At 40.8% G+C, this 224980-nt stretch overlaps 8 protein-coding genes and 1 pseudogene across 12 annotated transcripts; 4 read left to right on the top strand and 5 right to left on the bottom strand.

The window, feature by feature from the left end:
* Positions 1 to 6875: 6875 nt before the first annotated feature.
* Positions 6876 to 42457, bottom strand: myl13 (myosin, light chain 13). The gene is made up of 7 exons (XM_049597650.1): positions 42288 to 42457; positions 21325 to 21394; positions 9614 to 9779; positions 8308 to 8335; positions 7756 to 7905; positions 7391 to 7564; positions 6876 to 7288 (listed from the first exon to the last, which is right to left on the bottom strand). Exons 3-7 carry the CDS (start codon positions 9719 to 9721, stop codon positions 7182 to 7184), a joined length of 567 nt encoding a protein of 188 aa, XP_049453607.1. The 5' UTR covers positions 9722 to 9779; positions 21325 to 21394; positions 42288 to 42457; the 3' UTR covers positions 6876 to 7181.
* On the top strand, positions 37386 to 112599 carry pth1r (parathyroid hormone 1 receptor). The gene is made up of 13 exons (XM_049597633.1): positions 37386 to 38532; positions 67669 to 67771; positions 82065 to 82175; positions 82405 to 82526; positions 92205 to 92299; positions 94143 to 94329; positions 98266 to 98419; positions 98840 to 98900; positions 101601 to 101667; positions 101819 to 101913; positions 104155 to 104296; positions 106992 to 107033; positions 107120 to 112599. Exons 1-13 carry the CDS (start codon positions 38464 to 38466, stop codon positions 107480 to 107482), a joined length of 1611 nt encoding a protein of 536 aa, XP_049453590.1. The 5' UTR covers positions 37386 to 38463; the 3' UTR covers positions 107483 to 112599.
* Positions 112600 to 123754: 11155 nt separating this feature from the next.
* Positions 123755 to 135007, bottom strand: tmie (transmembrane inner ear). The gene is made up of 4 exons (XM_049597653.1): positions 134684 to 135007; positions 128068 to 128185; positions 124817 to 124966; positions 123755 to 124122 (listed from the first exon to the last, which is right to left on the bottom strand). Exons 1-4 carry the CDS (start codon positions 134792 to 134794, stop codon positions 123989 to 123991), a joined length of 513 nt encoding a protein of 170 aa, XP_049453610.1. The 5' UTR covers positions 134795 to 135007; the 3' UTR covers positions 123755 to 123988.
* A 14951-nt stretch (positions 135008 to 149958) lies between these two features.
* On the bottom strand, positions 149959 to 157896 carry ccdc13 (coiled-coil domain containing 13). 2 transcript variants are annotated; one of them, XM_049597625.1, is made up of 15 exons: positions 157768 to 157896; positions 156939 to 157111; positions 156594 to 156748; positions 156370 to 156512; positions 156087 to 156170; positions 155866 to 155982; positions 153762 to 153866; positions 153426 to 153596; positions 153171 to 153347; positions 152753 to 152962; positions 152578 to 152678; positions 152285 to 152347; positions 152054 to 152185; positions 150844 to 150997; positions 149959 to 150717 (listed from the first exon to the last, which is right to left on the bottom strand). In XM_049597625.1, the coding sequence occupies exons 2-14, from the start codon at positions 157106 to 157108 to the stop codon at positions 150883 to 150885; spliced, it is 1743 nt and encodes a 580-aa protein (XP_049453582.1). In that variant the 5' UTR covers positions 157109 to 157111; positions 157768 to 157896; the 3' UTR covers positions 149959 to 150717; positions 150844 to 150882. The 2 variants fall into 2 exon arrangements, with proteins under 2 accessions (XP_049453582.1, XP_049453583.1); XM_049597626.1 differs by having other exon boundaries at positions 155866 to 155979.
* Positions 157897 to 157950: 54 nt separating this feature from the next.
* gjc2 (gap junction protein gamma 2) lies at positions 157951 to 220148 on the top strand. 3 transcript variants are annotated; one of them, XM_049597637.1, is made up of 5 exons: positions 157951 to 157997; positions 159481 to 159614; positions 159814 to 159863; positions 205174 to 205262; positions 217734 to 220148. In XM_049597637.1, exon 5 carries the CDS (start codon positions 217763 to 217765, stop codon positions 219017 to 219019), a length of 1257 nt encoding a protein of 418 aa, XP_049453594.1. In that variant the 5' UTR covers positions 157951 to 157997; positions 159481 to 159614; positions 159814 to 159863; positions 205174 to 205262; positions 217734 to 217762; the 3' UTR covers positions 219020 to 220148. The 3 variants fall into 3 exon arrangements, with proteins under 3 accessions (XP_049453594.1, XP_049453595.1, XP_049453596.1); XM_049597638.1 differs by lacking the exon at positions 205174 to 205262; XM_049597639.1 differs by lacking the exons at positions 157951 to 157997; positions 159481 to 159614; positions 159814 to 159863; positions 205174 to 205262 and adding an exon at positions 214938 to 215363.
* On the bottom strand, positions 160723 to 163290 carry higd1a (HIG1 hypoxia inducible domain family, member 1A). 2 transcript variants are annotated; one of them, XM_049597657.1, is made up of 4 exons: positions 163140 to 163290; positions 162572 to 162646; positions 162221 to 162355; positions 160723 to 161850 (listed from the first exon to the last, which is right to left on the bottom strand). In XM_049597657.1, the coding sequence occupies exons 2-4, from the start codon at positions 162639 to 162641 to the stop codon at positions 161777 to 161779; spliced, it is 279 nt and encodes a 92-aa protein (XP_049453614.1). In that variant the 5' UTR covers positions 162642 to 162646; positions 163140 to 163290; the 3' UTR covers positions 160723 to 161776. The 2 variants fall into 2 exon arrangements, with proteins under 2 accessions (XP_049453614.1, XP_049453615.1); XM_049597658.1 differs by lacking the exon at positions 163140 to 163290 and adding an exon at positions 162836 to 163021.
* On the top strand, positions 169916 to 185326 carry LOC125901747 (7-alpha-hydroxycholest-4-en-3-one 12-alpha-hydroxylase-like; annotated as a pseudogene).
* On the top strand, positions 191523 to 194360 carry LOC125901748 (7-alpha-hydroxycholest-4-en-3-one 12-alpha-hydroxylase-like). The gene has a single exon (XM_049597634.1). It carries the CDS (start codon positions 191584 to 191586, stop codon positions 193102 to 193104), a length of 1521 nt encoding a protein of 506 aa, XP_049453591.1. The 5' UTR covers positions 191523 to 191583; the 3' UTR covers positions 193105 to 194360.
* On the bottom strand, positions 197775 to 198563 carry LOC125902684 (splicing factor, proline- and glutamine-rich-like). The gene has a single exon (XM_049599224.1). It carries the CDS (start codon positions 198561 to 198563, stop codon positions 197775 to 197777), a length of 789 nt encoding a protein of 262 aa, XP_049455181.1.
* Positions 220149 to 224980: the final 4832 nt, after the last annotated feature.

The following is a 224980-nucleotide window of genomic DNA, read 5'->3' as shown; positions in this document are numbered from 1 at the left end:
AAATCTGATAAAGGCCTATACCGAGCATTCAGGAAGTACACAAGACCCCATCACTTTTTTCACATTTTGTTATATTGCAGTCAAGAAAAAATGTATTTATTGTATTGTATGTAGGTAAATGTAAAGTATTCAGGCCTTCTCCTCGTACTCTCTTCATACTTAGCTGAAGCACCTTTGGCAGCAATTACAGCCTCAGGTCTTCTTTGGTTTGATGCAACAGGCTTTGCACATGTGGATTCGGGGATTTTCTGCAATTCTTCTCCACAGATCCTCTCAAGCTCCATCAGGCTGCATGTGGCTGTCAGTGGACAGCTATTTTCAGGTCTCTCAAAGACACTCAAAGACATTCGCAGAGTTGTCTCTACGCTACTCCAGCATTGTCCTGACTGTATGCTCAGGGTCATTGTTCTGTTCGAAGGTGAATCTTTGGCCCAGTCTGAGGTTCTGAGTGCTCTGAACCAGGTTTTATTAAGGGTATCTCTGTATTTTTGCTCTGCTCAGCTTTCCCTCACCCCTGACCAGCCCCGGCCGCTGAAAAACACCCCCACAGCACGATGCTTAGAATTGAGGCCGAACAGTTCAATCTCAGTTTCATCAGACCAGAGAATCTTGTTTCTCACAGTCTGAGAGTCCTTTAGGTGCTTTTTGCAAGGCCCTTCTCCTCCGATTGCTCAGTTTGGCTGAGCAGCCGGCTCTGGAAGAGCCCTGGTTGTTTCGAACTTCTTCCATTTAAGACTTACGAAGGCGACTGTGCTCTTAGGAAACTTTAATGCAGCAGAGTTTTTTCAGCCTTTCCCAGATCTGTGCCTTGACACAAACCTGTCTCTGAGCTCTGCAGGAACTCTTTCGACCTCATGGCTAGGGAGTTTGGTCAGATACGAATTGTCAGCTGTGAAACCTTACTTGCTTTATTGTCCATTGTCCAGTCAGCTGAATTTACTGCAGATGGACTCTCATCAAGGTGTAGATCAACATTTCTAGTGTCGTAGTTTAGACAACATGTATATAACCTGACTTTGTCAATGGGAGGTTCAGAGTATGGCGAGGTGACGCAGTTGCCAAGCTACAGACTACTGTTTGAGACCAACAATTAACTAAACTGAACGGAGGTTTTGCACCTAAATATAATCACATGCTAATCCCATTGTTGTTGAAAAGCAAAGACTCATAAAGTTACAACATATCTGCTACACATGAACTGTATGTTACATATCCATGATTTGCAGAAACAAACAATGCCAACATTCATTCCGGTGACTAGGCTGGTTCACATACTGCAAGGAATACAGTTTGTGTCAGTAAAAAAAAACAGTTAAGCATATTGTTTATGATGTGATGTTACTTCCGGTTAAACTGATAAAACTCTAAAAATTCCCACGTATAATACAGAGAGCTTGACGCCAGTGTCCTCTGTGGTAGCTGCCTGTGCTCCAAAATGGGGGCATGAAGTGCAAAATGACACCACACAGGGGAGGTCTCACAAAAAGACATTACTGAATGCATTCTGGAGCTTATCCCAAAGACTAAAAGTCAACTCCAGGGAAATGCAATACAAAATAGGAGGAACAGCCCTTGAATTGGTATCATTTTCTTGAGAGTCAAAGCAGATCAAAGCTTCTGTGGTGCAGTTCAGATGCACCACCACAGCTGGAAGTTTACAGATACACTACAGGTAAATGTTCAGGTTGGATAAAGCAAACAATAACATCCTGATTAATGTAATTTTTCTTCTAGAGTATTGTTTGGAACCTCCTCTAAACCACAACATTACTGGAACTAGAGACCAAGATGACAAGGTTAATTTTATTCCATCAGTTACATCAACACAACAAAGAAGCACCTGCTGCCAACAAATCATTCACTGACTCTACTTATTCTAAATCTTTGACATTGATGAAGTCTTTCTGAGTCTTTCACACTGAAGCTGCAGTCAGAGGAATGCCAAAATAATAATATACCGTAGCTCAAACCACTGGCTAATAAAATGCAAAGTGGATGCTAAATATATGTCTGTCTAATTCATCATGTCAAATGAGAACATTTTATTTCAGCATTATATTTGCTGTAAAGAGATGGGCCTTTCAGAGCCGAGGCTGAGTTCAGTTAAAGTGCACTATAACAAGAACAGCGCCGCTCAAATTAAAGAAATGATTCCATTATGATACAGCCAGTTCACTGAATTACTTCGGCTGTGCAGTTGACTCGAAGCCATAAACAGGTGCTATCCTGGAGGTCCAGTGGAAAATTGGCTGTGCACAAATAAAGGCTAAATATATAGCCCGCTGCTCAGGCTGGAGGAGGGCTGATTGACTGATTGATTGAAGATTATGTGGTGTGATGAAGGTCAGCAGAGCAGAGGAGGAGAAGTGCTGGAAACAGCTATTTGTGGTGAGCGTGAAGGTCATATTAATGTAAAAATTAAAATAATTTGGCTGGATTTGATTTCACATTAGTTTATCCCCTGTTAAGCTGGTGGGCTAGTCATTACAACTCATGCTGTACAGCCGAACGCCGCTCGAGCCCACAGAGCCCACTTAGTTTTAATTATAAAGTTTAGCCCAAGGATTCCAATTATGTCTGAATTTTGTGGACATGTGATGCACAAGACATCTAGATGGGTTTAAATATTTTTGCTCTAATTATTGTTATTACATTATTATATTGCTGGTGGTGTAAATTATTATTTTTTTCAACTTCAAGCTAAGGGGGCACAAGGACAAATGAGGAAACTAAAAAAAAGTGAAATGCATGTTCTAAAAATGTTCACTGGTTGAGTGTCAGGGTAGTGATGCCACAGTTAAAGCTGTGGTCTACATTTAGAAAGACAATGAGAAAGATTTGAAAAAAGCATCGTGAGCTAAAAGCATCAGGCCCAGGATCCTCTTCAAGTTTGTCAGGGAGGAATGTGGAAGTGGAGGAAGAGATTGTTCTTTTTTCACAAATATGGGAATGATAGTCAAAAATACCATCAAAATACATAGTTTTATGTAAAATAGCATCAAATAATTTTGACGGCCTCCTGGCTGGCTATGCTCAGAACCCAGTAAAAGTTCTTTTCATGGGGCCCAAAATCCCTGGTGGCGCCCCTGGTTAGACAGCGTCAAAACATTTTCATCATGGATCATGGACCCCTAGAATCCTTCTCCTTTTTCCCCCCTTTTCGGCGCCCCAGCGTCTAACCACAAAAAAACTAAAGGCAGCTTTCATAGTCATAAGCCAGCAATGGCATACAGTTATCTATGTCACAACATCCACAATAAAAACGAAATATTACCTGTTCAACAAAAACTCTGTTGTATCAGCATCACTTTTCAGGCCCAGATCTCACCGGAGCTTTCTCCATCGGTCAAAGGATGACCCGATGTTTACTCTGCTTTGAGCCCTCACTTTGTCACATTTCCTCTTCGTTTACGCTTCCTTTCGGCCTTTGCCGGTGGGACAAGCAGAGGCCGCTTGCTGCTGTCGCTCTCTTTATTTTCCGTATCGAAACTCGTGTAGCTGAATTGCTCAGGGACTTACAAACGGCTCTTACTTTCAAATGTGGAGGGGGATTGGGGCGAGGCGGGACGAGGAGCAGAAGTGTCAAAATGGAGCGAGGGGATTGGACAGAGGGTAAGAGAGAGAGAGTGCAAATTTGAGCAAGGAGTAACTCCCATGCAGACCGGATGGCTGTGATTGGTCAATTTCTTTGCAGGCCTTAAGTAATGCCATATATTGTACCTCAGCATAGATTGTTTTAATATATTTTTTAAAGGTTGTATCTACCTTAATTAAACAGTGATTCAATGCACCACCCAGCTACCACTTAAGTGACCCAAATCAAACACACCCACAACGTTGTGCCAGCAACAGGTGCGTTCTGGGTGGAGCTAACATTGTAAATGCTAACATGCATGCTAACATACTAATGGTAGATCATCCAGCTGTGACTTCTGTGTCCACTGAAGAATTTTAACCTTCAGTAAGGTGTGTGAGGGCTTTCTGTCGTTTGTGACTGGTGAGCTCTGTCACTTTTTGACTGCAGAACCTTATTCAGCTCAGATGTCATCCATTTCCATCTGCTTATCCGGGGCCAGGTTGCGGGGACAGCAGGCCAAGCAAAGCAGCCCAGACATCCCTCTCCCCAGCACCGCTTTCCAGCTCCTCCTGGGGGACCCCAAGGTGTTCGCAGGCCAGATGAGATATGTAATCCCTTCAGTGTGTTCTGGGTCTGCCCCGGGGCCTCCTACCAGTGGGACGTGCCTGTAACACCTCTAACAGAGGGCGCCCAGGAGGATCCTGATCAGACATTGAACCACCTCAACTGCTGCTCCTTTGAACACAAAGGTGCAGCGGCTCTACTCCGAGCTCCCTCCAAATGTCCAAGCTCCTTCCACTTTCCACTGGTCACCCCACAGAGGAAACTCATTTCGGCCGCTTGTATCCGTGATCTTATTCTTTCGGTTATTACCCAGAGCTCATGACCATAGGTGAGGGTTGGGACGTACATGGACCAGTGAATCGAAAGCTTCGCCTTCCAGTTCAGGTCTCTCTTCTCTCTTCTCTCTCATATATACGTATTAGTACACGTAATTTGTGTAAAGAGCAAAGACGCCACAAGTTGATGCATCTGCATGAAAGTCGACAAAAGTACGGCAACGTAACGTTGGGTGAGTAATTGTTATACACATTATTTTGTGGGTTAAGGACTCCTTTAATTAATTTCATTTTGTAGTCTAAATATGCTCTTTTATTTAATAGGTCTATCATATAACACCATCATCATATTTTTTTTCTTTACCCTCCCCCCTGCCCCCCTTTCTCCTTTAAAAATACAAGGCTGTATTGTGTACTCAGGGTACATTTAACTGACCTACTATTTTACTTTTATCTGAGTACATTTTTTACCAAAGTAATCTAACTTGTAGTTGAGTTAAAATTCTTAAAATGACAGCAGTTTGATATTTTAGTAGTCCTTCCAGCCCTGCTACCATAGCCTACAGCAAAGAAACTATATTTCGTGATGCAAACCGTACAAGAACCGCCAATCTACTGTGAACTCTAAGAAAGTTCAAGCAGCACAAAACAGTACAAAATTAATCGTATTCAAATCTGTGAGAAGGTTGTGTTATTTCACTTGAATTGTAAATGTGGTCTTGAAAGAAAGAGAGAGAGAAGAAGGGGGTTATTCAACAAGCAGGAGGACTTAAATGTGTGTAAAAAGCATCCAGCAGGATTGATAATGAGGCTGATTATGAGTCTTTAGTTGAAGTGCTGAAAGATGCAGATTCATCAGCAATGTGAAAGTAAATGTGTCATTGACTGGATCAAATGAAAATTTGAATTTAAATTACATTCAATTTTGTGGCACCAGCGGCTAGATGGGTTGTGACAGGTGAACTTCAGAGGTTTATTATGCTCTCATTTGTATGATGAAAACAGGACTGGGGCTTTAATCAAGGAGTGAAAACCACAATCAAGCTTTCAGGGTCCTTTATTCATTCAGCAAAGGAATGACATTTTGTTTTTTCCCCTACAGTGTGTGTGTGTGTGTGTGTGTGCAACCACTGTACTTAAAGGGAGAAGACATTATTTAAGCAACAGCGCCCCCTGCTGGCTAAAGGAGGGACTCACTACCAAAAGTGTCTGTCGGATGTATACCCAGTAATTGAATCTGTGTGCTGTTTTTGAACTTGAACTTGGAGTTTGAGCTGCCTTCATTACAAACAAAAAGAAAAAAAAAAGAATAAACTGTAGGTGACATGTGTGAGACTTTATTTTTTTAATTTATTAATTATTTTAGAATGTTGAGACACTGATTTTGTTTCAGGCCTACATAGGATGAAAAATGACATAGAACAATGGAAAGTTGAATAAATAACTATAAATTAAATAAAATGAAATAAAGTAAAATAAAATAAAATAAGATATAAAATGAAAAATGACTGTTTACTGTAGGTAATTTTGTTTATTAAGTTCACATAGCCAAAATTACCATGTTGTATTTATGGTTTTATTTTGAAATTATATGAAATTGTCATTGTATGCTTTTATGTAATTTCACACTTTTTAAAGCACAAATAACTTGTTCATTTGTCCAGATTAAAGTAGAGGAAAAGACAAATAATTTATGTGGGACAGCCTTCTTTCATTTCCTTCTTTAATTTACCCTGTGCCTATGTCTTTTATTTTGCCTTTTGTGTGTTCATCTGTTGTACACCTGGCCTTATTTACATGTACACAGCTTCTTGGTACAAAGAGTTGCTCCTACTAACAAAATTCTAAAAAAAATTATCATAATTGTGACATTTTCTTAGAAATTGCCCTGAAAGTTGTTAAGATGACAGTTATTCACAGAGCATCTTAGACTCTGAAAGAGCTCCTAAGGTGAAAAACTGTTAGGAGCAGGGAGGAGGACTTTTAAGAGTTTCTTAAGCAGAGAAGAAAATAGTGGAAAGACAAAGAAGTTGGAGGAATATTCTCCAAACGCTGGATGACAGTGAGTTAATGAAATGCTACAGATTAGATTGTGCAGGGATAATATGTGTGGTTGATCTCATCAGGGATACACACACATTTCACACCCAATGCTAACGTCAGAAATAAAACGATCACAACACTAAGATATTTGGAAAAACTGGAAAAATGCAACAGTCACATCACTCCTAAGCTCTCCGAAGAGTCCTTACTAAAGATTTTAGCCTAAGTTAGGAGCTCTCTGAGAATAAAATCAATCAAAAGAGTTTTTTAGCTCCAGTGCCTGACAAAGTTTCATGATGGAAAAGTTTCCTTTCTAATAAACTACTGACAGCGTGCTGGAGTTAAAGTGTGTATAATCGTCTCTTTAATAATGTGTGGTGCAGGTTTGAATTGTGGATTTGAAAAAGAGAACAGCATGAAAATGAATTTATTTATTCACCATGATCCACAGCATGTAGGTAAGGTGCAATGTGTGCACGGCATCAACACAGTTGGTCTTAGAAAAACAAGGTGAAACACTGATGAGTTAGAGACCCATCCGAGATGCATGGAGATGAGAAATATACAAGATGGGATTTACAGAAACGGAAAGATCTTCCGCAGTCAAGAATTAAGTGTCTTGGTTCCCAGTTAAGGAGAGACCAACTCATTACTCACTCATACTGATTTCATAATGCAGACAGATGTAGTACCAGAATGACAATGAGGTTGAAATACCCTTTTTAAGATGCCATGAGGTATTTCACAAAAGCTTCATAATTTATGCACCCGTTAGCGTCCTCCTGGTTTTGCATCAGCTGCTCCACCTCGTCCTCCCTCATCTTCTCACCTGCAGTCCATAAGGAAGAAACCAGGAGGAGTGTCAGCTCGATACGCATCCTTATAAAGACAGCTTAGCAAAATCTGTTTGTGGTAAGAGGCTTTTACTCACCCAGTGTTGCCAGGACGTGCCTGAGCTCGGCTCCCATGACTGTGCCGTTCCCCTCCTTGTCAAATACCCTCAGACCCTCCACGAAGTCCTCATATGTTCCACGGTCCTTGGCTTTGCAAATGTGTTGGTGCATGGGCAGAAACTGGTCAAAGTCAAGCATCTTGGTCTGCATGTCTGCGGGAGGAAAAAAGTGGCTTTTACACAGAAAAGGATAACTGGACAGGCTTCAGTCATGAACTTTATTTGAACCTTTCTCTGTATTAAACAGATGCTACTTGAACCAGATTCAACACAGTGCAACACTGATCTGACTGCGCACATGCAGGCGGATCACTCAGCATTCTGTTACAGTGCATACAACCCACCTTCAGGCTTGGGCTTTCCAAGGACATACATTATCTCTGTGTTGGTAGGATTCTGGCCCAAAGCCCTGATCAGATCACCACACTGGGCGTAAGTGATTTTCATCTCGTTGCCTGGTGTCCTGTCGAACAGCTGGAAAGAATCTTTGAAATCTGTGAACAAAAAGACAAACAGGTTATTCCTCCTGATTCCTATTCAGTTCATTATGATCCAAGAGTGCATGCAGAATCTTTGAGGGTAGGCCTTGAAGATGCTTCAAAGACATAAAAGGCAAAAGGCTCCTCTGCTAAAAAGGAAACCAGAAAACGTCAAACCCTGAGGTGTTCAGCTCTACGTTGACTGACATGTGCCTTCATCTTCCTTTCAAATGGATCTACTTAGATGTAAATGTTTACTTTAAAATAATATCCCTGAGCCGTTGTATCATCAGCTGTTGCTAAACATTTCTCACACACTACTTGAGAGCACGATCATACAAATCACTCAATCCCTCTATAAATAGCGAACGATCCATGCAACACAAAAGACATCTGAAACAACAATCTTAACCTTACCCTCAATTTGCTCGGGGGTAAATTCCAGCTGGAAAGAGACAAAGCACATAAGGTGGTTAGATGCTGCTGATCATTAAGGAATCCACAAGAGAAAGAAGTGGGATTTACAGCAATGGAAATGAATTTTAAAAAGAGAGAACAAACCACTGGACGTGAGCCCTCCACCTTTGTCATGTCAATCCAACAGATCGAGTTACAGTCTGCATCTGCTCTGATCACAGTGCATTGTTTATCAGTGACCTTGGGTCGAACACCCCTTCCCCTGTCGGCTACTGTCAGCTTCATTTGAGTTTATTTTTAGATGTGATATGTCGCAAGGAACGTTTGATACTGTATGCACCACCAGGATGTAAGATACAGTCTCAACAAGGTGCAGAAGTCACAACCTAAGGATTATGTCCTGCACAGTGCTGATGCACTTGATTTCCACCACATGGAGATGCTTTAAGACTTTAATAAAAACAACTGCATCTGTATGCCACTTATGTTATAAGTCTAAAAATAAATCATAGCTCTGAATAGCCGCGACAAATGATGACTATTTATATTGTATATTTTGGCCTCCGATCAAATGGTGCCCTCAATTTCTGTTTCATGTCTGGATATCTAGAAACCCCAGCCCCTCCATGAAGCTTAGTAAAAATATTATCCAAACACTTATAAGCATGTTTAAAGATGGATGGCGATGGATGCAATTATCTATATTTTTCTTTCTCCCGCTTTTTCCACCCCTTTTGCCCTCAGAGGAATGGCGCGGGTGGTCCACTGTTCACAGACATAATGAAAATCATATTTTGTGGCTTTAACCGCGCTCCATTGTAACATGGCAGCTTGCTAAACCAGGAAAACATTTATCCATTGAGAAGGGGCCAAGTCAGCAGAGGATCTTTCCATGATGTCTGGTATCAACTGGTTTGCCTCTGAACCTCCTCCTGACAAGAAGTCACAGCTTCTCTGTAACTGTATAACACAGTTTATTATGCATGTTTGAAGTCTGATGAAAAGCTAAAATGACTGTAACTATTAAACAAATTGCCAACATAACCATAATCCATTCAAACAGCTGTACAGTTTTGCTTGCACTGCCAGGTTTAGATCACATGGGGTCTCTGATGTTCTTTAAACACAAGCTTGGCTGGTTATCGCTGAACAATTTCTGTGAAACTTTCTTTTTGATAATGATCTTCTAGCAAGAAAAATAGAAATGTGACTATGATAAAAATAAAAACATTTTTATATTTAAAGTTTAAAGCAGAAGTAGAGTTTATCAGCATTGCTTAATATTGCTGTTTTTCTCTTGTTTTACCGTCACTGTTGTAGGGTCAAAGTCCGGGGTCTTGGGGCGCTCAGGCTCTGGGGGTTTGGGGGGTGCTGCTGCTGCAGGCTTCGGCTCTTCCTTCTTCTTTGGGGCCATCGCAAGAAGCTCTCAAGAGACAAAGTGGAGGACCGAAACAGCAGAGGGATCCAGCACACTGCGGATAGAGGTGACCCATTAGAGGTTAGGCCCCTTTATCCACTGTCCACAGGTGTCATGTCCTCCACCCCCCTACAGTGCCCAACCACACAGCCTACAATAGGGGACGTCTATAAAAGGATATGCCTTTGTGCTTCTATTTAAGACAATGGTTGTTGTAGTGGGTGTACATCATCAGGATGTGGATGATAGTAGCTGAAGTCGCACGCCTGGGACCTTCTGTTAATCAGGCTATTTCCAACAACACAACCTTTGTGTGACCTCCCTTATCCTGGATCGTTGACCGTGTTCAGTGAAGTGTGATGATTATTAGTGAGGAGGGGATGAAGAAAATTAAGAAAATCATGATTGCTGTACAAGAGGGGTTGAAGTTGTTTAAATTGCAATGCCACAATGCTGTCTGATGGGAAGTGGGGACTGCAATTCTCAGCAATTATCGGTGATTGTCATTCAAGATTGCAACCAATGACGCAGCAGTATTCACTGCGCACATGCTGTGACAGGACACGTGTTTATGATGAACATTTATCTGGTCTGATCAGAGGGATTTGCACAGCATTACGCTCAAATCTGCTGCTACGAATGCTGTTTCTGTCTGAACTTGGACTTTCAAGTGTAGTTGTATGTGAAGAAGCCTCTCTGAAAGCAAAGTGTCAGCAACACAGAAGTTAAGAGAGTAATCCAGGATGACACTAAGTGCCACTTTGTGAAGCTGCCATTCACACTTGGATGAAGGCGGACTTTGTAGACAGAGTGGCAGCCAGGTTGGTGTCTCTGGTGTTCACGTTGTTATGAAATGAAAATTGTAACCAACACAGGCAAATATTCAGTTTATGTGCAAACCAGTTTAGAGTGGAGCAGCCTCCAAAGGCCATGCTTTACATAGCTGTTTTAATCCTTTAGATTTCACAAATACTGATTAAGATGCTCTTTCAAAGGGCCCCATGAAGTTGGTAAATGAGTTTCAAAATGGGCCCTATATGGGATTGTCCATGGGTTCCATAATGGCCGAATGCCAGTTGCCCATATGGGTGAGTTTGCCCAAGTGGGCCCTACATCATTCTTGGAACCCATCGGCTGTATTCAGCGTCTGACTTCCAGCAGACGGCGTTACAGCCTCTGGGGACAGACCCCCGATTTTTTGGCATTCCAGTTTGATTTGGGTGGAGGAGGCGAATTTCCACTTATGACTTCCATTTATATATAAGTAAACATGCTGAACCATTGCGATGGATTCAGAGTTTGCAGAACAATTATGTTCCGCCTCGTTAGTTCACCGCACGGACCGTTTAACCTGGCAACAACTGCAGCCGGCTCAAACATAATTGGTCAATATCACGCGGACTACAAACAGCCTACAACCGGAAACCAGGGCTCTTCTGCTCTTCTTCCGGAGGCAAGATCTCCGGGGTTTGCCTACAGTCTCTACATTCACTGAATGTAGAGTCTGTATATAGAGACTAGCCCCACATGGGTTATGCTATGGCTTCCTGGGCACCAAGTGTGTATGGGCCCAAAATGGGCATCTTGTCACTTGAGTAAACCCACCAATGTGGGCAGTTATGGAACCCTTGGACAATCCCATACAGGGCCCATTTTTCAACTCTTTTACCAGCCACATGGGCCCCACATACAAATGTTGGATTGGTCTAAATAACTCTTTCTTTCCAATAACATTTGTTACACTGCGTCCTGTAACCTGTGTATCCAAACTATAAGCACACTATAAAGCACGTACTTAATCTGACATGCCAGCCAATCAATCCAAATGATTTCTCTGTATGGCGATTCTGTGTTTGCATCTATAATGCCTTCAAAATATTTCAATGCATTTCTGTTTAGCTTAGCTTCTGTTGTTGGTGTGTATTTCTGCGTGTTGTCTGCGTCATGAAACACTTCAGCATGCGACTGTGCTTCACAAATAAATTTGATGTAAATGTCTTAATATTTTTCCAATTAATCAAAGAACGGTTGAGCATGCTCAGTGCTTAGGAGGCTGCAGCAGTAATGCAACAATAGAACATTTTGGAGGTTCTGCTAAAAATACAGTGTAAAATTAAAAGTCACCAAATCATTGTTACCAAAGATAATGTGCCTAATCTCTAAAACAGTGAGCCATTTCTTTGGGGAACGGTTGGACAGCTCATTTAACTTTCATGACAGCAGATAAATCTGGCGCCATAGATAAGAACCATAATTACCCCGACTGGAGGCCTGATTCCTTTAGTTGACACTCCTGCAAGACTAATAACAGTTTGCATTACTCTATTAAAGGTCCAGTGTGTAGGAGTTAGGAGGATATATTGGCAGAAAAGGAAATGAAAATAAGAGTTGTGTTTTCCTTACCTCAGTATGAGCTCTTTATTTCTACATAGGGAATGAGTCCTCTTTTATGGAGGTCGCCATGCACTGCCATATTGCTACAGTAGCCCAAAACAGACAAATCAAACACAGGCTCTATGTAAGGGCATTCATGTTTTTCTGGAGGGGTTCACATCAACCATTGTAGTCGGAAGCCCATCTGCAATGAGCATGAGCATCACAGAAACACTGATTTGTAATGTGAAACGTGGAAAAGGGGAGACATCTGTGGATAATTCGGCTCCTGGTAAAAAGTTTCTGAACACTGAAGGAATTCTAGCCCGGAGAAGTTTCAGCTGGATGCAGCCTGCAATCCTCACCACTAGATGTCACCAAATCCCTTAAAAAGTAAAATCTTAAAAATAAATAAATCTTAAATCAATTACTCGAATTAAAGGCTCACAGTTTTCCAGTATTTTTTTCTATTTTCTAAACTTGGAGGCTGGGTGGTGCGGTACAGAATGAATTAAAAAGGACATTCTGATTCATGTACAGGTGCTGCAATCGATTTTGATGGTGCGACCCAGCCATAAAAAAATGAAAGTGAAAGCTAAAATGGAAGATAAAACAATTTCTCATGCAATGTCAAAGGCTTGATTAAGCTGAACAGTGTCTGTCATTGAACAATAAAGTGATACAAATCCATTCCTTCCTTTGTGTTTTCTTTTGAAGATTTTTTTTTGTCAATGTGTCGAATTAATGCTTTTTGTTCCCTCTGCAGATGCATCATCTTTGCATCTACTTCATTACATCCCTTTGTATTTGCACCGCAAAGATGTTACTCTACAGCTCTGGGATTGTATATCAATCACAGGCTGCCATCCATCTCATGTGACAAAAGCAGCAACCAATCAGGCAAAGAGTGGCAAATGTGAGGAGGGTCGTGGCCTTCATCATCATTTGTTAAGCTTTCAGTGTTGCACCACATACTTTAAAATTTGTCCATTTGACTTCAAACCTTGAATCTCTTTTGAGGGATATCAACGAGTTTAGAAATTTCCTGTTCATTAGAAAAAGCACAGACTTTTGAGTCAATGTGAATTTTGAATGAGCTGTGAGATCGCCTGTGCTCCGCGACCACAGGTTGGGAAAACCAACAATATTGTGGGAGCACGAATAGAATAATTTCACTGTGGTGATGATAATCCAGTTGTCATGCATGATTTAAAGAAAATATACCCACGTCGATCAAACACAATTCATTATGAGCTAACTGGAGGATTAGATTAAAATTTATGGGGATGATGTCAGAGACAGTGTGGGCTTTAGACCAAAATGGTAGCCCATGTTAACATAACCTGTCAGTAACAGTTTGTGCATGGACTGTTCAATGGTTGTTGCAGACAGAGAGTTTTTGAAATGTAGTTGCAGGTTGATATTAATCCATGAGAACACATTATCTAAGATCCTTTAGATACAATTAAGACATCACAGAAAAACAGTCATGCTGCCTCTCTGCTCCTGCTCACTGTGGCCCAGTCCGCCATGGAAGAGACAGGACATTAGAGCATAAAATAATCACCAGATCAGTGCGTGCTGGATAAGTCACGGCTGCAGTTTGTTCCTCATTATTTTTCAAACAGCACATGACTGAAGTGGTCAGTGTCTGGCTGGAGCTAACCAACGGAAACTGTGTATGTCAGTACGATTATAAACGGATCCAGCCCTACATAGCTCAGCGCCAGCCCCCCCTCCTTCAGATCTCTGTCACTGCCATTGACAGGCTGCAGCAACAATTCACGACATGCCCAACCGCACACAGTCAAGCTCTTAAAACATCCAAGACCTGTGCAATTTGCTATTTTGGAGTTAGTCTGTTAATCTGGCTGGGATCTGGAGAGGCTCCAATCAGTGCACAGTGCCAATTGTTATTTAGACCCATTATTTGACCTTCAGTGCAGCTGTAGCCTTTGCTGTATTGTGTTTTAACAGCCTGGTAACTTTATAACAGCCCAGGCTGTTATAAAGTTACCCTGAAAAAGTGGCAATTTATATGTGTCAGTAAAAAAAGACACCAAAATCACAAGCTGAAATCATTAACCAAGTGTCCAAAGTGTCTCTGCCATGTGTGATTTTAAGGCAATATATCTCACCCTGCTGTATGTGCTGTAACGGTGTGTGAAATCCAGTTAGGGAGAATACAGAGAACTCTATTTTCAGCAGGAGAAGGTGGGTGATGAAAAGGAGAGATGCTCTTAAATCTCGCAGTAGGCCTCCCTGACAGGAAAAGGTTACGGCAACAATTTTAAATCATTAAGCCAGAAGTTCTGACATGTTTTAATGTTGAGTGACAACTAGGTTTTTGCTCTTTTCATGTTTGCACAATTAGGTGATCATGAATTGGAGGTACTTTACATTATATAAGACTACATTTTCTATCTCACACAGGCTCTGCTCTCTGCTGGACTCTACAGGTAATACTCCGCCAATCATGAGCATGCATTCCCCCACTGAAATTTGCATAATTGTAGATGGTAAATGGACTGCAACTGTATAGCATTTTTAGTCTTCCAACTACTCAAAGTGCTTTTTACACTACATGGCACATCCATCATTTAAGCATTGGTGGCCGAGGCTGCAATACATGGTGCAGGTTCCTATGGAACAGCCTTCAAAAGCAAACTGGGGTTCAGTATCTTGCCCAAATATAGTGGAATATTAGTGGACTTCCGACTGTACCTCTGAACGTGTGGAGTATGTAAAGGGGTGTCTGATGCCATTAGCTCATCCTTTTTCTCTTCAGAGCCCACTGATCAGCTCAGGTTTGTTTTTAGGATCTGTGCTCACTGGAACGACTCAGAACTGGTGAAAACGGTTGGGTGTATGTCAGTGTTGCACCTGACTCACCTCTGGGCATGTTACGCCCACATGTTTCCGTGTTCTTTGATGACTCGGGAGATTAGTCTGTATTGCTTGTCTTTCAACCTCTGCAAAGTTAGGCCATGGCTCCACCCAGTTTGGTGGCCTACCACTTGGGTTTGCTGGGGCCCCCTACTTCTCCGCTGCAGCAGCCTAAGTAATAAAGAAGTAGGCAAACTGCGACGACTAACCTCTGGCTTGGTAGTTCCCAACAGGTGGGTCAGGGTCCAAAAGTGGGTCATGGGCTCATTCTGAACGGACTACAAGTGACTCACAAACATGTCAAGTTTGTGAAAAAAACACACTTTATTTTTTTAATCCAGTGAATTTCTGGCACAGAGTTTTTATTTTGAAGTTTCCTGCTGTAGAACGAGTGACTAACAGATAGCTACTTGACAGAGACAGTAAACTAGACATGCCAAATGTATTAAACTATGTGGACCTTCAACTAATGACTAAGGGGAAATCTGGCCCCCAAGGCTGGACCAGTTGGGGACCACTGGTCAGGATCATTGTGGCTGGGTCACTTCATCAGGCTCCACTCACTTTATCCATAGAGTCCAGTAGAGGGCGGAGCCTATGTGAAATAGAACAAAGGTTACAATATTGTATCTCTACCTAGGGACCTTGTCACCTTTTTGCCACTCACTGAAGATAATGAAGGACAAGCTGACGGCATCTTGTGCCTCCTTATATACTGTGGGCTTTGCATGTATGTAAGAAGGCATGTCCTGATTGGCCGGCTACTTCAATGTGAATTTCAGTGCTCGTGATTGGAGAGTATAGAATTAAGAAACACTCAACACACTGTATAGCTTTAGTTTGCTTCACTGTCACACTATTTGAGCATAAATACATGCAAACATAGTTAAAATTAGCATTAATTTGTTGAATACAGATTAGTAATGTAATTAATATATCTTGAAATGCTTTTTGTGAACAGAAAATGTCCAAATATCACTGAAAACTAATACATTCACATGCATGATTGAAAATAAAACTCAGCCTTTTATGTTTTTTCAATCGATCACAATTAAAATTACATGTTTCCTGACATTTTCAACACATTCTGACCTAAAAACAGTATCAGAAAACATGAACATCTTTGGAGATGTTGTTGTCTAATGTTTGTATTAAAAGACATGTCAGTCACTTTAGAGGTGGTGGCCGGTACCAATCTTGGGGCAACCTTTTTATTTACATTTTGTTTGCTTTAAACTGCAGCATTAAGTGTATGCAGTGCTCTGTAACTGCATTAACTGACAGCAAACTCCCCTGTGGCTCCGTGCCACTGTGATCATTTACCAGCACTCAGGATATAGTGCGGCCAAGCCAATGCTAAAACTAATAAGGTGGTTAATACACCAGCTGGATTCCTGGTAGATGTGACGTGTTCATTATCAACTCCACAAGGCAGTCAGTGAAGTGCGCGAGCGTGTAATTAAACTGTCCCCCGTCCAGCTAGGACCCGATGTGGTATCCAGTTTAGTGTGCGGTGCCAGCCTGTACAGGCTTCACTCCAACATAGACTCTGTTGCCATGTTGTTTGGCAGAAACTCTTATTTAGTAAAGATAATATAAACACTGTATTTTGGGGGAGTCACAGCTGGGTTTCCTTTAAAACATTTTTTCATATCAAACATTTTAGCCTTAATAAACAACATGCTGTTCATATGTGTGTGTGTGTGTGTGTGTGTGTGTATGTGTGTGTGTGTGTGTGTGTGTGTGTGTGAGAGAGAGAGAGAGAGAGAGAGAGAGAGAGAGAGAGAGAGAGAGAGAGAGAGAGAGAGTTTTTGACAGTGTGATTTTTTTGTGACTCTATCAAGTAGAGTATTATTTATTCAGGGGCAGGATGTCATACGACAGGCCTAAGTTATAGGTTGTCAACATCTGTGGTGTCAAGCACCAACAGCCGAGCCAGCAGCTGAACCACAGTGCCCTCCTTTGGTCACAGGGTAACTATAATTAAAAAGTAAACCTTCTTTTGACTCCCTAATTTTTATCAATTTTTGTTTTACTCGTGTCACTTTTTCAGATTTTTTGAGTGAGTTTACACACAGAAATCCTCATGTATATGAAGCAACCTGCTGCATTAATCATGCACCTCAGTGTTCAACAGGGAGTCTGAGACCACTAGGAGGTCCTCAAGATTGCAGGGGGGCTGCCAAATTATTGTTTGATAATTTTTTCCCTCTTACAAATGAAAAGATGTCTGAAAATATACATGAAGATGAATCTGGAGCATTTTGCCTTTTGTAACAACATATCTTTGTGAAAGTGACGTTTCATGTCTGAACTGTCTGACAAGCAAATACAGGTCAAGACTGCAGCCAGGAGGTGATATGGCAGTCTGTCTGACAATCTCTATCTGAGTGGTTTAACATGCAATGCAATTTTAAATATGAAATGTGGTGCGGCTTCTGCAGTGATGCTGGCGCTGCGCATGTCCGTAAAGCCGTAAAGCTTTCACTTTACTGGTCCATCTGTGTCCCAACCCTCACCTATGGTTATGAACAATGGGTAGTGACCGAAAGAATGTGATCGCAGGTACAAGTGGTGGAAATGAGTTTCTCCCGTGGGGTGTCTGGGCTCAGCCTTAGAGATAGGGTGAGGAGCTCAGACATCTGGAGGGAGCTCTGAGTAGAGCTGCTGCTCCTTCGCGTTGAAAGGGGTCAGTTGAGGTGGCTCGGGCATCTGATCAGGATCCTCCTGGGCGCCTCCCGCTGGAGGTGTTCCGGGCACGTCCCACTGGTAGGAGGCCCCGGGACAGACCCAGAACACACTGGAGGGATTACATATCTCATCTGGCCTGGGAACACCTTGGGGTCCCCCAGGAGGAGCTGGAAAGTGTTGCTGGGGAGAGGGATGTCTGGGGTGCTTTGCTTGGCCTGCTGTCCCCACGACCTGGCCCCGGATAAGGGGATGAAAATGGATGGATGGATGGATGGATGGATGGATGGATAATAATGCATTTTACTTATAGGCACCTTTCAGACAAAACAGAGTTAAAAAAACAAACAAGCAGCAATTCTGTAATGACTAAACAAAAGTTGTAATTATAAATGTTAGGTATGATATCATCATCACAAGGTGCAGTGCATCAGTGCAGGTCACCATATGTGTGTCTCCATTAAATCAGACTGAATGTGCCAGCTTGAAAAGGTGTGTTTTCAAACAGGATTTGAAGGGGGAAAGGGAGTCATTATAGCAAATGTGGTGGGAGAGAGCTCCACAGGCGGGAGGCAGAGCAGCTGAAGGCTCTAAAACCAGTGGTAGTCAAGCAGGCAGATGGTGATGTGAGTTGGATTGCAGAAGAAGCTCTAGGCAGAGGGTCCCTGCTCCATCACTCTGTCAGTTGAGGGGTCCTTAGCCTGAAAAATATTGATGACCACTGTTGTAGCACCCTTTGCACTCTGCACCATTGCATTATTGTTTTACTGTTTTCATCTTGGTCATTTCTGTGTCTAGTTCTGTGTATGTCAGGCATCTCCAAAGTGCGGACCGATTTCCTTTGTCTTTCAAAATAGACAAAACATGCCCGCCACACAATATTGGTTACTGGTTTTTTCATTCACCTCACGATGGCAGGACTACCATACAGTTTGTAGACATACACCAAGCAGGGACTACACAAGCAGACCTAATTTGTTTTCATGAACAGACAGTAAACAAGCAACGCAGTGGTTACCTAACAGCAGACATTTCCTGATCGGTAGAAGACATGGCCAAAGCAAAGATGCTTAAGTCAACAGCACTGGCCGCTGCTTTCAGGAGCGATGGGAAGTTGTTTACTTTTGCACTCAAAGATGAAACAGAGGTGTTTGTGTCAATTGTATGTCATTTTTTTGAGCACTCATATGATGCAAGCAGCAGCTGGTCTGCAGGTATCACATTATCTAACCTGGCCCTCATTCGGAAACGTCTGGACATCCATGGTGTATGTACAATGCACCAAGAGTAATAAAAAACTGGAGTCAGACTCCTTGTATGTGTACACATTTACTCAGCCATCAAAGCTGACTCTTACTCTGAGAAACTACAGGGTCACTTTGGACATTTGATGCTGAGCCCAGCTGAGCAGCATCACTGAATCATTCTGACATCCCTGAGATAACCTTGTGTAAAAGCATCCTCACAATAATTCATTAGATTAAACCTCCATTTTGCCCGTCTATCTCTGTGTTATCATCTATCTACACTATCCACTACTCTCCTGCTTTCATGAGTCCATGACAGGAAAAAATTAGATTTATCGAGGTACGTTACATGCATTGATTCATACTCGGAATTTGACTCAGCGGAGCAGTGGGCAGCCTCTCTCCAGCACACATCAAAACGCCCTTGCTGTGAGGCGACAGCGCTAACTGCCAAGTGACTGTGACAAGCGCTCGTTTATCTTAAACTCAATTCAGTGTAGTGATCTGTGCACAGTGTGGAGACGGCAGTAAACAAGCCTCTTATCGCAACTGCTCTTCACTGCTGCCGTTTGTTATTGAACAGTTAAATGACCTCTGACCACATCCATCCATTATTTGTTTTCCAGCCTTTACTGGTTTCACGTGTTCCCCTTGGGTATTACAAATTGCACTGGGCCATGAGATGTATCCTGATGATTGTGGTGGTGATGCTTGCTGATGGCAAAAGACGATTCCTAAAAAGTCTAAGTTCAATGCGTTAATGGTTAAACGGATAGTGCACCCAAAAATGAAAATTCAGCCATTATCTACGCACCCATATGCCGATGGAGGCCCTGGTGAAGTTTTAGAGTCCTCACATCCCTTGCAGAGATCGACGGGGGGAACGGGCAGCACACCTATTGGCTGACGGCGACCCAGACTAACGTCCAAGAACACAAAATTGAATCCACAAAGTATCTCCATACTGCTCATCCGTAGTGATCCAAGTGTGCTGCAGCCGCGACATAAAAAGTTGTTTCGAAAAACGTCATATGAACTCTGTTTTTAGCCTCACTGTAGCCTGTAGCTCTGACTGCTTCTCTGTGCTAATGGCTGAATTTTCATTTTTGGGTGCACTATCCCTTTAAGACTGCACAGAGTGTCTAACTGTACTGTTTGTGTAATGCTTAAAAACAAAAAGTATCTCAGTTTATTTTATAAAAAAAAACAAAAACGTGATGTCTCTGTTCAGTTAAATATCAATTTTTACATCAGTTACTTCAACATTATTATTTGTTGTTTGTATTTTGGTTTACTTTGATAACCATGGCCGGTATTATTGTTTCAATTTTGTTTTTCTCTTTCACTGTGCATGACTTGATCAAAAAATACCTGAAGAACCTGGGTCATCTGGACACACAACTTCTGTCCTCATTTAATTGCACCACTTTATTCAGCGTTCCCATGACTCCTTGAAATCCTTGAAAACGTTGTGAATTTGAGAGAAAAAAATCAAGGCCTTGAAAGCTACTTGGTCACTGAAAATGCTTGAATTTATATATTTTGTGAAAGAATAGAAATTGAGGTTCTTCTGATGTTGTCTGTCACTTTGACACAGCACAATTGAAACATTTCCACACATTCAAGCCTCTCTTTTTAATTCTTGCCTGTAACCTTCTGTAAAACCTGCTACACTAAACCAAAACGTAAAAACAAATTTTGTTTTTGCCCCCAAGAATTTTTTAATGCACATTAAAGACGTATTTCTCTCAAATTTGACTAACAAATGTGTTAAAATGTGTGTGTTTGGGCATCTTTCCCTCCACCTTCCACCTGACAGGTGTGGCACATCAAGACGCTGATTACACAGCATAATTACTACACAGGTGTGCTTTGGATTGGTCACTATAAAAGGCGACTTTAAAATGGGCAGTTTTATCTCACAGTGCGTGTCGGCATGCTGACTGCAGTAATGTCCATCAGAGCTGTTGCTTGTGAACTGAATGTTCATTTCACTACCATAGGCAATCTCCAATGTTGTTCCTAAGAATTTGGCAGTGCATTCAACCAGCCTCACAACCACAGACCATGTGTAGCCACACCAGCTCAGGACCTCCATGTCTAGCATCTTCACCTGCAAGCGTGGGCGAGTGATTTACTCATGCCAGTGTTGTGAAAAGAGTGCCCCATGGTGGCGGTGGGGTTGTGGTGTGGGCTGGCATAAGCTACAGAGGACAAACACAGGTGCATTTTATTGATGGCCGTTATTCAATGCCCGCAGATACCGTAAAGAGATCCTGAGACCTATTATCATGCTTTCCATCCGCCACCATGACCTCATGTTGCAGCATGATAATGCATTGTCCATCTGTACACCATTCCTGGAAGCTGAAAACATCCCAGTTTTTGTATGGCCTGCATACTCACCAGACATGTCCCTCCATTGGGCATGTTTGGGATGCTCTGGATTGGAATGCACAACAGTGTGTTCCGGTTCCTGCCAATGAAGAGGAGGGACCAACATTACACAGGTTACAACCAGTAAAAAAATGTGTGCATAAAGAAGTCTTAGCTCTTTAACTTAAAGTGTTGCATTTAAATGTTTTAGTGGACCTCTCAATCAGGGGTGGACTGGGACAAAAATTCAGCCCTGGCATTTTCTGTCCAGACCAGCCCACTACATTATCAGCGGACACCACATAGAAGTCCACAAATCTGGGCAGAGAGTTAGAAAGGAAGTCTACGCAGCCAAAACAGCATGCCACTTTAAACTATAGATAAAAGCTATAATTAAGCCTATTATAGTGCTCAGGGTCCAATTCTACCCAATGTTTTGTTTTTGTTTTTTTAACAGTTTTTCTCAGTGGCTTTGGAGCATTTCTCACATCACTATTAACATTTGCACAACAGTTAGTGCATTTCTCAAAACAATTAGTACAAACTGCAAAACCTTGTTGATAACCTGCAGCAAGCAAGTATTCATGTCAATGAAAGTGTGCGTGTCATAAAAAAAAATCCTGACACTATCATTTATGAACAAGGCAAGGCAAGTTTATTTGTATAGCACAGTTCAACACAAGGTAATTCAAAGTGCTTTACAGAGACATTAAAAGCAATAAGACACAATTTAAAACATTAAAAACAGTCGATTAAAAAGGGAAATAGAAATTGAGAATGGTAGTGATAATAATAAAATACAGTAACATAAAATAAAAACAGGCTCAATACATTGAACAGTCAGGATAAGAAAAGAAGTAGAATAATAAAAGGCATAAATCAGCAGTGTGTAGTTAAAAAGTACGGGCAGTAGAATACAGCAGGTAAGTATTTAATCTAAGAGTACGCTTCAGTAAACAATAATGTTTTTAGCCCTGATTTAAAGGAGCTGACAGTTTGAGCAGATCTCAGATCTACAGGAAGTTTGTTCCACAGGCGAGGAGCATAATAACTGAATGCTGCCTCACCTTGCTTGGTTCTTGTTCTTGGAACACACAACAAACCAGTTCCAGATGACCTAAGGGGTCTGGATGCTTCGTAGGGAACCAGTAGATCAAGCATGTATTTTGGTCCGAGACCATTTGGGGCTTTGTAGACCAGCAGTAAGATTTTAAAATCTATTCTTTGACTCACAGGAAGCCAGCGTAGCAATTTAATGACCGGTGTAATACGGTCCAGTTTCCTGGTGTTTGTAAGGACTCTGGCGGCAGCGTTCTGAATCAGCTGCAGCTGTCTGATTGATTTTTTGTTAAGGCCTATAAATAAGCCATTGCAATAATCCAACCTACTAAAAATGAATGCATGAGTAAGTTTTTCCATGTCTTGTTTAGACAGAAACCCCTTAATTCTAGCTATATTTTTCCAGGTGGTAATAGGCAGATTTAGTAATAAACTTTAATGGCTGTTGAAGTTCAGTTCTGAGTCAATAATAACACCAAGATTTCTGGCTTGATTTGTAGCTGTCAAAGACAGAGCCAAGGTGGACGCTGATCTTTGCCCTTTCATTTCTAGGGCCAAAAAATAATACCTCTGTCGTTTCTGGATTTACCTGGAGAAAATTCTGGCACATCCAGTCACTGATTTGATGAATACAGTTACTCGGTGAGAGTAAGGGACTGTAGTCGTGTGATGACACTGAGTTGTGTGTCGTCGGCATACGTATGATAGGAGATGTTGTGATGTTCCATCATCTGGGCTAGGGGTAGCATATAGATGTTGAATAGAAGTGGTCCTAGAATGGACCCTTGAGGAACCCCACATGTGATCGTAGTTCGCTCAGATTCATGGTTACCACTTGACACAAAAAGTCCCTATCTTGTAAGTAAGATTTGAACCATTGTAGCACAGTGCCGGTGAGTCCCGCCCACTTTTCCAATCTGCTAAGTATTATATTATGATCAACTGTATCAAATGCAGCACTGAGATCTAGTAATACCAGGACAGAGGATTTGCACGCATCATTATTCTGATGAATATCGTTTAAGACTTTGTCCAAGTACAGTTTCAGTGCTGTGATGTGGCCGAAATCCAGACTGAAACGTGTTAAAAAGATTGTTTTGCATCATAAAAGTATGGATTTGCTGACAGACAAAAAGATAACATAACAAGATAGTCAAATGGCTTTGTCATGTTTTCATTATGACACTTTACTCTCTAAGTGTTTTCCAATGCAAAAAAGTCAGATCTTTGTGACACTACCTGAAAATGCTCAAGACAGCACTATTTGCACAGCCATTTGAAAACTACAGTAAAAGTTACACATTACTGCATTTAATGAGGTAACTGAGTACAAGACACTGAATACATACAATTCACATTTTTACTGCATATGCTCTTTGCAATTTCAATTTCTTCACAGCATTGGGCAAAAGAAAAATACACACTTAGAAAGTCCCTTTGGCTAGAGCTGTGCACAATCAATATTATAGTCCATTGGAATTGTTCAATTTAGGCGACACTGTCTGGAAAAAAAGTGATAAAGAAATGTATAAAATTTGCTTGACAGATTTTGACAACTAGTTGAACATGTTTGTATGTAATGACTCAAGCAACTAAATGAGGACTATTAGTTTTATAGGGGATGACTATTCAGCATTCATAAGTATAGTTCATTTTGACTGACATGACATAAACAAATGATGTTATAAAACAGCAGAGAATTGTATGAAAGCAATTGATGCATGTCCAAAAGCATTTGCAATTTGTTAGAAGGAATGAGAAACTGCTGCTATGATGTGCACAAATGACTCAGTGTTGTGGAGGTTGAACTAACAGTTATGAGACTTTTAATTCTGATCAGAGAAATGCACCAAAACAACTGAGAAAAAATATAATATTTGAGAGCTGTAAAATAGCCTGAGCACTTTTACTGAAGCCTCAAACTGGACAATTTCTGACAATAACCATCCTTTCCTATCCTATCTCTCCTCGTCTTGTACTCCAGATCAAAACATGTATACCTTTATAAACATTTTCTGTGCAGCTATTATACTTTTAAGGTATTTGACCCTTAATAATTCAAAATCATAATGCTTTAGTCTTTACATCCAAAACAGTTCATGTTTTTCTCCTGTTTTATGTAATTGGATACTTTACTGAATGGTTGCCACTTTGCAGGTAAAGCATTGCATGAAGAAATGACTGCTTGACTTTATCAATAAAGGTAACATCACATTCAATGTAAAAACGTTTTTTTTTTTTACTTCGTTTTGGACATGTCTCAAAAATATAGCCTCAGGGCTGCCAACTTTTGACTTCAGCTCGGAGTGAGATTTGTTCAAAAAACATGTCATTTAAAACAAATTCCCTGCATTTCTACACCACCTAACCTCTTGGATTAAGACAAGAAAGAGCAACCATGTATAATGTTAACCAAAAATGTAAAATTATATTACTAGATTTCAGCATTGAGGTAGTTACATACATAATCCAGATAAAATCCATGGCCCCGAGTGTCTGTCGCTGGTGCGCATCTTAATGTGTCGGGGAGTGAGGTTTTACGCACAGCCCTGTACCTGCTGGCTGCCGCTACACATAGGCATGCCAACCTAAAAACCTATTATTAGGAATCGTGAGAAAGCGACAGAGACACAGAGCATTCCTGTAACCATAGTAACTCACTTGCTCCTGCCTGTGTGCGCACGGCATGAGAGGAGAGGAAGAGACGTTGACTGAGATTACTCGGAGCAGCATGCGTGGGAATAAATTACAATATATTATATATCTGTATATTTCTTGCTTTCCCCCTGATGACCTGAATAACACGGTGCTGCTGCTGCGTTTTGCTGCTCTGTCTTGTCTGTCCGTGCGCTGTCAGTATCCTCTTTTCACGCCACAACGTTTATCAGTTATGAATTTAGTTTTCACTGCGTGAGAAAATGGACATGTGGCGTGAGAGCGTGTGAAAAGTGTCAGTTGCGTGAGTCTCGCGGTCAATGCATGAGAGTTGGCAGCTCTGTTAAGCCTAGCCAGCCCCAGTCTAACGTTACTTACCATGTCTGCCTCCACTCGCTCATCATCGGTCACGGACAAGATCAACACCGGCTCCCGCTGCTGAGTCTGACCCGACCCCCCTCGCTCGTCTCCTGGCGCAGCACCTGCTGCTGCTGGGGTGGTAACAACAGCGCCAAATAGGTCCGTCAATTTTGCACACTTAGCGGCCTCCACCTCTAGAGATTTTAGCTTTTTAGTCCTCTGTTTCTCAGCGCCACCCGGGCGTTTTTTTCTTCCTGTCCATTTTCGTCGTCTTTTTAGTACTGGGCTAGTAGCGTAGCAAGAAAAGTTAGCGAACAGCCTATGAGGTCCCGCCCCACCCTGGCTCGTGTAGTGATTGACAGCACTGTCAGGGCTCTCTGAGCCTGTCAGCCCATGATTGATTGACAATGATAAACAATAGACCAATAATATGTGTTGGTGGCCGCTGGCAACCCACTGCGGTGCTAGGCCTCTGTAGCCAATGATGAGTGGCTGGCCGGCGGAGGGAGTTTAGAAAAAAAAGAAACTTGCACCGGCCCAGATAGGCCGTCTGATAGGCCATGTCAAAATAATAATTTAAAAATAAAACGTAGAGGACCGGACCGGCCCACATTGGGTCAACAGCCCACCGGGATGATGCCCAGTATGTCAGATGGCCAGTCCACCCCTGCTTTCAATATAAAAATTCTCAGTGTTATAACAGTAATAAGCCTTGTCCCATGTTTTAAATCATGCTGTGTTTGGTACCTGATTTTTAAAGGAATTAAGACCTGGAAAGTCCTTAAAGGGATAGTGCACCCAAAAATGAAAATTCAGCCATTATCTACTCACCCATATGCCAACGGAGGCCGTGGTGAAGTTTTAGAGTCCTCACATCCCTTGCGGAGTTCGGTGGGGGTAGCGGCTAGCACACCTAATGACTGACGGCGCCCCAGACTAACGGGATGTGAGGACTCTAAAACTTCACCAGAGCCTCCATCGGCATATGGGTGAGTAGATAATGGCTGAATTTTCATTTTTGGGTGCACTATCCCTTTAAAAAGTCCTTGAATGTGATGTTTAAGAAAGTGTGGTAACCCCTTATTATTGTACAAAAAGCATCAACACACCTGGTTAAATCTAACGTCATTATTTATTATCATCTTATTTTTCATGAGACTGTTTTGTCAACTGCTGTTTCTAGGATGAACTTAATCTCAATTTTTATGCCAGTTTAGAAAAAAAAGAAAGACACTGCATTAAACAGGGTAAAATCTGTGTGTTGTTGATAAAGATTGTGTGATATGACTTAAAGTTTAAAAACACTTACTAAATGGACCTTGTGGTGAAATTGTTTTGTTAACTATAGCACATTAGTATCTTTAGTTTGCAAACTCCTCTCCCACTTGCTGGACTTGAACATTAGTTACACACTCCCTCAAATCTGTTTTTGCATTTTGGATGAGTGCATTTTTTTTCTGCCACCACTGTCTTATTGCACAACACTTTGGTTACTTAGGAATTTGTTGACACTATTGGACATTGTTGACAGAGAGACATTACACCACATTTTGTACTTGATGTGTGTATGAGTGCTGCGTGTTTTTGCATTTCATGTATTTGTGTTTTCATTGTAATTGTGACAAGGTCATAGCTATGAAGTCAACATTGGAGGGGGACAAAATTGGCCAGGAGGGTCTGTGGTGGTGCATATTTACCTGTCGTAACACAGCAAAAAAAAAAAAAAGAGAGAGAAAGAAAGAAAGGGGGTTGGGAGGGGGCATTTTTAGCATAGCTGAAGAAGTGTGTAAATGCCATTATATATGATGACTACTGCCGAGAGCACCATAATTCATATATGACTGTATATAGCCAGTAATTTCTGTATATCTCACGGATAGACTGAATATAAAGACGCATCCCCACTTCCTCCAACTGTACAAAAATGAAACCAAGATATCCAGGACATGGCTGCTGCCATCTTGCACAAGAGCCAGAGTCTGTGCAGCAGTGATCTCTGCAGTATCGAGTATACATACACCCGTCCAACCACCCAGTCAACATTTGCATGTGGGTCCCATGTGGAAAGCCCTTTAAAAAATGGGCTTTATATCAGTGGTTCCAAAATGCCTCCATGCCAATTGAATCTTATCTTGGGCAAGCTTGAATAAAACCACCCATATGAGCAAATGGCATGGCGCCATTATGGAACCCTTAGACAATCCCATATACAGGTAGGGCCCATTTTTCAGCTCATTTACTACCCATATTGACAAACAAATGTTGGATAGGCACTTGCGAGCAGCACAGTTGATTGAGACTGGCACCCACAGCTGTCAATCATGGCATCACCTCTTATCAGAGCGTCACATAAATAATCAAAATCAAACTCTTCAGAAAAATGAACACCTGAACGTACTGAAGTGTGATAAGAATTACCTAAAATAGAAACCATCTTTGGAAAAAAAAAAAAATTCACGTGTTTGATATTTTAGTTTGGCCCATGTCCCCTAACATGGAGGGGGTGGGGTTTATGGCCTATACTGCAGCCAGCCACCAGGAGGCAATTGAGATGTTTTGACTTCACTGTTGGGGTGCTGTCAGGCTGTTCATCTTTATCATACAGTCTATAATCCCACGTAATTAGGAAGGCTGCCATTACATGACCAATGCACTGACAGGAGTAAAGAAAGAAGTAGTAGGAAGAGCAAAACAGGCACAGGACTTTCCCCCAGCACAGATGGATGTTCAGGACCATGTGAAACCGAACTTTGAGTCATTTTAATGTATGTCCTCACCATGTTTCTTTTCTTAATGTCACAGCTCAAGTTACTTAGGTTATGTTTTTTATTTTATTCATTTATGTCACATCTCCTCTTGTTTCAGATCACTTCACTTCCTGCCCCTGTGTGTTTTCCCTCCCTTTTGATGACTTCACCTGTGTCTGATTGTCTGCCCCGCCCTGATCAGCCTCACCCGTGTCTCGTTATCCTTCTTCTCCCCACAGCATTTAGTGTGTGCCGTGTTTTCTCACAGTGCCACTTTGTCTTAGCTCCTTGTGTGTCTAATGTTCTAGCCTTTTGTTTCCCTGTGTCCTTTTCTTGCATTTTTGGATTTAGCATGTTGATCGACTCTGCCTCATCGCTATCGGCTTTGTTGCTTCTACTGACTGTCCTTCTGTGTACTGAATGCTTTGACCAGTATGTGCTGTGTTATTTTGCCCAAACTGTCCCCAGAGTCGTGAGTTTGAATCCACTCTTCACCAGTTGTTACACCTAAACCTAACCTATGTAATTTTACTTTCACATAAACTAAAGACGCCCAACCATGAATCTTTCCCTAAAAGCCAAGTAGCTTTCTGTATCTAAACCTAACCTTCACAACTTACTGTTGAGTTCATAACTTTACATTCTATGTGATATCATTCATGCGGCAGTTATTCATTAGATATCATATGGACTGTTGTATTACGATACGGTGCACAGTGAAACTTGTGTAAAGTTTTTGCCAGGCATTCTTTGCAAGCACCCTCGTTTGGGTTGTATCAGGTTGATGATGACAAAATGTGACACGTAATGACTAAACGCAGACTTCACCAGGTTGCAAATGTCTGGCTTTCAAACCATTTATGGAGAAACAACCACTATTGGTATTTTTGTCATTTCCAGGTCAAAGTACAATCTGTCAGACACCTGTTGATGTCACAGAGATTCCTCAGTTGTGTGCAGAGGTCGGTCAAAGTCACTAGTAACCTCACACTGCCTTATCTTTCTGAGCCACGTGTTTGATCAAAGTTAAAATAGCTGTAGACATGAAAGTGGAAGAATGAGGCCCATAATGATAGAGGCGTCCACCTCAGCAGCGTATGGCTATGTGTCACTCGTGTTCAGGGTGTCAGGGACAGAGTTTTTGTGATCAGACTTGTTCCTTTACTCTATTTCTGTGGTATACCTTTGAGAGACCTGACTGGGTGAGCTGTCAAGACAATAAGAGTTGCTTCAGAGAAGATGAGCTGACCTCAATCCGACTGGAAATAGGTTCCTCTGGAGGATTTCACCAATTGTTTTGCAGTAAAAGAAGAGAATTGGTTTTATTGTATGTGACGTTTATTGTCTTCAAGCCACGACTACAGTAAATGGAAATGATTAAAAATGGAACAAAGAAGAAGTAATTCCAATTTCAAGTGCTATTTGTGGTGGCTGTGTCACATTTCCCATTTCCCTTGATGATATATTTTCTATCTATGAGTTGTATTTTTGCATGTAAAGCTCTTTCATGCAAATCCAATCCACGTTTGTCAAGGTTATGTGTGTGTAAAGGTAAAAATGTGGGGGGAAAGTTAAATAAATGCCCATATGGAAAAGATCAAACTGAAAGTATAAATACAAATCTTCATACGTGCTACATGAAACCATAAGCACGGAACCAAAAAAAAGTTCACACATGAAAACCATCATGTGTCCAAAACATACATGTGCTTTGAATTTATATGTGGGTTTTTACATGACTTTTGGAAAATGCGTCACACAGATATAGGGTTTCAGTGTCCCCGTTTCTACATTCTTGTAGATATTTAGGGTACAGTATGTTGCCTCATTTTTTGCAGGAGAACATGTCTGGAAAACATAAATGCAACGTGTGAATACTGGCTTGTTTATCTTTTTTTTGTGTAGAAATAAAAACACACACACAAAAAAGATACACCAGTAAAAGCCCATTGACTGGGATGGACAATAACATCCAGTAAAAAGGCAGCTCATGGTTCAGGAAATCTATAGCAGGAAAAATGAAGCAGTGCAATGATAAGATGAACTGATAAACAACCCAATTTTCTGTCAATGTAATATCTGATAGATTTCTTGCAGAGCTGTGGCCAGTTTCCAGGATGATTGCAAATTTCTCACTTTCCTGGGATCACACTGACACCTGACTACCATCATTCAATTGATATAAATGCATGAAAAGAAACACCTACAAATTGACTTAGTATTGAGTGGGACTCAGGCTATGATGGGAGCTTGCCAAGCTCTTTCTGAGGAAATTACACCATCATTTTATATACTTGGCTGCCACACTTGGCTCAGTGAAGGAACACCTCTTACACCCCTAAAGATGCTTAGAATTTGTCCCACGTTAATAAGTTGTCATCTGGGTTGTAGCCTGCAATTGATGACATTTGCTAAGCATTTTGGGTAATTATAGGGGGTGGATATTTTTCCAGATGGATGGCAAGATAATGATGGTGGCTGCAGGAAGCAGTCACAAGGTGAAAAATGAACATTTCAAAAGCCAGAAATAAATACCATAACAAGGGGTGGTGGGGTGGAGATGCAGTAACTGGCCTAAAGGCGCATTTAACCTTTAGGAGAGAACGTTTCAAAAGAAAAGCGTTTTCTGTTTTTTTTTAAGGGAGGAGCGATAGAAAAAGAGAGACTCTGACTGATTGGAAATAGAGTAGAGATTATGCATATGCCATAAACACGGTCTCCTCTGTTAATCTTCTGCAGCTTACAGTATTTTTAGTTTCCCATGGAGAAGCAGCAGGGTGCAAGCCTTCTGCATGGAGGATGAGCAAATGTATGGTCACAGGTTTGTTTATGACAGCTTTCATATTGTTCATTGCCTCTCACCGCAGGAATAACCTATTCCTGGTGGAAGTGAAGCCTGGGCTGATTAAGGTTGATGATATTGGTACAGTAATAACACGACCTTGGAGAGATGCATGCACAGAGTTTCAAAAAAGGAAGGAAGAAAGGGAAGTGGAAAAAAGGAAATATATTAATATTCTACGTACTGTACAAACACATGCATGCACAAGTTTATAGAGCAGGTACTGAATGTTTCTTATGAGTTAAAGTAAAAAAACAACAATGTATTATTTGCTTTTGATTTACTGAACAAAGCAACAGTAATTTGCTTCCAAGAACACTGTGATCATCTATTGCTGGTTTACTGGAGGTTCCCAGCAACAGCCAGAAGAAGATCAGGGATGCACCCTTTTGTGGATTACGCTCAAAAGCTATGGAACACACTACCTACAGATATCAGGGAAGCTAGCTCGCTGAATATTTTTTAAAAAAAAGCGAAAAACGTATCTCTTCAATTTGGCCTTTAGCTTGCTTTGACTTCCCGATACAGGTCTTCTTCTTCTTCTTCTTCTTCTTTGTATTATTATTATTTCATGTCGAAAGAGGTCAGTTGAGGTGGTTCGGGCATCTGATCAGGATCCTCCTGGGCGCCTTTCGCTGGAGGTGTTCTGGGCGCGGCAGACCTAGAACACACTGGAGGGATTACATATCTCATCTGGCCTGGGAGCGCCTTGGGGTCCCCCAGGAGGAGCTGGAAAGCGTTGCTGGGGAGAGGGACGTCTGGGGTGCTTTGCTTGGCCTGCTGCCCCCGCAACCTGGCCCTGGATAAGCGGATAAAACTGGATGGATAGATGGATGGGTTATTATTATTAAGGTGCCGTGGACCCTCTCTTCTCTCCACTCTCTGTTTCAAGCACAAATGTATTTAATAAGATGCATCATATACACAATATTAACCTTAAAACTAGATCTTATCTCACGAAACACTCTATCAGATGGGTCCTTAAGATAGGGGTTGCCTGAAGGCCCTGATCATTTAAATTTGTTACTTCCCTTGATGGTTCATACAATATCAACAAACAAATATGCACTTAATTAAATTAAATTAAGTGCCACATGGTGAACATGGATCTTTAGGGCCTTATAAGTGTCTGGAGCCCTGGGGCAGTTGCCCTGTTGATAATCCAGAATAAATCACTGACTGAATCATTGCAGGACAAACTGTAATTTTTCATCAGTGTATGGAGTTTGCTCAACAATCTTCATCCACAGAGTAAAACCGTGAGGGGAAAAGCTGCAAAGTGAATCTTTTGTGGAGATTTTTTAACTGTTGTTTCCAACTTTACTTTAAAGAAATACTTCACTCCCCAAATGATCATTTGGACATGAATTATTCATCCTGTCTTGCACTGAATCTTTGAAGAAAACGTTGTTTTTCTTGCACGCCTTTGGTGAACAAAGAATCCAAAATTGGAGAACGTCACAGGGAATCGCAAACAGCAAAACTATCAAAACTCTTACGCTGAGCTTCATTTGTAAACAGACATATTGATACTCATCATGAAACCGCTTCCAGCTACGCTGTTGTGATTTATAAACCACTTGTTCCATGTTCATACACTGCTTCTGAATACTAAACAGGGATACTTGGCTATTAATATTTAAGTGCAAGTCGAGTGGACGGTATGAGGCCCACGTTTGACTCAATCTGCACACTATAGCTGCACATGTAATGAGTGCGGGCCAGTTAAAATTTGATTTGGTGTCACATCATATGAGACACTCTCAACAACATGAGGTTCCACATGAGGGTAAGTGACACTCTGCAGTTGCTTTGTGCCAAATCTGTGTTCCCTGTGTGGCAGTAACATATGGCAGCGAATGACTTTGATGTTGAAACATCATTTTCTCCGCTGGATAATGTTGTCTCAGTCCACAACAGCAGTCCATCACTGCATGTCAGTGGTGAGAGCTTTCACACAAAAGCTATTTTCAGTGTGTCTTTCTTTATTTGCTGCTCGATGTGTGCTGTGTTACAAACAGCAGAGCCTGTGAGGCGATTACTGAATTACGCAATTATTCTGCTATCATAGCTGCAGCCCTGCAATGGTTTAATAGATGGAACATTTCACTCAGTTTGCCACAGTTAAGCGTTAGTTCACTGCTGAGACCACACATGCATAAAACTGTATTGTACCCTCAGCTGTGAGAGCGTAATAAAGCTAGGAACAGCACTGGTTTAGAACAATGTGATTTTAGCATTGTGGCTTATTTCCAGTATCTGGACAAGTCATTAAGAGCATGTTTCTATATTCTCCTTTGAGAAGAGGCTGTTCTATATTCAAACAGTGGGACATCTCCACACTTGAGTTGTTCTTAAGAGGACATCACACTGACCACTGGCCTCAGGGCAGCAGGTAGTGAAGCCTTCAGAATCAGAAAGGCCACATTTCAAATGGGGACATCATCTCATCGTCTACCTGCTGTGCAGGACAGACAGGCCAAACTGTAGAAAGACAGAACTCAGGACCATCTAAATTCTAACCCTAAAGTTCTCTTTTGTGGATGTTTTTAACAGCTAAAAGAACACACTCAGCATTGTTTCATTGCCTTTATACTTCACTACTTTATGTAATTGAGGAAAATTGCTAATAAGCATTATTTTGAATTGATGACAGTTTCAGCAGGAAGGATTTCCACATGCCCTTGCACGTGTGATTGGTGTTGACAGTGCTGTTTATGCTGCAGTCAGTGGTAGAAGAAGAACTCAGAGCCTTTACTTTAGTAAAAATATTAAAACAAGTTAGTTAGGTGGCTCCAAACCCAAGGATCGGGCCCCTCCAAAGGGTCACAAGATGAATCTGGGTTGTGACATGACACCATGTTCTGGACTTTTATCTAACTTTGGAGACTTTTAACTCTTTTGTCCTTTAACAGTCATCTAAACTGAAAACATTTAGTAATACGTTAGGAGGGGAAATCACTTTTGGTGTAACTGCAAACAGCACATTAAGTAAATATTTATGACTGCTGTGAAATCAGTGTAGCAGAGATAAAAAGTATAATAGCTAAATTCCCTCTGAAATGTAGTGGACTAGAGGTATAACGTAGCAGCAACTAGAAATACTCAAGTGAAGTAAAAGTATCTCAAAACTGGACTCAAGCACAGTACTTGAGTGACTTTACTGAAGCCCTGTTTCCACCTAACACTTTCGGTATGCTTTGGAACCAAAAGTAACCCTTCAGACATGGTACGTAGACCCTGGGTTGTTGTCACTCACTGCTCCGTCCAGCACTCGCTGTATTTCCTCCTTTATCAGTCTGCACCTTGTTTATCATCCACAGAACGAGGCTGCACTTTGTTCTGCATTTTCAGAACAAAATAAAACAGGCTGCAGCGAGAGTCCTTCTCTATGAGGTATTTAAAAATAGTGGGTTTGTTCACTTAGTCCTTCTCAGGCAAGCTCAGGGGTTTAGTGTTGCTGTAGCCCGGAGGAACGGCGCTCCGTGACACTATTTTTTTCTCCGAGTGAGGATTAGAATATTTAAAGTTCACATAATCGAAATGAATATATATTTTTTAACGCTTGAAGATCCACACATAACTAAACGTGTGTGTCATCCAAGAGAGACAATAAAAACTAAAGTGATGGTCAAAGTTGTTTATGGAATATTTAAGGTGTGTTGATGGCTTCACGTCGTCAACTCACACACTGAGTAATATAACAAGTAAACGTTCCACCTTAGAAGTTGCTGGCAGTGCACAGCACAAAAACAAAATGACATTTCGCATACCCCAAGCAAAAAGAAAGATAACATTTAAAAACAATTGGTGCAACATATAAGAAAGAACATATAGTGCAATAGTAAGATGAAAAGGGTCGACATTTCACAGTCAAAAACAGAACTGGGAGATCCTCTTCACATCACAGCACCATGAATTGTTTGTGGACACACCACGGAGCTTACCAGATGATGCAGCCTCCCTGTCTGCTCTGTGTAGTGTTAGCCCTGTTAGCTCAACACCGGAGTCTGATATGTTGCCATTCATCCATGTCTCAGTGAACACAAGGACACAGCAGTCCCTCACTCCTTGGTGAGCTGATCTCCACAGTCGGATGTAATCCATTTTAGCGTCCAGTGAGCGGACGTTCACCAGAGTTACACGAGTGGTTGCGTCAGTCGGAGGCCTCCACGTGGGGAAGACAGACAGAGCAGGAGAAACCTCCGACCAATCATTGCATTCGATCCTAATGCAATGATTGGTCGGAGTTTTCTTAGAACCATATGAGAATGGAAAAATCATGAGTTTTTATCTCTGGTGGAATTCACTTACAGTTTAGTGTGCCATCAGCTTATTAACAGCATTTTAACCTAAACAAAGAAAAGTGTAAAATTTCCAGAAAGGTAAGCGTTGCTTTAACTGATGTAAAATTCTCCACAGTATGAACAGTGCATGAGCCTCAAAAGTGAGAGTGACCGTCCTCTACTGACCAATCAACAGACTGCAGTGTTCACAGCTCCACCTTTTAGTACCAGATCTGTATGCTAGGTACCCCAACAGAGGGGGGACCAAACATGGGGACGGTATGTAACGCTCCTATAGAGCTCGTAAGTCACGCCCCTTCCGGTAGACCCCCATCGGACCTCTAGGCTCGGAAAATATGAATGGGAGTCAGTGGAGAGAGAATTATTATTTTCTGGTCCCAGTCATTAAATGCCTTGGATTATGATGATGAGTATGATTCTTCAGTTAAAGGCTGTGGAAACAACGTAATGAGAAAGACTGCATGTCGCCTATGTGACGTCACGTCATCGCACTTTCCCTCCACTTCTCAACTCACAGTGCTGCTGCTGCGTCTTCTGCCACGATCTACGGAGCCATAGATCAAGATGCCGGTGTGTTTTGTACCTGAATGTCACCGTTCCAACAAGAACGGCTGTTCTTTCTTTTGATTTTCTTTCGAGGCGGTGAAGTGTACCAGAGACACAGCCATGTTCCGAGCGCGAGTGGTGACGTATATCATATACAGTACAGTATACATACATGTATGTATATACATACATACATGTATGTATACTGTACTGTACTGTCCTGTACATATACGTATGTATGTATACTGTGCTGTCCTGTACATATATGTATGTATGTATACTGTATATGCGTTGAGAGCAGCGAAGAGCTGTAGTCCACAAAGCGCTCTCACACAAAACCTAACAGTATTAAACTTCTTTCCACTAAACTGTAGCCTTCGTTGCACGAAAAAATATATTAAAAATTCACAAACAACATATGTGAAATGCATGGCACAATTCAAATGGGACCAGAAAATAATTTTCATCTAGCCATTATGAGAAATCGATTTTTAAGGTTCCATGTACCGGAAACGGAAACACGCAACTTAGGAGCTCTATTGGTACCATCCACAACTTTTCACAGTGGAGACGGAAAAAAAAGTGTACCGAACCGAACTGGACTGAACTGAACTGAACCGCATCGTACTGTTCGGTGGAAACGGAGCATTAGTTACCACTTGCTGCACTGCTCCTCTCAAATCACACCTGACTTTCACACACACACACACACACACACACACACACACACACAGAGCTCGTAGAGAAAGTTGTACCTCTCTGTGGTATAACTGACCCCAAACACAAGCAACGTCCCTGTGTAAAAAATGTCCATATATATATATATATATATATATATATATATATTTCTTATATTCATTGTAATAATGCAGCTTTATGGTCATTACTTTTCAGCACATTGCTACGTACTGAGCTGAATAAGGTCAGAAGAAACGATAATGAGATGTGAAGTAAAAATTGGTTGCTTTTGCAATCATTATTATGATTACCCATACGGCAGTGGGGTCTGTGAGACCTCAAACAATAAGGAAGTAAAGCCAATGTCAACAAAACACCAGTTAAATAAAACAGGCCAGGATCAGAAGTGTCAGAATATATAGAAATGTGAAAAAGGCATGTAGATTTCTACACACACACACACACACACACACACACACACACACACACACACACACACACACATATTTAACTCTGTGTGCCAAACCATCCACTGTTTAATTTCCAAACTTGAGAAACGTGTTAACTAGATGCTCTTGGAGCTTTAATATAAATTGCAGCAAAGCAGCAGATGGTGTCTGAGATAAAAACGGACATCTTCTGCATTATGTCTCGGTAATCCAATCCTACTAGATGCAACTTTTGAGAGACTGCAGGGGGAAAAAGTGGTTTGGCAAAGGCCCTGCGATCTGTTGAATGTAGAGTTTGTTTGAGGGGTGAGAAAATATGTCATTTCGGAGTCGTGGTTTATTCCAACGTAAGAGAGTGCGCACCAATGAGAGGCTGTTACGCTCCACCCTACCTGCCTCCTTTCCGCCCCCCCTTTTCCATCCACATACTCACTACTGAACACGACCTGCCGCCTGCCACATCTGGAGACGCTTCCCAACACGAGAAACTTCAAACTTTCGCGTTTTCCTCTGCGCAGAAACACGCAGGCGTTTGCGAAGTGTCAATCCGTCAGGGTGAATTTGGCTCTCTCGTGATAGTAAGTAGAGATTCTTGAAGCCAAGTTGGCGTTTCTCTCTGTCTCTCAGCTTTCCTTTTTTTACATAGCGTTGGTAAACAGAGCCCGTTTGGGAGTTTCATACATTCAGTTGCTGTGTACGTGCCACGCTAGATTGTGTTGTAGTTGCTTCGTGGAAAAGAAAACAACATAAAGTTACATATTTCCATGTATGAGTGAGAAAAGAAGGAGCGGAACGCGCAGCTGTGCGTTGACTCACGCACAAATCAAGCAAACAAATCTATAAAAAGTTTCTTATTCCACGCTCGGCTCTGTCACTAGAGGATTGTTAGTGTTAAATGTTGAAAGCAAAGCCTGTGTGAGAGCCTGCTGCTTCACTGCACGATAGTACATGACTGCGTTGATGGTGACATGAGTCAGAGGGAATCAAATTGTGAAATTCAACAGCGACTGGTGATGGAGTGATACATCTCGGGTTTATTTGTGCCCAGCGCTGATCTAACATTTGGAAGAGAGGACTGGAATAAGCCATAAGGCGCACAGCTCCATACTGAAGTGTTTAAGTTAGTCTGAGGGGAAATTTAAAAGACCTAAAAATACAGCGTTGGTTTCTTCCCTACAAAGAATCATTTGAACTTCCCACCGCAGAGCGAGAGCGACATAAATAGTTCTGACATGTGGATGTAATTTCAGAAGAGGAAAAAAGACAGATGCAGAGAAATAAAGAGAGCGGGCTGAGCCTGAGCATATAGTGGATTATAGGAAATTAAATCGAGGGCAGAGCGAGGCGATTACAGAGTTATGATTTCACAAGCCGCCGTGAGCATCGACAGGCCAGATGGAGTGAAACAACAAAAGTCGCTCCACTTTGAAGAGAGTTAAGTAGATTATATCATCTCATCTGAGCATCATCAGCGTCTGTTTGAGCCCCGCAAGGACTCTTGGAGGTAGAGTTGCCTCAGGTCAGGGATGGGATCCGCTCTGCTGCTCCACAATCTGGACTTTCTTCTCATCTCACTCCTCAGCAGTTTGTGCCTGGTAAGTCATGTTTTTCATATGTGCATGCATGCAGCCATGTCATAACCAAAATGTGTGTGTTTTTGATGTTGCATTTGTGAGGTGTGGAGGTCCAGCGGTGCCTCCTCTGTGCGCACATCTCTGACAGCATGTCAGTGCAGGTAAAGAGCAGCTGCTGTGTGAGTGTTTGGCATTAGGAGATGTTGAGGAGAATGTGATGCCAGCGGAATTTTTTACAAGGCAAACCATGCATATTGGTCATATCTGCAAGACTGACTCTCAGCTTTTGATTTCTAAAAAAAATCTGCTCATAGTATCTAATGCAAATCAGGATTAAGGTAGCATGTGTTTGAGTTTAAAGGGAACCTATAAACCCATTTGCAAAATTCATGTCACTCCTTTTGTTTAAGACAGTCCAAAACTTTACGTAAACATGAACAACTCTCTGCCAAATCCAAAAACTAGAGTGCGAACACTCAACCTTGTCATGATGGGTACTACGTCTGGAGCTGCTCCATTCACAGTTAATTGAGAAAGGTGTTCTAGATCAGTGGTTCCCAACTAGTCCAGCCAGTTGGTCCAGATTTCTTCTGAGACACTTGTTTAGGGTCCACGCACTTCAATGTATTCAGCGTCATACTTGCATTTGGCCAAGTCTTTGAGCTTGTTTGCCATCTCTGTCATGTACATGTCCGTTGGTGACTCACTCTGCAGCAGGGAACAGCGCTTTAAAGTAAAAGCGCAGTGGCAGATATTCACTGCTTCAAAGCAAAGTGTGTTTTTTACAAATTCTGAATGAGCCCAAGACCCATTTTGGGAACCATTGTTCTAGATTACACAGAGAAATGTTTTGAGTATGGGTTCATTTTCTGTTTCACAACTAAGAACACAACAACAGAATAAAACTCATTTGGGGCTGGAAAGGAAAACAAGCATCCTGTTTGTCCAAAAACATCAGGCTCCCATTCATTGTCAATGGAGCAGCTCTTGGTGACATCACAAGTTTGAGATTTACGCCTCTGGTTTCTGGCCTTGCAAGAGAGTAGCTCATGTTCACAAATGTCAATTGAACTCCGTCAGCCATGGAAATAACATAATGGAATTCTTAGTTTTGGTGTTGCTCCCCTTTCAAGGAAAGATGTCAACCTCCAGAGTAAATGACAGGAGTCAGAAGCCTTCACCTCCGCACCTTTAACTGTCTCTGTGCTGCATGTCACACTCCTGCTGGAATTGTTGCCAGTGAACACAGGTTTAAAGTGTGTGCGCGCTTAAATTGCTGCGGACACAGTTGTGTATCGACACACATATTGACATATTCGACCAGGCTGAAGGGGTTGACAGGGCTCCTAACAACAAGCTGCTGTGATTAGTGATTACACTCTTGTTCCATTAAATGCATCGTCTCACAGTGACGATACAACAACACAGTGTTTGTGTGAAGCAGCGCCTGGTAACCTAGTTCCTGTAATAGGCAGGGCATTGTGTTTACTACAGAGTGGGTCATTGCTTTGCAGAGCTCTCACCTGCCTGAGCCAAAGCGATTGTTGCGGTCAGAACGGGAGTAAATATTTCATTCATAACTCCAGCGGCACCTGAGCATCTCTCTGATTCACAGCTGTAATGATTTACTTTTGCCTGACATTGTGATTTATAATTGCGCTCTCAAATATTGCCATAGCTGTATCCAGAAGGCCTGCTGCACACACTCTCTCACACACACACACACACACACACACACACACACACACACACACACACACACGGATACACACAGTGCAGGCAGAGCAGCGCACCAAGTTGGTTCTGTGTGTTTTGGCTGAGGCTGTTGTGCATTCAACAGGCAGTTCGCCCAGGCTCTGAGGTACAGTGCATTTTCCCAGTGATGTGGTCCATCACTGTACCGCAGTGGACCTCTAGGCTCATTGGTTTAGATGGCAGAGGAAAACAATTATAACATTGCTGTGTATTTATAGCTGATTCAACATTCAGTCGTTAAAAGCTCTGTCTGTATATGGTGTTTACCCGTTTTTGAGTTTGGTGTTTGCTTAGTCTTCCTCGCCACAAAAAAGTATTTTTTTTCCAAACTGTGACCAAACGGTACGCAGATTCCCTGAAAGCCAAAGCTCAGAGTGGAAAGTGTGTGTCTGTGTTTGAAGAGAGAATGCATTTTAAATTGAGACATACAGTTGTCAAACTACATGGCTGCACCACTTTCCAGATGTTCAGCACATAAACGATGATATCCTGATATCACCACGCACCAGTCCAGCGCTATGAACTGCATACGTGTTATCCAGCATTTTTTTATGTGAATGAAATTGGCTGATACAAGAGTAGATAAGGAATCTCACCATTGTGTCTTACGCCTCAGCAGACACGCTGCTGTGACAGCTCACAGACAAAGCAGCACCTCACAGAGCCTTTGTTCAGTGTGCCTGGCTGCCTCACTTACTCAGTTATTACATTTATTAAGCGGAAGCACTGCTTTCAGGAACCTTAGTGAGCATTTAATTTCTCCCTCATGACTGTGTTTTCCTCCGTGATGACTTGCATGTGTCTGGATCCTCACTGGAAGGACTTGTGCTGTATCTGTATCTGCCTGCCATGGCCAAGCATTATGTCAGCTCTGTGAGCCCTGTCATGTTCTGTAGTGCACAAGGCACTTTTGACTAGTTTGACTGGATGTGGAAAATATCTGTTGTTGTGTTGGACCTGAATACTTAAAACCACAGGATCATGATTGTAGTCTACAGTTTCATTAAAACGCATGTAGCAGGAGAGGAATGTGCCGTGAAATGCAAAAGGATAGCTTTTTGTATGAAATCATGTTTGACCTCAGTTTATCTTTTAAAAGCCTTTACAGTGGAGGGTCGGGATGTCGTTTCAGAGTGGCTTTATACATTTCAAATTACCCTTCAGTGGAAGTTCATGCCACGGATGAGACTGCAGAATAATCTCATCTCAATCTGTCTCTGGTAATTAGGGGCAGCAGATTACTCCGCACTAATTAATATGAACTGCTGGTGCACTTGTAAAACAGGCTTTAATATTGAAATTTGCTCTGCATGCCCCTTTTAATCATCTCTAGTATGAGTTATGATATTTTTTGTCTGAGTTTACACTTGTGTATGAAACTGCATGTTTGAAGCATCTCATTAAATGCATTCTCTTTTGTTTTATTATTATATTCAGTATTATCTTTTACTGTGTCTCTATGTAAACATATAATATATAATTACAAGGGGTGTAAATCATCAGGTTCATCACAATATCATACTATATTGATTATATGGACAACAATAGGATATTTGCTGATATCACAAACTCTGCCACGATACGATTCCGATACGATTCAATTCAGGGGCCTGCGATCGATATGAGATAATACTATATGATCATTTCACACAGTCTGCCACCTCTTTCTTTTATGTTTTTGGCCACAAAAGATCAAAACAACACATGAATAATATAAATAACTGTCACCACTTAAAGGGGAACTAATGTTTTTTTCCAACCTGGGCCCTATCTTCCGATCTACTTTTGTCTAAATGAGTGATAGGATGTTCAATATGTGACATTTCTCCAGTATGAAGCTAGGGCTGACCTGCCTGCAGCCTGTGAGCGTACGCTATATTAAATAATAGGGCACTCAGACAGCGTCAAACAACGTCAAAATACGTCCACTAAAAGTGCATTTTTTCACACAGATAGGCTCGGATTGTTAGTATAATTATCTGACAACATAACGGAAAGGAGAAATGATCGTCTGTGTTTACCTTTAGCTGGATTCAGACATGTTCCTCTGCCTGTTGCTGCTCCCTCTCTCTCCTCGTCCGCTCTTCAGTTTCAATGAGCTCTGCGTCCGTGTACTCCGTGTTCAAATAAATATGGGCGAATTCAAATTCAAATGGCTCATCCAGATCCAGTTGGTCAAAATCGGGTAAAAATTCATCCATGACTACTCCAGAGTAACTCCTCGTGTTTGTAAGGTCACTCCAGCGGTAACTTCCTGCAACAACTCAAATCTCGCGAGAAGTGAGATTTCAGAGCCAGACTTTCACTCTCTGAGTGAGTGTTTTGACTTGCCACAACAAACATGTCCGAATTTTTACCCAATTTTGACCAACTGGATCTGGATGTACCGTATTTATTTGAACACGGAGTACACGGACGATGCCTGGCCAGGCAGGTACGTCCTGTCCTATCTCATTATGGCATTGTTCACATATTGCATGTGCGTCAGCTGTTGACTTGTGTTTTCTCCGAAATCTGAAACATTTCCACACTGCTGATTTATCCCTGTGTAAATAAAGTTGACCTCATCGTGTTGTTCTTGGCTGCGTGCCATTATCTGCCTGCCGCTGTTTGGCAGTGACACAGATTTCAAAATAAAAGCGTATCCTATAGATGATGATATGGATTGCTGTTTTCCATGTTTGCATTGATCTAGGACGATGGATCGTTATACCCCTAGTCATTAAAATATTAAAATGTATATTGACAGGGTGGGGGTGGGAGAGGGTGAGTCCCACTATGTTAACATCATGGATGCAGCCTTGCAAACGTCAAATCAAAGTCAAAGTCAATCAATCTTATCTTTTTTCTTGTCTTTTTAAATTAAAGGTTTTGTTAGAATTATTTGACTCAAAACTCACAGGATGAAAATTATTCTTGTTTTTTTAACACTGGAAAATGTAAAATGAGTGCTGTGATGCTGCGGCCACAATTATTGTATTACAATTGTTGTCCACAATGCCCACTTACTACTGCAATGCCTGTCTCATTATCTTTCAAGCACAGGAAAAATAGTTGAGTTGATTTCCAACTCAGTGTGCAACGCTGATTCATTACCATTTAAAAAACAATTGTCACCTCTTCAGGTAATTGCAGGTGACATGAAAGTAAAATTCTACTTATGATTGCGTGTAATTGTCCTTTAATTGCCTCTGTGGTTGTAAGATGTCGGCTCCGAACAATGAAAGTGCGTCATTTGTATGATTAGGATTTCTTTTTGTAAATATGGCACTTTTTTCCTCACACAGGGGGTTTAAAAAGGAAATGCTTAATGCTTAGATTTTTTTGTGCTATGATTCTCTTGTGAAACCCTGTCAGACACCAGCTCTTTAACCATATACATTTGATGTCTTTATTCATTACCATCTACAGCACATGTAAGCTGTGTTTCATGCCATATTTACTCAGGGAGTTCAAACAGTTTGGACGTGGCCTGGATAGATTCCCTCTCTAAACAGACCCCATTAAGACACACAGAGATAACAAAGCCCTGCTGGGACCAATTTGCTCATCTCACAGTACATTTCTCTCAGCTGGGTGTCATTTCTTATTTCTTTAATTAAACGAAAACCCCCACTGGCAGATAAATTCACACAATAGGTAACATCAATGTGTTTCCTGCATTCTGAGGACATTTTATGATGATGATTTTTTTTTTTTTTTTTTTTTTTTTGTGGGATGCATGGCCAGACTTTACGTGGTGACCTTTACTGCTCCCAAGTGAGAGAGGAGAAGCAGTAGGAGGTGTGTCAGAAATGATTAGGTAACAAAGAGCAATTTTGGTGTCAAGGATTAACAGGATTTGTTGCCTGCCTTCAGACAAAAGCATATGATACAAAGAGCAATCTTTGTGTGTGTGTGTGTGTGTGTGTGTGTGTGTGTGTGTGTGTGTGTGTGTTTCCGCACAATGAACAGATTTTACTAACAGCAAAGGTTTCTTTTAAAAGAAATCCATTAGCGGTGTGCTTTGATGCTTGTCTTAACCAGTCTCCCCTGGGATCTGTGAGCATTACAAAGGCTTTTACCGTATTGACATTGGTCACTTTAGCAGCAACTTGCCTGTTAATTCACTAATCAGAGCCCACTGCCTCACAAACACAACAGACCCCAGTCTTAACACAATTCATTTTCTTACTTTATCCAGTTAGCTCGACTTCCTGCATTGCATTGCATTGTTCTTTACCTTGAGCAAATCCATCCTCTTGCATGGCGGGAAGCTACACACACCAAGCCAAGGACGGACAGGCCATCCAGCCACGTGAATCCACCAAAATCCACACCAGAACAAAACAAACAGACAAAATGAATGGCATGTGGGCTCACAATCAGCACTGTTTAAAAGAGCCATTCTGCATTTTCAAGTTATTAATGCCATATTTTGGAACAGTTATATCTATGTCCAGAAAAAAATCATTGCAAATTGGATTAGTAGTGACTTTTGGCTTCCTTATAGTTCCTCTATGTTTTGTTAATAGCGTTGCCTCATTGTTTCTAGTGGAAGTCGTGCTGATTGCCTCACATTACTTCAGCCGTCACACTGGTCAGCTTCACAGACGAAACAGGCAGCGAGCTTGAAATTGGCCCCAAGGTAGTTGTGACATATTTGTATGTTGGTTAATTTGACTTTGATACTAATCCCTCAGGCAGGAAAAGGATGAAACATTTTTCATTGCAGCTTTAATTATGTGTAGATTTAATGATTTTCATCCGTCAGGGAACTCCCACTGTGTTTCTAAAGTGAAAGGAAATGGATACTGATAATGATAGCATCTGGTTGTTTGGAGAATTTCATTAATGTTAATTCTTTATAGTCATATTTCTGCTGTTATTATACACATGTGATTATTATTGTCACATTTTAATATATACTATGCAACAATTACCGTTATTGCTAAAATTAATGTTAATCTATTGCACGTCTGTCCGTCCTGGAAGAAGGATCCCTCCTCAGTTGCTCTTCCTGAGGTTTCAACCATTTTTTTCCCCATTAGTTTTTCCTTATCTGCTGTGAGGGTCCAAAGGACAGATGGATATCGTATGCTGTAAAGCCCTCTGAGGCAAATTGTGATTTGTGATATTGGGCTTTATAAATAAAACTGAAATTGAATTGAAATTGTGTGCACTGTGTTGCATGGGTCTAAAATGCCTCGTAGTTATTACTCTGGCTAAATGAAGATTAGATAAAATAAAAGTTTAATTAAATAAGCTGAATAAAAATATGGGGTGGGTAGAGGGAGCTGGATATCAGAAAACCTCAGTGTCTTTGCACGTAGTCAGCCGTTTAGTATATGTTTGCATTTGGCATGTGTCATAGCGGTATTATAATGCGTACAGCTCATCAGTCTTTTTTTGTTTGTTTTCATATGCATTTTTTTTTTTAAACGTTCCCATATTTTGTTGCTGTATGACTCAACATGCATCTGCAAATTCCCCCAAAGGCTGAGGCAAATAAAGTGTTTTAGATTGAATTGAATTTGCGGTTGCTCTCCATCTAGTACAGAGAAATCTTGTTGGCGCCAATTCAGACTGCTCTCTCTATCACACAATGACAGGACTGCTGTTGCGCAGAAAACAATTGCATTTGAAGGGAAGATAAAGAGGCATTTTGGATTTCCATTACTGATGTGGCCCCTACTCATCATTTATTTCTCCAAGATTCACCCTGTTTTCAATTGTGCAACAAGTGTGTTGCATGCCCCCGGCCATGAAATCATCAAACATGAGTCACCCTGTGTGCCCACACCTCCATGATTTCTGAAAACAGAGCCTCGAGTGCTATAAACAACCAGTTTGCTATGCTCGCAGTGCTACTTTTACTTCAGTTTCACACATTTCACACTGTTTGTTTTGACAGTTCAGACGACTATGAAATGACGACTTGTAGCCTGTGGCCATAAAACAATATGATATAATATGTCTTGCTAGTAGGGCATGACAACAATTCCATATTACTGTTTATCTTTAGCTGAATCACACAGTGTCGTGATGGTATGATCTTTTTATATGATCATTCTGAACATTTCTGTTGTCTTAACTGTGGGTTTTGTAAGTTGTAGAGCAGTGAGACTGAACCAAAGGAATGATGATGTGCCATAAAACCAAAACAAGGAGCTGAAAGAGGCAAAAACACTCACTAATGGCTAAAATGAATAATTATAATTAATAGTTATTAATAATTTTAATTATCATTAATTAATAATGTCAAACTATTCCCGTAAACCTTTGAAACCTGAGCAAACTGGTTTGATTTCTTTCAGAAACATGGAAAGAAGGCAACAAGCAGCAAAAACTGGAATGACCCAAAAACTTGCAAGAAATGAGTAAAAAGAAAAAAATAAAAACAACAAAAGAAAGTTAGAAACAAACAAACAAACAAGGATATGACCTGGAAAAAGTGCCTAAAAATTCTAAAAAAAAAATAATAATAATAATAATAAATTGTGGCATAATTTTGAAAGTAAACATAAACATTATAAATGTAATTTTTCCCGAGCTTTTTTCTTTTTCCCATAGTCTTTTTTTTTTCTATTCTATTATTTTTTTTGCAATTTGTTGGACATTTCTTACGAAGTTGCTCACTGCCTTTTTTCCCCATGTTTTTGAGAGACATGGCACTAATTTGCTCAGTGTTCAAAGGTTTAAATACTGGCAAAGCACAAGAAAAGTGATGTCGCGCCAGGTTTCAAAGGGTTAAGTTCATATTTATAAATCCCTGCTGACAGTCTCAATGGCACCATTAGATGCCAGTTCGCATTTTGACTCTCATTCTACCATAAACAGTGAGTTAGTTTCTTGTTCTAATTCCAGATTTTACCGTGGGTTCATGTTATTGTTCTGCTGAGCTAGATGTGGTGATTGTATGGTGTCACTACTGCCAGTTGCCATCTTTTATGTCGTGTTCTTATTGTATCAAATTTAGAAAAACTCTACAATACATCATTGTATCAGGTAGTGGCAATGCATCCATTTTGATTGTTACTCATTTGAATAGTTATTATCAGTTAGGTTTAGAAAAAAAAAGTGGAACGTGTGGATTTAAATAGCTATACATGGTACAAATGGAATGGAACAGAACGTGATATATGTCATGTGACAAATGGTTTCACACTGGACACAAACCCTGGTCACCTGGGTGAAAGCATAGACTGTATATAAAGATGGATGATGCATCTTCATTTACGCCCACTGTACAAAAATGAAGCCAAAATATCCCAGTTACGGCCACTGCCATCTTGCACTGGTGGTGTAATTTGGAGCCAGAGTGTGCACAGCAGTGATCTCCGTGGTGTCGAGTTTCGGCCTATACACCCGTCCAACCAATTGTGAGTAGCGCCATTTATCGCGAGCACACTGTCAGCTCTTGGTCACAAAGTCAGCCACCCTTTTTATAGTATCAGATAACTAGTTAAAACTAGGGATGGGAATTGATAGGATTTTATTGATATCAATGCCATTATCGATTCTGCTTATCGATCCGATTCTTTATCGATTCCCTTATCGATTCCTCCTGTGAATTAATGATATCACCTCCTGTTGTTTGTAACCCAAGACATCTGCTTTCATAACATTTTGTTATGAACCTTAAAGCCGTGGTCTAGTTTAGAAAGACGATGAGAAAGATTTGAAAAAAAGCACCACATGAGCTCGTGTCCCTCTCCCCTCGGGGCCTCCTAACGACACACCTCCTCCTGCATAGAAATGTTTTGACGTCGACTAACCACACCAAAAACTAACGGCAGCTTTCACAGTCATAAGCCAGCATTGGCGTACAGATATCTATGTCACAACAATAGTCACAATGAGTTGTCATTAATGTTACTCCTAGCTGGTGATCTAGAGATAAATCCCAGCCCACAGCCAACACCACGCAGCTAGTGCAGCTAACTCAGGTGAGGCGGCTAACGCAGCTAGCCCAGCATATTATAAGAACAAATGGCGGGCAAATCAACTCAACTGCCCTCATCTTACCATCCTTGGTGTTCCCATGAAATCCGACAACAGGAGCGGGGACGCGCCGAGGCTCCACAGCGGGCTAGCAGCTCCAGGGAGGCTAACAACAACAGCATCCTGCCGCCGTGTACCTGGAGCGGGGATGCGCAAGGCTCCACAGTGGGCTAGCAGCTCCAGGGAGGCTATTAACGGCATGAAGTAAAGCCACGGCTTTGACCGCTTCTGTCTCTCCACCGTTACGTCTTCTTTGTTGTTGAACGTGCTGCTGACTGACGAGCATAGATTCGGCGTAATGAAAGAATCGATAAGGGAATCGTTAAGCATAAAGGCTAATGATGTCGATGAATTGAACCAGTTGGAACCGGTTCTTAACAGGAACCGGTTCTCGATTCCCATCCCTAGTTAAAACCAAACTAATCAGAAAAATTAACCCTTGAACAAACATCAGCGTGATAAGAACTATCTGAAATGACATGAAACAACTTTGGGAAAAATTTATTTGACGTGCTATTTCCATTTCTGCAATTCGTCTGACCCATGTCATTATGCTAACATGGAGGGGGTGGAATTTAACCTATACTGCAGCCAGCCACCAGAGGGCAATCCAGATATTTTGGCATCACTTTTGAGTAGCTGTCATGTCGTCCATCCTGATACACTATGGGTGAAAGTCATGTGTTTCTTTGACTCGTCTACCACCCCAACCTCCTCTTTTTACAAATGCTATGTCACATGACTTCCTACATTTCTCCCGTCATAGTTACTGCCTAACAAAAAGTAAGGCCATTTAATCGACTGATTACGGCATTGTAAACCTACTAGTACAGTAGATGTAGCTGGCCCTTTGTTGAGTGTTGAGTTGTTGAGTGATAACATTTGAATAGTCAATCAAATTATTGTAGGAGTTTATGGGTGGTTCACAACAGGTTGCTGCAATGAAGATGCTGGAAATATATCATGTCAACCAAACACTTCAAATCACCACGCTCTTGGAAATGCTCACAGTCATTACGATTTGCCACTGCAGGTGTTTGAACTCTTAAAAAACACCACTTGTGATGAAATGATTTATACCACTAGACTTCAGTTTGTGGTCTTTTTCTGTGTTGTTGTAACAGAAACAACATACATGTATCCCCTCCACAGTTTTAAGGGGTGCCAGCAGGTCAGGAAAGCTTTTAAAGTTGTGTTTGAGGTATAGTTACAGGTAGTGCTTTAAAAGAAGCTTGTACTTCTGTTCAGACAGTTCACACACACATGCACTCACTTCTCAAGTGAAATGTCACTCACAGAGTCACTGACACACACCAAAATAACACGTTTATACTCTCAGTTTTGAGAGTGTCATGTAATTGGGCGTGATGTGATGGACTGTGGGGAAAAAGGAAATCAGCTGTAGTTTATAAAGCTGAAGGATTTGAGAGGGTGTATTCCAGTGCACAGATGGTATTTATACACACCTTGGTTAAAATGTAATTTCTCCGTCCAAATGAGATTATGTGGTTGGCAGATTTGAGACATCCTGTTTTGCAATTTAGTTTTACAGCTCGTCATGTGGATTCAAGCAGCATGGAGGTGTAAACTCTGTATCAGCTGCTGTACATGGCTTGTCGCGGTAGATTGTGAGTCACTCGCTGTCGTCACCAGTCAGTTAACATGTTTGCCTGAATTTTCCTGGGATCAGCTTTGGGATTCAGCTCACAGAGGCAACTTGTAGTAGGAAAATACCCTTCACACACATGTCATTATGCTCTGTGCTTCACTGCAGCGCTTTACAGTAGCTGAGAGGATTCCTGAGATAACTGCAGAATAATCTAATTTCTTGAACTTTCTCCTTAAAACGCATACATCCTGTGGCAGTTATCTTCTTTTTTTTGGTATTGACTGACACATTGCTCAGTTTTTAGAGTGCCTGTGAGTCAGACTCATAACGTGTGTGTTAATAGGAGAGTCTTCAGTTTCACCGGCATGGTAAGGTTATACCATGGCTGTGTTTGACTCAGGAAAGGGCTTGTTTTCTTGACTTACCGTGACCTCTGCCTTTTTTTTTTCTTAGCTTTTCCACTCGAAAAATGGTAGAGTATGTGTAACTCAATGCCACTTTTACACCTCCGTGAAAAAGTTACACTTCTAACAGATATTTTAATGATGTGCCTCTTCCCTGTGAACTTCGGCATTCAAAAAGAAAGGCTGTTTGGGTGTGTACTCAATGAGTTTGAGTAGGTGGCTCTTTTCCTTTTTTTCCACGCCTTTCTTTTTTAACCTTGATGACTTAATGATGCATTTAAATCGGCTGCTTAGTCCACGGTGATCCTGTGAATTATGCATCTTCAAGAGATAATGAGTAGCAGTTTGAGAAAGATCAGCAAAGGCAGAGGAGGCACTATTTAATGAGGCCAAAGATGCTTTCGTAAACTATATCTGACATTTTTGCGGCACCAACTCTTGCATCTCACTTTTTCTTTCCCTCACTGTGGACATGTCATGAATAAAATTTTGTGCAGACAGGCAGTTTCTAAGTTTTAGCTGAATACTGGAGACATGCTGTAGGTGGTGATGCTTATCTACGAGAAGTGAAAGCCACGTCAATGTGTCAAACATTTGACACATTTCAGAGTGATAGGCCGCCTCTCCTCTGTCAGACCTTGATAAGGTGGTCTGGCTTCTGTCTATACTCAGTGTTGAACACGTCCAAAATCAACATGATGGACTGTAGTATAGTATAGTATATTAAACTCAGCAGTTCCTAAAGTCAGGGCCACACTGATTGATTACCAGAGCTAGGATGAGGTTGCACCCCATGTGGTCGTCTTTCATCAGTTACCTGCTGTATCAATGTCGTGCTGCAGACTTCCTTGCAGGCAATATGCTTGGAATCCCAGAGTACCTCAGTTGAGTTGACATGTGAAAATTCTCAGCCATGTAGATGCTTCTGCCGTTTGACCGACCGTCCTGCTCAGCCCCACCCCCACTGTAGGTGGAGGGATTGAGTTTCAAATCTAGAGAAGCTCCCAGACTCAGTCCTCTCTGCTAAATGCAACAGGGACTGAGTTTGTAGACAACTCCAAGTCAGTTCTGCAAATTATCAAGAGCAGGGAGAGTAGGATTTCACACATTTCAATCCAGTTGTTTACGTGATTTGGAAGCAGCTCAAATCTTGGGCAGGAATACTCCCTGGGCTCAGGGCTTATGGCTGAGAGGAGGCTGGATTTCTTAAAAGGACCTTTATTAGTTTCATTGCAAAACTCTGGGGCTTATGGGTTTGTAAGTATGCAGTTCACAGCTCCAGATTTTCCAGCAATAAGTAAGAAATCCTCACACTGCAGCACAGGAAGCATCACAGCCAATTTAATTTCAGATAACAGTGCGAAGTTTGGCTGGACTGTCCTGCGTTAGCTCCATGACACTCAACACACAGATCTGAAGTTAAAGAGCTCCATATGAATACAGACCTGGAGGAATCCAATTAATGTATGGGACTGACATTTGCAAGTGTTATGTTAATTATGTGTCAGAGGTCAGATATATGATTAATTCCAAGCGTTACTGCAAATGAATGAGTTCTTCCTCCAACATTAGAAGATATTGCTCATGGTTTGAAGTTCACTGTCTTTTCCCTGGTAGACTGGTGACGTGTGTTGGGAGAGGCTCCAGCCAACCCTGTGGCCCTATATGCTCAGTCGAGAGTAAGAATTGAATGAACGAGTGGGTGGGTGAACAAGTTAATTAACAAATGAAAAACACAAACTTTTAGTTGATTTTATTTGAGCCGTCTTTGTACATTTGTGTTGCAGGTTAATGTTGGGGATTCCTAACTCCTCCATTCCTAAATCACATTTTATCAATCATAATCAATGTTTTAAAGTCAAACAGCAAAATAATGTTAGAATATTTGTGCAGTCATAGAACAGTGCATGGTGTTAGTCACTCAGTTACTGCGACTCACACTGTGTCTGCATTCAAATGTGCACTGAATAGAGGTGTTGCTTGAAATGTAGCCCGTGGATTTGTGGCTTTATTTTCTGTGTGGTAACCCAGCAGTGTTTTTGTATTACGTGTTATAATTTATCAAATGCACCATGTGACCCTCGGGCTGGAACATCCGTTAGAGGTTGTGGCTTCTGTCTGCAGTGGTTTTTATTGGTGATGTAATGTGGCATGGTTATTTTGGAACAACCAGACCTTGGAAGAAATTTATTTCATGTGTTATTATTGATGAGGTTTTTTCAAGGATAATTAGCCTCATAAGGGCTACAGTAAAAAGCTTTAAAGGCCAATCAAGGACCTACTTTTAGCATGTAGTTTTTATGTCTTATAATTCGTGTACATATATCTACATACATTATTTTGTAAATGTAATAGAGTACCAATATTAGTTGGCATACTGAAGCATGTATTTCAGTCTCCTTTCAAGCCACATTCACTATGCTTTTTTTTTTTTTGTATGTGTACATGCACTCTGTAGAAACTTAAAGGGGTCGCCAGTGATTTTACGTATGAAGTATGAAGCGATGACGAAGTGATGACGAAGTGATGTCACTCAGGTCTGCCGTCAGCACTAGATCTCAAACTGAAGCGTCACCATGCATGTGGGAATATATATTTACTGAGGGGTGCTGCACAGTAATGTGGGCGCACTACTAACATTTTGTATGTGCATGCACTTACATGCTCAGACGCTCTTACATCGTCAGCCGTTAGTCCAAAGAATTTGCACTCCTTTGCCTCGCCACGATTTCTCTCTGGACTGCATGTGTCAAAATGTTTAATATTTTATTTTAAATGGTGTCAAACATCTAGTTGTCTCTTCACTTAAGCCACTCGTGCCCTGGGAAAATCATACCTTCACCTGCTCTGTGGCTGCTGTAAAATTCAATGGCTGTGCCCCAGCAGTGGAAGTCCCTTGTTTCATTTTCATTTCATTTTCCGTAACCGCTTATCCTGTTAGCCTATCCCAGCTGCCACTGGGTGAGAGGCAGGGTTCACCCTGGACAGGTTGGCAGACTATCACAGGGCTGACACACAGAGACAGACAACCATTCACACTCACATTCACACCTACAGACAATTTAGAGTCACCAGTTAACGTGCATGTCTTTGGACTGTGGGAGGAAGCTGGAGTAATCGCAGAAAACCCACGCTGACATGGGGAGAACATGCACAGTCCACACAAAGGGCCCCCCAACCCTGGGTTTGAACCTGCTTCCTGTGAGGCGACAATACTAACAACTGCACCAACGTGCCGCCAATACTTGAAGTCCCTTGTGTCCAAGAAAATTTCATTATGGATCTAAAAAGCAGCTCCAAAACTGTCCTGACAATTTTCTGGTCTTTCTCAGTCTGCACCATTGATTAACTCCCGGTTTAGCTGACCCATGGGTGACCCCGCCCCTTGCACTTTGACCCAAGTGATGATGTAGTCAGGTCAGATCGCAGGGATTTCTGACAGGCGCCACATCACATGCTGTTCAAGATTCAGAACAAATGCTCTGATGGTAAAATAGTCAACCATTGCAGCGGCAACCTTAGCACCCACGTAACCTGCTCATGTCTGACACTGGTTGTGTTGCATTGTGGGAAATGCAGGCGTCAGGTTTTGAACAAGGAAGGAGAATGTAGGGAATAAGAAATAGCGTACCTCTGTTCTGCTGCAGTGACAAAGAATGTAAAGAATTTAAAGTTTGGGGTAATGAAGCTTGTGTTGGTCTGAAAGGTTCAGTAGTTTGGTCTCAGTTTAGGTGATGTGATGTGTTCTCAAGGATCAAATCTGAAAGGGATTGTTACCATTATGTAGACGGGGAAAAGCTCAGAGAACCTTTATTATCCTTTGACGTGTCATCTGCTTCACTGCAGTTCACGACAGTATATTATCTTGATTTAAATCCAGGAACTTGTTATCGTGAGGCAACCTTGCTCCACATATGTTAAAAAAACAACAATTTTATTCCAGGGTTTTGAGTTGAAGTGCTGCTTTTATAGAGGCTGATGTGCAAAGCAGATTCACTTAAACCGTCTTACTGCTGTGTTTGCAGTGAGCTAAATGTGTGATATCGACTCACACTGTTCTCAAGCACTCTGTTTGCCTTTTGCTACAGACTCTGCCTTTTACCCAGTTCGAGCCATTTTCAGTCAAATAAAAACATGGTTCAAAGACCCCAGCACCAGTGACCCTGTAGTAAGTGGAAAGTGGAAAGCTCACGCTGACAGGCCAGTTGCAGGCCTCTCAGTTGGAGCACACCGGGAACAGTGTAGTCCATGCGTGTTTACATTTCCTTCACTCACCAGACAGTGTGAGCATCTTCATCCTCACATGTGTGCATTAACATTTGTGTCTGGGACATGTATTAAATCCTTTGAATGCAGTGATAATGCGATGCTTATACATCTCTTTAGTCAATGCGTTAATGGCTCAGCGCATCATTTAGTGGCTTTTGTAGAAACGTAGAAAGCGTAAAGGACACAGCAATGTTTACAATTTGATTTTCATTGAAGCTTCTTCAGTAGCTTCAGCTTCACATGGACCTCCTGTGTGTCGTGTGAGTCTTTTTTTACTGGAAGTCACACTGGAAATGATGGTGTGTGTTATTTATGTTAGCCCCTACAGCATTGCTTTATGGAGGGACGCAACATATGCACATTTTAAATATCATGTTAAAGGTCATAGTAATGTTATTATCATGTTTTATTCATTTTTATGCTTCGGGAAAATCTGTGGTTCAACAAAAATATTAAGCTTGTGCTAAAAATAAATTGAAGTACATCTAATTAATTTGATCAGTTATTAACTTCTCTTAATGATAATAATGGTTGTGAGGTCATTAATTTGAGTATAATTCATATTCTGTGCCGGTCTGTTTGAAATAGTCTTGTGCAAGAATGGCTCCTCTGAAAAGCACTTCAATCAAGGTGACCAAGCACAAAAGACTCACTCCCGGCAGCCTCTTCAGTAAGCAAATCAAAAGGCTGGAATATTAGCAGGTAATAAGAAACACCGTGGGGTGATTAAGCAGCACCTAATTTGTCTATAGAGGTTTTGTTAGAAAGGCAGTCCCAATTAGGGGTTTTATACAAACTGTGACCTTTTCCAGGCTGCACACTGCCCCTTTGGAGGGGAGAGTTGGGTGTGTCACCTTTTCATACTCCTTCACTCACATGTTAAATTACATCCACAGCACTGATTGCTGTGTTGTGCTCTGCTCTCACTGGTAATGACACACAACATGCTCGCTGCAGAAACTGTATTCATCAGGTCCCAAAGGTCAAAAGGATAAGCTGCTGTCACATTGGCTTCAAGATGTGCTTCACTGTGCTTAAACTGGTCAGATTCTTTGTACTTGACCTCCCACTGTGTTACTTATTTCCTGTGTATGTGTGTTGACTCTTGGATGGGCATTTCCACATAGTTTTCTGGTTCACTGACTTTAGTTTACCGTTACGTGGGCTTTGCGTCTGACTTACAAGCACAAGATCAACCATGACTGACCCACAGTTGTAGGGCTGCAGCTAACAATTGTTTTATTATTAATTAGTGTATAAAATGTCAAAGCAATGAAAGATAGTCAAGACTTTCTACAGCCCAGTCTTTGAATGTCTTGCTTTGTCCGACCACCTGTCCAAAGTCGGAAAATGTACAGTTTGCAAAAGACAAAAGAAACTGACAAATGTTCTCATCGGAGAAGCTAAAACCAATTAATATTTTGACACAATTGACATAAAAAATAATTTCAAATTAAGTTTTAACTCGTGATAGGGGAGATGAACAATATGAATCAATGTTTTAGGACAATATAAGTAGTTTATACAGTATATGAAATTATAAATTTTACTGGCCAGTACTTTACACAAGCAATAAACAGGTGGTAATGTTCATTTCTGGCAAGTTAAATAATTTAAATAAATTAATAATCAAGGCAAATCTTCAAGTTTTTAATAAAATTCTGTAAATTTAAAATTAATCCAACTCATTTATGTGCAACACTTTCCACAATGGGCTTATACAACCAGAGACGATAAAGAAATGGCTGCCTCAACAAATTATTTAAAAAATCATAATCACAATTATTTTGGTTATTTATTACTATTAACTAAAGATAATAGATTTTGTTGAAGTCATCTTGCATTTTATTGAACGTTAAAAAAAGTCTTCTAACAGTGATTTCTCTTAAACTTTAAATATAATTTGAATGAAAAAATCATTTAAAAATGTGATTTTAAAAAAAGATAATTTAATAGCATTTAATATAAACGTGGCGCAAGACGAGAGAGAGAGGAGCCATGGACTGCGAATATCCTGTAGCATGCTTTGGAATTAATTACAATATAATATTTTTGAACATATGTCTCGCTTTTTTTCCTGATGGTCTTAAGAAGTAAGACCAAAAAATACTCAATAAGAGAGTCTAAAACGTGGCTACATCTGGCGAGAAAATAAAGGGGTGCACTGGATTTATAACTCAAGAAAAAGAGAAGAGTATGTTGTGAAACGAACGCAGCACAAAAATCACGTCATCTTATAATATTTTTAGAATTGTTAGAAGCCAAAATTATGATTGAAAATAACATTTGATTCATCTCTGAGTGCTACCTCAAGAAACATTATATATAACTACAACAACTTTTATTTTGTCTCACAGTACTTAAAGTCATATTGTGCATCCCTTATTGAAAGTGACGGCCTTTTTTGTTTTACAGTATAACTGCTAGGTGCTATTTCACCAGGCTGTGTTTAATCTTTAATGTTTCATATGATGTGTTCTTAATTATCACATGAACTTCTGCGTGTACACTATTAATTAATGAAATGTAGATAATACCTTTGAGAAACATATATACAACAAAATTATATGTTGCCACTGTTGACAGTATGTCTGTGGTTGACACAGTCTTTACAGGGTGATCTACATGCCAAGAGTAGCTATTGGTGGTGGCTCGATGGTGGTTGACACTCATCGCCATTCAGACTTGTGAATGTGTGTATCTGTAACGACAGTACGGCTTTGTGACGTTAAACAAAGATGAATATGAATTGAAAAACTCCCCGGGGACAACTAATCACAGTGATGACAGTTTGAGTGCTATAATACTGGAGCAAGGTTCGGCAAATTGAGTAAAGTGATGGCAGAGAAACATTTGTGGCAGCCACGGAGACGCTGATGTGAATGGACAGAAACAAACCTTTGCACAGTGGATATGCCATCTGAATCACAATGTCCACCTGACCTGACAGTCAATTCAATGTCATCATTGATTTATGAGACCTTTGTGTAAATAGAAATCACATTGGGAAAGCTTTCAGACATTTTTTTTCTTGCAGCATGTGAATTTTGGTGAAAGTCTCAATTAAAAATAGATGAGTCCATTAGAAACCTGCTGTCAATCCTAATAAATATTGTAGAGCCCTACTTTCTGCGACCTCACCTATTTCATTTTCACTACAGCAGGTCACGGCCATTTGCAGCTGTATGTAATTAAGTTAGCCCACACACTTGACCCGACATTCATTATCACAGCTCATACTAACAAATGGAAAGCCTAAATAATCAATACTGAGCAGCCTATTTCACCACATATAATGGGTAAATGTTTCTGAGGTGATAGAATGTCAGTGTTTGTCTCCAGTGAAAATTAATGATGCGTTGTGAATGCCAATATGAACACTGACATCATCTCATGTTTTATACCCAGCTGTGATTTGGAGGATTACTGCTGAGGTTGCCAGGCTGTGACTGAGAGGGTATCATATGCCGTTAATGCAGCGTGTGTGAAACAGTCTGTTAGATCTGGAAAAAGAAGCTCTTGTGGATTAAAAATCCACTTTAAAATATATATTTTTAATCTTCAATCCCTTTAATCTATATATAAAGATGGCTGGATTTACATTTGTTGTGACCCATTTTCCTGCTAGCAGCCTGCCACAAGTATTATTAGGTGACACTTGTGACATCCATTTCGATATGAAAGGTCCAGCGTGTGTGACTGCTTTACAGGCATTAGTTTTTAAGCTTTTGATGAAAATTAAAATGCTTCATTTGCATCGCTTTATTGGAGGAGCGGCTCATACTTTGTGCATTAAATCACGTATAACGCAAAAATAGCCCTTTTTAATTTGGGACAACAGCACGATCACAGCGTGAGATGTATGCTGCCTCGCAGAGCACACACAATGTTTCCATCAAGGACAAAAGTGCTGTTCTTCAGGCTTACGACCAGAGCAGGGTATAATTAGGAACTAAATGCTGCTTTAAGTCAGAATGTGGTCTGCGAGCATTTCCAAAGGACAACCAGTCTTGTGGTTTGTGGTTTTTATCATCAAATGCAAATTGCACAGTTGAAGAGGAGTGGCACTGACTCATAGAGTTTATAATATCCAGGAACCTCATCCGCTAAAACATTCATGCGGTGCAATATGTCAGAAGTAACATATTCATGTTTTTTCCAGATAGTGGACAGGCCATTAAAAACAAGATTCAGCTGAGTTATAATTTTCTAGACCCCCCTATTTTGCCGAGAAAAAAAAGTAGAGGAAAGTCCAAAAGCCCCTGGGATCAAATTTTGACTATATGCCAACAACAAGGAAGTGAATGTTAGCCTATGGTGTAAAGAATGGCAAATGACCAAAACAAGTACATAAAACAAACATTCGACTGTATTCCCATAATAGAGGCGCTTTACAGTGACCAGAGTAAATATTATCTGTATATTATTTATCATCCATGTGACGAAGTGTGATCTGGAAAGGAAAGTCTCACTTTATACGAGCATTTACCTAAAAATCTCATCCTCACTGACGGATCAGCCAACAGAGGGAGGCATTATTGGGCGACTGTGAAGAGGGAGAGAAAGTTAATATGGTCTGTGTTTCCAGATAAAATAGTAACAGAGTTGTGATCAGACATTTTGTGTTGACAATCAAAACACTGAGGTGTAACACACAGTGTGTATTTACAGCTCATGTGTTTAAACACTTTAATAGCTGGTTGAATACTAGTCTCGTACTTTCAAAATCATGTGAGTGAAAACAAGTAACAAACACATATTGTAAATAACTCTTAGCACGTGTCTGTAAGGGACTGTTTGTTACTTTTGAAGGGGAAAGGGGTGGTGCAAACTGAGGCGTGTTAGCACCAGGGTTAGACTAATACGTTTTATTTTGGCTCGGGGAGGGACATTCAACTTTGAAATGGTTTTATTTTGTATTTATTTTAACCCTTTGAAACTTGGAGTGGCAGCACTTTTATTGTGCTTTCGCAAGTATTTAAACCTTTGAACCCTGAACAAATTGGTGCGATTTCACTCAAGGGGGAAAAAGGCAATGAGCAACTTGGTAAGAAATGTTCTACAAATTACAAAAAAATTAAAATTACAAAGAAAATTAGTTTTTAAAAACAGGGAAAAAAGGAAAAAAATATGCAAATTTTTAAACAATTTTTTTTTTAACTTTTCTTGTTTTTTAATTTTCTGTTTTTACTAATTTCTTACTTATTTTTCTTGGTCTTTTTGTTTTTCATTGCACATCACGTACTTCCTAAGTTTTTGAAACAAATCAAGCCAATTTGCTCAGGTTACAAAGGATTAAACGCTTTCTTTACACCAAACTGGCAGGAGGGTTTGACCATTTATCATAATCAAGAATTGGAAAAACAGAAATTATCATTGGATTATCATCTTCATGACAGTGCTTGGTGAACTTCTGTCAGGAAACATAACCATATCTGAGATTGAAATAGTGATATTTCATCAAAATCACATCAAAATCACTTTATGCTACATATCTCATTTAGGGGTCGACAGATAATTGGCCTGGCCGATTATCAGGGCCGATATTATGAATTTTTAGGGTTATCAGTATCTGTGATTTTTTCCACTGATATGCCGATATACAGTTTTGTTTTCCTTAGCTGCGCTGTTTTGCCCCCGACGTGCTTCTCACTGCCTGCATGTACCACTCTAGGCTCAAGACCTACCTTTTTAGCCCAGCTTTTAATTGAGCTCTCCTTTATTTAATTTATTTTGTTATTTTTTATTATTGTTTTAAATTTTATTTTTTAAATTTTGTATTTATGATTATTGTGTATTTATTTTTATTAATCTGTTTTTATTTAGCTGGCATATTCTTCGACTTTGTTACTTATTTATCTATTATTAACTTATTTATTTTCCTATATATTGAAAGATCTAAAATTTCATTCTGAGTTTTTATCCTGCCTCTGGTGTTTCCTTACACATGATAGCATTTCCTCAGTTACCGTTTGAGTGCTGTTATAATAGCCTGCTACTATTTAGTCCTTACCATTACAGTGCTTTGTCAGTGTTTAGTTTTTTAATTCTGTGTCAACTATAATTTTTACAGCAGACGTATAGGTTGTAAATATTGGTACAAATATCGGTATTGATATCTCTGTTTCATAATCATTGGTATCGGCTCTGAAAAAAACCATATCGGTCGATCCCTAATCTCGTTTTAAAATTGTGCCATAATTTAATTGTGTGCACCAGATTCTTATAAAAAAAGTAAATATTTTTTGCATTTCTTCATGCATGAAAAAGGATTTCATTTTTAATTTTAAGCTCTTAACTTTTAAAAACCAAAGGATACGTTTAAAATCTAATTATGTCTGCTGCGCCAAGTCACTAATATAATTTTGGCCAGCTGCTACTGCCACTGTTGTGTAAAGTTTATTTGGAAAAATGGTTATTATGCGCATGTTGCAAATGCTGGCTGTGTGCGAGCTGTGGAAAAATGTTGTTGGTTTTGTGTGGAAGGACGGATGGTTGTCATGCTGCAGTGCACACACAGCTTGTGTGATGATGCCATTTGTGAGCAGGATTTGCTTTTTGCTTATGAAATTAGATGTTTGTGTTGGTAAGAACTTCAACTCCTGTTTGCTCTTTGTGGCTCCATAAAAAACGTTTAGGAAACATAGTAATCAGCTTTTGGGAGGGTGAGACAGAAAATAAAAATAAAAAATAGAAGACACATGATACATAAAGAACAGTCCCTTAAAAGCAGCAATACATCAATGAATGTTGAAATTATATAAAATATTCAAGATAACATTTGCAAGAAAATCTACCATGATCCATTCAGCTACAGTCCTGCATGTGTGGCGTGATCAAACTGTCACTGTGTAAACCTAACATGTTAGTTAGGGGACAGTCACTGTAGCGGAGTATCAACATCTGTCTTTGGCTTCAGAGATTAATTAAAGGTCATTTTATCTTAATAACTGTTCAGTGACATTTTTCAGGAGCGTCACACCTCAGAATTTCTGCTGTCGATTCCAAAACTTGTTTTTTTTTTTTTCTCCTTGTTGGCGATGAAGATGGAGAGGCTGTCTAAATCCCAACTGTTGTTTTGGCTCTCAGCCAGTGACTGACGGAGCTGAGCCAGATTTTGGACTTTTAGTGGTCCTCTAGTGCCACCGTCAAGCTCGCCTTTCAGTTTTCAGATGAACTTATCTCCTGTTCCCATGTTCTCAACATAAAGAAACCTTTTGAATCTGTTTTTTTTCTTAAACCTTTCCACATTTAAACCCATCTATCAGCTCAGTTAAGGTTCCTGTCACTTGCTAATTGGTCTAATCTGTCCATGTTTAAATTGGATTATTTTGCAAAGTGCAACATTGTTAAAATGTCTTTATTTGAGGGACTTAAGGATTAGCCTTTTTGTGCATACTGCATTGTATAATTCATGCTTCCTTGAGCCTCCAGTAACACTCATAATCATTCAGAAATACTGAAAAAATAATCCACTTATTGCATTGTCCAGTTTTCATATTGTTGTTAATAGTAAAAAGGGAAATGGTCCTTAAAATCTCCAGTCCTGACATTAATTCGTTTATCTTAGTTTGTTCATTTTTATCCTTTAAATTGTTCAGCTAATGTACACACAGTTGGAAGCAATTTACTGTAACATTTGCATTTTCCGTGTGTGGAAATGTGGACATATGTGATTAGATTAAAGATAGATAACGTCTTAATCTTGATAGAGAAATCTGTTTTTTAAATTGACCTCACAGCCATCTCACACAGCTGTGTTTTGCTCAGAAAGTCACGAGTCTCTGCTGCCATGGCTGTTGGAGCATGTGGTTGAATACAAGTGGTGGTCTTTGAACTTGGCATTTTATTCAGTCGTGTAGTTTTAGTGTGTTTAGACGACTCTTTCATGGGCTGAAATGCTACTAATGAGCTCATTGGGCTGTACTTTGACTCATGATACATTGTTGATGTGCTAAAGATAATTACACTGTGTTGAACTCAGTGGCGCTTTTGCGGATCATTTGAACATTTTTGGAAACTCAACTTTTTTTGCTTTGTGCTTTCTAATGAAAGTCTACCTCACAAGCTCCAGCGTTTCACTCTCTTATTCACTGTAGGGCATTTCAGGAAATGACTTTGGTCAACCACAGCTTTCTTGAAAAAAGAGAAAGAAAAAGCGCAAGCTGTCCACAATCAAGACTGTTGGTAATGTACCGGAAACCCAGTGTCTCCACTCAATGTATGCATGGCGTCTGTCCACATGACTCCATTTTTGATGCAAGTATTTTTTCTTTATCCTTCTGCGACAACATATTAAAAAATCAACACATGAACACTGAAGACATCTGTGGTGCCAGACAAGCGAAACTTCTATAACTAAATATAACTGAGCATTAAGTTACTAAAATAATATGGAAACCAAATGCTGGAATCAGAGCTAAAACTGTAAGTGTACCTTCACTCTCATACCGTCAGTATTTAGGCGCAGTGGTTCAACACAGTCTTGACACACCAGCCTAAATACAGTTCTCTCAATATTGGTCTTATATCCTTGCAGAGAGCTGCAGTTGAAGTCATCAAGCCGCAGTTTGCGAAGACAAATAGAAACTTGTGGTTTATTCAAGTGGAGTTTGTATTCTAGCGTCCAGTGATGAAAACACACATATTTATATGGTGTGTATTTTTCTAATTTTCATTTTGGCACACGCGCAAAAAGCATTTGACAAAAAGATTACTGTGTTTTGAATGAAATGCAGTAAATAAGAATGTCCATGTTTCTCCCTGTGAGAGTTGTGTTTACTTTGGAGGTTTGGACTCTGGCCAGTGGAGGAGGAATAGTTTTCAGAAATAATCAGGGGGCACACTTATTACCCAGGATTCTCTTCTTAAAATGGTAAATGATACTCTTCTATGTCCCTGCGAAGCTGGCGTCTGCAGATGAAGGAGGAAATTTCCCTTAGTTTTTGTGAAAGAAAATATACCCTGAGACTCCGGGCCTCGTTTTAGTTTAGTGTTTCACAGGGGCTTAAAGTGAGCTGTAAATGTTAGGATGTGTGTTCTTAATGTGTCGGAACGGCAGCTTCACTTAACCAGATTGGTAAAAAAAGACACACTGAGGTATGAATGCAAATTGTAACTGACATATAGGCCCACTTTGAAGTGTTTGACTGAAGTAAAAATCACCCTGATAGCAAAGAAATTCAGCATATAATATGCGGTAGATGATAATAAGAGCTTGTTAACTTTCATTCAGACTGTGAAAATTGCAATCACAAAACTGCAAAACAACTGATGATCTACTTTACTAAGCACTGATGATAATGACACTTGCCCTTTCCGAGCAGCAACCGTCCAGACTCACTGTTTCTGGTTTCCTGTTTGCTCAACGTTCACCCAAAGTAACACCAGCCAGTTATTCAGATGAAAATAGTGTGAACGTCTCAGGAGCGTTCAGTGGAATATTCTATATTGGCATAGTTAGTACAGTAAACAGGTAGTATCTATCCTTGTTCGCCTGCGGTCAAATGTTGTTCCATCTGTGGTTGTTTACTGTGCAAAGCCATAAACGTCTTCATTCTGTAACCTTATTCAGCTCTCAGACTGGACATCCTTATTTCAGGCTGAAAGTAGTGAAAATATTGATGGATTGAGGTATTATGGTTTTGTGTGCAGCAAATCCACGACGGCTCGGTATTTGCAGTTTCATTTTAAGCTCACAGAATTACGCACTTGCACCAGAGACAATGTATACACGTCTTTGTTCCCAAATTACTCCTTGTCTCGGCGTGCAGATTTAGAAGTTCCTCAGCTGCTTATTTTAGATTATAAACAGGCACCAGAGAGGGCTTAGAGACAGCAAAACTTTGCTTTGCTGCAGTAAATGGTTTTCATGTCATTTGGAGCAGCTAACTGCAGAGCTATGCACTCTGACTGGTGTGCAGTACTACAGTAACTGTATCAGGATGCCAGTGGTGGCAAGTAATTAAGTACATTTACTCAAGCTCTGTGTTGTTTTTCTCTACTTTATACTTGTACTTCTCTGCATTTTAGAAGGAATTATTTTACTTTTTACTTCACTAAATTTACCTCACAGCTTCACGGCAACCAGTTGTAACACTAAAGTGCTGCACATGCAACAGTAATAATAATCAAATAATGTTATAATATCATTTTCCTAGTCGACCAATTGTCATTTAGAGCCATTAGTCGACTACTCGCTATGATATTAATTTAATGATTAAATGATATATGTTGGTGGTTTGAGTTGAAGGTGTGAGAAAGAATAGTATCAGTAACATTGTTAACACTGTGCTACATTACAGAGAAATACAAATCCGTACTAATGAACCTTCATTAATATAGGCCTATATTTTATCTCCAAGTGCACGTCACACACTGAGCGAGCCGCCTGTTAATGACGCTGTGGGCTAATGGGCATGTAGCTACTTCCATGTTTCAGATGATACGTCATGTTTGTAGTCGACCAATGAAGATGAGTTTACATATCACCTTGGGTTCGTCCTTCACCTTCTCAAAATGATCCCACACTTTGGATTTCCTGCCCGACATGTTATTAACTAGCCTGTGGAATAACTGCAGGTACCAGCCCTGGAAATTAACCTGACTCCTGATGTGGCCACTTCCTGTGTCTGTGCTTTCAAATTAAACTCCAACATGGTCCAGTCATGTAGGTTTTGGTTTATTTTGACATTTGGTTTGTTTTTTGGTTTTAAGCGACTAAGAGACCAGTGAAATCTTGACGACTAATACCTAATAAAGTACGCTTTGTTGATAATATTTTTGTGGTCTAAAGTTAGATTTTCAGTGCCGGATATTTATTGTAAAACAGCATTTTTGCATTGTTGCATGTTTGTTTAAGTGATGGGAATGTTAAATTCACAACATTTTTTCATGTTAAGAAACAGAAAGCAACACATACTTAATGTCTGTACTAACAATTATGAACTGTTGGATTAAACAGATTCATCAAAGGTTGTTAAATGCTTAAACACAATCAACCTTTTAAAAAGAATTTAGTTTATTGTCACTCACTCACTCTATCTCAAATGTCCATATTTAACTAATAAATCACGCTGGACAGATGGCATCAAATTGCCATCTTTAATGATGACATCCTATGAACATTTTCACACTGCTTTTGCGTCATACATCAAATGGATGTGATACATTTTTTAGAAGTGTAATAATTTGCATCTGTGTCAGCATTTAACCTTCTCACCCTCTCTGTCTCTTCATGTTTCTTTCTTCTCTTCATGCTGGGACTAATTTTCCTTTTGACAAATCATTTTCCCATCACTTGTAAACCTGAGAGCAGAATTTGATTCCTTTACATCCAGACATGTAATTTGTGTCTGAAGCTGACAAATACAACTGCAGCCGGGGAGTCAGCTGCTCTGGGCAAACGTCTGTCTTTAATTTGTACTGTTTGCTCTGCATCACTGAACCAAAAAAATAAGACCGGGAGTTTTTTTAGCCGTACCTCCAGGCACACTCGATGGCATACATGTTAGTTTGTGTTTCATTGTGCAGATACATATTGCATTTTTCGGCAGCGTTGGCTCAACGCACCATGAAAACCCTTATATGACAGCGTAGAAAATCCTAATGATTTGTGCGCTGATCTATGCTTCAGTTTTAGCGCTTGGCTTGGATTTCTCTGTTTTCATTTCCACTTTTCTTGTCACGCTCTGTTAAAAATGAATGTGGTCATTTTCAATACAGTCACATTTGTCATTGCCCAAAAGTGATCTCTGAGCAAACAGCGAGCCAGTCAGTGTGACCTATTAGAATGGAAAATGTTTCCATGACTGGAAAACCACACCTGAGGAGCCACGCCACTCTCAAACACAATGTTCAAAGACTGACAACATATAAGGTGTAAGTTAATGTTGGGAATGAAATGTCGTTTTTGTCCATGTTACAACTTTGTCACGTCCGATTAGTGGCCACACAGTGGATTTAACCGCAGGAATACAAGCTGGGACTATAAACAACAAGTGAAACTGATACTGTTTATTCAAGGAAAAACATTCAGTCTTTTACAACTTTTTTTTATCCTCATGACAGTTAAGACAGAAATAAACACAGGCTTACCGCTTTCTCATGAACACTTGGAGGGGCGGACTGCTGCGGTCAAAGTACAATCTAATCTGACCTTCCAGATACAGAGGGCGGTCTAACATCCAGGCCACCCTGTTGCTTTCCCTCATATTCTGTTTGAGAGAATGTCAGCAGTCTACATTTTCAGGAACATTTCACAGAAGGAAACCGTATTTAGAAGGTGCTGCCTGCAGCGCTATGACCAGGGATGCAGAAAGCAGTGGTTTGAGGGTTATGAAGCAGCTGTGAAGAGGAACTCATGTCTGGAGATAGCAGAAGTTGTTAATCCAGCACTGAGTTATGGCGAGAGAGTTTGAAAAATCTAATTTAAATCAACATTTCTGAAACAGCCACAGCTGGAATGAAGAGGAAATGCCATTGAATCAGCAATTTGAGGCATGTTTTCAAAACTGAAATACAAACATTTAATCAATATGTCTCTCGTGCCAAGTTTCCCTCCTTGATATTTCAACATAAACAAAGACCAATCAATTGTGTGAGAAACATTTTGAATAAAGCATCTCTTCTCTGCAAAACATGAGCATGTTTGGTTTTGTGTGACAAAGAAAACAATTACATGGAATAGGGAAAAACATCTAAAAGTTATTTTGGAGGGAGATGGCGGAGGAGACAGTCATGGTTTAGAATCTGACGTTTATTTGACATTAAACATAGCAAGCACTTTTACTTTGGTTTCAGTGTCAGCCATCAATGTGGATTCAATACTGCCTGACAATATTTCACTGTTAATTGCTATCTGGAAGTCAACTGATGCTTTCAGTGCTCATTTTTAGTATGAGAGAAAGGTCAAAACCTTTGCATCAGATCCTAATGGGCCCACAAATCAGTCAACAGAACAACCTTTCTTGTAGAAATAGCCTCTTTGGACTGATCGAACACTGTCAGGTCGCTTAATGATGACTGTTATTGAAGGAGCTTTGCATTTACAACGTAGCCCTACATGTTGCACATCACTGTCATTGATGCTTCAGTATTTCCCTTCATTTAACCTCTACGTTTTTCTTTTTTTTGCAGGCTTACGCAGATGATGTGCTTACAAAAGATGAACAGATAGGCCTGTTGTTCAGAGCAAAACGGAAGTGTGAGGGGAACATCAAGTCAAAGCACAAGGTTCCGGGTGAGTAGAGAGACAAGATGCTAATGCTAATGCTAGTTGAAAGGGTACTTTGCTGATTTTCAACCAGCTTTGTGTCAGGACACTGTGGGTAGTATGTGTCAGTGAACTGTGGTAAACTTCCCTCCATCTATCCAGTGCCTAGATATACCTCCTGGCCCCCGGCAAAACTCTGCCAGGTGACGCAGTTTACTTCATCCAGAGTTTCGCTTGCTCTAGGTCTGTTGCTTGAACTACAAGGTGTTCATGTTGCCCACCACCCATGCTGCCAATATGGACACAAAGAGTAAAAAGAGTAAAATCCGATCAAATTGTAAAAATCGTCAGTGTTGATTGAACATATATCAAGGTTCTATTACTGCACTGCCTATTTCTCGCCTTAAATGTTCTTTAGAAACATAATTTGGTGCCTTCTTTATGTGTAATAGCGAGAGTTTGTGAACAGGAAGTGTGCGCCATACTGTTTCCTGCACAGTGAAAATACAGACAAAAAAACCGAGTTGCCTTTTTCTCACCTCACGTTTCAGAAACATGTTTTAGCTGACTGTTTAACTGTAATAGATCAATATGGTTTCTTGCCAGCCGGCCGCCATGTTTGAAACAGACGTGTTCACATTATGTCACCTGCCAGCGAAGTGTTAATTCGTCTGGTCTGGTGCGACACAGTGTTTCCTCATAGTTGGAGGTTTTCTCCCTCTGTAGCACCAGTTTCAAAAGAATTTGCATCTTTCTACTGCATAGACGTCCTAGTTTAATTAAAAGGCAATCTTTCCAAGCGTGCTAGTATTCCTTGCTAATCAGCACTGAATACAAAGTACATATGGATATCTTTGTTTTGCAGTTATTTGATCATTAACTTAAGTATTTGACAAATGAAAAATGTGACCTGATGATGGCGCAACGGGATGATAAAAGTTATTACAATTAATCTTGAGGGGGATTTGAATGTCTCTACCAAATTTCACAACAATCCAGTCAATAAATCACAAATGTCAACTGCGCTAGAGGAAAAATCACCAGTGTCAGGAAGATTCATCCTCAAGGGGTGATGGATGTTTTTGCATTAAATGTCATGGCAAACTATGCAATAACTGAGAAGATTTTTCAGTCTGGACCACAGTAGCTGGTATGTTTAAATATTAGAAAAAAAGTGAGAAAGTATCACAGATCGTTAATCCTAATGTCAGTGATGCCCCCAGAAATATTTCACAGGGGTAGATGGGCCAACCGTGGGGTGGTGCACCAAAAGTGGAAAGTGAGTCACTTGGAGTTCTACAGACTGTTTAGTTTTAGTTTCAGTTTTAGTCACACTTTAGATGGAATTCTTTTTAAACAACCTACAGGGACGCATCACTCCGTGTCTCTCCCTTCATCCTGTGCAGTGCTTTCATTATTAGCAGGGGCGGATTCAGTGATTTGGGGGCCTGGGGGCAAAATTTGTCTTGCTTTATTTTCACCCTTCAGTGGGAATGTTGGTAGGCTATTGGCAGCGGTAGAGGAAGTAATCAAAACTATTTTCTTCAGTAAAACTATTATTAGCACTCAGTAATTGTTAAAGTGGAAGTCCTGCAGTCGGGAGACAGATCATCAGCACAGTGTATTTAAATGTACTTGAACTCAATTTAAGGTGGAGCTTTTAATTTTTAGTTTGATTAATTATGATCCATTATATTTTAATTGTTACAACATAACCAGTGACATTTATCATTAATATAATGGTACGATTGTTATTTTTGGGTGAGTTAGAATAGTACCATCAATAAGTTTTTTTCATATCTGAACATCATAATAGATCTGTAACTGTTGGGAGTCTAACGGTAAAGTCACATTTTCTTTTACAGTGTAAATGAGAGGTGCGTGTGTCACAGTTAGGTCTAGTTCTCGACTAAAATGGGCCTTTTGAGTCTTGATTTGAATGTAGGTCAAAAATTTCTAATGTAGAAGTACACCGGCCAGTGGTGCTATTGAGAGTAGGGCTGCAACTAATGATTATTTTCATTGTCGATTAATCTGTCGATTATTTCTTCGATTAGTCGACTAATCATTTTATCGAAAAATGTGTTGAAATGTTGAAAATGGCCGTCTGTCTCTCCCAAATCCCCAAATGATGTCATCTAATGTCTTGTTTCGTACTCACGCCAAAGGGTTTTAGTTCACCGTCATGGGAGAGTGTGTAAAGCTGCCAATATCTGAACGTAAGAAGCTGCAGTAAGAGTATTTTGGGGTACGTTTATAGTACTTTTCTATGAAAAATGACTCAAACCGATTAGTCGACTACTAAAATAGTCACTGATTATTTTAATAGTCAACTAATCTTTGCAGCCCTAATTGAGAATAGCTACCACTAAAACCTGTGTGTAAAATAAACAGGCGGGAGAGGAATAGCTGTTGCGAGGCCATTTCATTTATCCAGACTGCTTCTACTTTGTCGCAGTTGTTAGACTTTTAAGATCACCCAGTGAGTATTGAGAATAGCAATAATAATGTAATAACTCTCTGTCCTGATCCAGCCAGTTATACTGTTGCTGATGCATTCTTGGTCCTTGAATCACCCTCAATCTAACTAATCTAGACTAACGCAGGTGGTGTAGACATGCAGGAAATGTATCTTAAATATAAAAACAAAATGCATGGGAGAACCCTCAGACCGCCCCCAACTAATGTATCTATCCATGTTTGCTCCCCCATTTTAAAACAGAATCAGGCATCTGTGAATATGAGAGGTAAAAGCATACTTTGCAGGATTTTCCTAAAGAAACATATAGACCCACAGAAAAGTAATGCATCTTAATCATCACTTAAGACCCACAAGCATCAATGGATGACATTCCTGAAAGTCACACTTCAGTACAAGTACAGTTATCTTACCTGAAATGACTAAGTAAGTAATTTTAAATCATTAAATATTCTTGAGCACTGAAAGTAAAATTAAATGCTGGTAATGGAAAGGTTTATTTTTTCTCAACATGTACACCACCTTTAAAATGGAGCGTGTACATTACACTTGAAGTAAAGCAGAAATCATTTGGCCGCCCAGGGCTGACACGCTGCAGTAGAGCAGTCGCAGCAGTGTAACCTGTCACAAATCTTTCTCTCCTTGCATCATGACTCACCCTCTCTGCTGTGGGACACCATTTTCTGCTTCCATCATGAAGTCGGTCTCATTGTCATGCTGAATGTGGTCACTAGCATATAGCATCTAATCTGACATGCAGCGTGGGCTTGACTGGAAATCGAAACTTAACTGCGGCTTTGAGAGCAGTTGTTTGCACCTGCCCTAATGTGACCTATTATCTAAATTAAAAAACTAGGACCAATGATTTGATAAAACTTCCAATTTTATTTTGTTGTATTAAAGAAATGAAATACATAAATAGTGGAGTAAAACTGGATCATTTTATTCTGGAAATGTGGTAGAGTAAAAGTGTGTGGTGATGTCTGTCCTCTGGTTGTATTTTCTAATTTTCCTCTTATTTTACTTTGTTGGGGACGACTCTGGGTGTCAACCTTTGGGCAGTAGTGTATAGCCCCAGGCCACTATGTCTCATTACTTTGCCCTGTGGACATGAGCTGCAGGTCTGGGTGTCTGTTTGAACAAGGGGGCGAGGTTGAGCCACACACAGCAGAGAAGCCAAGCGCACAGGATGAAGCATGTGTCTCAGCTGAATTCATTCAAAATCCAGCAATGCAGCACCTTCCTGCAGGCTTGTGCGTAGGTGTGGCTCGGCTAATTTGTGCTTTAGAACATAATCGCCATGAAACAACCAGAAAATAACATTTTTCTCTCTGAGTCACTGCTTTGTTCTCGTTAACACCGCCGTCTCTCTTCATTTACTCTCCAGCTAGCTTGACCACCACGGCTCTCTAAGTCTCGTAAGTTGCACAGTGAGCAACAAATCCTGCATAGTGTGCACTGATATACTTTAATTTCTCAGTTTACAGTTAATATTGATAATTATCTCATGTGCACAGACTAAAGACCTTTGCACACATTTAATCCATCATCCAAAAAAAATCGTTACACACAGAAACTTTGCACGTGGATTCTGATGCGGTTTATTGTTCTATTCATTGTGAGAATTTGCAATATGTGACAAAATTAAAAGACACATTTCCTTCTTTGCCTCTCTCCACTGGAGTTACCTATCAGGCTGTCACCACTCCCTCCCTGTCTTTCATTTGAGGAGCTGTCCTCCCTGTCTGTCCTCCACATCCTGTGTGTGGTCCACATCCTCCTCCTCTTCATCATCATCCACCTGAATATTACTATTTGACTCGCTGAAAGTGAGCAGTCTGAGTTATGAATTGATTCTGTGCACCATGTTCCGCTGTCTTGTGTCCCGCCGCCACTTTTTCTTCACTGATTCGTGGTCAAACAGCTCTCTGACGTTTCAGACTCAGTGTGCAAATGTGATTAACATAACATGAAGTCATATTTAGTGTTAGACGTGCGATTTCAAAATAAAAAAGCTGGCTCAGTTTGCAAAGGCCTTAATACTGGTAGAGTTAACCTTTTTAGTTCCACAACAATCCTGTTTTAATTTGTCATGTATACATACATGTTAAGCAGTTCATTGTTCTTCAGATAGGCTAGTTGTCCTTTTCCCTAAAAAGACAAATATACAGCTTTAGTCTGACACTGATTTTAAGGGTACTATGTGTAACAATTTCAGTTGTTCTTTGAGACAAACAAATTTTGCAGTCAAAAGTGTGTCCTAGCACATGTGTATTCACCTCCATCAGCGTATCTAAGTACGTCCGTAAGCTCCGAAATTCTCATTTACATATACATTGCGACCGGTGTCTCATCATGTACGTGCGCCATCTTGAAAATACAGGTACGTACAGGGACATACTTGAGAAATACGGAATCGCCTTTCGCATTTTCACTTGTTGGTTTCCGGTTTCTGCCTGCAGGTAGAGTGACGAAAAGCTGTAGCAAGCAGGCTCGTCACAAGTGCCGGTGCATTTGAAAAAAGGCAAAAAGGCAACATGACCGGCGTTTACAAAAAACGAGGGTCAACATTGGGGTAGCCTTTCCCAGGTGGAGAGAGCTGCTGAAGGAGAATCACAGCGCTGTTAGTGCTGTTAGCGGCGCTGGTTGCTAACAGCTGTTAGCGACACAGTGTTGCGAGGAGAGTGATGAGGTGTGTGAGGTGGAGCCACTTGTCAGTTGTCAAAAGATAAGATGTGATTGTATGTGTAGGAGCCTGAATGAATACTCCATGTATCAGATGACATGGTTTCATCAATGTTATCATAGCTTTTTGGTACACAGCAGCTACCGTTGTCGCAATACTCATTTGAAACAGTGAGGCACTAGAGTGCGCTATCCGTTTGAATGCAATATACAGTCTTAACACTAGATGGGAGAAATTCCTACACAGTGCCTGTTTAAGGAACAAAACATTAACTTAAGTTTAAAAACATCATATATCAGGGTGGCCGTGGCCTCCCCTGGCCCCCCACACGGGTGCCACCTCTGCCTGATGCAGGTCGTCTTTTGCGAGAACATCTGTAATCACTCTGGCTGGTTGCTGCTTTAACCAGTTTGCAATTCTTCTCATGCCATAGTAGGATGACACAGGGACTACAGTGTTGGTATCTGATTTTTTGGATAGGCAACAGATAATATCAATAAGCCTGTCCATCATGGTTTGCATCTATCGACCAAAATGCATTGCTTAGCAACAGTGAAGGAAACTAACTAGGCTGTGTGGGTTGTGAGAGGGTCGCACGTCATTAGCCCTGATTAGATCTCCAATAGTTTGATCTGCCTCTACCTGCAACAGGTTTCTCAGAGTCAGAGAAAACTAAAGGACACTGAACCATTTAATCGCAGCAAAGTGGTTTCATTTGTCCGAATGGGCTTAGCTACTGAGGGCGCTCCCCAATGAATTCCAGCTGCAGCAAGAGGTTCGATGGGGAGTGCAATAAATCCCACAGGGGCTAAACAGAGCAGGAGCACAAAGACACAGAACTGAAATGATGCAGGGCAGGGACTACCAATAAGACATAAGAGGAGTACCAACCAGGAAAAGGCTGGAGTGATGGAGGAAGGAATTAATCAAGACAAAAGGTAAAGTTTGCCAGAAACTGTGGGAGTGGGCAGCGTAACTATGATGATCACAATAGTGACAGTAAGCAAGACTGCAAAGACCACTTTGTTGTCTTGATTGAACGTGATTGGTGATTTCTTTCAATGTGATTCCTGATGATAGTGTATACTAATCAGCTGCTGATGTGCACACTTCAGTGCTCTATAGAACCACCCTGATGCTTCGTTGAGAAGTTCCAGATAGACTTTTTTAGAGACTGTTTTTGCCTTCTTTTTGCTGATTTGTTAGAATCAAACAGCTGCCAGGCATTTGAATGTGTACTTTAAGTTGATGGTTACATTTTAAAATGCTGTTCTATTTCCTTTGTCCTCCCCGGGGCTTTCCAGAGGCTGGGATTGAGGGTGAAGTTGATCCTGGGGTGTATTTGTGTATTTATGGGCAGTATTTTCCAGCAGACCCCAGCATCTACTGTATCTCATTGTGGTTACTGTCATTTTCCCAGTTGATTGTTCGGAGGAGGATTTTGGATTCCACAGCCAAACCAATCATATTATTTTCTCTTTAACCCCAGTGCAGTGTGGTCACATCGAATTCTTCGACCCTCGAAACGGTACCCCTTTGTAAATGAAACACATAATTAAAAATGTTTTCCTCCAGGCTGAGAACACAAAAGCTTTTGTTGACCGTTCCCACTAGTTACAGTACATTGCCTCGCGTGGTATTTCCCAACTTTTCATGGTTTTGATAAATGTCCACAAATCCCAAATTGGATTTTAAAAAATATGAAAGAATTGCTACTACTGAGAACTGCAGGCGCCGAACAGCAGCTTGTGTAAGATGTTAAAGGCTTATATAACAACAACGCTGTGCTTTTTCTCAAAGCGTGCGTAACAGGATGACCAATGATGTTAATGCAGAGCAGAGCAGTCAGTCAAACATTAGGCCTCTCTTGGATGAGAGTCTGTGCTGCTCATCTGACCACCATCATGCTTAATCCATCCTGACATGGAGAAATGACTGGCAAGCCTGGTGTCACACTTCACCAGAAACCTCAAAGCACCATTTGCAGTTGTCTCTTCATTTACATAATGATTGTAGATTGAGTTAGATTGAGTTTCATAGAATTCTCAACTAGACTTCGATATGAGGAGCACGTGGGTCAAATGTCTCAATTACAGAAAGACTCAGTGAAAAGGAAAACACAATTCCTTGGGTTTGATTCTGTGTCACTTTAAAAATGTATCGTTAATTTTATTTTAGATGACATGTTTTTACTCAAATGTTTCCCTTTCTATTTAAATTCTAAAAATTAAAAAAAAAATAAATTAGAGATTAAAAATCTGAGTATGTTTTCCACCACTGCTTATTATTTAATTCTTTTATCAGGGAAAGATGCCAAATATTCCATTTCCATTTTACATGATTAAAAAATGTAATTACATTGACTAAATCAGGACTTTTCAACTGTTGGTCAAAAAAAAAATTAAAAAATTAAATTAAAGTAATTAAAGACATCGCCTTGACCTTGAGATGGCCATTTTTCACAATTTTTTTTTTAATTCGTATATGTTAAATAATTAATCGATTAATAAAGAAAAGTCAGTCATTCAAAGAAAATATTGGCATTGTACGTTTCTGCAAACAATGGATAGGTTACATTTGTTTGTTTCATACAAATCATATCAACGTTTCTAAAATTAACGTAGTACATGAGCTGACTTTGTCTTCAGGGGCTAGCGGAAATGTTAGATGTTGTGTCACCAAGACTAGACGCCTGCCAAGTTGCAGACCACTGTTTAAGACCAACGAACAACACAACCAGTTGTAAATTAGTGAGTGATTGCTGCATTTCCAGCAACTTTTTAGTCACCAAACATAGGTGTTTTTAGCGACCGATCACTGTGTTTCCACTGAACAGCGGCTGTTTTTTTTTTTTACCAAGCAAGCCCTCGCTCTGTTTTTTTCTGGGATAGTGCTACAAAAAGTTGTTGTTTTTACCGAGTCATTGCTGCATTTCCACCGAGGACATTGCAACAAAAAGCAGTGGTTTTATTCTTAGATAACCCTGTGTGTCTAGTCAGGATAACTCCATGAAAAACAGTTGTTTTTTACCGAGGTATTGCTGCATTTCCACCGGGGATAGTGCCATAAACAGCGGTTGTTTTTTACCAAACCAATGCTGTGTTTCTAGCTGCGATAATGCCATGAAAAAAAAGCTGTTTTTTAACTGAGTCATTGCTGCATTTCCACAGGGGGTAGTGCCATAAAAAGCGGTTGTTTTTTATCAAGCCAACGCTGTGTTTCTAGCCAAAATAACCACATGAAAAATAAAGTTGGTTTTTACTGAGTCATTGCTGCATTTCCACAGGGGGTAGTGCCATAAAAAGCAGTTGTGTTTTACCGAGCCAACACTGTGTTTCTAGCTGTGATAACTCCATGAAAACAAGTTGGTTTTTACTGAGTCATTGCTGCATTTCCTCCGGGGGAAGTGCCCTAAAAAGCGGTTGTTTTGTGCCGAAACAACGCCGTGTTTCTAGCCAGGATAACTCCATCAAAAACAGTTTGTTTTTTTACTGCGTTTCCACCGGGGATAGTGCCATGAGAAATCTTGTTTTTTTGGGTTTTTTTTACCAAGACACAAGTGCCACAACAAGCAGGTGTTTTTTTTTTTTACCAAGACATCGTTTCCAATAGCTCTTTAGCCACCACAAACCAGGTATTTTAAGCCAAAACATGATCTTTTCCTAACTATAACCAAGTGGTTTTGCACCTAAACCTTACCCTTGTTGAAATGCAGATTCAACATATCTGCTACATAATAACATATAGATGTAACTTATCCATAGTGTGCAGAAATATACATTTATTCTGGCAATTGGGTGAAAAAAATTGACAGATTAAATAATAGTTGATTGCAGCCAATGCACTTGATTCTCTTTAATAGGCATGTTTCTTTGCGCATGAGGGAGGATGTTTACACTGATTCTAGACTCTAACAAGTCCATCAGTCTTACTAGGTCTCTGTTAAATGCTGGAGGTGCTGTTTTGGAGGCACATGAACACATCAGAGCTGACCTGCGTACCTGATGCTGCTGGCACAAAGCAGATGTGACTCATACTGTATGTGGTGGCTGTTTTCTGACCTCTTTTGGAAGGTTACACATGTGTGTTCAATCACAGTTGAAGGAATTAAGATGAACATATTACCTTAATAAGGGAAAAAAAGAGTCCCTGATGTGGTCGTTGAATGCCTGGATAGGCACATATGTGCTCATTAAACATGCTTGATTTGAGCTTTTTCTTAAACCTAATGGCACATGAATTGCTTTGACTTCACTTCATTTGACCCTGATTTGAACTTCAGTGTCTCATCTGGTTGTTTGTAATTATGTAATGTGGAAATCATTTAAAATCTGGGCAGTGGTTTGTCTGTGATGCTGAGTAAAATTTAGGAGGCTGTCAAGATTTGAGATAAAGTTCAAGGAAAGCATTACTTGTGTTTTCTGGTGACCCATGTAAGCGTTTTCCTTGAAGTGGTCATTACGACTTGGACAGAATTCCCTCTTGTAATTTTTTAAAACATTCTTTTTTTTTTTTTTTTTTTTTCTTGTATTGTGGCGTGACCTTGAATCCGTGGGTTGAGGTAAACTCAGAGAATAGCAGCTAGCGTGCATTTTTTAGGACTCTTTGGCTTTACATCTGTGTTTGTCTTGCCTGTGTCCTGCCTGACCACCCCCAGAGTTTTTCTTTTTTTTATCTGGCACTGTAAACTCGTGGTTTTCTGAACTATTATAGGAGATGTGGAGTGATGACTATTTTAAAACGCTAGTGTGAAATGTAGGATTTTCTGTGAGTAATGAATTGATTGTGCAATTCCAGCTTCATAGAGAGCGTATTAGATCCCATGTGAGGCAAAAACCTCAGCTTTGGTTGCATTTCAACATTTTATCTATTTGTTTTTATTTCTCATTTGTGCTTTAAATACACAAAAGTCTCCATTACGTGGCTGAGACAAGGTTTTCATTGAGGGAAACACTGAGGTTTGCCTGGAGAGGACAGTGGAGGGATGTGGGTTCAATGCCCCAGACCTTGCAGTGTGAAAATAGCTCAGCCTTCAAGCTTGTGGTCTGAGTGTAGAATAACATCAGCAATCATTATAAAAGGTTGCATGTATCAGGAGAAAATGCAATATGTGTTTTGACATCTGCAGGTCAGAGTCAAATGAGTTGGGGGGGAAAGAAAACCGAATTAAAAACCCAAGTGATATCACTAATACCAAAGTCCCCCCGTAGTCACGTTTATATTTAAATCGCGGTTGAGAAATTTACGGGAAATTATATATGTGTGTGTGTTCTGTGTTTAATTTAAGCCTGTTAGTAGGTGGTCCTATGGTAATAAAACCTATGGCAAAAGTGAGCAGCAATTCTACTTTTACTCCCAGGATGTGTGGTCAGCGTGATTTTCAAAACTAAATGCTGTTTTTCTCCCACCAGAGATCTGTAGGAATCAGTCAGCTCCACTCAGTCTGCTCTTTAATTTTGCGCTCCAAGTGACAGGCAAATAAAAAGCATGTCGTCATTGCTTCAGATGTTTCTTTGCAAGTTTGATTACAGGAATGAGAAAATAATGGATCTACTGCAAAGAGAGGATAGTTTTAGTTTTATCCTTAGCTACTTATTAGTGGTCAAAGTGGGGCAGATGTTTTCAATAATACAACATAAATGCCAAGCCATGAGGGAGGCTGCTGCCAGGAATCTGTGGGGAAAGGGACTAGTTTGCTCCCACTATCGGAGGACTGAGGTCCATGATTTAGCTGACAATTAAGGCGCTCTGTGCTTGGAAATGGCATTTTTGTTCCCCCTTTGAACCTGCAGCCCTTTGTCTGAAGTTGAGAGTGTTACTATGCGTTCTTCATGAAAGTAGATCATTGAGTTTTGTGTTCATCAGGAGCAGCACACAGTCTTGTAGGAAAGTCCATGTTATACTGATTAACGGACCACTTTTTATACGTGTTCGTCGCCACAATCTCAAAAATATTAAACATTATTTGAAAAAAGTTTCTTTTGATCAGCCAATCCTGTAACTAAAAAAGTGGGAAGTGTAATTACAGGATGTTGTAATATTTTCTTTAATTGCTATGCCTAGAAATTAAAGCTGTAATGATTAATCAATTAGTTGTTGACTATTAATAAGCAATTAATCAGTTTAGGTATTTTGTTAAGAAACAAAAGGCAAAATTATTTAAATCCAGCTTCTTAAATGTGAATATTTTCATGTTTCTTTCCTCCTCTATGACAGTAAACTGAGCATCTTATGGTTGTGGAAAACAAGACAGCTGAGGACGTCATCTTGGGCTTTGGGAAACACTTATGGACAATTTTCAAAACCAAAACAACTAATAAATAATTCAAGAAAATTGACATTGAAAATAACTGTGAGTTGCAGCCCTACTCTTACAGCTTTTCATCAAGAAATGCAAAAACGAAGAGCGATAACATATTTTGCAAGATATGATATTCATTCTTTATTATTGATATGATTATAATTACTTTTATTATGGGTAGGTATGTTAGGGACCAAGCAGTGAGGTTACAAGGACACAAGAGTTGTTGACAAAGTTGTGGGGTTTTATTTGCCCATAAAATGCATGAAAAATTACAAACCAAGAAATGAACAACTAGGCCTATAAAAAAGGTCAACATCACAGTATAATCAATATGATAACCAAATAAGGTGTTAATTGAACAAAATGATCTGTCAAAATGACACACGAGGCAGCATATATATTGGCTTAGCCAAACCAAATAATACACAAGGGGTAACCAAAATGGACGGCAAAACTAACTAAATCCAAATCCCCCCCATGACACGGCAGTACATGGTTTGGTCCAATGAGTTAGCTCCAGGATTTATGGTGCGTTCGTTTTGTATTTGGAGGTCCCAGTTCCCAGTCAGAAGTTTAAACTCGAACACAACCTGAGATCGGATTTCCAACTGGACTTACGAATTCAAGATGGCTGCCGGTCACATACATAGTGAGTAAACACAATTTTATCTTATTTGTTTTACTTTAGGTCAGCCTCATCTGCGGCGTTCATCAGTTGGAGTGCATGATGGTTTTGAAGCTGTCTATACTCCGAAAGTGCAAGGGCAACAAAGGCTTTCTTGCGGGCGTCCATGTTTTTTTCCGACTTGTCCACCGTTGTCAACTAGAATGCAAAAACTGTTGCCAACTCTGTGGTGATGTCATTCCCACTTCCGACTTCCGACCTCCGAGTACAAAACGAACACACCATTAGGAGTCCTCAGCCCTCAGCCACGCCTTTTCTCCGCCAGGAACGGACCTCCCCAAACAACCATGGTGGCTCAAAGACAAAGAAACAAAAGATTAAATAACCCTACAATGCTTGAATGCTTGAATGTGCACACTTAAATTAAACAATGTAAGATTAAAAAGCAAATAAACAGATTCTAAATCACACCAACTGTGTGATGCGAATTGTTCAGGTATGGTTGACCATAAATGAAAGTAACCTGTGTAGATAACAAACTAATGAGTTTAAAGAGTGTTGATTGGGAAAACATTACCATGTGTGGCTGTGACCATCACAGTATTTCATGTCTTTATTAGATAGTGGCGGTAAAAAGAAAGAAAATTACCCGTAACCAGGGCTACGTGTGGCAAATATGGTTTTCGGAATGTGGCAAATGTATTGTTTCCAGCTTCTCAAATATAAGATTTGCTTTCTGTTTTATCCTATGCGACCAGTGGTGGAGTGGAAGGTGTAGACATTATATGAGGTATAACCACCTACACCTTTTTCTGACTGTTACAGCAGTGGTTCCCAACTGGTCTGGCAACGGGGTCCAGATTTCTGCTTAGTCATTAGTTCAAGGTCCACACAGTTTAAAGGGAAATTTCAGTTTATTTCAACCTGTCTCCTATCGTGCTCAATTTGTTTCAAGTGACTAGTGAAATATAAAAATAATAGTTAGCATGTTAGCCGTTAGCCTAGATACAGCCGGGGCGCATAGTAGCGTCAGACCTGTTAAAACGTAAGTGAACAGGCAACCTTCAAGTCATGCTAACATGCTAACTATTATCTTTATGTCACTAGTCACTTGAAACAAATTTAGGACGATAGGAGACGGGTTGAAATAAACCAAAATTTCCCTTTAATACATCCAGCGTCATACTTGCGTTTGGCCATGTCGTTGAGCTAGTTTGCTGTCTCTGCTAAGTAGCTGTCTGTTAGTCTCTCATTCCACAGCAGGAAACAGCACTTCAGAATAAAAGCTCTGTGTGGAAAATCCACTGCACTTTAAAATAAAATGTGTGTTTTCAAACTTGACACATTTGTGAGTCGCTTGTGGTCCATTCACAGTGGACCTGCGATCCACCAGTTGGGAACCACTAGAGTACAATATATCCACCTGTCAGCCAAAAAGCCATTGGAACATATAGGAGAAAACACCCACTATCTCCTTGGTGACCTATCTGTCTACCCAGTAGTACACTCATCTCATCAACTACCACTACACCAGTGTATATGAGTCTTGTTCAGACAAAGCAAGACATTTGAAGAGCGTGAGATGGGCATATTTCGACACTTGATACACAGAACATGTAACCCATCGGGGGGGCATACGATGTATCAATAATAAATGCAGTTCAAGAACAAACTATTGATACAGAGATGAAAATAATAGCACTTTTGTTTTGCCATAATAGCACTAAGGATACTACAATGAAGCCAGTGTTGCAGGGAATCTTCTTAATGAGATCCATACTGAAACCAATTCCATACAACATGAAAACAATATGACCCTGTGTAGCAGTTATTGAAATCTGCTGCTGCTAACACACCAGCCTTAATGAACACTGTAGACTCCATGGACAACTTGTTATCAGCACATGGGGAATTCCATGATTGCAAGTCTTAATTATGTGACAGTACATGGGGCGTTTTCTCTGCGGGTCGCCCATGTTTTCCTTGAACACAACAAAAAAAGATCTCATTTACAATCAGACAACAAATAACAAGGATACACTACTGTGCTGATTAACATACTGCGTAAAGTTCATGCACTTGGCCAACTTTCTAAAGGACAGCAGAATCCTTGAAAGCATACAGGACTACTGGTGTTGGAAATGCCTATAGCCATGTAATGCTGGAGCTGAAGGAGAACGGCACTCTGTGGTTCTGTAAAAGTCAACGCTGCTTTTGTCTCTGCAGATGGTTTCTGCTCACCAGAATGGGACGGCATTGTTTGTTGGCCTGAAGGACCCCCAGGAAAACTTGTATCCACCTCCTGTCCAGAGTATATCCATGACTTCAATCATAAAGGTGAGTCTGTCCCTGGATGCAGTCGGCAGCAGAAACCCTGGAGCTCATTTTCAGCTGGTGAAAGAGCACCAGGCCTCCAGTGCTACACATATTCCTTTTGAAACCTCGTGCAATTTCTACAATTATGCAGATCTAATTAAGGAGCAAGCTGAGGATGAGTAATTGACTTGGTTGGAAAACAACTGGCAAAATGTGTAATTAAATGTAGGCTTTTCTGTTTGATGTCCAGGACTAGCATACCGCCGGTGTGACAACAACGGAACGTGGGAGCTGGCCACAGCCAACAAGACATGGGCCAATTATAACGAATGTGCAAAATTCCTCTACCATTACAACCATAGCCATGAAAAGGTGAGATCTGTCTCATTGCCATTTATATGCTCAGTGTCTCAGTTACAATGTCTTCCTCCACAGTAGCCCCATGGATGCACTGAGTAAATTGTCACACTATAGATCGATATTGCGGCCTTTTAACAGCTGTTACACCACTTCACCCTGCAATTACAGTGCCTTTGAAAAGTGTAACTCACTGTCGACATGCCTTCTCAATGATGTACAGTGCAAATTAAATGTAATCATATTTAATGAAATGTCGAGGTGATGACGGAGAGATAATGACAGGATGGTGATGTGGTTGCTTTGTGATAATATGAGGCTGCAATTAGCTAAATGTCTAAATGTATTGACTGAAAGCAGTGTCACATTGTCCCATTAGTCTTAATTGCAAAACTTCCCAGAAAGCATCCAGTTCAGTGAAACGAAAAAGCTCACCAGTCATGACTAAACCTCGTAGGCGCCTTCACAGCAACTACACGGTGATAAAAAGAAATTTAGGCACACGGACTCCATGTACTGGTGTCACGTTGCTTTCCTGGTAACACTTTGAACGAATACTTCACCCCAAAATGACCACAGTGAGTGAAGAATCCAAAAACCGAAAATTCCTGATGAATTTAGTAAAAGAGGGGTCCAAGTTTAACACCAGCAAAACTGTATCAAAACATCTGTCCTATCAACTCTCACACAACTCAAGCAGTATAATCCAAGTCTCATTTATGCACTTATATGCTCAGTACTTCCCACGCATTTTGCTAAAATCTTACTATTTTAAAAACGTAAGCACAAACATTCTCACTCAGGGATCAGTGGAAGGTCTGGGCAAGCATATGCGTATGAACACGGCTCGTGCACTCCATTTAAATCCCAACTCCCAAATCGTTTACTGGCCGGGAAGTGACATGCATGGCTGAGTGACAGCAGTGCTAGCGGCCAATGAAAGAGCTCAGAGGAGGGGTTTTAAAGTTCAAACTCTTGTCTGCGCATGAGACTTTTTTGAGTTTTATTTCAGGAATTTTCTCTGTATTTGGATTCTTTTGTCATTGTGGAGGCATGCACAAAAAAGTTTCTTCACAAATTTAAGGTGACACAGTCAGTATTTATAGGGGTGAAATATTCCTTTAAACAACAAGAAGTAGTGTCTCAGTAGCCATTTGAGGCTACCAATATGTTCAGTTGAGCAGTGCACCTTTAAATATACACATTTTTACAGATTTCTGTTTTATTTTTTTCTTAAATGGATTCAAATTTTGTAAAAGTATTACATTTCCATACACTACATTGCCAAAAGTACAGTGGCACCTGGTTATTACACCTGTATGTGACTGATTCTGAAACCTGGCTGAATGGGAGCAAACCCCTGCTGCCAGTTTTCAAAAAAATGAGCATTACCGTGGTCAGGCACATATGATTAGCAATGAAACCTGGCTCACAGCTGGCAGTCCAACACATCCCAGGTGTCCTCGAGGTGTTTGATAGGGTTGAGGTCAGTGGTCTGTGCAGGCCAATTTAGATCTTTTATATCAAACTCAGACAGCTTTTCTTTTGGACATCGCTTTGACCACATTGTCATACTGAAACAGAATGTGGACACAAACAGGGAAGTGCCCTTTGTTTATTTGTTTCATCACTAGGGCTGTCAAGCGATTAAAAAGATTAATGTAACTGATTACATACTCTGTGATTAAATAATCTAAATAAATGGCTTACATCAGTTTTTGCTGTGAAAGTATTTAAAGAATTTCAAATGAATTTTGGCAGATGTGTCATAGCAAAGCTGCTGGATTCTGGACACAATTGTCCCCCTGTCCTCTAACATTGAAACTGGTTTGCAGTCCATTGCAATCCATTTTGCAAGGGAGTTAGTGAGTCAGTCACATGTAGACTTGCTCAGTTTGAATGCCTGGTCAAGTGTGACTTGAAGAGGCTGGCTGCTAGCGCTAGCATCAGAGGCTGTGCTAGATCGGACTTAAAGGGAAATTTCGGTTTATTTCAACCTGTCTCCTATCGTCCAAAATTTGTTTCAAATGACTAGTGACATAAAAATAATAGTTAGCATGTTAGCCGTTAGCCTAGATACAGCCGGGGCGCATAGTAGCGTCAGACCTGTTAAAACGTAAGTGAACAGGCAACCTTCAAGTGCAAAGTTAGTCCACTAAACAAGCTTTTTTTCCACAAAGACCGCCTCATATCGTTAGGATAAATGTCAGAGAACATATAGAAAACGACATGTAAACGTGTTGTCTTACTTTACCGGTGTGCTGCCATGTTTGTTTACCATTTAGCTCTGCTTTCCAAAGTTTCAGGCACGGTATGAGATAGCTGCTTGTTCTTGTGATATTTCGGCTGCGTTTTGGAAAGCAGAGCAAAATGGTAAACAAAGATGGCAGCACACCGGTAAGGTAAGACAACATGTTTACGTGTCGTTTTCTATATGTTCTCTGACATTTATCCTAACGATATGAGGCGGTCTTTGTGGAAAAAAAGCTTGTTTAGTGGACTAACTTTGTACTTGAAGGTTGCCTGTTCACTTACGTTTTAACAGGTCTGACGCTACTATGCGCCCCGGCTGTATCTAGGCTAACGGCTAACATGCTAACTATTATTTTTATGTCACTAGTCATTTGAAACAAATTTAGGACGATAGGAGACAGGTTGAAATAAACCGAAATTTCCCTTTAAGTCGATCTAGCACAGCCTCTGATGCTAGCGCTAGCAGCCAGCCTCTTCAAGTCACACTTGACCAGGCGTTCAAACTGAGCAAGTCTACATGTGACTGACTCACTAACTCCCTTGCAAAATGGATTGGTGGTACGAAAATTCCTTCCTGCAGAAACTGCAGAGAACAGTGCTCCTATCAACAGTTACATCTGGGTGTTTTTTAAATGTAAATGTTCCATTCATGGGGCTAGGCAGCGTCGTCTCATCTGCCTCCATCATGTGACAAAGCCACTGTGGCCTTCAGTAATGCACTGGGTCAGAGGGCACCTCGCAATGCAGTTAATCAGTGTTAAGTTTTTTTAATGTCCTCCTTCCACTGGAAACAGTCAATGAAATAAAGCTGCATTCTTGAATAGTATGATGCTAGTTTTGTCAAACTACGTTGTTATTTGCTGTTGTTACAATCAAACTAAACAGTTACTCCATGATTACAGGAGCAGAGCTAGGATGGGGATGATTCTTGTTCATGTCTGTCCGATCAGTTGCTTCTTTGTTGTGTATTGTAACATTATGCGATACAATCGTTGTTCATTTCACACAGGCAGAAATTTGCTACACACAACTGCAACATAACTCAGTGAGGGTCACATGACTGTCAGCATAAACCTCTCTCAGGTTTTTACTCGTGACTACCAAGGCTGAAAAACAAAACCAATGTACAAGTGACAAAAACTGCAGTTCACCATATGGCCACTTGAGGCTGACTCCATAAGTGAGTCAGTCCCTAAAGACCTTCATGTTAAAATGCCCAAATGTTTACACCCTCGTGCAACAAAAGCAATTTTGGTCTCTGTAGCTAATTTCTTCATCTATGACAGCTGCACTGGGGCTGAAATTTTAAATAACTCACATGTTTAAAGTCTTGCAAATGTTATTTAAGCTCGAATTTATGCACAATTAAGGGTGTGGCCACTTTGAGTAACAGACCATCATGACATCACCACAGTCCATGAATCAGATCCATGGATGTATAAAGAGAAGTGGATACAGCGTTGGAGATGGGACCCTGTTAAGTCCTTTGAAAGTTGCCAAGTGGTGCATGAAGCCAAAAAAGCTCAGTTTCCACATTATGAAATTACCAGGATCATCTACATCGTGGAGACTTGCGGTGGCGGAACACAGCTGAGTGCAACTTCCTGTTTAGTGCTCTACTAACTGAAATGGACATAAAATGATATAATCGTGCGGCTCTTCTAGATTTTAGAAATGTTAACTGACCAAATGGATAAATCCCTGACAGTGAAACAAGTCTTTTTGCTGGGGTTGTGACGCTAAAAATGTTTTCACTGGTTTACAGATGTCTCATTCACATTGTAAGACTATGGGAAAAAGCCTTTTTGGGCCCAATGGCCTCACGTGATGGATCTGGATGGTGTACTTCCACTTCTGGCCACTATGTAAAATTGGCTTTAAAGCCCTGGTTGGTTTGGTTAGATCCAGCCTTTGCTCCTCCACAGCTCTACCTATTAGTCCAAAATTGTCCATTTCTGGCTCCAAAAAATCCAAGATGGCAGCAGCCAACCTCGAAGCTTTAAAACAAGAGTCGACGATGGGTGACGTCATCGTGGCTATGTGCATTATTTTTGTGCAGTCTATGCTCTTGACACTCATCACAACATTACAGATTTTATATCTCTAACTTAAACATAACTACTGTTGATTCATTCAGTCACCGCTTATCCTGTTAGGGATCGCGGGGGCATCACTGTGCCGTCATTTATTTATATATTTTTTTAATCATCAACCACACATTTGCAATATAGTACCACCTAAACATTTTAATGAACCTTTACCATCTGTAGCATAAACTCTGAGCGTAATCAGTGTGTGAGAGTCTGACCTGGGACCATAAATGCCATATGCACTGACATCACCATCACACCAAAGCTCATGTTGAGAAAACTGTTTTGTAAACCGAGCACAGCAACCTTTTACTACCGTCATCCCCATGTGACTGACAAAGGTAGATGTGACACTGACTCGCAGTTGCTCCTGCTGTTTTTCTCTCTATCACTGCGTGAGGGTTGGATGTCAGAACATAACGCTGGCAGTGATTAGGACCACTGGGTATTGTAAGAGGAGTGGAAAACAGCTACAACATGGCTGTAAATGGAAAAATAGCACTTTCTCAGCTATTATTGTGTGTATATGGAAGTGGAGTTTTTCTTGTATAAGTAAAATTATATTGTGCGCGGTAATTATGCTGACGTGGCTTTTTAAAGGATTTTTATACATATATATATATATATTTTTTTTTAAATTATGGTCTGGAAGCATTTTAATAATCTCACATATAAAACATTCTATAGCCTTTAAATGAATGAGGTGGTGTGGTTACAAAAGGTTTTGCACTGTGCCAATAGGGGACATAGAGAAACAGAGAAATCAGTCACTCTTTAATAAAAACGTTGATTTGATTTTTACTTATTTTTGCCGTGAAACATTACAAGCTTCAGCCATCCCACATACATTTTCCTCTCCCCTGCTTGAAAGTGGTGGAGAGGATGTGGGCATAACCTCATCATGGCGCCCCTCAGTTTCTTTCTGACTTCAGATGTTTATGTTGATGGGCTCCCGAGGGAGCGGTTGCAGCAGTTAATGACAAATACATATGCACGAATGAAAGCCCCACACAGCACAACTGCCATACCGCAGACCACCACCACAACTTAGACACCCGTTTTTTTGGCACGGGATCCTGATGCTAAATGATAACAGCAGTGGAGGATCTGGTTACATCACACGGGACTCTTGGCCCCCTCAGCATGTTGACGCACAGAAGGTCTGGTTAGTGGCTCTCCTTACAGTGTCCTCTGGCTGCCAGCTCACTGCTGGAGGATCAAACTGCCCCACCCAGCCTTTCTCAGCTCCGCCACCCATGTCAAATGCTGTTTCCATCAGTAACTTCTGGGTGCTTGAGACATTTCTGTCACCAGATGGCAATGCATTTTTAGACACACGACGGTTTAGACATTTCAAGTTAAGTTTTTTAGGAGGAAAATGCCAAAATAGTGTAAATGTTGTGCTTTATGTAATAAAATCACTTGCCCTTAATTAATGTGGTCACTTAAATTGAAACTTGCTGTGCTGTTACTAAGCACTAAGAACAAACCTGAAGCTATAGTGTGTTAAACAAAGTCTTGTAACATGTAAACCAATGTTTCTAGTTTCAGAAATCATGTGAATTACTAATACCCTGTATCCACCAAAGTTGGTGCATATATGCAGGTTTTTTAAACACAGGAAAACCTGGGAAAGTAGACTAAAGACATAGGTGTAGATTTCACGGGGGATGCAAAGGTCACATCCCCCTTAATAAGTAGAATATTAGCATTTTTCCTTCACGATAAAAACAAGAAAGCTGCAGAGACTTTTGTTCATACTGTCACAAACTAGCTCAAAAGTATGTGTCAAAGAGTGAGACCACAGTCTGTAACTGATGCACATGTTTTGATTAAGTAAATTAAGTAAATAATACAATAGGATGTGTCAGTCAGCAGGTCAGTATGAATGCAATAGGATGCGTGAGTGAGTAGTAAGAAGTGTGTGTGTGAACAAATGTGTAGATCAGTCAGCATCCTGGGGAAGAGGGCAAAAGATCTTGCAGGTCTGATTTGTAACACCTGAGTCCAGCCTGCTCAGGTGTGCTGCATCACTGATGAGCTCTCATCTCACCCCATTTATATCCTGCACAAAGGGAAAACACAGGCAGCAAGAAAGGGCATGGCAAAGGATCCCCAAAACCCCCTGTTTTATATGTGTGGATGAGTATTCCTTTCTCTTTTATTCCTGATATGTCACGTTCAGCATCACAGATGTGCCAAAAAACAGGGTTAGTAAACAGCAGGAAGCAGCATGGAGGCCAGTGGAAATGTTAAGGTGGTTACTTCTGTTTTATATCTGTAACTTATTCAGTCTTCTTTTCAAACTCGGTCCCGACTAATTTGGAACAATGTTTAAGTGCCGCTTGGACGGAGAGGGATGGAATATGTGGCTGTTGAGAGAAGTTTTGGCCAAAGGGCTTTCTGCCAGAAAGGCAATTCTCGGTTAAGGTTTGGGAAAAAATTGTGGTTTGGGTTAGAGGACTGCTTTCGGATTGGGATCTCGCAGGACTCTACAAAAATCTTGAATGGGCGATTTTATCTTTGCTGCGGGTGGAAGCGGTTAGTCAATAAACAGACATGATTACCACAGATTAAGAAGCAGGAAGGATGGAGATGTCAACAATTGAAGTGGAAAAGAAGACAAAGGTAGGACGTTACAATACAAAAGAAAAGCAAGGCAAGTCGGACATTTGGAGGAATTTTTCAGGACAACCCGGTCTCACTCTGAAGTCGTCGAAATCCGGTGCTCGGTCAGTGACTTCTGGCGTCACACACGTCAGTAAAAGCCATCCTAGTGGGACAACAATGAAAGTTAAGGTGGCAGAAGTCTGACTCTGGCAGGTGGGAGGGGTGGAGGATGGGTCCAACAATCACTGTCTTTCATTTAGAAGGCTGCTGTTCACTTCCTGAAAGATTGTAAAGCCAACCCTGTTCTTTTTCTCCTAAACCTAACCAGTTGCTTTTGTTGCCTTTAGAACCCAACCACGGGCAAGAGTCGCGGTGTTGTACCGACCTAGTGCATTTATTTTGAAAGAGACTATGTAAACGTTAATTTCCTGTGAAAATGGGATTGTACTCTGAAAACAGACAATGACATCAACAACCAGCACACCCAGGGTACCTTGCACGTCGTATCTCGATGTGGATCATCCATGACCTAATTTTGATATGTGATGAGGTCGGAGTGAGAACGTGTTGCTCAGGAATATTACAGATAATAACGATAACACCAAATCCCAGAGGTGCCTGGGAGAACAAGAGCTGTAATTATAAATGCAATTACGAACTGGAGTGCAGCTCTAGGTTGTCCTGTCTTTAATACCACAGTAAAATAACATGTTTTCCCTGTGGGACAGGAGAAGATTCAATCTATTAATTACCAATATGTTGTACAGGCATGTACGGTCAGAATATTTGCAGGTGCAGGCAGTTGCCGACGGAGGCATTGTCATCATATTGCACCGAAAAAGGGGCAAAAATTGGTATGTTCATCCATGTGTCATAATTCAGTCCCTGCTGAAAAGTTCCTGCATCTACTGCAGATTCATGTGTCCTGCTAATTGTAACCTTTCCCACGCAAGACAAAATCCAGATGTCAGTGGGGTTTTTTGTCCAGTGGGGAAGGGGCTTAAAGTTGGAAAAAAGCCAGGTGGTAGACATGTAATTTTCTGAGTATTTTTTGATGATGTACACTAGCTGAATGCTGACATGTAATTGGGGCACCTGAGGCCTCCTGGACCACATCTATCACGATCATACAAATATAGGTTATTATGTGTTTTTCCACTGTTTTGTGCTTTCCTATCAAAGTATTTGCCATGTCTTAACATAAATATGGGAACCTTTAACCTGTACCTATATTATAATAAATCACAGGTATTTGTTATGTATTTGTATTTAAATACAAACATGGGAAACAAGCTATTTTTATCTATTTATTTCATGCAGAGTTTTGTAGTCAGCACTTCCTGTAGTCCACCTGTCCTGCTTTCTGATGCTATTGTTGTGACAATTTATTGTTTCTCGAGGCCAGGTTATTTTTTTTGAATACTTCTTGAGTCTTTGAACAGAAAATCCTGCACACTGCTCTTGCTCAGCTTACAAGTTAATAGTAACACTAAGGTTTCAGTCCTCCTGGACCCTTGTCAAGAGTGTTCAACACCATTATCTTACTATATAATGACAAAAACTCTGTCTGTGGATGTGTGTGTCTGTTCCATGTTTTTCTCCTCACTGACTTGGTCAATCCATGTGAAATTTGGCACAGTGGTAGAGGGTCATGGGAGGATGCCAATGAAGCAATATTACATCAATTGGCCAAAGGGGGGCGCTATAGCAACCCATTGAAATGTCAAACTTTGAATGGGCATATCTCATGCCCCGTATGTCGTAGAGACATGAAACTTTGCACGGAGATGCCTCTCCTCATGAGGAACACATTTGCCTCAAGAACCCATAACTTCCGCTTATATAGATTTTCCACCATTTTGAATTTTTTGAAAAACACTTCAAATGGATCTCTTCCTAGGAAGTTTGAGCCATCTGCATGAAACTGGGTGAACATAATCTAGGGACCAATATCTAAAGTTCCCTCTTGGCAAAAGTTGGAAAACTTCCTAAAACTGAGCTTCTATAAGGCAATGAATATTGCGGAGGGCGTGGCTCATCACATAAAGGTGTAGAACATCTCAAGGGTTTCACCCATCACCACGCAACTTTGTAGGCATATGACCACACATAATCTGAGGGGACCCCTCCATTATTGAGCCCATCAAACAAAATGGGGGCGCTAGAGAGCTCATTTCTTATCTAGGCCTAACCGCCATATGGATTTTTACTAAACTTGGTAGATATGTAGAACAGGACGCCTCAAGGTGACTGGAGAAATTTAACTCTAATTGGCAACTGGGTGGCGCTATAACAACAGAAAAATGCTTAAAATGGCTGTGAGGAAATCAATCAGCTGTGGGTGTGTTTCTCAATAACTGACAACAGTCTGTGCACCATATGTCTCATATCCCACAAGTGATAGAACAAGGGAACAAGAAAAACATAGGAGAAAACTCAAGCAGTGTGCAGGTTTTCTGTTCAAAGACTCAAATGATATTTTTCAAAGCACCTGCATCTGAGACAGCGGGATGTGTGGATACCTTCCTTCAAACTAAGTGAATCATTTTTCTGTTGTGGTGGCAAAAAAAAAGAAGACAAATACAGTTTCTCTCACACAAAAATGCAATAATTCACCTAACGTGCTTTACATCTAGCACTACCATAAAGGGAGGATATGCTATAGTCCTCTCTGTCTTTGTCTTATTATGCATTTTTTTCTGCCCTGCTGACATTTTGACAAATTCCCCTCTGTCCACAGGACGTCTTTCACCGTCTGTATCTCATCTACACAGTCGGGTACTCCATCTCTCTGGGATCACTCATGGTGGCTGTCGTCATCTTGGGATATTTCCGGTGAGTTAGTGCTGTCACTAGAAATTTCCAATCGATCCTTTTAACCACAGACGTTCCCAAGAGATGGATTTAGACACAGGGTGGGAAATTAAACATAAAGCAACTGCAGCAGGGATCAGAATGGAGAACAAAGGTTTACTGGCATGACGGCACATTAAAACCCTGTTTCCTACCACGTTATCAGTCGCAAACACACAGTGAAGCAGAAAGCATTAAATTTCATGATGGCTTAATGGCTTTATGATGGAATCATGCAGGTCACTGTAGCTGTATAAGCATGCAAGGCTGTATATTTAATGTCACGATAACAACATGAAGCATGCAAACTGAATCAAACATTACCTTTGAGCAGCTTATGTTGCATCCACCTTTGAGGAGGAGTCTGTCTCCAGGCTCCAGTGTATGACATTTAAGGTATTTGTTAATTTCATGCTGATTTCAGGTTTTGATGGCAAGCAATCATAGCTTGGATACTGATTTTGTTATTGTACCAAGCGTTCAAAGATTATAGTTCTTTTTTCTTTACCTTTTTCCCAGTGGATTGTATAAAGAAGACAAAAGAAGTTCTTAAAAGATGAGCAGAACTGAGAGTAAAATATTCAGTTATTGCGTTTGCGCAGCTTTGCTTCTCTTATACTGCAGGAATCAAAGAGATAAAAGGATTCATCACAGATGCTTCACACATATGAGCCTTATCTGACCTCTGCCTCTGTGGTAACAGCACTTCACTGAAGAAGAACCCTTAAACAAGTTTGAATTCATTTTTTGTGCAGCAACACAGCATTTTTTAATGGCTGATTAATGCAGGGCACATTTGTCATTATTTGCTTATTTTGTTGAGCATGGGGAGTATCAGGAATCGATGTGAAGGAGCTGTTTACCAATGTTCCCACCAGCGTGTCTTACCATACAGGCAGGCAGTCAGACGGCTTTAGGAACACTCCCAACTGGCACCAGGAAATCTATGGGCCAAATGAGTTTAATAAGTTATCCCAGGGGCCCATCTGACATTCTGGCTCTGTGCTCCGGAGCACTCCAGCCATGCCTCCCCTTCAACATGTCAGCTTTTAGACAGGAGAGCTCGTAAATGTTTTCCAGGGAGAGAAAAGGGATATTTCACATTAGCAGTTGTACTGAGGATTTTTCACCAGGGAAATGTACCATAGATTAGTTTTTGCCTTAAATCAATAGTTCTCTAACGGTACAGTAGCTTGTCAAATATTTAGCTCATTAATGAGGCTTCAGAAGGAAAATGTCAGTAATGCATAGTGGGATAATGTCAGTACTTGTTTATTTTCTTAAGACATTAGAATATTCTAGCACAAGTTGGCTTTTGCACTTTATTAAACCACTAATAAATATTCAGTTTAATTGTCACTGACTGTTATTATTTGATTTTGTAAAGACGTAACCTTTATAGCTATCAATCCAGCAGCCTGATCGCAGCACTGGAGCATCACCTCACTCCACAGTGAATGCTCAGACAGGATGTTTTGGAAGGACTTTTGACAGATACGCTCGTGCTTGTCTGGGTGGAAAGTGGCATGCTTTTTCTCGACACATGCTTGCAATTTTGTTTTTACAGCTCACTTTGAGCCGAGCAATTCAATATTTGTGCGTTTCAAGCCCCTAAATCTCAAGAATGTGTTATAGTCAGCGTGGAATTCAGCTGGCTCTAATTAGGATGAGTATTGTTCGTGTGTGTGCGCGTGTGTGAGAAAATACGTACACACACTTACATGAAGGTGTGCCAGCCCACACGTATACACACACAAACACACACAGTGATATTTTCAACAGATCTATCCTTTGACCTTGCTGCTCTTGTTTGTTTTCTCCCCAGACGATTGCACTGCACCAGGAACTACATCCACATGCACCTATTTGTGTCCTACATGCTAAGAGCTATCAGTATTTTTGTGAAAGATGTTGTGCTCTACTCTGGATCGGCCTTAGAGAACATGGAAAGAGTCACAGTGGAAGACCTCAAGTCCATCACTGAGGCTCCGCCAGCCAACAAAACACAGTTCGTAAGTACACCAACACAGCACACTGTGTCCTTGAAGAAATACACAGAGAAGGAAAAGCACTCAGTGAACTTTTTCTTAAAGAGGAGTTTTCAATTTATTCGCAATGTAGCAGGGTTTTTATGTCACATACAGTATTTATGGGATGATTATGGTACACAGTATAATTTGCAGTTTAGCCAATGAAGGATTTTCTGTTTTTTCCAAGCAAAGTCGTAACAGGAGTCATCCTCGTTTGATTGCATTACAAGCACAGATAATTTGACTTGCAGTGTAGATGGGCGTTAAACGCTTTGCTTCCTAAGAGGAAGTGGTATTTTGCAAAGTCTCACCTGCTTTTCCAGTGGTGGAGCAAATAAACTGCACTGTTTGTCACCATGCCAAGCTTTTACTAGGCCAGTACTTGGCTTTCCCTTTCAGAGTCGAGTTTAAAAAATGGGTAAGGACTGGGTACTTTTCATGCATGCTTTAATATGCAAACAAACAATCTGCGCAATATATTTAGTGAACACATATCCGGTGACTCCAAATTGAGTTGTGGCCTGGATTAAAACTGCGTCATTAAAGAATTATGGAAATAACAGTCAGGACTTCTTGGGTTTTATTGTGCCCAAAATCAGAACTGAACTGGGGTAAAAGAAAAAAAAAAGCTCTTAGGTTCTCTGCATGTACTGCATGGAACAATCTACAAATTAATCCTAAACTTCCAGACATGGTGACCCTGAATGAGTTTAAAACTATAGTGGAATCTACTGAGTCCAGGCTGTCTGTGTGCAAATGTCTCAACTGATCATTTTCACGTTGTAAAATCAATGTGCTTTTATGTTAATTTTATGTTAATGGTTGAAACTCAGTGTTGCTGCTATTCTTGGCCAGGTCTCCCTTGTAAAAGAGATCTTTGATCTCAGTGGGACAAACCTGGTTAATAAAGGCTAAATAAAGGGAAAAAAAAGACCAGTGCTTTAATGAAAATGCAAATTAGCCCCTTTTCAACACGCTTCATTTTAAAACTGCTCTGGATATATGAGAATAAGAATGTAAATTTTCTGTTAATCTAGATTAAAATTACCATATTAAACCCACTTATTTCACAGATTTTAATGTAGATAGGTTTTCATCATATACCTTTTATGGTCACATTTTATTTAATTTGCTGACATTAATTGCATATTCATCATCATTTGATCAACCTGTCTGATATATCTGGGTTTATTTCAGCAGCTCCACAGCGCAGGGTTTGAGAAAGCTTAAATAGTCAACTGAACCCATTAAGAAGAGCAATGTATTCAGACAGAGTTTTTGTGAATTTGATAATATGATTGCAGCCACAGCGATCGGTCGCATTTTAGCGATATTGAAGCATTTTTCTGTTGTTATAGCGCCACCCAGTTGCCAATTAGAGTTAAATTTCTCCAGTCACCTTGAGGCGTCCTGTTCTACATATCTACCAAGTTTAGTAAAAATCCATATGGCGGTTAGGCCTAGATAAGAAATTAGCTCTCTAGCGCCCCCATTTTGTTTGATGGGGTCAATAATGGAGGGGTCCCCTCAGATTATGTGTGGTCATATACCTACAAAGTTGCGTGGTGATGGGTGAAACCCTTGAGATGTTCTACACCTTTATGTGATGAGCCACGCCCTCCGCAATATTCATTGCCTTATAGAAGCTCAGTTTTAGTAAGTTTTCCAACTTTTGCCAAGAGGGAACTTTAGATATTGCTCCCTAGATTATGTTCACCCAGTTTCATGCAGATCGCTCAAACTTCCTAGGAAGAGATCCATTTGAAGTGTTTTTCAAAACATTCAAAATGGTGGAAAATCTATATAAGCGGAAGTTATGGGTTCTTGAGGCAAATGTGTTCCTCATGAGGAGAGGCATCTCTGTGCAAAGTTTCATGTCTCTACCACATACGGGGCATGAGATATGCCCATTCAAAGTTTGACATTTCAATGGGTTGCTATAGCGCCCCCCTTTGGCCAACTGATGTAATATTGCTTCATTGGCATCCTCCCATGACCCTCTACCACTGTGCCAAATTTCACATGGATTGACCAAGTCAGTGAGGAGAAAAACGTGGAACACACACACAGTTTTTGTCATTATATAGTAAGATGGGATCAAATAAAAATGCCACTTGTAATGTTGTAGGTTAAAGGCATACTTGTGGGTACTCTTTTTGAACTTAGGCATCAATAAATTGATTGATTTATTAATTCGTTGTTGATTTCATTCAGTCAATGACTTGTTCAATGCGTCGCCCAATGTAATATAAGTCAGTGGAGCCCCGGGGAAATTCACATGGTCCAGAAAACATGTCACTTTTCCACAAGAGCTGCAGCTCACTGTGTGATACCTCCAGTGTCCAGAAATCTCTGCTCTGCTTCCTGAGGTCGCTGTATACTATGATGGATATTTATTTTACACTAATGCCATATGAAATGGGTGTATTTGCTGTAGGCTCACATATGAAAATATTTTTGCTCACAGTAGATGCATCATGTCCACACAAATTTACCGTGGTTTCATGTCTAGTATATCTGCAATAAATGCACTCTGATAAACAATAATGGCAGTATTTTTCTTTCCCCTGTTTTAGTTTTTGAATCTCACGCACCCAGCTTGCAAGAAATATGCACCTGTCGCAGTATGACTACGGTTTTGAAAATAGGATTAAATACGGTTCGACTCGTATGTGGCCCAGTTATGCAGTATGGTGTGGCAGGTCTTCACAGGTTCTGACTCAGCCCTGCATCCGCTCGCTGTGAGGAGAACAGCAACCCCCTACCTTCAGCTCCAGCTGAATTGTTATGCTGACATCATGATTCACAGAAAACACTTCCCTAACCTAGCTCTTGAATATTTGAATAAATTAATGTGACAAACATAATTAGCCCTCTCAAATGTTTCAGAATTATTGTCATCTCGCTATGAAAACTTGGAATATAACAGACTTAATTATAAAGAATTGCAGGTGCATGAATTATTTTTTAATTGGAACAAATCTAATTAAATTATCCACATATAAATCAGCACATGACATGCTGCACATAAATCATAGGAATCAGTGGAAATATTGCTAATTATTATGGTTTACATGCAGGCTCTGTTCACGCTAAGCAAGAAAATATATTTTACATCCAACACAAGCTACCTCATTTGTAGGAGTGTCATATCTAATCAAAGTGATGTCTCCCTCATTCTGACTTTGTACTGACAGTTTCTACCAAACACAACGTATCCAGCAGAACTAGAGGGGAGACTGAAGCCATCAAAGATAGAAGTGTTCAATGGTGAAGATAGATAGATAGATAGACATGAATTTGTACATCAATACAACCAGCTGCACTTCAAAGTTTGCTCGTGTCATTGCAGCCTCCCAGGAAGTTCCTCTAGATCATCTTCAATCATCACCTTTCCTCTTTTTTTCCCTCTCAACGGTATTTTAAAAATCAATTCCATGACAGACAGGAAGCCAGTGCAAAGATCTGAGAACTCGAGAGATGTGATCAACTTTCTTGATCTTTCCTGTTTGAGCGAGGTCTCCAGCAGCAGCAGCAGTCTGAGTCAGCTGCAGCTGTCTGATTTAATAGACTGTATTGTATTTCAGGTTACATCGCCGATTGTGCCGATTCAGTCATCTGCTGTGGTGTGGGCGTGTTTTGTGCTGAGAGTTGCTTTGCTCCACTGAGCGGTATACTCAACAGCTGCACTCCCTGCAAACATCACAATGAAAATTATTGGAAAATTATTTCTGTTCAAATATCGCTGATAATTGATGAAAGTGCGATGACTCTACACACAGGATTCATACTGGCTATACTGTAGCGCTACTGTGGCAGTATGAGTGTCGTAACGAGAAAAATATTTGAAGTAACCAGAAAGTGACTTTTGTCGATGAGTACTGATTAAACGTGTTGTCCTTGTCTGTTTGTGTATAGATCGGCTGCAAAGTGGTTGTGACTTTGTTCTTGTACTTTCTGGCGACCAATTACTACTGGATCCTGGTGGAAGGTCTGTACCTCCACAGCCTCATCTTTATGACCTTCTTCTCAGACAGAAAGTATCTATGGGGATTTACTCTGATCGGATGGGGTGAGTCCTGCTCCATTACATTCTTTTTGCATGCATGTGATTACAACATGATTAGCGGACTGAACGTGCAAATTACAGCATTAAAAATGTAAGGTATTTCATTCTTGATGACCTAATTAGTCATTTAAAAAACATGCTTTCAAGTCAAGTCTGTGATATTGTATTAATAAGCAGGTGAGGACAGTAGAAAATGGCTTGTGTCTGTGTAAAAACCCTGCATGAATATGGGCTTTACAGTTCCTGCATTGTACACACTGTGCGTATAAGTTACATAAGCACAGCGCATACAATGTGGATGCTGTGCTACCCAGGTTCTACCCACATGGGCAAATTACGGACTTCTTATGGAATCATTTCGAGTACTTTCTCATCCTGATGTCTGTTTCATCACAACACATTTTGTCTTTTATTGTTTTTCAGGAGTTCCAGCTATGGTTGTGACAGTTTGGGCGACTATGAGAGCCACGTTTGCAGACACAGAGTAAGTGATGTGCATATAAAATACAAACATCATTCTGGGTACCTAAAAGGATACTTAACTGTGATGCAGACCTATAAAGTGCATCAGTGGTTTTACTTTGCTGATCAGATGGTATCTGTGTCAAGTCTCCTTCACCTTTCTGTGTGGATATTTTAATAGTGAACTGCAAATAAAAAAAAAATCAGCTTTAAGCTCACTCTGGTACAAAACATCAAATGGATACACACACGTTTATTGTACACATATCAGTCCCTTTATAAATAATTGAATAAAAACACAGCGCACACACACCAAAGTTGAAAAGTCAGTTTTCTTCACAGTTCTCGATTAACAAATTTACCATGAACCCCTGTAGCAAAGCTTGAGGACCGGTCTGAGAGCTAAGAAGAATTACAGTGGCTTCACTCTCCATTTCTAAATCTTCACGGGGAAAACTGCCTCAAACCACCTTGGCGGGCCCTCAGCCCCCTCTCACTGGCACTATCTGTAGTCCCCGCATTGGTTCTGTACCACGGTCGGACATTGAGGATTCTGGAACTGAGAGCTTATGGCTGCTGGTATCCAGTAGCTGTCCAGTGGAACTAAACCACATATTTCACTCCTCAGTCAGCAGGCGAGCAGCTCCATTTTACGCCTTTTTGGGCAGAAAAACAAACCAAGTATGAAAGTAACCACAGCTTGGGCATGTAATGGTCCTCACTGGGCTAAAAATCAAATCAATTCACAGTAGGTGCCACAGTGGTTAATACTGACTGCCCACTGTCGATGCTTTTTTGTCCACAGATCTATGGATTTTGTCAATTAAGGACACAAAATGATGGGAAAAAATCAGAGGAGGTGACCTCAGTGTCCTCATTGGTAGCTGCAGCCTTAGTTAAAGCAGTTTTAACTCCTGTCACATTTTACTCACTGTGGCCTTGTTTTTCATTGATGTATATAAATCCTGTACCTCTGTGGAAACAGCACAATCATGGGCAGAAGTAGGTACAATTCAAAAACGTTGTAAGTCATAAAAAAGAGAAAAAAACACAAGTGGAATTTCTTTGATTAATAAAAAAAATAATTCTATAAATGCAACATTTTTCCAAGTTTCAATATTGGGTGAATAACGGGGGCTCAACATGCTTTACATACTGAACTCTGCATTTTTACAACCTCTGCTTACAACCTGCTCTCTCTCATGCGGGATTTATACGTCTGCGTTGAATTGATGCAGTACCCTACACCGTTGCCTGACATGCACCTCCCCAGAAACTACAGTACACATCGTGGTGACTCAGACCTCCTGTCTATTACTTTAAGCTGAAACCATTTCCCTCAGTGGAAACAAAGCTTTTATTTACTTTAATTTCACAGATAAGAAACAATAAATTGTGAAGACACTAAAGCCTCCCCAAATTAGTATTTTAAGTCTTGTGTGTGATTTATCCATATGAGCAGAGGAAATCTCCGCTAGTTGCTAGGCTAATTTATACAATGTAAAATCCCATAGGCTTGTGCTAATAACGTTAGCATGTTGTTTTTGTTTGGAAAACGTGTTCAGTATAAGACAGTTGTTTTGTCAGTGAACCTTGTGAGCTGTAATGGAGCCAAATTTTGTAACATTACCTTTGTTAAATGTTACTGTTGCCCCTGGCTTCATATGAGTAGAGGAAAAGTCTGCTAGCTGCTAGGCTAATTTATACAGTGTAAAATGCCATAGGCTTGTGCTAAAAACATTAGCACATTGAATTTGTGGGGAAAATGTGTCCAGATAAAGACAAGTGTTTGTCTGTGAAAACTGAGAGTTATAGTGAAGTTGATTTGTGTACTTGTGTTTGAAATTGTTTCCATTTAGCCATGTTTAATGTGTGTTTTTTAAATGTGTGTTTGGAATCAACTAAACTTTACAGTACTTCACAGAAACCCCACCGCCAACTAGTGTTTTGGAGGTGTAACTGCAGAGTGACACAAACACCCTACCACACAAGTATAAATGCTCACAAGGGCGTAGGCTACGGCGTAGGGTCAGTCACATGACTGTTGGTCTCAGTCATTCATGGCTCCCAATTTGTGCTGACAATCGCAGAATTTGATGTTATCTACAGGATGTGGTTTGTGCAAATGTTTGAGTAGAATGAAGTGATTTTAATGAAATATCACTAGGACCATTAGAAGTTTGAAAATCTGACAATAATCTGGGGAAATTTTGGCAAATTTCAAAAGACAATGCCTTTCAGACCCGTCAGCAGGGTACAGTGGGGTGCATCATGTTTTAATCAGATGTGACAGTTTAGGCAGAGTGAGCTGTTTTGATACCAACTCAAAACAGGCACAGATTTGTTATTTCAATGCCTTGGCACAAACTAAAACAAGTCTTTTTAGAACTGCGAAAGCCCCTAAACATGAAGGGGGCTTTATGTGAGGCCCAGGGGTAATGTACCAATTCAGTAGGGTGGAAATAACTTGTAAATATTTACTTTGAAAAATGGATTTCGTTCATTAATGGTTTCATATGTTACTTGTGTCTTGAATCAAAATGACAGAGGGGGGATGACAGAGTAAATGTCTGGTCTAAATCTCACTAACTGTGAAGCAATAGCAGTGATCATCAAGGTCACCAGTGTGGCACTGAGAGATCCTGGATCATCACACCAAGCGCCTTGATCCTCACTTATCTCTTGCTGATTCCTGTTATGATTTGTTGTTTGTCTACTGCAGGTGTTGGGACTTAAGTGCAGGCAATTTGAAATGGATATATCAAGTGCCTATTCTGGCGGCTATAGTGGTGAGTGCACGCTTATTGCTCGCACCTTTCCCCTGCTGAGAAGGAAATGATAGTGTTTTACAGCACCTGTGGCATAACAGTTGGTGGATAACATCTCATTATGTTTGTAGCTACACTAACGGATATCATTATGTTTCTATTTTATCTTCAGGTTAATTTTATGTTATTTCTGAACATCATCAGAGTCTTGGCAACTAAACTTCGAGAAACAAATGCTGGACGATGTGACACAAGACAACAGTACAGGTACTGGTTTAATAGTGCTGTGCAAAATTTTTAATTTCATTTCTGAACCTCACAAGACAAGCTGCTCCTTATGATTGATTTATCTTATGATGTATTTCTAACTCACATCACTGCCGACGTCATAACACTGTGAATGTGATTACTTTGATTGCATTAGTATCATGAGACAAGCTAAAATCACCCAAATAAAGGCTGCAACTATTGACTATTATCATTACTAATTAGTCAGTCAGATATTTAATGAAATTTTCTGGTACAGGACATAAATCCTCTCCATCAGACTCCACGCACAAAACAAAATCATACGATACAGTACCAAAATACACTTAGTTAAATCACATTAGTTCATAATCACAAATCAGCTCTATAATCATACAGAACAACCTTTGTTGACCAGAATCTATCCAGCCTGTGCTGCACCACATCCTCTGGGAACTCATTCCATGCCTTTACAGCGCAAAAAGTTTTTTCTCTTTTTAGTGGGAATCATTTTAGGGAGTTCCCTCTTAACTCGTACCGACTATACCAAAAGTTTACAACAGGCTCAACTGTGGTGTCATATTCCATGATCAAGCTTATAAACCTCCATCATGTCTCCTCGATGTCTCCTGTATACTAAAGTTGGTAGTTGCGATGTTCTTAACCTCTCTTCATATAACATCTCTTTGAGGCCTGGGACTAATTTAGTAGCTCTCCTCTGAACCTTCTCAATCTTTTCTATATATTTTAATTTATAAGGACACCAGACTGAGCTTGCAAATTCAAGATGTGATCTCAACAGGGATTTGTATAATGGCAAAAATATTTCCCTACATAAATTTTGAAAGGTTCTTCTTATAATCGCCAGCATGGAGTTTGCCTTTTTAACTTTTTCTGAAATGTGTGCGTGGAATTCAAATGAACTATCGACCACTACACCTATATCCTTTTCCTCTACCCACATGCTGGACCACCAGTTCTCCAATAGTATAATTAATTTTATTGTTGTTACATTTCCCAGTGTGTAAATGTTTTCACTTTTCTGAATTTAATTTCAATAATCACTCATCACACCAGTTACTCATGCTATGGAGATCTTCTTGAAGTTGGGCTGTGTCGGTGTCCTTAGTAATTATTCTAAACGTTTTAGTATCGTCCGCAAAAAGATACACAATAGATTGTAACATATCTAGTAAATCATTTATATAAACAACAAACAGTACAGGCCCCAACACAGATCCCTGTGGAACTCCAGAGGTCACCGGTTTCCAGACAGAAGTGGCACCATTTACCACCACCTGTTGTTTCCTATTACTTAAAGGAGCTGTATGTAAGAAATCTAAAGCAAATAATCGTAAAATCCTCCTAATATGTCACAGAGACTAAGGAATAATGTTCATTTAACATACTGATCTCACCGACAACAATAGTACAGCCAGAATATTCGCATTTAATAAAATATTTTTCGGTCTGCAAATCATGTTTATGTTTTGAATTTGTGTTTTGGCCTGTTGCGCCACCCACCGCCGTCTACCAGTCACGCAGTCAGTAGAGTCTCAGCATCAGTTACAGTTACGACTGAGCTACAGCAGCGTGACAAGCAGCATTAGCAGTGTCCCAGTACATAGCATTAGCAGTCTCCTCAGCTGTATCCCGGCAGCAGCGTTAGCAACAGAGAAGCCGGACTTGCTTGAACGGTCCGCTGGAAAACCGAAGATCACGGACGCGGCGACGTGGCCCTGCCACGGCAGCCGTCCGTGGGCAAACAAATCAGTCTCCAGCGTGCCGCTGTCCAGCAACCTCGAATCTGTAGGGGAGGGGGGGCGGACACGACTCGCAGCAGTATTTTGAATTTGATTGCAGTAACCGTTTTGGCCACATTCTTACATACAGCGCCTTTAAAAAGCCCTGTATCCAGTCTGTAACTCTGTCATCTATACGATAGGATTTTAGTTTCGACAGTTGTCTTTTATGGGGAACTGTATCAAAAGCTTTTTGGAAGTCCATATATGCAATCAACAGACTGTCCTACTTTAACTTTGATGTAACTTTGATTCTTCTAATGATTGATAATATAATATTGTTAGAGGTTCAGCAATCCTGCACCAATCGATTGTACAGAATAAATCTAAGATATTTGATTTAGAATGATGTAAAACTGAGAACTATTGTTTCCGGATACTATTTTAGCTCCATAATTTGCCAACACTGTGTGGTATTCTGTTAAGCTTATGAAATGCTGTTGTTTTGTTACTGTTACAGAAAACTGTTGAAGTCCACGTTGGTGCTGATGCCACTCTTTGGGGTCCATTACATCATATTCCACGCCATGCCGTATACAGAGGTGTCTGGAGTTCCCTGGCTGATACAGATGCACTATGAGATGCTGTTCAACTCCTTCCAGGTGAAGCTGCTGTGGTAGAAATGTCAGAAATTCTAATTTAGGTCTGAGGGCCCCAGTTAATTACTGTATCCTTTCAAGTTGAACAGATCTGATGATCTGATCAAGTCCTCAGGTTTAAAGTGTCTCTATCAACTAAAAAGAGTTTCAAGGTCTCAGGAAAACACAGGAGGGGATTGGTTACCTAATGCTCGCTAAAATAGCTGCTTATTGGTGAGATATTTGGTCGTGGTTAGATCTTAAAGGAATACTTCACCCCCCAGATGACTATTTGTATTTCAGTTACTCACCCAGTGTTACATTGAGGTCGTGAAGAAAATGTTTTTGTCGCAACTTCACATGCAGGTGCCCCAGTGGCTCAGAGCACCTGTCCAGTGCAGCCCCCTCGCTCTGACATCTCTCCATTTATTACATGTATAGGTCCTGTTTGTGCATGTACATGTATTTTGGGCCTGTGTTTATGTGACAACAGGGTAAAAAAAACTTGAATTTCCCCTCAGGTATTAATAAAGTATATCTTCTTCTTTTAAATGCCAGACTCTATTGACAAAAACATTTTACTTTGCTGAACACACGCCTCAACAGGTAGTTTGTGTTATTGTGGCTGACCTGACCCTTTAAAACAGTGGTTCCCAACTGGTGGGTCGCAGTCAAAAAGTGAGTCACAGGTTCATTCTGAAGTGACCGCAAGTGACACGTGAATATGTCAATTTTGGGGAAAAAAAAAAAAAAACAAAGTACAGTGAATATCTGGCACAGAGCTTTTACTCTGAAGTGCAGTTTCCTGCTGTAGAGGGAGTGAATAGGCTCGTTGGAGATGAGCTGCACCTTGCCTTGAACGTGTACGAGATCAGGCGGCTGCAGCAGGAGGCAGAGGCAAACAGCTGCCGTAAAGTTTGACAGTTTCCTGACAGTTTCCAGCAGCCTTCAGTCTGTACAGGAAGCCACAGAAGCACCCACATCCTGTCTGATATGATGTCGATTTAATAACGGTTATCAGACTCATATATCAGTTTGTTCTCTGTCTTCAGTTGTTTAAATTAAGGTAGCTTGAGTTATTAAAATGATACGGGCGATCTGTGATTTATGTTCTTGGTTCAACCTCCATTTAACATGAATTCTCATGTAAATCTGTGAATCTGCGCAGGCCTGGCTCATCTCGAACGAGCCTAATATCAGATAGCAACTTAACAGAGACAGCAAACTGCAAGTATGACGCTAAATATTTTAAACTGTGTGGACCTCGAACTAATGACTCAAATCTGGACCCCATGGCTGGACCAATGGGGAACCACTGCTTTAGAAGACGAAAGTCACACAATAACACAAACTAACTGATTGAGGCAGCAGTAGACCAGCAGCTCCTGTGTTCAGCAAGGTAAAATTACTGTTTTTGTCCATGGAGTCTGACTTTGAAGAGAGAATAGATGAGCTTCACTTATAGATCAGTTCCCTGTCAGTAAGGACTGTCTGTGAAGTTGTTTTCTGGGTGAGAAATTGATATGCAAATAGTCATGCAGGGGGTGAAGTATTCATGTTAAAGAGATAAAGAGGAAGAGAGGGTGGCTGATGATTTTAAAATACCACACTAAATATCAAGTTATACGGGAGCGTATCTATGTTCCCTGGGTTCTGTGTTCCCCATTTAACCCTGCAAAAAAGGTTCTATGTTCCCCACTTATCCAAAAAGGCAGGAAACATAGCAGTTGCATTAATACGTTGTTTTAACATCTCTAAACTAAACACACACAACGGAGCATAAAGGGGAGAAATTACAATCAGAAACTTACCCTTTGGGCGATCTATGGTGGGCAATCTGGGCAATTATATCCTTTACAGAAGGTTTTTTAATCCAGCCGTTAAATGCAGTGTTTCAGTCAGTGCAGATTTCTTTGAGCAGTCAAAGACCAACTGGTAAGAAAAGAATAATTATCATGGCCGAAATAAAGATAAATAAGCTGTTAAGTGCAGCGTTTTTTCGGGAACTCTGTTCAGTAAATCCACCATGAATATTTATTCGTTTTGAAATAAATAAATAAATAAATAAAAATAAATGCGTCTATGTTGTTGATCACGGATGTTGATATCAACTGTTCAGTTTCATGTTTCATACATGTTTCCCTGTACCCATAAGCAAACGGGGAAACGCATTAACTGTACATAAATATTTATCTTTATTTCGGCCATGATCAATATTCTTTGTTTACGAACACTGGTAGATATCTATCTTGCCACAGGTGGTCTTTGGCTGCTCCTGACGCTACCGTCATAAAAATGAGAGGAAGAAATCTGAGTATCTGATTGGTCGAAGGACCGAACTGAACTGTTGATATCAACATCCGTGATCAACAACATAGACGCATTTATTTTTATCACCAAACGAATAAATATTCATGGTGGATTTACTGAACAGAGTTCCCGAAAAAACGCTGCACTTAACAGCTTATTGTAATTTCTCCCCTTTATGCTCCGTTGTGTGTGTTTAGTTTAGAGATGTTAAAACAACATATTAATGCAACTGCTATGTTTCCTGCCTTTTTTGGATAAGCGGGGAACATAGAACCTTTTTTGCAGGGTTAAATGGGGAACATAGAACCCGGGGAACATAGGGATGACCCCAATTATACAGCTGAAATGTCATGTTGAGTAAACACAGCTGGTCTGGACATTTATGAAATCATTTTCTGCTCTTTTCCAGGGATTCTTAGTCGCAATTATATACTGCTTTTGCAACGGGGAGGTAAGCACTCAGTTTTGCATTTTACACCAGAACCCTTGCGTTATAGTTTAGCTCTTACATGGCTGAATAACTTCTTCTCTTTCAAGGTGCAAGCTGAGATCAAAAAGGCCTGGAGCAGGAGGACTCTGGCCCTGGACTTCAAAAGGAAAGCTCGGAGCGGCAGCAACACTTACAGCTATGGACCTATGGTGTCACACACCAGTGTTACTAACGTCACTGCCAGAGGGCCGCTGGCCCTGCACCTCACCACGAGACTGGGACCGGTGCCTGTGAACGGGCACAGGAACCTCCCCGGGTACGTGAAGAACGGCTCTGTCTCTGAGAACTCTATACCCTCATCGGGACAGGAGCTTCACATTCCTGATGAGGAGCACTCTGCTCATACACGGCCCTGCGAGAACGAGAAACCCTCACCTGTGGTGGAGGAGGAGAGGGAGACAGTCATGTGACCTCCAGGCCGCTGTGTATAGGGATGAAACCTGGAAAAAATAAATAAATCAAGGAACAGTCTCAGGATGGTCTGAAGGGGACGGCTGCATGCGTCAACACTGCCAGTTTTTTCTCCTGTGAATCAAGCCAGAACATTGCCGACTGATGCTCAAGGCAAAAAGGGTGTATCACTTATGTGAGCTGGGCCGCCTCGTATTTGAGGGATGATGACCCTCACTGTTGTGGCAAAATACTTTCAACTCTCATCAACCACCTGCCACAGTGAATGTGTGAAGGGATGAAAACAGACTGCCGTTTCTTGTTTCTTTTCCACTGCCATAACTGTTGTTATCTTGCTTTCTGTACGCTTCTTTGGAAAGTGTCTTGTTCTCAGCTTTGTGCATAAATAAAACGGGGGTTAGTTACAGTGTAGTTGCCAGGAACAGCCTTAATCACCTTCGTAAAGCCAGGTGGATCTTGAGTGCACTTAGTGAAGTACGTGTGGGCAGTTTCATCAGCAAGTTTTCAGATTAAGTCAGCGTGAGAAGACTAAGTGTAGGCTCAGCTTAAAATTCTTTTAATGCTACTATTTTGAAGTGTCCATTCATGCTTTCTGGCATGGGTTCTCATTCGTTCTGCATTGACTTAAATCCACTTCAGTGTAAAAGGGAAGGTACTCAGGTAATTGAAGTCCTCTGTTGTTGCACACCTATTTTTATACTTTAAAGTGGTGTTTTGGCATGGTCAGCATCTCTCTGAGGGTGTGTTATATAAGGCTGTGTCAGTTTGTTGTTTTTCTAAATGTACAGTTTCTGCTGTTTAGAAGGACCAAGTATTCATCTCTCTAATTACAACAGATTTTGAAGAGTTCTAATGAATGTTTCATATTCAAATTTTCTCCTAAAATACCTTCACACACACTCACACACATACACACACAATACGATGCCAAAGTAGGAATATTTCTTTGAAGACTGTCTCTCTCTCTCTCTCTCTGTGGGTTCAGTGTTAGCTGAGGTAAAGACGAACGTTATGGAAATCTGACAAAAACAGTATCATATGTTCCCACAGAGTTTTCAAAGGAGGAGACCCCATTTTAAAAACACAGGGTGCAGGAAACGGTCATATATTCCAGTGGAATGTTAATTAAATGAGGATTCCAAGAAAATCTCAAATTCAGCTGGAATTCCAAGAGTGACATTTGTGGTGGATATGAAGGAAAACCCCAGAAATGAATAACACACAGTAATTTTTACAAATGGTTCAGTGTTATGCTGCTTTTTGATGTGTATATACAAGTCACAATGTTTACAAAGATCAGAAATACATTCTAATTGTGAGCTAATAGTGTTCATGTGTATGGATATGTTATAAAGCTATGTTTCAGTGTTTTTTTATTTCCACGTGTTTGTTTACAAAATGTTTGCAATATTTGATTATGTACATAGTCCAAAACAAAACTGGTGAATATATGTACAGGTGATGGAGGGCATTCAAACTAGCATTTAATGAAGCATTCCACAAGATATGTTAATCTCTGTAACTTGTAATTTACCGCACTTAACCTGCATGGTTTGCAGTTTAAGTTTAGGAGACCTGTTATACCAAAGAGAAAAGGCGCAATACGCTGCCACAGAGAAAAGGGTTGGAGGGTTTTTTTTGCAGTATTTCTTTCTATTTTCATCCACCATCTTGTTTACAGTGACCAAAAAGTCTTAACGTTGCAGTAAAATCGTCTCAGACAAAAAAAAGAATTTGCTACTGGTAGTTAGTGTTGGAAAATGTCGAGATTAAAATGTTGAAATAGAGCACCCCCACAGATTGAAGTTTCTTTATAGATGTTCAGTTTCATGTAAACAGCAGTGAGGCAAATGGGGAAACCATTCACAACACTCAGTAGCTTAGTAACAATGGACTGAGATCATTCATACTGAAGGCTCCACTCGGATTTTGTACTGAAAATTGTCTCAAGAGCTAAATTAGTCCCTGTTTGGTTTGGACCAATGTGTCTGATGGAGTTGTGATTTAGATCACATTCAGCTTAATAGAGTTTTACCTCACATTCATTTTAGTTTGTGACCAAAGCTAATATTTTCCCAGTGTTATTCCACATTTTTTCTCATATCATACAATAGTGACCACCTTTGGATTGTAGGCGCTTTTGCCCTCCTGCTGTTGTGGTCGAAAGCATTCTGGTTTCACTTCATAGTCCAAGTAGTATTGACCAATCACGTCTGAGTTGGCTTTAGTCGCCTGCAGGCAAACAGTCCACGTGGAGCGCAAAAGAGACAGAACACACTGAAATGCAATCTCGGACCCATCAGTAATCATGTGTGTGTAGAATTAGCTGCAATGTTGACTGGACCTGTAAACAATGAGTGACACAGTGAGCGATGAAGTCTTGGCCGTTACCTCCAGAGGCTTCATCGTTGTCAGGTGATCACTGATGGGTTCTGAGATTGTCCATTTTGTGATATAGAGTTTTTCTCCACCTGATGGTAGATCCATTGAGGTGTGTGTCTGTTCCAGTTTGTACTGCCTACAAGTTCATCCAGCTAATTTACACTGCATCTACAGGAGTACGTAACACTAAAGTTAATTCATATTTTTGCTAAATAAATCAGACAACTTTACGAACTGTCTCCACTGTTGTGTAAAGGATAAGTCTGTTAATATTACGTATTTTTCTCATCAACAAATTCCATGAAAATACCAAAACCAACAATGAACTGACTTATACAGAAAGTATATAATGATATAGCTCATTCCTCTGTGCCATACACCTCTATTGTGTCTCAATAACAATCAAAAACACAATATAAAGGCACACTGTGTGCTGGGTGACATTTAAATTTGTGAACAAGGGCACTGTATATTTTTTTTGTGTCAATCTCACAAACGCCTCGTGTGTGCCTAAATACTCCCTAGCACACCACGTGTATTAATCAACCCGGCCTCACTCTGAAGTCGTCGAAATCTGGCACTTAGGCAGTGACTTGCGGCGCAGCCGGTTGTGGTTATAGTTTAACGGTGCTGGGCAATGTCGGGGAAACGTGGCGGGACAAGAATGAAAGTTACGGCAGCGAAAGTCCAAGTAGGGCAGGAGGGAAAGGTGGTGGATGAGTCCAACAAACACTAAATTTCACCTGGAGAGCGGTGTTCGCATCCCGTAAGATTATATCGCCAAATTTATTTATATATGGCTAAACGTAACCACGTGCTTTTGTTGTCTAAACCCAACCACGTGCGTTAGTTGTTGGAGGAAAAAAAATTGCAGAAAATTTGCATTGTTCTACTAACATATTGCACTTATTTTGAAAGAGACTGTATGTAAAAGGTAAATTTCTTGTGAAAACTGAAGTGTATTTTGAAACGGCGTCCCAGAACGTCAACAACCAACGCACCCAGGGTACCATTCACATCGTATACGGATGTGGAAGGTCCATGACCAAACATCGATATGTGAAAAAGTCGCAGGAGTGAGAATGTGTTGTATCAATCTGCTGAAAACAGTTCCCAACAAATGCGCCATTTCCTCATGATTGAGAAACGTTTGCTAAAAGCTACAGTGCCCTAACCTGGATCCAGATGCCCCGCCCCCAACAAATTCTAATTTGCACTGCACGGGGATCTGGCCCCGATGAGCAGAGCCCGCTGAATCGCCTATCGGACCAATCAGATCTACCTGCGAGAGGCGGGCTCTGGGCAGGCGTAACATTATGAGGACAACGAGTCTTAAAGTAAACAGCCAAGATGGCAGCTGCCAAAGGACCATGTCCATTCAATTAGCTTTGGAAGAAACACTAAGCCAACTACACTTTTCTTTATCCTTGAGAGAGGAACAGAGGACTGCCCTAGAAGCTTTTGTTTCCAAGAAGTTAGCCCCACTGGTCGGCAAACAAATGGGGCTCAGTGCAACGAATACGTCACCTTGTTTTTTACTCTGATTGGCCATCGTGCTATCCAATTCCTTACGGCGACATCTGAAATGTCTCAGTTAGTGTCACCCCTTGGGTAGCAAGGCTGTATCGGTGAGGGCCAGACTCAAAATCTTTCCAGATTTGAGTCTGGATTTCCAGGGTAACAGTGCCCTGCTGTTTATTGATATCCGTCACCTGTTTCAAAAGATTTGGAAACACGTAAGAGACAAGGACATGGTAGGAAAGTACTGAGGGATGGTCTAGCACATTGATGGTTTGGGTATTTTCACGGCATTTCTTGGCAATAAGAAAAATCTAGACCATTATACAACAGCTCACCATTAGCAGATGAATTCTGAGAAGTGCATTCTGGCTCTTCAGTGACTTCAACTTCAACTTGAACATTTCCATGGGGGTCAGTCATTATTGTAACTTCAGGTTGAGTCTGTGACTACAACAAGTTAGCGCTGGCTGCAGAGCACAGTGACCGAGGTGGAGGGGAACTTTACAATACAGCATCTTAATGTCTCTACAGATATTTTTCATATTTAACTGGCTCATTTTAGCTGGTATTCATTACATTTCTCACAACTCTGGAAACTGTATTCTGAATCTGTGCCCCATTCAGGAATACAGTTGTACAGCATATAAAAAATGCAGTTGACTGAGGCAGCTGCTCAAATTCAATCTGTCACTGTTGCCGTTGTGCAAATAAACATATTACCTTGAGTGTAAAACAGTTTTTATTATAAAAAAAAAAAGGTGGCTTGTATCAGAACATGAAAATCTTTTTATAAAAAAGAAAAAAAAAAAGGTGGAAAATTATATTTGAGCACTTTAATACCCTATCATACAGTAGTACTTTGTTCTGATTGTATCATGTAAAATGATTGTGTTTTGGAATCAAGTGTACAATAAGGCCAATAATCATAGAGCTAATGTTGTAATTCATTGTTTTCAAATACCTCTCGTGGAAGTATAAAATGTGTGTCGTTGTTTTTTATTTATCTCGTGCTGAAATGTACTCAGTGGAGTCGGCATTGGTCTTCATGCTTTAGGTAACAGTATGTGGGCAGTGTTTGCTGAGACACATCTCGCCTTCTCATCACTCTACAGTGATTTAGGCCCGTTGTAGATATTAGTGGAAACTAAAATAGGAAGATGTTTTCTGGTCTCTAATGTTCTTCAGTGAATTGTGAATAAGACAATAAATCTGTAATATTACTGTACTCTGATATTCTTGTAACGTTCATGACTCTGAAGACAAACGATGCATGTTCTTGTGTATGTGTGACCTCGAAGTCTTTTGTTTATTTCAAATATAATATACAAATTTCATTATAGAAAAAAAGTGCGCAAAATGCTTACAGTGAAAAATATGAAATGATCCTTCTCAGTGTTTGTCCATGCAGGGCAGAGTTCACTTCTGAGCTTTCTTTGCTCCCCCTTTAGCCCCTCCTTTGCCTCCTTTTTCTCCTTTGCCACCTTTTTCTCCTTTGTCTCCCTTCTCTCCAGATTTCTTCCCTTTCCCGTCACCAGCTTCTTTCTTGGATGCTCCCTTTTCACCTTTGTCACCCTTCTTTGTTGATGCATCCTTTTCATCTCCCTTCCCCTCTTTGGCACCCTTCCCCTCCTTTTTGCCCTCCTTTGTCTTCTTCTCTCCCTTTTCACCATCCACTTTTCCGGAGACTGTTGTCACCTCCTCTTTTTCTTCTGCTTTTGCAGCTGCAGAGAAAAACAAGAAAAACAAATGGTAGAAGGCTTAATGGCAGCATCAGGTATACTCAGGGCCGTGCCTGTAGAGCTAATTGGAAGGGAGAATTTAATACAACACAATGCCGGGCTAATTAGGTTGCATGTAATGGAGGCACATCTGTTTCTATCTGTACTAATAAGCATGGTCTATTTATTCTTTGAATGGAATTGTTTGACATGTTTTCTGGGTGGGAAATGGAGAACAAAAGTTTACAGCCAGCTTTGTGTGAGTTTACAGAGAAAGTTTTTCTCATTATCAGTCAGGAGGTGACACCCTGAAGACGTACACAACTAACAGAGGTTAGAAAAAAATGCGTTAATATTTACAAAAGAATATCTCTGTAAAAGTTTGATATTTTCAAAAATGTTGACAGGGTTTCTTGCTGAGAGTTAGGTTATTAGATATTTAACACACTTATGGCTATGTGGTAAATATGAAGCTCCCGAAAGCTGCTGGGTAGCAGAAAGTAACAACATTTAAAACATGCAGCTCCTACCCAACTTTGTTTTTTTACACTTTGGTTTTTTACTACTCTTTAAATGAATGAGCCGTGAGATGTTATTTAGTGAGCTTTCCAGATGCTGGTAGTCAGATTTTGCTACATTCAGAGCATGGCCAGTGGTTTGCCCCTGTTTCCAGTCCTTATGCATTAGACCAGGGGTGTCAAACATACGGCCTGTGGGCCAGAAGGTCATATGTTTGGCCATTTGAGGGCCGCCAAAGGGTCCAATCTGATCCACTGGATGACCTAAACACTGAGGGCCCTATTTAGATGGTCTAAAGCGGACGGCGGATGGCGGACGGCGCATAATCCATGTCGCAAGTGTCATTGCTATTAAGATGCAGGTGCAGTTGTCATTTTCACGCCCTGCGCCCTCTTCGTCTAACTAGCAAATGAACTTGCGCTTCTCTGGGCGTGTTCGTCTAAAAATGAGGAGTGGTCAGGCGCAGTCATGGCGCGTTGCTAGTTAGATGACGGGAAAAGCAAATGCGCCAGTGACCAACAAAAACCTGGTCTAATTTCAATGCCGCAATATTTCGCTGTTAAACAAGTTAGTAATATGCGTCTCTAGGCGGGTGCACAACGCATGTGCACTCTGCTCAGACACACACGGAGCAGCCACACATATGCAAAAGATAACAAATAAAAATATGATTACAATGTGAAAGGTTATTATTGTGCACATTAAAATATTTATCAGAAACACGTCTTAATGGTCAGTCATTAATCAGAATGATCTAATCGCAGTAATAATGATCATCATAATCCAGGAGGTCCAAGCTCGCAGTGTCCGAATATACGGAACTGCGAGCAGACCTCCACGGGCTGATGATGCATAGCCTGTAAAATGAACTTGTCTTTCCCAAATGAATTGTGATCATTTTGGCATGTAAATCACAAAATCAAGATGTGAAAACGTTTGATAAACTTTATTTTGACATAAACACAACAATAACCAGCTTCTGTGAACTAAAAACGTAAACTTATAACCCTACAAGTACAAATGTATGTGTAAAAAAAAGCTTTTAGAACGTAAAACTGAAGATCATCTTGTCAGGAGGAGGATGCACAGTGGCCACACAGCCCGCCGCACAGCCGGGGGAAGCTCTGCAGCCCGCGCGCAGCCAGACCAGACGGCCCGGGTGCAGCCACAGGACCAGCCCTTCCTGCACCTTCAGGCGGGCGGGTTCAGGGTGCTGGAGAGGGAGCTGGGCTCTCTAACCTCCGGGTTAAAATAAAATTGAATAACTTACAATTTGTTGACAGCGTTTCTCTCGTGCGCGGGCGCTCTCTCTTTCTCTCTTGCAGTCTCACTCTGTTTTTTTCTTTTGACTTTTCTAAGATGACAGATGCTGAATATATACTCCCTATCTGATGCTGTGGCTATTTGTGGTTGGCTGAGAGGGATGTGAAGTCATTAGATTGCAGCTGTGTTAATCAAATCAGGTTGGGTTTCCATCACGTGTGCCAAACGTGCCAAACGGTGCCAAGCCCCTTTGATCTGACATCAGATGTGACGGGACAGTCGATACAGAGATACATTTATTGTCTCCTCAGCTGTAAAACGCTCACTCTTTCCAGTTGGTAGGTCTGCCATCTAACTAGCTCTCCGCCGAGTGCTCCAGTCACGCCTCTCTTAAAGGGAATGAGAGGTGACACTCTGATTGGCTTATGGAATGATACGCCCAAAACACACCCATGACTAATTCACAGAGTAAGTCCAACCCTTTTAGACTCTCAACGCGCTGTCTAACTAGCAAGTGACTGGTACACGCCCATGCACCGTCCGCCGTCCGCTTTAGACCATCTAAATAGGGCCCTGAGTTTTCTTCTTGTGAAATGCTGCTTCAGAGGCCTTTTGCAGTTCTTTTCTTTCACTTCAGTTTGGTGTGGTGGTGTCAGGATTACTACACAGGAGTGGAAATGTACAGAAAAATGCACATGTAATGACAGTGAGTAGTCGACTAAACTGAGACATTTTGCTGAAATTGCATTTATTCTTCTGAAGACATCACAGGCAGTTTGTCATCTGTTTTGTAAATGAATTAACGTTTTTAAAATGCACTTTTTTAAACCAAAAAATAGTCAAATTTGGAGATGTTTATTATTTATAGGATATTACACAATGGTTTAACTGGTCCGGCCAGTGATCAAATCGGACTGTATGTGGCTCATGAACTAAAATGAGTTTCACACCCCTGCTTTAGACTAACTGGCTGCTGGCTGTAGCTACATATTTAAAGGGGCTCTGTGTGAAAATTCATGTTTCTCACGGAGGTAGCTGAGCTAGCAGCTAATGGCGCTAACTCCATAAACATCGCTTGACAACAGCAGAACTGTAACAGTACTGACAGAGCTAAAGGTGTTAGGGGGAACTGGAGGATTGGTGCTACACTTCTGCAATCATGCCATCATGCTATCTGTGGTAACTGCCATATAAGCGCCGTGCAAAGTAGTGTTGTGTTGTTTGTTAATGAATCAAAAGAAAGAAATCAAAAGAACGAATCTGTTGAGTGAACGTACTGAACTGAATCACTTCCGGAACTGATTCATTCATTTCTCAGTTCAGCTGAGCTCAGCAGCGAGCGTGCAGCCCGGGAGTGGAACTGCCGATTCAGTCTGTGCGAACGATGAATCACTCGCGAGTTGCGAGGCAGCCAGGGTGCAGGGAGGAACTGCCCGCCATGTGACAAATCACTCGGTGAACGAATCACTTGGTGAACGAATCACTCGGTGAACAACGTAGCCCCGATCCCTGAGTGATTCAAATCATTTCTTCTCAGCGATACACTTTCATAGGGACTGTTTTCTCCAAGCTAACAGCTAATGTAGCTAGGAGTCAAGCCACATGAACACGATCACACATCTCCCCATTGTTTTAACAGACTTAGTTTCCAGATAAACAAACTTAAAACGTTAGGCTGGCCAGTAACGAGACTCAACGGTGCAGGGCAGACGCAGCAGCAGCTCAGTGAGTCAGACTACGCAGTACACAGTCAGGCTCCTCCCACCAACCACTGAACGATTCGGTGAACGAATCTTTTGAACGAATCTTTTTAATCAACTGATTCTAGTGATTCAGTAACATCTAAAGAACTGCTTTGCCCATCACTAGTGCAAAGTGGCGGTGAGCTAGCCAGTGCACTAACATGCATGCGCAGCCGGACTGGTCAACCACAGAGAAGCTCAAATTACTACAGGCACAAGGAACCTGACCTCATCCTCTGCGCAGGACCCCATCACCGCACTACATCTTTACATAGCAAATAGGTTTGCTGCTTTATTAATGCTCTTAATGTTGCACACAGAACCTTTGATAGTGGTATTGATTTTTGCATCCAGCTCTTTGAGAGATAGGAATTAATATATTTCCCGAAAATATCAAAACTATCACTTACATTTTGTGGCATTTATCTCCAGAGCTGTTTGATAAAGCTTAGATTTCCACATGAAAAGACAGGCTGATGGTGAAATAGGCTGTCTGCATGTGGAAATAGTGAATGTTCAAAGGCTGTTTAACTCTTGATGCAAAGCAGACCCTGCAGCTTCTTCTTTCAATTAATCTAATCATGTCTAATTTATTCTTTTGTTTGTTTTATTTATTGATTCATTTGTTCACAAAAACTTAAATCAGTCTTTGAGGATGAAATCAAAAGTTTCCAATGTTTTGCAGAAAAATAAAAACTCCAAAGGCATTTTCAATTCGCTTTTTTTGGAACATGTGAACCCACGCCATTTTTGTTCACGCACAATAGAAGCAGAATTGCTTTTCCACATGGAAGACGTACCGCTAAAATGAAGCTGAAACTAAGCTAACCATGTCCAACAGACCCTAAACATGTAAAGGCCTCAAGCAAGAGTTAGTAAGTGGATATAGATCAACAGGAAACATTGGTGTGATTTTACACTTCAGCAACTATTGTTTAAAAACTGTGAAAATCGCTCGAAGGAAAGATTGTAGTTGGGGCCAAACCAAGCTTCATCTTCCTTTTTTTTCTTTCCAGTAGCAAAGCAAACATTTTCCCGGTGCTCTACAAACACTGCACAGACACTGGATATACAAACGAAAGCCAAGAAACCAAATGACAAACACACACCAAATGTCGAGAGTTGCCGGAGGGGGTCAGAGTAAACCTGAAAAGATTTCAGTCCTGTGTTTTACTGCGTTGGATGAATCCAGCTGACTTAAAATAACCAACCAACCATCAGAATGTTTGTGAATAGATTTCTTTGTGTTGATTGAATTCTGAGACCATCTTCCGCTCTAACCCTCATGCATTTCTCATCTGCTCATCAGCTCCTTTATGTTGCCTCTCTTTCTTTGTGTTTCTTTATATACCAGTCTGATTCAGACAAAGACTTGGAGAGATGATGCATCTGTGCAATGGTTAAAGCAGGGGCTGGTGATGGCTAAATGAAGAGCTGTAATTAAATGTCAGCATGGGAAACCCAGACATGTTCCACACTGTTCCAATTTTGGTCAAACTTGGAGTCCTGTTGTTGACGTGCTGTGTATGGTAGTGGAATAATTAAAGGTTAACATTGCCTGCTACAAAAGGCCTTGACCCTCACACCACCATTAAATGTCAAAACTTCAGCTCAGATACAGTTGCTAGATTTTTTTAAAAAAAAACAAAAAAAAACATGAGGCCACAGGACATTTTGACATCGTGACATTTCAAATAAATCACAGTTCAACCTGAAAATGAAAATAATATTGTACATGTAAGTAAGACGTCATAAGTTACGTCTCTGCCAGCAACAATCTGTATTACTGGTTTCACAAATGAAGCCAGTTTTATTAAAATTAGTTGGTAACACTTTTTATGCTAATCGTTAATAAATGGCAAATTCATACTTAATTAAATGCCTGAGGCTGAGAGCAAACCTCCCTGCCCTTCCATGCGCCTTCATGGAAGCCTAAGGCAGGGAGAGCAGCAGCAAAGACCCCCGGGAACAGAACAGAGCAGCATCAATGACAAACAGAAGTGACATTAATAAGTCAGACACAGCATGAAAAGAAGGAGCTGGGGTGGAGGCAGGTTGCAGAGCAGCTTGCAGAGGAAGCAGCAACTGTAGGCAGGTCAGAGCAGTTTAAATAGGGCACCATGAATGAGATTCACCAATTGGTTGCATAGAAAGGAATCATGTGATCTATCAGCTGACTCTCTTACATCAATCAGCTGATCCATTAGTTGATTGATGGATCAGCTGATGTAGCTGGGATGTGAGCTGAGCTTGACATCGTGTCCTTCCTGAACTAACGCTGTGCTCAATTTAATTATTTTACGATTAACAAACAATGAATGATAATAAGTAATGTTTAGTAACTTTTATTAATGCTATAGTTTATGTTATTTTAACAGTTCATCGTTGCACACATTAAAGGGATAGTGCACCCAAAAATGAAACTTCAGCCATTATCTACTCACCCATATGCCGATGGAGGCTCAGGTGAAGTTTTAGAGTCCTCACAACATTTGCAGAGATCCAAGGGGAGAGGAGGTAGCAACACAACTCCACCTAATGCAGGCTTACTTGCGCGTGAGACAAGCAAAAGCACATGAACACACATGAAGGCAGTGCCCATGTCTCACGGTCTCATGCAAGCGCACACACGTGAGTGCGGTGCACAGAGAGACAGTTAGAGCTGCAGCAGTATGGAGATATTTTGTGGTTTCAATTATGTGTTTTTGGACGTTTGAATCTGGGGCGCCGTCAGCCTCCATTAGGTGGAGTTGTGTTGCTACCTCCTCTCCCCTTGGATCTCTGCAAGTGATGTGAGGACTCTAAAACTTCACCTGAGCCTCCCTCGGCATATGGGTGAGTAGATAATGGCTGAATTTTCATTTTTGGGTGCACTATCCCTTTAACATCTTACCTAATATATTAAGTGTTTTGTTTATGGTTAAAGCTGGAATGCAGATTTTTTGTCTTCCCCCTCTGCCAGTGAGAGTAATTACATAAGCACTGTCAGCGCATGCTGTTGACCTCGTCCATCTCACTAACCCTAAAGAGCACTCTCTTGAAGAGCATTTCTTTTTTATCCGGAGCGTTCACTCCAGAAGCTTTTCTTGGACGCTTCTTAGGATCCTCTGCCATAGCTTCTGCCACTGCTGCTCCATCACTATGGTCTTCCACTCTTTCTTTTTTTGAATTCTTTACTTTAAACTGTCAACATATACGATATCATAAGATACAGATTAAAGGTCCAGTGTGTAGGATTTAGGGGCATTTATTGGCCAACTCGTTCTCACTCCAAAGTCATCGAAATCCAGCACTTCGGCATTGACTCCCAGCGCCAGACACAGACAAAATAAGCTGTCTTTTAACGTCAGCATGATACGCAGACGGTCGTTGTCATAGTTTAACAGAAGAAATAGAAATGGGTCCTCTCCCATGGAGTCTGCCATATTGTTCTACATTAGCCCAGAGGGGACAAATCATACACTGTCTCTCGATAGGGCCATTTGCGTTTTCACAGTTCTATACGCTTTGCATACGGGAGAAGTTTCATTCCTGCAACCTCACCACTAGATGCCACAAAATCCTGGACCTTAATTAAGCACTGAGAAAACAAAATGAAAAGCAGTGCCAAACAGCAAAATACAACAAAATCTAAACAAATAAATCTCTCATCTCTCCCTGTCTGCTCTGGCTGATTGATGTATAATGTAACATAGAGAGCGGACGTTCATTTACATGCAAAAGTCCAACACACTCTGGCTTTAATAACTGGTTTGTAAAACAACAGTAAACATTATTTGGATGGCTATAATAAAATTGCAACTGATGATTATAATACCTTTATTATAATACCTTTATATACCACTAAATTATTCATGAATACTGTGTAGTGCATCATAGATATTATTTTGGGTGGCCATTATAAAGTTGCAATGTTTATAGATGCACTGCACAGTATTTATTAACCATTTAACAAGTTATTATAATCATCAGTTGCAACTTTATAAGCCATCCTAATAATGTTTATAGATTAAAGATAGATTAAATAAAGTGTACAAAATGTAAAGGCAACAATAAACTGTCTTAATAACAGAGATTACAGCATGATTAATAATTATTTAACTTTTATTAATTACCTTTTGTTAACTGTAAAATAACTATTGACTGAAGTTCATTTAACCGTCAATTTACCAAGTGTTACCGATGTGTTTTTCTTTCTGAGGAACAAAGCAGGACTTGTAACCCGACTAAATTCCTTTTCGCAAGTCCGTCACTCATCAGCCTGCGTGCTGTGAACCTCAGATGACCTTTTCCCCACTGCCCCTTCAGAGCTGTGATGGAAAGATGTGTGATAAATGAGTCTGAGTTGTTAACAACAACAGCGGCCATGACTGCTCAGCGACACAGAGAATTTCTACATTCGTAACTTCTTGAGATCCTGCACTTTGGATGTGGATGCAGTAGGTCTGAAAGGAGGAGATGGCAGATAAGGGACGGTGGTAAATATATGGTACTGATTCACGGCTCTTCCTTTCAGTCCCTGCATTTTATTAAAAGTTTGTGAGTGCTTGTACGGGAGATGGATGATAGTTAGGTTCCTTCTTTTTCTGTCACAGATATTGGCTGTGAAACTGGACAGCTTTTGTTTCTCGTACTTTGACCCAGATGCTTTTAACAGCTCGGTAAGAAAGTGTAAATGGAGGTGCAGAGAAATTCTTAATGGAGAATTTCAGATATCTCAAGAACAACAGATTTTCTTTGGAAACACAAACAGATTTCACAGGCTATGTGTGAAAAATGTAGTCATGCACACGTTCAAAAGGAAAGAGTGGGCATTTCTTGGTCCTCATGTGTGACATTTAATTAACTGTGAAGTGATATTTGATGTTGTTGTCACTGACTGTTTTGGATTTCTGAAGTGCAGCTTTGCATAATTAAGCCTTCATTAAAAAAAAACAAACAAAAGTTTTGATTATAAATTTCAGTTTATATTGTGATTTTTACCACTTCACATTCAACACTGCATGCACTCTCTATGTGTGGTCATTTGAGCCGTCAGATATTATTCAATTTATTTGCATGTTTCATTTCAGCGTACCCTAAGTATGACATAATCATTCAGGAAAAGCAGCTTTACATTCATATTGCTCTCCTCCTTAGTTAATCCAGAGGCAAACATCACAGCATGGGTAGTTTGGAGTTCAGGGTTGAGAGCAGCTAATAAATATGTTTATCCTCACTCTTCATAAAGGCTGCAGTCAGTCCCCTTCAGCCCCTCTCCCACAGCCGCATGGTTGATTAGTTATACAGTCACGAAAGAGGATTTACTCAGATGCATTAGATCAACTCTTTAGACGACACTAGAGACTGAGGAACTATGAGTGCTCTCACCACTGTAAGTTTATCATGCCTTACCTCCCCTTCTAAATTAAATCTTATTTGACACAGTTATCATGCAAGAAAAACTTATTGACAGCCCCATGCTTTCTCTCACACAGGAACCAATGAATTAATTTTTGCACATGAATGCATAATATATCATCTCGAGGAACAGGACGAGACAGATTGTCAGTCCTTATTTGTCACATTTCTAAACATGAGAAGGCCACAGAGACAGAGACATGAGACATCACACCAAGTTCATGAGAAAGAGAGAGAAGTAAAGACCAGAACATTTAATTACAGACGAGACCTGTGTCGTTGACATCAGTGATCATATTCAATTTACACTAACTGGAAATAGTGTGAATGATTTGTCTTACCTGACTATATAATGACGAAAACTCTGTGTGTGTGTCTGTTCCACGTTTTTCTCCTCACTGACTTGGTCAGTCCATGTGAAATTTGGCACAGTGGTAGAGGGTCATGGGAGGATGCCAATGAAGCAATATTACATCAATTGGCCAAAGGGGGGCGCTATAGCAACCCATTGAAATGTCAAACTTTGAATGGGCATATCTCATGCCCCGTATGTCGTAGAGACATGAAACTTTGCACAGAGATGCCTCTCCTCATGAGGAACACATTTGCCTCAAGAACCCATAACTTTCGCTTATACAGATTTTCCACCATTTTGAGTTTTTTGAAAAACACTTCAAATGGATCTCTTCCTGGGAAGTTTGAGCGATCTGCATGAAACTGGGTGAACATAATCTAGGGACCAATATCTAAAGTTCCCTCTTGGCAAAAGTTGGAAAACTTCCTAAAACTGAGCTTCTATAAGGCAATGAATATTGCGGAGGGCGTGGCTCATCACATAAAGGTGTAGAACATCTCAAGGGTTTCACCCATCACCACGCAACTTTGTAGGCATATGACCACACATAATCTGAGGGGACCCCTCCATTATTGAGCCCATCAAACAAAATGGGGGCGCTAGAGAGCTCATTTCTTATCTAGGCCTAACCGCCATATGGATTTTTACTAAACTTGGTAGATATGTAGAACAGGACGCCTCAAGGTGACTGGAGAAATTTAACTCTAATTGGCAACTGGGTGGCGCTATAACAACAGAAAAATGCTTCAAAATGGCTAAAATGTGACCGATCGCTGTGGCTCCCCCTGTGGACCAATGTTGGTGTTGTTTCTAATGTTTGGTATGACTAAGTCATGGTATGGTATGCTGTACATAATCACGGAAACTGTCAGTGTGTCATTCTGTCAGTCAGTCATTCTGTCTGTCCCACGTTTTTCTACTCACTGACGTGGTCAATCTATGTGAAACTGCACATAGGCATTGAGGATTGGCATAGGTAGAAGGTGACAAAGCCACCAATGGGTATGGACTAGTTTAAAGCTAATATAGGAGATCAAACAGGCAGGTAGGGAAACAAACACAGAGCACACACAGCATGCTGCATGCATTAGCATTTTTTCACTCCTTATAGTAATAGCAATTTTCTGTCTCATGTCATATGCTCTTGACATTTTCAATATGCACAAACCAAAATATTTGCATCTATATTAAAAACATCTTATGAAAGAAGAGAACCTTACAAAATACAAAAAGTATAAACTACAAAAGCCATAAAGTAACCAAATTTGCAAAACATCACAATCTGTATTGTGTAGCCACAGTTAAAAATGTGTTCCCCACTGCACATAGTCTCTGCTGCACTACAACTCCACCACAAAGCATCATTTGGACAGTTCAAGGTGTGTAGCTATAGGTTCCATAGGTGATGTGGTAAGCAGGTGAATGAGAGTTGCATTTTTATTAGCTTGAAATTTGTCTTGCAGCAATATAGCAATAAGGAGGAGCAGATAGATGGGTGTTGCATTAAGAGGACTTTTAGAGTGGCTTGCAGTGTATACACGGTGCACTTAGCCAAGAGGAGAGTCTGACAGAAGATGAGAGCAGAAGAGAAGAAGGGGAAAAAAATCAGCCCGTCTCTGGCAAGGTGAGCGAGCTGGGCTGCTCCTCGCTGACCCTGACTACTGAGAGTTGGCTGGTGCTAGTGCTTTGAGTTTGGATCTGCTCAGAGACTGTCTGTACTGCAGAAGCATCTGGGGCAGCTGGAAGAAAAGAAGTGAGGAAGAGAAGAGAAGAGAAGAGAAGAGAAGAGAAGAGAGAAATTTAGTAACAGAGCGTAAAACAGAGCAGAAGAATTGAAACAAGTGCAGCAGTTATATGTGAGATGAAAAGAGACCATTAAGAATTTAAGAAATCAAAACTGCCCTACAAAATATGTCATGTAAAAACACAGCAGTCGTAATCATAATACGGGACTACAACAGCAAAGAGTCATGTACTGTAAAATCCTGAAGATTTGAAAAACAAATTCTGGTATAACACACTTCTCTGCCCATAGATAGAGACCTAAATCCAAACTGAAGTTCTCCACCCACAGAGAGCTCGACTCACCAAGGTTATTTCTCCTGCTTTTCAGATCTCTCTATCTATTTATCACTGGGGTGTGATTTTGTGTAACTCAATCACAGATTGTTTCCAGGGGGCACAATGTTCTCTTTGTAGTTTCTTAATGTCACAGGACTTTGCTGTATGAAACTGTTTTTAATAATCATCTACCAATGGGAGCCACCAGCATTCCCTTACAGCTTCAAACAAGTATTAAATGGATGGTGCCCCAAGAGAAACCAAGCAGAACCGATCCAGGGATAATGCCACAGTCGACATCTGGCTTTATATTACCACTTGATCCAGCATAATCATATTAATATTACAAGGATGTTAGAGAGAGGTACTTACATCCTGGGATCTCAGTCAGCTCATTCAGAGGTGGCACTGTCTCTAATGTGTTGGCGTATTTCTTGGCGGCCTGTCTCTGCGCGTGCCGTGCCTCTATTTCCTTTTTGGTTCTCGGGATTCGACATTTGAAAATACAACACAGAGTGATAACTGAAAGAGAGGGGGAGAAACAGGGACATGATGAGTTTATAGGAATATTAGCATGTGTTAATAACTGCAAACATGTACACACATTTAGGAACCAAGTTATGACCAGGGGGCCTATATTAGCCAATATTAGCTTGCTAACATGCGAAACTAAGACGGTGAAAATGATAAATGGTAAACCTGATAAAAATCCACATGCTATAGCAATGTCATTGTGAGCAGCATGTTAGCACGCAGATGTTAGCACTGAGCTCAAAGCACATCTGTGCCTCAGTTCAGACCAAGCGACAACCTCTGTGGCTGAAAAATGAAGCCACAGCAGTTCTTCGAATGGACACTTGAGGCTGGCTCTGGAAGCGAGTCAAATCCCACAGACCCCCATGTTACAATGCCCAACTTTACAGCAGAAATAAATATGTTTACAGCCTGGTACAACAACCAGTTTTGGCCTCTATAGCTAATTTTGAAATTGACAGCTATTAAAGGATAACTTCGGTATTTTTCAACCTGGGCCCTATTTCCTCATGTGTATGTGTGCGTATGATTCATGGGTACAACTCGTTCTAAAATTGGTTCAGTATTGAGGGAGGCGGATGCAGCCGGCAGCCGTGAGGTAGATATGGGGGCAAATGCGTCCCATGTAAGTTTGCACATTAAAAGTGCTTTTTTTCACCACTGACTGGTTCAGATCGCCAGTGTTATCTCCGTTTTCTTGAGGAAGAGGTGTTTCGGGATTGGATGTCTTCTCTTCTTCGGCTGGCAGTAATCATCTTGGGAGAAGTGAGCACTGCAGACCCGATGGTCTGCAAGGCGCAGTGTCTGGACACGAGTGTTAGCATCCATTTGTAGCACAACTAGCCACAACTTCAGCATCTCGCCGTCCGACAAAGGCAGCCTATGAACGCTGTACGGGGTGTTGCGTGACATCCTGTTCTTGCAATTCGGATAAGCACAAACACAAACCATTGTTTTCAATCGATGCAGTAAAAGTCTCAGCTGTACTCCGGGACAACCAGCGCCACTCTGGGCGGCGCTAAGACAGCATGGCTCCTCTGTTTTCTTCCAGCAACAAGCAAAGCTCTCACGAGATGACGTCACAGCCCAGAGGAGGTGAAGGGTCAGGGAAACGCTTAGTATGCTATTTACAGAGATAGCACTGGTGATCTGAACCGGTCAGTGGCGAAAAAAAAGCACTTTTAATGTGCAAACTTATACGGAACGCATTTGCCCCCATTTCTACCTCGCGGCTGCCGGCTGCATCCGCCTCCCTCAATACTGAACCAATTTTAAAACCAGTTGTACCTATGAATCATACGCACATATACACATGGGGAAATAGGGCCCAGGTTGAAAAATACCTAAGTTATCCTTTAAGGGTGGCCAGCTCCTTGGCTTCTTAGGCAGATCCACCCCTTGGTCTTCCACAGTAAGGCTGCAACGATTAGTCGACTAATCGATGACTAATCGACTATTAAAATAATCAGTGACTATTTTAGTAGTCGACTAATTGGTTTGAGTCATTTTTCACAGAAAAGTACTATAAACGTACCCCAAAATACTCTTACTGCAGCTTCTTATGTTCAAATATTGGCAGCTTTACACACTCTCCCGTGACGGTGAACTAAAACCCTTTGGCGTAAGTACAAAACAAGACATTAGATGAGTTTGAGATGGGTTTGGGAGAGACAGACCGACATTTTTCAACATTTTAACACATTTTTCGATAAAATGATTAGTCGACTAATCGAATAAATAATCGACAGATTAGTCGACAATGAAAATAATCATTAGTTGCAGCCCTATTCCACAGTGCCAGCCTCCTGCCCGAATGTGACCACTTCTGGCTCCAAAAAACCAAGATGGCGATGGCCATAATGCCAAACTTTAACCTTCAAAACAGCAGGTCATAAACCAATGGGTGACGTTGTAGTAGCTCCATCCATTATTTTTACAGTCTAAGGTAACGGCGTACATAGCTGGTAGCACGGCTGGTTCCCACTGGGCACAGAAGCCCCACAGAGCACACCAATTTTTGGCGCCCATGGTAGCCAATCAGGCTGCTCACACTGAACAGGTTGCGGCCCATGACATCGCGTCCAGCTCGCAATCTGCATCGATAGATTCAGCGTCTAGACTATTTTTTCTGTGAGCTACAAGCAAATCTTTTCCGCTTTTCCACCCCGACCAGGATACAATTCTCTGATATAGCAACACTTATTGTGACCATGTTTAAAGATATTGAACATTGTGCAAAATATAATCAGTCAGCAGCTTCAGTTCAAAAGAATCTGTGTCAGGACATGTTTGGATAAATGCACATGTAATGACAGCGAGAAGTAGACTGGGTAAATGTGTTAAAAACTGAGACATTGTTTAAATTGCATTTATTGTTCTTAAGACATCTCAGGCTGTTGAGCTGTTTTGTAAAAGGATGGACGTCTACAGAATGTACTTTTAGTTCTTTACACACACAGAAAAAGGAAAATATCAGAGCTGATGGTACTTATAGGTTGTTGTGTGATGGTTTTATTGGTCAGGCCCATCTGAGATCAAACTGGGCTGTGTGTGGCCCATGAACTAAAATTAGTTTGACACCCCTGATTTATCATATAAATTATCTGATTATTCTAAATTATACAATATGCATCCCACGCTTGATTATTCCACATATTTGTCAGTGTGAACATGGTATTAGTCTTGTTAAAATGCAGTTTGTCAGCCCTTTGAAAAACCAGACCTATTTACCTATCTTGTGTTGGCATTAAACCAGAAAACTCAGAGGAGTGTGGGTCAAAAACTATGTAAATAAAACCAAAACTATCAGCATGACTGGATATTACAACAAGCACAATTTGCATATAGAGTTTCTCTTTGCTTGCTCTACGATTTCTATGACTCACTGCTGGAAACAAAAAAGCCGTCCCTGTCTTTCCTGACATAATATCAGTCATTATTACTAATCACACTTTGCTTGATGATCATACTGTGGACACATAAATTGCATGCATCGACATCTCTGGCCTGCAGGTATGCTAAAGATTGCAGTCTGTTTGATGAATGGTTTGTGGAGATGTCAGTAAAGTGATTTCATGAACTGTACTGACCAACTGCTAAAACAAACACAGAAAAGATGGCGATGACCTGCCATAACCGCAGCCCCCAGAAAACAACGGTCTCTGAGTTGACGGGGTCCGGCTTCTTCGGGGGATCTGTGGGTAAAAGCTGCGGAAACAAAGAGAGAATCTGTGAGAGTATCTGTGCTAAAAAAAACTTCACAAACAGGTTTAACAGCACAGAGAAAACCTCAAGCTTCACATCCTCTCTGTAGCAACTTCAGGTAATGTAATGAGTCAGTAAAGTAACTCATGTAAGGCTTATCATGACTTGAAGTAAAAGTAATTGATGATGAACTATGTTTGGATCTAATATACATTAAAGTCATACATTAAAGAAATGAAGATATACGTAGAAGGAGAGTTTGAAGTCATTTAAAGGTCACAGGTTCCCTGATCATCAGTTATCACCAGTCAAGTGTCTCATGACCGGTAATTTCAGTCTTTTTTAAGCACAAGCATGCGTCTGACAACCTCACTTTTCATTCTGAACTCTGCCAGGGTCATTTCCATGATTCCCTATCTAATTATTTAGATTTATGACATTTAACTGAGCTGACATACACTTCCTGACAGAGGTACTTTAAGAGACAACCACAGAACTGACTCTTTTTTTTTCACTTTTCCAAGGCATAATGTGCATAATGCAAAATGCTGAAAAACAAAAGGTCTGGGTGCAAAGGGCTTCAGCATTTCTTCAGCCAAGAAAACAACAACACCCACATAACCTGTGTGTTTCTGTGGCTCTGTCTCCACCTGAATCTCCTCGACACAAACAAACACTGAGGTCTGTAAACGTGACCGGCATGAGACTGTGCAGACGGAGAAGGCTGGTTTCAAAACTTCTCCATTTTCTTTGAACTTTCCCCAGTGGTCTTAAAGAGAAATTTCGGTTTATTTCAACCCAGCAAATGTAATAAGTGTCCATTTTCCCGATCCATCGCTCATCAGTTTATGGACTAAAGTATAGTGTTTCCAACACAACCTTGTATCATCCAGTCAAGTAATCGATACACAGTCAACAAGGAGAAATCCTCACAATGATTCTATCAGGGACCTGATGCTCTGAATGCTCCGCTGGCTCTGGCAGAGGAGTGATCCAAGCCATCGATCTACTCTCACATAAACACAAACACAGTTTTTATACTTATAGTTCCCAGCCCCCTTGTGCAGCAGAAAGTAAGGACATTTAAAGGGAAATTTTGGTTTATTTCAACCTGTCTCCTATCGTCCTAAATTTGTTTCAAATGACGAGTGACATAAAAATAATAGTTAGCATGTTAGCCGTTAGTCCAGATAGAGCCGGGGCGCATAGTAGCATCAGACCTGTTAAAACGTAAGTGAAGGGGCAACCTTCAAGTACAAAGTTAGTCCACTAAACAAGCTTTTTTTCCACAAAGACCGCCTCATATCGTTAGGATAAATGTCAGAGAACATATAGAAAACCACATGTAAACGTGTTGTCTTACCTTACCGGTGTGCTGCCATGTTTGTTTACCATTTAGCTCTGCTTTCCAAAGCGCGGCCGAAATATATCTTGCCAGTTCTAGATAAAGCCCAGCTGGACACTACTCCAGGTGGAGGTGTCTCGTCCTCGGTCACATCCAGACCTTGAAAATAAGGCTGCAACCGGTCCCATTCCTTGCAACAGAGGCATTCCTCTTCTGTGGGCACTGGGGCACAGCATTCACAGGTACACCACCAATCTCCAGAGCTACGCAGCCTTGCAGCAGCCATTCCTCCTCTCTCGTCCTCTACCTGTTGCGCCTCTCTCTCTCTCCTCCTCCGTTCTTCAGTTTCATGAAGCTCTTCATCAGTGTATTCTGGCTCAAATAAATAAGGGCGGCCATCAAACTCTGCAAAATCAAATTTCTCCTCCACAAAGTTGAGGTCTGGCAAAAAGTCAGCCATTATTCTATAAATCTTTCATAAAATAAATGAATGAACTTTTCAGGCTACTGTCCGGTTCTGCCTTCCAGCTGTTGCTGCTTGTTCTCGCGAGATTTCATGCACGGTATGAGATCGCTGCTTGTTCTCACGATATTTCGGCCGCGCTTTGGAAAGCAGAGCTAAATGGTAAACAAACATGGCAGCACACCGGTAAGGTAAGACAACACGTTTACATGTCATTTTCTATATGTTCTCTGACATTTATCCTAACGATATGAGGCGGTCTTTGTGGAAAAAAAGCTTGTTTAGTGGACTAACTTTGCACTTGAAGGTTGCCCGTTCACTTACGTTTTAACAGGTCTGACGCTACTATGCGCCCCGGCTGTATCTGGGCTAACGGCTAACATGCTAACTATTATTTTTATGTCACTAGTCACTTGAAACAAATTTCGGACGATAGGAGACAGGTTGAAATAAACCGAAATTTCCCTTTAAATGTCCTTACTTTCTGCTGCACAAAAATATATTGCATTTCAGAACACTTTTCTCCAGAGCAGGGGGCTGGGAACTATGAGTATAAAAACTGTGTTTGTGTTTATGTGAGAGTAGATCGATGGCTTGGATCACTCCTCTGCCAGAGCCAGCGGAGCATTCAGAGCATCAGGTCCCTGAGAGAATCATTGTGAGGATTTCTCCTTGTTGACTGTGTATCGATTACTTGACTGGATGATACAAGGTTGTGTTGGAAACGCTATACTTTAGTCCATAAACCAATGAGCGATGGATCGGGAAAATGGACACTTATTACATTTGCTGCCTTTGCTGATAACACCATTATGTGGTGAAATTGAAAAACGTTCTAAAAGTAAGCCCAGGCTGTGATACGGACACTACAGGACAGAGGCAGAGGATGAGAAGTGACACTGAATGGTTTTGTTTTGGTAGAAATGAACTAAAATACTAAGATAAAATATGACAAGTACCAATATTAAAGTTGATTTTGTCCAAAATGTTTTACAGTATAATATAGTAAACATTGCACATAGCTTTCAGTCAGTGTTTCAGGAGCATATGTCTTTGATTTCATGTGAAAGTCACCAAATAAAAAATCAGAAGTGGAATCAGTAATTCAAACTCAGACTCAATCCTGTCATGATCCTGGGTTTGTTTATTTATTTCCTGTTATTCCATGGACTTTGTTTTTAGTTTTCTGCTTGTGTCCCTTGTTTCGTGTTACTCATTCATGTTTAATCTGCTTCCTGTTTTATTTTGTAGATTCTCTCCTCATGTGTCATGTCTGGTTTTACTTCCTGTCTTTGTGTGTTTTCCCGCCTGTTTTCTGTCACACCTGTCTCGTTAGTCCTTCCCTGTTCCCAAAGTCTTTCCTTCACAGCTGTTCTGTTTTAGTCGTGATTGCTCCACCCTAGTGTTCCATCCACACCCTTGATGTTAGCCGATCTCCATTTCCCTCCTTTTGCCCGTGTCTTCCCACTGCAGCTGTGTCTCGTTCTTGTGATGAGTTTTCTGTGTATATATACCTGTGTGTGTACCTGCTTTCATTTGGACTTTCAGTGACCTGCTGAATCTGGATGTTTTCTATCAGCTGTATTAAAGCTTGCTTGTTGTTAAACCCTCAACTGGCCTGTTAGTCTGCAGTTGGGTCCTCCTTGAACTGCTGTGTGACACAATCTGAGGCTCCCTGAATTAGTAGCCCCTTTTAAACTGCCAGATTTTCCCTCAACGTTGGGCCGTTTTGCCGGCCAGCTGCAAGCGTTTATACACACAGAGTCAGATTGGCGAGTTGATCCGAGGTGCCCAATTTTCCGCCTTGTAGGGTAGACATATTGGCGGAACCTTTTTAGTTTAAACAGACCGAGGCGGCCTTCCGCAATGGTAGGGGCTGTTGAAGACTTGTGGGAGGAGCTGTTGTTGACGCCACACGTGCGACCCACTGGCAGTGGATAAACAGGAAACAGCTGATAGCAGGAATTAGCGAGCAGCTAGTAGCAAGAGGGAAACACAAACCTGACAGACACTGTAAAGATGAGCAACTGGGGAGACAAGGAATTGCGCGCCCTCCTTGTCCTCGCAAACGAAGAGGCCATTAACCATCAGATGACGGGGACGGTGAAGAACGGGCCGACTTATGAGAGAATCGCCGAAGGACTGACCAGCCGCAGCTTCCCTCCCACGTCACTGTTTACGTCACACGCTGAGCTACAGGTTTTGTTACTTGCTCACGCCCCCCATTGCCCCGAAAAAGGCACATTCTGTATAAACAAAAGTAGGCAGGCGGCATTTTGCTGCACTCCCCAATTTTGTTTTTATACTGCCAATGCTGAAAAAAGACTGATTGGGCTTTCCTGCAAATTTGCACAATTCCTGTTTAAAAAGGGCTACTGACATCTTTAAATCGCTTCCTAAAATGTATCTGTTCAATCAAGCCTTTTTTTAATTTCAGCACACTGCTTATTTTATATATGTCTCATTTGATTATTTTTATTGGTTTTATCTTGTGTTGTCAGCGATATTATATTTAATTTTTTATTACTCTAATTGTTTGATTTGCTGTACTTTAATGCAATATATAGGGCAATTATTTGCCACCTTTGCTTATCTGCTTGATGATATTTTATCTTTATTTTATTTTTTGTTCTTTGTATTTTATTAAAATTGCCTCATTTTATTTGCTTGAATTCTGTGTTTTAAATCCTGGATCAACCATGTAAAGCACTTTGACTTTGTTTTGAAAAGTGCTTTATAAATAAAGTTTATTATGTCATAATCTGAGTACAACCAACGAGATTTGCTTTGACCTTGAAAAACTTAGTTGAACCATCTTAATTTGTGTTGATATTTAGAGGTCAAACTGTTTTACTTAAGATATTCTAAATTATTTAAATTCTATCCTACTCAAAAATGTCATGTTTTGGATTTTGACCAGCTTCTTAAAATATAAAATAAGTCGTCAGGTGAGTAAAATGTGTTAATGAAACAAATGTAATTTTTTAATGCTGTTATTTTTAATTTTGTGTCATGTGAGACTCTCAGCACCGGGGCAACAGGACCTGTTTTTGCTGTTTCAGATCTAATTGGCTTCATCAATGAGCTAACATGTGATATGTGACAGAACGAACCGTCTTCAGGGGCTTTTATCCTGTTTTTGAGCTGCTGAGGACATGAGACGGGCCGTGATCTTAAACAAAGACAAAAGAAGGTCTGAATGAGTTTACGCTCGTGTTTGTGCGACTCCCACAGAAGGATTAGTCTTGATGGGGATGTTTAGCATGCTGCTCTTAAATAATAACAATTTTTGCTTCAAAAGTGATTATATAATGCTAAGTCCTTTACTCTGGGGCATTTCATGGGGCAGGATTAGTGGCTGTAAGCCTCGAGTTTTCTTCTGGTAGAACAAACAACACAAACTCAAGAGATTACTGACCTCAAATCACCTCACGTTCATCCTTACACAGACCTACAGTCATGACAGATTTTTGTTTGTTCGATGGTTGGTTGGTAAGTTTGATCGTTACATATTCAAAAGCATATTTGGATATTTTTTTCCCCCAAGTAAGTTTTTCTAAGAAGATCCTTTAGGGACTAATCAAGGAAGATTAGTATAATGGAATGAAGGATTAATGTCTAAAAATAGGAAAATCAGCATTGGGAAACAGGTTTAGTAATGCCACATATTAGCAAAGGGCTGATTACAATTACACTGACTTACAAAAGGACATCCTGTGACAAAGAATATGTGCAGCTTTGTGCCGTGCCTTCAGTAGATTCTTTTTCCTTTTGTTTGAAACAAAGTTTTTAAATTGCCGTCACTGGCTGACACCTGCAGGTGCTGATCTTTCCTCAGTGCAAATAGCGCAGACATATTTATTCATGAAGCATCTTCAGCTCTCAACTCAAGCTTCACTTTCTCACTTTCTGAACGCTCTGAATTCCTCCTCGGAGCAGCCAGAGGGAGGATGTTTCTAGAAGTTTTGTGTGCTCGCTCTGGCCCTCCATAATAAGATCAAGATGTCACATGTCAGAACAGGGTTATATTTGTATAAATATCAATAAATATAAACACTATTAACTGTTTCCTTCTTGTGACTGGAATGTTAGCAATAGGATGACTCAAGATTCACTTTCCATCATATAATCCCTTTGCAGTGTGTAATTCATTATTACGTCCGATTTGTTTGTTTCTGACATGTCTACATTATATAACCACAACTACTTATTCATTTTAACATCATAAAGGACTGTTTTGTCAGATTGTCAGGATATTCAAATGGCATTTTAGTCATGCTTCTACACAACGTACAGTATAGAAGTAAAATGCTTATTTTCCAGAAGCAGAATTGTTTTATTACTAAACATAATGGATTTCAGCTGCTTTTTGTAGTCGCATCATTGTGGTAGTCATATTCTCTGTAATGTAACCCTCTCCTCTTCAGCCCAAAAGCACAAAAACAACTTGTCATACCAGGATTCGTCATAGTCACCCTCCTGTTTGCACCCATATAAACACATGTGGCTTGGCTTTTCATGCAAGACCACATAATATATCAAGTTTCTACACAATGCTCGCTCGCTCCTCATCAACTCTGGCGACCAAACAACAAGTAAGAATCACATAATGCTACCTTTTTAAATGGCAGAACACCTACACCTGTCACAGAGAGGAACTTGTGGAGGACATGGTGGTGTATCAGGCTCTTACCTCAGGATCCGGGACCTGGGAGGACACCGAGGACAAGCACTGAGACAGCAGCACTGCTCCCCAGCCCCGCAGCAGGAGCTGGGGTGGACACACAGGCTGATCCCCAACCATTCTCTCCCCCTCTTTCGCCCTGCAGCCACCCTGCCCCCTCTTCCTCTGCCTCTTCCTCTCTTCTTCTTTCTCTCTGTCTGCCTGCCTGCCTGCGCTGGCGCCGTATAGAGGACAGGACCACAATGGCCCTGGGTGATTAATGTTGACTATGGTGCTGACGGCTTCCTCTCATCCACAGTTGTCTGCCTCTCTTCTCCCCTGTCTCTTGCCTTTCTCCCACAACACTGCAGAAACACCAAAGACAAACTGGCAGTCACCACTGCAGGCAGCTCAGAGCTGCTCCACTACAATGGAGGGAGCCAACCCTGCAGTTAGGGTACATTAATTAATTAATAGACCTGGTGTGGTTTACAGCCAGCTCATCCTGCTGGGGACAGGCAGTTAACACAGTGTGGGGGGATGGGCAGTACAGTTAACCATGAGATTGGCCTGCGCAGGACAGCGAAGCAAATGTCTGTGAGCGTCATCATGTTTATTGCCTCAGGATGTGGAGTGTAAGAACGCTCACAGCCTCGTCTCTACAGTGTGGCAAGATGTGAAGAGCCATGGTGCTGTGGCATCTGGTGCTTTCAACATTAAAGAGCAAAAAATGTGCTTAAGGTCATTTGTACTCAATTTAGAAAAGAAAATACTGTTATTTCAATATGTCACTACTGCCTCTAGTGCATTTAAGGACTGTATGTCATTAGTTTTAGCACTGAATTACAATTCTTGTGACAAAAAATATGTTAAAATCATTTCTTGTTGATGTGTTCAAAGTCTTTTGAGCTGTATGTCTTGTTTTCTTTTCTTTCTTTGGTGTCATTTTGTTTTGGGTTTTTTGATTGTTTGTTTTGTTTTCTGTTTTTTTATCTATTAATATTTCTTTTTTGTGCTTTGTTGTATTTTAGGTAGATATGTGTAACATCTTGGCCAGGGGACCACAGGTGAAAAATAGCCTTTTGGCTATTTTTTGGCATTTTTATACCATGTGCATTTATTAATTTGTGCTGTCCCTTCTTAAATACACTAGAGAATTGAATTGAATTTTATTTTATTTTATTTGAAATGTAATAAACACAAATTGTGTTTGTTTTTTTGTTGCTGTGCTATGTGTGAAGGCTGCTGTTAATTTAAAAAAATAATAATAATAATTTTATATACTTTATTAAATTCAAATTCAATTTTTCACTCTGTTGTCAATTACACACAGGTCCGAACACACACATGCACAAACTGGACCTGTACATGCACTAAGTGGAGAGATGTCAGAGTGGGCTGCCCATGACAGGCGCTCTGAGCGGTTGGGGGGTTTGGTGCCTTGCTCAGGGCACCTCGGCAGTGCCCAGGAGGTGAGCTGGCACCTCTCCAGCTACCAGTCCACGCTCCATATTTTGGTCCGGACGGGGACTTGAACAGGCGACCCTAATCTATGATGTTGGCAGTGATGACAAAAATATTCTTGTAATATAAGAAGCCATACTACAATGGAGGGTGTACTCGATTGAAAATTAAAGTTGAAACTTTATTCATAGGGCGGCACGGTGGTGTGGTGGTTAGCACTCTCGCCTCACAGCAAGAGGGTTGCCGGTTCGATCCCGGGCGTGGGAGCCCTTCTGTGCGGTTCTCCCCGTGTCAGCGTGGGTTCTCTCCGGGCACTCCGGCTTCCTCCCACAGTCCAAAGACATGCAGATTGGGGACTAGGTTAATTGGTGACTCTAAATTGTCCATAGGTGTAAATGTGAGCTTGAATGGTTGTCTGTCTCTATGTGTCAGCCCTGCGATAGTCTGGCAACCTGTCCAGGGTGTACCCTGCCTCTTGCCCGATGTCAGCTGGGATAGGCTCCAGCCCCCCCGCGACCCTCAAGAGGATGAAGCGGTTAGAAGATGAATGAATGAACTTTATTCATATTCTCATTTGTAAAATTGAGGACACAGCATTAGAAAATCCTTACTACCAACTTCAGTCTGTTGAATTTTTTTGAGTGCGCATCATTCTAAATACAGTACAGTTGACATTTCATGTGTGACATAATCATTGTTTTGTTAAAAAATAAAAATAAAAAAAATCTAATTTCATGATTAACTCCTGTTTGAGTTACTCATCCACAAATACAGTGCAGTCATGTACAGATGTCATCACATGAGATGTTGAATCCTCAACCACATAGGCTTCACATACTCATTGCATACATGCACACAGATAGACATCCACTCAACACACACACACACACACACACACATTAGACAAAGCAGGATGTTACACAAGGTTTCTAGAGTTCATGGATGCTGGGTGACTTTCCAACTAGATTTGGCTCCATATCTTGGTACTATTTCATTAAAGGTTTCAGTTCTTGACGTGCAGGTGCTTCCTCCTTTTTCCAGTTTTGCAATATGAGCTTCTTATAAACTAAAGATGACAAAAAACTTTGCCATCCTGTTGGGTGCCTTATTTTCCCAACATTTTGAAAGAGGCAAATTGTTGGTGAAAAAAATACTGCTTGGAGAAAAATGAAGAAAATACTGGGTCAAGAAATAGGAATTCCCAAGCGTATACGACTCTGTAACAACCCTTCAGTAACTATTCAAAATGCCGAGGCATGGATAAGCCGTGGAATTCAGAAATCATCTGACATATCCATCATAATTCAGTTTTTTATTTCAGGAATTGAAAAAAATAAATATAAGCTAAAAGATCCAGAATGTTTTAAGTATCTATAATTGAAAAACAGACTAAATATTAAAACTTCAGTCTCGGAAATAGATCCTGAACTGAGATGGGGGAAATATTGAAGAGAAGGGAAAATAAAGAGAAATGTTAAATAAGGGCTGTATCCAATATTCTGACTAAAGCTGAGAGCAATAAAGAACTGCTACAAAACATATTAAATAAATGGAATACAGATGTCAGTATAGTAGATGCAAAACAAAAATGAAAGGAATGTTTACAACTCACATATAAAATTACCACTAATGAGAATTTATGTTTAATTCAGTGTAAGTTAATGACAAGAAAAAACTACAGTAGATAAAACTCACATTTTCGACACTGGCGCTTCAGATAAACGTTTAAAATGTCGTGCTCAGAGTGACTCCCTCATACATGCCTTTTGGTAGTGTGAGTATTGAAAGATGGATTTCAAGAACCTGCAATTGTGTAAAACATTATTTTAATGTTTAAGGTGGTCTACATTATGCAGCTGGTCTAATTGTCACAATATTATTGTGGTTTAAATTATAGCAAAGCGTCATTTTCTACATGCTCATTTCATGCTCTGCTTGTGAGATTTTCATCTGTTACCCACCCAGTACAGCTGCCATCACATGCAACAGTGCAAAGGAAAGAATGACAACATTTTTTCCCCTCTGAAAAGTTCTAAAAGATGGAAAACAGCACAAACTGAATCCGTGTTTCAGAACACCTGACAAATGTATGTAACTCTGTCTTTTAGTTTCTGAGTAACTACCAACCCCTGAGGGAAATATCTGGCTCCTTAGCTGCTAAATGCTCAGCTAAGTTCATCAGTTTGTCTCTAACTTTCTAACTTTGCAGGGCAGATAGCGTATTTAATTGACAACAGCATTCTGCTGAGCTGAAAACAATGCGTGAATATGAGTGCTGAGACTGAACCAAAACAGTCACGTTTTGGGCTGTAAAACCAAAATAATGAGTCACTCCGAGCTCCCCCACATATCTATTTACCCACACATAGTTATTTGATGTGTTGTTAAAAGGATAGCTTGACATTTTGGGGAATACCCTTGTTTTCTCTTCGAAGGAGAATTCTGTGAGAAGATTGACACACTCCAACTGCCCGTCCATTTATTTGAGTATTATGTGTAAACAGCTGCTTACTTTGCTGTTGTTTAAGTGGTTTCCTCATACAACCTATTGCTATTCCACTGATGCTGACCATTTCAAGATACAACCACCTCATTAGGTGCAATAAATGCCTCTGTGAAACAAAAAACAAACAGTTGTTACCCACCTATGAAGCATGATTTTAATCCACAGGTCGCTATTATCCAGACAGAAATGCTGCTGGCACAGAGTATCTGAATCCAGCAAAATATTTTGTTCTCACACATTATTGCATCCACAAACTGCTGCTGCATCGTTTCAAACATTTATATTTCTCCACATATTAATTATGATTTCTTCTATTCTGTATTGAATCCCAGATATCAAAATGGAGGCAAATTCCTGACCTTTTCATTGACACCTTACTTGAGCCAATAGGAACTTCCAATGCCGTTGCAATGGCCTTGATAGCCAACAAGAGTAACTGGTGTGTGCATAAGTTTGTATGACCTGGAGGTTAATTATTTGATGGGTGATTATCCAGGAGTTAATAGACTCCAAACTGATGAGGGCCCTCTGTGCTCCTTTGGAGAGCATGAATGCCACTCCCTCCGTGTGTGGTACCTTTCATCTGAGAGTCTGGAGCGTAATATGGACTGGACTCGCCACTGGCCAGTTTAAGTTCTCCTGTCTGGAGCCATCTGGTTTCACACAAGCAGAGGACAGGGATCTTGTATCACCTCATCTCATCTTCAATGCTTCCCTGCTATGAACATGGTCCTGATGTCCCAGGTTGCGATGTTAATAGACTGCGTAGAACCCCCATTGGACCGAAAGCCTATTTCTCTGACAGCTAGCTCCAAGGATCCGTTTCTCTGAAAATACACACTCCCTCCAGTTAGTTTGAGTTTTCTCGCAGCATCTGAGCCACTGATCCTGGGTGCTTTTACCAACCATTTGCGGTGTTTCCCAGAGCCACCGAATCCAGGTGTTTTTCCCTGACCCATCCCTGCTTTTCCAGAGACTTCTGTGCCATCGTGGAAAGCCACAGCTAAAACAAAACGTGCCAAAACATGACCTTTTTTTCCATATCCATGACGTGGTTTTGTGCCTAAACCTAACCACACGTTCGCATTGACAAATTCAGCGTATATGTCATTTACAGAAACATACAGTGCAAACGTTTTTCCTGGTGACTGGGTTTGTCTTGACTGCAGAGTTGGTCTGCAGAGAGCATACATATTGCCAGCATGCCCTTTAGGGTCAGTAATCCAACCTCATCTCTTCTCTTGCTATAGTGATTGTAATATCCAATTTCTGTACCTCCTGCTATATAAGCCAAACAATATACTTACCGCACAAACAACATGAAGGTTTCAGTTAAATGATTGCAAACAAACCGACTGAAGCACCTTTTCACATGGATTCAAGCATCCTTATGTGAGTGGATTCTGTGTCATTATAGTTCCATTTGCCCAATCTTTGCTTGGTCCTGGGTACATCTTTCATTAACAGTGACAAATCTTCAAACACGTTCTCTCCAGAAAAGACACTTTGCCTTGTTCATTAATCCCCATAGAAACTGGGGCACTATTGTTCAAGGAGCACACGCTTCCATATACAGCATGTACATTTGAGTATGACTTCCCTGATGATGATGATTAAAAGGAAATGCATGCTACCAGCCTGCAGCTCCCTTCAAAGAGTTTTTGGTGATAATGAGAACCCTTGTCCTCAGCCTAAGTCAGTAATAGCACCACTGATTGGCTTTTGTCAGAGGTGTGTGGCGCAATCACCATACTACTGCTACATCTGCTAGATCAAGTCCAACTGGAATAAAAAAGAGCCTGCTGTGCCATTGATAATTATTATTACTTTTGTTTTAACTAAGGTCAAAGTATTCAGAACAATGCAGTAGCTCGTATAAGTGGAATATTTTAGATATAAAGCTATCCCAAAACATACCATATAGGTAAATTACATGAAATGATAAAGGCTTTTTCACCTTTGAAAAAAAAATATTTAGGAAAAAAAGAAACACTGCAAATATATATTAGAAATACATTCACATAACTGACAGCACATGTGCAGCAAAAAGAAATATACTGCAGACATAGGTGTAGATTTCAGGGTGGGGGGACAAGTAACAAAACGGCGTGAGCAAGTAACAAAACGTGTAGCTCAGCGTGTGACGTAAACAGTGACGTGGGAGGGAAGCTGCGGCTGGTCAGTCCTTCAGCGATTCTCTCATAAGTCGGCCCGTCCTTCACCGTCCCCGTCATCTGATGGTTAATGGCCTCTTCGTTTGTGAGGACAAGGAGGGTGCGCAATTCCTTGTCTCCCCAGTTGCTCATCTTTACAGTGTCTGTCAGGTTTGCGTTTCCCTCTTGCTACTAGCTGCTCGCTAATTCCTGCTATCAGCTGTTTCCTGTTTATCCACCGCCAGTGGGTTGCACGTGTGGCGTCATCAACAGCTAACATCAAACCAAAAAGGTTACACCAATATGTCTACCCTACAGGGCAGAAAACTGGGCACCTCGGATCAACTCGCCAATCCGGCTCTGTGTGTCTAAACGCTTGCAGCTTGCCGGCAAAACGGCCCAACATTCACCAAAAAAATCTGGCAGTGTAAAAGGGGCTCTAGAGACAGACAACCATTCACACCTATGGACAATTTGGAGTTGCCAATTAACCTAACCTGCATGTCTGCGATGACCCTATCATTATCTCGTTGTTTTTCTTCTTTTTTTTTAAAGATTATTTTTTGGGCCTTTTTGCCTTTAATGGACAGGACAGAGTGAAGAGTGTGAAGTGGGGAGAGAGAGAGTGGAGGGAAAGGGCAAAGGTTTGCAAGCCGGAGTCGAACTCGCGACCGCTGCAGCGAGGCATCACCTCTATACATGGGGCACTGGCACTAGCCACTAAGCTACCAACGCCCCATCTCGTTGTTTTTCTATGAGCAATGACAATAAACTATTGAACTGAATTGAATTGAATTGAATTGAATTGAATTGAATTGAATTGAATTGAATTTGCAATGAAGCTGGAGTACACGGAGAAGAACCACACTGACATGGGGAGAACATGCAAACTCCACACAGAGGGCTCCCCCACCCTGGGTTTAAACCAGGAACCCTCTTGCTGTGAGGCAGCAAGTCTAACCACTATACCACCGTGCTGCCATATACAGTCCAACATGACACTATTTAAAGGGCCAGTGTGTAAAATGGGTTGAAAACAGTGACATCAGTGGTCAAATTCTAGATTGCAGGGCTCACTCGCTCACCCCTCCCGTCGGGTAAATGACGGTGGCCTCGTAGGGACAAAAAGCCTTGCGCACAAGTTTTTCAGGAGTAGGTCTATCTAGCGACGAGGTGAATGTTTATTTATAAATCTAATCCATGTTACGATATTGTAATGAATCCCTCATGAGCAGGAGACCAGAGGAGCGTTCGGGAAAAAGGCCCGTTTATTTGAACACTCCAAAAACTCCGGTAACACTCCAGGGGGTAAAAGACTCCGTCCCAAACTCTGACTCTTCTAGCGTAACAGACACACTTCATACACACATACTCGTTTACCATACTGAGTGGGCACCTCCTCCCCTCTCTGCTCCACCAATCTCCAGCCCGCACACTGACTGACAGCGTAGCCGGTAAACAGAGCTCAGCTGTTTATTTAGCCTAGCAATATCTCCGGACTATAGTAGCTGCAATGGACGACTTTGAACGTGATTTTGAAGAGTTTCTTGTAGCGGACACAGACCCAGAGCCATACCTGAGCCAGAGCATACAGATGAGGAACTCCGTGTGTTTGATGCTGAGCGGGCGAGAAGAGAGGCTGAATGCACAGAATGGGATTCGGTGCTACTGCTACCATCGTTGGGGAGACATATCATCAGGAGGAAAAGCGCCGCAGAGAGTGCATCACAAGGAGTGAAGTTGCGTCTTCTTTTCCTCGCAGGTGACAGTTCGGGTTCATTCTCTCCTGTTGCGTGGTAAGTGTGGTCCATTCGCAAACTTTAGAACTAAAAAAACTTTTCACTACTCTCTATTGACAAACTACTAACACTCTCTGCTGTTTCCTCCTCCTTCTTCCTTCCTTCCGCTGTCTTCATTGGTTCATTTATACACGCGAAACACGTTCTCTGGCTGGCTGGATTGTCCACTAGGGCTGCCTTACGTACATGGCGGCGCAAGATGGCGACCTCTATAAAGCAAGGCCCTTGCTATATATATATATATATATATAAAAAGCATAATTATAAGGCTACAAAAACCAAACGAATTTTATTTTATAGCGATCATATACTTGTATAAACATATTAATGGGTAGAATATTCAGATTCAGATTCAGATTGACAATAAACCATGCCAAATATTACACACTGGCCCTTTAATATTTTCAAAATTCTTTTTTACTCATGCATCTATCATGTAGCAATAGCATGAACAAAATTCTGGAGTAAATAAATTAATAGAATGACATCTCTATTTTAATGTGTTGGTCGAGAATAGGTTAAGACGGGCACGTTGCATCTTCAAGCATCAAACACTGAAGGTCAAATCACTTATCTGATTGTAACACGGGGAGTCAAAAGGCCTCCTCCAGTGGGACAAAGTGAGTGTTTGACATTTCCGTCCTATGGCCGTCTTATGAGCTAGATTCTGTGTGATAGAAGAAACACGCTTGGAGCCATTAGAGCCTGGTATCAGTGGGGGGAGGACAATTAAGATGGTAGAGCTTTTAAGGCCTGGAAACGTCTGCTGTGTTTAACAAATACATATTTTTTTACAGACTATCTCTAGTGTGAGAAATCAGTTACATAAGAAACAGAGGCAGAAACAGCTGACAGCGTGTTCAGGATGCAGCAGCTGACGGAAACAAACAAAACATATGTTCATTTTTAAATTGAGTTGAACTTGTTTTAATAATGTAGCTCATTAGGATTGTCTGGGAATCTTCAAAACATCTTGAAATATCTGGGCATCTTGTTTTTCGGATTACATCGATTGCATACCATCTTTACATAGCATACTACATGTAGAGAGTTAATGAGTCTGCGCAGAGATAATGAGGACCTATTAAGTATTAATTATCAGAGATGAATGTTGTGTCAAAACAAAGCTTTGCACATTTATATTCATAAAGCATGCACAGGCAGTATTTTCTCTGTCAGCCTCCTGAGGCGTCGAGGTGGCTCAGCTGGCATGCCATCCCCTTTTGTCTCTGGCAATTATTTCTCTCTCTCTCTCTCTCTCTACTACAAACTCTCAGATAAAGGTAAAACTACAAAAATCAGAAGCCTGTGATCAGCCGTGCTCATGCATACATCCGCAGAAAGCAGCAGATTCCACTGGCAGTGATCGTACTCATGAGCAAAATGTCAGAGATATTGTGTCAGCATGCGTGGTAGGATGCGTGAAACAAATGTGTTCAAGGAACTCCATCTCACAGTGTCTGAAACAATAAGGATATCCACACCACTGATGATGGACATGACACAGCCAGTGATTCAAACATCCAGCTCTAGTACATGGCTATAAATAACTAAATAAATACCCAATGTCATTCTTCTCTGAAAGAGGTGGTTTTTGAGGTGAAGAGTACTAGATACTGAATTACAACAAAGCAACTTTTTCAGCAACTTTGCCAAGACTGTCATCAGATAGGAGGTCAATTGCTTCCTGAAGGGACTGATTATTGCAGAACATATAAAGCAATTCAATTCTAGAGTCAAGAGTGACAGCAACAGCAATTGGGGGCAGACAAGGCTCAGACTGTGGAGAGCTGCAACTGAAAGATAGCAGTTTTCTCAGTAATGCTGTCACCATTTCAGAGTTTGGTCAAGGGTCGCTTTGCTCTTTTCATTGTTGATAGAAAGTATCTTAGAAGTAAAAAATACAGCTGGGATCCTCTATAGTAAAGTCACCACCACCATATATTCCGTCCATTTTCTGTAACTGCTTATTCTGTTCAGGGCTCTGGGGTGCTGGAGCCAGTCCCAACTGATATTGGGCGAGAGGCAGGGTACACCCTGGACAGGTCGCCACACTATCACAGGGCTGACACATAGGCTACGTTCACATCCGATCCACTCAGATCTGGAAATGTGATGCATATCCGATCACTGGATATGTGACCGCTGTGAGAACAGTCATATTAGAAGTCATGTGTTTTTCCTATACACCCATGGTTTTTATATTTCATTGCGCAGGAGCAGATCACTCAACACGCAGTGTCTGAGCGGTCAACAAATTCTAACTCCGACCGTGTCACATATCGAAGTTTGGTCATGCACTCTCCACGCTGAGATATGACGTGCAAGGTACCCTGGGTGCGCTGGTTGTTGAAGTTCTGGGACACTGTGTCAAATTCAGCTTGTTACATGCATTGTCTGTTTTCATAATACAGTTTAGTTTTCACAGGAAATGAACCATATGCATACAGTGTCTTTCAAAATAAAAGCATTACATCGGAACACCATAATCAACATTTTTTTTCCTTCAACAACAAATGCACGTGGTTACGTTTTGCCAACGCACACGTTTGGGTTAAGGAAAAAAGAACAGGGTTTGCCTATACTCTCTTAACGGAGGTGAACACCGGTTGGTGGGTGTCGGACCCATCCATCACCCCTCCCACCCAACCTACTTGGACTTCCGTCATCTTAACGTTCATCGTTGTCCTGCAGCATTTTCCTCCGACGCCACAGAGAGCTGTTGAAAAACAATGGAGTCACTGACCAAGTGCCGGATTCCAATGACTTTGGAGGGAGACCAGATTGGAACAGTCTTTTGAAACCACAGAAAGCTGCTGTAGCCGTACAGCTGCTGCGTTAGGCTGCCCCAGTCACCAGCCAATAAAGACTGACTGCCAGACACTTTCTGATGGGGGATAGCTTGCCTACATGTTGTGACAGCATGGCCATAAGGCACCGACAGAGGCACTGGAATGTAGCTCTTGACAAGAGTTTGAAGTTTGGACAAGCTGTTCCCCTGTAAAACTCTCCATATCATGTGACATTACTGGTTGCATGTGAGGCAATTCAGAGCAGAGATCTCTTCACACTGATGTCAGAGATGGGTTACTTCAAACATGAAAGTGGGCAGTCTAGGCAGAGAGATCGGATCTGGGTAAATATTCAGAAACAAGCATTAAGCCCTGTAATGTGAACACAGTCATAAAGTGTGTTTCCATTAACCCTAGAAATGCGCAAAACCTAAATATTGCAATTTAAAAAAAAAAACTGGTAATAGAAACACCTACATTTTGAAAAAAACTCTCAAATATCGAGAAAAAGTTTTTACGCTCTCATGAGGTGGTTTTTTAGAGGTGTCGATATAGAAGTATATCGCAAAAGTGTAATGGAAACACTTTTTTCGCAAATATACGTCACCGTCTCGGTGAATTTCTCGTTCACGATCCTCTCACAGAAATCCTTTATCCGTGGTCACTACCACATGTAAGGACTTTGCCTTTGGAATACCACTCGCTCTCGCCTTCGGTTGTAGACTACTGCAACAGCAGCAGTGGCAACCAAGATGATTGTTCCAGCTCGCAGGAGATTTGGAATGTCTGTCTTACTTCCGCAAACAAAGTGGAGTCTCGCAGGACGAGATTTTACAAGGATTGCGGCCCATACCCAAAACACCTTTTAATGGAAACACCTGCAAGTCGCAATTGTACTTTGTCGAAACTTTAGAAATATCGCATTTATTTTGCGCAAAACTGTAATGGAAACGTGACTATAGACAACCAATCATGCTCACACTCATACCTCACACTCATAAGAGCAGAGATGGGCAAAATGTATTTTTATACAAAACACCCCTCAAATAAATGTATCAAAATAAAATACAAAATACTGGTGCCAGAAAATGTGTCAAAATAAAATACATGTATTTTGTATTTTCATATACAGAAAATACTTTTTTCTTTTTCTTTTTTAGCAGCGAGCCGCAGCTCTATAGGTCACTCTGTTGGTTGGTTGGTCGTTCCACAAAGCTTTTCATGAATAACTCAAAAAGTCCTTGACCAAAAATGCTCAAAATTTACATACTGCAACTGGAGACCATGAGTAACTATACCAGAAAGAATGCCCACGATTCATCCATAGGTGGCGCTATACTAACTGATTCAAATCTTTTTGTGAATAACTCAAAAAGTCCTTGACCAAAAATGCTCAAAAGGTACATGCTACAATTAAAGACCACAAGTAACTATGCCAGAAAGAACAACCGTGATTCATCTGTTAATGGCGTGATAGTAGCAAATTTGGTCGCAGCTATTGCAAATCTGTGCTTGTTTTCTCACAATTTGGTGTAGGCTACCCTAAAATATTATTTATAGATTCAGATTTAGATTCAGACAACTTAATTGATCCCACGTGAGGCAATTCATTTGTAGCATACTCATCCCAAGCATCAACCACAACATACAATGTTATGCAGAGTCCAGTAAAACAGACCGCTAGGTCATTGAAGGGCACATTGAATGGCCCAAGTTTAAAAAAATATATTGATAAAAATATTTTAAAAAAAGTAAAAAATATTGTTAAATCCAATATTATAAGAATCTGTAGCCTATTATTTTTGTTTTTTGATTCGTGGAGAAAGTATTTTGAGTATTTTAAATACAAAATTACTCCACTCAAAAGTATTTTGTTACAAATTACATTTGCTTTTTATCGGCCTTATCAAATACAAATTACAAAATAAATAAGTATTTTAAATACAAGTAATAGAAATACTACCCATCCCTGCCTAAGAGCAATTTAACATCAACAAGGAACCTAACCTGCATGTCTTTGGACTGTCGGAGGAAGCTGGAGCACCTGCAGGAAACCCACGCTAACATGAGGAGAACATGCAGACTCCACACAGGAGGCCCCAAGCTGCCAAACGGGCTCAAACATGGAAGCCTCTTGCTGTGAGGTGACAGTGCTACCCACTGCACCACCACCCCTCCAGTGATTTCCTGTGTGTCTAATTCAAATAGACAATACAGCCTCTGAAGAACATTGCTACTGTATCATTATTGTATTTACCATATTTATTTACTCTTCTGTTCACAACTGCTTCTAGAAGCATAGAAGCAGGAAGACCATTTTTCTTTAGTCTATTGATTTAATCACAACTAGGTCATTGGAATGGCAATTAAAATGTACTGCATTGAATGGATACAGGACGATATTGCTGTGTTCAACAGATTAAGCACAATGCATATGTTTAATTGGCCTCCAGTCCACATTATTGCAGTACAATAATATAGAAAAAAAACCCTTAAGAAGTGGTTTACGTGCAGTACATGACTAGCCATACTGCCATCTAGTGATGCCATAACTAAACAAAATTACTAAACAGGAGCATGCAGTTTTGACATCATTGCACCAGACTGTCTAATTGGCAAACTGCAAGCAAAGCCAAAGTTTGAAATAGGAGAGGAAGAGGCTCAGATCAAAACCAAGATCAGATAATCTGCTGACAGAACTTGTCTCGTCAACACATTACTATGAATTGTGGATGACTGCAGCGAACGCCCCCATGCCTCATCCTGGGTGTCAGTGTCAGGAACAATTTTACAGACACAGTGTGTGGACTCTTTTGTTTGTAACAAAAAGTGCTTATCACTGCTGTGCTGCTGTCTTGGTAAAGATAGCAGCTCATTACTTTATTTCCACTTACTGTAAATGAGCACATTAGGACTCCGCTGTTTATTTTCTTTCCATTACATGTAAATGAGAGGCACTGGGAGATGAATGGACTCATAGAGGCACAAACCGTTTTCTGGCCTGAGTAAAGTTCACAGATCCCTCATATACTGATGGCTAACTTTAACCTCTGCGTTCACAGCTCCACTATTTACTTTAGTTTCTGGATGCAGTCAATGGTCTGCAGGAAGCATTGGTCCAGAACGAGGGAATACCTCTGAGGAGAAGGATGGAGAAAGGAGTCATTCAAACCTGGAATGACAAATAGGTGAGGCTGTTTACGTATGCTGTGTTTACATAAGTTTGTGTTTGGTTTGGTGGGTTATTGGGCATTTTGGAATAAATCTACACCTTTCTGCGTAATACAGCTACATAAAACAATATTAAAATTGTTTGGTGAAGTGTAATTTATTTGAAAGTGATGACACTCTTTAATGACTGAAGTCAACAGGAGTAGTCACATTGATCTACGACTACATTGGTTTTTAACTTAAATCACACAGTAAAATGCGTATCAAACAGCAACAGGCTTGAATTAAAACCAGTCTTTGGCCTGGTTCCTATCAAGTACCACAAATAAAAAATTCAGATTACATGTTTGAGAAAATATTCCACATGCTCACAAACACTGACTACATTTTTATGAGTTTGTGTTATGGCGGATTTGAAAAACAACCAAACAAAAATTTATTAAGTTAAACATTTTGCCTGGAATCAGATGCAGTTAGGGACCATGACAAGTATTTGCTCCATCAACACCCTTTCTGACGCACATTGCTACATTTGATACACATTTGGCAGCTCTGCAGGGCATGTAGTCATAAAGCTTACGGTATCTCATCCGTTCCTCCGGTGACACATCTCACCCGACTACATTAAAGGGTGCCTCACCTTCTATCCAGGAGGTATTCAACACAAGCTGTTTTTTGTTTCTCTGAGCATAAAGGCTTTCTTCATCACGTCCAAACTCTGATATTTTTGTCTTGTGGCACTTTCTCGCTCAGTCCAATGGGGACCTGCCAATCTCCCACAGGGTCCTGGAAGAAATAGTGCGGTATTTGAAGCAGCACACTAACTCAGCCATGGTTTTAAATTAAGCGTGATGTGGAGGGAGAGGAGAAGCAGGAGGGGTCGAGGGGGGGGGGTTTCTGCTGAAATCCTGTTGGCTACATCGGAAGAAAATAACTCGGATGTTAGCATGAATGTAAGTATGAAGGGCACTCCCACCAGGCTACGCATATCCAGACAACCTTTGGTTTAAGAAGCAAATATCACATGCTGTACATACGTGTGACATGCTCTGGGGAGCGTGTGGAGGACTACAGTGGGAGTTTGTGCAGCTTGAGCCCGCATTCATTTACAACCACTATTCCCACACAGCTGGTCAGAAGTCAGAAATGATTAGCGGTAATATTTAAAAGGGATATTGACGTTTTGGGGAACTTAACTGGGGTGTTTACTATTTGGCTTGGCCTGTCACACATTTATGTCCAACCTTCTGGGGCCAAAAAAACTCTAGGAAGGTCACAGCTATGAATGTAAACAATATATTATAAACATTTGGTGAAGATTTGGTTGCCCTGTCATTGATTGGACTGGATGTCTCATTACCTTACAAAAATACTTTAAACACAGACACTTTTGCTCTCTATACCTGAAATGCACTTAAGGTTAACAGCAGAGGATAGATTTAATAAAATGTGACAGTGACATTTATAAAACAGCGAGCAGACAAAATCAGCATCAAGCATTTCAGTAAACAGTAGGAACATGTCTGATGCCATCAGGGTTAAGCTAAAAGCCCCGCTACTCAAGATACTCGAGCGCTTAAACTGAGGCCACCAAACGCACGAAGCAACCAACATAAACTGTCTTTTGATGATTCAAATGGAGATCCGTATGACGTTTGTGTGACAGAAGAGGAGAGCCTGTTTCCTGCAGGCTGCTGTTTGTCATGTGTGACAGGAGAAGGTAGGGCTCAGCTGGACGTGAGGTTGAGCAGGGACCAGCCAGTTCCCCTGGTTAGTGTCTAGTCTGGGCTGTCACAGAGCCTGCAGGAAAACATGCTTGGCTTGTCTCATCTCGTCACTGCAGAGTTGCAGGTCACGGTGGAGAGTGCTCTTTAGCGATGCCCTCAGTGCCTCTGTTTCCTCCAGCTAAATGAACAGTCAGGAGACGACATACACGAGCAACATGAACATCTCTGTGCAGCCAGCATGTCCACTGCCATGCATTATTATCTCTGTTATCTAGTTTAAATCTTATCATTGGAAAAATAAAAATCATCATCAGTGCAAGACATCCACAGTAGCGTCAAAGTTAGAATAAAACATTTCCAAATGCCAGCGATTTGGTGGAGAGTGTTCAGTTTGCTATTCAGTTCCTGTTCCTCACTGAGTCCTGCCACCCTGGGGCTGAGGGACACAGCTCCTAAGGGACACAGTCATGTTGGCCAGAGGTGAGACAGACATGGGAGAAATTAAGTCAGTGCGCTGAAAAGACATTAAATAAATAAAAATTTGCTTGACATTTTTGACATGTCATGCTGTTACTGACCTTGGCATACCAGTTCTACCCTTGCTGTCTGGACAGTCGTTACTTGGAATCTAATTTTGTCCTCTCCAGCTGCTGCTCCAGGATCACTGTCCTGCGGCGCTCCTCCTGGTACTTCTGTTCCGCCTCCAAAAACCTCTGGTTCAACTCTTTCTCTCTGGAAGATTCAAGCAAGGTCTTTGATAGTTAGAAATCAATTTCAATATAACACAATAAAACTGAATAAGTTGTTGCCTACAGTATATTTTATAATCATTAATGCTAAATCATTAATGTTAAAATTAAGTTATTTGCCTTAATGTCTGCTACATGCAATGTCTAGTTTTGAATTTCAGTGAAAGGGTGCAATAATATGAAGCCTTCAAAGGACAACTCTTGGTTTCAGTGCACGCCTCAGTCATGGTTTTAACTGGATAAATGAATGAAAAGGACTCCAAGGTTAAGTGGAAGCAACCCTGTAAGCAACGGAAACAGAAAGCAATAAAAAGTGGCCTTGAAGTGGGCACATACAACGGACGACAAATGAACTGAATATTGTAGTGGTGCAGCGAGACAGCATTCAATCACATTTTTTTTTAGAAAAGGTCATTCTGATGTCTGAGATGCACAAAAACATCAAAATTGCCAAATGAAAATATATGTCATACGAAAAATAGCATCTCAAAGGTTCAGTGCTCCTCATAGGGATCAATAAACGAACCTCCAATCAAACAAACCCTCCAAATAAACGCACACACACGGATAATGACACCTGAGGAAATAGGATTCATGCTGTTTTGTCCTTTGTTGTGGCAGTTTTTCATGCTCAGCTCAGAATACTGACATTTTATTATATTACATTACATTACATTAGTCTTAAAGACAGACTGGATCACGTCCACAGAAAACAGTCCTACATCACCACCTTTGATGAGGACACCAACAAGATACTGCTGATTCTTTATTCAGCTGCTGTTTGCTTGGTGCTCTCAGACTTCATCCTCAGACAGAAAGGTAACAGAATACAAGGTTCTTGCCTTTGAAGACCATCTATGACAAATGCTGCTGGCACAAAGCCTTAACGTATTCTCTTGTGGTATTTTGTTTGAATCAACAGATTTAAAGCTACAGATGAATCTGTGTTAGAAGTGATGATGAGCAACAACAAACACCATGTACCACTGACAGTAGGAAATAAAGGACAATAAATTGAAGAAGTCTAAAGAGTAATTACTTTGTCTGTAGGATGTTAACCAGCTCAAGGAGTTGGTCCTTCTCCACACAGATGTTTTTATATTCATCACACTGGGTCATCAGCGCGCTCACATCAGCTGAACATTGTGGACATCTTGAAGAACTCGGACTTCTGACAACAAAAGGATACAACAATATATTTTGCTGTTAATTTCACAGTGGTACATAAATTTATGTGTAACAATGTTTCAGGAAATTTATCTCCACTTACTTGAATTCTGCACTACTTCCCACAGCAGGCAGCACCAGTTTATGACCGAATTTAGAGACTGAACTGGAAAAAGGTGACACAGTTATATTAACAGAAATCCCTCTCTGGCAAAGCTGTGAGGCATCAAACAAAATCAGTAACCCGATTATAGAAAGTCCCCCATTAGCCAGACTGAATAATTAACCCTTGCCAGACAAAATGTCTTAGACCCCAGTCTCAAATCACATTAAAGTAATATTATATGCATTCATATTCAAATGATAATTTAGCATGTTTATCAATAGCATACATACCCTGAGGATGTTATTCTCTTGTTAATGCCTCCCTCTTCAGGAGGAAATCCTGAACTGCAAACGGCTGTCTTGAAGCTGGACTCTCTTTCCATGCCCTCTTCCTGCAAATCAAATACAACATTATTTTTGCTGAGCTTCTACGTTGTTCCCATAATTTTGCCTCTCTTTTTTTTACCTTGACAGAGAGCTGTTGGATTTCCTCCTCTAGTTCTTTGATCCTGACCTCTCTCTCCTCAACCATCTGCTTCAGTTTCTGGATAAGAGCGTTGTACTCTGAGGGCTCGCTGCTCAGCTGTTGTCTCGGGCTACGCCAGGTCTCCTTGTTCTGCACGTTCTGCTGTTGGCTGAGTCGTCTCAGCACCTCCTGCATCTGAGTCTGCTGCTTCTGCCAGAGGTAGAGGGGACAATTATTGCTTAGAACAAGGCACGGACACGCAGAAGATCCTTCCATCTGTAGTCTGTGGCTTATTTTAACTCGTAAAAAGAGACGTGAAATCCCTGATTATTTATTAGTATTTGGTCTGTGTAACAAGAACTGAATTGAGGAGTTAATAGACCATTACATATATTAACATTAACATTCAGTGCCTTACCAGCAGGGCATCCACAAGCTCATCATCATGTTTACCCTTCTCCAGGAGAGTAGAGATCTGGGCTTTCAGAGATTTCATTTCAGCAGACAGAGACTTGTTCCTGGCTTTAGAGGCATCCAGCTTTTTCCTTACATCCTCGTGGTCTTTCAGGAGGGCCTCATAGTCTGCTGAGATCCTCTGTGCAGTTGTGGAAGGAGAGCAGGGCCTCATCAACAAATTCACATTTCCCTTTATTTCCAGCTATTGTATACACACCTCAAATGCCTCCCTCTTCTCCCTCTCGATGGTCCGGATGTAGGTGAGGTTCCTGTCTTGAGGAGGGGTTTTTTGAAGGACCCCCATGCCCAGAAACTCTTCCTCTGCACTCGGGACACATGACTGTCTTTGTTGAGTTGACTGGTTCAGCTGCTGCTCAAGGTCCCGCACCTGTTGCACAATACCCACTTGTGTTAATGTCAGTTTTATGTATTTGTTTTATATGTCTGCTATCTTATATTAGTGACTTTGCAAAGCACTTTATTAACTCTGTAAATAACTTGATGACTTTATTTGAGAAGCCCATTATGACAAAATTCATCATTTTTAGCTTACCCTTGTCTGAAGAGCCAGTATCTGCTGAGAGCGACCTCGAAAGCTCCCAGGGCAGCTTAGTAATTGCTGAAAGTTCACCTCCTCTCCAACCTCATTGATTAAAACCTACGGTAGCAGATCATATTTTGGAATACAGAAGTCACTGATGATTAATAATATGAATATGTGATATTCTTCTTGAGCAGCTCAACATAAATGAATACTTGCCCGCTAAATGGTCATTTGTGTATCATTTACTCACCCCATGTTACAGTGAATTTAAGAAAAAAACTTTGTTTTTCTCACATGCCTATAATGAACGAAGAACCCAAAAACTGATAAAAATCTTGTTGATTTAAGTCATAGGGAGCAGAACTATATCAACAAATCTATTTATGAACTCAAGTCGTAACCAGTCGTACACTCATGACTTCTTTAACATATGCGTTTTTGCTAAAACAAAACACTTTGCATAGACAGTTGTTACCAGCCCACCCTTTTTCCCCTTTAAAGGGATAGTGCACCCAAAAATGAAAATTCAGCCATTATCTACTCACCCATATGCCGAGGGAGGGTCAGGTAAAGTTTTAGAGTCCTCACAACACTTGCAGAGATCCAAGGGGAGAGGAGGTAGCAACACAACTCCACCTAATGGAGGCTGACGGCGCCCCAGATTCAAACGTCCAAAAACACATAATTGAAACCAAGTGTCCTGAAGCCCCGACATAAAAAGTGCGTGCACGTGAGCATGGTGCACAGAGAGGCAGTTAGAGCTGCAGGCTACAGTGAGGCTAAAAACAGAGTTCAAATGACGTTTTTCTAAACAACTTTTTATGTCGGGGCTTCAGGACACTTGGATCAGTACGGACGAGCAGTATGGAGATATTTTGTGGTTTCAATTATGTGTTTTTGTACGTTTTAATCTGGGTTGCTGTCAGCCTCCATTAGGTGGAGTTGTGTGGAGCAAGTGATGTGAGGACTCTAAAACTTCCCCTGAGTCTCCCTCGGCATATGGGTGAGTAGATAATGGCTGAATTTTCATTTTTGGGTGCACTATCCCTTTAAGGGCTGTGGCCTTGTGGGTAACCTGTGAGAGTGTGACATGTACTTCATGTTGTAAGTGGAGGGAAGCAGCTCTCTCAGGGTGACATGGTGAAGATGGCAGTAGGATTAAGTGTCTAGATGAGCTCAGGGCTGCTGTTAAACCCCATGTTTGTTGTTTTGTGGTGAAGACTACAATAAAGTCAATGATGGTGAAGGCACCCGAACGCCTTGTCATTCTTCCTTCTGCAAATGGTCCGGACCGCAAGAAACTAGTTACCAGCTATTAACAAGCCAAGCTAAAATTAATGTTAAAAAGCCAGCATGTTCCTAACTACAGTTCGGACACTGTGAGAGGTAACATAGTGCAGGTGTGCTTCTTATCAATGCTCGAGAGTGAAATGTGTTAAATATTGGTATTTTAGCAAAACAAACGCATGCGTTTGGAAAGTACAGAGCAAATGAGACTTGGTTTGTACTGCACAAGCTGTGTGAGAGTTTGTAGATGGATGTTTTGATTTAGTTTTCTGTTGTTAAAGCAGCTGTGTGGAACTTTTTACCATTCATAAAACTGTCCCTAGTTCGTACCCCCACTTTTGTCTAGTAACGTCACAACAAACGCCACAAAATTATCTGTGACTGTGACCATGAACACAAATATACAGCAGGCAGTTGTCCTCAGTTTATAAGAAATTCAGAGCTACACCAGAACATTTATGATTTTCCTCTCGCTCTCCAAAACAAATGCATGTGGTAATTGCCAGTTGCAGTCGAGATTTTACAAATGAAGCCGAATGCTGGCTGCAGTCGGAATTTTACGACACCAGGCTATGGGTGTCATACCGCTTCGACCAAAAGGGGCACTACAATCAACGAAAACGTAAAGTTCCGCACAGCTGCTTTAAACGTGGTCCCCATGACTTAAATTCATCTCGACTTTTTCCGTTTTTGGATTCTTCATTTACTATGGAGGCATGCAGAAAAAAAGTTGTCTTCCTGAATTCAGCGTAACACAGAGTGATTAACATACAAATGGTCATTTGCGGGGTGAAGTGTTTCTTTAAGGCAGGAAAAAAGATGCTACCTTCTGAGCTACTTTTAACTCCTGTTTGACAGATTGAACCTGGTTGCGATACTCAGTCACTTTCAGCTGGGAAGCAGCTAATTTTTCCTGCAGAGATTTCACCACTGGATTTTCCTGCTTTTGTGAACAGACGATGCATGATTCAGATTAAGGTGTCGTCATTAAAGTTGGGAAGACATGAAAAAAATCCCCTCTTGGTGAATTTGTACATTAATAATCACCTCACAGCCCTCAGATGACCTCTTATCCTGCGCCTTTGTATCAACCCTCTGCCCAGGTGGAGAGTGCACCAAAGCCGCCTGCAGCTATAGAGGGGAGAAGAACATTACACTTATTTGTTAATTCATTTATTTCCTCTGTAATAAATCAGATCATTTTCAAAACAGGAGTGTAGACAACTGTATAGTTTGAAACAGTTGAGAACAGTTGTGTGCTGAGATGATGAACATCCATTCACAATTCAAATTAAATGACACACCTAATGCAAAACGTTTTTTTCTTTACCTCTTTCTCAAGCTCTTTGACTCTGTTGCTGTTTTGCTTGGTTTTAATCTTTTCTTGCTCAATTTCAGCAGTAAGCTCTCTATTCTTCTTGGACAGCTCAACAATCTTGGTGGCCGCGATATCCCCTGCCAAGCCCGATGTGCCTAAATGGACGGTTGGATAAGTCACGAGGAAGCTGTGATGTACCTATAACATTACTTTGGTGCAAGGCTATGGTATTATACCTGCTAAAGCCAGACGTTCTTCTTCTCTTTTCTTCTTCAGGTGTTTAATTTCAAAATCCTTCTCGCTGAGAAGTTTGAAGAGCCGACCGTTTTCATCCTTGAGCTCCCTCAGCTGGTCCAGCAAATTCTGATTTTGATTCTCATTCTGTAACAGTCTAGTGGGGTAATTGAAATTAACACTGAATAGATGACAGTGATTATTGCAAGTTAAAAACATGATTTTTCATATCAATTCAGGTGATGACTACTTCCAATGTAGAATTCTAACATGTGCCAATTTAAAATGTCAAAACAATTTAAGCTGCATAGAGGGAAAACATTTATTTTAGCCTTTGTAAAACTCACCTGTGTTTGACATCGTCCGCCTGAATACCTTGCTTAGACAGATCCAGATCATCCTCAGTAACACTGACATTAGGTTCTTTCTCCTTTTTCCTGGCCAGTTTTCTTTTCTCCTGCTGTTTTTGTAGCGCCTGGTACTGGAGCCGCAAGTCATTCAGTTCGTCATCCTCCATGATCTATGATTTATAGCATGAGAGGAAAATAATCAATTTATAAAAGTGGGAAATGACAGGAGGAATACATATTGTGGCTAAAATTGAGTGGGATTTTGGTTATAGTAATATTATGGATACTTAAACATGAATTTCTCTCCATTTAAAGGCTGCAGCACAAATAAGTGATGCAGTTTTCCTCACTTGTTTGTTTTAGCTGAATGAACATAACCATCTCCTTTACCAGCTTGATCTTAGCTTCAATTTTACTTATTCTTTTCATGGCAGACCAGGTTTAACAACGCCTTAAAATAAATGTCCCAAATTTTAGTTAATCATTGTGTAAGTAGCAGCACAACAAGGTCCTTCTCTTTATAGTTCCTCAACATGGCTTAACTTTAAGTGCCTCCTTCTTGTTGCTAGTCCATGACTGTCAGGTACAGGGGTCTTACTGATGACCCCACTGACCTAAATGTGGTCGGTCAGGAGCCTACACAGTCTGATATTTTTTAACGTAACGTCAGGAGCATTTAGCGATTGGTAACGTTGCTGTTTATGATACTTTAAGTGGCTGTCAACGATAGTTAGCTAGCAGAACTGTACTTCCAGCCTTCCAACTCCTTATTAAACGGCATATAATATTAATTGCACAAGCTTCTGATAATAGAGAAATAGCTCACCTGTCATTTATCACCGTAGCGTCCTTATAAACAAAGTAAAAGCTGATTTACACCGCAGCATTTTGTACCGTAGGTGAAGAAACTGTTAGCTTCCCCCACTGATTGCGACGCTACTGTATCCATAGTAACAGCACTCCAGAGACTGAGGACAAGATCTCGCGAGAGCATGAGCGTAGTCATGGGAACAGCAGGGTGCTGAATGCTACCTAAGCTTCACCATAAGTTGACAGGTCTGTAACTTAAGTTAAATGTTTTTCAATTTGTCAGCATTTTTCACAAGTCAGTCACTAAAATTGAAGAAGAAGACTTGAGTGTGGTGTCTGTCAGTCGGTTTTGGATTTTGCGAATAGTTTTAGATAATTAAATGAGGCGGGAAATGAGGAGAAAAGTTAGCTAACGGTAACAGGTGCACGAGCTCGCGACTAATTAAGTCCTAGCTTGAATGTTAAACTTTACCAGAGCAGTTACTGCTGTCTAGCTTCTTGTTGTGTGCTGTTACATTTGGTTTTGCTGTAAGGTTAGTAGTTGTGAATATCTTGACATTACTTTAGCTACACTTCAAAAGGTGAAACTCATTTTTTGTCAAATAAATCTCAGTAAAGAAGGTATTTGTTTAAAGGGTGTTAACCTAAAGACAAAGAAGTGTTTAAAACCTGCTAAGAGGACTCATTAGTAAAGTGTGAGTAGTAGTAGTTGTCTTATGGGAATATAATAACCTCCTGAGACTCCAGCTTTTGTTTGGCATATACTTTCAGTTTCTCCTGGCTATTTGGGATTAGTAGGACTTTATAAGTTGAAAAACTAATCATTGTCTTTGATCACTAAGTAGTGTGCTCATATGAGGACAATTTTTAATAGTCGCAATTCTGTAATTAAGTATAAAACAGTTTACGTCAATGAATGAACATTTTGTGCAACAACAAAATGGAAAACAATGCACCATTTTGTAACTCTGTGGGTCAGAGGTCACTGTTCAAGTCTAAAACTGCTCAAAACCATTCATTTCAATACCTGATCATGGCTGAGCAAAACGAAATTGCAAGTGATTTCTGAAACATTTCTAAAAGTCTTGTGATTTATTCATTTTGTAGCTCTGTGTGGATTTTCTTTGCTCCACAGTCCAAGCTAGTAATGTCCTTTTTGTCTGTAGGAGTCTGTCACACCTTACTGGTCTATATAATGTGCTGCGATAATACAATAATAAAGTCCCAATGTGCCTAAATGAGTACTTTTTAATTAACAGCAACTCAGCTTGTTAGTATTGCTAAAATTGTTCAAATTTGTGTGCATTATTAAACTACAGATGTTGTTAAGCACAAATAAACAAGTTTCAAACATAAAATTTGATCAGGTTTTGTGTCTTGTCCACTTTTGTGTCAGGATCGGCATAAGCAGAATAAAGTATAAGTCACAGCAAACCCAAAATATAATGTCCAGGGTCTCAGGAGAATAACTACAAATTATAATAATCCATAATCCACAAATTACAACTAGCATAAACCATCATGTTCTGAACAGACACACCATAGACAATAACAAAAAACGTGTGTTATGAAACAGAAAGCAGCAAACTGAACAGCAAACTACAAACCTCTTAGTCCAGCATGCTGGGAAATGTGGGTGTCGCTACAATATTTTATATTAAATATCATTTCCATTTGTATTTATATTTATTTCTTTAAAATGGTCTTACATTTTTTAAAATCCTAACAGGCCTCACAAGCCCCTGTGAAGCTTTGGCGCCCCCCAGTGGAGCTTAGGACCCCCAGGTTGTAAACCAGTGTCCCACATGACCACAAGAGGGCGACACACTCCACAAAGCAGCTTTTCTTGTCAAACTGCTAAAGGTAAATAGACTGGGAGGGGGTCTACAGTCTCTAACATGTCATGCCAAATACACAATAGCACATTGGTTTTATATGTTCAGAGTGGATGATACTTGTTATGGATACATCCAATCCTATCAAACACACCCATCCATATATATATTCTTAGTTTTAATAAACTCTAGAAACAGAAAAGTACTTATTCATTCTCATTTGATAGTGATTCCAATGGAAGATTTTCAAGTGCCATCCTTTGACCCAGGTTTGGAGGTAAGGACAACCTTATGGATGTTGATTTGATTGTTTGTACAATGCATGAGTAGTGATGAAAGTGACAGGATTTACATAGTCATGTTTACACACACACCATCAGCAGGTGTTATTGTGAAGAACCAAACAGGTACGTGACATCCGTGCTCTCCACCTGCATTTTTATGTGGCAGGCAGCACAGTGTAACCTGATTAACCGCAGTTGGCATCATGCTCACAGAAAGTCCAAGTCACAATGACACAGCTTTTTAGAGCATCCTGCCACCTTAAATTGATGTCATCCATTTCCTGTTGAAATAAGATCTTTGGGCGTGCGTCAAAGCACTAAACATTGAGACATCAGTGAGACAAAGCAGAGCAATTTTATATGATGGGAGGAGCAGGTTACTGTTCAGGGATGTGTAATGGTTTTAGGACATCAAGTGATGCACAATGAAGTGAGCACTAAACAGTTTCCAATTACCAGGAGTTTCAAGTAAGGACATTTGACCTGACATCCAAGGACATAATGTCTCATAAACTGTACACTTAAAGGACAGTAGGTGAAGATACACCAAACTAAAATGAATGTCGTCCTCAATAAATCCTGTTGTCACAAATGTTTTAATGTTCACCTTTTGTTACATCCCTGGAGGCTGTAGTTTGCGGGGCTGTTGAATCGTAGTGTGTTGTACTGAGAAGTGTTTCTAATACGAACTAACTGTTAACTATTGTATTAGATTGTTTGTGTTTTAGCTAGGAGCAAACAAGAAGCTAAAAACTGAGTATATGTTGGGATTTCTTATGAATAAGCTAAAACAGTCAAATTATATTCAGTGCACTTTGGAGAGGTTTCAAAACAAACAACAGAATTTCAGAATTGCGAGAGTGGCGATTTTTATTTTCCAAAAAAAAAAAAAAAATCAAAGAAACTTTCACCAGAACATGTTCTGTATTTGCACACAAGATTCAAAACTCAGTGAATAACTTAAGTAGGCATCTATGTTAGCATATCACAAGGTAGGCTACATGATATTTTACTGCACAGTCTGTAGGTTTACCTCAGTCAGTTTAGCTCATATGTCTCTGGAAGATTTGTGAAGTTTCTGTAATGAAACATTGGACCCATGTGTATCACAAAATAAGGAAAGAGAGGCTTGGCCTTTACAATCAATATTTAAAACGAATAAGAACTTATTTCTGCAAGAGACCTTTATGGTTTTGTTTCCATTTAAGATGTGATAACTTTATAAATGGGTTTTTTGCATTATAATCTGATACCATGGTGAGTCTCAAACCAAATCGTGTCCTTGTTAGAACAACGTGTAAGCTCACACGCCTTGTCTGTAGACCACATGATGACAAAGCCCTCCATAACAATACCTAATGCCCTGGGATGCCCCCCTTTTTTTATAAACGTCAGCAAAGGTGCAATCATTTTTTATTTGGCAAAAATCCTTACATTGGTACATCAAATAATTTGCCTGGTGTGAGACAATAAAATAAACACAAGGAAAATAAAACATCAGTCTACCTGCCATTGGTGGTAATTTTTAAATCTTTGTCAAATTATTTTTATGTTCACTGATTGAAACCTTTTAAACAAGAGGCAACACAACTACCTGTCATGTCACCTGTCCACACTGATATCAAACCAGCTGGGTTTACAACCGCAGACACAGAGTGACCAGTGTTTAATCAGCTGAGATCAGTGAACCTCCTTCTCAACAGGGAAGTGATAGCTTGACCCTCTGGTATACTACTTTGAGGATATGAAGTGTGACCAATAAGTTAAACCTATTTACAGTGTAGGTGAGCTGCTAAAGGGATGTGCACAATCAAAAATGATGACACATCTGAAAAAATAAACTTTCCACACACCTTAATATGAGGTAATATTAAGGGACACAAAATGTCAGTGTAAGAGTCCATGTTCACTTCTGTTGCGCTGCTTTCTGTTCTTCTCTGGGTTTTACAATGTACTCTCTGTACATTGAATACAGGACCCCTAAAATCAAAGAAACAGAGGGAGAAGTTATACAACGACTCTTACGTCTACTTAAAAACATTGATCATTGACAAGTAATAATGGTTGTAATATGCCCAGCTGAAATCCAGACCTTTATAACAGTAACAGTTTTAGTTCAAACTACGTATGTTATATGAGGTGATTACATCAGCATTGTTGTCTCATTCTTTATTTGTAATAGTAATGTTTTTGAACAAAAGAAGTACATTTTATTCCAAACCACTTGTTACGACAATGATTTAAAAAAAAAAAAAAGTGTCCCACTAAATGACCAAACAAACAAAAATCAAAGCAGCTTTACACAAACTGAAACACTGCAACTGAGATCATAATGATCCAAGCTACATACCAACGGTCATGGCTCCGACCACGAAGCCTTGGGCAGCAACACGCATGTGGATCAGGTGAACTGACATTTTTGTGTCTCCCCGATGTTTCATTCTCATAAGCTTGTACCCAACGATGGCAAAGAATCCAGCCATTCCTGCGAAGAGTAGAAAGACAGATTAATCTACATTGAAGACTCACTGAAACAAAGTCAGAGTCTGGTATTAAGTATTAGTCATGGCGTAAACCTACTGGAATACATCTGGGGAAAAAACAATATTGTTTTAACTAAAAGTATTTGAATTGATACAAATTAGTTTAATATAACTTTTTAATTATGTAACCATGTCTGCACAAGATGTACTGTACTCACCCACTGGGACAAATGGATTCTCCTTTGCTTTTCGCAGGAACTTGGACTCATTCTCTTCGTAAGCAGACATCTTGACTAAATAGAAAAGAAAGAAGAGAAAAGTTAGGTTTCGTATATTTGATGGTATTTGTGAAACACAGCATGCTGGCTCAGTGTAGAGGGAATCCATCCATTGTTAGATCCATGTTAAATCCTGACTGTAAACCTTAATTACATATAAATAAGTTTGAAGTTTGAACCTACAAAATAAGTTTAAAGTCGTACCCCAAGCTGGTTTTTAACTCGCTGTTCAGATCGTATGTTAGTACCACATGAACTGCTCAGAGGTTACGCATGAAGGGCAGGGGAAGACACATCCTTTTATAGGCCTGAATGACTACCTGTTCTGCATTGTAAGACAAATAAACCATTGTGCAATGCTTAGTTATACTCTTTTAGAGTGGCTTACAGTTTGAACGTAGGCCAAATAAACGCCCCAGATAATAAAATAAAACAATCCAGCGATTACTTCAGTTTTGATATCAGATAAAACCTCAATTACGCCACAGTGGGCAGGGCTGAGTCTTACCTGATGGAGGAGGGTGCTGTTATTTGAGTCGCCTGTAGAAAAAATTATCATAGAGAGAGGTTTTAGGAGTGTTTAGTCCCTCAGATCTCATGTACTGTATGAAGGAAGTAATGAGCCGGCTACGTGATGTAACTAGCATCGCACGCAGGTCTGACGTCAGCAGGGTCAGGAGTGTGTTGTGTTCATGTCCTAGGACAAAATGGTAAAAATAGATGCGCCTCGGAAATGCTTTGTAATAGTACTCTAAAATAGAATAGAGTTGTGTATCTTAGATAGTGAGCTTGTCAGTAATTAATCTTAACTTACAAATAGACAATTGAATTGAAAATTGCCTGGTTGCAGTGCAACAGATTGATGGTTATAGTAACTCCGATGTGTCATGAACGCAGCATCGCCTGGTGCCTTCCCGTCTCAATACAAAGACGCTGAAACAAATTGTACTGCCGGCCCGATAGGCGTGTCGTCTGTTTCGCAATGAAACACAAAAGTCATTCACGCAGTCAGCTGACCACATTGCAGTTTTTTTTCTGTACATATCATGTCCTGTTTAATATCGGAGAAAAGAAAGAACCTAACACTTCAGTAATGGGCGGTGTTAAACCACGTTGCTTTGCGCTTTTGTATAATCTCTCTTTACGCTATTCCCTTCCTCACCGGGGTTTAAACGACGGTGGAGGTAGCTGGAAGGGAGCTCTCTTGCTTCACGTATTGCTCTCTGGGATGATGTAACTGTGGGGTCTTGTCATGAGGGCTCCCGGTGGCACGTTTCTGCAACGTGCTGCATCCGGTCCAGAATATTGGAACAAAAAAAGATGACAAAACGTCTAGTTGTTGTCCGAGTTAATGGTCCACATTTTTAGATTTATGACCCACTCTTAAATTAGTTTGAGTAATAACAACAACAACAGGAATAACAGCAGCAATAATAATGATGATGATGATGTTAATAGGTGATTAAAGGTCTTATAATTATATCATCAAAGGCACAACCATTAACAGTATAAATTATAGTAGCATCAGCATGTGTATATTTATATTATTGTCTCTACAAATAATAGCATATGATCAACACTTTAGCATTAGAGCATCTTGTTCACATGTATATTTTAATGAAGAAATCTGTCTTCTAAATTGAACAACTTCTTATTCTGCCCAGACATAAACCAGCCAAATAAACCACACAAGTGACATACTAAAGAAGATTTGTTTACATAGAAATATTTGCTAAGTTAATTAATGTCATAAAATGTTATGCCAACTGAAGCAGCAAAGTAAACATGTGGTATCTTGACAACAGCATCATGCCACGCTTTTGTGAAAGCTCCTGCATTGTGTTCAAGCTATCTGAGAGTAGAAATCAAACGCAGCTTTGAAGCTCTAATGGGCCTGTGGCATTTTCTTCATGTAATTATGATGCACTATTAGTTTCCTCTGATCACGCACCAGGCCCTGATCTGCACCACAGATTAAAGCTTAAGCAAGGAGTCCTGCAAACAGTTGATCTTCCAGAAAAACCTCCAAGAACACAGAAACCACATTTTATATTTCTTTCCATTTTGTGTATAGTGTTATCTGGTGTCATACCTCACACTATACCTTCTGCTGACCCCGTCCATATGTCTCATATGTCTTTGCTGACCTGGAGAAGTAATATTATATTTTAGCTTTTCACTTTGCCGTGTGCACAGACAAGGAAATGACACTAAAATCAAACAGCTGTTCCAAAGTCAACTGACTAAGTCAAATAGCCAAGAGCCATATGTTGTAAATAAAGGCAACATTTCCACCCAGTGGTGAAGTGAGATCTTTACTCTTCAGTTTACAAGCTCACTGTGAAGATTCAAAACTATGGGGGGTATTAAAATCAATCACTCAATCGTCTTTACAGTGATAGTAATTTAGTCACACACATTCATATCTGCACAAGAAAGTGTGTGTGTGCTTCTAAGTTTATGTTCACGAGGCCTGACCTCTATTAGAAAGTGCTGTGATATGATGTTGTAGTTAACAAAAAAGGTCTCCTGTCATCAAGTAACCTACAACGACCACCAATAAAGTTATACAGCTTAAAACATATGAAATAGATTAAAAGTTTGTCGTAGTTTCAGACAGGCATACCTCCTCTATTAAGATGTTAGATCAAATCCATATACGATTCAAGCTTTTCATTCATAGAGGCATAAGGATTAAGCATTTCTTTTGTGTGTGCGTGTGTGTGTGTGTGTCTGTCTGTCTGTCTGTCTGTCTGTTTCCAACAACCGCAGCTTATCCTGACCATTATTGGAACAATCAGTCTAGCATTTTGTGTGCGCACTGTGTGCTCCAACACCCCTTGTGGTTGCAGTGATTCACAGTTGTTACTGACTGTTTTGTAAAGTCATTGACTCGTCACTCCTCTTAAACAGCTGGCAGGGGTTGCAGCTACAAACAACAAACCTGAGGCCACATTTCAGCCCTCATCATGGCTGAAAAACTGACATCCATAGAAAAGTTTGATCTCATTTTACTCCATACCCGCTATGTTATAATCCACTAAGATTAGACACCATATCACATGTATCACTCAACTGTTTTTGTTTTCTCTACCACTATCTTCACTGTAAGTAAGTGGGGAGGGACAATTCCCGCTGGCACCTGGATTTGTTCCATCTATTGCACGTCATTCCACACCAGGAGCATTTCAGAAGCGGAACGTTAGTGTGCAAGATTTTGTAGACTTGTAGATTTAATTGATTTGGTCATTTTTCCTTGATGTTGGTGTTTTTATCCTAAGTAAGTAAGTAGACTACGTACTTAAATGTCTTTTTGTGTGTATCTATTTCTGTTGTTTTTCCTACACTGTTGTGCTATAGTCTTTACCTGCAGCCAGTGTAAAATCGTCTAAAGTCCAGTTATGAAAGAGATGGATCAAAGACTTGTTGTTATATGCCTCCATGTTCCCGACAGCTTTGGCTGGAGGTGTTATGTTCTTAGGTTGTACGTTGGTCCCATTCTCGCAAACGCGATATCTCAACACCGCGAGGGAAATATTTCAAATTTGGCACAAATGTACAACTTGACTCAAGGACAAACTGATTAGATTTTGGTGTTCAAAGGTCACAGTGACCTCACAAAAGATGTTTTGGGCTGTAACTGAAGAATTCATTTTTTTATTATGACAACATTAAACATGAATGTCTGATGGAATAAAATGATGAATTGGTGACTTTTTATATCCAAAAGGTCAAAGATCACCTTCACTGTGGCATCATAATGTTCTGCAAAAACTTTTTCAAGCCATTACTCAACATCCTAACTCAGGAACAGAAGGGGAGACATTTGGTCAAATACTGAATTGGTGGTCTTTAGTGTCCACCTTGAAACTGTGCTGATTGTATAGATGTTCTAGTTAAACATGTTTTAGTGTCGGGGCGTCAGTGGCTTAGTGGAGGCGCCCCATGTACAAGGCTGTTGCTGCAGCGGCCCGGGTTCGAGTCTAGCCTGTAGCCCTTTGCTGCATGTCATCCTCTCTCTCCCTCTCTCTCCCTTTTACACTTGCCTGTCCTGTCCATTAAAGGTAAAATGCCCAGAAAAATATCTTAAAAAACAAAACATGTTTTAGTGTTGCAGATGTGCTTTGCATGTTGTTATGTAAAAATTGACTCTCTTCTGCTGATAAATTATAGTCTAAATCTACACCTTTAGCCTAACACTAGATAACTGTTACTGAAATAAACAGTAATTAAATATATCTTGTATGAATAAAGTTCACAAACAGGTTGTAGGTTTCGCACATAGACTGTATGGTTGTTCAGTGAACGCCCTGCCTCTGCTGCTTTATACATTTTTTTCCAGTAAGATATAAATTCCAGCAGGTGGTGCTACATGTCAATTTACTTACTCTGGGAGCAACACAGAACAGACAAATCACAAAACCCTTGACATTTCAAATACTTTTTTGAGAAGATACAATTGTGCTCCATTTTCTACTTTTCAAAAGATTATGAATATGAAGAAGATCTTGTGATGAATTCACTCCTGAAAATATTGCTCTTTAAGTACTTAATTTCGTATTACTTATTAAATCCACTTATTTAATTTTATTTATTTTGTGTACGTTCACCTATAAAAGTTTACACAACTCTCTGTTAAAATATTAATAATGCTATGGAGTTAGATTTGTGTCTTTATTACATGTGAGAAAATAAATGATATGAGAGAAAAAACTTGTTTGAGAAAAAAAATATTTGAGAGAAAAGGTTTTCACACTGATTGCAAAAAATAATAATATTTGAGACTAAAACAAGTTTTGAGAGAAAGTATTTTGTCATAGAATGTGAAAAAAATAATTTGAGATTTAAAAAATGATTTCCGAGAAAAAAACTCTCTCAAAAAACTTTTTTTTACTCTCAAATATTATTTTTTTGCTATCAGTGTGAAAACATTTTCTCTCAAAAAAAAATTGTTTCTCTCAAAACCTTTTTCTGGGCGGCATGGTGGTGTGGTGGTTAGCACTCTCGCCTCACAGCAGGAGGGTTGCCGGTTCGATTCCGGGCGTGGGAGCCCTTCTGTGCGGAGTTTGCATGTTCTCCCCGTGTCAGCGTGGGTTCTCTCCGGGCACTCCGGCTTCCTCCCACAGTCCAAAGACATGCAGATTGGGGACTAGGTTAATTGTTTGGGTAAGATGATGACACACACAACTCGATGGGTAACGTTATGCCAATGTGCTATTTAAGGCACTATAATGAGTGCCATTATAGTGCCTTAATTTATGTTATTTTGCTGTAACTGTAGCTAACGTAAAGTCTGTAGCCTATATTTGTGCTGCTCGCGTGTCAAATAGCTACGTTAACGTTAACGTAGCTATTTAAATAGCATGTTGGCATAACGTTAGCTAGCTAGATAACAATGATGAAAACATGGGGTTAACGTTACGTAGACATGCGCTGGTTAAAGTTAGTGTCAAAAACTCTGTATAGTTAATAACACAATCTCGGTAAAATAACGTTAGGTGAAAAAAGGGATTCATTATAGGAATGATTTTGATAACCATCTTGCTCAGCTAGCTACCCATCGAGTTGTGTGTCATCATCTTACCCAAACACTGGAGTCTCCGCTCCCAAATTACGCCGGTGAATCGACCAGGGTGGATGAATGATTCAGTTAAATTCGACTCCCAAGACGATCCTCACCCAGCTGTCAATTTGATTGAGACTGGCCAATAGGAACGTGGCCCCACCCATGACATTATTTTCGCAGCGAAAGCAAAATCCTGACATGAGAGTAAAGGCTTAGGTTTTGAGAGAGAGAAGAAAAATGTTTTGAGAGAAATAATGTGTTTTGAGAGAAAATGTTTTCACACTGATAGCAAAAAAAACCTATTTGAGAGTAAAAAAAAAGTTTTTTGAGAGAGAGTCTTTTTTTCTTGGAAAAAAAAATCTCGATTTTTTTATATTCTATGACAAAATACTTTCTCTCAAAACTTTTTTTAGTCTCAAATATTATTTTTTGCTATCAGTGTGAAAACTTTCTCTCATTTTTTTTCTCTCATATCATTTATTTTCTCACATGTAATAAAGACACAAATCTAACTCCATACAATTCAAAGAAAAGCAAAACTGAGCAAATATGCAGTTATCTCAATAATAGTTGCACATATTTCTTAAACAGGGTCATCATGATGTTGGAAATGCAGATCCCTTTGTGTAACACCTGTATGAGACAGCAGCTTCTGTTTCACAGGTGCTCATACATTTGTAATCTGACAAAGTTTTACAGAAGGTTAAGGTCAGTTTTATCATGGATATCTTACATTTGTACATATACATTTGTACATATACATATCTTACATCTGTAAAATATTTACAATGTGGAGAAAAGCAAAACTAAGTAAAAATGTAGTTATCTCAATACTTATATTTCTTCAACATGGTGATCATGGTGGTGGAAATGGAAATCCCTTTGTGTAACACCTGTATGCAACAGGGCACGTGTTATCTTCAGCAGCTTCTGTTTCACAATTGCACATTTGTAATCTGTCATTCAAGTTTTATCAGGAGGTCAAGGTCAGTTTTATAAAACCCTGTAATTACAGCTTAAAGGTGAGTACAAATAATATCTCTGTTTTACACATACCTGCTTAATATAGCCTTTATTTGACCAAATGATCACATTTTATACTGCTATATACTGCTCTCGTCTTTAGACGACATTAGACACCAATGTCTTTTATCCTCTCACAGGTTGTAAGCGATACCCCACATCCTAACATTACAACATTACTCTTACATCTGTAACATGCAGTAGGCACTTGTGACAATTGAATTATTTAAAGAACAAAAAGATGTTCCTTTACATGTGGAAATTCATTTAACTTCTCACTGCCAATACAAACAAAACTTGCAGAAAAGAATGGCCAATTGTTGATGAAATGCAGTTTACAACTGAGTCACACTGGGTGTCAGAAAGACATGACATCACATGATGTTTCGACTCTTAATGCGAATTCCATTCCATTCAGCCATGGTTACTCTGTTTATCTGACTATGTCAACAGCTAGATAAAAAGATGTTAAAATGTGGGCTGTTTGCAGACATGTTTGTAAAAATACCTATGATTAATTATGTTTTATTCAGAAAACCATGTACTTGGTCTGCTGTTGATACACAGGGAAAGCATTGCCTTGTGTTACTTCTCTTTTCTTGAAAAAATTCAGTTTCCTGCTTAACTAGAATGGTACTGAGCTGTCAATTCCAGGAATGCTGAAACCGATCCCACAAGGAAGGGAGGAGCAAAAGTCTGTTAAACTTGCAGGATGTGGACCTTAACTCCAAATCTCTGTTTAGCTATCAGAGGAATCAGTCATGGGACCGCTGCTACCGATCCTTCTTGGCTTTCTTGCCGCTCTGATTGGAGGGCTGTATGTTCTCGGGGTGTTTCGACAGCGGCGACCAGGAGAACCCCCTTTGGATAAGGGGCTGATACCCTGGCTGGGTCATGTCTTAGAGTTTCGCAGGAACACGTTCAGGTTCCTACAGAGGATGAAGCAAAAGCATGGTGATGTGTTTACAGTACAGCTGGGAGGGTTTTATGTTACATTTCTGCAGGACCCTCTATCGTTTGGGGCACTTGTTAAGGAGAGTCGAGAAAAACTGGACTTTATTGAGTTTGCTCAGCATTTGGTGCGCAGGGTGTTTGGTTACCCGCCTACAGAAAATGATCACCAGATTCTCCAGATGTCCAGCAACAAGCACCTCAAGGGGGATGGCCTGGAAGTAATGACACAAGCCATGATGAAGAACTTGCAGAACCTGATGTTGCACAACATTGGCTCAGCTGCAGACCAAAGAACCTGGATGGAGGATGGACTGTTTATGTACAGCTACAATATTGTTTTTAGGGCTGGCTACCTATCTCTGTATGGCAATGAGCCACACAAGTCAGAGGGAAATGAAGAGAAAGCCAAAGAGAAAGACAGAGCAGAATCAGATGCCTTATTTCGTGAATTTCGTAAATATGACCAACTCTTTCCCAACCTGGCTTACGGGGTCCTGACACCAAGGGAAAGGTGGGAAGCAGAGAGACTAATGAGATCCTTCTGGAACACTCTGTCAGTGCAGAAAGTGAGGACCAAGGACAACATCAGTCGCTGGATTTGGGACATACAGCAGACCAAACAGGAGCTGGGTATGACTGAGTCAATGATAACCAGGTACATGTTTATACTTCTTTGGGCCTCTCAGGGCAACACAGGGCCTTCTGCATTCTGGCTGCTCCTCTTCCTCATGAAACACCCAGAAGCCATGACAGCAGTGAAGGAAGAGGTAGACAATGTTCTGAAGGAATTTGGTCAACAAGTCAAACGTGATGGTCCTCTAATTAACCTGACGCGTGAGATGCTGATGAAAACACCCATCCTGGACAGTGCTGTGGAAGAGACCCTCCGACTCACTGCTGCACCCCTGCTCACCAGAGCAGTGCTTCAGGATATGACTGTCAAGATGGCTGATGGGCGTGAGTACTTCATTCGCAAGGGTGACAGAATGGCAGTCTTTCCTTACATTGCTCACATTGACCCAGAGATCCACCCTGACCCACATTCATTCAAATATGACCGCTTCCTCAATCCAAATGGGAGCAAGAAAACTGATTTTTACAAAGCAGGGAAGAAGATGAAGTATTACAGCATGCCCTGGGGTGCTGGGGTCTCCATGTGTCCTGGGCGTTTCTTTGCCACCAATGAGCTCAAACAGTTTGCTTTCCTCATGCTGGTTTATTTTGAGTTTGAGCTGAAGAATCCTGATGAGAAGATACCTGAGATTGACTACAGGCGATGGGGCTTTGGATCGATGCAACCCGACAGAGACGTCCAGTTCCGATACAGACTCAGATAATAAACCAATCAATCATTCTGATAACATTTTCCTTGAATTTGATCATCTCTGTGAGTATTCTTTTAAAAGTTATGTATGAAACATGAGATTAAGCTTATTTTTATTTTTCATACCAACATCATTAATGTGGCTTCAGAACTTAATGTTTCTATATTTTTGGGTGGAACTATATTGTCAGCAATATTCTAAATAAGGACTACAGATCGATTCCCTTTAAGTTTACTATACACAAAGGCACTGATGTTTTCCATATCTTAGTTTATATTAGATATCTCTGTCTCTGTTTCTGTTTGTAAACCATGAATTAATCTTTGTAAAATAAACAAATACTGATGGTTTAAGAGAATATTGTGATTGTTTCTGTACACAACTGTTTCCAGTATGTTATATGGTAAATAATATATCTAAACATGCTTAAGCTTACAAATTAGTATAGGTTTCACATATAGATTGTATGGTTTATATACATTCCAGCTGGTGGTGCCACATGTCCATTCCGGTGGTCTAGAGCAACAGACTTTGGAAATCTGATGACCCCTACCATTGATGTTCAGATACATTTTGTGAAGATATTGTTGCTTGTTTTAATACTTTACAAAAGATCATTACAAAAAAGATGAAGCAGTGAATTCAGTATAGTAAATATTCCTCTAAAAAGCACTTTATTTCATATTTCTTCTTAAATCAATAGATGTCATGTTTAGATTGAATAAAAAGTATCTATTTTGTGTACATTTAGTTGTGAATTTTTACACAACTCTTAGTACGTGAAAGGTTTACGAACTGGAGAAGAGCAAAATACAGCAAAGATACAATTATCTCATTAATACCTCACATGCATTTCTGTAACATGGTCATCATGATGGTGGCAATTGTGTAACATCTGTATCAGACAGGGCAGTTTCTGCTTGCGCATACATTTGTTATCTGTCAGTCAAGTTTTACTAGAGGCTTAAGATCAGTTTAATCATGGACATCTTACATTTTGTACCATAAAACCTTGTAATTTTAGCTTTTTAATGTGAGTATAGGACAATGGATCTGTTTGACATGTTAAATAAAGTCTTTATGTGACTGATAACATTTTATGAGGCCAAAGTCTAAGGATTTTTTGCGATGGAATTAAAAGCTGTCCAAGGTTTGTCAAGTAGCTATAATAAATAAGTGAGTGCCACATTTAATCAACATAATGAGCAGTTGTCAGGGTCAGAGTGAGGCAGAGTTCACAAGAGACGCCCATTTCTTTGCGCTCGTCAGCAAGCAGTTTTGTTATTTGCTCTGTCTGAATCACCCGTAGAGCTCTGTTTCTTGTCTGTGTGTGTGCGTGTGTGTGTGTGTGTGTGTGGTGCTGCTTGTCTCTCGCTCTCTGGTTAGACACATCTGACAAATATGTGGAAGCATGGGATGCATATTCTATCATTTATCATCATTAAAATGTCATATTTTCACTGAGCATTCAATTTTTTTGTTTTACAAAAGTTTTCTTTCTGCTGGCACTGCCCCCCCTCACAGATTGCAGGCATTACCTCCATTATTACTCTGACATCTGTAACATGCAGTGGGTACTTGTGACAATTACTTGAAGATCCAGTATTTTGGATTAAGTGGCATTTAGGAGTAAGTTATCAGAACACTACAAATTCACAACATCTCTCTCTCAGCGGGCAGCTGGGTCATCTTCTTGACCCCCCCTTCAGCTGGGGTAGGAGATCAGTATGGCAATCTCTGCCAAGGTTCAGTCAATTCATAAAGTCTCTTTTCTTTAAAAAGTGGACTAATGCTGGCTTTCAACATATTTGTGTGGGTGGGAATCCACAGTTAGCTGCAGTGTTTCTATGGTCAAGAGTCCCGCTGGACTGCCTCATTTGGCAGGTCAGGCCATTTTGTTCAGCAGAGTCCCGTACAGTTTCTCCTGAAGCCTTTCTTCTTTAATTAGTTGCTGGATTCAGTCCTTTTAGCCCATCACGTACGCAGCATAATATCTGGGCCCAGCATCCTCCTAGGAACAGTCAGAAACCAAGAACAAAAGGCAACAACAGTTCCAAGTCAGGTTACAGGAGAGCAAATGCACATGACTGTGACTTCTGGGCTCTTAGTAGTTCCAAAGGTGTCTCAGGCTTTGGGAGAGTTTTGGGTGGATACACCTTACAGGATGTGGCCGCATATGTGATGGCTCAAAGAGCCACAAACAGAACCAGCATGTAGTCAGGACACAAGAGGTGGAAGAGAGACAAGTACTTTGCTTTTAACTGAGCCTAAAGACTTCTGTCCAGGGGTCCAGTTTCACTGACTCCAAATGCTGACCTCTCCCCATCAGTGACACTCAGCAGTGTGGTTATTTTCCTTTTGCTAGAATTTTAGTTAAAAATTATCTACTTCACATATTTGATGCTTCCATATCTAGTTTATTTCCATCACCTGCAGAACAATACCAAACACTTGATACTGCTTGAGTGAAACTTGACTTGAGGTAAACATGGATTAAACAGTTACACATGAACACATGACGACCTCTGTCATTAGGGCAAATACCAATCATATCAAACCAAGACGTAAGCTTATGTATACCTTTGTGTACAGCAAATGAGTGAAATAATAAAATAAAATACATGTCAGATTCCTTATCAGTGTTTCGGTATAACAGGAATGTCTGTTCTCCCTCTCAGGGTGAGAGGAGGAGGGGTACAGTCTTGTAGTCAGCTCATGTTTCTCACAATCTCATATTACAGAAAAGAGGAACTTTATAAGGATTGTAAACTAGCTGATTAGCATTAACTAGCCATTTATTAGAAGTCAGAATTTGTTTGATTATAAAACATAGAGAAGAACACATTCAAAACAAAGATGTAAAACAATTCAAGGAGTAGAGTAGATATTTAAACTAGGAGGATTAGCAAAAATAACGGTGAAGTATGAGAACTAGTATACACACCAACAATTTAAATTGTTTCTTTGCATGAGTATTTTTACAGTATATCTTTAAAAGATTACTGCAGTCATAAGTGTCACCAAATTGACTGTCCCAGACATACCAAACCAAAATAAAGGAACTAGTGGCAACGAAGGCCCAATGTTGCGTCTCCTCACATAGTCTGTGTCTCAGCCAAAAAGTTGCACTGAACACACAGCAGAGACTACAGCAATGGACAGATGTCTGTGACCACACACGCTGCTCATGCAGGCAGGGCATTCCTCATGGAACTGCTGCTGTTAATCCTTGGCTTGCTTGCTAGAATGTTTGGTTTGCTGTAAATTTATGTGTGTGAATCACTCAATGAGGAAAGAGTCATTTCAATGGCTGGACACAAAAAATATGAATTCAACATTCATCAACTGTGTGAACTTTGAGTGAATGTTGAGTCATTTCAAAATATGTTGTCATGTTTCTTTCCCTAAACCTAACCAAATTAACCTTTCTTGCGAAACCTAACCTACGATACATAGCTTTACATTAAGTGTGTGACTTTACATTAGGTACGTAACTTTATGTTAAGTACGTAACTTAATTCATAGAGCACTAATATTGATATCCATTGTGTTAGGGCATGTGTTAGGGCATTAACGATTTTTTTCAGGTCGACTTATCTGTCAGTAAAGTCGAGTCGAGTTGACAAGTCATTTGATGACGTCATCATATTGACACGGCGGAGGAAAGTGAAGTATCTCCACACATGTGATGTGTGTCTGTCAAGGCCTGAACATACTCGGGCGGAACAGACTCTGCGGATGTTCGCAAGCCCTGTGCGCGCAAAGCTCAGATTTTACGACTGCGCGGACTCTGCTCCGTGCACCAGTGACTGCTCGGCATGTATTTTTCACATCGTGGGGATTTTTCACGGACATTTTTACAGGAAACTACAAGGCGGAAGTGCGTTTGACTATGAAAGCCCGAATGACTGCGGACATTCCTTGTGGAGTCTGCTCCGCTTATAGTACGCCGTCAAGGATAAAGTATCAGCGTAATCAGAGGCAACGATTGCATTCCGTACACAAGCACACACAGAGAGAGAGAGAGAGAGAGGGGGAAAAAACACACGATTTGTCGACTGCTCACGGGGGGTGTCGACTTGTGCCACTGACGTCGACACGTCGACAAATCGACTTTTCTGTTAATGCCCTACGTTGTGTATGCATTTTCATAAGATATCATGCAAATCTTTGTATGAGAAAGCACTACTATCAGGGTTGGCCGGTGAGTTTCAAAATCTACTAGTCACTCAATAGATTACCATCATATATTTATTTATTTTTGGCTGGTTTTTGGAGGAAAATCTAGCAGCCACTTACAAATTTTATCAGCATGTGGCTATATTTTGAACAGTTTAACATGAATATAACTTCCTCTCCCTTCTGCTTGTAAATCACACATCAGGCAACATTTGACACATAATTAAGTGATCTTTGTACTATTAAATATTTTTGGTTTGATAAAATAGTTAACATTTTGACTGCTTCTTTGCACAGCTGTTTTCCAGTATGATATAAATGCCAGCAGGTGATGCTACATGTCCAATGATATACTCTGGAGTGTCAGTTTGTAATGATTAATTTCAAGTTAAGCTAGATGTAAAACATCAGCTGAGTCAAAGATAAATAGCTTTAGATACAAACATTTTAAGTGTTGGAGACTACAGTGCTTTGTTAATATTTTACATGCATATCTGTTGTATAATCATGGTGGTTAGTTTTCATTGTTAAATCATTTGCTGAACAAAAGAACATGCTTGTGTTATCAGAAAGGACAGGTGTTATCTAGCATCTGTCTCATGTTTGTGTGATAATGTGGTGATGAAGACAGCAGTCTGTGTTTTTAGGTCATGTGCATGAATGGAACATCACTGGACTGGTTTTACTAGATGTCAAAGTTAGGTTTAAATCGAGAGCTCTTTATCCCATGACTGGTTTTGTTTTGGTTTTAAATGTTGCAGTAATAGTTGTCTGTTTTTAGATTTAGCCGAATGGAGCCAATTGCTGTTTAATTTACATTAATTTTGCGTCATGTTTTGATCAAAATGTAACAGTTTTTAAAATAGCATGTGTGACAAGCACTAAAGAGCTTGGATGAAAGCAAACACAAACTAGCAGGTAAACAGGTTTTGATAATGACAAAACTTACTTAAAAACAAAGCTGCCTTGTGGGCTGGTAGCTAATACATCTATTGGGACATGTACGTACAGTTACCCATTCCTTTTCCTGCTTATGTGTCAGTTCTCTCGCTGGACCCAGCTTCACTGTTTTTATGCAAGCATGTTACTTGCAGCCCACATGCAGATTAATAATCAGCCGCATACTCAAAAGTGCAAAGCACTGCACCCGTTGTCCACCAGCATACCAAACTACACCCACACTGCTACAGAATGTAAACGTGCACCATGGACTGTAAATAGACAGAGTTCTGGTGGTGGTTGAGCTTTATTGAAAATACAGTTTATACATTTTGAAAGATGTGGTTACTGAATGCATCTTCTGTCAGAGCAATGAAAAGTGATCCACAGTTAAAGGGATAGCGCACCAAAAAATGAAAATTCAGCCATTATCTACTCACCCTCATGCTGAGGAAGGCCCTGGTGAAGTTTTAGAGTCCTCACATCCCTTGTGGAGATCGGCGGGGGGAGCGGCTAGCACACCTAATGGCTGACGGTGCCCCAGACCAACGTCCAAGAACTCAAAATTGAAACCACAAAATATCTCCACCATGCTCATCCCTAGTGATCCAAGTGTGCTGAAGCCCCGACATGAAAAGTTGTTTAGAAAAACGTCATTTGAACTCTGTTTTTAGCCTCATTGTAGCCTGTAGCTCTGACTGCCTCTTTGTGCACCACGCACTGTCCCTTTAAGTCCACATTGACTCCTGTTATGCTAACTGTGTAAGAGTTTTGGAAAAAGTGAACTCAGTAGAGAAATGCATCTTATGTAGATGAGACTTAATATCACTTAATGCACCATTGTATTGGGAGTCATTTTTTCTGTCACAGTCTTTGCTTTGATTTTGAGACATATTTACTTCACAGTAACTATCTGTTGCCATATTATGGGAGCATATTTGCAAGGCTAAAGACAAACACAGATACATGAACACCTTTGGCACTATGGACAGCCTGACATAAAGGATACAGAAGAGGTTGGGGAGTATGAGACTAGATGGTTACAAATCATAAGTTCATATATATTTTTAAGTGCTTGAAGATCCAATCATCAACAAAGCATATGTCATGCAAGAGAGAGAATTAAATCAATTGTAATGTGGAAGCTATCATATTATCATATTATTAGCTATCATATGTGTTTACTGATTTGTGACATCAACTCCTGCTCTGTCCCTCTTTCAGCTCCTCCACCCTCCCCCCCCCGCCCTCTACCCACACCCACACCCACACACACACACACAAACTTGTGCGCACATCTGGTACTAATACATGCCATATGCTGTACTTCTACGTCATTTCCAGTGTCTGATAAACATGTTTAGCAGGTGTCCAATATCAGACTCTGTGCAAACAGCAAGAGAGCAAAATGGGACTAGATTGCAGTGCACAAGTTGAAGAAGCTGACAGGACTGCATTTCATTTAAGTTGTACCTTGTATGATTTCATGAGATCAATAATTATGATTTCGTGATAAATAATTGCTAAAAATGTCTCAGGTGTATTTTAGTAGTGTCTTAAAATACAGACATACAGTAAGTCTAGTGAAACCCAGCGAAACCAAAAACCTTGAGATAAGTCTGCAGTAAATACTACCTTTGCTACAATAATTACTACCTTTACCAAACTTATAAAGAGTATTGTCATGGGTTACAGCGAGCAGCAATCTCCAGAGCTGAAAAATGACGTCAGTGCAGAGGTGACTAAAACTGCAGGTCTTTGAACTGTCACTTGAGGCTGGCTCCAGAAGCAAGACAGTCCCCAAAGACCCCAATGTTATAATGCTCAGCTTTACAGCAGAAATAAACATGATTACAGCCTGGTACAAGAAATGGTTTTAATGGTTTTATATAACTCACTTGTTTACATCTTATTAGATTAAAAATTCAAGATGTTTATTGTCGTGTACACAGCAAATGTAAACGTGGTTACAGGCATTGAAATTCTTACTTTGCGCGTTACCCTAAAACAACTAAAATACACACTGACTAAACTAGAATAAATAAAAATGAATTTAAAAAAAAGAGCAAATATTATGTACAGTCAGATTTGTTGTGCAAATATTGTTTAATGTATTAAGACTTAAAGTTACAAATAATTAAAGGTGAGGTTACTTTCTTTGACAGGCTGTCTGCAAGGCGTGTTTGAGTCGCTCCTCCAAAGCTTCAGCCTGTCATCCAAATATGGTCACTTCAGGCTCCAAAAAAAACAAGATAGCGACAGCCTCAGTACCAAATTGGAGGCTACAAAACGGCAGTCTACATTATTATAAAATGTGTGTTTTATATCTTTCATGTCTATTTGCAGTAACAGTTCCACAAATGTCAAAAGGACATTTCAGTATACATACACACTTGTGCTTTGTCTTTTTTGTGCACTTTACACTTTTTTTGACAGCTCCATCAGCACTGTTTTTTAAAAAGTAAGCAGTTACTTTACTGCGTTACTCCCTGAGTAAAGTAACTCAATTACTTTAAAAGTACTTCCAACGTTACTCCCTGAGAAAAGTAACTCAAGCACTTTTAAAGTACTTTTGAGTATTCTACATTTCCTATTGGGCAATGGACCACAGGGCGCTAAGCCTCAATTTTTTTGTCTCCAAAATTAAAGTTATGGACCACTTGCCCTTCACTGAGGTGGTTGTGGAGGATACAGTAGCATGAATGTTTATGTATGGCACTTCAAATGTAGCTCCTGCCATCTGCTGACACTTTTAGGTGACTACAACAATATTTCGGCTGGCACATGAACAGATACAGTGAGTCAAATAATAAAAGTTAAAGTAATAAAAATAGGACAAGAATAACCCGATGACATCACACACGTTGTTAAAGATGACCGGGGATAATTGGTGATCGTATAGTGTGTCATGTCTGTCTGCCAAGTCACGGCACGAGTTTATGACTCCACAATCGTGTAATGTGACATAGTGACTTTCAGAATGGGCAGAAAAGTCGTGTAGTGTGTACCAGGTGTAATGCGAGTGCTGAGTCTGACCTGTCTGTCAGCAAGTCCTCCTCCACCTTTTTTTAGACTCCACCGTAGACAACGGCAGCATTTCTTCTACCACATAGCGAGCCACAAGCTTCGTGGCTTCTTTCCAACTGATAGGTTTAACGTTATTGCCATTATTAGAACCAAAAGACAGTCGTTGCTGTTTCGGAGCTGAAGGACCAGCATTCTAAGAGTAACGGAAGTAACTGATGGCCTGTAGAAAATGTACACAAGTATTTGATTATTTAAACAGCAAACTAACGCGTTAGGTTACTCGTTACTGCAAAAAGTAATCAAAGTACTCTAACACGTTAGAAAGTAATGCATTATACCCAACTCTGGTTTTGACCAGTCATGTTTTTCATGTTTTCTGAATTATATTAAAGAAAGTAGAAAGTATTTTTAATATTTCTAAAATACAAAATTACTTCACTGTAGAGCATCTTTTTTAAATTACATTTGATTTTTTTCTAACAATTACAGAATGTTCAAAAGTAGTCGAAATATATATTTCAAATAATAGTAACATAAATACTGCCCATCTCTGATCACTGTTTTGCAAGGAGGATCCATATCGACGGATAATAAGCTTTTTCTTGTTTCAAACTATCATTATTATATCGGCCTGTAAAACTCCAGTATTGGTTGCCTTGTAGCCTGGGGTATGTTTAGAGACAACTTTTCTTTGAGGTAATAATAATGATAAGATAGCTATGAGTAAAGGTCTGGTTTATAACTGTTGGAAGCACGCATGTGCACAGATAGTGCCCAGGTGGTGCTCAGGCACCTGCCCTTTTGCCCTCTCACTAGATAAATGCCCACATTTCCTCTCTGTTTCCTTTCTAATTAAACATTTTATATACATCCAAAACCATTTAAACCTCACTGCACAACATGGCCTCTCATTTATACACAGTAAAACGTGTGCTGACTCAGCAGAGATAACATGAAAAAAGACAAGTTAATCCACAGAAGAATAAATATTTGAAAGCAGTACAGAATGTCTGAGAGTGTTACTGCAGTCTATTCTATTCTGTTCTATTCTATTTTTATTTTTATTTGTCACCTGCAACCTGGATTTTATTTTCCTTTACATAAATCAAGACATTTCTATCATAAATTGATGCAGACAAATTTACCAGAACGCCGGAATATGAAGTATTTGAGGCTCAAAATTCCCGAGACGGGGAGACCCCCTACTTAATATGTGTCCCTTGCAATGTTTATATGTAAGGAAACTGTGTTACTGCATATAACTTTATTTGTCAAATCATTAATTGTGAGGGAGGTGCCCCCCCCCCCTTTTTTTTTTCTGTTTGAGTACCTGCCCCCAGAAATGTCTGTGCTCGAGACTGCATGCAGACATGTTGTGAATAAAGACAACATCTCCACCTAGTGGTGAATCTGTCAGTGTGGTGAGATGTATCTGTTCAGTTTACAAACTTACTGTAAAGATGTTAAGTAGAAAGCAAAACTAAAGGAGGTATCAAAATTCATCACTCAATAGTCTTTATCTTGAACACGATTGGAACAATCAGTCAAGTATTTTGTGTGCACATTTCTGACTGTGTGCTCAAGGACCTCTTGTGGCTGCAGTGATTCACAATTGTTGAAAAATCTGTTTTATAAACTATTATCACTGACTGCTGAGTCCTCACTCGTGTTGGTAGGGGCTGTAGCTAAAAACAGCAAGCCTTGTAGGCTTGGTCTGATGCAGGCCACATTTCAGCCTTCGTCATGGCAGAAAAACTGACATCCATAGAAAAGTTTGGTCTCACTATACTCCATACCCGCTATGTTATAATCCACTAAAGTTAGGCATCACATGAGATGTATCACTGTTTTCTTTACCACTATTTTGACTATAAGTGAGCGGAAAGGGACAGTACCATTGCGCACAGCTGTGGCATTTTCCGGCTGCCGTGGCTCTCAAGAACGCCTTGAGGTAATTTCTTCAAATTTGGCACAAACATCCACTTGGACCCAACAATGAACTGATTAAATTTTGGTCATCAAAGGTCAAGGTCACCATTACCTAGTCTGACTGATTCTTATGGACGCAATATCTGAAGTACACCTTGGGGGAAATATTTCTAAGTTGGCACAAATGTACAATTTGACTCAAGGACAAACTGATTTAGATTTTGGTGGTCAAAGGTCATGATCACAGTGACATCACAAAAGATGTTTTGAGCTATAACTGAAGAATTCATATGCTTATTATGACAACATTAAACATGAATATCTGCAAAGATAAAATGATGAAGTGATGGCTTTTTATATCCAAAAGGTCACCTTCACTGTGGCATCATAATATTCTGCAAAAACCTTTTCAAGCCATTACTCAGCGGCCTAACTCAGGAACAGAAGGGGAGACATTTGGTCAAATACTGAATTGGTGACTCTAGTGTTTGGTGGCCACCTTGAAACCTTGAAACTGTGCTGATTGTATAGAGTTTCTGTGCTGCCGGGGGGGAAGGTGTGTGTGAAGCGTCCATGTTTTAACAGACATGGATGTAAACTGTAAGTGCAACTTGACTGGTGCGTGGAGGCATACAACTACGAGGCAGTAATACTGTTTGGGCTCACAGGAGAGCACGATCTGCTCTGTGCAACACGCTCCACTGAGATCTGCACTCTACTGAGTGCACTTCTCTATTTAAGCATGTTTTAGTGTTGCAGATGTGCTTCGAATGTTACGTAAAAATGGTCACTTTTACTTTCAATATAAAGTATACTCTCTCCTGCTGATAAATCTAAATCTACACCTTTAACCTTTAACTCCAAACAAACAGTAATTAAATATATCTTGTATGAATAAAGTTCACAAACAGGTTGTAGGTTTCACACATAGATTGTATGGTTGCCCAGTGAACATCCTGCTACACGTCCATTTACTTAGTCTGGGAGCAAGACAGAACAGACACACAGAACTATAATGTCCTGCCATCTCCGAGGAACCTCAGCCAATGGTAGGGCAAAGACCCTACATGCTCCCTCTGCCCATCTGCCAAGGCCCTCCAAGTCCTCTCTGGCACAGCCAAACAGGCAAGCTGGTGGCTATAGATTAAAAGGAAAGGCACCACTTGGGCCCCGAAATACCACCAACAACAGGGATAGAGGGAGTAAAAGCCGAGAGGGGGGTGCACTTTGGACGCCAGGCATTGTTGATGAGCCCTCTGGAGGTATTGTGGGCCTAGCATCAAAACACCAGAGTACCCGCCTGATGACCCTAAGGAAGCATTTGCTCTCCCTAAACTCTATTTTGGTGTCTGAAATATAGTTGGATGACTTTCCAGTCATTTGTGACATTTCACCATTTAGGAAACAACAAAAGAAAGTCTCATCTGTTTATTTTTAAATTTTCTTAAATTTAAGTTTTCTTTCTGCTGCCGCTGGCCCCCTTGCAGATTGTCAGCAGTCCCCCAGTATCCCAACATTATTCTGACATCTTTAACATTAGGCACTTGTGACAAATAAATTATTTAAAGTACAAAAAAAGTTCCTTTAGGTGTGGAATTCATTTTACTTTTCTCTGCCAAAATTAGAATATTTGGTTTTCAAAGTATAAATAACTGAACACAGTTTAGAACAGCATTTTCCAGCACTTACCAAAAAACAAAACTAAAGTGGAAAAAATAATGGCCTTTTGTTAGATAATTGCAATTTACAATTCAGTCACACTGGGTGTGGTTTCCTAATCAGAAATTTCACATGTTCACCTCTGTATACAGTTCCATTCAGCCATGGTTACTCTGTTTATCTGACTATGTCAACAGCTACTCGGTAAAAAGATGTTTGCAGACATGTTTGTAAAAATACCCATCATGTCCCATACAGAAAAGCATGTGCTTGATCTGTTGTTGTTAGACAGGGAAAGTGTTGCAGGATGTGGACCTTAACTCCAAATCTCTGTTTAGCTATCAGAGGAATCAGTCATGGGACCGCTGCTACCGATCCTTCTTGGCTTTCTTGCCGCTCTGATTGGAGGGCTGTACGTTCTTGGGGTGTTTCGACAGCGGCGACCAGGAGAACCCCCTTTGGATAAGGGGCTGATCCCCTGGCTGGGTCATGTCTTAGAGTTTCGCAGGAACACGTTCAGGTTCCTACAGAGAATGAAGCAAAAGCATGGTGATGTGTTTACAGTACAGCTGGGAGGGTTTTATGTTACGTTTCTGCAGGACCCTCTATCGTTTGGGGCACTTGTTAAGGAGAGTCGAGAAAAACTGGACTTTGCTAAGCTGAGTTTGCTAAGCATTTGGTGCGCAGGGTGTTTGGTTACCCACCTACAGAAAATGATCACCAGATTCTCCAGATGTCCAGCAACAAGCACCTCAAGGGGGATGGCCTGGAAGTAATGACACAAGCCATGATGAAGAATTTGCAGAACCTGATGTTGTACAACATCGGCTCAGCTGCAGACCAAAGAACTTGGATGGAGGATGGACTGTTTATGTACAGCTACAATATTGTTTTTAGGGCTTTACCTATCTCTGTATGGCAATGAGCCACACAAGTCAGAAGGAAATGAAGAGAAAGCCAAAGAGAAAGACAGAGCAGAATCAGATGCCTTATTTCGCGAGTTTCGTAAATATGATCAACTCTTTCCCAACCTGGCTTACGGGGTCCTGACACCAAGGGAAAGACTGGAAGTGAAGAGGCTACTGAGATCCTTCTGGAACACTCTGTCAGTGCAGAAAGTGAGGACCAAGGACAACATCAGTCGCTGGATTTGGGACATACAGCAGACCAAACAGGAGCTGGGTATGACTGAGTCAATGATAACCAGGTACATGTTTGTACTTCTTTGGGCCTCTCAGGGCAACACAGGGCCCTCTGCATTCTGGCTGCTCCTCTTCCTCATGAAACACCCAGAAGCCATGACAGCAGTGAAGGAAGAGGTAGATAATGTTCTGAAGGAATTTGGTCAACAAGTCAAACGTGATGGTCCTCTAATTAACCTGACGCGTGAGATGCTGATGAAAACACCAATCCTGGACAGTGCTGTGGAAGAGACCCTCCGACTCACTGCTGCACCCCTGCTCACCAGAGCAGTGCTTCAGGATATGACTGTCAAGATGGCAGATGGGCGTGAGTACTTCATTCGCAAGGGTGACAGAATGGCAGTCTTTCCTTACATTGCTCACATTGACCCAGAGATCCACCCTGACCCACATTCATTCAAATATGACCGCTTCCTCAATCCAGATGGGAGCAAGAAAACTGATTTTTACAAAGCAGGGAAGAAGATGAAGTATTACAGCATGCCCTGGGGTGCTGGGGTCTCCATGTGTCCTGGGCGTTTCTTTGCCACCAATGAGCTGAAACAGTTTGCTTTCCTCATGCTGGTTTATTTTGAGTTTGAGCTGAAGAATCCTGATGAGAAGATACCTGAGATTGACTACAGGCGATGGGGCTTTGGATCGATGCAGCCTGACAGAGACGTCCAGTTCCTATACAGACTCAGATATTAAACCAATTATTTTCATTTTTTTATAAAATATCCTTGATTTTGATCACCCCTGTAAGCGTTGATTTGAAAATTGTTTTTTAATCTTGAAATCAGTGGTTTTTTTGATAAGTTTTGTGTGATAAGCACATTCTGGATGTGGCTTCAAAACTTAGGGCCCTGTTCAGGTTATTCTGATGCATTGTACATACGTCCCTTGTCTAACTATTTTTTTTCCATGATTCCATTCAAAACCACATCAAAATGGTTCCTGTCGTTAGATTCTGCAATTATAAAATTCTACTCAAAGAACAAAACAGCAAAAATTAGCCTAAGCACCCTTCAGAAAAACAAATTGGAAGGGGGATTGGATACTCCTAACTTTACACATTACTATTTAGCTAACCAGCTACAATACCTATCCAAATGGTTATATCCTAACGAAGACTACAACTCCTGGCTCGAACTAGAACAGGCGGACTGCAACAACATAAAACTCTCTGACGTCTCTCCGTTTATCACCATTACACTCAAACGTCATAACTGTTTTAAGAACCCAATGATTGCTTCCACCTTGTCAGCCTGGTGGAAAACACTAGAAATCACAAAATCTCAAATAGAACCTTGCTTGCTCTCCAATTTGGCACAAACCGGATTCTGAAATTAACAAAAGACCTCTCCATTTTAGCACATGGGAGATGAAGGGAGTAACTCATCTCCACCACCTTTTCCAAGATAATATACTTATGACATACACAAACTTATTTCAAACTTTTGAAATAAGAAATGGAAATTTTCTACAATATTTACAATTGATAAAAACAATCAAGAAGAGAATCCCAGCGCCTCAGGACACTTTGCAGCCACCAGAATTTGCCAAACGTATTACAAAGCTTTCTCCGAGAAATAAAAAGAACCTTTCTAAAACTTATAAATTACTGTCAGAGACCAATTCTATACATTTACCAATTTTAAAATGGGAAAAGGAGCTGGGTGTATCACCGGACCCTGACTTCTGGACTCAGATATGCAAAAATACATTTAAGATGACAAGAAACACTAATATGGCGGCACGGTGGTGTGGTGGTTAGCACTCTCGCCTCACAGCAAGAGGGTTGCCGGTTCGATCCCGGGCGTGGGAGCCCTTCTGTGTGGAGTTTGCATGTTCTCCCCGTGTCAGCGTGGGTTCTCTCCGGGCACTCCGGCTTCCTCCCACAGTCCAAAGACATGCAGATTGGGGACTAGGTTAATTAGTGACTCTAAATTGTCCGTAGGTGTGAATGTGAGCGTGAATGGTTGTTTGTCTCTATGTGTCAGCCCTGCGATAGTCTGGCGACCTGTCCAGGGTGTACCCTGCCTCTCGCCCGATGTAGCTGGGATAGGCTCCAGCCCCCCCGCGACCCTCAAGAGGATGAAGCGGTTAGAAGATGAATGAATGAAGAAACACTAATATACAACTTACCCAATTTAAAGTACTCCACAGAACACACATCACCCAACAAAAGATGAATAGAATGGGCTTCAGTCAGTCTGACATATGCACTCAGTGTACTCAGAACACTGCAGACACCTACTTTCATGCCCTCTGGTTATGTTCACCCGTCCAGCACTTGTGGTCAACAGTCACTCAAAAACTCTTCTCCATTTTGGACTGCAGGATCCCATTATCTCCCAACCTGTGCTTAATTGGTGACCTGATGACAATTGACCTCCCAAACAGCCACTGCAATTCTCTTCTGCTAGCTCCCGCCATCGCCAAGAAAACAATCCTAGTCAATTGGAAAGATAAACAGACCCTCAACATAAACCATTGGCTGAATCTACTTGCAGAACATATTTCGTTGGAGAAAATATCTGCTGGCCACAAAAACCAACTAACATACTTTACAGAAAAATGGTCACCATTTATCCACTCACTAAACGTGTCTGTATAGTGCCACTCAGCCTGTGAGCATATGCCACCTGTACATACATGTATAAATATTACAACTCAAGAAAAACTGTTGTGTAATATGTAATGTGTTTCTGTTAATGATGTAACCCCTAATCCCCCTATCTCTCTCACCACAATATACCACAGCGGTTCATCAGAACCCCAGGCCTTAAGCATGTGTTAAGTGCATCCTCTCTCCCTTGAATCCGGGCCTGCTCCCTGGCTCTGTGGGGGATCGCGGGGCCGGGCGGTTTTCCCCTGGGGGGCGGGTGCGTCTGGACTGCCCGTTGGTGTGCGGCTGGCAGTGGGGGGCAGGTCGGGTGGGCTGGGGGTCCAGCTTTGGGTCTGGGGCGGTCTGGGGGAGTACTGGCGGGGTTGCAGGTCGTGTTGGTGTGCTCCTGGGCGCTGGGGTCCGGGGGGCTGGGTGGGGCCCGTCGTCCGCGCGTCCTGGTGGCGTGCCTCGTCCTTCTGCTGGGGGTCGGTTTTGCGGTGTGACCCAGGTCGGGACCGTTGCAGGGGCCTGACGGGCCTACACTGGCCTGGCCTCCTAAACCACATTTAGTTCACCCACCACACATTCCACAGTTTTAACGCACCACATACATTCACTCTTCAAGGTGCAGGCCACTGATGGATTGGGGGGCTTCACGATGGGGCAGGCTATGGGACAGTGGTGTCCTGTAGCCCTCCATACTGCCCCCCAGCCCATCCCCATCTGTCCTCCAATTTTAAAGCACCACACACACCTACATCTTGGGGGACAGATGGGAACAGGTTACAGGTGCCTATGGCTGCACAGGCTGCAGGTCAGCAGTGTGCTGTAGCCATCAGCCTTGCCCCCACCTGTCTCCTATGTCCCTCAATTTTAATGCACCACCTCACATTTATGGGCACTCACATTCACACTCACGGTGTAGGGTTAATGATTCTCCATCAGGGATCGGAGAATCATAGTAAGGGGGGGGGGGGGTCAACACACACTGTAGATACGCATGGTATGGCTCGTGGGGCCCGGCCCTCTCGGGTCAAGGTGCCCCTTGGTGAGACCTAATATACTGATCCCAACATATTTGGTGCCACCCTGTGAGACCTAAAATTATGTTCCCAAAATATATATGTTGAGCCCAACATTTTCATCTATCTTCCGGATTTAAAAACTGTTACCTCTTTCGAGTAACAAACATCTCCTTTTCCCCTCTCTCTCCCACACACATACACACATGCACACACATCACTTCCTCATGATTTATACAGTCTATGGTAGCAACAGTCAATAATATAAACTCAATAATATTTCAATGGAAACAAACCTAACATGTCAATAAAATAAATATTACCCCCGACATCACAATACTAAGCAACGTTATGTGAGCATGAAGAACTGACATCAGTATCAATCAATAATCCTGCTCTCTGTCCCACCTCTACTGAGGACACTCACTGTCTGCAAGTAGGCTACCTCTACCTAAGTGGCAAACTCAGTTAAACACACTACATACAGCTTTCATTTTAGTTTTTTGTTAACATTTGCTATTGGTCCCCCTAGCACGATGTACTTGTTTAAACAGCGTTTGTCGACCTTGGTGGCGGTGAATGAGAGACTGCAAACAGAGCAGATTGAAATATGTTTTTCTGCATGCTGAACACGTGCATTGTTAAAGCACTGTCTTTTGACTGGCGAAGGTTTTATAGCACTTACTTGTAGTAACAAGCATATTTGTCGTCAGCTAGAGCAATCTTGAAGTTATACTCCATCTGCACCGTGGCCTCTCTGCTGTTGTCTGACCTCACTCTGTCGTGTTGGTGTGTCTGCGTGTGTCTGGAGGAGTTCAGCATGCAAAATGCAGGCGAAATGCAGTGGAGCTTATCAATACTACCTTTAGCCTTACATTAGAGAACTGTTCAACTCCAAACACAAAGTAATTAAATATAAAAACACAGATAACTGGTTGCTCTGTGTTGTAGAGTGTAGATCCGAAAAATGTATCGGGTGCTCTTGGAAAAAAGGAGGGAACTCCAAAATACTGCAAACAGGAAAAGAATCCAGGCACTCCAAACAAAAATGAGAATGAGGAAGGAAAGATTAGATTTAAAAGCCTTTAATATAATCGCCAACTCATTAAAAAGCCAACATGTTTCGACCACTGTTGGTCTTCATCAGGGCTGGAGAAACAGATGCACCAGGGTGTGGTTTCATCTATAAAGCAGCAGCAACCAATAAGAAACTGTCACATGACACAGTTAATGACATGACACGTGAAGCCAATGAACCATGATAATAAATCACATTCTCTGTGATTTACTATCTCTGGATTCTTTTCCTGTTTGCAGTAATTAAATATATCTTGTATGAATAAAGTTCACTAACAGGTTGTAGGTTTCACACATAGACTGTATGATTGCCCAGTTAACACCCTGCCTCTGCTGCTTTTTACATTTTTTTCCAGTAAGATAAAAATTGCAGCAGGTGGTCCTACATGTCCATTAACTTAGTCTGGGAACAACACAGAACAGACAAATCACATTACCCTTGACATTTCAAATACTTTTTTGTGAAAATATAATTGTGCTCCATTTTCTGCTTTTCAAAAGATCAGTATAAAGATGATGGTGCTGCAAATTCAGTCATTTAAATATTGCTCTTAAGTACTTAATTTCATATTACTTATTAAATCCAAATCTTTAATTTGATTTACTTTGTATACATACATTCACCTATAAAAGTTTACACAACTCTGTAAAATATTCACAATGTGGAGAAAAGCAAAACTAAGTAAAAATGTAGTTATCTCAATACTTAACATATATTTTTTCAACATGGTCATCATGATGGTGGAAAATGAAATCCCTTTGTGTAACACCAGTATGCAACAGGGCACATGTTATCTTCAGCAGCTTCTGTTTCACAATTGCACATTTGTAATCTGTCATTCAGGTTTTATCAGGAGGTCAAGGTCAGTTTTATAAAACCCTGTAATTACAGCTTAAATGTGAGTACAAATAATATCTCTGTTTTACACATACCTGCTTAATATAGCCTTTATTGGACCCAAAAGATCAAGGCAGGTTCACGAAGCTCACCTTAAGACAATCCATGCTGACAGCCGGAGGTACGAGCCGATCAGCTATATGCTAACGATCTGGTCATTATGTCTCCCTCTAGTGTTGGTATGCAGCAATTGCTTAGAATCTGTTCCTGCTACGGTGTGCACTATGATACTATGTTTAATTTGAAAAAGAGTGTTGTTTTAATTGTGGAAACCAAGGAGGATAAGAAGTCAAACTTTCCTTCCTTTGTTCTAGCAGACCAAGTGATTGGAGTGTGAACAAATTGATCTTGGCCACATAATCAGAGATGATTTATGTGATGATGATGACATCCAGTGTCAGTGCTGCAAATTCTATGCACAAGCCAACATGCTTGCACAAAAATTTAATAAGTCTACTAATGATGTCAAGATAACTTTGTTTAGGTCATATTGTACTTCATTGTATACTGCACACCTGTGGTGCAGGCACAGTGCTGCAAAAATGAAAAAAATCCAGGTGGCATATAATGATGCATTTTGTATTTTACTCAGGCATCCAAGATGGACAAATGCAAGCCATATGTTTGTAAGCAGTGATGTGCCCACTTTTCATGCTGTTCTTAGAAAGTTTATTTACAGTTTTATGTGTCGACTTAGCCAGTCAAAGAATGGAGTCAATATGGCCCTAGCGGTGCCTGCACAAAGTGACACAAAATATTTGTCATACTTCTGGAAGCACTGGAATAGATGCCTGTACGTGTTTTAAACCTACTTGTTATGTTGTTTTTATTGTATTGTCTGTGTTTTGTATGTATTTTATATGGACTTGAGTCTGGAATAAAGTTTATAAATTTCTGCTGCTGCTGGCCCCCTCACAGATTGTAGGCAGAGTACCCCAACATCCCAGCATTATTCTGACATCTTTAACATGCAGTAGGCACAAATACATTATTTAAAAAACAAAACATGTTCCTTTAGGTGTAGAAATTCATTTAACTTCTCACTGACAATATTAGAATATTTGGTTTTCAAAGTATAAATAACCGAATACAATTTAAAACCGCATTTTCCAGCACTTAGCAAAAAAAACCTTAAGTGCAGAAAATAATGGCCTTTTGTTAATGAAATACAGTTTACAGTTGAGTCACAGTGGGTGTGATTTCCTAATCAGAAAGTTTCACATGATTTTTATCTCTTAACATTATCTCTCTCTGTTTATCTGACTATGTCAACAGCTACTCGGTAAAAAGATGTTTGCAGACATGTTTGTAAAAATACCCATGATTTTATCATGTTCCATACAGAAAAGCATGTGCTTGATCTGTTGTTGTTAGACAGGGAAAGTGGTACCTTGTGTTACTTATTAGCAATTTTACTGTTTCCTGCTAAACTAGTAAAATATTAAACTGTCAGTTCCGGGAATGTTGGAACCAATCTCACGAGGAGAGGAGCAAAGTCTGTTTATCATGCAGGTTGTGGACCTTAACTTCACATCTCTGTTTGGCTGTCAGAGGAATCAGTCATGGGACCGTTGCTACCGATCCTTCTTGGCTTTCTTGCCGCTCTGATTGGAGGGCTGTACGTTCTTGGGGTGTTTCGACAGCGGCGACCAGGAGAACCCCCTTTGGATAAGGGGCTGATACCCTGGCTGGGTCATGTCTTAGAGTTTCGCAGGAACACATTAAAGTTCCTACAGAGGATGAAGCAAAAGCATGGTGATGTGTTTACAGTACAGCTGGGAGGGTTTTATTTTACGTTTCTGCAGGACCCTCTATCGTTTGGGGCATTTGTTAAGGAGAGTCGAGAAAAACTGGACTTTACTGAGTTTGCTAAGCATTTGGTGCGCAGAGTGTTTGGTTACAAATCTGTAGAAGGTGTTCACCAGATTCTCCAGATGTCCAGCAACAAGCACCTCAAGGGGGATGGCCTGGAAGTAATGACACAAGCCATGATGAAGAATTTGCAGAACCTGATGTTGTACAACATCGGCTCAGCTGCAGACCAAAGAACTTGGATGGAGGATGGACTGTTTATGTACAGCTACAATATTGTTTTTAGGGCTGGCTACCTATCTCTGTATGGCAATGAGCCACACAAGTCAGAAGGAAATGAAGAGAAAGACAGAGCAGAGTCAGACGCCTTATTTCGCGAGTTTCGTAAATATGACCAACTCTTTCCCAACCTGGCTTACGGGGTCCTGACACCAAGGGAAAGACTGGAAGTGAAGAGGCTACTGAGATCCTTCTGGAACACTCTGTCAGTGCAGAAAGTGAGGACCAAGGACAACATCAGTCGCTGGATTTGGGACATACAGCAGACCAAACAGGAGCTGGGTATGACTGAGTCAATGATAACCAGGTACATGTTTGTACTTCTTTGGGCCTCTCAGGGCAACACAGGGCCCTCTGCATTCTGGGTGCTCCTCTTCCTCATGAAACACCCAGAAGCCATGACAGCAGTGAAGGAAGAGGTAGATAATGTTCTGAAGGAATTTGGTCAACAAGTCAAACGTGATGGTCCTCTAATTAACCTGACGCGTGAGATGCTGATGAAAACACCAATCCTGGACAGTGCTGTGGAAGAGACCCTCCGACTCACTGCTGCACCCCTGCTCACCAGAGCAGTGCTTCAGGATATGACTGTCAAGATGGCAGATGGGCGTGAGTACTTCATTCGCAAAGGTGACAGAATGGCAGTCTTTCCTTACATTGCTCACATTGACCCAGAGATCCACCCTGACCCACATTCATTCAAATATGACCGCTTCCTCAATCCAAATGGGAGCAAGAAAACTGATTTTTACAAAGCAGGGAAGAAGATGAAGTATTACAGCATGCCCTGGGGTGCTGGGGTCTCCATGTGTCCTGGGCGTTTCTTTGCCACCAATGAGCTGAAACAGTTTGCTTTCCTCATGCTGGTTTATTTTGAGTTTGAGCTGAAGAATCCTGATGAGAAGATACCTGAGATTGACTACAGGCGATGGGGCTTTGGATCGATGCAGCCTGACAGAGACGTCCAGTTCCGATACAGACTCAGATATTAAACCAATTATTTTCATTTTTTTATAAAATATCCTTGATTTTGATCACCCCTGTAAGCGTTGATTTGAAAATTGTTTTTTAATCTTGAAATCAGTGGTTTTTTTGATAAGTTTTGTGTGATAAGCACATTCTGGATGTGGCTTCAAAACTTAGGGCCCTGTTCAGGTTATTCTGATGCATTGTACATGCATTTTCATACAAAACTAATTCTAATTTTCAGGGATTAGTTGATTTATGTTTCTGTTTTATGTTTATTTCATTTAGACAAGGACAGTGCACATTAATGAACATGATCACTTAAGTCACATAAATGTGCCAGATTTAGCCATACAGGTAAATTTTCATCTGTAGTCCCTGGCAGGCTGATGGTGTAAGTGTATATAAGAAAAAGACAAAATAACATACAAAAGCATATAAGCACAGATAAAAGCAGATTGATGACATGTCCATGGAAGGGCACCTGAGCACAGAGCAGCATATAACTATAGACAAAAGCACATAACAAGGCACAAAGGCAAAATCAACACCTAAGCGCTGTTAATATAAACAATGACCTAACCATATAACCTTAAATATTAAAACCTACTATACAAAAGTACAGCATAAAACACAACATAGACCAAAGCACATAGCCACAAACAAACACAAGAGCAAAAAACTTAAGCAAGGACAACAGCACACAAACACAATTAGCAAGACAGTGACATCACCATAAAACCAAAGCACATTAAGAAAAACGTACTATACGAAAGTCTGTTGTTGTCTGTCCCAACAGACAGTAATGAAATAAGGATATACCCACTAAAGAAGAATAGCTTTAGATACTAACATTTTGAGTTGAGTTGTAGACTAGTTGACATTGCTTGTTACATCCCATTACATGTGTAAATGTATAAATGTATAAAAAAAAAAAAGTAGCAGAGATGCCAATGCTTTGTTAATATTTTACATGCATATATGTTAAATAGTCATGATGGTAGTTTTGCTTGAATCATTTGTTGAGCAAAGGAACATCTTTGTGTAATGTTCTGTTTGTGAAATCAAAGAAGGTAGGTGTTATCTAGCGTCTGTCTCATGTTTGTGTGATAATCAGTTGATCAGATTGGACTGGTTATACTAGATGATTGATCAGGAACTCTTTGTCCCATGACTTGTTTTGTTTTTGTTTTAAATGTTGCAATAATGCTTGTCTGTTCCAGGGTTTTTTTTGCAACCTGTAATAAAGTCTTCATTTGACCAAGTTCCACTAAAGATCACACTTATAATGCCAGGACCTCTTGATTCAATGAGACTGCAGCAGAAACAAAGTAAATTTTCCTTGAAAGCATAAACCAAGTACATACTGTGGTCATAAAGCGAAGAAACCTTTAATCCCATTTGTAATCACATACTCACAACACCTTCAACAATTTAATTCATCCATCAGAGGTGACTTCCAGGGGGTCCACGAACACCTGTGCCCTTTACAAAATTACTGGGATGGGAACCACATCTGGAGGCAATCTCGAAGCCCCTTCAAAGGCTCATCGAGGCAGACGTTAAAGGGAAATTTCGGTTTATTTCAACCTGTCTCCTATCGTCCTAAATTTGTTTCAAGTGACTAGTGACATAAAAATAATAGTTAGCATGTTAGCTGTTAGCCTAGATACAGCCGGGGCGCATAGTAGCGTCAGACCTGTTAAAACGTAAGTGAACGGGCAACCTTCAAGTGCAAAGTTAGTCCACTAAACAAGCTTTTTTTTTCCATGTATCAACATACATATCATTTACATAAACTTAACAAATCCACAGTACTTTACAATCACTTCCCATGGACCCCCTGGAAGTTACCTCTGATGGCCAAATTAAATTGTTGAAGTTGTTGTGAGTATGTGAATTGGGTGGCAGATGGGGATTCAATTGCAGGTACAAAACAAACCCACAGTACTTTACAATCACTTCAAACAGCATGGAACTAATAACAATTATAAACAAATTGTGGACTAAACCACAAAATTCAATTGCAGGTTCAAAATTCTCACATGCATGCATAAATCAATCTTTAAGAAAAAGCATAATCTTGGTGAGGGATCAAACACACCGACACACACGTTGTCACCATCAACAACTGACATGTGCGCGGCCAGTGGCGGCAGAATATTACAGAATATTCAAAAGTAATTGAAATATATATTTCAAATACAAGTAACATAAATACTGCCCATCTCTGATCACTGTTTTGCACAGAGGATCCATATTGGCTGATAATCAGCTATCAGCTTTTTCCTGTTCCAAACAATCATTATTATAAAGGCCTGTAAAATTCCAATATCTGAGTTAATGAATCACTACAGTTGTGTAACACTCTTCACAGTAAGTTGGGCATTGTGGGTACAGAAGCACAAAGTGCAGGACTGTGGCACCAGAATCATCAGCCAGGCAGGAGGAGACGGGGCACTGCTCGCCACAGGGTCAGTTGTTTATGAAAAACATACATAGTGCCAAGCTGACATGCTGATAAGATAGCTCGGGTAAAGGCCTCACTTATCACTGTTGGAAGCAGGCACAAGGACAGACAGACAGACACCAGGTGGTGCTCAGGCACCTGCCCTTTTGCCCTCTGCCTAGATAAATGCCCTTTTTTGTGAGACTTTTCTTTTTCCTTCTCTAATTTAATATTTTAGTTTTTAAATTTGGCCCATGTCATCGATTCTCCATTAAAAGTATGTTGTAACACCTGACAATGGCATTTGAGTTTTCATTCTGCCCCACCGCAAGAGCCCCTGCCCCTACTTCATCAACGTCCCTTGTCTATTTTTTTTCCATGATTCCATTCAAAACCACATCAAAATGGTTCCTGTCGTTAGATTCTGCAATTATAAAATTCTACTCAAAGAACAAAACAGCAAAAATTAGCCTAAGCACCCTTCAGAAAAACAAATTGGAAGGGGGATTGGATACTCCTAACTTTACACATTACTATTTAGCTAACCAGCTACAATACCTATCCAAATGGTTATATCCTAACGAAGACTACAACTCCTGGCTCGAACTAGAACAGGCGGACTGCAACAACATAAAACTCTCTGACGTCTCTCCGTTTATCACCATTACACTCAAACGTCATAACTGTTTTAAGAACCCAATGATTGCTTCCACCTTGTCAGCCTGGTGGAAAACACTAGAAATCACAAAATCTCAAATAGTACCTTGCTTGCTCTCTCCAATTTGGCACAAACCGGATTCTGAAATTAACAAAAGACCTCTCCATTTTAGCACATGGGAGATGAAGGGAGTAACTCATCTCCACCACCTTTTCCAAGATAATATACTTATGACATACACAAACTTATTTCAAACTTTTGAAATAAGAAATGGAAATTTTCTACAATATTTACAATTGATAAAAACAATCAAGAAGAGAATCCCAGCGCCTCAGGACACTTTGCAGCCACCAGAATTTGCCAAACGTATTACAAAGCTTTCTCCGAGAAATAAAAAGAACCTTTCTAAAACTTATAAATTACTGTCAGAGACCAATTCTATACATTTACCAATTTTAAAATGGGAAAAGGAGCTGGGTGTATCACCGGACCCTGACTTCTGGACTCAGATATGCAAAAATACATTTAAGATGACAAGAAACACTAATATGGCGGCACGGTGGTGTGGTGGTTAGCACTCTCGTCTCACAGCAAGAGGGTTGCCGGTTCGATCCCGGGCGTGGGAGCCCTTCTGTGTGGAGTTTGCATGTTCTCCCCGTGTCAGTGTGGGTTCTCTCCGGGCACTCCGGCTTCCTCCCACAGTCCAAAGACATGCAGATTGGGGACTAGGTTAATTGGTGACTCTAAATTGTCCGTAGGTGTGAATGTGAGCGTGAATGGTTGTTTGTCTCTATGTGTCAGCCCTGCGATAGTCTGGCGACCTGTCCAGGGTGTACCCTGCCTCTCGCCCGATGTAGCTGGGATAGGCTCCAGCCCCCCCGCGACCCTCAAGAGGATGAAGCGGTTAGAAGATGAATGAATGAATGAAGAAACACTAATATACAACTTACCCAATTTAAAGTACTCCACAGAACACACATCACCCAACAAAAGATGAATAGAATGGGCTTCAGTCAGTCTGACATATGCACTCAGTGTACTCAGAACACTGCAGACACCTACTTTCATGCCCTCTGGTTATGTTCACCGTCCAGCACTTGTGGTCAACAGTCACTCAAAAACTCTTCTCCATTTTGGACTGCAGGATCCCATTATCTCCCAACCTGTGCTTAATTGGTGACCTGATGACAATTGACCTCCCAAACAGCCACTGCAATTCTCTTCTGCTAGCTCCCGCCATCGCCAAGAAAACAATCCTAGTCAATTGGAAAGATAAACAGACCCTCAACATAAACCATTGGCTGAATCTACTTGCAGAACATATTTCGTTGGAGAAAATATCTGCTGGCCACAAAAACCAACTAACATACTTTACAGAAAAATGGTCACCATTTATCCACTCACTAAACGTGTCTGTATAGTGCCACTCAGCCTGTGAGCATATGCCACCTGTACATACATGTATAAATATTACAACTCAAGAAAAACTGTTGTGTAATATGTAATGTGTTTCTGTTAATGATGTAACCCCTAATCCCCCTATCTCTCTCACCACAATATACCACAGCAGTTCATCAGAACCCCAGGCCTTAAGCATGTGTTAAGTGCACCCTCTCTCCCTTGAATCCAGGCCTGCTCCCTGGCTCTGTGGGGGATCGCGGGGCCGGGCGGTTTTCCCCTGGGGGGCGGGTGCGTCTGGACTGCTTGCCCTGTGTGCGTGGAGGTGGCGGGGTCTCCTTGTGTTCCCTGGGCCTGGGGCGGCATGGCCAGTCCACCCTGGGGGGCTGTTTCCGCCACTGGTGGTGCGGGGTGGGTGGGCTCCTCCTCCCCCCTCCCCTCGCTCCTCTCCTGCCCTTCCCCCTCCCTCCCCCCTCCCCCCGTCCCTCCCTGCTTCCCTTTCCCCGCCTGGGGCCCCCCCCACGGCCGGGGGCCTGGTGCGGGTGCTGGGTGCCACCTGCGGGGGTGGGGGGTGGGGCGTTCTGCTGCCGCGCAGGGTGGGCCTGCCCGTTGGTGTGCGGCTGGCAGTGGGGGGCAGGTCGGGTGGGCTGGGGGTCCAGCTTTGGGTCTGGGGCGGTCTGGGGGAGTACTGGCGGGGTTGCAGGTTGGCCTGTGCTCCTGGGCGCTGGGGTCCGGGGGGCTGGGTGGGGCCCGTCGTCCGCGCGTCCTGGTGGCGTGCCTCGTCCTTCTGCTGGGGGTCGGTTTTGCGGTGTGACCCAGGTCGGGACCGTTGCAGGGGCCTGACGCTGCAGTTGCTTGGGGGGCGGGGTTCGGTGGGGGCTCGTTGGGTTTCCTTGGGGCCCACCTGGCCCGCTGCCCATGAGCTTTGGGGGCCTTGCGGTGCCGGGGTCTGGTTGGCACCACCTTCTAGCCCCTCTCATCCATCCCTCCGGCCTTTGGGCCGGGCCTACACTGGCCTGGCCTCCTAAACCACATTTAGTTCACCCACCACACATTCCACAGTTTTAACGCACCACATACATTCACTCTTCAAGGTGCAGGCCACTGATGGATTGGGGGGCTTCATGATGGGGCAGGCTATGGGACAGTGGTGTCCTGTAGCCCTCCATACTGCCCCCCAGCCCATCCCCATCTGTCCTCCAATTTTAAAGCACCACACACACCTACATCTTGGGGGACAGATGGGAACAGGTTACAGGTGCCTATGGCTGCACAGGCTGCAGGTCAGCAGTGTGCTGTAGCCATCAGCCTTGCCCCCACCTGTCTCCTATGTCCCTCAATTTTAATGCACCACCTCACATTTATGGGCACTCACATTCACACTCACGGTGTAGGGTTAATGATTCTCCATCAGGGATCGGAGAATCATAGTAAGGGGGGGGGGGGGGTCAACACACACTGTAGATACGCATGGTATGGCTCGTGGGGCCCGGCCCTCTCAGGCTGTGAGTTGGAGCCAGGGAGCCCATTTACATCATGGTGGTGTCGCTAGGTTCCCGGCGTGGGGGGGGCCTTCCTGCCCCGCCCATCTGGGGTGTGTCTCTGGCTCTCTGGGGGTGCTGGCCATTGCCGCCCCGGGTCCTAGGGCCTACGTGGTGTCCTGCGGCCTCTACGGCTCCCTGGGCGTGGGGTCTGGGCGCTCCCGCGGCCTTGGGGTGCCTCACCGCCCGCCGTCTCCCGCAGGGCTGGGACATTGGCCCTATTCCCTGGTGATGGTTTTCATAAACACATTGGGAGGGTTCAAATACACGCATGCATGTTCGAAACTTCAGCTCCGTGACGCATTGCAAAGAACCGATGGGATCACTCAAAAGGGGCTCAGTTGCTTCTCAAACCTACCACACTGCGCTGGCAACTCTTCTCCACAATCGGGCTTTCCTCTACCACCAGGACTCTCACATTTCTGGTGTTCAGTATAGACTTCTCTTTTGTTTTTTGTTTTTTTCTTCTGCATATTATACATTTATTTGAGCACAACAACCTCAAGGCCACAATATATCAGCTACACTGCCTGTTTCTCCTCTGTTTTTTTTTTTGTTTTTGTTTTTTTTTTTTTGTTTTGTTTATATGTTTCTTTGTTTGCTTGTTTGTTTGTTTTCTCCTTCTTCTCCGCATGCACTGTCGCTATATAACTCAGGACTTAAGCACCTGTCCCTCAATCCCCCTTGTCTGTCCCTTACTTTCCCCTTGACACACTACGGTGTATCACGGCCGTCTCTGGCTCGTATTAGGAAGTTTTTCCAATAAAGGCTGATAGGCTAGTCTCCAGGGAGGGTGGGTGACGGTCACAACCACGCACAGTATGGGTATAAAATACTTGACTGCAAGATTAACAGTGCATCAATCTTTATAAAAAGCTTACACCCTTTTTGGCGCTAAGCTACGAAGACTAATGCAGACAGGTTTGGAAAAAAAAAAAAAAAAATCAACGTCCCTTGTCACAGTCACCACAGTTAACACGCTTAAATTGAGCACCCTGCAGAGAAGCATCACGTCACCCTGTTACCTGCCTTCTTGGACAGCCAGGTAACGATCCTGTTTGTTCTAAGCTTCGTTATTATTTGTGAGATTAAACTATGAAAACATCTCAATACAGCCAGCCTAACTTAAAAAGGTACTACACCATTAAGTTTAACAACAAGCAAGCTAGTCTGGTGTAAAATCACACCGTCTTCCTCCAACTCTCTGGCTGAGTCCACTTACCCAACTGACAGGTGCGAGCAGAGAAAGACACCAATTTGTTTTCCCACTTCACAAAAACCAAAACTCAAAGTAATGTTCAGATCTTCCACGCTGCGGTGCCGATAATTCATTTTAATAAGTGCAGTTTGGTGCTGCATGTGCCTTGTGCTGCAGGCATCTGTTCTGTGGGATTTTTTTAAGGATATTTAAAGCCTATTTAAGGGATAATTTCAAGTATTAGTGCGTAAGGTGAGGTGAGGTGACGTAAACTTTAATGTCCCTGAAGGGCAATTTGAGATACAGTCAGTAGTCATGAGTACAACAAAACACACAACACGTAACACAAAGTATCCAATATCACACACTGTCAGAATCATGAACATTAATGGTCACTGTGGAGACAAAACCTCCCCCAGATGGAAGCATCTGAAACTCAACATGGAGGGGTTTTTGAGAGTCTGAGACAATTGACTGAGCTTTAGAGCTGACCCACTCTTCATGCAGATGCTGGAGGTTATTAAGAGTAACACCAGTGATCTTACAGCTCAGCGTGAACACTTTTTCCAACTTGTTTCTGTTTTTAAGGCTCAGATTTCCAAACCAACAGAAAATGTGAAAAGAAAGAACGGACTAGATAAAAGCAGAACAGAACATTTTCATGATTGTCCTATGTACATCAAAACTCCTCAGCTTAATGAAGTGGCGTTGGCTTGCCGTCTTACAGATGCCGTCAGTGTTCACATCAAAATTCTACTTGTCATCTCACACAGTGCCCAGATACTTGTACTGCTGCCACTGCTGCCAGTGGCTCCCCCTTAACCAAACAAGGAGCAGGAAGGCAGGCCCTCCTCCGAAAATCAATAAACATCTCATTGGTCTTAGACACATTAATATGGAGAAAAGACTGGTCACACCAATTAACAAATTCATCCAGTTCTGGGCCATGATTGTGTTCTGATCCATGAAGAGGGCTTACAATAACAGAGAAGCATGATTACTCTGACATTCATTTGTGTATAAACAAAATAAAAGAGAACAAAGAACACATCTCTGATACATCCAGTAGGAGATAAAACGGCCACTGGACAGTGTCCTGTTTTCCTGGACCCTCTGAGACCTGTTTGTTAAAAAGTCAACAAGCCAACACACAATGCTAAAGTCCAAATTAAAATGAGATAAAGGTCTGTGAGCTAAAATGCGGCAAATACGTGACTGTTAAATGAAATCAGAGCAGTTTTCGCTTATAGACAAACTTTACAGTTTACAAATTCTTGGGTGCTGGATTGAATTTAAAAAAACAACAACGTGAATTTAATGTTATTTTTTGAACCAACAAGAAATAAAGCATTTAGCTGGTGAGATATATAATAAGCCTTGCATTTAAGGCCTGAAGAAAAGAACCATGTTTGTAAGAAGCTGAATTTGGTGTAAATGAACCAAGCTACCCCCTCAAAAGAGACTCTGTTCTTTTCTGCACTCAGTTAACTCCATATTGAAGAACTTTAAGGTAGAAATGATCCTCAGTGTGTCAGAGCAGCTTCTGTACATCCAGAGCTGTTTAAACCTCACTGCAGAACACAGTCCCTCATTTATACACAGAAAAACGTGCTGACTCAGCAGAGATAACATGAAAAAAGACAAGTTGATCTACGGGAGAATAAATATTTGAAAGCAGTACAGAATGCCCAAGATGAATAGGGTGTTGTTATATTTCCAAGGTAATGTTCACTGTTCCAAACTGCATACCTTTTCTTTGGACTTTAAATTTCGCACAACAGACTGCAGCGAATATATGAGCAAGATAGTCAAAGTTCAGGGAACAATGTTATGATGAAGTAGTTATCTAATTGTGTGCACAATGCATACTTTGTAAGGGCAGCCGCAGTACCTACTAAAAGTAAAAAGAAAAAGCGTGTGATTCAGACTGCAGCTAAGAGCCTTGGGACGGCCCTCAAGATGGCACACCAGAAGGACTTTTGGTTCATGCAAGGATCCAGGAGCGAAGAAACATCAAATAAGAGACTTGAGATGTGCCCGCTGTGTAGTAACTGTGACTATCTGTAACAAATGTGCCAATACATCCAGTACATGTGGACACATTTTACTAGATAATTACAAATTTTGACCCGCTTTTGGCGCAGAATGAAGTCATGGCATCACATGGCATCTTTTTTGGCTTCAAAAATAACCTTTGAAAACAGCACAAAAAAATCCCATAAATCTTCAACACAGGCACCAAAAGAAGAAGGTTTAAAGGAATGCTTCACCTGCAAAATGACCATTTGTATATAATTACTCACCACATGTTATGTTGAATTAATGAGGAAAACTTTGTGCGCATGTCTCCACGGTGAACACAGAATCCGAAAGGGGAACATTCTTCATGAACTGATGTGAACAGGGGCGCAGTTAACAACAGTAAAACTATATCACATCCATCAAAACAACTTTCACACAACAGGTGCAGCACAATCCAAGTCTCATTTATCCAGTCGTATAATCATCACTTCCTAAACACATCCGTTTTTGCTGAAACATTACAATTTAAAACGTCAGTACGAACAGTCTTATGTGGCCGAGTACCATGCACGGGCACGTGTGCGCATTTGAATCTGCTCAAGCGAAGCTCAGAAGCAAGTGTTTTTTATCATAATGTCAAAATGCATGTGTCTGGGAAGTACCGAGCATATGACTGGATTAATAAGGCCCGTTTCCACCGCAGGAACTTGGGGGTAATTTTATGGAGCGGGGGCCGTTGGTGCGTGTCTCCACCGCAGGAACCACCTCCGAAGGACAGAGTTCCGGAACTTTTACAGGGGCTAAACAAGTTCCTGCCTCTGAGTAGGTACTTAAAACGGCCCCGAGAAACTCCTGGGTGGGGCTTGGGGATTACTTGGTGCTGATTGGATATACTCAAGGCGGGATGTGATGTTTTGTAAATAACAACATGGTTATTGTAGATTAGCTGGGCTAACCATTAGCTGTTAGCGGTGTCTGTAATAACTCAATAAATGGTCCGTGAAAAAAATATTTTTTCCAGCGGATATCTTAGTTACAACATGATTGAGCAAGCAAAGCAATTTTGTATTGCTACGTGTGGTATTTATTCAGTTTTGGGAAATCACAATGTCTAGAAAGCATCAGCTGACAGCGACAGCTAACAGCAGCAGCAAAGCTAACATCATGACATCATCTGTTAAAAGCCTCCCGTTGTCGGATACGACATGAAACTACTCCAGTTAGCTCAATCATGTTGTAACTAAGACATCCGCTGGAAAAAAAAAAATTTTCACGGACCGTGACCGGAGTTATTACAGACACCGCTAACGGCTAACGGTGTCCCTACGCCCCTACGTCACCCCGGTCAAAATGGTCGCGCAACTATTACGTCACACACAGGAACCTTCCTCCTACTCCGCTCTCTCAGTGGAGACACGGCAGTTGAGAGGGCCAAGCGAGAGGACGGTCCTGTAGTAGTTCCTGCCCCCCAAATAGTACCAGGAACATATTCAGTGGAAACGGGCCTATAGACTTGAAAAAATTGTTTGTTTCTGTTGTTAAACCGGTCCCCAGTGACTTTAATTCATAAGCAATGTAGGCCTTTATTAGATTCACTGTGGAGGCATGCAAAAAACAAAGTTTGCTCCACGAATTCAAGGTCACACGGTGAGTCAGTACGTTTACATGGACAGTTTAATTCCACTTTCATTCGGAATGAAAGGCCATTCGGAATGAAAGTGGTCGTGTAAACGGTTATTCCGATTGAAAAATGGTCATTCTGATTGAAAATTAAATCAGATTAAAGGGGGTGGTTTATTCCGTTTGTCATTCCAAATGAAAGAATTTTCTTTAAGTTCATTCCGGTCTTTCTGCACATGCTCGTTTCCTTGCCCTTCTGGCGCGATGACATATTTAGCGCGCATAGCAACGGGCTGAGATAGAGTCGGACTCATTGCACTCACCGGTTTCCATACGCCAAAGCACCGTCTTCTATCTCCCTTCTTCGACCTTCTACCTCCCTTCTCCTCCTCAACAGACGAAGCATTAGCAGAACAAGGTTGTTGTCGTACTGCTGCTTCAAGAATATAAGCAAAACAAGCCCGAAAAAGGCACTAAGAACGGCATCGTCAAGTATCTTGTTATCCGGAGCGAGGACTACAGTGTTTTTTTGCGGTAAACGTAAACACGTAACATCCACCCCGCCCCCTATCCAATCAGAAACCTTCCCTGCCCCAAACCTTGCGCAGACCTGAATAAAGGCGATTAAACTGATCATTTGGAATGAATATTTCCCATGAAAACTACCTGGAAAGACTTTAATTCCGAATGATTTCATTCAGATTTATTTCATTCTGAATGAGAAGCCATCATGTAACCGCACCCAGTAACTGATATACAAATGGTCATTTTGCAGGTGAGGTGTTTTTTAAATGGAAGATCAAATGTGTAGAACCCCCAGAAATGCAAGGTTGACTAAACCCCTTAAAGAAAAATCATGTCAGAAATAATGTGGAGAGCTGGTGATAACTTTGGTAGTAATATCACATGTCACGCAGGCACACACACACACACACACACACACTCACACATAGCTAAATCGGGAGAAGCAAGGTTTTGGAGGTCCAGAGCTACGTCACTGTTCATTTCTGGGTGAATGAATGGGGTTGTAGTAGGAGTCATCCTGAATTAAATACATAAACAGTGAGTGGTCATGGCAATGGAGGCAGACAGGCTTGGGAACAATGGGGCCTTTGGCAGGATGCTGGTATCCTGAGTGTTGTGCCTGTACTTGGTGGTGAGGGGTTTTGAAGAAAAATGACCCATTGTCTCTCTCATCCTGCTTCTGAGCCTGAGCAGTGAAACGATGCCTCTGGATGCCCGCCCAGGATGACCTACCAGAAAGCATAGAATAAGCGCCTGCTTATCCACATGGACAGGTAGGTACAGACTTTAATATTCTTTTTTTCCACTGTGGTGGTGTGGATTATGCTGTTCATAGTATGAAGATGTTGTTTTTATATACATGAACAAAGGCTTTGGTTTTTGCCACCATTTAAATTCAGCTGGAGAAATAGAAGTTCATGTAACTTGAAGTGGCAGAAAATAAGTAGACTGCTTATTACATTTTTCTATTCAATCTTAAGAGAGTCCAAGTGGAGCTTAACACCGTGCTGAGAGGTTTAGTTTTAAATGCAGCCCACTATTATGTCACACTGTGTTGTCATCTCACATGGTGTTGCTGTTTTGTGTTTTATTCTTGAAAACCCAGCTGACTTTATTATGTGTTGTTTCATTCACAGATTGGACATAGGACGTTACTATGTTGCCACAGACGCTTAAATTTAAATCTGGTTGTTATTGCCTGATATCCTGTAAATTTAAATGGCACTGTTTTTGTACAGCAAAATAAAACGAAATCATAGTAAGTAAGTTTTAAAAAAAGAAGAAGCTATTTCAGTGATACAGGGTGCAAGCAGTTTAACAGGAAAGCAGTTGTCAGCCCAAAACAATAGATCCACAGCACATAAAACAGTCCTTCCTGTTTTGGCGCCTCCACGTTGAACTGTTGTAGGATTTTACATACCTCAGCTGGGTAGATGCTTTCAATGCCTTAAAATACTCTGTAAATAATTCAGCCATCATGTTTATGTAATCGTGAAGATCTGACACCGTTTTTTTTATAATGTTTTAGATCTAATGTTACTCAGTGTTAACCGGGTCATTGCTCCTGAAATCAGTAATCTTATCCTGTCAGTGAATTCGTCAGATGTTCACAGAAGTCTGGGTTATAGGTTTTCTCATTTGCTTTGAACAAAACAGTTCACACACAGGCCTTGACTGGAAGTTGCTGGTCAAAATGACGTTATTTGCAAATGCTCCAACATAATAAAACATTACAAACATTAGCAAATATTTCCATCAGTCAATACAGCTTGTGGTCAGATTAATATATTCCTACTAAACTAAATACAGCTCTGAACAGCCAGTTCAACCTTAATTTGTGTTATATGCCTGTGCTATTAGTTGGTACATTACAGAGTAAAGCTATGTGCCAAAAACGACAAGCATGAGTTGTATTCTTGTCTCCAGAGATGATTTTACTAGAGTTGACCCTGCTGCACTTTGCACCTGCACTTTTGACCTTTTTTTGAGATGCCCTGTTAAAATACTGTAAAAAACACATTTTCTAAAACAGTCTTCTTCATTTATTCTATTACATTAATTATTCATTTTTAGGTGCCTTTGGTCTCTTTTATCCATGCTTGCAAACAGCCACAGAGAGGTGACATCTTTTATATATGGATCAGGACTGACTGCTGATTGAAGAACTGTGCAAAGGAATTTCACACAGGTGCATTGGAGTATTATAATTATGCAGTAATTGCTATCAGCTGTGAATAGATGTGTGAAACCAATCAAAAAGAAAAGATCTCTGCTGTGCTGAGGAGGTGATAATAAAGATCAAGTGGAGCCCTGTCTCTCTTGTGCAAGCATTTGAGAAAAACTGTGAGTACATGATTACCATCTAGTGGATAAAAATGTCCACTGACAGAAGTAGAGAAAAATACATAAGCTACATACTAATGTGGGCTTTCAATGCAAACATACATTTAACCTTACTGAACACAGCTTTTTATTATTCCTGAAACTAGGGCCCTCTACACACAAAAACAAAAACATACACAAAATACAAATTATGTTACATCTCCTGCAAAATCAAACACTTCATTCAACCACACTTAATATTGTATTCATGCATTACAACTTTATACACAAGCACCAAATAAACAGCTCTTTCCACTTGCCACCTGCACACTGATGTGCTAAGTATAAAACACCAATATCCAGAGTCTGGGTGCAGGTGATTGGTAATTGAGTGTGGTATTTATAGCAGTGTTTAGCAAACAACATAACACATGCTTTCAATTTTGAATGATGTGTCTAATGTAGATAACAATATGTAGTTATTTGCAAAAAGTATGTTTTATAATTTTTAATTTTAGTGTTGCAGACAATGTGCTTATGGCTTGGCATACCTGATCAATAAATAGGCCACGTGATTTTCAATAACTGTGCTGCAAGTGCCAGTTTTTGTGTCTTGGCAATTGCAAAAAACAAAACAAAAAAAAGCAATATATATTCAATAGCAGTTTAATTCTATTTAGTGAATGTAGAAAATATTCCCTCTACACATTAGCAAGTAAATCTTGCAGGTTGATGTTTAGCCCAGTCTGTTACGTCTGTTAGCCAGTGCCTTTTGCTCAGCAGATTGTCTTGTCTTATCACTGGCATAATAGCTGAGCTTTAAATGTCACACGTTCACTAGTACATTATACAGTGCACATATACTGTTGTGATCTTTTGTTGCATAAGTGAACACCAAAGAAAGAGGGTGTATCGCTGTTAACAGTGTAATCCTGCAGCATTGCTACCAGGAATTCACTGAGTTGGAGAAAGGCGACTGCACCAAGGCATCTGGAAGGAGGGAGCTGCAGTAAACATATCTCTGGTAGTCCAAATGACCCTGACTAGGTCTGCTGCTCCTTTGGGCTTGCCCCAGATCAGCCCATGACATGGCCAGTTAAGACAAGATAATGTCAAAGATTAAGGCCCTGCAGCTCTGCAAGCAAAGCGCTGTTATTTTGTTTATTTGGTTGGGTAGTTGTGTGTTGGATTTTACTGCCCTGATGAAAAGCTCATCAGCAAGTGTAAAAATAATGACGGGGAATAATACAGTTAAGAAATACGTTCACCTTGTGAGCTGAATCCTCTTTTATTGATCCATCTGTTCAATTCTAATATATTGTGACTTGTCAAATACACAGCCTTAGTTTTGAATATACATCATCAACAATGCATATTATCTTATTTTTTTCTATTTTCAATGTTTGTGTTCAGTGTTTTCAATGAGCTGTCAAGATCAAATCTAAATTACTCTGCTCTGCTCATGATCTACTTTAATAATATAGGGCGTGTAAACCAGTGGTGCCCCAAGGGGGGGGTCGCTGGGTGCCATAGCTCCCCTGATACAATTACTGTAGCTCACTTTTTGAGCTTGCGCAAAGATGTTATCTAACTAGACAACCTACAGCATCTATTAGTACCAACCAGGTCGGCCTGGCTTGTCAGCAAGGGGGCTAAATAACGCACCAAAGTAAGACTAAATTTTAAAGAGGGAACTCCTGGAATGGCCACTTTAAGAGGTGTCCCTCGAACTCCCACCTTAAAGCCCCATTTCCATCAAACACTTTCGGTATGGTACCTTTGGAACCAAAAGTAACCCTGAAGACATGGTGCCTAGACCCTAGATCTGCTCAGTGTTTCCACCTGAAACATTACTCTTAGGCTCTGTCCAGCACTCACTGTATTTCATCTTAATAGATAGAAGTCTGCACCTCGTCGAGGCTGCATGCCAGCATTTTCAGAACAAAATAGAACAGGCTGCAGTGAGAGTCTCTCTCCATTGGATATTTACTAACAGCAGGTTTGTGCATTTAGGAACAACGCTCCACAACCCCCTTTGTTTTTCTCCAAGTGAGGTTTAGAATATATGCAGTTCACATTATCTGGTTAAAATCAATATATATTTTTAAACACTTGAAGATCCACTCATAACTAAAAGTGTCTGTCATCCAAGAGACAATAAAGTAATGGTCAAAGATGTCACAGTGAAATTTAAGGTGTGCTGATGGATTCACGTCATCAACTCAGTCATTAAGTAACATTACTGGCAGTCGGCCCAGTGAATTATTTTTCTCTGCCTTCAGCTACTGCAAGAAGCAGCAAAACATCCTTTCATTTTATAGTTACAGTCTACTAATATATGTAAAACTCTCAAAACCAGCCACAACTCGGCCCTGAGCAGAGTGACCATCCTCTACTGACCAATCAGACTGCAGTGTTCACAGTTCCACCTTTTAGTACCAGATCTGTGTGCTAGGTACCCCAACAGAGGGGGGACCAAACATGGGGACAGTAAGGAACGGTTCCTTTGGTACCATCCACAACTTTACACAGTGGAAACAGAGAAAAAGTGTACCAAACTACTAGCCTGAGTGTCAGACTGAAGCTCCCAGAACCTTCAGTCTGACATCACCTCCATTGAAGGCGATTTACAAGGGGGAGGGAATTTGATTTTTTCCCTAACCAATCAGTAGAGATCAACGACTCACCCAGAATCTGACGTCATTAGTATCCATGCCTCGGGGGTGCCGAAAATAAGCGAGCATTTAAAATTGTACAACAGATAATTAGTGATATTTACTGTGAAATAAGAGACCTAAGTATATCAGTACATGATTCCATAACTCTCATATTGACATCGTTTCAGAGTAGCGTACTTCAACAGCATAAGCTTAGTCCTAAAATTCTGTTATACAGTAGCTTTTGGTTTTGGTGTGCAACCCCCAAATTTTCAGTGGCCCCATCTGGCCACCCCATGAAAAAATGATGTAAAGTTTTTTTCTCAAACATTATCATCATTTAGACACTGGCTCCATTTAATCCCTGTGTTTCAGCTGAGCTACAGTTGCTGATAGCTTGCAATCAAGATAACCAAACATGGCCCCACTGTATCATGTGGACACTGGTTTGCACACTTTTTCAGTGTTGTGCTGTGAAAAATAAAACTGGCACACTGATAAATAGCTCATATCAGATGACAAACATAAATGCGACATGAGTCTTTAAGTCAGCCTGATACCTCACATAAAGCAGCACTGATGTGTATATTTAGAGTTTTTATTGGCAAATCTTTACCACCAGTATAACTGGAATCAGGGCAGTAAAATAAATGTAACCTCCGTCTGAGACAGGAAACAGACATATTCCAATGGAACAAAAACTGCATTTAAGACTATTAAAATATTGCTGTATATCCTCATTTTCTCCGGAGCTTTAAATAGTTTGACATGCATTTTAATACGGCCGAGATGTACAGTGTGTAATTAAGATTTGGGCTCCACCTGTTATGATAAATATTTTATGATGGAATACCTGACACTTGTTTTTACTCCTGTTACACATTTAAAGCATAATAACCAAATAAGTTGTTTGTGTAATTGTACAGTGGTGTCATGGCTCATTTTCAATACAAGTTGCTTTGCTTATATGTGGGAGACACAGAGCCCTGGCTGAGGGAAGTTGTTGGCATCCACCTCAAGGCTCTTCATCTCAGTCGCTTCAGTGGACTCCAGCCTTAGTAAAACTGGCACGGGACGCACTCACCCCGGGGGTAGGATAGGCTCGGCTGAGAAACTGGGAGAAAAATGAACAAATGAGATGGGACTGCCACCACTCTCAGGCTGCCTATGGGATACCCCTCCGCAGCCTGGTAAGAGCAGTTTAATGATAGTGGTAGGAGAGATGGGAGAGAGGAGGAGTCCGAGCACCAAGTTGCATGTTTTTGCTCTGGTGTCTTGTGTCACTCTTTTCTCCGAGGGGGGGGCACATCCAAGTCACATGGTGGAGCTTGATCTGTTACATAAACACAGACCTCCACAGCCCCCAGTCTGCTCGCATCAACTTTGTTCAGTAAATACAAGTGGATAAAACTCTTGTGATGACATTGGTGGCGGCCAAGGAGAGTTGTCGAGATGTTCACTCCTCCACGTTGCATCACTTCAACACTCAGCTATGCTGCAAACCCTCACAGCTCCCAGTGACCTCTTAAAGGTGAAACTGTCTGGGAAAACAAAATCATTCTCTTAAAGTATGTCTGTGATTTAGATTATACATTAAAAAAACTGCAAAGAAATACTAAATGATTCATACACAAGTGCACCAGAGCAGTTATGATTATTTGACATCATAATTGTCTTAAAAGGAAGTTTGTCTTTGTGTTGATTTGTCAGTTGTTTTTGAACAGATGTGACCATAACTGAAAAAACCTGCTCTGTTTTACATTTAACACTAAATATAACCGTGACCTCATGAATATTAAACATTCTCGTTTGGCTGTCACATGATGCCAGTCCTTGTGACAGGAGCAATGTCAAGCAGTGTCTTACAGGGAAATACAGTAACATTTTCCTGGCTCTGGGCAGTCCAATCAATATTTATCAACATGAACTACAGTTTCCCAAAGCTAGAACAGCCTGAATTGTCCGAGGACACAGGGACAACACGTACAAAACCAGAAAGTCATTGGTTTGACTGTATGCATTTGTGCACTTTTGCTTTTGCTTAAAATAACTGAGACAATTCAAATGTTTTAATGCAGTTTCAAAGACAAATTAATTGTGGGAAAAAAATCAATGACATTAACATTAACAGGATAGACTGTAATGAATCAGAAAAAACAAAATTAAAAAGAAAATAGGGGTTATTTTTTCTTCATATTAGGTTTCATTCTTTAAAACCATAAGTTGTGAAGATGGATAACTAGATTTATCATCAAATATCACTTAAACTAGTGAGCTAATATATATCTACATAGCATAGCTGCACCTCAGTAAGTGTTAATTATAAATCCCAGTGAGTGCTACCAACTGTTGAGACACATAAACACTAATTGAGTTTTAGCTGAATGTTCATTTAACGAGCCTCTCTGGACCATCTGTGTCTTTTTGATGATGGGAAGATTTTGGGTGGAGAGGAATGCACTGCGACTTGAAAACACGTGCTTATCCGTCCCTTAGGGATAGCACATGTCCAAACCCCAAATGCTCTAGTCATTCCAGCAGCATCCCCTGTCTTCTTTTCTTCAGCGCCGCACCAGGGGCGCTCGCTATGCCACATCTCCTCAGTCAGTAGGAGAGGGGAGCCCTGAGGGTGGGGCCTCAGGAGGATGAGTCCTGCAGGGCCCAGATGGCTGGCTCGCAGAGCTTTCTTTCAACCACAAACTGCTCAAACAGGAAGAGATCTAAATACAAAGACTTCTCATGTGCTTGTTCTATCTAATTCTTAGCTGCAGTTGCTTTTCTCTTTAAAGGCTCAGTGTGTAGGATTTAGGGGCATCTACTGGAACGGCATGAAATCTTCATAACTATGTTTTCATTGGTTTGTAATCACCTGAAAATAAGAATCATTGTGTTTCTGTTACATTAGAATGAGTCGTTTATATCTACATCACGACCCCAGGAAGTGTGCAGGCTTTGAAGCTCATTTTCATAATGGCCAAACAGAGTCATTACATCCCTCACTTCATGCTCTGTGGCCCAAAAAGACTTTTTTTGTATCTACTTACATGGCAAGAGAAATATCCGTAAATCAGTGGATACATTTTTTTTTGAGTCTCACAACCCCGCAAAATGACTTTCACTATCAGAGTTTGATCCATTCGGTCCAATAACATTTGGAAGGTCCAGAAAATCCACATGATTTAATCATTTTATCTCCAATCAAGTGGAAGTCTCTGGTATGCCTGTACTATGGGCCGAACAGTGCAGAAGCAGTGCCGATCATCAGGGTAATTATTATACCCGACAGTTGAACTTTTGTGGCTCTTTCACAGGAATGAACGAGGGTCTTCCTCCAATGCTGTATAGTTCTCTTTATACATCCATGTTCTACTTATGGAGCGGATCCTCTTCCACAGAGTCTGCCATGTTGTTTCTGCAGTAGCCCAGAACAGAAAAACCGAACACTGGCTGTAGATAGGGCCATTACAGTTTTCGCATCAGCCTCTATAGTTGCCCTACGTGCAAACTGCAGCCTCACCGCTAGGAACCACTACGGGTGCTTTCAGACCTGGAGTTGTCTTGCTTTGGTCTGAATAAGGGGCTAATTTTATTGCATAGTTGTATAATTGCCTAGAGTTGGTTTGTGTTCTCACGGCAGCATTTACAAGAGGACCAGATCAAATGCCTTGTGTGAGAAAGCTGCTCTTGATTGGTCAGAATTTCCATGTGGGAAAAATCCAGGAAGTAAAGCAAACGTTGAAGAAGAGTACACTCTTCTTTCTAATGTCACAGTGGAGGGACAACTACGCAGGTTGATTTTAGCGCTGCTCATCGTGGACTATATTGCTGTCATTGTTCATTTTAGTCAAAGCATACAGTTTGAAAACGAGGCGCGGCTCCAACTAGAAAACAATGTTTTGATGCATTGGATGTGCTGAATGTGCATATTAAGGCAGTACAGGAGGAGGTGCACATTAATAATCCTCCAGGACTGTAACATGCTCATGTTTAACCCAAACAATGTGTCATGTGACTGCAGTTGGTTCAGATCCAGGTCGGAACACCTTCTCACCACAAACGAACCGCACCAGAGTTCATTTGTAACCGGACTGAGACCACCTCTTCAAGAAGGTCTCTGTCGAGTTGTTTTGGTGCACACCTGAGTGTGATTGCTGTGTTCACACCTGCCCAAATGAACTGCACTGAGGGGGCAAATGAACTTGAGTTTGTTTGAACCGAACCAAACAGGACAGGTGTGACAGCACACTAATACACACTGAACCTTTAACGAAAGACAGTCTAATATCCTTACAATATATTGAGACACAGGAAATCAAGAATTTTTCATCATCATTTTAGGAACTGAGTTGAAAGTGTGATTTGATTGATGGTGGCCTCACTGATGTTGTTGAACGTTATTCTTGGCTTTATGGCTGTATACAGGTCATAATTAAGGGTTATTGAGGGCCTTGTGGAAATAACATTATAATAATATGGTCACTGTGACAATGACCAGACACATTTCATTAATGCAAGCCAGACACTACCCCGTTTATCTGTCCTCGATTAAAAGTAGTTGACTTTAGATCCCTTCCCAAACTTGACAGCAAGGTCTGGCACATACAATAAAGAGACGGAGGAATTCCTTTCCGATTTTAATCTTGTATGAATCACCTCCACATCTGTACTTTGTCGTGTTATTTCAGTCTATTAAAAAATGTAAAGAAGTGTGTGTGAGAGAGACAGACAGAGAGAGAAAGAGACTTCTGTCCACACACAGCTGCTCTTGCCGTCATGTGAAAAAAAATCCATCTCATGCGTCAAGTAACATCGTGTGCTACTGCGCTCCGCAGGCCGAGGTGAAAGCTTGAAAGTATAAACATCAAGTCGGAAAAGACGTGTAACAGGAGTGCAGAGTGCGACCTGTCCACTGCTCTGTTATCTGGCCATCTGCCTGGACGAAGGATCTAAATATTATGACACTTGATATGACTGAGCATACCTGCTGGTTACATTCTAGCGGATCTGCACTGAGGCAAGGTGGCTTATGTCTCAGTGACACTTCTGTCCTCAAACTCCCTGTCTTTGTCTACCCAAAGTTGTTTTTTCATAGCTGTCACCCACAGTAAACTCTTATGTAATTTACCGATAATATAGAGGTTGCAAATCTGCATTATACTGTGGTGGTTGTTGTGTGTGAGAGACATGAGAGGAAGAGGAGTGGATGTTAAACAACCTTTTGTGTTTTTATGTATGTGTGTGAGGTGTGCCACAAGTCGAAACATCACCAGTGAGCTACTGTTGTCTGTGTATGAATGATTGGAGGGCATGTAAACCTGCAAGACGCTGACATACATAGATGGATGGAGACATAAAGACAGAGAGGGTGAGAAAGACAGAGTAAGAGAAGCAGAGAGAGAGAGAGAGAAAGACCTTCATCATCTGTGTTACAAATGTTGCACATGAGCGTTGGGGGGAGGTTGACCGTGTTGCGATTAACACGCTCCCTCAGCTGGGTGTTCATTTCAATCTGCAGTACGATATCCTCAAGTCTGAACCCTCGGATGAGGGTCACTTGCCAGAGGAGGATTTTTTTCTGCCTCTCTGTTTTTTATGCTTCCTTCTTGGGCAGAAGGCTGGTGTAATAGAAACCAGACACAAGCCAGAATGTGAGGCATTCACAGCGGCGAGACCTCACTTCTTCACAGAGTGGGAAAACGGAATAAATAGAAGGTCTAGCCTGACCACTCCAGACATTGTTTTTGTCGTTTTTGCCAGTCTGTGAGTTATCAACAAGGCAGAAAAGGCCAGGACATTAGGTTGAAAGTGGTATTCCGTGGCTCAGACTGTGCAGGGGATATCTAAAGAGGGCACAGCAGACCTTCAGGATGGGAAATGCATGTGCAACTTTTCCAGGTGGGTTTTTCGGTGATTGACTTTCCTCCTTTCCTGTGTGATGGTTTCTGTTTAATTATCCTGCATTGTAAATGCACATGTTGCTGTGAAAACGTGGACTGTTTGTGAGGTCCTGTGTCTGGAATGACCCTGCTGAGAGATCAGCGCATACCTTTACCATAGTCTTTAAATATGAATATTCTGCAACAGACAATTTTACAAAAAGCTTCTGTTAAATTTTCAAGCAACATAAAAACAACAACACAATACGATGCATGTTTAATAATGTAAAATATATCGGGCTTTGACTGAAAAATACGTCTTAACCACACAGTATGTTCTTAACTAAATAATTTATCAAACCTTTATTTAAAAAGTGACTCTATTTTGTGTTATTTAAATATGAGTGAATATGTTTTAATATTATCTGTAACTACAATACCTCTGTAGCTTATATTGTAAGATAAACTGTATTTCTGAAACATTTAAATCCTAAAAAATATGTTTTCCCTATTCTAAAATTACAACTTGGAGTATGTTGCCTTGTGTATCTTACCACACACGTCATAACCAAACATGATCTTTGTTGCATTTACATAGCTGCTTTATCTTCAGTAAAACATAATCTTTATTTATTAAACAGGCGAGTCCCACTTAGATTAGTAATCTTTTTTTAGGAAAGACCTTGTAAACTGGCAGGAGCACTGAAAATGAATCACCGACAAGGCAGCAAGTGATCAACATAACAAGCTGTGAAACACTTTGCAAAACACATCAACAGCAGGCGAATATCTCAGGATCACTTCAGTGTTGGGGTATGATGTTGATGCCACAGCATGATACACAACACATTTGTACAAACTTAGAAGTCCTCAGTGCAGCGGCCCTCCTGTCATGCCATCCTGGGGCAGACATGACTCGCCCACCATAGGTGCCATCTGTCTCCATGTGGCTGTACCCCTCCCCAGCGTCAGCAGTGCTGGATCTGGAGGGGAGGCCTCGTGGCAGATTAACAAGCCTCTCCTGTTCACTCAGATGGCAGGGGAGATGGCGCATCCCACGCCAGGGAACACAGTGCCGCAGTCATGAGATCAACATGAGCTCTGCGGATCTGCCCGATGAATGAAGGGACAGAAGCGCTACTCCGTCTCCTCATCGCAGATTCATTCACCTCACAGAGTCAGAGGATGACACTGTGAGGTTTCATGTCATCTGTTATACTGTGTGTGACTCTTCGTGTTGAAACCGTGACCAGAGCATGTTTCTGGAGTGGCTCTCTGAGTGGAGCACACTCTTTACCAGAAGGAGCGTTTCTTATATTCAGAGCTCTGTCGGTCTCATTTTTTGTTTTCAGTCTGTCAAGCTCTTATAGTGTTAAACATTTTCTTTGGTAAACACAATAATCGAAGTGGTTGTTGTGCTGGCGGGTGTGTTTCTGATTAAGTGTTTTTCTCTTTCAGTATAATTTTCCCTTTTCTTTATCTGCCATTTCAACCCTTTCATAAACTTGAATCATACATTTTAATTTGTTTGAAATGGATACTGGAAAAACTGCATGGTGTGTGTTCAGATAGGGTGACTGAATGACATCACCCTTCTCACTGACATGAAACAACAAAAGCCATTGTTTTGTGTTTGGCTGTGCAATCAAATGAAAATGAATGTCTCCTCTACATCAAGAGGTCTCACTGTGCGGATAACGACAGCTGATGTTTGACACATTTGCAAAGTCCACAACTCCTAATTATATTGTCTGTCCACACCGGATTATGGCTGCAAGAATATAGTTACATCTTCTCAGTTTGCTGCTGTTATTAATATTCTGTGATAGTGTATTGAATATCTTTGGGTTTAGGGAGTGGTGGTCAAATAAATTACGACATTTCAGGATGTCACTTTGGTCTGTGGGACATTTTATAGATGGAAAAAATAATTGGCAGAGTAATCAATGATGAAAGCAGTCTGGGTTTGCTTTGGTTAGACACAAACAGCACGGGCATTTGATACAAGGAATAAAACTGTTTAGAGAATATACAGCTACAACATAATACTACTAGTGTGGTGTGCAGGAAGGCCAAACATATAATTGCTGATGCCTCACATCCATTACACTCCCGTCTGGGCATCGGCTTAGGGTCCCAAGAACCAGTCAGAACATATGTAAGAGGTCCTTTATTCCCAATGCCATACAGGCAGTGAACACAGAATGACTGTTTTCATAAGATGTGCTCTATGTGATCTATCTGTTTACGACAAGCTGTGATTTCAAACAAAATTACAATTCAGTAAATCACTGAATTCATCTGCAACTCATAGGTTTCACAAGTTCAAATTACTTCCTCAATAAATCCCTTCTTGGATCTTAATCACTTCTTTATTCTCTCTTTCCAGATTCTAGTTGAAAAGCTTGTTAGAGCAACATGAGCTGGAGCTTTCTCACTCGTCTCCTGGAAGAGATCCACAACCACTCCACCTTCGTGGGGAAAGTGTGGCTGACTGTGCTCATCATTTTCCGCATTGTGCTCACAGCGGTCGGAGGCGAGTCCATCTACTCGGACGAGCAGACCAAGTTCACCTGCAACACCAAGCAGCCAGGCTGCGACAATGTATGCTACGATGCCTTTGCCCCTCTCTCGCACGTCCGCTTCTGGGTCTTCCAGATCATCATGATCTCCACCCCCTCTATCATGTACATGGGTTACGCCATCCACAAGATAGCCCGAACTACAGAGGAGGATCGCAGGAAGCACCACAGGCTCCGCAAAAAGCCTCCTCCTCACACCAGGTGGAGAGAAAGCCACCATCTGGAGGATGTGTTAGAGGAGGAGGAAGATGACGATGCTGAGCCCATGATCTACGAGGATGCACTGGAGGTGCAGGAGGCCAAGCCCGAACCAATGAGCAGCACTACCAAAGACCCACCGAAACACGATGGCCGCCGAAGAATTATGCAAGAAGGCCTGATGAGAATCTATGTTCTTCAGCTCATGTCGCGAGCTATTTTTGAGATTGCCTTCCTTGCAGGACAGTATCTCCTCTATGGTTTTCAAGTTAGTCCTTCATATGTATGCAACAGGGTCCCCTGTCCACACCGAGTGGACTGTTTCATCTCCAGGCCCACAGAGAAAACAATCTTCCTCCTCATAATGTATGTAGTAAGCTGTCTCTGTCTAGTGCTAAACGTGTGCGAGATGCTGCACTTGGGAATTGGCACTTTTCGGGACACCCTTCGCATGAAGAGGAACCAGGGCCGACGAATGTCCTACGGCTGCCCGTTTTCTCGAAACATCCCAGCCTCCCCTCCGGGGTACAACCTTGTGATGAAGACAGACAAACCTAGCAGGATCCCCAACAGCCTCATCACCCATGAGCAGAACATGGCCAATGTTGCTCAGGAGCAGCAGTGCACCAGCCCGGACGAGAACATTCCTTCTGATTTGGCAAGCCTACACCGGCACCTCCGGGTCGCCCAGGAACAGCTCGATATGGCCTTTCAAACGTATCAAACCAAAAACAACCAGCAAACCTCCAGAACCAGTAGTCCTGTGTCTGGGGGGACCATGGCGGAGCAAAATCGAGTCAATACAGTCCAGGAGAAACAAGGAGCACGGCCGAAGTCAGCCCCAGAGAAGGCTGCGACCATTGTAAAAAACGGAAAGACCTCTGTCTGGATCTAGAGATAAATCTAATTTAGTAAATTAACAGTTTAAACTTTTACGACTCCAGGACTGCACTGTGGCACAGCTGGAGGATGTGTGTGTGTGTGTGTGTGTGTGTGTGTGTGTGTGTCTGTGTCTGTGTGTGTGAGAGAGAGTGAGAGAGAGTGAGAGGGAGAGAGATGTGACTTTGGACAATAACAGTTGAGAATTTCAATCACTCTAGCTGACGTACAGTACACAATTTTGGGGAATTAAAAAAAACACACATGAAGAAATGATCAAATCCAGTATCACAAATCTTGTTTGTTACTATAGTGTGTCATTTTGTGCTCGCCATAGCTTCTGGACATGGTTAACATGTGCTTACTTACTTAAACATCTCTAATTCCAGCTAAAATGTCAGAGTATAAACAGACTGCTTGGAGCTATTTATCTGATCTACCCTTGACTGCCGCTGAACTGGATTAATCTGAAGAAATCTAACTTTGTGTGTGATTGTACCCTCAATCCAAATTCAGAAACGCAGTGAAAAACACTGTACAAATGCACAATGACTCACTTCTGAAGAATGATGGTTATTGTTGGAAAGATGCAAGTTTAATATTTGGGGAAGTGTTTTTGGATGTAGTATGGATGAGTGTTGCTGGAAGCAGATTAAATGTGAAATATTTTGATAAAGATAATGAAACAGGGCTGTGTCTCTGTAGGCTCTCCTGATAAACATCTGCTCAGTGGGATGATCTTCAGTCACTGCGTGCAAAGCCTTTATCTATTCTATATTTTCCAAAGCCTTGCAGTGTCACGTTTGAAGGTGAAGAGGTAAGTGAATAGAAAATATTTTCTAAACTGATTTTCTGCAATCCAAAGCAGATGATGCATGCTTTTCAACTGGGAACATACAGTATACACATAGGCTACAGTAGAAACCCTGTCCTTAGCTATTCAATTAGCTCTACATTTATCTTATGTTTAGGCATGTTAGGTCTCGAAGATGACCGTTTCAGTTTTTCTGTCATTGAAGCAATATGTTTCTAAAAATTGGTTTCTGAGTAATATTTAATCCTGCCTTCACTGTTGTCATATTTCAAAGTGCCTCAAACTTTTAAAGACTGTTCTCGTATTTTATTCATGAAAAAATAAACTTGTTTGAAACCTCTGATTTATTGCTTTATCATACACCTCTCTTCTTCAGCGCAGTGATGGCGGTGGTGTGTTTTTGAGTCAGAAGTTAGAAGCTTGCATTACGTTTTATTTTTACAAGTATGTTTGATGGCAGGAAAGTCTCATGTTGTAACAAGAAAACATCCAATCAAAGCCTAAACCATGCTGTAGCAAACTACTCATTCAGAGTTATGTGAATTGCAATCTCAGAACCCAGTGGCTATTGTCTGATGACAGTAAACCCGCGGATAGAGAGCGCCAGGGACAATGATTTTTGTAGGTCAACGTGGACGTTAGCATTGCCTTGGTTCCTTCAACAATAAGCCAAAGGATATTGTCATTGGATTTTGGATTATTACAAAAAAAGCTTTGTGGCAAACAAAAGTTTATGAGACCTAAATTAGCATTAGCTATGACCACTCTGTGCAACACATTAGTCTCATTCTTTGTATTGGAGCTGTGTTAAATTACATCGTCCCTGTCAAATCAAGTAAATTTTAGATTCTTACACATAAGTTTCAGCAAGATAATCACCACAAATGAACACCAATTTCATGATTTTTCAAGCCTAAATGCAATTGCCAGAGAAAGCTAATGTTAGCCTATAAACTAACCACACCTGGGTCGCATGACTTCAACGTTCTGTAGTCTCATTCAGCCATTCGTTGGCAACACCTATTTACTGACATATTCTACGTCTTAGAACAAATCGTGAAAGTGTCTTAATCCCTATTCAGACGGGATTAGTTTAACATGGAGACGTGGGGTAAAGTAATTATTACCAAGGATTTTAGTCCCGTCCAAATGCGCCATGTCTGGAATCGTTACAGATCATCATGTCAGTAAAATCTATGGCGACTTTTACCTTCTGTAAAACGGTCCAGAGAAAATACCTTGGGTGATATTAATCCCATGTGAATGCGATCCTCTGTAAAAATGTATGTTAATACTTCGTCACATCCTGTTTTCAACCATTTTTCCGCGTTTACAACTAGTTTTCCGTGTTTTTTTGGTGACGGAGGCGTTTGAAGAAGCATTTAGTGTTGTCGGCAGTCGTGATAGTGGACACTCTTCTAATGATGGCAAAGCTCTTCGTGGGAGACCAATCAAAAAGGTCGAGAAGAAAGCACTTTTCAGAGCCACGAGACTTCTGGTTGTGTTAGCTAGGCCTAATATACATACGTATTGCTAAATGTAGTGTACACACAATCCTGATCATGGGCAATATTTCATATTGGGCTAATCATTAATTATTATCCTTCAGGTGATGCTTTATGCCCTGCTCCACCAACACGTCTCACGCACATGCCGACAGGGAGGTGACGCCAGGGCGCAAACTGAGTTACCACTCCCATCTCGGAATTACGGAGATTTCTTGTCCCGTGCGAATCGGACATTTATATTACAGACATCCTGTGGTAGACTGACAATAGTCCATATCCCTATGTAAAACTAATCCCGTCCGAATAGTACTCTAAGCTTGTGTTAATCACAGACCTTAATTCAGGCATCTAAACGAAAACCTATTTAAAAAAAAAACACTGACTTTGAGACAAGGGAACTGGACTTGCTAAAATGCTAATTCATTTCCGAATTTTAGGATTCATTCCTGTACTGCTTGATATTTTGGGCTGATCTGCAGCAGGAAGCGAGCCAAGACTTCCTCCTCTGTGCGCTGGTCATTTTGGCAAATCTCTCCAGATATATGAAAGCAAACACATTTTAAAAAAGCTAATATAACGCTAACTTGCTTTGAGATTATACCCAATGGGTTCCAAGACTGAACTGCTGCCAATGCGCTCCGCCTCTTCACACGGACTGTTCACCTGTTCACGCAAATCAGAACACTTCCAACACCAAACTCTGGTCCTGTTGCTAAAAGACTTCTTTATACAAACTGATTAGATTTTATTTCATGCTTGGAATGAGACATGTCTTCTGTTACTGACCACAGCAAATTTGTCTTAAGTATAAGTAAAAAGAAGCTTATGGGGCAGTCAACGGCAATAAAAACAGTTGCACTGTAATATAGTAGTAGTAATATAGTAAAGCATCAGTGCAGGAGAGGCAAATAATTTCTGTAACCTACACAATCACACAGCGTTTCCTTATCTTAAATATGGGAAAATAACATAAAAAGGGAAAAGCTGCAGTAATAAGAAAATAAAAGCATATATTTAACATACACATATTATCAACATAAGGTTTAGGGGATGTGTGTCACAAGACTGACTTATGGAGATAAAAAAACATTCTTGCATCTATTAATTATTGGATAAGTGTCACCAGGTGTGGACGTTACAAAGAAACCTGACCACAAATCTCTGAAAAATCACTATATTTTCTCTATACTCATACAAACGATCACTGTATTTCAGTAGTTACAGGCAGCCTAATTCACATACAACAATCTACATGCCAGTATAGGTTTTTGGAACATACTAATGGGCACCCACACCTGGTGCTAATCAACAAACCATTAACAGAGGGAACAATGGGAGTTTGTCCTAGCTTTGGAGAAAGACGTCAGGTCAAACTGTTTTTAAAAGCTACATCTCTGTATTCCTTTTGGTTTTTTCTGTATTTCTACAGCCTAAATAAGAGGTTTTTGCCAAGCACCCTCATCCTGGAAGAAACTATTTGATTCACTTGATGGCTCTTTATTATTTACTTTACCTCAGGTTTGTTAGAAACAGGCTCGTACGTTTAAAATCTTTTACCTGGTAATGAGTTACACATTTCCTTTGGTAACTACAGATGTATGTGTGTGTGTGTGTGTGTGGGTGGGTGTGTGCTCATGTTTGTATTTTCCCATCTGTTACGGAGTTTTACTGAGCAGTGAATGTTTATAGAGCCTTGGTGGGAGGCACGTGACTTTGCATATGCTGCCTGCTCAGCATTCTGTCAGTGTAATTAGAAAATTAGCAGTTTTGCTTTTCATATAAGGAATAATGAGTTCAGTGAGGAAGACTTAATACCTCACACTGGTTAGAAGTAACGAATAAGACCACATTTACTTACATAGGCTACTGTGCTTATATAAACTTTCATTACTGCTAATACAGTTTACACATGGTCTTAACTTATCATGGTTATAGTCATAGTTACCTACAGTAGTTACAAGCTTTGGGGCTGTTGTCAAAGCTTATGGGAGTCTGTTTTTAAGGTTATTGTTTTAATGACTTTACATTTACAGCTCCTCTTGTATGTTATAAGAAGCAAAAAAAGCTAAATGAAAAAATCAATTTAAGATGGTGAGTTGTTATAATGAGAAAACTTCTTATACAGGAAATATTTTCTCATTAAATACCTCCACTGAGTTAGTTGTTTCTTTGGGCTGCACAGTCAATCAGAATATTAGGCCATCCCTCCAGGGATTTGCGGGCTGTTTTGTAGATTGTTGCAGCCTGACGCCGGATTCCACGGCAGCTTTCCCTAAAAAACTGTGATGAATGTTGCAGTGTGAAAGGCGTTGCTTTGCAAAGACTTTGCAGTGGCAAGTACAAAAAATAGTGTGTAGAGTGTATTATTATGAGCATTCAGTGTCTCCCACAGAATTATAATGTCAGGGGTCCATGATATGATATTATCACGATACCTAAGTGATCTTACTACATAATGACAAAAACTCTGTCTGTGGATGTGTGTGTGTGTGTTCCATGTTTTTCTCCTCACTGACTTGGTCAATCCATGTGAAATTTGGCACAGTGGTAGAGGGTCATGGGAGGATGCCAATGAAGCAATATTACATCAGTTGGCCAAAGGGGGGCGCTATAGCAACCCATTGAAATGTCAAACTTTGAATGGGCATATCTCATGCCCCGTATGTCGTAGAGACATGAAACTTTGCACAGAGATGCCTCTCCTCATGAGGAACACATTTGCCTCAAGAACCCATAACTTCCGCTTATATAGATTTTCCACCATTTTGAATTTTTTGAAAAACACTTCAAATGGATCTCTTCCTAGGAAGTTTGAGCCATCTGCATGAAACTGGGTGAACATAATCTAGGGAGCAATATCTAAAGTTCCCTCTTGGCAAAAGTTGAAAAACTTACTAAAACTGAGCTTCTATAAGGCAATGACTTTAACGATCTGCCTTTCAACGTGCTACCTCAACTACTAATGTACAGTTTCAGCCCACTAACTATCCCACTATTGCCAATGGTACTACTGTACTTTCAATAAAGCAATCGTACTATCAAATTCACAAACACTCCGTCTGAATACATTGCTCTTCTTAATGGGTTCAGCTGACTATTTAATCTGCAATTTTCTATGACCTGTATCCCAAACACACACCATGTGAAACTGTGCGTGGGCAACTGTGCACTCAATGGGTATGGACTAGTGTTACAATATGATTGAGATTTTAAATATATTACAATATGCAACAAAATATTCTGCAATATATTACCTTTTTTTCCAACTGTAAATGATGTCCCCAAAGGAAAATGTCCCCTTTTTTGCAGCAAAATGTATGTAATGGACTGAAAAAGCAATTGATTATATTTCTCTAGTAGGCTACCTAAAGTTTAATTTTTATGTGGTATATTAATATCTTATATAATAAAAAAAATGATACCCACACAAAAATATCACAACAATAATACTGCCTTGTTATGTCAGTGAAAGCAGTCTGGCTTCTTATTATCGGTGCTATTTATCGGCTATGATTCTGATCATCAAAATAATGCATGATTATAAAAATGTCCCATTATCGGCTGATAATTTATCGGGCGATATCTGTCAAATAATTGCAATATTATCTTTGCATATTGTGCAACCCAAGTTGTTCATTCAAAAGGAAAAGCAATG

This window comes from Epinephelus fuscoguttatus, linkage group LG15 (genome assembly GCF_011397635.1).
Source record: "Epinephelus fuscoguttatus linkage group LG15, E.fuscoguttatus.final_Chr_v1".
NCBI classification, from domain to species: Eukaryota; Metazoa; Chordata; class Actinopteri; order Perciformes; family Serranidae; genus Epinephelus; species Epinephelus fuscoguttatus.
The sequence above is the reverse complement of the archived record's forward strand: the minus strand, read 5'-3'. Positions and strand labels throughout refer to the sequence as shown.

Bases quoted from the DNA above. Each gene is read 5' to 3' on its own strand.
- myl13 (XM_049597650.1), bottom strand. From the start codon at position 9,721: ATGGCCCCAAAGAAGAAGGAAGAGCCGAAGCCTGCAGCAGCAGCACCC. The intron at 7,565-7,755 runs GTGGGTTGTATG...TTCCTCCCGCAG, and splicing joins TGGAAAGCCCAAGCCTGAAG to ACATGCAGACCAAGATGCTT. The intron at 7,289-7,390 runs GTGAGTAAAAGC...TATGGACTGCAG, and splicing joins GCACGTCCTGGCAACACTGG to GTGAGAAGATGAGGGAGGAC.
- pth1r (XM_049597633.1), top strand. From the start codon at position 38,464: ATGGGATCCGCTCTGCTGCTCCACAATCTGGACTTTCTTCTCATCTCA. The intron at 98,901-101,600 runs GTAAGTGATGTG...TGTCTACTGCAG, and splicing joins GCCACGTTTGCAGACACAGA to GTGTTGGGACTTAAGTGCAG. The intron at 101,668-101,818 runs GTGAGTGCACGC...TTTTATCTTCAG, and splicing joins CTATTCTGGCGGCTATAGTG to GTTAATTTTATGTTATTTCT.
- tmie (XM_049597653.1), bottom strand. From the start codon at position 134,794: ATGGTTGGGGATCAGCCTGTGTGTCCACCCCAGCTCCTGCTGCGGGGC. The intron at 124,967-128,067 runs GTCAGTACAGTT...CCTCTCTTTCAG, and splicing joins TGTGTTTGTTTTAGCAGTTG to TTATCACTCTGTGTTGTATT. The intron at 124,123-124,816 runs GTAAGTACCTCT...CTTTTCTTCCAG, and splicing joins GCTGACTGAGATCCCAGGAT to CTGCCCCAGATGCTTCTGCA.
- ccdc13 (XM_049597625.1), bottom strand. From the start codon at position 157,108: ATGGAGGATGACGAACTGAATGACTTGCGGCTCCAGTACCAGGCGCTA. The intron at 153,348-153,425 runs GTGTGTATACAA...ACAACTGCACAG, and splicing joins AGAAGAGGGAGGCATTTGAG to AGGATCTCAGCAGACTATGA. The intron at 150,998-152,053 runs GTAATTACTCTT...TGAATCTTCCAG, and splicing joins GTTAACATCCTACAGACAAA to AGAGAAAGAGTTGAACCAGA.
- higd1a (XM_049597657.1), bottom strand. From the start codon at position 162,641: ATGTCTGCTTACGAAGAGAATGAGTCCAAGTTCCTGCGAAAAGCAAAG. The intron at 162,356-162,571 runs GTGAGTACAGTA...TACTCTTCGCAG, and splicing joins GAATCCATTTGTCCCAGTGG to GAATGGCTGGATTCTTTGCC. The intron at 161,851-162,220 runs GTATGTAGCTTG...CTTTGATTTTAG, and splicing joins GGTCGGAGCCATGACCGTTG to GGGTCCTGTATTCAATGTAC.
- LOC125901748 (XM_049597634.1), top strand. From the start codon at position 191,584: ATGGGACCGTTGCTACCGATCCTTCTTGGCTTTCTTGCCGCTCTGATT.
- LOC125902684 (XM_049599224.1), bottom strand. From the start codon at position 198,563: ATGAGAGGGGCTAGAAGGTGGTGCCAACCAGACCCCGGCACCGCAAGG.
- gjc2 (XM_049597638.1), top strand. From the start codon at position 217,763: ATGAGCTGGAGCTTTCTCACTCGTCTCCTGGAAGAGATCCACAACCAC.